We start from the raw sequence: 232,374 nt of genomic DNA, 5'->3' as shown, positions 1-232,374 counted from the left end.
AAGTCTAAGCTTTTGTGATTTTTTTAAAGAAGATTGATTGCAATAGAACACTTTCCTTCTTCATTCATTTAATGCTGACTCATTTTGAACAAAAACTAGTAAAATTCTTTATCTCAATATGAATTTTAAAAATTTGTATTATGTTTCTGTGAAAAGAAAGCTATTTAATTTGAATTTAGTAGTTTACACTAGCTCACTAGTGTAAACTGCTACTCAGTAGTTCAACTTTCCGAGATTTTGGTCACATTTATTATAATGTTTTTACTTTCCTTGCCCTATTACCATAGGTAAGGAAAGGTATTGCTTTCCGAAAAAAATTAAGGTACCCCAATTTCTAAATTTCTATACGTTTCAAGGTCCCCTGAGTCGAAAAAAAGTGGTTTTTGGGTATTGGTCTGTATGTGTGTGTGTGTGTGTGTGTGTGTGTGTATGAGTGTATGTGCGTCTGTGTACACGATATCTCATCTCCCAATTAATGGAATGACTTGAAATTTGGAACTTAAGGTCCTTACGATATAAGTATCAGACACGAACAATTTCGATCTGATGCAATTCAAAATGGCGGCTAAAATGGCGAAAATGTTGTCAAAAACAGGGTTTTTTGCAATTTTCTCGAAAACGGCTGCAACGATTTTGATCAAATTCATACCTAAAATAGTCATCGATAAGCTCTATCAACTGCCACAAGTCCCATATCTGTAAAAATTTCAGGAGCTTCGCCCCATCAATGCAGATAGATTCCCAATTATCAGGCTTCAGATACAATTGAAACGAAAAAAAAAATCAAGTGGAGTACTAAAATTGAAAATAAGCTTTAAATTCGAGAAAATGTGATTATTAAATTGCAAATTATTGTTGATTCTATTAAATCATTCACTATGAAGAGATAGCAGACCTCATGTGTGTCTCCAGCGTTATTGCCCTGTCACCAGCTGGCTCAAATCTTTGAATAGTAGATCTGAGATGCGCGGGAACACTAGCGTCAGGTGATCAATTTTCATAACGGCAAGGAAAGTTGTGTGAGTGCGCCACACCAGATTTTTCAACTGTGTTATCTTATATAATCTATACTATAATAAAGTAAAGAACTGGCTTATAAATGTGCGGGATGGGTAATTAACGAATGACGCTTCATCACGTCTAAACTACTGGACTGATTAACCTGAAATTTAGCATATTGATTCTTATTTAACGCTGGTCACACACCGATTAGTCAAGCCAAGACTAGTCACGTTTAGTCACTATACTTAACATAGTTGCTTATGGAGTCATGTCTAATTGCAATGACTAATCACACACCGATTAGTCAAGACAAGACTAGTCACGTTTAGTCACAATACTTCACATAGTTGCTTATGACGCAACACACACTGATTATCATTGCAATTAGACATGTCTTCATAAGCAACTATGTGAAGTTTTGTGACTGAACGTGTCTGATCATGTCTTGTCTTGTCTTGACTAACTGGTACGTGCCTAGCATAAGCAGTGTGAGTTGCGTCATAAGCAACTATGTGAAGTATTGTGACTAAACGTGACTAATCGGTTTGTGATCAGCCTTACCGAGGATGGTTATAGGCCTAATTTCAGTTTTTCAAGTTCTCAGTAGATCATGTTTTTAATCAGACCCTTGCGGAGCATGGGTTACCTGCTAGTAATAAATAATGTTTTTGAATTGTATTATTATTGTGTTTCAGCTGAAGGTTTTGAACTTGAAATGAAATCAAACATTGTTAACACAATACATTATGGTTGTGGTTAGCAAGCTTCGACAATAGAAAATTAGTGTAATAGTTGTTCATGACTAAATAAATAAATGCAATATAAAAATGAAGTTATAAATGAAGTAAATAAATGAAATATGTGTACACTGTACAGAGATATAAAAGAGACAGTGGGTAGTACAAAAGTGAATTTTTTTTTGAAATTTTAAAGCGGATCAGAAAATGTTTGCTCAAAATACTTGGGTGTGTATATTTATTTATACGATTGTATTATGTTGCTGGGGAGAGGGGTTGGTTTGGTTTAAAGGGAGTGTCTCAGTTCCTCTAGATTTCTGTTCATCTACCCTATATGGTTAGATGAACATAAAGCTCTGTTAATTATCTTTCAAAGGTAAAAGAGTAGGTTAAGGATTTTTATTTTGCTTTTAAATAGCAATATGTTGGCATTATTCGAAATATTTCTATAATAAACACAAATTACAAAAATCTGGTGTGGTACACTCACACAACTTTCCTTGCTCATATTTGAAACTACGATCAGACTTCTGTATATGTGTATATATAATTATTGTTTTCAGAGTATTTCTTCCTTTGTGTAAATTGTGAAATTTGATTATTTTTTTTAGTCGTCATTTTTTAAAGTCAAAACAGCTGTTCTACAGATGAAATATCTCGACTATGTGTTCTTTTTATGAACTGCGCTACCTACCTACCTCATGCACGAGAAGGAGGTTACTAAGTCCATTTCTCAAGGATGGGGTGGACCCCCCATTAGTTTCCCAGAAAAGAAGATCATGCCAGTTGATAGAGCTGATAAATAGCTATCATGGTATAAATTCGAAGAAAATCGTCAAAGCCGTTTTCGAGAAAACCGTGAAAAACATGGTTTTTTAGTGATTATCCGCCATTTTTCTCAAGAATATTACGGAGCTCCTGCAATTTTCCCAGAAATGAGACTCATGTCAGTTGATAGGGCTTATAAACAGCTATCCATGGTATAAATTTGAAGAAAATCGTTAGAGCCGTTTTCGAGAAAACCGTGAAAAACATGGTTTTTTTGTGATTATCCGCCATTTTTCTCAAGAATATTACGGAGCTCCTGCAATTTTCCCTGAAATGAAACTCATGTCAGTTGATAGGGCTTATAAATAGCTATCCATGGTATAAATTTGAAGAAAATCGTTAGAGCCGTTTTCGAGAAAACCGTGAAAAACATGGTTTTTTAGTAATTATCCGCCATTTTGAATTGAATTTTTTTGAATTTCTTGTTGTCGGATCCTCGTCTTATAAGGACCTTAAGTTTAAAATTTCAAGTCAATCGGTTAATTAGGAATGGAGATATCGTGTTCACAGACATACACACATACACACACACACACACACACACATACACACACACACACAACACACACACACACACACACACACACACCACACACACACACACACACACACACACAACACACACACACACACCCACACACACACACACACACACACACACACACATACACACACACAGACCAATACCCAAAAACCATGTTTTTGGATTCAGGGGACCTTGAAACGTATAGAAAACTTGAAATAAGGATACCTTAATTTTTTTTGAAAGCAATACTTTCCTTACCTATGGTAGGTAGTAGGGCAAGGAAAGTAAAAACGTTGACCAAACAGTAGATATAATATGAACTGAAATTTAGAAGAAATGAATGTCATCACCCGCTGAACTTTCTGTGCAAAGGCTAAAAATAAACTTTCTACTAGTGATATCTTTCAGAGTTTTTCGATTTGTATATCATCAAGCTAACAAAATGGAAAAGTTTTCTCAGGAAATCATTTTTTTCTGATCATTACTTTTTGAGATAAGAGCGCCAAAAGTTTAAATTTTTGGGACAGAACATGTCAAATTCGGTAATAGATAAATCCATGATATTTAGAGGATTGATTCTTCATGGTATTGTTGATTTTGTAAAACGAAAATTTTCTAAAAATATCAATTTTTGCGAAAGTTATCAAATTTACTAAAAATTACCAATAATAACTTTTTGTTGATTCATATTTAGTCATTTTTGGTAAATTGAATAACTTTATCAAAAATCTATCTTTTCAGAAAATTTTTGTTTTAAAAATAGAAAACTTTTCCATTTTCATAGCTTGATGATATACAAATCGAAAAACTTTGAAAAATATCACCAGTAAAAAGTTTATTTTTAGCCTTTGCACAGCCTTAAATGCACTGAACTTCCTCGGAAGTAGATCAAGTCAAGGCTATCTCACTCCCACCCCCTCAAAATCATGGCCCATATTTACTCACAAGGCATTCTCATTCTTTTTCTTTCCCACTTTTTCATCTCTCTTTTCCCTCTTCATTACCATTATGTCATACTACTCTCGATTCCCATCATTCTAAACTTCCTCCCATGCGTTACGCACAATTCCCAAAGACTACTTGTTTTTTTCAGTTTATATTTAGAATTTAGTCTTAGAACTTCCTTACTTCTGTCATTTACTCCGGTCGACTCAATCGTTCGCGCGCTGTCACTCTCTCTCTCTCTCTCTCTCTCTCTCTCCTCTCTCTCTCTCTCTCTCTCTCTCTCTCTCTCTCTCTCTCTCTCTCTCTCTATGTTGATGATCCTCTCTGAAGATGTTATTTGCTGTTTTACCAACCATTACATACATTTTCAACAAGTCACTTGAAGAAGGCATTTTCCCTGAAAACTGGAAGTTTGCTCTAGTTCGCCCTCTAAATAAAGTTCCATCACCCAATAAAGTTGAGGATTTTAGACCAATCAGTATTTTACCTGCATTGTCCAAAGTGCTAGAAAGACTCATTCATGCTCAAGTTGTAAAATTTCTAGACAACAATAGTAAGCTTCATAACTTTCAATCAGGCTTTAGAAAATTCCATTCAACTGAGACAGCTCTGCTTCGTGTCACTGATGATTTAAGGTTAGCTATGGACCAAAGAAAATGCACCATCCTCACCCTATTTGATTTTTCTAAAGCATTCGATACTGTTGATCATACAGTCCTTCTGAATAAGTTGGCTATTCTTGGTTTCAGTCACAACTCGTTAGTTTGGTTTAAATCCTATCTATTAGGTAGGAAACAATGTGTATCTGTCGGTGACAAAAAGTCAACTTGGAAAAACGTTATGCATGGAGTACCACAAGGTTCAATTTTAGGCCCTCTCCTCTTCACTTTGTATGCTAATGACCTTTCTTCCATTATCAAATTCTCCAGTTTCCATACTTATGCAGACGACCTTCAAATCTATTTAAGCTGTCCCATAATAAAAATTAATGAAACAGTTGGAATAATGAATCAGGATATCAATTCGATAGTGGAATGGACAAAGAAAAATGGCCTTAAGCTTAATCCCATCAAAACACAACCCATTATAATTGGATATTCTCGTCTTATAAACAATATTGACCTTGAATCGATTCACAAAATTAGTGTAGACGGTAATGACATTCCTTACTGTAGCTCAGTTAAAAATTTAGGCATTATTATGAATAATACTCTTGACTGGTCAGAACAAGTGAACAAACTTGTAAAAAGGTATTCTCAGCCATGCATGCATTGAAGAAAATGCACGATATCCTCCCTAGAAACATTAAATTATTATTGGTTCAATCTCTCATCTTCCCACATTTAATGTATTGTAATTCTGTTCTTAATGATATGCAAGTCACTCTGAATGATAAACTACAGCGTTGCCAAAATTATTGTCTACGTTTCGTCTACTCTCTCCAACGCCATGATCATATCACCCCAGCCCACATTGCTAGTTCAACATTGAAGCTTCCCGATCAGAGGCTTTTTCGAATAGTCAAGCTTGTTAGAGATATCTTGAAATACGGTAATCCGAACTATTTTAAAGATGATTTCAAATTTGTCTCTGAAGGTAGGAGGATAGATGCTTCACATACTAGAACCGGAGAAAGTACTTTAAGGATACCCAATCATCGAACTACTATTTTCACAAAATCCTTCTTAGTCAGTGCCTGTCGTGCATGGAATACACTTCCTGTTTCTATCAGGTCTATCGAGAGCCGAGCGAGCTTCAACCTGACTTTAAAAAACATATTTTGGAACAAATGACTGAAACTGTCCGGCCCTAGAACGATCACATGACAACCATCCCTCACCCATTCCACCAATATAAACCTTTAAACCATGTTATAGAACGAATTGTATATATATATATATATTATATAAACTCATGTTATTTCAATTATCCACTGCATACTGCTGTATATTACTGAAATTTGATAACCCTGATCTACTTTCAGCCTACTTCATTTTATTAATCAATTATTTGATCTTATCTACCTATATAATTATTTTACTTTATCAATTTTTTGTTTTTTTTTCTCTCTTCAATATTCATATTGATTAAAACTTTTACAATATTTCCATTAATAAATAAATCCTCAGTTTAAATAACGAAATTAACGTTTTGGTAGAGAGTTAGTGGGGAGGATATTTTTAATATTCTTCCCAAAGAATGGACATTGATATGTCCAAAGCTCCGCCAATTTATGTAGATGCATAACTATATGATTATTATCTATAGTTATTATATTACAATTGCTTTTTCATATCATATACAGTTCAATAGTTATTTTCTTAGTCTATATTATGTAAATTCATCTATAACTTTGGGCATCTGAATCTCTGTCTTTCAATGCTGGAAGAGAATATTATTTGCTACACAGGAAGAGAGATTCTAACTAATTGTTACTCTCTCACTCACTCTCTTTCTCTTTCTATCTAAATTGCATCTCATCACACGTTTTCCACGCTCCAGAGAAAATTGCGCCAAATTCCTGTGATAATATTTGCGGTGCCATTTAATGCGTGCAAATGAAGTCGTGCAGACCGCTTAGTCAGTCGGTAACATTTCACTTTCCTTCATCAACTCAACTTTCTATTGTTCCATCAATTGTTGTAAAGCAAATAACTTTGTACTCAAGATGCAGTCTAACATCATAGAGTAACATCATAGAGTAACATCATAGAGCAACATCATAGAGTAACATCATAGAGTAACATCATAGAGTAACATCATAGAGTATCTATCATCAGTCTAGATCATAGAGTAGAATATTGTCATAATGTTCATCGGTGTTCATCAATGTTTGAATCTTCTTCACCCACTTGAATTTATTCGATCAAAATAAAAATCGACATCGCTTTCAGTAAAAAGATGAGAAGAACTAAATTTATGATCTTTTATATCATATTTGTCAGTCCAAATGTACGTAAATATACCTGCGTGTAAAATTACGCCACGTAGACAAAAATATTTTCCAATTGATTATTTTTGTACCGATGCCTCTCCGTACCGTATCTGAAATTGTTAACATTTCTGTTTTGCGAATTCTGTATTCAATGAAAAAGACTAAGAAATTGTCAAAAACCACAGATTTATTGATACTTAGAACGACAGGTTTCGGTTATTACACCATTGTCAATCTCAGATAGACAGGTGATGATTTAGGTTATTCAGTTTATCAGAGATTGACAATGGTGTAATAACCGAAACCGGTCTTTCTAACTATCAATACATCTGTGGTTTTTGACAATTTCTTAGTCTTTTTCATTCAATATGAATAATTACCACAATATCAACTTCTCAACTACACAAAAAAATCTGTATTCTTTGTGGTTCTCTCAATTCTCAATTGTTAAATTCTTTGACAATTGAAAACAGTATTTTTTAACATTAACCTATATTTATTTAGGTTAATCAACGCGAGTAAATGTACTATTTTTTAGTTTAACAATAATGTATATTTAGATAAGTAGGTTATTTATTTAAATAAGAAAATAATGCTCACAAACATATAGCTGTATCAATATTGGCGTTCTGTGTAAGTTAAGAGTTCACATTTTTGAATAAGAACAAATATAATTTCACATTTTCAACATCTACAAAAGGGAACACATTCTTAAAAAGAAACAATGACTGCTCTTTCATTTATAAAGTATGCTGTTAGAATTGTATTTTTTCAACACATAGAAAATGAAATCGATATTGCCTATCTATATATTGAAGTATATTTTTATAACCAATTACAAGAAATATTTTTACAAATATAAATAACCATTAAAATACAATAGTTTTTGGCGTGACTGGAAAAAGAAGCCTTGAGCTCCAGCCACGAGTTCTAAAATAAAAAATACATTTTTTAAATCTAATAACAGCAGTACAAATGAAACAATTCTGTTGATTGATGTTCAAATATCTTAATATCTTATTATGTTATAATCTTCTATAACATCAAATATTTTTTAATCAATCCAGGTTATCCGTTTTAATAATAGATAATTGAATTCCTATTTCCTAACAATACACTGTTGTGTATATAGATTACTTCTTACCACTATCTATTATTTTTCTACCGGTACCTCTCCATATCTGAATTGTTAAAATCTTTCTTTTCTGTAATTGCGAATTCTGTATTCTTTATAATTCTATATGTATCTCAATTCTGAGTTGTTAAATTCTTTGACAATTGAAAACAGCTTCTTATTTTCATATCAGCTATCCACTTAATTAGAATGAAAAGAGTAGAGGTGTGTTTCTTATTTATTCGCAAAAATTGGGCGAAAACGAACAAGCTACGGTAATCAACCGTTTGTTATAGGCCACACCTAACATTTCTTACAAATCACCAAAACCATTATAATGAGGTCCACGTTATAATGGCAGTATTTTATTAACATCGGTGTTGCTATCCTTGTTTATCATTCGACAAAGCAGATAGCTCTATCCTTTTCTAGCTCCGCAATGTTGTAAATAACAAACGTTTTAGGAATATCAACAACATATCTCATCCCAATTATTATGAAAATTTATTATTTTACCATTTAAACATTTTCTTTCTTAACGAACAAAATATTATTGATTATTTTAAACAGGAATGAATTATTGAATGAAAAAGATTAAGAAATTGTCAAAAACCACAGATTTATTGATACTTAGAAAGACCGGTTTCGGTTATTACACCATTGTCAATCTCTGATAGACTCAGTCTATCTAGACAATTCTTACTATAGACACAGATAGACTCAGTCTATCTAACTAGACAATTTCTTAGTCTTTTTCATTCAATATGAATAATTACCACAATATCAACTTCTCAACTACACAAAAAGGAATGAATTAACTGTTCATTCCTGTTTAAAATAATCAATCATTTTTTGTAAAAAAATTACATCAGATTACTACAAAAGGCAGGGGCGAGGCAGAGAATCGGCAACACTGTTCTCCTATCTTTCTCCACAGCCATTATAGCGTAGACCGTACTGGGCGAACCACCATTTATTGATTCCAGATTTAGTAGCGCGGAAATTCAAACCTGCGGGCTGCTGGGTGACGTTTTTTACTGTCGCCGTCAAAAAGAACAAAGCGATGCAATCAGATCGACTAGGAATAGAACTGATGGTCGACTGTCGATTTATTTATTGCAGTTTAGTAGCTGTTGATGGAATGGCGGGGTGTCGTTATGGGGGGAATTTGTCGAAATAACGGGGCTGCGGCCCATTGACACTTGAAGCGATAACAAATGTACGCTTAGAATGCGACGCACCGTTTGACCTGAGAACGCGCGTTATTTATTGTATTTGCGTTGGATGTGAGAGTGGCGCGTTTGTCGATCGAATAACTAAGAGAAAAATGGATCGTTGGTAGGCGGGGAATCACTGGCAAAATAGAGGTCTCAGCGAATCAATTATTTTGTTTTCAGAAAAATATGATGTAGGCCAAATGCATCACATAAAATACGAATATCGGGGACCGAGCTTCGCTCTGGAGTACAAAAGCATAAACAATTTATTACGAAAGAAGAAATTATAATAATATTCATAACATTTATACAGAAATGTTCTATTTAATCACAGTAAATTGAGATTAAATCCCAGAGGAATGCAAAAAATTCCCTCACAAAGGCCCAGTTGCACAAAAGCCGGTTAAATTTTAATCCTGATTAACTTCACGTGAACCAAATCAGAGAAGACCATTTCAAAAAGATGGATCTACTGGAATTAATCAGGATTGAAAATAATAACCCGGCTTTTTTGCAACCGGCACTAAGTACCTGATTGAATGATTACTAAAGTTCAACAGCTGAGTCATAATTTTGACACAGTCCCACACACATGAACTCGCTCACTCACTTTCATCACCAACAGACGACGAAATAATTATTATCAGCTGTTTTTCCGAGGATGAATAATAATTATCCTTTTAAAGTCCTTCAGCGAGTTTTCCAAGGGATGAGACCTAGTTGAATCGAATCTTTATATTATAAACCTACTAAGTTCTGAATTTCGTGAGAATCGTTAGAGCCGTTTTCGAGATCCGGTGAAATACAAACATATAAACATCTAAACATATAAACATCCAAACATATAAACAGAAGTTGCTCGTTTAATAGTATAGGATACTAGATTGAGGTCCACGTTATTCTATTGGCAGTATTTGATTAAAATTGGTGTTGCTATCCTTGTCTATAATTCGACAAAGCTTATACCGCTATTCTTTTCTAGCTCCGCAAAGTTGACAATCATTTTTTTAACAATGTAGAAATACATTTAATTGACAAAATATTTAATCAATAATTATTATCAAACAAAAATCCAAATTAAATGCTGTAATTCACCCCGAAGACTTCTGCTACTGCAAATATTGACAACAGGGTAAACAGCTAGATGGAAATTCGATGAGCGTTTTTATTCAGAAATTATTTGTCAGCCCGGGAATCGAACCCAGTACATTCCAATCTGTAAATATTCAATTCAATTTATTATTTGTCACAGGCTAAACAATAGTAAGCATTCCCAATACTCATGTACATTAAAATTTTAACATTCATATACAAAGTTGGACTAGATAAATTTTTAAAATGGTAAAAATATAATATTTGAAAACTAATAAATAATATGTCAGTTACAGCTCATACTTATATTGAAACAGTGATCAATAAAATCTGGAATTACATTCGAAAGTAACACGATTGATTCTTGAAACATTTTTTCAGTCATATTTTGTTTTCTCTAATCAGTTTATTAGGATTGCCAACTATAGGGACATTGGGCTATCAACCAGCGTTTCAGTATCATCCTAAAAATCCCGGTCGTGTGTTAATGGGAAGGATATTTTATATCTTTCTAAGAGAATCGACAATTATTATTTGTTGAAACACCGCCAATTTATGAAGTTACATCACATTATTATATTATCGTTATTCTAATTGCATTCTATATTTATTCTCAATGATTAATAATCTATACTTTGTAAAATTCGTTAACTAGCATTATCGTCATTTAATGTAAATTAGTGTATAAGCCAGTAAATATTGTAACATACATAAATAAATCTAATCTAATCTATTCTAAAAATTGTCAGTGTTGCCGAATCTCAATCTTGAAATTTAGTTACTCATTTACAAATATAATTTATTGACGAATAATATATAATTGAATATTTTAAATAACAACGAACAGCTTAATATTACATCATATATTATATAATTTCTTATATTTTGTAAGTTCTTAATGACTCATATTGAATTATACTAGTAGTTCTGTGAACAGTTGACCTCACGCAGTATTTTCATCCACAAGTACCTGATTGAAACTATAGACCTTATGGAAATGCAGCAATAGACTGGCTTCTCCACACATCTGTGTAATCACTTGTCAGCTAATTTATGATGAATAATTCTATTGTCTGATTTTTACTCTAATATTGGCGTATGAAGGAGGCTCCTTTTTTCTTTTATATTATCCTTGAAATGCAAAATTTCCAAAAACCTTGTATATACGTCGACTCGCAATTAAAAAAGTAAATTCGTATGGCTTTTGTTGGTGGGGAGTCCCTTGCGGGAAGGTCCCCACCGCCTGAATATATGATTTAAGCCGTCAATGGGCCTTACGACTGTCATACTTCAGCCGGGACCGACAGTTTAACGTGCCCATCCGATAACACGGGAGTGATCTGGTTAAAAAACTTTTGGTTATGAGAGGGATTGAACCCGGGATCTCTGTTGCTGCTACGCAAGCACTCTATCCACTAGACCACGGATCACTCCTAATCCGCAATTACAATAGAAACGCAATTAAAATAGGAACATACCTGTCGAATTTCATGAAAATCTGTTACCGCGTTTCGCCGTAAATGCGCAACATTTAAACATTAAGAGAAATGCCAAACCGTTGACTTGAATCTTAGACCTCACTTCGCTCGGTCAAATATAATTTCTTGGCGAATAATATACAGTATAATTGAATATTTAAAATAACAACGAACAGTTTAATATTACATCATAAGTTTATTATTTTATCTTTTGTAAATTCTTAATGACTCGTATTGAATTGTATTAGCAACTCTCACCTGCGCACAGGATTTTCCTGGCAGGTGTTTTGGTTTCTTATATTTTTGCTGAACGTTTTGTTTTTTGTATATTATCTGTTTTGAAGAATTTTTTATTTATATACCGGTATCAGTCAGCTATATTCTGTACAAGGCAACTTTGGTAATATCTTAGAGGTATAGCAAAATAATATAGGCCTACAGTATTCAAAAACTGTGCTATCACTTTTTCATTGAAGCCGATAAGACCAAGTTATATTTGTAGATAGGTGAAACGCAAAGGGTGCACAAGTAATATAGTCGCTATATTATTGCCTACTTCTTTGAATTTAATTTCCCGGAGGAAGAAGCTGGTCTTCCGTCTCACCCCCCCCCCCTTCTTAAAGCATTTTCCACTCGATTATCACTGTCAGGGGATCATATGGTGGGGGGGGGGTTGAGTTTTGTCGATAGTGAAGGCATTTTCTGGCGTTGTTGAAACCTGAGCGTTTTTGAGAGAGAGTATCTACCTTCCCCCTCCTCTACATTCCAGTGCTGTGAAGGCACTTGAGTCTCTCTGTTCCCCCCTGGGTCCCCAGCAATTACCCCCCCCCTCACCACAACATATCAGAACACACCCTTCAATTGTACGTAGACCTGATCGATTAATTAAGCAGGCCTTATCAGCAGATAGCACACGGCCTTAGAAATCAGGACAACGATGTATTGATTTTTGCACTACACCCACATCAAGCTCTGGTCGCTCCTTTTGGCAAAGCGTGTCTAATTGGAATAGATGGAAAGCTTTGTGAAAAATCAACCCTTTGTAATCTGTAGATACTCGTTTTATCAGATTCTGGGCTTGTCGATTCAATCAACTTGTGAATTTTAATCTTGCTGGTTGAGCTGAAGCTTATTGTCAAATACTTATTTATTTATCTATCTATATATAAAAGCGAAATGGCACTCACTCACTGATTGACTGACTGACTGACTGACTCACACACTCACTCGCAGAACTAAAAATCTACCGGACCAAAAACGTTCAAATTTGGTAGGTATGTTCAGTTGTCCCTTTAGAGGCGCACTAAGAAATCTTTTGGCGATATTTTAATTCTAAGGGTGGTTTTTAAGGGTTTAAAGTTCTTTTAGCATGTATAATCTTCTTATTCCAATATCTTAAATTATAATTGAAATGTCCATACCATATGTTAATATAGAACTATAATCTCTTCGAAACAGTTGTTCTGGTAAATGAATTAAAAATTTTGTCAGGTTGGCATTAAGTTGAGTTGACTTTGTTAGGTTGGCACCAAGTTGAAGATTGAAATGCATTTATCCAGGACCTCCCAAATACCAATTTATCCAATTAGCCAAAATTAGCGGAGTCCCCTGGCTAGACGGATATGGCGAGCGAAGCGAGCCTGACGGCTAGTTCATTAATAAAAATAATATGGAAACTTGTAATACCCTTTATTATTGAAAACTTTTGAATATTATAACGACTTTTAGGGCCGGTTTCCGAGCTCGAGATTTGGTTAAGTTCTAGACTTTAAACAGCTGGAGTCAGAAAATTAGCTTTCCGAAACGAGCCGTAGTCGCAGTCATTGTCAAAGTCACGTTTGAATGAGATTTCAAAATACTAGAAAATTAAACTCAAAATAAAGAGAAAATAGTGTAAAGTTTCAGCTATTTTGAATTATTTAGAAATGTTTAATTTCGTCAAGGAAAAACGTTTCCAATTATAGAAATGAGAAAATAAAAACTGCGACTACTGTTATAAAAAATGCGACTACGCCCCGTTTTGGAAAGCTAATTTCCTGACTCCAGCTGCTTAAAGTCTAGAACTTAGCTAAATCCCGAGCTCGGAAACCGGCCCTTAAGGTTTTCAATAATAAAGGGTACTAAAAGTTTTCATATTATTTTTATTAATTTGTACATTAAAGTAATAGCCTATTAAAGTGAAGTGTTTTTTTATTTATTCATATACAATAGATACAATCCTGGTGAAAACAACAGGTATTCGCACAATACTGCTTTCAAACTTATAGTTTAAAATAAGCAGTCCAGAGGTTATGTAGGTTGATAAACCTTAAAAACCTTTCAGTCACAACTATTAATCAACAGGTCACACTTGAAACTAGGAACAGGTCAACTCATGTTTAATATCTGAATTTTGTAACTTGTGATAAGGAGGCAAGTTTTGTGTTCTTACCTGTTTGACTCCACATATTTATGTATGTTAATATATAGATGAGTGAATGGGAAAAACATACGACCAGAAGATTCAAAAGTAATAGAATATTATTTATATTTATTATGATTACAGTACAGTATAGATTAAAATGGTAATTGGAATTTATTTGCCAAAGATTCATACATCATGTATTACAAATGCATTTAAATCTTGAACAATGAAAAGCATTTCGGTTCCCTTGTGTATGAGGAATTAAAAATATACCCGATTCAATTCACGATAGAAATTTATTTGTCAAAAATTCATACTTAACAAAATGCATAGCAATTGGACTACCTATTAATCCAAGCTAATTAATCAATAATAATTATTATTATTTACACTATGAAAAGAGAAGTTGTGAAATTCTCCATATCCTATTATATTAAAAGAGCAATTTCTGTATTTATATATCTGGTTATTTATGTTTAACGGATCTCGAAAACGGCTCTAACGATTTTCACAAAATTTGGATCATAGTAGGTTTATGATATAAAGATTCGATTGCTCTAGGTCTCATCCTTGGCAAAACTCGCTGAACGACATTAAAAGGATAATTCATCCTTGGCTGAAACAGCTGTGGATAGTAAAAAAGTGAGTATGTGAAAATCAAAATATTGCATCCCCGAAATTCATAAGATGACGTATAGCCAGCTGTTAGATACAAACACGATCATTTTAGAGAATTATGTTCTGTTTATCAATATAGTATAATTCGCACCTAGAGCAGAAAAAGAGATTTTTCCAGCTCGAAATCGGTTTTCAAGTCTGAGGCCGTAGGCCGAGGACTAGAAAAGATTGAGAGCTGGAAAAACATTTTTGCCCGTGGTGCGAACGATATTTTTCGCCACACTACAGGTATTGCTGACAAAATAAATAAAGAATACAAAATAAAGAATACTTGTTAAGCTATCGTACCTATCTCTTGATTTTAGTGGTAGAAGATTTGCAGTCAGGATTTCAGATTCTTTTAAAATTTCACTTGGAATACCGCAGTCATCTTCAAGCATTCTTGAAAATTCGGAATGCACTTATCAACAATAAATAATTGAATAAAACTGGTTGCGAAGCGAATTAGTTTGATTCGAAACTGGAACTGCAATCATGGCGACTTCAGCTGATGATGAAGTGGACACTCGCCCGATCTAGCGGATGACTTATTAACTACTTCCATGAGCGGCTGGAAAGAGACAACTTTTGTGTTCTTACCTCTTAGACTCCACATATTTATGTATGTTAATATATAGATGAGTGAATGGGAAAAACATACGACCAGAAGATTCAAAAGTAATAGAATATTATTTATATTTATTATGATTACAGTACAGTATAGATTAAAATGGTAATTGAAATTTATTTGTCAAAGATTCATACATCATGCATTACAAATGCATTTAACTCTTGAACAATGAAAAGCATTTCGGTTCCCATGTGTATGAGGAATTAAAAATATACCCGATTAAATTCACGATAGAAATTTATTTGCCAAAAATTCATACTTAACAAAATACATTTCAATTAGACTATTAATCCAAGCTAATTACTCAATAATAATTATTATTAGACTATTATTTACACTATGAAAAGAGAAGTTGTGAAATTTCTCCATATCCTATTATATTAAGGGAGCAATTTCTGTATTTATATATCTGGTTATTTATGTTTAACGGATCTCGAAAACGGCTCTAACGATTTTCACGAAATTTGGATCATAGTAGGTTTATGATATAAAGATTCGATTGCTCTAGGTCTCATCCTTGGCAAAACTCGCTGAACGACATTAAAAGGATAATTCATCCTTGGCTGAAACAGCTGTGGATAGTAAAAAAGTGAGTATGTGAAAATCAAAATATTGCATCCCCGAAATTCATAAGATGACGTATAGCCAGCTGTTAAATACAAACACGATGATTTTAGAGAATTATGTTCTGTTTATCAATAAATAAAAATAACGATCGAAGTTTGCACTCTGTTAGCTGCATCGAAATTCAATCAATGAACGTGGACAATAGTCAGTCCTATGAAATGAATTCACACAATGTAACTAGAATGTATTACAATACGATCCCGTTATTCAAGATGAAATAAAAGATACTTTGTCAGTTCTACATTATGATTCCAAAAAAAAATATGGAACAGTCTACATCTCTTCTATTTCACCTTAAAATATTATATGGAAGTGTCATCTCTTTCATCTCACCATAAAATAATGGTCGTTCATAGACAGACCCCATATAGAAACAATTTCCGAATTCGCTCCTGACTAATTCACTCATACTCCAGAATATAAGCGACAGTCCACTAATTGAATGTGGAATATCGGCTATCATCAGCTTTCGGAGACAAGCCTTTGCAGCCGCGTATTATTAGGGCTTACTGTCACAGCCAGAGCGGACCTCGCATCACTTTGAGCCTAGTCGCATCGAGGATATTTGAACAAGTAATTAAAGTGCGGGCCTTGTATTTCGCTCGCCTTTGATATCGCAACAGACCTTTTTGACATCTAATAGTCCTGAGAGGCCGACCGCCACATAGGCCTACATACATGTATTTGTATTTATATATGTACGTGTGTATATGTATGTGACACTATATTTCTAAACAGTAGTGACAATGTGCTACACACACCAACACTTTGCTCTCTGTTAGCTGCATCGAAATTCAATCAATGAACGTGGACAATAGTCAGTCCTATGAAATGGATTCACACAATGTAACTAGAATGTATTACATTCTATACCTATTTTATAGGTACATTGTTTTCACTTGCATAAGGGCAGCACTGGGTAAACCAAGACGATACCCAAGCAAGAAACTTTTTGAAGAATTAAGCGTTCCCACACTAAGACAGATGTATGTAACTAGGATTGTTTTGCACTTAAATAAGAATAGAAGTAATCTAGAAATTAGAAATATGCCGTACCAAACTCGTTCATTAGCATTAAATAATTTCAATATCAACTCAATAAAACTAGTAGTTTGTCGACACCAATTCATCTATCTTTGCAATATATTTTCAAACAAAATTCCGATAAAACTAATTAATTCAAAAATTACTAAAGCACTTATCAAGGAAATAAATGTATGGGTTGAGCAGAATATATATTTTACAATGCCTAAATGTTAATAAATCTATTCATGATTCTTTTGAGTTTTGAATGTCTTTCTATCTTTTGTATTATTTATGAAAATTGATTAAGCACTGGGATGTGCTCACAACTGAAAATTTCATTTTTTATTGTATTCTTCTTCATTAGTTTGCATTTTAGAAGATTTAAATGTAGGCTGTATGACTTGTTTTTGGTTATCACCTGTATAATTGGTTTTAACACGAAATTATTCAATTCTTATCATTGTATTATTTATAAGAAGCATTACTATATTATTTATTATATAGGTATATATTTTTTTTCATTTTTCAGTATTGCTATAGGCTACTTCGTACTGTTTGCTTTATGAACTCACAGCTAGCGCACAAGTTTAACTTTGCTGGCTGTGCCAAATCATATAGATCTATTATTATTTACATTTTTATTATGCATTTTGTATGTATCATTCAAGTTTTGTAACTATGTAATTTTGGCGAAATATTCCCAATACTGGAAAATACTGAAATTGTAGGATAGAACTGATGAAATAATTTATGTGGTTTCATGCAAAGTAATTCGATGAGTTCTATGAAATAGAGTAGACAATAGCTCAGTTCATTGAAAAGGATTGGCCTGGATTCACTCATCCTTTCCCAATATACAGAAATCGTGGAATAGAGCTGATGAAATTAATCATTTAAGATAATCTATGGTTTCATGCAAAGTTTATTTATTTATTTATTTATTTACCTCAATAAAAAAATTACAAAATATAGAGGTTTACAGCTTCATGCCAAAACAAGCCTCATTGAAAATTAATTGATGTGGTTTCCATGACGAAACACTATATAATAACTTTGATGTGGTTCAGACATTGTGTTACTTGTAAATATGTGAAAAAACACTTACTTTTCTTGGAGTGTTGAGGAATGCATTTCACTCCTGAGGAGGAGTTTCATATTGAGGAATGCATTTCACTCCTTAGGACGAGCTTCATCAGCCTGATGAGCTTCATGAGGCTGAGATCTCCTCAGGAGTGAAATGCATTCCTCATATGAAGCTCCTCCTCAGGAGTGAAATGCATTCCTCAATATGAAGCTCCTCATCAGGAGTGAAATGCATTCCTCAATATGAAGCTCCTCCTCAGGAGTGAAATGCATTCCTCAATATGAAGCTCCTCCTCAGGAGTGAAATGCATTCCTCAATATGAAGCTCCTCCTCAGGAGTGAAATGCATTCCTCAATATGAAGCTCCTCCTCAGGAGTGAAATGCATTCCTCAATATGAAGCTCCTCCTCAGGAGTGAAATGCATTCCTCAATATGAAGCTCCTCCTCAGGAGTGAAATGCATTCCTCAATATGAGCTCCTCCTCAGGAGTGAAATGCATTCCTCAATATGAAGCTCCTCCTCAGGAGTGAAATGCATTCCTCAATATGAAGCTCCTCCTCAGGAGTGAAATGCATTCCTCAATATGAAGCTCCTCCTCAGGAGTGAAATGCATTCCTCAATATGAAGCTCTCCTCAGGAGTGAAATGCATTCCTCAATATGAAGCTCCTCCTCAGGAGTGAAATGCATCCTCAATATGAAGCTCCTCCTCAGGAGTGAAATGCATTCCTCAATATGAAGCTCCTCCTCAGGAGTGAATGCATTCCTCAATATGAAGCTCCTCCTCAGGAGTGAAATGCATTCCTCAATATGAAGCTCCTCCTCAGGAGTGAAATGCATTCCTCAACACTCCAAGAAAAGTAAGTGTTTTTTCAAATATTTACAAGTAACACAGTGTCAGAACTACAACAAAGTGAAAATCAATTGTTTACACAAGCAGAAACTAAATTAATGAGAAAGAAAGAAATGAAAAAATAACAATAAAATGTTTTGAAACAAACATTATAAATAGAAAATAACACAAGACAAAATAGAAAATAGACTAAAGAAAAAACAAAACAGACTAACTGAAAAAACAGAGCAGGTATAGTGAGGTCCATGTTATAATGGCAGTGGAGAAAGATGGGAGAACAAAGTTGCCGATCCTCAGTCTTTTCAATGCCTTCTATAGACGGTACGGTAGCGGATACAGGTTTATTGATGTAATATTAACTGTTAATTCTCGTTTAAAATAATTAATTATATTTTATTAAGCAATGAATTATATTTTCCAATAATTTCATAAAGAATTTTCTTAATTAGGATGAAATATTTTGTTAATTTATTCTACATTGTTAAAAGACGATTTGGCAACAGAGCAAAGCGTGAAAGATAGATAGCCTTCTTGAATGATAGACAAGGACAGCAATACCATTACTAATCAAACACTGCCATTATAACGTGGACCTCACTATAGCAAGTCTACTCTAAGAAAAAGAAAAGGAAAGGGATTTAAAATATTTTAAAAATATATGGTCTGCAAAATTGAATTAGACATCTAGAATTTAAGTGCTTGATAACATTTTGATGAGTTCTATTCTATGGAATAGTTCATAATATTATATATTTAATACCGGTACTCATAATATTATCAAGTATGGAATATACTCATTATACTCATACATGTATTTTACTCAATATATCAAGTATGGCATATACTGATAATTCATTATTCTATTATATTTTATCCTTTATTGATTCATACAATAAGTACATCATCAAAATGATAGGGAGAGAAAAAATAAGGTAACCTTGTGCTATTCCTCTCCCAAATTTAGATAAGGTTACACATAGTCCGAAATAGGTCGTCTTGTAGCTGTTCACTTTATTCTTCTCAACTTTGATGTATTATTTGAAAAAGTGGATTTCAACTATCAAGGATTCTTCTTAGACTTTTCTCATTAAATTATAATAATTGACCGAGCGAAGTCAGGTCTAAGATTCAAGTCGACGGTTTGGCATTTCTGTTTAAATGTTTAAATGTACGCCAATATAAAAATTTAATATTAGAGTAAAAATCAGACTATAGAATCATTCATAATAAATCAGCTGTCGAGTGGATGACGCATGCAATTCAATATCTCAATGTAAATTGGTAAAAAATCAGCAGCTGTGTAGACTATTAATTGCATGCCTCATTGAATGCAATTTTTATGCACTATCAAATGAACTATTCATTGCGTGCGATAACGCATGCAATTAATAACATAGTATTGTCTCTCGAACTTTCTCTGCTTTGAACTCGGGCTGTCCTGTTGCCAGTATGACTTGAAGGAGATAGCGCTATCCGCCTTCTTGAATGATAGACAAGGACAGCAATACCATTACTAATCAAACACTGCCATTATAACGTGGACCTCACTATAGCAAGTCTACTCTAAGAAAAAGGAAAGGATTTAAAATCATTAATAAAATATATGGTCTGCAAAATTGAATTAGGCATCTAGAATTTAAGAGCTTGATAACATTTTGATGAATTCTATTCTATGGAATAGTTCATAATAGTATATATTCAATACCGGTACTCATAATATTATCAAGTAAGGAATACACTCATTATACTCATACAATCATATATTATGTTCAATACATAAAGTATGACATATACTCATAATTCATTATTCTATTGTATTCTGTTCTTTATTGATTCATACAATAAGTACATCATCAAAATGATAGGGAGAGAAAAAGTAAGGCAACCTTGAGCTATTCCTCTCCCAAATTTAGATAAGGTTACACATAGTCCAAAATAGGTCGTCTTGTAGCTGCTCACTTTATTCTCCTCAACTTTGATGTATAATTTGAAAACGTGGATTTCAACTATTAAGGATTCTTCTTAGACTTTTCTCAATTAATTATAATAATTGACCGAGCGAAGTGAGGTCTAAGATTCAAGTCGACGGTTTGGCATTTCTCTTAATGTTTAAATGTTTAAATGTACGCCAATATAAAAATTTAATATTAGAGTAAAAATCAGACTATAGAATCATTCATCATAAATCAGCTGTCGAGTGGATGACGCATGCAATTCAATATCTCAATGTAAATTGGTAAAAAATCAGCAGCTGTGTAGACTATTAATTGCATGCCTCATTGAATGCAATTTTTATGCACTATCAAATGAACTATTCATTGCGTGCGATAACGCATGCAATTAATAACATAGTATTGTCTCTCGAACTTTCTCTGCTTTGAACTCGGGCTGTCCTGTTGCCAGTATGACTTGAAGGAGATTGGCTTTTGATGTTAGCATTTTTGATACACCAACCCCAACAGCCATTAGCCGTTTTCACACCGATATCTCGCCGACACGACATACAGTCAGGATTTACTCTTATGGACAGTATAAGCTAGAGGAGGCTGCGGTTTATAACTGCGCGAGGTCTACTGTTCACAGAACTACTAGTTAAGTTTGATGTGATCAAGTCGTATGAACGATAAATAATGAAAGTGAGACCCAGGATATTTACAACAGCTATTTCATGAATTCAAGAGACTTGAAACATTTTCAAAAATCCACTTTATTTTAATAGAATATTATTATTTCACAGTTATTGCAAGAACTTATGAATGACTAATTATTAGTTTGAGACGTTTTGCTCCTATTCAAAAATATAAATCCATGCAACCTTTAGACTCTGAAGTTGAAGGTATCTCTAGAATGATGAGGCTCCATTGTATACAAGATGATACTCTCTGGTAGAGTCAATAGGGGGATTATTTGACAGACGGTTGCAAATGATTGAGGAAAGATGAACGTGATAATCGGCTGGCAATGATGGCGAGAGAGAGAGATTGAGTGACGATAGAAGAAGTAGTGTCAAGTAGAGAGAGAATGAGGTAAAGAGAGAGGGAGATAGTTTGAGGATTTGGCCTGAATCCAAAGGGTGGTAAGCAATTGCTGTCAGCTATTATGTATAAGCTCCTTCAGAGCTCTCGTTTTAAGCCTGTCAGTCACCGTCTGATATGAGGTGCATTTTTTATGAATTTTTCATCATCGACCACTCAACGGCGCTTCTTCGCTCTTTCACTGCTTTTCTAGCCGCGCCAAATGAGAATTCGATGAAACTGTTCAAAAGTTCCTTCTACGGTTTTAATTCTCCTTCAGGTGATCCTCACTTCTTGGAAATGACGGGTACCTTTTCCTGTCAAAGTTAAAAAATTACCAAGACTCATTTTTTTCCTCTGCTCTTATTTTCATAGGTTTATTTCCTTAATTTTCATCGGAAATGATGAGAACCTTTTCATGTCTGAGCAGACAAAGTGATAAAATTGACCCAGACTTATTTTTCCTCTGGTCTCATTTTTCTTAATTTGTTTTAAAGTTTATTTCCTTATTTTCCATTGGCAAAGTGGGTGGAAATGAGTGGAAAGAATTTGAAATGAACGATATACGAGGAATAAATGAATAAATTAATCACTAAATGATCTTCTAGAGTGCTTCAGATACAAAAACAAATCTGGAGTGGCGCACTCACACAACTTTCCTTGCCGTTATGAAATTGATCACCTGACGCTAGTGTTCCCGCGCATCTCAAGTCTACTACTATTCAAAGAGCCAGCTGGTGACAGGACAATAACGCTATAGACACACGAGCTCTGCTATCTCTTCATAGTGAATGATTTAATAGAATCAACAGTTGTCAACAGTTTGCAATTGAAATAATCACATTTTCTCGAATTTCGAGCTTATTTTCAATTTTAGTTGAAAATGTCACTGAACATTAATTGTAGAGATTTTCATTCTCAATCTTTTCCACTTAATTTTTTTTGTTTAAATTGTATCTGAAGCCTGATAATTGGGAATCTAAAATCAGACTTTGACTAGATGGGGCGGAGCTCCTGAAATTTTTACAGATATGGGACTTATGGCAGTTGATAGAACCTATCAATGACTAATTGAGGTATGAATTTGATCAAAATCGTTGGAGCCGTTTTCGAGAAAATCGCGAAAAACCCTGTTTTTGACAACATTTTCGCCATTTCAGCCGCCATCTTGAATCGCATTTGATCGAAATTGTTCGTGTCGGATCCTTATATTGCAAGCACCTTAAGTTCCAAATTTCAATTCATTCCGTTAATTGGGGGATGAGATATCGTGTACACAGACGCACATACACTCACTCACACACAGACGCACATACACTCACACACACACACACCACACACACACACACACACCACACACCACACACACACCACACACACACACACACACACGCACACGCACACACACACACACACACACACACACACACACACACACACACACACACACACACACAACACACACACACACAACACACACACACACACACACACACACACACACACACACACACACACACCACACACACCACACCACACACACACACACACCACACACACACAACACACACACACACCACACACCACACACACACCACACACACACAACACACACACCACACACACACACACCACACACACACACACACACACAACCACACACACACACCACACACACACACACACAACACACACACACCACACACACACCACACACACACACACACCACACACACACACAATTCAGAAATTCAGAAATTGGGGTACCTTAATTTTTTTTGGAAAGTAAAACTTTCCTTACCTATGGTAATAGGGCAAGGAAAGTAATATACTTGAATAGAATAACTAATTATAGAATAGAAAAGAATAGAATAGTGAATACGTTAGATTCAAAACAAGCTATCTTCACATACCTCAAAAATACCTATCAACCCGTGAACCTAGAGAACATGGAAACATTTTTGAATTGGAACACTAAGGCTGGTCACACCCCAATTAGTCAAGACAAGACTAGTCACGTTTAGTCACAATACTTCACATTGTTGCTTATGGAGTCATGTCTAATTGCAATGACTTATCAGTGTGAGTTGCGTCATAGCAACAATGTGAATTATTGTGACTAATCGTGACTAATCTTGTCTTGACTAATAGGTGTGTGACCAGCCTTAGGCTAGGCGCACACCGATTAGTCAAGACAAGACAAGACATGATCAGACACGTTCAGTCATAATACTTCACATTGTTGCTCATGACGCAACACACACTGATTAGTCATTGCAATTAGACATGTCTTCATAAGCAACTATGTGAAGTATTGTGACTGATCATGTCTTGTCTTGTCTTGACTAATTGGTGTGCGCCTAGCCTAAGGCTGGTCACACACCGATTAGTCAAGACAAGACTAGTCACGTTTTAGTCACAATACTTCACATAGTTGCTTATGGAGTCATGTCTAATTGCAATGACTTATCAGTGTGAGTTGCATCATAGCAACAATCTGAAGTATTGTGACTAATCGTGACTAATCTTGTCTTGACTAATAGGTGTGTGACCAGCCTTAGGCTAGGCGCACACCAATTAGTCAAGACAAGACAAGACATGATCAGACACGTTCAGTCATAATACTTCACATTGTTGCTTATGACGCAACTGACACTGATTAGTCATTGCAATCGATGACACATCTATTAGTCAAGACAAGACTAGTCACGTTTAGTCACAATACTTCATACTGTATTATTGTATGAAGCAACACACACTGATTAGTCATTGCAATTAGACATGTCTTCATAAGCAACTATGTGAAGTAGATCCGTGGTCTAGTGGATAGAGTGCTTGCGTAGCAGCATAGAGATCCCGGGTTCGAACCCTCTCATTACCAAAAGTTTTTAACCAGATCACTCCCGTGTTATCGGATGGGCACGTTAAATTGTCGGTCCCGGCTGAAGTATGACAGTCGTGAGGCCCATTGACGGCTTAAATTATATATTCAGGCGGTGGGACCTTCCCGAAAGGGACTCCTCACCAACAAAAGCCATACGAATTTACTTTTTTATGTGAAGTATTGTGACTGATCATGTCTTGTCTTGTCTTGACTAATAGGTGTGTGACCAGCCTTACGATGGACGTACACCGGTTAGTCAAGACAAGACTAGTCACGTTTAGTCACAATACTTCACATAGCTGCTTATGACGCAACTCACACTGATTAGTCATTGCAATTAGACATGTCTTCATAAGCAACTATGTGAAGTATATGTGACTGATCATGTCTTGTCTTGTCTTGACTAATAGGTGTGTTACCAGCCTTAGGCTGGGCGTACACCGGTTAGTCAAGACAAGACTAGTCACGTTTAGTCACAATACTTCACATAGCTGCTTATGACGCAACTCACACTGATTAGTCATTGCAATGCAATTAAACATGTCTTCATAAGCAACTATGACTATAGTCTTGTCTTGACTAACCGGTGAATGCCCAGCCTTATACTTTTTAGCAGTGAAGATGCTTCGACCGGCTGTTCCATTGATATATATAGTTAGATGACTAAGCTATACCTTCAAGCGTTTGTTTGGCAGCATGATGCCTCCTTCATTTCTCGTCGCCATTGAATATCGGGCAAGAAGTCAGGCGCCCAGACAGACTTATATGGGAAAACATCGACTTTCATTGCATTATCTTTCGACATACTTGATGGATTTCAATATATTTTTTTTCAATTTTTCATCATTTCCATTACCATATGATACAATGATTTGTTCATTGAACTTTATTTTTAACTCAACCAAACTTCTAATTTAGTGAACCTACTACCTCACTACAGTTTTGATCCATTCTATTAGCAAATGAATCTCATTTTTACAATATTTTCCTATTACCATGTATTTAGGATATGGAAAATAAAACATTTATTATAGATTGCTAATATTACTGTATATATTTTTATTAGATGGCAAATAATAAAAAATTAACAATATTTTGTGACACTGTTTCCATTCGTTTTGCAACTTAAGTATAGTTACCTAACTATACTCTATACTCCTATATTTATAAGATAATGAATAACTACATATTATAAGAACGGGAAAAATAAAACAAAAATTATAGATTGCTAATATTACCATATATTTTTTATTAGATGGCAAATAATAATAAATTACCCATCATCACAATATTTCGTGAAACTGTTTCTCATTCGTTTTGCAACTTAAGTATAGGTACCTAACTATACTCTATACTCCTATATTTAATATAAGATAATAAATAACTACATATTATAAGAACGGGAAAAATAAAACAATAGCAATGATGAAGGATTTATAGACAATTTTAGCAAATAATATTTTTTATAATACAAATTTAGCATACAATATTTTCATAGTTCACAAAATATTACAATATAAGACAAATTAATGGAATGGAATATGGATACCTATATTGGATCTATGGAAATAAAAGATTTATTATAATATTACCGAGACTTATATTTTATTACTTGGCAAATAATGATAATGAATCAACCTAAGCACAATATTCCTTGAAACGATCATTTGGCACTAGGCTTAGCCTGCAAGAAACATGACCGATGAAAATATAAAAATACTTATGTATGAAAAGAAATATTTTCATCTGGCACATGCAGATTCGTACATCCATAAGCACTGCATGAAACTACCATACTTTAAATATTTTTTGTTGCTTCAATAAAAAAAATATTATCATTTGAAAAAGGCTCTTTTTCTACACAGCGAATACAAATACCCGACTTCTTGCCCGAAATTTCTGGTAGCTACACTAGCGCAGTGGCATCATAGCGGACTTCGCTCTTCTTAATCTTATTCTCTATATCAATGGGCTGTTCATCATCTTCAGATCTGAACTAAACCTAGAACTGAACCTAGGAAACTGACTCTTGCATTAAAGTTATTCACAAAAGTCTCCAATTCACAGTTTAAATTAAATATCGGGGACCGAGCTTCGCTCTGGAGTACAAAAGTATAAAAAAGTATTTCGTAAGAATAAATTATAATAACATTCATACAGAAATGTTCCATCTAATAACAGTAAATTGAAATTAATTTCCAGAGGAATGCAAAAATTTCCCTCAAACAAAGGCCCAGTTGCACAAAAGCCGGTTAAATTTTAATCCTGATTAACTTCACGTGAACCAAATCAGAGAAGACCAAAGACCTTAAAGAGATATAGACCCACAATGCCTATGCCTTCCCAATGATAGCTGTCACTTGAAATTGAAGGCCGCCATTAGGGTAATTTAGCACGAGATATTATATCTATTTATTTGTAATACTATAGATTACAAAGGCATTGGTATGTAATAATCTTATAGGTTGCCCCCTCAATGGCCGATTTCAATTCCTAGTACGACACTAGCGCTGCATGTGAGTCTATGCATCTTTAAGGTCTTTGGAGAAGCCCATTTCAAAAAGATTGATCTACTGGAATCAATCAGGATTGAAAATAACCCGGCTTTTTTGCAAGCGGCACTAAGTACCTGATTGAATGATTAGAAAAGTTCAACAGCTGACTCATAATTTTGACACAGTCCCACACACATGAACTCGATCACTCACTACCATCACCAACAGACGACGAAATAATTAGTATCTGATGTTTTTCCAAGGATGAATAATAATTATCCTTTTAATGTCCTTCAGCGAGTCTTTATCAGGGATAAGAACTAGTGCAATCGAATCTTTATATTATAAACCTACTATGTTATGAATTTCGTGAGAATCGTTAGAGCCGTTTCAGCCGTTTCCGACATCCGGTGAAATACAAACATATTATTAACATCTGAACATACAGGGTGTCCCAGATAAGGTGTAAACCCCGACTACCATAGATTCTACATGCAATTTGCAACAAAAAATTTTCTCCTATCGACCTTCGTTTTCGAGATATATAGATTTTTCGATATTTTTCAAGTAGGCGTACTTCCAGTCATTAAATCGTCAATATCTCAAGAACCATTGGTCTTAAGTGAATTTTAAGGACATCGTAGAAAAGAGGACAAAATTTCACATTGATTTGAGGTATAAAACATGCCAAAGTCGATTATTGAGTAGTATTTTTTAGCGGTCAAAGTTGAAAAAGAGTGATTTTTGAAGTTTTTTGAAAACTTCAGACCATTTTTCTCGATTTTTTTCAAGGGTACGGAATAATTTTTATAGCGCAAAAACTTCCTTTTTTGATTATCTTTCGAATGAGACCAAATACAGGTGTCTAGCTCAAATCCTCGAATCAGAATTTCAGTTTAAATTCGATTTTTTAAACAAAAACGAGACTTATCTTGTTTGAGTGTGAATAATTGTCTACAATTTGATAGCTGTATGTCGAGAGATTGAGGGCGTAAAAATACTTTTTCTATAGGAAATTTGGCTGAGAAATTCAATGAAACTGGTTAGAAGTTCGTATCTGCAATTGTTATTGTGATACAAGTTGAAAAAAGTTCAAAGTCGAGTTAAAATCTAAACTTTTCAAACAGTTTTTTCTTGATTTTTTTCACAGTAACAATATTTTTTCCAATAATGAAAAAACGTTGCCATTTTATAAACCATCGAATGAGTATAAATTTTCCAGGAAAACTTCAAAACTAGAGTGTTAAAAATGAAAATTTTCAAGAAGTGCACCCTAAAGACATCTTTTCGTTGTTTTAAATTCATACCATTGAGTGAGAAGAAAAAATCAATCAGCTGCTCTGATAGAATAAAGTTTTTCTAATGCTCACCCAACAATAGAGACAATAATTCTCGCAGTTGATAGAACCTATCAATGACTAATTGAGGTATGAATTTGATCAAAATCGTTGGAGCCGTTTTCGAGAAAATCGCGAAAAACCCTGTTTTTGACAACGTTTTCGCCATTTCAGCCGCCATCTGGAATCGCATTTGATCGAAATTGTTCGTGTCGGATCCTTATATTGTAAGGACCTTAAGTTCCAAACTCCAAGTCATTCCGGGACCTTTGTCCGGGATCTTTTTTTATTTCCCATCTCAATTGGGAGATTAGATATCGTGTACACACACACATACAGACCAATACCCAAAAACCACTTTTTTGGACTCAGGGGACCTTGAAACGTATAGAAATTCAGAAATTGGGGTACCTTAATTTTTTTCGGAAAGAAAAACTTTCCTTACCTATGGTAATAGGGCAAGGAAAGTAATAAACTTGAATAGAATAACTAATTATAGAATAGAAAAGAATAGAATAGTGAATACGTTAGATTCAAAACAAGCTATCTTCACATACCTCAAAAATACCTATCAACCCGTCAACCTAGAGAACATGGAAACATTTTTGAAGTGGAACACTAAGGCTGGTCACACCCCAATTAGTCAAGACAAGACTAGTCACGTTTAGTCACAATACTTCACATAGTTGCTTATGGAGTCATGTCTAATTGAAATGACTTATCAGTGTGAGTTGCGTCATAGCAACAATCTGAAGTATTGTGACTAATCTTGTCTTGACTAATCGGTGTGTGACCAGCCCAAGAAATGATCAGACACGTTTAGTCACAATACTTCACATTGTTGCTTATGACGCAACTCACACTAATTAGTCATTGCAATTAAACATGTCTTCATAAGCAACTATGTGAAGTATTGTGACTAAACGTGTCTGATCATGTCTTGTCTTGTCTTGACTAACCGGTGAATGCCCAGCCTCACTTTTTAGCAGTGAAGATGCTTCGACCGGCTGTTCATCATCTTCAGATCTAGGAAACTGACTCTTGCATTAAAATGATTCACAAAAATCTCAAATTCACAGTTTAAATTCAATATCGGGGACCGAGCTTCGCTCTGGAGTACAAAAGCATAAAAAATCTATTACGAAAGAATAAATTATAATAACATTCATACAGAAATGTTCTATCTAATCACAGTAAATTGAAATTAATTTCCAGAGGAATGCAAAAATTTCCCTCACAAAGGCCCAGTTGCACAAAAGCCGGTTAAATTTTAATCCTGATTAACTTCACGTGAACCAAATCAGAGAAGACCATTTCAAAATGATGGATCTACTGGAATCAATCAGGATTGAAAATAACCCGGATTTTTTGCAAGCGGCACTAAGTACCTGATTGAATGATTAGAAAAGTTCAACAGCTGACTCATAATTTTGTCACAGTCCCACACACATGAACTCGATCACTCACTACCATCACCAACAGACGACGAAATAATTAGTTTCTGATGTTTTTCCAAGGATGAATAATAATTATCCTTTTAATGTCCTTCAGCGAGTTTTATCAGGGATAAGACCTAGTGCAATCAAATCTTTATATTATAAACCTACTATGTTTTGAATTTCGTGAGAATCGTTAGAGCCGTTTCAGCCGTTTTCGAGATCCGGTGAAATACAAACATATTATTAACATATAAACATCTGAACATATAAACAGAAATTGCTCGTTTAATAGTATAGGATAGTGGGGAAGAATCACAACAAACTAGAGAACATATTTATATACTGTAGTCCTACTGAAAAACCATAATTTATTGATGAAAACTTATGAATTTTTAAAAATGAAGTGTAAATAAATAGATTAAACATAATAAATTTATTATGGTTTTCAATTTATATATAGGCTGATAAATATTTAATACAGACATTTTCCAAGTTGGAGTTGCATCCAATATTACCAATTTCAGCTTTATTTATTTATTCTTTATTCTTTTTTACAATGAAGCACAGATCGGGAGAGAAAAACTAAGATTACGTTGTACTATTTCTCTCCCAAATTTAGGTAACATTAAAAGTCCAAATGAGGTTATGTCTTCTCGATTTTCACAAAATATTCTGTCCAAAAATATTGATACAAACTATTCTTTTGAATTTGGATGTTCCAAATACGGAAATAATAATTTATAACACTCAGTTATTTTTAAAATAGAGAATATTTACTTGTTAAAGAAATTTTTAAACATGAACCGAAAAACAAACTTCCTTTGCTCATGCAAAACTAATTTTGTTCTCATTACTGTATATAATTCAATTCAGCGAGATTTGTTTAAGCTCTCACCAGATCAATCTGAAACTAAAACGTAAACTGACTATCACAAACTCAAGGCTGCTTGCTGCTGATTCCACATCTCTCACTGACATTTAATAGACATTACTGCTATGATAATTCCAGATTCAATTATTATTGTTGCATAAGAAAATAACGGGTATACTAGGAAGTTTCCCATTGGTATTGTGATTTTGAATTTATTCATTTTTTAATTTACGGAATTGTTTATAATCTGAGGCGTTGTAGGAAACAATAACTGTGTTAATCAACAATTAGAATTAGATTGTAGGTAATCTTGATCAAAAATAGAAGCTTTGGAGCCTAATAGATTATTATTTTCTAGCATTCCGTTACAACATTTCCTACTTCTAGAATTGTCCAATGTAAAGCAAAGATCAATGAATTATAAATGTAGTTTTCTAATGTCTGTGGAAGACTTTTCTCGAATTTTAGGAGATATGTTATCTAACATTTATTTGTACCGTAACTGCAGAAACGAGAGATCCTCTAGCTTGAATTGTACCATGTAAAAACATGATACAAGTAAATTTATAAGTTGGTGAATAAGATAACAACTATTGTTGGTGGAGATATTTCATCATTCCAGAACGTATCATTTTTTAATAAAATGAATCCCGACATTCCATTTTTCTGCTTTGTTGTCGTTCTCTGATTTTTAAACGTGATGATAATCCTGTACGGTATGGAAATTGCCTGTTTATGGCAAGAACGAAATTGGAGTCATGTATAGCTCTCTCATTCCTTTTGTCATATCTTTGTCTCTATAATATAAAAACATAATTTTCCCATCTCTGTGTGTTGAGCTCTCAACGCTTGTCGACTTGACGTTGCGGTTTTTTCTCAAAATCTCCACTCTTTCATTAAGTAAAAACGTTTTCTCCGATAAACTATTATGAATTCAATTCATGGTTATAATCTATAAATATGAAGCTAGGTACCTTCTTTTGGAAATCAGAAAAATAATTATTTCATCAATAGAGTGCTCGGTTTATCATGATGTTATAATCGCCCTATGAAGTGTACTATGATAGATTATGTCCTATACTTGTCTGTGACAAGTCCTAGATATGCCCTAGACTTGACAAGGCTTTAGAGTTGTATGAATTCCAAGTTTCAGGTGTTTGTTTTTGTTATTATTTTGATAATAGATCCTTAGATCATAGATTTAAAAATCTATTCTATTAGCTCCCATTTTTTCAGATAATTGATCAACTGGCAGTATATAAAATTTAGTATTATTATGTTCACTTACCAATGAATTTATGAGTTTAATATATTATAGGAATTCCATATGTTTGAATTTAGATTTTAAGACTGAAAACTATAGATGCAGCATCTCTCTGAAAGAAGAAACTGTACGACTTCATCCTCTGCCTTTATGTGTTCACTCTGCAGTTACTAGAGATGAACCAGGCTAACTTTGACATCAGATCGTTGTTGCTGTTGAATTATTTGAATTGAATAATATTCAGAAAATTCCAATTTATGTTTTTCAATAATTCATAACTTTGCATCATGTTTTTTTCAAATCAATACAGTAATCTGAATTTAAGCTGAGCATGATACATCTAGTTACCACCGTAGGCTACATTAAGTTCACCTAATACAAGTCAAAGATAATCATGATACAAGTACTGTACCCAACTTATGCTGGAAAAACAAAGATCTATTAATAAAAAACTATCGAAAAATATAATGCTTTTTTATCTATTTTAGTCGTGAGTGAAAATAGGTAGGTTTTTTGTGTGAACCGATTTGTACATGCTACAGTCTAAAACATTATTAGTCAAATCACAGTGTAAATTTCTGACTTGTAGTAAGAAATTGTCTTGAAAGAATATGTAACGTATCAATAATAGCTGTAACAATTGAACATGTTCCTTTATTGATTTAAATTGCTCTAAACAGTGCAATAAAATTGCTCCAACAGGGTTTGTTGAAATTCAAAAAGCGTGGGCGATTTAAAAATGGCGGATTTACGTTTCAGTGCCGAGTAGTAGAGGCGTTGGCCGCTAGAGTTCGTTGACAACAATTCAGTCAGCAGCTAGTCACTTTCTGGCAGAGGTGGGGAGAGCGCGGATCTTTATCTTCGCATGTGGTGAACAGACGACTCTCCAATAAGCAGTAAATATGGCGGCCGACTCTGGAATCGATACGTGTCCCTCTCCAGAAAATCCGGATTCTAGGAAAAGACCACTGGATGGCGATATTGAAAATGGAACCATCAAAAGATCTCATTACGCTGAAGGTATGGACAAAATTTCATCCAAAAATATGCATGTAGCTTCAAGTTCTGACGTAGACATGGCTTGTATCACCCCTGTCAATATAGCTCTGTTCGTAGCCCACACGACCCGGAGCCTGGATGAGCTGAAATATGATTTCCAGCTCTCTTATCAGATTATCTTTTTTGTCAAATATTATCAAATCTTGCTCCAAAATGATAATTCTGACCTCAAAAGTGAATCGTAGATCTTCATTTTGGGATTATTTATGTTACAAATCAATTATTTATTATTGTTAAAACTTGTCTCAAATAATATCTATCTAGAATCCTTCTATAGATTATACCATAAAAAAATTATGTTCTGTGTGATAAAACCAATTTTATGATGCTCAGTTCGTCTGATTTTAAAGTGAATCATTACCATATTGTTGTGTGCTTTGCTTTTTAAAAAACCTAACCTTTTAAAAATTTTTAGTTCTGTTGTTAATCCCTGTAATTTTTTATTGATAGCGTTTTCTCCAATACGTTATGAACATTTTTTAGTCTATAAATTGTCTGCTTTTTTGTTTTAATTTTCTGATGAATATAGGCCTACTGTACCGTACTAAAAAAAATAGCAGAGGTTTAAGTTAAATGAAGATTCCTATTTTTCAACAATAATAGTACGGTAGGTACCGTGTAAGTTATTTGATGGAAACATAGGATTTTTGTGACTGAAATGATTGAATTTAATTTTGAATTTATAAATTTAATTTACGTTCATTTCCAATTATGTTGATATGTATTTTTTAAATCCAAACAAGTTCTTACTTTTACTCAGATGTCTCAGAGTAAGCCACTCTTATGATGTACTCAGATAATGAGTAGTAGGGCCTTGCACAGAGGTAATTTTTAAGGCTTTTTGAGAATGTCCTTCGAGTAGCTTCCTTCTTGTTATTTAGCATTAACATCTAATTACCTATTTTCATTCCGTAGAATCACTATAAAGACTAAAATATTATAAATATGTCATGCATTTTTAGTTTGCTCTATCTTTATCAGGACTAAATTCTGGCGTAAATAGCCTAATGTTATTTATTTTTAATGGATGATGTTATTTACTGTTTTCATAAAATCACTATTGCAAATTAACTATAATATAGTTATTATATTTTAGTATAGACTATATAATATTTTTAATGGATGATGTTATTTACCGTACTGTTTTCATAAAATCACTATTGCAAATTAACTATAATATAGTTATAGTATTGCAAATTAACTATAATATAGTTAATTTGCAATAGTGATTTTATGAAAACAGTAAATAACATCATCCATTAAAAATATTATGCATCCCAATCCTGCTACACAGCATATCTTCAGTTATTCAGTACCACTACAATGTCTTCTTTTGAATGCTAGATTCTAAAGAGTTGCATGTTCTCACGGTTATAAAATAGAACTGCCTATTGTGTATTTTTATCTACTTAATATACTTAATACCTTTTTTAGTTTTAGTTTATTCCAAAATGTTTGATAGAGCGATTAACACATCTCTTTAGGTAAATCTACTTTACGAAGTCAGATTCTTAACAATACAGTATAATACAGTTCTGTTATGATATGTTAACACATGTAGGGGAATTTAAATAGTTATATTGTGCAGCGTGTTTATATAACTACTTATCCTACTAGTCCTGGTCTATTATGGTACCTAGATGTTTCTGAAATATGGAATAATTGGAAGCACACCCAATAATATACTGTACATAATTATGAATAAGCTGATCCCTCCAGTAGGCCTAGTCCAGAAATCCAAAAACATTGTGCTCTATTAAGAGCAAGTTTAACCAATTATCAAGATGAAAAAATAACAAATATTATGTTGTTGTGAAAGATTTCAGGATAGATTCTTTAAAATTGTCCATTGAATCATTGTATTTGTAGTAAACTAGTTTCACTTGTGAACACTATTAATTCAATGTTCTCAAGCAACCAGTATTTCTCAGAGAAAATTGCAATCATCCATTACTTTAGTTCAAAGCTGTCATGCAAGCATTTGAAGCGGCAAGAGTTATTGATTTAGCTCCTTTCTTATTTTTCCATGTAACAAATTACTTTCAAACTCTTGACTGACATTGTGTTCCCCATAATATATTGTATGAAGTGAGTAGTAGTGTAGGGTAATACAGTATATCATACTCTCAATATTCTGTTCAATGTATTGAAGTCTTATTACATAGCTTGCATTGATTGGGTTTCAATTGATTCGATGACATTCTCGTTCTTGACATACTTTTCAAGGAAGTTTTCTTTGGTACAGTGACGACAAGTTTCAATTCAGATTAATCATTCTTCATACTAGCTCGTAAGGTTTCTCAATAAACTTACAAGCTGATGTGATGAAGATATGCTGCTCTGAAAGTCCTGAGAAAGACGCGATAACTATGCTATATTTTTTAAAAATCTGATAACATAAAATCATTACCACTCTAGACTGTTTATATTATGTTAAATTAGGAATAGAAGCAGTTTTGAATGTACCATAAAAGTTCAACAAATTTGATATCTTTGAATCAAATATTTAGCCCTAAAAAATATTTTCATGTACGGTGATAACCCATATTCAACAATGATGAGGCTCTTGTATGATATAGAAATGTAAAAAATTGGATAATTATTATAATTGGAATATTATTTATCAATTTGCTATCAATGTCTAATTTGTACGACTAACTAGGAATTTCAAGTAAAAATTGAACCCAAAAGAAGATAATTTTGAATCAAAAATGTCATTTCATTTCAAGTTTTCAATTTGAGTCATGTAGTTGATTCTTTGTAGTTAATTTTATCAGAATTCAAAACTATTTCAGTCGTGGAAAGTCAACTAGAAATTTCATGTAAAAATTAAACCTAAAAGAAATTCATGTTGAATCAGAAATGTCATTTCATTTGAAGTTTTCAATTTGAGTCATGCAGTTGATTCTTTGTAGTTAATTTTATCAGAATTCAAAACTATTTCAGTCGTGGAAAGTCAATAATTTCCAATGGAATGTCTTTGTAATTTTATCTGTTGCAGGGCAAGTTATGTAATTGAAATAGATTCTTGTGATATCAATGTTGAACTAGTGGTAAATTGATGGTGGAATTCTCATTGAATTTTTTGTCGAAATGTATTCAGTTGTGGGATAAAAGTAACATTTGTTTATTCAATTAATGTTTAGTCAAGTTTTTAAACAAATTATGTTTAGTTTGAAATTTATATTTTAAATTATGACTCTCCTCGGGAAAATGAATGGATATTTTTAGCTACAGTAAAGCTAAATACCCTACAACTGTTAAATTGATTGTTGTTAATTGAACAATATTAAATTGTGCCTCATATTATTGTTCATATCCATAGTATAATTTCAAAAATCTGCGTTTAAACTTGATATAAGCTGTACTCATGATTCCTCCATCTGCAATTCGATTTAATTGCATTCTTTGCAATAATCGTTTCCTGTTATTTTACTAGAACAATGAATGATTTTGCGTTAATGTCATACCAGTAGCTCCATACTATAACATTAACTTACAAGGTTTTCCAACAAGCATCAGTGTGATGATATTATGGTGTTTTATTATGTAACTTTGAAAAATTACGTAATTTTGATAAAATGTTATCAGTTACTTGTATTTTTTTGAAGGCGGAAATCTTCTAAACTGTATAGATTTTTATCTGTTAACCAATTTTTTTTATAAATAGGCAACTGAATTCTGATTTGAATCAATAGTATCAATATTCTCACATTATCAATCCTAATAAAAACCTAGTATTTATTAAAATACTGTATTAATCGTAGTGCAATCTCATTCCTCTATTATCCCTATTATGAGGGTTTTTAAGTATAAGAGAGGGCCGACTGCGCCCTAACTTCGCCCTCCTAGGTCAAAATAAAGGCAGTCATTCAATTCAATTCAATCCTAATAGGACCTATTCTCTGCAATAGGTCCTTCACATTGCTATATTGCAGGTGAAATTTGAATACTGCACTTTTCTCACAAGGAATTTATTTAAACAATGAGTTTTTGTTATGAGAATTTGCCTTCCCTCTGTTTTTATTCGGTAATATAGAAAATTCAGGCACTGCCATATCTCCAGCTTTTAGTTCTTCGATATCAAACTTGATAGCATAGCTATAAAAATAGGCGTTTCAACTTAATCCTCATTACAAATTATTGTGCTGTTGCTTCAAACTCAAACCATTTCGTTCGTAATCATTATCAATTCTTATTTATCAATTCTTAATAGTAGATAATCATTACTATAGATAGTCCATAATCATATCCATTTCTTTCATAATGGTTTGTATAATATTCTGGACTCGAAATATGATTTGAATTGATAAGGTGAAGCAACATAACCGATCTTTTGGATATACTCCTAAAAAATGGATAATTATTATAATTGAAATATTATTTATCAATTTGTTATCAATGTCTAAAATGTACGACTAACTAGGAATTTCATGTGAAAATTAAAGCTCAAAGAAATTCATTTCGGATCAAAAATGTAATTTCATTCGAAGCCCTTCAATTGATTCTTTTTAGAATTGATTTTTTAAATTGTTTCGGAAAGGGAACAGTTTTTGACTAGGCCTGTTGGCCCTTTTCTGATCATGTAGCCAACATGATTTGTGTATTATGGAATGTGAATCTATAATCAATCTATCATGATAGAGGTAAAAATTGACTTATACACGTACGGGATAGAAAATTCACGAATGACTCATGATCTCGTCTAAACTACTGGACTGATTAAGGCTGTGCAAAGGCTAAAAATAAACTTTTTACTCGTGATATTTTTCAAAGTTTTTTTATTTGTATATCATCAAGCTATCAAAATGAAAAAGTTTTCTCAGGAAAACATTTTTTCTGATCATTACTTTTTGAGATATGAGCGCCTAAAGTTTAAATTTTTGGGACAGAACATTCCAAATTCGGTACAATATAAATCCATGAAATTTAGAGGATGGACTCTTCATGGTATTGTTGATCTAGTAAAAAAATATTTTCTGAAAATATCAATTTTTGGAAAAGTTATTCAATTTACCAAAAATAACTCAACTAAAAGTTATTTTTAGTAAATTGAATATCTTTCTTGAATATTGATATTTTTAGAAAATTATTGTTTTACTAGATAAATAATACCATGATGAATCTATCCTCTAAATCTCATGGATTTATCTCTTACCGAATTTGAAATGTTCTGTCCCAAAAATTTAAACTGTAGACGCTCATATCTCAAAAAGTAATGATCAGAAAAAATGTTTTCCTGAGAAAACTTTTTCATTTTCTTGATGATATGCAAATCGAAATACTTGGAAAAATATCACGAGTAGAAAGTTTATTTTTGGCCTTTGCAATTTTAACAGCCTTAACTTGAAGTTTTGCATATAGGTTGTAATTTACCGAGGTTAGTTAAAGAACTATTTTAAATTCTTCAATATTTCAGTTGGTCACGTTTTTAATCAGATCCTTGCGAAACACGGGTTACTTACTAGTAAATAAATAATCATACAGTTTTTTATTGTGATGGGATAGAAATGATGTGTCGTGTTATTTTTGTGGAAGAAAGTAGAGTTTGTTTTTGTAGGTTTCGAATGGAAGTTGTATGACCTACCCACGGTGGGTGATACAGAGAATTTTTAGCATATGGGAAGCGTTTGAATCGACGGCAGTAAAACCGTCCGATGTGGCCTCTGATTCCTGTTGAAACTATTGTCATCTAGAAAGCTTTTCCATTCGAATATGTGTCGTTTGGCATATGCCAGTTTCCAAGCCATTGTCTTATGTGCTCTTTTATTCGATTGTCAGATTCATCGTGACACTGTGAAACGTTTCATTGTGAAACGAAACTGTTGTGAGAGTGATGTGTGGCGTACTTGCAGCTTCAAATCATGAGATCTCATGCTCCAAACTCACTATAGTAACATTGGTGTTGCTATCCTTGTCTATCATTCAACAAAGCTGATTGAATTCTATTCTTATTTTATTCTATTCTTTCTTATTTATTTTTTCTTATTTATTTCTTTCTTATTTCTTATTTATTTATTATTTATTCAAGCTGATTGAATTCTATTCTTATTTATTCTATTCTTTCTTATTTATTTTTTCTTATTTATTTATTTCGCTATTCTTTTCTTATTTATTTATAATTTTTACAAAGTAGCACTGATTAGGAGAGAAAAACTAAGGATACTCCTTGTACCATTTTTCTCCCAAATTTAGATAACTTTTTAAAGTCCGAGATAGGGTTATGGTTTAACTTTTCTAAAATTTAGTCCATTTTCACTAAAAAAACAACGAAAACTAAGAATTTTAAATTTTGATGGTTTAAAACAGAATAAAAAACAAAAATATCACACTCAAATCACCATTAATAACTCTGCAACGTCGCCATATCGTTGTTTAACAATGTTAGCGTTGCCGATTCTCTGCCTTGTCACTGTCTTCTATACAAGATACCGGAATATCTGATGTAATAGTAACTGTTCATTCTTGTTTAAAATAATCAATTATATTTTTTATTCTTCAAGAAAATATATTTGACAATGATTTAATAATTGAGATTAAATACTTAGTTAAGGCTGTGCAAAGGGTAAAAACAAGCTATCAAAATGAAAAAGTTTTCTCAGGAAAACATTTTTTTTCTGATCATTACTTTTTGAGATATGAGCGCCTAAAGTTTAAATTTTTGGGACAGAACATTTCAAATTCGGTACAATATAAATCCATGAGATTCAGAGGATAGATTCTTCATGGTATTGTTTATCTAGTAAAACAAAAATTTTCTGAAAATATCAATTTTTTAGATAGTTATTCAATTTACTAAAATAACTTTTGGTTGAGTTGTTTTTGGTAAATTGGATAACTTTTCCAAAAATTGATATTTTCATAAAATTTGTGTTTTACTAGATCAACCATACCATGAAGAATCTATCCTCTGAATCTCATGGATTTATATTGTACAGAATTTGAAATGTTCTGTCCCAAAAATTCAAACTTCAGTCGCTCATACCTCAAAAAGTAATGATCGGAAAAAAATGTTCTCCTGAGAAATTTTTTTATTTTGATAGATTGATGATATACAAATCGAAAAACTTTGAAAAATATCACGAGTAAAAAGTTTATTTTTAGCCTTTGCACAGCCTTTAATCAACATTGGTGTTGCTATCCTTGTCTGTCATTCAACAAAGCTGACAGTTCTATTCTTTTCTAACCCTGCAACGTCGCCATATCGTTGTTAACAATGTAGGAATATGATTGTTTAATAAAATATTTAATCTCAATTATGAAATCATTGTCAAATATATTTTCTTGAAGAATAAAACATAATTGATTATTTTAAACAAGAATGAACAGTTGATATTAAATTAGATATTCCGGTATCAGCTATCTTATTTATCTCTTTCCTGTATAGATAATCTATCATATTACTTGAAAATGGCATGATGACCGAAACATGTTGTGATAAAATATTTTAAAAAAAGGGTACTGAGATTTTTATTTTCTTTATATTTATCAGCTATCTTGTATAGAAGGCAGTGACAAGGCAAAGAATCGACAAAACTGTTCTCCTGTCTTCCTCCTCTGCCATTATAACGTGGACCCCACTGTAGGTTTTCCTTTTTACAAGAATGAACAGTTACTATTACATCAGATATTCCGGTATCAGCTATCTTGTATAGAAGGCAAGGCAGAGAATCGGCAACGCTGTTCTCATGTCTTTTCTCCACTGACATTATAACTTGGAACGCTCGTGCGTGTGTGTGAACGTGCGTGATTCCATTCATTGAAATTCTTTCGAAATTCATCTTCCAACTTGTAACCCAGTTAATGAGAATTAAGTGCGTGTTGAGGCGTTTCAATGAGACTCAATTGGTGGCTCCTCACTGCTAGGAGTATTTCGTTTTCAATGTTCTTCCATCAAAAATACTCAATTGCTTAATACACTGGGATATTTGGCCTAAAATTAATTTCTCCAACTGGTATCAACAAATACCAATATAGAGAACAAAGAATATACAGAAGATAGAACACAGAACACAGAATATACAGTGAGGCCCACGTTATAATGGCAGTATTTGACTTACATTGGTGTTGCTTTCCTTGTCTGTCATACGACAAAGCAGATAGCGCTATCATTTACTAGCTCCGCAAGGTTGACAGATCGTTTACCAACTTGATCGTTTTCAATATCAATGATGAAAATTCATCATTAAATCAGTAAAAAATATTTTATTGACTATATAATTGATTATTTTCAACAAGAATGAACATTTAATATAATCTCGGCCCGGGCAAGATATTTATCTCGGGCCACTCTCGTGTTTCGGATGGACACGTTAAACCGTCGGTCCCGGCTGCCTAAAAAGCAGTCGTTAGATCATGTCAGAGGCCCTGAAATTGATCAGTTGCGACCTGAAAACTTTGACACCAGACCTGAGCCAGCCAGGTTACTCGATTTTATACTAGTAGTTCTGTGATCAGTAGACCTCGCGCAGTTATAGCGACGTACCAAACCATAAGCACATCCACACTGATACACCAACTATTTATTTGATCAGATCATGCTTACACAAGATTTAATTATCATATAACGCTTTCCGGAATTTAGCGCGAGAAAACCAGAAGATATCTAGGCGCCCAGACGAGCTGCTATAAGTTCTTTGCATCCTATATTTTAATAGTGCATTAAAATTGCATTCAAAGAGGCATGCAATTTATAGTCTACACAGCTGCTAATGTTTTACCAAGTTACATTGAGATATTGAATCGCATGCGTCATGGCATGCAATTTATAGTCAACTCGACAGCTGATTTATGATGAATAATTCTATAGTCTTATTTTCATCTAATATTGACGTATGAAGGAGGCTCCTTTTTCCTTTTATATTATCCTTGAAATGCAAAATTTCCAAAAACCTTGTATATACGTTGACGCGCAATTTAAAAAGAAACATACCTGTCAACTTTCATGAAAATCTATTACCGCGTTTCGCCGTAAATGCGCAACATATAAACATTTAAACATTAAGAGAAATGCCAAACCGTCGACTTGAATCTTAGACCTCACTTCGCTCGGTCAATTAGTATTATAATATAACATCTGATATACCGGTATCAGCTATCTCCTATAGAAGGCAGTGAGAAGGTAGAGAATCAGTAACGCTGTTCTTCTATCCGTCACTTTTGCAATTGTATAATTGTAATGTTTATAAAAACAATAGGTTTTTCAAGACCTGGAATTTAATAAATCAATCAATCAATTTCTACTGCCTTGTAACGTGGATCTTACTATTGCATGACCATCAATACAGTTCGCTTGATTCAATAGATCAAGAGCTAAACTAATTCCCCCACTCAGGTCGATCTCTACTTCAAAACCCTCTAACGAAAGATAGTTTGGGAGTTACGACTGTACCACGATGTGGAATAATGTGGAGAATGCATATTGTATAACCCAGGGGTAACACTGAGATGCCCACGCAGATATTTTGCAAGATAAGCGTGAGTGATAACGAGGGATGCGTGGACGGAAAAGGTCAAAAGGCAAAGCCTTACATCTCCACCTGACCTCGCCATCTCTCTACCAACCTGAGAAACAGACCAACGTCAAAGGGTGGTGTTGTTTGAGCAGCATTAATTTGCAAGCTATGCAGGGTGGATGCAGTGTCAGCACACTTTGCTTACTCAGTCGAACGTGGGTCGAGTGTCAGCGCACTTTCAAAAATCCGTTAACAACTTCCAATTTCGTCTGATTTGTTTAAGGAATTGAGCTTTTTACAATAGTTTTAAATGCTGGATCGTTGGAAATATCATTTTCATGGATTCAAGGGACGAGTGAATGATGTAGCTCAACTCCAAATTAGTAGCTCACTTTCAAAAATTTTCTTATTAGATTTTCTTAAATTATCTTTCAAATTAGTAGCCCACTTTCCTTATGATTGTGTAATAGATTTTTGTAAAGGAGATTGAATATTTTGTTAATCAATTACATTTCTCCATTGTTGAAAAACGATCAGGCAACGTTGCGGTGCTAGAAAAGGATAGCGCTATGTGCTTGTTGAATGATAGACAGGGATAGCACAAACACCAATGTTAATCAAATACTGCCATTATAACGTGGACCTCGCTTTATGAAGATGTTGAAAAAAATTATACAAAGATAATACGAATATGATGCAAGGATAGCAACATCATTGTTAATCAAATACTGCCATTATAACGTGGACTTCACTATACAACACTAATATTATAAATACTCTTGGTTTCTCGAAGGAAAATGATTTCAATCAAATACTATGAACACCGTCAATTTTCATCGTTCATGTTTTCGGACGAGCACACCACTAGTCTCACATATCAAACTGAAATGTTTGAATAAATAAATCAAACTAAAACTCAATTCCGGTGTTTTCAGATTCATCCAATCTATGATCAATGGTTTTCAGTTTCAATTATTTTCGAGCTCAATAAAAGTGTACGTCAACTAGAAATTTCTGATTAGGAGGATCAGCAGTATATCGATATAACAAACACACGCGTATTCAATCTGTGCAGGAGATGAGATGAGATCAGTGGATGAGAGGAGAGAGAGAGTGAATGAGTGAGAGAGCGGTGTGAAGCAACAGGTGTGGCCCGCATGCAGATTACGAACGCAACCAAACTGAAACACGGGCGAAACCCACTGATACACAGATCCAACAAACCCCATTGCAGATTAGAATCGATTTTCTCGCTGTTTCTCATCAAGAATAAATTTTCCAATTCTCCGGAAAATTGTGAATTTCTTCTTCCAAAAGCAATTAGCATGCTAAATTAGAGAGCTACAATCACGAGCGAAACTTAAGGGAAATGGAAATCGGTAACTTAATTTCGGAACTCTATCTTTCCCAAAGTTGTGACTCTCTCTGTCTGTCCTAGAGTTTGCCAAGTTTCCAACAAACCTTGAGAGAAAATTGAAAGGTAGAGTGTTCTCCGTCCAAACGCTCCCAGGTATTTACTAGAAATTGGATTTGATCTTTTTGATATTGGATATATTTTGCCAATATCACTGGAAATGAATGTATTGTAACGATATTTTATCCGAAAAATTAGATAAATAATAACAAATATTCCTGAAATTTCTTTTAACAAAAATTTGTATAACTTTGGATTGGTGTGATTGAGTTTGATTTATAGAGTGTGATTTATATTTTGGATTGGGGTGAATGAGTTTGATTTATGTAGAGATTTTTCGATTTATAGAGATTCATAGATTTATAGTCTGATTTATAGAGGAGTGTTCGAAAACTGGCCATGATTGTTTCTCATTTATTTATTTATTGGATTGATTGACTGATTGATTGATTGATTGAGTACTTTATTTATGTAGATTACAATATATACTGGCTTATACACTTATATACAATAGCTTACAATACAGCAAAATTATAGATGAATTTACATAATACAGACTAAGAAAATAATTATTGAACTGTATATGATATGAAAAAGTAATTTTCCTCCACCTACTATCAAAAGTCTCATTTTACACCCTGGAATCGAATACTAAAGTACTACTTTTCCTCCCATGGGACTAAAAATAATTCCCAGCGGGAAAAGTGATCACTTTTACTCCCAAGGGAGTAAAAATAAACCCATAAGATTAACATGGGAAGAAGTCCGACAACGCCGCGATTGAAGAATGAGGAATGTGGCAACACTGTCGTGGTCGGTAGAGGAAAAGTAAAAGAGCTCTATTTCGATCTTTGGAATATTTTAGCTCTAGGAAATAAGTAGCTCTATTTCGATTGTTAGGTTATGTTCAACCGTTGGTGGATATGAAAAAGTACACACCTCTAACGTCATCGGCATCTCTACGAGAGCGTTGATCTAAAGGTACGTTTTCGTTTATGCGAACTTTTCCGCAGTCGACGACGGCAAGCATTGTTGACATTCATATTGTCCAAATTTCAAGTGTGCTAAAACAGCTGATTAAATAACTTTTGTGACTCATAAGGAAACTATAAACTATCAACTATCAACTAGCAACTATCAACAAATTATTATCAGAGGTGAGCTAAATTTTGTTTTTAAAAAAATAGTGTGAAAGCGTGAAGATGTAGTAAAATTATTCATTGTTATAGGTATTGGTGTAGGTGGAGGAAAAATGTTGTGTGCATCACGGGACTAAAGTACTTATTCTCCCTCAGGGAAATTGTCGCCCTCGGCTACGCCATCGGGCGACAACAGTTTCCCTCAGGGAGAAAAAGTTGCACTTTAGTCCCTAGATGCACAAATAACTATTGTAATATAATAACTATAGATAATTATATTGTTATGCATCTACATAAATTGGCGGAGCTTTGGACACATCAATGGACAGAGACTAAAACACATAATCATCAAATGTTTGGAAGTTGAAAAACAAATGGATTGATTTTATAGCATTCCAAGAAATGAATATCACTAGACCGTGTTTCAATAGATGATAACGTTTGCAATTTCAAATTCCATCAAATTAAATAAAAAGAGACTAAGAAATTGTCAAAAACTACAGATTTTATTGAAAGTTAGAAAGAACGGTTTCGGTTGTTACACCATTGTCAATATCTTAAGGTGCGTACAGATATACGTGAGAACATGAGAAATTCACTTTTAATCAGCTGATGCCAAGCTTTTTATATCTGTATCTTACCGTTTCTGTAAAAATACAGATATAGTCAGCTGATTAAAAGTGAATTGCTCATGCTCGCGGCGCGTATATCTGTACGGACCTTTATAAACTGATCTTAAATTGTATGTGATGAATGTATATCAATGTGATCAATTTGAAGTATGTCAATCAGTATGATCAATTTGAAGTAGCTAAGTGATAATGTTGCGATCTAGCAGAAGTGTTCTAGAGAAACTACTGAGGCGCGTGGTAGAACTATTGAATAAATTTAGTCATTTCTGTTGAATACATTTGCAAAAGAAGATGGAGATGTGGAAAAACAAATGGCATTTCAAGATAAAACAAACTTGGCATCGTTACAAGATCGTAATAATGCATCAAGCGCTTGCTTGACAAATTGAGAGGCCTCACCGTCGCCCTCTTCCTTCCACCCCTCTAACCGCTCTCTCAAAACATTCGGCTTTTTCGCTAATGCCGCCACATGAGATGCTTCTAACGAGATTAATATAACGTGCAATCCTGCTAATTAGGGCTCTGTCACCCAATTAAACCAGGAGTAGGGCTGATTTAGACCACAAAGCAGTTACCACCAGAGGCAAAATAAAATTGAGTTTCCAGTACTTTTTATCATAATTTTCATTCGCAGATTCATTTCTAGATTCAGGTGAATTTTTTTCTATCAACATGCTTAGGTTGAGCACATCATACAGCCACTGATATCAATAAAAAAATTAATAATTGAAGAATAATATCTGACAATGACTTATTACAGAATGCAACAGTATCTTACTGTATTCAACAGAATTCAACTGTAGCAAATAGTTGCAGAATAAAACTACCTATTTTCAACTAATGATACTGATTTACTTCCACGTAGAAAGATTGTTAATTTTTGGCAAAATAGAGTAGGTGAGGGACCGCTCAGGAGGCTTTTTTCAAAAGTGGTCAAATGCTTAGGAATTAGGAAGTTTTACGAGGATTACTATGCCTTTCCACTGAGTTGGTGTGGTAATGAAGCCGATTTGTGGTAGGAGCAAGCCAGATTAGATAAACTTCCCACTTACTAGATTTAGCAAAGCTGATGAACTTTTCTGAATTGAATTTTACATTTCGTTCATAGTTTAGCACTGGTCTCAGAGAATTCACTCAATTTTTTATTGGGCTTTTCATTTAAAGTGGCACCATAAAGCCTGGTTTTCATTAGTAGAGTTAGTGGTAGAGCTCCCTGGGCAAGTACTAACTATCTTGTGAACTCTCCCAATGAAAACGTTCATGGTAGAGTACTAGTTTTTAGTAGAGTGGGATAGCACCGTGGGATAGTACTCTATCACTTGCCTTCCCCCCATCAACACTACTTCTCACTCTACTCTACCACAACTATTCTAATGAAAGCAGTCTCGATCTAGTAGAGTAGAGTATATGACATTTTAAGGTGAGTTCTGTTTACTACACAACACACTACCTGCTATTCTCAATTGTAGTGAAAACGGGTCGATGTCAAACGAGGCAAACGACAGAAGAGTCCTGCTACATTCGAGGCCAGCGACGCTAGAGGACCCCTGAAAAAAAGGCCTCAAATGTCGCCTGCGTCTGGCGACATTAGAGGACACTTCAATTTTCGTAGAGCCCCGACTGGAAAACAGTCCTCTACTGTCGCAGGCCTCGACTGTCGCGCCCCCGTGAAAACAGTTACTCGACCAAGTTGAGTAGAGTTAGCTCGGTAGAGTTAGTATACCAGCTACTCGACCACTAACTCTACTAGTGAAAACCAGGCTTTATCGATCTTGATGCACTTTTATTAAAATATATAATGTATCTTGTCTTGATAAAATGATAATACTCTCAAGTTGGATTCCCACATATCAGTCAGTATAAGTGACCGGTACGGTGAAAATATTATAATTCCCATATAATATGTTCAAATGGGACTATTCCTACTCAGCCTGGCCGAGCCAGTATGAATAGCTCCATTAGAACGTATAGGAATAATAGTCTCACTGTAAAGGACACGTTCACTGATACTGGTATGTGAGAATTCATCTTCGTCTTTGGAAACACCTAGGCCTGGTTGCACAAAAGCCGGTTAAATTTTAACCGTGATTAACTTTACGAGAACCAATCAGTGAAGGCGTTTTGGAAAAGACGGCTTCTCTGATTGGTTCTCGTGGATTTGATCACGGTTAAAATTTAACCGGATTTTGTGCAACCGGCACCTATAAAAAAATAGATAAAGTTTAGTCTAATTTCACTACAAAATTATAGAGTTTAGTCCAAATATGCGAGTGAATTAATCACGGTTGAAATTTAACCGGATTTTGTGCAACCGGCACCTATAAAAAATAGATCGAGTTTAGTCTAATTTCACTACAAAATTATAGAGTTTAGTCAAAATATGCGAGTGAATTAATCACGGTTAAAATTTAACCGGATTTTGTGCAACCGGCACCTATAAAAAAATAGATAGAGTTTAGTCTAATTTCACAATAAAATTATAGAGTTTAGTCCAAATATGCGAGTGACCTGTACCATTATCCTATACTTACACCAATATTACCCAAGTCTTTACACTAAATACCCTTATCTTTTTCTCTGGCCACTGCCGTTTTTCTGATGTACACGTTAAGCCGTCGATCTTGGCTGCCTAAAAAGCTGTCGTTAGGTCATGTCAGATGCCCTGAAATTGATCAGTTGCGACCTGAAAACTCTTGACACCAGACCTGAGCCAGCCAGGTTACACGATATTATTCCTTATCTTATACTTATATGATACGGGAATCATCACCGGCTTTATCACATGAGGATCATGTCTGAAGTGACGTCAACTAGAATACTTGAACATACTGCTCGCAGGAGGAACATTTTTACTTTCCTTGCCCTATTACCATAGGTGATGAAAGTATTGCTTTCCGAAAAAAATTAAGGTACCCCGATTTCCAAATTTCTATACGTTTCAAGGTCCCCTGAGTCCAAAAAGTAGTTTTTGGGTATTGGTCTGTATATATGTGTGTGTATAGGTGCGTACAGATTTACGCGCCGCGAACATGAACAATTTATTCACTTTTAATCAGCTGATGCCAAGCTTTCTATATCTGTATCTTACCGTTTCTGTAAAAATACAGATATAATCAGCTGATTAAAATTGAATTGGTCATGTTCGCGGCGCGTATATCTGTACGCACCTTATGAGTGTATGTACGTCTGTGTACACGATATCTCATCTCCCAATTTACGGAATGACTTGAAATTTGGAACTCAAGGTCCTTACCGTATAAGGATCCGACACGAACAATTTCAATCAAATGCAATTCAAGATGGCGGCTAAAATGGCGTAAATGTTGTCAAAAACAAGGTTTTTCGCGATTTTCTCGAAAACGGCTTCAACGATTTTGATTAAATTTTTACCTAAAATAGTCATTGATAAGCTCTATCAACTGCCCCAAGTCTTATATCTCTAAAAAATCCAGGAGCTCCGCCCCATCTATGCAAAGTTTGATTTTAGATTCCTAATTATCAGGCTTCAGATACAATTTAAACAAAAAAAATTCAAGTGGAAAAGATTGAGCATAAAAATCTCTACAATTAATGTTCAGTAACATTTTCACCTAAAATTGAAAATAAGCTCGAAGTTCCAGAAAATAAGATTATTAAATTGCAAACTGTTGGCAACTGTTGATTCTATTAAATCATTCACTATGAAGAGATAGCAGACTTCGTGTGTCTGCAGCGTTATTATCCTGTCACCAACTGGCTTAGACCTTTGAATAGTAGACTTGAGATGCGCGTGAACACTAACGTCAGTTGATCAATTTTCATAACGGCAAGGAAAGATGTGTGAGTGCGCCACTCCAGATTTTTTCTATTTTCCTTTCCTAGGTAATAATACAACTGAAGTAATAACACATTCACTTTAGGACACGTCAAAGAAAGCTTCTGTATGTTCTATTAGGGAAGTGAGAGAGTTCTATAATACTATGTGTTATATTCTGTAGGTTCATTCTCTCGATAAAATACATCAGCAAGCTAGCAGGAACATTTTTTCTATTGTCCTAGGTAATAATCAAACACAAGTAATGACATATTCACTTTAGGAGACGTCAAGGAAACTTTCTGTGTGTTCTATTAGGGAAGTGAGTGAGTTGTGGGTTCATTTTCTCGACCTGCAAAGTATAGGTCGTCGTTCACTGGTTCACACACACGGGCAAAGAAACAAACAATAAAAGTAAATGTGGTAGTAGCAGCTGGAACTACGGTAGCAACTTTATTTACCCAGCATTGAAGTTGGCGTGCGCTATGACATTCCTTGGTTATATTGTAACGGGAATGGAAAAGGCCCTGAACCGAATATTTATTCAAGGCATTCTACAACAACAACACGATCACTACCAAAACCTATATAGGGTAAAATAGAATATAGTTCACAAATATAGTCAAAGTCTGTACTAGTCCAAAATGCGATATCCCCATTTCAGTGCGTTGTACAGTGTACACGTTTCCAATATTCTATTACGTTTTGCCAACAGACAGACTGACACAGCGAATCGATATCACGACTCTTTTGTAAAATACAAAAACTGCTGCCATATTCAGTACATCATATACAGTGTGGGGTTGAAAGGGAGGATATTTCTGGGGAAAAAAGCAAGTTATCGCTAGCTACCGCCCTTCTAATAGCATTATTCGAAACGTGTCCGCAACCAAAAGCGACTCATCTCAATCAAAAGCTGGCCCAGTTTTCATTCGTCGCACCTATTCAACAACCCACAACTTCAAGAATTGAATTTCCCTCCGCGACAGCTGATTGAATGTCATTTGTTCGAAACAATCACGAATCTACCCTGAGAGGTAGTGACGTTAATTGGGTTTTCAGTGTGTTGACAAGTGTTGTCAATGCGAATTACACGAGAGTTGTCTGATGTTAACTGAAGCATGGACAGTAAATTAATTTATGCAAGTGAAACATAAACGATAGTAGACTCCATGCTGCACTTCTTTTTTTAGCTGCTGATGATGCCTAGGCATGTATTTGTGCGTGGGTGATGTTCTATCAAATATGATGCAACTGTTATTTGAAGATATGGGCTGAATATTTTCAGTCACACTCTGCATATTACATGCTATGCATGCGGGACGATGTCAGTATACACCAGCGTCAAACCCATATACATCCATCCTAGCACTGAAAATGAGTCTTGGAATGGCGGTGGCTGATTTTGTCGTTCTTGTGCTGAAAAATAAGTGTCTTGTTTTGGCGGGGCGAGTCCGTGACTAATTTCTCTACCTCGAAAACAGTCTCTGGTTGTCGCTATCAGCTCTTGTCGTTGGTAGAATGGCTAGGAAGTAAACTGGTGTGAATTTTGTAAAAGACTGTACCTTCTTGGAAATATTCTATTTATAAAATATCTAGTACTTGGTTTGGCATAAGGTCTTAGGTGGCGTGTACCCATGTATGCATTATAGGCTTGCACATGAAAATTTGCACAAATTAGCAACATTTATATTGTGCTCAAGTCTCAAATTGTCTTATATTTTGTGTAGAGTTTCGAAGTATGAATTTGTATTACTTTTTGTGGTAGTTGGTTTATAGTTTTCTTTGAATATGCTGTTTTAGTCAGGTGGACTAGTCATTTAGTGGACATCAGGACATCAAACTTCCATGTTTGAAAAATCTGTACTGAATTTCAATTTTTTTACTGAGGGTGATGCCCACATAAGCTCTTAGGCTTGTGCGTGGATAATGAGTGAGATGGATGATGATGAGAGATGGCGACTACTTTTCAGGTAGACGAGACAACGGCTTATCGTCTTCTCTGACAGACGGGGTGGCCTTATCTATGTGATTGTGCTATGGTCAAAAACCTTTGCCCCGGATGAGATTATTGGTTATAATTTTTATTATTATTATAATTGCATTACTTATTTATTGGTTCTGAGTCTAATTTGTCTCATTGCAATAACTCATTGGCACGAAATATAATTCGTCAGCCTAGCATTATAAATCTAATATCAAGTAGATTTTTTTTTATCCCAGAATTACCGTACTGTACAAGTCACACTAAGTCATAAATCATTATGTATAAATTAGGTATGAAACGATATATTTCGAAGAAGTGTAAATTTAGGTCTAGGTCAGATATGCTGTTCTATTTCAGTGAAATAACATGTCAACTTTCACTGTTTTCTTAGAAAGGTGTTGACACTTCTGGCATCAATAAATTACCTTCATAGCTGTAAATTTTCTGCAATTGATTTTAATGAGAAACATGTGATTATCACCTTGCTCAATTGAAATGTTCAGCTAAATTGTAAATTGTATATCCATTGCTCATTCTAAATTCTGATTCAATAAACAGATCTGTAACATTATTATAGTCCAGTCAATATACACATAAAAAAGGGGGTGTGCCTGCAATTTATATTGTAGTTCTGATTTTTAATATATTATTTGGATACATAAGAGAAGTCCAGAACCAATTTCTTCCTGCAAAATTTCCTTGTGCTAGGTGGCCCAAAAACCTCGTATTTTTGGCTCATTTTTCAGTTTTCAGCTATTTCTGATAGAAATTGGCCATTTTTTGTGTATTGGAATATGGGCTTAAGTACACTCAACAATAAATTTTCCATTTTCGACCGAATTTGACTCATGATGCATATTTTGGTAAGCAAAATCTAATAACATTTTTTTTTTAAATTTACAGGTAATACGATGAAAAGTTAGCCATTGCTGGTGAGTAGAATAATTCATTAATTTGTTTGTCTCGATGTACACGATTGATTTTCAATAGGTGTGTTGCAACTCGTTTATTAGTCAGCTTGCCAAAATGTATATTGCGTTGTGTGAAGGTAGTTTGTTCGATTGAAAACATTTACGTCGAAATGACGAGGTTGGAATGTCTAAATGAGATGGGGTAGTCGTTAAGAAGAAGTAGTAGTAGAAGAAGAAGAAGATAGTGGCTAGGGGTGAGGGTAGTCGTTTAGAATCAAATTTATCTCGGTTCGCACATCCAGAAGTAGCCTACGAACTGAGAGGTAAGATAAGAATAATAGTGAGAGAAAATGAAAGCGAACCGATATTGCCGAAGAAATTGGATCTGTTACAGTATTTGGCAGCCTCTCAATCAGATACTCCTCACCTGTGTATAGCTGTAGGCGCTTACTCACGTCTGCGCATGAGCAGTGCAGACTGCACCCGGTTTTAATGGTCATCAACTCTTCAACGACATTCGTCCAATGTATAAATAGCCTATTTGTTGTTGACCTATGTCCTGGAGAGATGGATTTGGGAAAGAGAGAGAGATTAGATTAGAGTTCTTTATGTATGTTACAATATTTAGAGATAGATATAGGAAGGGAAAGGAGTGGGTGTGAATGTGGAAAAGAGAGGGAGCAATTGGTGGTGTAAATGTGTGAGAGAGACATTCCATGTTCGATTATAGGTGAATCATATGCCGAGGGCAGCACATTAATGTATACCATTAAATCGCCACAGCACTAAACTTGCTCTATGCCCTAATTGAATTGAAACACGGAAAACCTATTGTGAGGTCCACATTATGATGGCAGTGGAGAAAGATAGGATAACAGTGTTGGCGATTATCTGCCTTGCCACTGCCTTCTATAGAGTAATGATATTTACTCTGATAGAGGACAGGTGATACCAGTAAATCTGATCATTCTTGTTGAAAATAATCAGTTATATTTTTTTTTTCGATGATTGAATAATGCATTTTCATAATTGGGATTAAATATCTTTTTGATGAATTATATTTCTGCATTATTGGATAATGATCTGGTAACTTTGCAGAGCTAGAAAATGGTAGCGCTATCTGCTTTGATAGACAAGGATAGCAACACCAATGTTGACCGAATACTGCCATTATAACGTGGACCTCACTATAGCATTTATTCACTGCTAATGTTGTGCTCTCTAATGTACAACACGATGCATTGCTGTAATCTGCCCAGTCTGTATTCGGATTGTATTACTTGAATATTATTCAAATCAGTAGTTGTTCAGTAACAATAGCAGAGGACAAATCCAAAGCTGACCTCTGTTTAGATTGTTCAATTTATCCTGCGATTTTCGTCGTTGTAAGCTCATTTAGAGCCGGCCCAGCTACAACTTGGTAAATCATTATCATGGAGCCATTAAAGTTTTTAATGTAAAATAGAATAAGATACTTCCTAATAGTTAATTTGTGAATGTTCATTGTTTAGGGTGGTTTCACGTACCCCAGCTTCAACTTGGTGTATCATTATCATAGAGAAATTAAAGTCTTTGATTTAGGATACATACAGTACTTTCCAATAGCCAATTGATAAATGCTCATTGTATATTATGTGAATGCGGAAAATATGTTATTGAAAAAAGTGTAAGAGTTCAAGCATTTCCTTCTTCTCGAATTACTAAGATTTTTCATGCAATTTTCCCTCCTTGGAATTGAAGTTTTTGATGTAAAATAAATACAGTACTTTTTAATAGTCAATATTTGAATGCGGAAAATGTGTTATTGAAAAAAGTGTAAGAGATCAAGCATTTCCTTCTCCACAAATCACCATGATTTTTGAAGCTATTTTTCCTCTTTGTAGCTCATGTGTGAAATTATAAGGAAAAGAAGGACATAATTTAGATGAGATCATCTCGATTTCTGCTCGAAATCAATTAACGGTGTAGAAGAATAGAAATGCATGAACAAGTCATAATTTAGTTGAACTGTAAAACCGTATCAAGTTGAGAGCGATATAAATCTTTAAAATATTCTATTGTACAGGATTTTTGTGAATGTAGTTAAAGTTATTTAATATTAATATAAAGCTAATGAATAATATTAACAGAAATTACAGAGAATATTAATAGAAATATTAATAAATAATATTAACAGATGCTTCACAAGATAGAAAATAACTAGTACCATAGAGAAACAATAGCATGAGTAGATATCCCATGGTATAGGGCGTTTATGTCGCAACTTTTACTGTTATCTCAAGCCTATAGACCACGTAGTTCTTTCCTGTGAAGCTTTATGAAGCTGGTAGTCTGTCATATTGTGCCGTTCATACACTCTTACCCGGTCAAAACAGTAGAAATCGACTATATTCGACAGTAATCGGCTTGAGATAACAGTAAAAGTTGCTACATAAACGCCCTATACCATGGGATATCTACGCTATTGTTTCTCTATGCTAGTACTGTAATAATTGAACATTCAAGTAGTCTAATTCAAATACTTTATTACTTAATCTTCCAATATTTTTTAAATCTATAATAACTAGTTCTATGATTGAACATTCTAATAGCCCTATTATAATACTGTATTACTAAATATTCTAAAAATACTCTAAATATCCATAAGATTCCTGGAATCTTTGTGTTTTAAATGCAAGAAACATATCATGAATTCAAAGTATTGGCAACTTGTTCAGAGCGATATTATAATTCCGAGCATCGCCATCCAATTAGCTGTGAGCTAGGAGGAAGCTCTCACTTAAACTGTTCGCATATCTATATTTCAGAGCTAGAATTTTTGTGTGGCAGTTTTTTATGCGAGCAACGATTAGGCCGAACATGTTTGCGGCGTCTATTTATAGTGCAGCTATCTGGCGCACTCCTCAATTAATTTATTTGCGATGTGTCCGATCTTTTGAAGAACACAACAGGAAGTGGGCTCCTTATTTACTGAACGTTTTCATTTTTCGGAGCCTTGAATGTTTTGTAACAGATGTTGGTGCGTTTTTAAGTGATTCCCGGCCGGCGAGAGCAAGATAAACAGTGTGAGAAGTGAGTAGTGAAACGGGTCTGATAGAAATCACCACCACTGATTCTGAGCTGTGTTATCAGTAGTGTGGCGCTTCCTACGGTGGCGTTTCCTACGAACGCTTTAAGCGTGGCGTTTCCTACGAACCATATCTCAATCGTGGACTTTCCTACGAAAAACTGCTACTTGTAATTAAGTTGCACCTGTTACTTATTTGTTTGGAGCAGATGGATGGACACTCATGTAGTGACAGTTCTTACAAAGGTTCGTATGCAGATACTCGGTTAAAACGGAGAAATGTCAGCTGATAGTTTAAACCCCGTATGAAACACATTATGATATATGCAACCATATCTAAGAATAAAAGTGGTTTATAGTATGTGTAAAATAAGTTGAGACTTGGCCCTCCATCCGAAGAAATTCGAGACTTTCTCAAATTTCCAATTCAACGTCAGAATTGGAAATTCGAGAAAGTTGCAATTTTACACGATTTGGCAACCCTGTAATTTCTTCGATGGAGGGCCAAGTTCCAATTTATTTTACACAGACTATAGTGTTAAACGTAGATGGTGACCATCCAAAGTAACTTAGGCCACTAACGGTAGAACATGCGGAAAATTACAAAATTATTATTCTAGAGAAATAATTTAACCTCATATCGGAGAAAAAAAATTGGATTGAAAAAAAATTACAAAAAACCTAACCTCGAAAAATTTTTCTTGAAGCGTTTCGCTGTGATGACTCAACAATGTATGACGACCAACTGATGCCAAGCTTTTTATATCTGTATCTTACCGTTTCTGTAAAAATACAGATATAGTCAGCTGATTAAAAGTGAATTGCTCATGTTTGCGGCGCGTATATCTGTACGCACCTTTAGACAAATATCAGTAAAGCCTAGTTTCCATTCTGGAAATTTGCAACATCACAACAAAACGACGAGCTACGCTAGATTGTTGAGCGAATTTTTTACAACTTTGTCGTCTACTGCTTCCATTTCGGTATGACATTATAGACGATAACTTAGCACTAACGTGAGACCTTGCTCTAGAGACCTTGAGAACTATAAAAAAATATAAAACTCACTTACTTTTGGGTACCTATTTTTGAAAATCTGACTTACATGGTTTTTGGGGGGTGCTGGATCTAAATCCGGAAGCAGAATCTTTCTTTCTTTATTTGTAAGGAAGTTAAAATTTGAGAGAAAATCAGTTCTTCGTAGGAAAAAGTCCTCGATTCAATTTTGGTTCGTAGGAAACGCCACCACAGGAAGTGCCATGTAGCCCTATCAGACAGGGATAACTGGAGCAAGTGAACAGCAGTATTGCCGAGTTTTCTGTTGAAGAGCGCAGTCGATATCAGGCGCGCTTTGTTGTCACGGTTGTTGTGGCGTGTGTTGTTTGGACACCGCAGAGCACTGTCCAGTTTCAACGACCGATAAGCGAACGCATTGTGCCTCCTCCACCACCTCCCACCCACCTGTGTTCACCTAATTCCGCCGTGAAATTTCCTAAATTCTACTCCTAATTATAATGCGATAACTGAATGTTTGGCTAGCTCATGTTGACTACATGGTGTATTCGATTAACGGTCAGGCATAATGAAGGATGAATGACGGCGTTTAATATTACACTGGAACACTGTTTAATAGATGTGATTTTGTTCATGGATTTCGCAAATCAAAGAGTTGAATTTCAAATACAGTGTAGGCCTACTCTACAGAGTGTTCTGAAAAATGGCGCCCATATGTCAGGGCGTGATTCCTCACATCAAAAGAAGAAAAAAGTTTTAATTAACATAGGTCCGAAAATGCTTGGTTACCAAGTTATACAGGGTGAACGATTTCGTCTGAATTTCAGTTCCCCTGCCGAAACGAAGCCCTACGGGTATTTGTTGGCTGTTAACTAAGATGTACAATTTAGCTTACTTCATGAAAATAAACTGATAAATTGAATATAATTGTTTCCAGACCTGTAGCTACAGTAATTTTCAAGATATGTGACGAAATACGCGAAACTTGGTCCCGAAAAACAAGTTCCATTCAGGTTTGAAACATATTTACTATGTTAAATATACAATAAACAAAAAAAATGTTGTACAATACTTGTAGAAAATTTAATCTCGAAGTGGGAGATGAAAAAGTCTATAATAGATAAACGCAACCTTTAAAAAAATAATCCTTAATTGCATGAAAAATAGACAACATCTGTTAAGCTTTCTACAAATGTTATATTAAGGATCATTTTTTAAAGATTGCGTTTGTGTATTATAGACTTATTTTTACATCTCCCTCTTCGAAATTAAATTTTCTACAAGTTTTTTAGAAAATATTTTGTGTTCATCGTACATTTAACATCTGAAAATCTGTTTCAAACCTTAAAGGAACTTGTTTTTTGGGACCAAGTATCGCGTATTTCGGCACATATCAGTTCATTTTACTTGAAGTACGCTAAATTGTATAGTCTACATCTCAATTAACAGCCAACAAATACCCGTAGGGCTTCGTTTCAGCAGGGAACTGAAATTCAGACGAAATCTTTCACCCAGTATAACTTGGTAATTAAGCATTTTCAGACCTATGTTAATTAGAATTATTTTCTCCATTAATATTATAGGAGATTGGGTTGAATAACATCAAAATATTGGAATTGAAAAACAGATTATGAGCAGAGTTTGTCAATATAAAAACTAGCTCGGCACTGTTGTTATATATTGAATCTGTAGTTTCCTTCTAATACGATTGTAATAGTCCATTGATGCTAATTTTCATAGGGTAGGAAATATTCTAATGCATGGCATGCTTGCTAATGGTTGCATGATTGGTGTACTTTGCTTGGCTGTTTATTACCGTAATCATGTGTTATTAATTGCGCGCCGTATATTCAATCAATGTAAACATGAATTGATTAGATTTATGACTGATATAAGTATTCAATTCAAATATATCTTCAATTGAACTTTTGATTTTTGTGATATGACATTGATTAATCTGAATTAAAAACTTTTTCACTGAGGGTAATGTCCTATGAACTTGGATGATGAGAGGTGAGTGGACCTATAGCTTCAGGTGTGTTCCGAACCACCCCCACCGGGAAAGTTTTCTAGACTTTGGTGATACTGTAGAGTGTGTCTCTCTTCTTATACTCCTCGTGTCTTTTATAGGCCATGGTGCTCTGCTCTCTTGATGCAAAACCTTTTTCAACCATTAACGAGAACATTACTACACTTTTCTCTGACTCCAGCCATAGAGAAACGATATCTATTTATTTCATATAAGATTTCGTTCATCTCTGCTACAACTGAAGCTACTACCATAGAGAAACAATAGCGTAAGTAGATATCCCATGGTATAGGGCGTTTATGTCGCAACTTTCACTGTTATCTCAAGCCGATTACTGTCGATTATTGCCGATTTTTACTGTTTTGACTGGGTAAGAGTGTATGAACGGCACAATATGAGAGACTACCAGCGTCATAAAGCTTCACGGGGAAGAACTACGTGGACTATCAGCTTGAGATAACAGTAAAAGTTGCTACATAAACGCCCTATACCATGGGATATCTGCTTATGCTATTGCTTCTCTATGCTACTACATAGTACATATTCTAAAATTTTTAATTTCCAATCTTAAAGAAACTGGTTTAATGATTGACGAGGGTAAAACGTGACATGAGAGGAAGTACCTATAGTATAGATACTGTACTATACTATACTACAGTATGAGATTGAACTGATTATGTTTAGATTCTGTTTATCATTATAAGTACATAGTACAAAATCGTTCAATACGATTGCTGGTTTATATGTTTATAAAGTCGACTTCGTCAATTTTCAAGCTAAATATGAGGTACATGTGGAAACTCAGGATTTTAGGTTGCCTCCATGGAATACAGTGGCGCATTTCCCCTCAGTGACCTCTAGACATCAATTTTTTAGAGTGCTGCCGCTTCTCTCTCTCACTCTCACACTTTTGCTGACAAGAATTGGGTAGACGTCTTTTGGAAGATGTTTTTGAAAACTTGAGCACTTGAAAGAAAGGTAATAGTTGTTCTGAGTAATAATTCTATTGGGCCACGGCATTGATAGAGAGTTAAACAAGAATTGGGTAGACGTCTGTTGGAAGATGTTTTTCAAACTGGAGCACTTGAAAGAAAGGTAATTGTTGTTCTTTCTATTGGGCCACGGCATTGATAAGAGTTGTACATGCACGGGTGCACCAGATTTTAAATATTACTCTCCTCCATGTATATTCTTTACTTTATGGTTGCATGCTATGCTACTGGAAAATGGAAATCTCGGATTTTTCATTTGGAGGTCCGCCCTAATCCATACTGCAGTGCTTCTTCAATGATGGCAGCTCTCTTCTCACAGGCTCAGACTCTCAGGTTTCCTATTGTCTTTTGTCTCTACATTTTCCCATCAAAGATTTGCCGCTCGGTTGTTTGAGTGTGCTGGGAATTTGTGCTTCCTTCAGTCTACAACACAGTAGAGAGTGCACAGAGGTTTACGTTTCATTTCCTTCGACAAACGCAGCTTCATCGATCCGTTTTCAAATCATATTTATGCGATAAGCAGGGGTGCCCACAAGGGGGGGCATGGCGCAATTTGCGCCATCAACATTTTTGGGGGGGGGGCATGATTTTTTTTTATATTTTATGTCGACATTTTGAATCATGGCTATAAAATCAAGGTATTAAATAGAGATATCCGAATGTAGTTAATTTTAATACTTTTTCCCACCTTTACAATGTTATATTTTGCAAATTGTAACTCATATAAAGCATAAAAATACAATTGATAATATGTTTTATGCAGGAATTTTAGTAATTTTAAGCCTATGAGTTTGAAGGTAAATCTTTGACAAAAATAAATTATAACTTCATCATCCACTATTATTCTGATTTCCTTTGCTTGATTTTAATTTTTAATGGTCCTGTGTTTGAGTTTCATTGCTGTAACAACCTAATTTTCTTAAAAGCACAATGATAAGTTAAATTGTAATGTACATTTTAATCTAATAATTATTTTAATTTCGAAGGCGTTCCATGATGATATTAATGTCTCTGAAATGGGAATGCAATTATCAACAACTTCGCAAACTCTAGTGATTTGACAGAAGAAAAAACTTCTCTCATCAAAAATTTGCGAAAAATATCAAATGAAGCCAATTTTAATCTTTCAAATTTACACCCTATTTACCACACAGTAATCAAGTAATATTTTTCACAACTGTAGGCTACTCATATAAAATAGTATGATAATATATTTAGTATTCCAATAAAACATTTAGTTTTTGAAAAAAATTATATTTTCAAGCCCCAAAATCCATTGAAGAATTGCCGAATTGTTCGATCAAGAGATTCAATAATTGATTGATGATAAAGTTCAATTGCGCCGTGAACATAGATAATTTGATCTTAATCAAGGGCAATATTTTATAAAAAGTTTGGAGACAAAAGTCGCGTTGCCAATACATACATAGAAATTATACTCATAAATCATTCGTAAACAGTACAGGGGAAATACTTTCACCATTGAAAATATTAATTTGCCCCCATGCAAAGCCTATGGTAGTAATTGGAATACTGTGTATCCTTTCTTGCTCAAATCAAACATGTACTGTAGCCTACAGAAAAGTCACGACATGCCAATTGCAGAATTTTCTCATTTTCAATTGATATCTTCTCATTTACAGTTGACGATTTCTCAAATATAATTCACTATTCTCAATCACATGTGATGACTTCCCAATACAATTGACTATTCTTATCTACATATATGGCATTCTCTCATTATAAGTGACTATTCTCAAATACAATTAATACTTTCTTAAATTAACTTGATACTTTCTCAAATACAATTGGAAAAAGTGTAGTTAACCTCACCCCTCTCAAGCGTTCTTATCAATGCTTTTCTGATACATTGATATGAGAAATAACGCTTATTGCTTGAATTCATTTATCTCAACTTGAGAAAAATCTGAATTCAAGCTCATTATAAATATATAAGGTTGATTTTTGAAAATCTGAATTATTTGAATAGTCATTGCTCTATGTTCAATGAGTGTTGAACGAATAAATTTGACGTAGCAGATATTTGACTAATATGATCAATCTAATCTGTCGAAAAACTGCTGATTTATAATTGGAAAAACGTTGAAGATGTATCAGATACAACAACCAAGCTTCTATAAGATTAAATTGTACAAAGTTTAAATTCAAAGGCATCTTTTTATCTTGCATCAGTCTTTATTCAAAGCGGTTGATTATGTTGAGTATTATGGAAAATAAAAAGATGAATGTTTCAATTGGGTAGAACTTTTGAATTGGGATTTTATCTATGTAATAATTTAAAGGGAATCTGATAGGATACATTTTTCCACAACCTGTCCTCATTTTGGTTTTTCCAAAAATGAATAAGATGATTTGAATGCCTCTTCGAAAATAATCATAAATTTTCAATACTGTACATGGTTATAGTTGCTTTATTATTGGGAATAATGTAGTTTCAGAATAGGAATTTGAAATTGTTGGGTAGAAAACTCTCTTCTTTGATCAGCACCAATGAACGTCTCCATGAATGACCTCGCCATTCAGAGTCATATCAATCTTTCTCGATGAGAGAGAAACTTTGATGATTCTTTTTTTATAATTTTACTGTTTATAAACGCTTCTTTAGGTCTATACTGATTGATACAACAATAAATTCTTATTTAAATTGCATACACATCAATCTTCTACAAGCTTAGTTGTCTCAAGTTCGTCTTTTCTCCAATTCATAATGCATTCGCTTCAACCGTGAAAAGGTGGAGAAATCCGTCAATTTTGTAGTCAAGTGGAAAAGAGTTGACATTACTGCCCACTCTTCGCCAATCAAATAAAAAATAAAATACAGTACGGTAGTCATTCTATTCCAATTTTTCCACTTTTTGAAAGGAACAAATTAAAGTTTCACACACATACTTCAACAGGAGAGAGAAAAACAACACAATAAAAACTTCCAACACAAAAGAGCTTCAAAATTTGAGACAGAGAATAATCTCTCAGCATCGAGAGACTCCAAGATAGAAAATACAGTGTACATTTAAGTCAGACAGAGACAATCTTATTAGTTGGAGGAAAAAGAGGTTGAATAACCCTGAAAAAGTTGGCCATATATTTTTCAACATACTTTTAGACTACCTTGAAAAGCTTAGAAGAATGAGCTGTGGTATGAGATGTATCTATCCTTATTTCTGATGCCCCTTCATGGGATGCCCCGAACAAGAACGTGTGCATTGCTAGTCTCAAAAATAATATCAAAAAGATACTTTATTTCCATTTAAAAAGAAATAAGAAAAGATGGTATATATTTTTACAATATTATGAAAACAGAAAGAATTCCCCACAAGAACAAAGGTAAATAATGTCCTTTGGAAGATTAGAATGTAAGATGTGAATTTTACTGTCATACACTGACTAATGTTAAAAACTGAAGGGTTGGGAATTTGGATACTTTGGGGGGGGCATACTCTTGGATTGGGGGGGGCATGCGCCATTGCCCTTGGGGGGGCTGGGCACCCCTGGCGATAAGAATACTGACTGTATTCAGTTGAATAATTTTTGTTGTAGGTACGTTTTGCTTCACCAATCGGGTTTCAAAAAATATTTATACGATAAGAATAAGAAATACTGTATTCAGTTCAATACTCATTGTTGTAGGTACGGTACTTATTATTTATCTCTTCCCATTTATCAATTTTATCAAATGTTTTCCGTTTTATCATATAATAATATCGGGGCACCGAGCTTCGCTCGTTATTTTTACTTTCCTTGCCCTATTACCATAGGTAAGGAAAGTATTGCTTTCCGAAAAAAATAAGGTACCCCAATTTCTAAATTTCTATACGTTTCAAGGTCCCCTGAGTCCAAAAAAGTGGTTTTTGGGTATTGGTCTGTATGTGTGTGTGTGTGTGTGTGTGTGTGTGTGTGTTTGTGTTTATGAGTGTATGTGCGTCTGTGTACACGATATCTCATCTCCCAATTAACGGAATGACTTGAAATTTGGAACTTAAGGTCCTTTCACTATAAGGATCCGACACGAACAATTTCGATAAAATGCAATTAAAGATGGCGGCTGAAATGGCGAAAATGTTGTCAAAAACAGGGTTTTTCGTGATTTTCTCAAAAACGGCTCCAACGATTTTGATCAAATTCATACCCAAAATAGTCATCGATAAGCACTATTAACTGCCACAAGTCCCATATCTGTAAAAATTTCAGGAGCTTCGCCCCATCAATGCAGATAGATTCCCAATTATCAGGCTTCAGATACAATTGAAACGAAAAAAATCAAGTGGAGTAGATTCAGCATGAAAATCTCTACAATTAATGTTCAGTAACATTTTCACGTAAAATTGAAAATAAGCTTTAAATTCGAGAAAAAGTGATTATTCAATTGCAAATTATTGTTGATTCTATTAAATCATTCACTATGAAGAGATAGCAGACCTCATGTGTGTCTGCAGCGTTATTGCCCTGTCACCAACTGACTCAAATCTTTGAATAGTAGCTTTGAGATGCGCGGGAACACTAACGTCAGGTGATCAATTTTCATAACGGCAAGGAAAGTTGTGTGAGTGGGCCACACCAGATTTTTATTTATTGATAAACAGAACACAATTCTCTAAAATGATCGTGTTTATATTTCACAGCTGGCTATACGTCATCTTTTGAATTTCGGGGATGCGATATTTTGATGTTTTAAATACTCACTTTTTCACTATCCACAGCTGTTTCAGCCAAGGATGAATTATCCTTTTAATGTCGTTCAGCGAGTTTTCTCAAGGATGAGACCTTGTGCAATCGAATCTCTATATCATAAACCTACTATGTTCCAAATTTCGTGAGAATCGTTAGAGCCGTTTTCGAGATCCGTTAAACATAAATAGCCAGATATAAAAATAACCAGATATATAAACGCTTGATTGACCGAGCGAAGTGAGGTCTAAGATTCAAGTCTACGGTTTGGCATTTCTCTTAGACCCGGTTGCACAACAGCCGTTTAAATTTTAACCGTGATTAATTTGAAGAGAATCAATCAGAGAAGGCGTTTTTGATAAGACTGCTTCTCTGATTGGTTCTCGTCGTGTTTTGCAACTGGCACTTAATGTTTATATGTTGCGCATTTACGGCGAAACGCGGTAATAGATTTTCATGAAATTTGACAGGTATGTTGCTTTTTAAATTGCGCGTCGACGTATATACAAGGTTTTTGGAAATTTTGCATTTCAATGATTATATAAAAGGAAAAAGGAGCCTTCTTCATACGCCAATATTAGAGTAAAAATCAGACTATAGAATTATTCATCATAAATCAGCTAACAAGTGATTACACAGATAAAACACTTATTGACATGGGCTTCTTTTAAATTAATAAAACAAAATAAATCTTATAGCACCCTTTATTCTTTAAAAAACTTTAGACTAGTTGAACAACTAGTTTCGGGTTACACCATCTTCAGGTTCTAAAATAAAATAAAATTCAATAACTGTTACTAATTGATATAAAACGAACATATAACTTTTACCAGAAATAAGTTAGTCATATGAATTTAAACATATGTTCGTTTTATATCAATTAGTAAACAGTTATTGAATTTTATTTTATTTTAGAACCTGAAGATGGTATAAACCGAAACTAGTTGTTCAACTATTTTAAGTTTTTTAAAGAATAAAGGGTGCTATAAGATTTTTTTGTTTTATTGATTACACAGATGTATGGAGAAGCAAGTCTATTGCTGGATTTTCATAAAAGGTCTTTAGTTTCAATCAGGTACTGTACTTGTGGATGAGAATACTGCGTGAGAACTACTGTTCACAGAACTACTAGTTATTCGAGAACTTTAAAACGTTCTTTCGCTTGTGTACGGTTGCACATAATCCGGTTAAATTTTAATCATGTTGAAATACCACGAGATCCAGTCAGAGAAGGCTTTTTCAAACAGAGAACTTCTTTGATTGGTTCTCAATCACGATTAAAATTTAACAGGCTTTTGTGCAACCGGACCTGTAGAAAGTATAGACTGTATTTGATCAAAAGTTATTTGCGGTAATAGATGGCTCTAAATTCACATTATCTACAAGACTTGTAAGCAAAGTAATCACAGGAATGGATTTACACATTGTTGATGAGAATTTAACTCTTTAATTTGTGAGGTCATTGTCATGATAATTATTCCACCACTGTAAATACTTTTCAGTTTTGATTCTACAACTCGCAATATTCTGTTTTATTTCTTCAAGAAGATACTAAAAATTCGAAAGTTCGATGTCCTAGGGAACTATTGAATGCTTCAGCTATCAGCTCGTAAATTTTATTGCTAACTTTCAAAATAGCAGAGTATGATGAAGATTTAACTAATTCCAATAGCTGAATGGTGTTGTTATGAGATGATGATTCAATGATTCTATTACAGCAAGAAAATACATACAGTACACGATCATTACAATAGAATTTCTAGATGATAGCTGAACCGATTTTATTTGAAAGATGGTAGGCTTGAAGGCTGTGCAAAGGCTAAAAATAAACTTTCTACTCGTAATATTTTTCAAAGTTTTTCGATTTGTATATCATCAAGCTATCAAAATGAAAAAGTTTTCTAAGGAAAACATTTTTTTCTGATCATTACATTTTGAGATATGTGCGCCTAAAGTTTAAATTTTTGGGACAAACATAAGAGATAAATCCATGAGATTTAGAGGATAGATTCTTCATGGTATTGTTCATCTATTAAATCAAATTTTCAGAAAATATCAATTTTTGGAAAAGTTATTCAATTTACCAAAAATAACTCAACTAAAAGTTATTTTTGGTTATTTTTATAGTAAATTGAATAACTATCTCATAAATTGATATTTTCAGAAAATTTTTGTTTTACTAGATCAACAATACCATGAAGAATCTATACTCTAAATGTCGTGGATTTATCTCTTACCGAATTTGAAATGTTCTGTCCCAAAAATTTAAACTTTAGGCGCACATATCTCAAAAGGTAATGATAAGAAGAAAATGTTTTCCTGAGAAAACTTTTCATCCATCTGTCGTTCCATCTTTCTCCACTGCCATTATAACGTGGACCTCACTATAGACTGAAGTTGGAATTAATTTGGCAGATCGCTATTTATATATTGTATTGTGTGTCGGTTCGGCCGTTGGATGGGTATAATTGGCATAATTGACAGAGCGAAGTGAGGTCTAAGATTCAAGTCGATGGTTTAGCATTTCTCTTAATGTTTAAATGTTTATATGTTGCGCATTCACGGCGAAACGCGGTAATAGATTTTCATGAAATTGACAGGTATGTTTCTTTTTTAATTGCGCGTTGACGTATATACAAGGTTTTTGGAAATTTTGCATTTCAAGGATAATATAAAAAGAAAAAGGAGCCTCCTTCATACGCCAATATTAGAGTTAAAATCAGACTGTAGAATTATGCATCATAAATCAGTTGACAAGCCTATTGCTGTATTTCCATAAGGTATATAGTTTCAATCAGGTACTTGTGGATGAGAATACTGCGTGAGGTCTACTGTTCACAGAACTACTAGTTGTCAAGGCGGAGAATCGTCAACGATGTTCGCCTATCTTTCTCCACTGCCATTATAACGTGGACCTCACTATAGACTCAGAATGGAATTAATTTGGTCGATAGCATTGTGTCGGTTTGGCTGTTGGATGGGCATAATATTGTGGGTACGTGCTGCCGCATTCCACTGCATCTGATAAGGACGCACCGCGGAACAGCATAATACCCATAATCCCCCCTCCCCACCTCACATATAGTAAGCACTTTCACCCTCACCACGACTCTATGTTATGCAATAATTGTTAATCATCTTGCAACACTAGTGAACATTCATCAAATGAATTATTGTGTACAGTATTTTATCAAAATTTCGAAGATAATTGATACAAACACTTTTTCCTCCACCTCCTGTCTAAAGTGATTACTTTACTCCCTGGAACATAATGAGTGTCTCTTTTTCGCTCTTGGTACTAAAAAACAGAAAAACTCCCATAAGCGTAAAAGTAACTCCATTTAAATAACATGGGAAGCATCTCTATTTTAAAAAAACGTACATTTGAAATAGGTTAGAAGGTCTAAGCTCAGATGAGGAAGTATATAGAGAAGTCATTAAACCAACTAAATTCAATACCTCAACCATAAATTTGCTCAATATATGAAATTTATGTTTGTATGCTAAAATTATTACAAACTTCATATCACTATACTAAAAAAATGTATAATTTTTTTATTATTCCATGTTATTCAAAATACCAGCCAACGAATATTCCTAATTAACTAATCAAATTTGAAACGGGAACTTCATCATAGCTGTAGTTGTGGCGGCCATTGTTGTTACAGTACAACTTTTGCCGACAGATAGCGCATTGCGCTGTCGGCGGAGTACTGTGATTACAAGCCAGCTGTTTCTATTTACTTTTTAGATTATGTTGTAACACATTGTTTGGTCACGTACGTTTTTAAAAATTAATTTATTTGCAGTTTTTATAAAAATGTAGGTAGAGGAGAAATGTTGTGTATATCAAGAGTGAAAAATTTTTTTCTCCCTCAGGAAAATTGTCGCCTTCGGCTTTGCTTCGGGCTTCAAACTTTTCCCTCAGGGAGAAAAAACAGTACTTTTCACTCTAGATATACAAATAACTATTAAATTCAATGACATATTACCAGAAGTGACATCAAGCGACGTAGGTTGAGCTAATGGCGCCAACACGCCATCCAACCCAACCCAACATCTTCCCCTTTCAAAAAAAAAAAAATTCAGTATAACTTTGATTTAACGAATCTCTTGTTACAGCTTATTTATTCTGTTGACCTAGATCCATAGAGAAAATATAGCATTAGAAGATATCCCATGGTATATGACGTTTATGTTACAAATTTCGATGTTAACTGAAGCTGATAGCCCTTGTAGTTGTTGGTGAAGCTATGTGACGCTGGTAGTCTCTCATACGGTGCCGGCCTTACACACTTACCCCAACAAAACAGTAATAACAGGAAGCTTCCGATTGGCTGATTATCAGCTGATTTCCGAACGCTAACCCAATCATCAACCTGTCGACTGATCTGAAAACACCCGAAAAAACGCTTCGTATGGCTTGGCCCTTATTACTATAGTTTCGGATATCATACTCGGTTTTCTATGTAGTCGCAATACGCAATTACATTATTGCGAATCATGGGTGTATCAGATTTTCATCTCTTACTGTCTATTACTGTGCTCCACTTGTGATGAATTTATTACCGGAATAATTGGGTTGTTTCGAACGAGGAACCAGCTGAACTAACAAATCTGTGTAGAAGCACATTTGTGATGTTGGTAGACTTGCTGTATGTTTTTAAAGTGCCGTAATGAATATTATTGTCAAGCCTCTACGTTCAGACTATAGTAGGTTCTTCCATAGACTGAATAAACAATTGAATCTGAGATTCTAAATTATTGGAGTTAATTCATTGTCATTTCTCACTTTTGAATTGATTGTTGAGCTGATTTTAAATCTAGTTATTGCAGTGTAATCGTCTTAATAATTCCGGGAATTAAAACAATAAGAGATTGAATTTCAAATTTTCATGTCTTGTTCAATTTTCATAAACTCTGAATGTTATTTTGTATTTGAGAACTAGGTATTTTCATTGGAACTATTGGGATTTTTTATAGAAAATTAGGAATCTGTTATATCTAATTTATTAAGATAAGGATGGCCACTAACTACAGGACAAGTGTGTCGACTGTCGAGCATGTGTGTACAGAAATGTCTTCGAACGAAAAACACTTTACGCGAAATATATTGATTATTTTTTAACAAGTATGAACAGTTGATATTTCATCAGATATGTCTGTATCAGCTATATTCTATAGAAGGCAGTGGCAAGGCAGGGAATCGGCAACGCTTTTCTCCTATCTTTCTCCACTATTATTATTATTATTATATAATTATTATAATCACTTATCCACTAAAAATATTATTTTTAATATTCTTTCCGAAGAATGGACATTGATATGACCAAAGTTCCGCCAATTTATGTAGATGCATAACAATATAATTATCTATAGTTATTATATTACAAATTGCTTTATATCATTTACAGTTCAATAATTATTTTCTTAGTCTATATTATGTAAATTCATCTATAATTTTGCTGTATTGTTGTAAGCTATTGTATAAGGGGTGTATAAGCCAGTATATATTGTAATCTACATAATTAAAGTACTCAATCAATCAATCCACTGCCATTATAACGTGGACCTCACTATAATAAACCTATAGTGAGGTCCACGTTATAATGGCAGTGAAGAAGATAGGAGAAAAACGTTGCCAAGTCTCTGTCTTGTCAATGCCTTCTATAGACGGTAGCCGATACAGGTTTATTGATGTAATATTAACTGTTCACTATCGTTTAAAATAATCAATTATATTTTATTAAGCAATAAATTATTTCTTAAATAATTTCGTAATGAAATTACATAATTAGGATGAAATATTTTGTTAATTATTTATTAATTCTGCGTTGTTAAAAGATATATTATAGGTGAAGTGGTGAGTTAGAGTGGCCACTAACAGCAGGACAAGTGTGTTGAACATGTGTGAACACACACAGGATCCGACACGAACAATTTCGATCAAAATATTTGGTGGCTAAAATGGCGAAAATGTTGATGTTTGATGCGCATGAACACTAGCGTCAGGTGATCATTTTTGATAACGGCAAGGAAAGTTGTGTGAGTGCGCCACACCAGATTTGTAAGTGTAAATTTCAGAATTCACAGCCCTAATAAATCCTCTCTCTACTGCTTAGATATTCTTGGCACACTCACTTTTCTGATGAGATTGTTGGTCTTGTAGTATCTTTCCCATGTATTTGAAGAATGCAAATAATGTCAATGCCTGTCTGGTGTGAAGCATACAGCGAGTAGTGTTGACAATCTGGTTGTAAATTGAAATTCCTGTTTGTAAGACGGAGGTGTTGATCTAACCTATCGTGAGGTCCAAGTTATAATGGCAGTATCATATCATCATCATATCATAATTTCTTTATTCATAAATTTGTACAGTGTATACAATGAATAGTGTCATAAATATATATCTTTGATTAGATACAATTAAAAATAAAATACATAACAAATAAAACATCTACAGAATACAACAGTACAAACATACAATAAAATTCAACTCATACGAGCTGATCTCATTCATTCAAATATTCTTCGATATTATAAAGAGCTCTTCCAGTTAAATATCTCTTTAATTCCAATTTGAATTTATTGGGATTCAGCTCTTGTTGGATTCGCGTCGGTAGCTTGTTATAGAACTTGGCTCCTATGTATGTGAGCTTCTTCTTGTAGAACTCAAGTCTATGGCTTTGCAAATGTAAAAGTTTATCTCTGTTTCTAGTGCTGTACCTATGATTATGTCCTAACGTCAAAATATTTCCAAGATTTTCTTTCACACTCATAATTGTCTCAAAGATGTAAAGACTGTAAACTGTCATTATATTCAAGTGAGCGAAATATTCTTTAACTGAAAGCCATATTCGATTAACATTAAGGAAAATTTACATTTGGTGATAACCTCGACACATATGTTATAATATAATATTATTATTATATAGTGAGGTATCATTTTTAAAGCTTTAAATATTGTTATATTATTAAAAATGTATTAGAAAATAATATGTAATGTTCCTGAATTTATGAATAAACTCCTCTTGATGTGTCGTCCAACATCTAGAGAAATTATTATTATTATTATTGGTGTTGCTATCTTTGTCTATCACTCGACTAAGCAAATAGCGCTATCCTTTTCCAGCTCGGCAACGTTGTGAGGATTGTGTGGCAGAGAGGTCCTGGAGTCCTAATTTCGCCCTAATAATATAATTATCCGCCTTATTTACGACAAATATATTAGATAAATTTACGACAGAACTTGAGTTTGTGGCCTAGGTCCGACTTAACATTAAATACTGGTTTGCCTTTTTAATGTTTCCTATCATGGGACTCCCCAATCAATCAATCAACGTTGTCAGATCGTTTTTTTACAATGTAGAAATATAATTAATAGAATATTCAATCTCAATTATGAAAATTAATTATTTGATCATTGTAAAATATACTTTCTTAACGAATAAAATAAAACTAATTATTTGAAACAAGAATGAACAGTTAATATTCATCAGATATCACCCATCAAAGGTAAGACAGATATTCAGCAATGCTGTACTCCCATCTCTCTCATTTTATTACTAAAACAATGAAAAATATATTCTATATAATAAGAGAGAGTAGGGTTGTGTTTGTTCGCATCAAAACATGTCAACCTGTGGATTGCATACCGGAAAAACAGGAATGATATAGATCTCCAAATTTTGCACATAGATTCTAAAAATATCAATCTCGTGCACCTCGAACCCCAAATTTCAATTTTCCTTCTAGATTTTTCAGTATTCATTTTCAAATTTTATTCATTGGACATGAATACATACCATATGTTAGTATAGATCTATAATCTAGATCTAGAGAGACTACCTCTTCGAAACAGATGGTTAAAATTGGCAACTAAATTAATAACCAGTCCAATTTTGTCAGGTTGGCATGAAGTTGATGAAGGTTTCTGAACAAGATCTGAGTTCTGTCACTTTATTAGGTTAGCACCAAGTTAAAGAACTTATCCGTATTACTAGTAGTTCTGTGAACAGTAGACCTCACGCAGTATTCTCATCCACAAGTACCTGATTGAAACTATAGACCTTACGGAAATACAGCAATAGACTGGCTTCTCCACACATCTGTGTAATCACTTTTGTGAGCTGATTTATGATGAATAATTCTATAGACTGATTTTTACTCTAATATTGGCGTATGAAGGAGGCTTGTTTTTCCTTTTATATTATCTTTGATCTGCAAAATTTCCAAAAGCCTCGTATATACGTCGACGCGCAATTAAAAAAGGAACATACCTGTCAAATTTCATGAAAATCTATTATCGCGTTTCGCCGTAAATGCGCAACATATAAACATATGAACATTCAATCATTTAAACATTAAGAGAAATGCCAAACCGTCGACTTGAATCTTAGACCTCACTTCGCTCGGTCAATATTAGAGAAAAGAGCTGGCTCATACATGAACGGGATAGGAAAATTATGTTTGACGAATCAAATTCGAATCAATTTTATTGTTCACATTATTTGTAACATAAAAATCATCACGTCTAAAGTACTGGACTACTACTTACTTTATCCGGCTCTACAGTCCTGGGTGGACTTTGGCCTCCTCAACATAGCGCCTCCATTCGTCTCTATCCTGAGCACTCCGTCGCCAGTTTGCCACGCCCAGCACCCGGAGGTCTCCAATCACGTCGTTCAGCCATCTTGTCCGTGGTCGACATCTCTTTCTCGTCCCAAGCATTCTTTCTTCCAGGAGTCTTGATGGTATCCTCTCGTCACTCATTCTGGCTAAATGTCCAAGCCATTCAATCCTTCTGGCCTTTATGAAACGCACCATATTTCCTGGTCTATCTCAACATTGAATCTGGCTGTCCACACTCCTCCATCACATATTGGTCCCCAGATTCTTCTGTACATTTTTCTTTCAAATGACCTTAATGCTTTTTCATCTTTGTTCAAGTTAGTCCATGTTTCGGCCCCATAGGTTACAACTGGTCTCACTAGCGTCATGAACATTTTCACCTTTGTTTTTCTGGATATGAGCCTGCTTTTAAATATTTTTTGATTAGCAAAGTATGCTCTGTTGCCCATCATCGACTGGTCTTATTGTCTGCTGTCAGGGTTACCCCAAGGTATTTGAACTCTCTGACGCCTTCTATAACACTGGACTAATTACCTTAAAATTTTGCATATCGATTTCTAATTAACCGAGGATGTTATAGACCTATTTCAAACTCTTCAAGTTTTCATAATGTCAAGTTTTCAGTTTGTTAAGTTTTAAAATAGACCGTTGCGGAGCACGGGTTACCTTCTAGTTGATGAATTAAATATGATTTGAACAAGAATGAACAGTTGATATTGCTTCAGATATACCGGTATCAGATATCATTTATTGAAGGCAATGGCAAGGCAGAGAATTGGCTACGATGTTCTCCACTGCTATTATAATGTGGAACTCACTATATACTGGTGGCATCTAATTCCCCGAACGTCAGCAATCGAGCAGCTCTGTGTGTTAGAGAAAAGTGACGGGAGCTACCCTTCAACCCCCCTTACCACCCCGCCAGGGGGTTGGAAGGGATGTCAAAGGAGGCCCCCTTGCGACCCCCAGAGCTCAGTTGCCATGGCAACATGGAGACGTTGATTAGAAACTGTTTCCCGAGCTGACCGCGTCTTTCAGATGTATACACTTTTGCCAATATCAGGCGGAGATTGGCTGCTTTCTGCAACTTGTTGAAACTCTCCTGCAATCCTCTGCATTTGCTCGCTACACTTGTTGAACGGCAACTTGAAGTGTTGTAGGTCAACTGAAATAGAAGTTGTTCAATGTTAATTAAAGTCTCGTCACTTGAACATTGTGCATTAACTTTCTTTGCCATACATTTGTAATTTACTTATACACTTGTTGCTTTCTAGGTTTGGTCCCTCTGGGGTGAGTTTATAGTGACACTCACGTTCCAAAGTCAGAGAAAATTATAGGACCACAGAGTTGCCAAGTCTCATATTTCCACCGCCTTCCAGAGTAGATAACATTATTCAAGTCAACGCAGTGTATCTGATATAGTGTTAATGGTTGATCAATTTATACTTGATTCTTCTTTAAAATATTTTTATCGATGATTTTATGATACTGTTTCAAAGTTAGGGGAAATTATAGGACTCCAGAGTTGCCAAGTCTTATATTTCCACCGCCTTCCAGAGTAGATAGCATGATTCAAGTCAACGCAGTGTATATGATATAGTATTAATGGTTGATGAATTTATACTTGATTCTTCATTAGAATATATTATTCATCAATGATTTTATGATACAGTTTCAAAGTTAGTTGAAATTATAGGACCCCAGAGTTGCCAAGTCTCATATTTCCACCGCCTTCCAGAGTAGATAGCATGATTCAAGTCAACGCAGTGTATATGATATAGTATTAATGGTTCATCAATTTATATTGATTCTTCTTTAAAATATATTTATCAATGATTTTATGATACTGTTTCAAATTTAGTTGAAATTATAGGACCCAAGTCTCATATTTCCACTGCTCTCTAGAGTTGATAGCATGATTCAAGTATCTGATATAGTATTCATTGTTGATTCCTGTTAATTATCATCTATTCATATTTAATCCTTGTTAAAATTCTCTTTGCAATGATTCCATAATTCATTTTTATAATAGAGTTTAAATATTTTGCTATTTTATTAAATGAGCAACTTATGTTTATATGTTTAGATGTTTATATGTTTGTATTTCAACCGATCACGAAAACGGCTCTAACGATTCTCACGAAATTCAGAACATAGTAGGTTTATAATATAAAGATTCGATTGCTCTCGATCACATCCCTGGGAAAACTCGCTGAAGGACATAAAAATAATAATTATTATCCTTGGAAAAACAGATGATAATAATTATTTCGTCGTCTGGTGATAATGGAAGCGAGTGAGGGAGTTCATGTGTGTGGGACTGTGTCAATATTATGACTCAGATGTTGAACTTTTGTAATCATTCAATCAGGTACATAGTGCCGGTTGCAAAAAAGTCAGGTTAAGCCGCGTTTACACCGGAGTTGGCAACCAATGATTGCCGACATTTATCGGCAATTTTGAGTTGCACGCATTAAAACAACTGCAACTCGCATTGCCAACCGTAGTTGGAGACCGATTTTGCGAGTTGGCAATCGAAATTTGGTTTTCCGACCGGAGTCGGTAAAGATCAAAGGCGGTTGCCAACCCCGGTTGGCAATGCGAGTTGCAGCGCTAACTTGAGTTGCAACTTGAGTCTGCAACTACCCCGCTACCCCTCCCGCCTGTTGGCTCCACATGGACGCGCTGCGTCAGTTCCTCAGTTCAAGCAGGCTAGTCGTCGTGACTTGTTGTGTTTCGTTGTTTGGTTGTTGTTTGTGCTAGTGCAATGTAAGCTATAATGTAAGCTAAGCTATACATTACTCAAGCTAAGCTATATATTTCTTAAGCTATAGAGTTTCTTTGTTTGATTTGGAGTTTTTTTGATGTATACATTTATTTCTAATTTTATGAATTGTGTTACTTTGGAACATTAACTTAACTTTGTGTTCATATTTTATTAACAAGTCACTACCAGGTTGCAACTTTTTTTGTCTAGATTTATTAACAATTAACTTTTGTCTAGATTTATTCACTCAGTGCACAACGTAAACAAATAAAAGGAATCTAAAAATAACAATATTTAGTAATTTTCTTTCTTTGCTCACCTGTATATTATCCTTCAGGAAACCTATAACAACCTCACAAATCTATGGCACTAAAATAGATATCGCACTTTTGGAAACTTTAAACAAATAACTGATACTAGTATAAGAGTCGCCACTCGCCAAAAAGCGCAATGTAATAGCCAATCTTTCTCGCACTGGAATTGCTTTCCTGTAGTTAGTATCCTGTTTACTAATTATGTGTCCAATACCAACAATTAAACTTTCAAAAACGTCACTTGACATTCTTAAAAAGTTTTTTACACTGCCATCGCATCTCAATTCTCCGTCAAAGGATCTGTATCATCTCGATTTAAAAGATCGCTGCCGCTATACTTTGCTCTTGCCTGCAATGAAGGTCGAACCCAGTATCTTCTCGTTTTCTACATTTTGATAAAAACACACGCTGCCGCAGCAAGAACAACCTCTTCAGCACTCGACATTCTACATACTGTCTGATTTTCTACATACTGTAAAGTTTAGTTGCAAGTTGCAGGTTGCAGACCTAAAAACAAACTATGTGCCCAGGTTGCAAGTACAAGTTGCAGACTTCCATCGGCAACTAGCGTCTGCAATCGAAATTGGCAATTTTTTATTGCCAACTCCGGTGTAAACGCGGCTTTATTCTCAATCCTGATTAATTCCAGTAGATCCATCATTTTGAAATGGTCTTCTCTGATTTGGTTCACGTGAAGTTAATCAGTATTAAAATTTAACCGGCTTTTGTGCAACTGGGCCTTTGTGAGGGAAATTTTTGTATTCTTCTGGAAATTAATCTCAATTTACTGTGATTAGATAGAACATTTCTGTATGAATGTTATTATAATTTCTTTCGTAATAAATTTTTTATGCCTTTGTACTCCAGAGCGAAGCTCGGTCCTCGATATTAAATAATAAAGAAATAGAAAGAAATAGTTATTTGTGCAACTAGTGCGCAAAGTGACAGTTTGCTGCACCGAAAGAAACGTTTACGCCCGAGCCGTTGGCGAGGGCGGAATGGTTTCTTGAGTGCAGCAGAGGAACTTTGCGCACGTATTTCACATTAAGTTTTTCCCCACAGTTACCATTGAATATGAAAAGTGGGTAATTATGGGTAAAATTGCCTGAAATCCATCAAATGTATATCTGTGTAATTTTATTATTAATAAATAAAATAGAATGTAGTATGTGTGTTTGGTGGGGCGGCTGTGTGGTGTGTAATGAGGCTGTCATCCACCACACTCCACCACCCTCAAGACTCTTATAACGTGCACCACAGTCACAGTTACCAACTTAATTTTGATTTTGCTGCACTGGTGCTCCATATAACCTACTAACTATTTTGCGTTGCCATGTTGCAAATCTGGAGTGCAGGAAAAATTTTTCCCGCACTAGAGCGGAAAAGTGATTCTTTGCGTTCTGTAATCAGTGCAGCAATGGCCACTTTTCAACGTAACTGTAGGAAAAATAAAAATCTTAATACCCTTTTTGAAATATTTAATCACAATCTGTTTCGGACATTGATCCCATTTTCAAGACTTGAAAATCCAATGTCCGAAACATGTTGTGATTAAATATTTCAAAAAGGGTACTAAGATTTTTATGTTTCTTTCTATTTCTATAAAAGTAGCCCTATACAGAAAAGAGATAAATAATAAAGCACTAGAATGATAGATGGTTTTTTTCCTGATCTATAAATAGAGATAGGCCTACTCAGCTCGTTATCTATCAATAATGTGGGTCTTTATAGAATAGATAAATAGTCTACAGCTATGTAGTCGTTTGTTTGTCCAGACGGAATTAATAGCAATTGGCGTCTGTAGAGCAAACAATTTTGTCGGTTACTGAGTAGTAAGCTTCCAAATTCTTTCCCATAGTTTATCCCTCTTATCACTTTAATTAGCATGTATCGAACTGATTTCCCATATTCCACTGGCTTTGCCCCTTCTACTTTTCATAAAATATTTTATTTATTTTATTCTTCCTTCACCATGAAAAGCCCAGGGACCAGTAGGTCTGATGTCACTCAGTCTTGAATCGTGATGGTGGTAATTTGGAGTTGAATTCATGGTGAATTGTGACGTTTTGATAATTTGTGTCAAATATATAGAGTTCTCGCCAAAGAGGTGTATACTCTCGTAGTATAAATATGAACGGACTGTTATATTCTCAATTTACAATAAGTAAGCTCATGACAAAAAATATAAGTCTATCAATCAATGCATGTTGTCAATAATATATATTGATAAATTCATGAGAGGGAACGTAAAAAACGTCGGAAGTGTTTAAAATGACGACTGACGTCCTTCTTTGGTGGGGATCTGAAGAATATAGTGACATCATTGAACCTTGAGGGTGGCAATTCTCTGTAATGAACCCCCCCCCCTTGAGAGATTCCTAGATACGCTAATGCTTGGTATTCATTTGTATGGAATGTAGGGTTTTGCGGTAGAGAGTAACTGTAGTTCAAACTTCGTCTTAGTGAAGGCAATAAATAAACCAATGAATGACTTATAATACACCTTTATTAAAGGGGTATTGTATATTCTTGCCAGAGAGTAACTGGAGTCCTAACTCCTCTCTTAATAAAGGCAATAAATAAACCGATCAATCACTTATCATACATCTTAATGAAAGGGGTATTGTATATTTTTGAGCGATATTTCACTTAAATTGAGGAATCTTTGTACAGTATTTATTTTATATATTTATCGTATGACTTCTGAAAGATAGAATTTGTGGGCGAAGTTGAGACTAGTATAGTGGAAAGACGTGGCGGCTTTTAAAACTTCACTGTTTACTGATTAATTTCCCATTTTTCAGAGCTGATACTATTATTTTAAGATATGTAATAGAAGACAGAATGTATTAGAAGGCATCTGCAATAATATTTTGTTCATAAATTTTGTGGCAACTCCAGACTCTAGAGACTGTTTACAAAGGCAACAAGTAACCGACAGCATACCGTCAAAGTTTTCTTAACCAAATTATCTTTGTGATGATTTTCTCAGAAACGGTTGGGTTCACAACAATGAGAGAGGCAGCAAATTAAGGAGATAGCTACAAGTTGTATCTTTGAGTCTTGTTTTCCTTTTCCTTTTTCAGTCCTCCAACGTTGCAGTGGAGAATCTACAAATTTTCCAGTAATGAATGTCTGCGATTTTTAATTAACGCTGCTGTAAAGAAACGCCCGTCGCGTTCGATGCGAATCCAATTTTGCATTATTCCTGAGGGGTGTTTCACTAGTTCTCCGCTTCCCCGTTAAAGAAGCTTTCGCTTTTTTCCATTTACTTTTCATGTCTGGCTGTATGAAGGGTGGAAAAGAGGAAGAAGCTGCGTATCAGTTGTGCTCATCTTCAAGAGACCTTTCCCCCCCCCCCCCAAGTTCGTTAGACTCGGCAACAGTGGAATCGCGCAAATATTTCACCTAGATTGTTCTTCTTCACTTCATCTCTTCTTGCTTTCTCATTTCTTTCCCCTAATGTCAGATTGGCTCGGGACTTGAATATTTAAACATCGGGAGCTCAGAACTCGTATCAAATACCTGAAGCTCTGTTTTTCCTCCGGCTCTGTATGTCATGTTGGATTGAAAACCTCACCTACGGAATTTTGAAACCAGACACGGTTCGTTAAATGAGAAATTTATTACAGAGAATTTGTTTGCTCTGCCTTCGTACTTCTTACATTTAAGATTGGGTCTACAAGTGATATTTTATTTGAAAGGGTCTGCTTTCAATTTCGTAACTAATAAAGATTTTTGTTCAGGATCATAGGAATCCTATTTGAATTTATCACTTCTACCACTTGAAGGTGGATTCGCACATAACAGTGAAAATGTAATTCCCACGAGTTCTAATTGGACAATTCTCTCTCAGCCCGGTCCAGTGAGTATGAATAATATCATTAAAACTTATGGGAATTACAATTTCACTTTAGTGTGCGAATTCAGCTTGATTCTACCATTTCAATTTATTAATTCAAGCCATCTAAATTCAAAATTTATAGTTTTAATGTTTATTTTGGACTAAATTTTTTTAAATTGTACACGTGAAATTCCAACCTTAAGTTATTTTGTCATCACCTATAAATATGGAAGAAAAATAGCACAAGAACTACCTTATTATTTTATCTGCCAATGTTATTACATTAGTGTCATTTGCATTGTAAATAAATAAATTATATTTATTAATACACTTCACTTTACAGTATTCTTGTATAGAAATATAGGAATCTTGTTTGAATTTATCAATTTCACCACTTTAATTCTATCATCTATTCATACTTTTCACTTCACATATTCACTGTTTCAGTCTAAAGGTATAAATTTGGTTGGGTTCGTCTTATTCGTACAATGAAAATGATGTTAATTATTACTTAACCAAGTGAGACAATTCAGCCCAATCAGTGTTAATATTATTGACTAGCCGTCAGGCTCGCTTCGTTCGCGATATCCGTCTAGCCCGGGGGCTCCGCCCCCTGGACCCCCGACTGGATCGTCCAAGAATGAGATCAGCAGGCTCGCTCCGCTCGCCTGCATTTTTCATTTGAGCATTTTTATCATATGTTAGGACGATCCAGTCGGGGGTCCAGACTAAACTTCAGGCTAAACGGATATGGCAAGCGAAGCGAGCCTGACGGCTAGTAATATAATATTCCCAGGAATAGCTCTGATTGAAGTAGCAGTGCCCAATCAATTTTTCCGCGATAAATGCATTTCAATCTTCAACTTGGTGTCAACCTAACAAAGTCAACTCAACTTAATGCCAACCTGACAAAATTATTAATTTAGTTACCAGTTAACAACTGTTTCGAAGAGGTACTCTCTCTAGATCATAGTTCTATATTAACATATGGTATGGCCTTTTTTCTATTATAATTAAGAGAATAAGAAGAATATACATGCTAAAAGACGAACTTTAAACCCTTAAAAACCACCCTTAGAGTTAAAATATTGCCAAAAGATTTATTAGTGCTCCTCTAAAGGGCCAACTGAACATACCTACCAAATTTGAACGTTTTTGGTCCGGTAGATTTTTAGTTCTGCGAGTGAGTGAGTGAGTGAGTCAGTCAGTCAGTCAGTCAGTGAGTGAGTGCCATTTCGCTTTTATATATATATATATAGATTAATATTAATATTGATTAGTATTAATATTGAAAGTGTTGATTGATGGATTGTGCTCAAGTAGAAGAATCTTACAAGATCCAAACGTTATTGTAACTCTTTGCTTAGAAGTGACCAGTCTGATCTGGCTAGAACTCAATTTCCAGATTATAGTTTTTCATTTTCATTGTCGTTTTCATTCCATTTTCATTGTCAATCTTCACAGTTTTCGCCTCTTTCCCTTCTACTATCCGGAAGTTGAAAATTATTTAATTACCAACCAACTACATTATATTCGAATAATTTTCTAAGAAATTTCATTAATTAATTAATTTATTAGGAGTAATACGACAGTATTTGGTTTGTCTATGCAATTATTTATTGAGTCTTGTAGGCTAAATGATTTGTGAAGCGACATTTCAAACTGATGGATGGTGATTGCTGATTGTGTTGGCATTGCAAACATTTTAATCCAACAATGGAGGATTTAGTGTAGTTGGAACAGCACTTGCAAACTGCATTGCATATACTTGATCGTCTGAGAGAGCTGTCTGGTCTGCCTAAAACCAGTTGGTGCCCTTGAGCCTTGAGAGTGAGTGCTTGGTGCTTGGCTTTGACCCACTTGCCTACAGACTTTCGTCTCTGTCTCTTCAGGTGCTTTTTGTTTTAGTCCGAACTTTGAAAAACATGAATAGCCATTCAGAATTTTGTACAGAACTTCCAGGCTCCTCTCACAAATTGAATAATCTGATCTCCGATCCACCAGTAGGGGATCGTGATATCACATATATAAAAATACAAAACCTTCCGTTTTGTATGAAAAAAATAATCTACTTTCATCTATATATATAAAAGCGATATGGCACTCACTCACTGACTGACTGACTCACTCATTCACTCGCAGAACTAAAAATCTACCGGACCAAAAACGTTCAAATTTGGTAGGTATGTTCAGTTGGCCCTTTAGAGGCGCTCTAAGAAATCTTTTGGCAATATTTTAACTCTAAGGGTGGTTTTTAAGGGTTTAAAGTTCGTCTTTTAGCATGTATATTCTTCTTATTCTCTTAATTAGAATTATTGAAAAATGTCCATACCATATGTTAATATAGAACTATAATCTAGAGAGAGTACCTCTTCGAAACAGTTGTTAACTGGTAAATAAATTAATAATTTTGTCAGGTTGGCATTAAGTTGAGTTGACTTTGTTAGGTTGGCACCAAGTTGAAGATTGAAATGCATATATCGCGAAAAAATTGATTGGGCACTGCTACTTGAATCAAAGCTATCCCTGGGAATATTATATTGCTAGCCGTCAGGATCGTCCTAACATATGATAAAAATGATCAAATGAAAAATGCAGGCGAGCGAAGTGAGCCTGCTGATCTCATCCTTGGACGATCCAGTCGGGGCCTGGCTAGACGGTTATGGCGAGCGAAGCGAGCCTGACGGCTAGTATAATATATTTACTAAGGGCGACCGCTAATGACATGACAAGTGTGTCAAGCTACGTTTACACCAAAGTTATTAACAAAATAATAATAACTTATTCCTTATAAATTCTATTAGATTGAACATAACTTATCATACACATGATGAACATATGTGTTTGTCAAGCTCCGTTCAATCTAATAGATTCATAGAATCTATTAACATTTCGTTAATAACTTTGGTGCAAACGCAGCTTTCAACATGTCTGAACACACAGCCTATTATTCATTATACCGGTTGCATCATCAACGAAATGCTTAGGACAAAATTTCTGTATCTTCAAAGTTTTTGTATCTTCAATTTTTTGTTTAATTTTTCTTCACTGCTCTATTGGAGATTGATTTATTTTTGTATTTTCATAATTTGTAATTTTCCGGTGGTTTATTATTCATTGTTATTGATTGTTATTTTATGTTAGAAGTTGCTATCAAACAGCTGTTTTTCGTTCGAAGACTTTCGCTGATGACTCAAAATGTATTTCGTGCATGTGTGAACGGACATATTCCTTCGAACGAAAAAGACATTCACGCGAAAGTCTCCGATCACAAAATGTACAAAAAATAACAATAAATAAACCACTGGCAAATTATAATGATACAAAAATAATTTAATTTCAAATAGAGCAGCAAAGAAAAATGAACAACGCCATGTTAAATCTTTTATAAAATAAAAGAAACTGAATCAAGTTAATTACCAAGTTATTTATTAATAATCAGTATACATTGTATTAGAACACAAATTAATAGTTCCGTGCCTACTCTGGCTACAACGAAGATACGGAAACCTAACCTCAAATAATTTTGTTCGAAACTTTGGCTAATGATACAACATGCATGACGAACATATGTTTCCACACAACATGTTCAACACACTTGTCCTGTCGTTAGTGGGCACTCCAACCATCAATCAATCATTCATTTATTTCTTTCCAAAACATACATGAAAATGTACATGAAAAAGTCAAACCATGAAATCTTCAGTTTTAACAACGATACTTATCAATGTATTATGCTGTCTCGTATAGTTTCATGCATTGCTATCAATAAATTTGTTAAGGTCATTTATAAACAAGTAACTTATTATCAAGCAATTTCTTGTGGAGAATCCAAGGTCAACAAACGGTTGATTTCAATTTGTAAAAGATATTTTTGTCCGCTGTATTCATACATTCTGATTTTAAATATTCATTAATGATGATTGATTGTAGCAATGTCTCTCTACTCTCTTGTGACCTTGTATGTGTCAAGGCTTTTGACTCTGAGCATATTTCAAATAGTTGGTCTGTAATTGGATTCTTTCTCAATGTGTCGTTTGGATTGTCTCTGTATTTGTGGCTGGGGAATTTCGAATTTGTTTTTACATCTGTGGGGATAATTGTCTCATTTCTTTCATAAAATATGCAATATAACATATTATAATATATCATTTGTCTATGGCTCCATTGATTAGTTCATATCACATATCGAAGCAAATATTCAAATCAACTTCCTGATAAGCCAAAAAAAAAAGAATACAGTTTTGTTGAATCATGTTTTGAAAAGCACCTGCTTATCAATCTCATGAATATCTCAACCTTTCCTCCATTTATTATTATTAAACCATCGTTGCTGATTAATTAATGAATGATTATCAGAACTGTCTGTATCTGGTAGCGTTGAGAGCTTACGATGAATGGTGGAATTTTTAATTAGAGATATTGAATTTTCACTCTCATTTATGAGCTACTGTGATGTTATCATCCCCATCTCACTCAATAATTTCTATAGCGTCATAAATCATTCATTTCAATTCATTAGTTCAACCATGAATTCCGTTTTTGCAAAACAGCGTGGTCGGGATGATGTAACTTATACTCCGTATTTTATCAAATCGGAATCAACTTTTTTGGAAAGGGTGGAATGATTATTTATTAAAAAAAATCATCCAATCTAATTGTGTAGGAATATAAGTGTGTTATGTACATTAAGATGCAACAAAATGATCATGGAATCCTAGAGAATTGGATAGAATTTATAATATAAATTAATGTAAGTTAAAATTAAATATTAAAATACTCCACTCACATGGACTACTTTTGAACAAATTAATACAAACAATATAAAAATCGTGTAGTACCGTTCATTAAAAAACTTTAATAAAATAGTTCAACGACTAGTTTCGACCATAACTTAGGTCATTTTCAAGTTGAAATTTCAACTGAACTTAGGTCATTTTCAAGTTGAAATTGCAACTGAACTTAGGTCATTTTCAAGTTGAAATTTCAACTGAACTTAGGTCATTTTCAAGTTGAAATTGCAACTGAACTTAGGTAATTTCCAAGTTGAAATTTCAACTGAACTTAGGCCATTTTCAAGTTGAAATTTCAATTGAAATTAGGTCATTTTCAAGTGAAATTTCAACCTGAAAATGACCCATGTTAGGGTCGAAACTAGTCGTTGAACTATTTTAAAGTTTTTTAAAGAATAAAGGGTACTACAAGATTTTTATATTGTTTTTATTAAGTTGAATAATTATGTATAGTCTAACGCAATGTAGAATACAATATAGCCTCTTGATTATCTTCAAATTTCGGCTACAATTTGTATCTATTAATTGAATATATGAATGAATGAATACCAAATAATGGGCTGTAAGGATGGTATGGGGGTTGCAAATAGATTATCGAGGCTTAGAGTCACTGTTTAGGTCTGATATGCTTTCAGAGAAAAGGTATCGTTTGGCTATAAAATCAACTACTTGACCACTAGACTAGTCTTAATCCAATAATTCTCTGGGAAGTTTAAATATTACCAATCATTTATTGAACTGTTCTTCCGATTATGATGGTATAAATCATGTGTGTAAAAAGTGATATGTGTGTAGAATCTGTTAAATTATTTGGCTATTTATTCATTTCATTTAGTAACAAAAATATAAAGAAAAACCAGGCCTAGCCTTCTACATCTATTTCCAACACAATTTTGTAAAATACATTCCAAATTTGTCAAGTTATGTTCAAATTTATGTTTATTTCAAAGTATCGTATAAGTAAGCTGCGTACAGACTTGAGCTTCATGAACGCGCGTATTTCACATTTCATCAGCTGATGATTATTATATATGTACCTTACTGCTTCTGTACAAATACAGATATAATCAGCTGATGAAAAGTGATATGCACGTGTTCGTGACGCACAAGTCTGTGTGCAGCTTTAGAATACAAGACATGTATGAAATCTGTTATTTATTCGTGGAGTATTCATTGAAATAGAAGCTCCTTCGGCTTTCAAGTCAGAAAATGAATTTTGTAACTGCTGGGAATTCAAATGAACTTATTTTACAAGCGTAATGCTCTTTATTCGTAGAGTATTACATTTTTTGTAATTGACTTTGAGGGACTTTTCCAATCCCTCATCTCCTATGGAATTCGTCTCTGGGGCAACTCTTGTCATGCAGCAAAGGTTTTTATTTGGCAAAAAAAGGCAGTGAGAGTATTGAATAACTTGAAGAACAGAGAGTCTTGTAAAGAGAGTTTTCGAAGTCTGAAAATTCTAACGTTGCCTTCTATCTTTATTCTTCATACCTTGCTATATGTTAAAATGAATATAGAATCTTTTCCGCGTCTGGGAGCCAATCATTCTTACTCCACCCGACGTGGCAATGATCTATCACTGCCTCAAATTAGACTCTCTAAGACAAGAAATAGCCATATTTTTCAACAAGCCAAAATTTATAACAATCTTTCTTTAGAAATTAGAGAGCTGCCAATCTATGAATTCAAACAAATTTTAAAAAATAAATTGACAGAAAGTGCATACTATTCGGTAGATGAGTATTTTCAGTCTACAATATTATGAATGCTCATGATGCAACATTTACGTTTTAATTTTTGGTAAAACTGAATAACTTATTAATATGAATTGTAGTTTGTTCCTAAGACTAAGACAAAATAATAAGACAAATTGTCATTGTAATATCTTCATATATTATACGATTTCTTTTATCATAAGCTTACTTTTATATCATAATTTATCTTTTATTTCACAAGTGTTATATTATTGTTATTATTTTTTGACGTGCTCATACAATGTAAAGTTGTTCTGGCAATAAAGAATCTTGAATCTTGAGCTCCTTCGGCTCTCAAGTTAGAAAATGAATTCTGAAACTGCTGGGAATTCAACCCAACTTATTTTAAAAGCGTAATGCTTCTACCAAACGCGAAACTGAAAAGTTATTACCATGCTGTACAATATTCTAACATTTGAACTTTGCTGAGTATATGTGAGGAAGTCGGTGCTTTGCTTGTTTGAGTGACGGTACAGGCACTGAGGGAAAGAACACAGTTATTCTTTTATTTCTGTGGTACAGGGCACAGTAGAAGGTTTGCTGAATGGACAAGTTGTAAAGGAATAGGGACCGATCGAACGAGAACGTTCGTGATGAACGAAACCAGGGAATATTGTTTGGAATTTGTGCACGCTATCTCGTTGAAAAATTCAGGATATTATTGGCTCGTCGATTGAATTTGGAGCGGGCGGTTGGCTCTTGGCCCTTACAGACCTGAAGCCACAAAAGTGATAAATCTATAAATTTTCTCTGATAAATCTTTTATTGATGTCCAAAGATGAGTGAAAAAAATTTTTATATTTTTTTTCCTATTATGGGGGCCCTTGGGGGGGTACTGTCACAATTGTGAGACCTGGGTCTGAACGGTTCCGAGAAAAAAGTGTAACAATTGTGACAATTCACTATTTTCTAATTTATTGAGCAAAAATAAACAATAAAAAATGGTACAATAAACTAAGATAAACAATTTTACATATAATAGTACCCTAAATCACGTTGAAAACGTGATCAGTGTTAACTTCGGGATCAGTGTTATCACCCTCTTCAGGCAAAATACCATCTTCTTCCGGCACGTAGAGAGGATCATCATCACTGTCATCACCGAGTAGATCTTCAACATCTGAATCGTCAAGTAGTCGCAGGATATCCTCATCACCCAGCCTTTCATCTCCTTCCATCATGCTCCAGCCTGTTGAAGAAATACGAATACAAGATTGAAAAAGGTTAATTCCAAAACAATAGAAAAATTTTTGAGAGAGAAAACAAGAAAGTATCACAAATAGAATATTATAAATAAGTTTAATCGCATTTCTGAAGAACAATACTTGGTTACAGAACGGCAGATTGATTTATTCAAACTTTTTCATTTTTGCAACAACTCTGCCAATTAGAGAGGCGTTCAGACCAAGGTCTCACAATTGTGATAGTCGGTCTAAACACATGTTTTCCAAAATGAAAAAAAATTAATAAAATATCTTTAACTATTTAATAATTTAAAACATACCTTTCAGCTGTTGTTGAAGTGATTGCAAGTAGTTTCAAGAACGGGTGTGATTGTTATTGGCCAACTCGTGATTGAAGTCACATACCAGACAAAAGTTGACTGACCTTCCGGATAGTGATGAGCAGTGTGACCAACATAAGCGACAAAAAAATTCCCACAAAAATCAGAGTTGCTCTACAAGACTGCCACAATCGTTTGGTGTCGGTCTGAACAGCTTCTGAATTGGTTTAATAGTTGAAAAAGCATTGTAAAAAAAGTGTCACAATTGTGACACCCTGGTCTGTAAGGGGTAGGCCGACTTTTCATCGCAGTTCTATGTTGAAACAGTCAAGACTTATTTTCATTTTGGTGATGTAAGAAGAAATTGACGTGAACGGTGTACTGTCTTCGCTTGTTTAAAGCCATCAAACGCTGGTTTTCGACAACTTCACGCCGATTGACTCCACCAAATGCAATCCACAACTGTAGTAATAGATTGCGTAATCATAGCCTGCCGAATTTCCAGCATTGCTATTGTTGCTATATAGCAATAGAAGTGATCAAACGTAAATAAACCGACCCACTCTGTAATCAGGTCGCTTTTCTTCAAGATCGATAGTCAGATGTCAGTCAGGTTTCTGATGGACTCCTCCTGTAGTGAGGTCCCTGTTATAATGGCAGTATTTGATTAGCATTGCTTTCCTTGTCTATCATTCGACAAAACAGATAGTGTTATCCTTTTCTAGCTTTGCAACGTCGTCATATCGTTTCTTAACAATGTAGAAATAGGATTATAGTTTAATATTTTTATCTCAATAATTATGGAAATTTATTATTGTTTACATTACATTATTTTTCACATTATTATTTATTACTTGTCTTTACATTATTATTACTTGTCTATCATTCGAAGAAGCAGATAGCGTTATCCTTTTCTAGCTTTGCAACGTCACCATATCGTTTCTTAACAATGTAGAAATAGGATTAATAGGGGATTAGATACTTGAATACATACATATACTTGAATAAAATATAAAATCTAGGCATCACCAGCAAAAAGAAAATCTTTGCCCGCTGGTGAGAGTTGCAAAACAGTGCAATATAGTTTAATATTTTATCTCAATTATGGAAATTTATTATTAAATCAATGAAAATATATTGTATTGACGAATTAAATACCGGGTGTTTTAAAATGAATGACCCAATTTCAAACCGTTTTATTTATAAATATAAAGAAAAATAAAAATCTCAGTACCTTTTTGAAATATTTTATCACAACATGTTTCGGACATTGATGCCATTTTTATTTTTATTTATATTACAAGTAGCCCTATACAGAAAAGAGATAAATAAGTTTTATTTATTTCAGAAAATGTTGCACACAAACCAATTTTTCATCAAATTACTCACAGAAGTATCAAGTTTATGATGATGTATTATATAGTGTTCTATGTGCTCTACTTTGATGGCACAAGGATGTACTCCATTTCCTCAACACCAACTTGCCTCAACGTTGGATAGGGTGCATAGTATCGCAAGACTTGGCTATGCATTCTTGTACTCCACGGTCCCCTGACATAACACCGTATGATTTTTTCCTGTGGGATACGTTAAAGATCGTGTTTATGTTCCTCCCTTAGCACTTGATATTGAGGAGCTAAGAACCAGGGTAACTGATGCAGTAGCTACAGTCCGAGAAGACAGACATCTTGCGAACAGTCTGGGATGAATTTGGCTACCGTCTAGATGTCGTCCGAGCCTCAAAAGGAGGGCACATAGAACACTTATAATAACTACATAAACTTGATACTTTTGTGAGTAATTTGATGTAAAGTTGGTTTGTGAGCACCATTTTTTAAAATAAATATAACTGTTTAGAATTGGGTTATTCTTTTTGAAACACCCGGTATAATTGATTTATGTTAAACAAGAATGAACAGTTATATTACATCAGATATACCGGTATCAGCTATTCTCTCTATAGGAGGCAGTTGTAAGGCAGAGAGTAGCAGAGTAACCTGTGATATTTGTCCTGATCACATGACCGTCATACATCATGCATACGAGGCGGTTGTCATCCGTGATCGGATCGTAGAGAATCGGAATGCTGTATGTGAAGTCCCGGCTTGAATATGGTCCATGCGGGGAAATAATTATTCCATAGTTATTCTGTTCTATAATTATTGTACATTGTTTTTGTATTGGAATAAAGAAATTGAATTGAATTGAATGGATTCAAGTAGACTACTGTCCTCGGTCCTCAATGTTCAAGCTAATATTTTTGTAATTCCCTGTTCCAGTAACCATAGTCAAGTGCCATATCTGTAAAAATTTCAGGAGCTCTGCCCCATCTATGCAAATTTTGATTTTAGATTCCCAATTAACAGGTTTCAGATACAATTTAAACAAAAAATTCCAATTGGAAAAGATTGAGCATGAAAATCTCTACAATTAATGTTCAGTAACATTTTCATCTAAAATTGAAAATAAGCTCCAAATTCGAGAAAATGTGATTATCCAATTGCAAACCGTTGGCAACTGTTGTTTCTATTGAATGATTCACTATGAAGAGATAGCAGACCTCGTATGTCTTCAGCGTTATTGTCCTGGCACCAGCTGGCTCAGATCTTTGTTTATAAGTAGACTCGAGATGCGCATGAACACTAGCGTCAGGTGATCAATTTTCATAACGGCAAGGAAAGTTGTGTGAGTGCGCCACACCAGATTTTTACTCATGTAATTCAATTAAATGAATTGCTTATTCGATTGCATTCGATTACTCAAGGCCCCAGTTCGTAAGTTAAAATGATGAAGCTATTTAGTAGCTATTGAACGTCTTATCACACGCAGTAACTACTCCTGCTAAATGCTCCAGAATTCAATAAGACTGGCCATAATTCCGCCCATAATTCTGTTTGACTACCACACTCGGTCGAAATTCTGTTTATCAGAATATTGTTGATACATTACGAGGTGAAGCGAAGCTTTTCTGGGGGCTGCATAACCAGGTTGCCGGTTTCCATGGAGACGCCATGCCAACAAGTGTGGGAGATGCCCTGCCCTACTAATGACACAAACCGCAGCACCCACGCATCCTACCCCCTCCTCCTCCCCCCTCACAACCACCAACGCCCCTTATGCAACAATCAAATTGCAATATACATTATGAGAGATCGGTCTCAACTTGACGAGAGCCGTCAGCCAATATAATCTGATTACATTTCTGTTTGAAGGTAATGGGAACGATTTGATATTGTCGAAACCATTAATTTAATAATGACAATTAATAATTAATGGACAATTTCTTAATCTTTTTATTTTTTTTACAAAGAAGCACTGAATGGGAGAGAAAAACTAAGGATACTCCTTGTACTATTTCTCTCCCAAATTTAGATAGGTAACATTTTAAAAGTCCAAAATAGGGTTATGATTTCACTTTACTAAAATTGAGTTCATTTACTAATTATTTAATTCATTAATGGTTGACAATGTTTTATTAATGATATTATCTTTTTAACTTATTTAATTTTTTTTTTCACTTTATGTGTATTTGAGAAGTTGATATTGTGGTAATTATTCATATTGAATGAAAAAGACTAAGAAATTGTCAAAAAAACACAGATTTATTGATACTTAGAAAGACCGGTTTCGGTTATTACAACATTGTCAATCTCTGATAAACTCAGAGTTTATAAACTTCGGTCTTTCTAAGTATCAATAAATCTGTGTTTTTTTGACAATTTCTTAGTCTTTTCCATCCAATAACTTATTAATGGTTGACAATGTTTTATTAATTATATTATTTTTTACAAATTTCGTTTGAGACACCATTATCAATCTCTAGTAAACTGAGAGCCTTAACATTGTCAAAACCACTAATTTGTAGAAACAGTTCGAGATACTAGTTTCCGTTTTTTTCATCATTATTGATCTCTACTAAACTGAAAGCTTGATCATAAAACAGTACAATAGTGTGGGTGAAGCCCTACGATTGGCGGCCAATAGCTGCTGTTGACCAATGAAGGTTGAGGTCTACTGTCATTGGTCGAGACTAGACTCGCCCAAGTATTCCAAATATGGTCATGAGAACCGTTGAAACGTTTCTAGTCTAGCCTCGGCGAATGAGAGTTCAACATTCATTGGTCTAGACTAGACACGCTCTAGTAGTTCAATTATTATGATCATGAGAACCTTTCAACAACTACAAATATGAAGAGAAACTGACAAAATAAAATTGATATAATGAGAAAGAATTGAAGAATATACTGATTTCAAAAACTAGCGAACACGAGAAAACTACAAAAAACTGGCTTCTCCCTTCGTATAAATTTTCAACCTTTGTTTTTAGTTCATAAAATAATTTCAAACTCATCTTCGAATTATTGTCGTGTCCTCTCTAGATTTTGGAGAGCTATATCTACAAATTTTATCTTATTCTGTAATGATTGCCCAGAAATGAAATAGGTATTGATTGAAAACAGACGAAATATTTTGTGCTTTGTTGTCCTGTCCATTAGTTCCACTTCAGTTGTGCAGTAAGTGGAACGAACGAACGACCCAATTATTGAATAATATTTTTCTGATGGTTGGATGAATTGTTTGATAATAGTCTCCTTTAGAAAGAAGGAGAATGTATGCGAAAATATCTTTTATTGGAGCCAATGACCTTAATTAGACTAGTTGTTCTGTGAACAGTAGACCTCACGCAGTATTCTCATCCACAAGTACCTGATGTCACTTGTTTTAAATGTTAACAAACTCAGTTCACGTTTGAATTTGTATTCCATATCATATAATTAATTCATCCAGTTCCGTGATAATCTTTCTATCTGATGAAAATTAATTTTTTACAATCAAAAATATTATAATTTCTCCAGCATTATTTAGTTCATTTGTTTATTTTTAATCACCTATTGAATTAGTTTTTTTGAATGTGAGAATATTGATACTAATGGGCATGCATAATAATACCATGGCTGCAAAACAAAATATTGAAACCAAAGACCTCAAGCTACGATTAGACCAAAGTTATTAACAAAATGTTAATAACACAATCCTTATAGATTATATTAGATTGAACATAACTTATCATACACATGATGAAGATGTGTGTTTGTCAACTTCCGTTCAATCTAATAGAATCTATAAGGATTAAGTTATTAATATTTTGTTAATAACTTTGGTGTAAACCCAGCTTAAAGATGCATACCTCTTTAAGGTCTTTGATTGAAACTATAGACCTTATACAAATACAGTAATAGACTGGCTTCTCCACACATCTGTGTAATCACTCGACAGCTGATTTATGATGAATAATTCTATAGTCTGATTTTTACTCTAATATTGGCGTATGAAGGGGGCTCCTTCTTTCTTTTATATTATCCTTGAGATGCAAAATTTCGAAAAACCTTGTATATACGTCGACGCGCAATTTAAAAAGGAACATACCTATCAAATTTCATGAAGATCCATTTCCGCGTTTCGCCGTAAATGCGCAACATATAAACATTTAAACAGAGAAATGCCAAACCGTCGACTTGAATCTTAGACCTCACTTCGCTCGGTCAACTAATGATAGTTAATTTAAATTTGGTTATGGTATCACCATACCTAACTTTTGTATGGTTTGGTTTTGTTATGGACGATTTGAGGCTCGTAGATTTATATAGGTTTTCATATTATCTTCTCAACTTTGATGTTACTGAAATTACTTTTCTTCTTAATTAGACTAATGATTAAGTCAATTTAAATTTGGTTATGATATGGTGTAAGATGATGTAAGTAAGGTTCTTATAGATTTATATAGGTTTTTTATCTCACCAACAATGTTATACTGGAATTTCTTTTTCAAAAATTTACAGTACCCTAGTAGATTTTAAGGCTGTTACTTAGTTGTTTACGAATTCACTCTGGGTAATATTTACGGTTCATTGGGTAAGATCACAGACAAGATTGGCTTGTGTCTGTGTAGGATTAGATTAGATTAGGTTTCTTTATTTATGTATGTTACTGGCTTATACACTAATTTACATTAAATGACGATAATGCTAGTTATTCAACGAATTTCACAAAGTATAAATAATTAATCAATGAGAATAAATAAAGAAATTCAATTAGAATAACCATAATAATGTGATGTAACTTCATAGATTGGCGGTATTTCAACAAATAATTGGCGATTCTTTTAGAAGGATATAAAATATCCTTCCCATTAACACACGACCGGGTTGTGATGAATTAACAACTAATTTTCAGGAGGAAGAACTAAAAATATTTGTCAATTTACTTCCTGGATTACATATTATTTAGTACTAGAATTCATTTATTAATATCTTATTATAAATTAATAAAGAATTTTAAATTATTCGATTATTATTTAGTTTAAGGATTCCAGATCACAACTTTGACTCAGAAATCTGAAAACTACGTATAGTAAGGTTCTTCTTCAGTGCGAAAAGCTGTAGAGATATTTCCAGGTAGAGTAAGTAGTGTTGTAGACTAAATAATAGACTATTTATAACTAGAAAGCATAGAATAAATGACATTCATTGAAAGACATTTCTACATAGATTGAATGACAGAGGCTTAAATCTGTGTTAGTGCACAAAGTAGACTAAATAATAAATGATTTATAACTAGAAAGCATAGACTGAATGGCATTCATTCAAAGACATTTCTACATAGATTAAATGACAGAGGCTTAAATCTGTGTTAGTGCACAAAGTAGAAGATTGGTAACTCTTCTTCTCTGTGGTTAGTATAAAGAAATTGCAGGAAATAATTGAAGGAGAGGATTTACATGGAAAGCAGAAGTGATAGCCAATTTTTCGGAATTTGGAATTGAATGTAATGATAAGTAGTGAGGTAATGGAAAATGAAAGTGGAAGAAGCAGGCAGTGAGCCAGTAGGTCTCCAGGCGACCTTGACGTCTTCTGATGACCTTGCTCCATCCAGCATGCTGCCCGCTGCGTCATCTGGTCATTTCATTTTACACATTCATTCATATTTTTCATCAACTTAATTCATTGATTATTCGGACTAATATGTTTTTAAATAACTACCAAGTTATCAGGCTTAACATTGATTCATCCGATTTATGATGCAAGGCATTATTTTCTCTAGGGATTCCTGATTAGCAAATTTTTCAGTGGATTCCCTGTAATTTTGCTCAATTTTTTCCCCCACTTTACTGGATTATAGAGCATCCAAAATCAAAAATTATCAGTTTGAAACCCTTCGTAGCGAAAATTATCACCTTTTTATTTTATTTTCGTACATTCTTTTTCATTCCAATCCCTAAATGATTAAAATTTTTGTTTTAGATGATGCCATGTTTCGTGGAAGCCTGTTAGCTGCATTAAATGGTATTGGTGAGTGAATAAATGAATTTTTTCTACCACAACTACAAATTTGTAGTGTAACAAAAAATGGTTGAAGGGTTATCGGGAAACATTCATTCATAACTCACCCTCTTACTAATCAATTCGAATTCATATACTGGCATCTATTAACATTTTTGCACCACCAATTGCAACGTACTGCAATACCAAACATTGTCTTGCAATTTTTTTGGTTGTCTGTAGTTTCCAAAATTCCCCGACATCACAACCAGGTACAATAAATAATAGACTTCAATGAAATATTTTTAATTTTATTAGAATTCACCATTGATTTTTATCCACCTCTCATCAAATCCAAGTAAATGCTCCTATTAATTTGAAAGGACAAGTATTATTTAATACTTGATTTATGTATATGTTTTGATGATAACATTATCGCCGAAACTAGACGTATTTGATATAAAATTTTATATAATATTTGAGTATAATGAGGGTAAAGAGGGTACTAGTGATTATCTGTATTATTCGTGTTTGATATAAAATATAATGAGGTTGTTGGTGATTCTCTATAATTAATTTTTATTTTATATCAGCACTACAGTCTAATATGAGCTTTGGCCGCCTCCACTACAGTTTTCCACGCTTCTCGGTCCTCTGTTAATTGTCTCCATCCTCTATATCCCATTTTTTGGAGATCGTCTTTCACTTCATCTTCCCACCTTATTCTCGGCCTTCCTATCTTTCTTTTTTAATGTAGCCACTCTCCTTCAACTGAATGCTCTTATTAAAATGCATTCTTCATATACAACATTCCAAATACCGTATTTTATTGTGTCGGTGTTCGAAAAAGTATTTCATAGAACTGTTACTCCAAGCATAGACAAGCTATTGATTCAAAAATTGACTTGTTGATACGGTTATACGTAATTAATATTCGTGATAGTCGTGGCGTAATTAATTTTTCTGGACTCTAATTAGCGTAATCATTCTTCAGAACGAAACAAGAAAGTTTGTGTAGGTGAAGGTATGTACCAGCAATTGAGTTAGACCAAAATATCGGCATGCATTGAGAGCACATTCAATTAATGAGGTATTTAGCGTTTCAAGAGAATGAGGTTACTCTCCTGTTGAAGCATATACCGGCATTAATCCTATTCCTGGTGCATGCAGCCTTGCTAATTACCAACCAAAATTCAGTACCGTAGTAATATACTACTGTTATCGAAATTGCATTATTGATTATGAAAGAGGAGTGAGGTTGGTTATCTCATCTATTAGACTAGTAGTTCTGTGAACAGTTGTAGACCTCACGCAGTATTCTCATCCACAAGTACCTGATTGAAACTATAGACCTTATGGAAATACAGCAATAGACTGGCTTCTCCACACATCTGTGTAACCACTTGTCAGCTGATTTATGATGAATAATTCTATAGTCTGATTTTTACGGTAATATTGGCGTATGATGGAGGCTCCTTTTTCCTTTTATATTATCCATGAAATGCAAAATTTCTAAAAACCTTGTATATACGTCGACGCGCAATTAAAAAAGGAACATACCTGTCAAATTTCATGGAAATCTATTACCGCGTTTCGCCGTGAATGCACAACATAAAAACATTTAAAAATTAAGAGAAATGCCAAATCGTCGACTTAAATCTTAGACCTCACTTCGCTTGGTCAACTAATGGAAATTCAATTTCTAAAATTATCCCAGAAATAAGTAGGTTTGATTGAAATACATGTGATGGGGTTTTTGTCAAATATTGATTGGGAAGTTTAATTGTTGGGTTTACATCGTTGTCAACGAGATGGGTTCTTCGATTCTCCGTCGTTTTACTATAGGTGTATTTTACTCCATTCAACATAGTCAATAAAATCTTCTTTTTTTCGGGTTATTTTTACTCTATGTTGAAGTAGCCTAAACAACTCGATATCTTTCCTAATGTAGGTAACTATTGAATGAATTTCACAAAGTAATAACAGAGTGAATATTGATCAAGATGAAGATGGAATGCAATTTGAGATATGATGTAATACAAGATTCAGGAGTGAGTAAGACAAGAAGTGTAGAAAGAGAGGTGGAGAATTAAAATGATTAGAAAGGGAGGTGGAGAATTGGAAAGATCGAGTTTGAAACAAGAGAGAAAAGAACAAATCACAGTCGAGGTGTAGACTAGTAAGCCACGCCTCCTAGCTCCGCCTACTCGTTCTTCAATGGTCGACACTTACTAGTTTTCAATTTCGTCACTAGATGGCAGCAGCTACTGGCTTGTTCTTCACTCACTCTCTCTCTTTTCCATAATATTTTTCTTCTTTTTCTCCTCCTTTCAATACTTCAGTAGATGTTTAATTCATAGGCCTTTGTATTTACAATTAACAGTTAATAATTAACATTGTTAATTATTAACTGAGAAATAGTACAGGCTCAGCCTAGTTTCTCCTCCAATGTCAAAATTGTATTATGATTATAGTATTTTATATAATAAATGAATTATAATCATTACAACCTAAATATGTGACTAGGTAGAGTAACCTAGTCACTAAATAAGATATTTTTTAGGCAGTTAGGTCTAACTGTAGGATAACCAAATAACACTGTATAGTTAATGGAGATGACCTAGAACAGCCGCCCTTCCAACGGGAAAACATTGAAAAAGATATATTTTCATTCTATAAACTGATTTGCAAAATGTTTTCAGGAATGCGAAAATATACTTGAAATCAAATAGACTAATATTGACCCCGCGTGAGTCAATAATGAAACTAAATTCACGCGAGTTATGCAGGGTTAAAATATCTCTGTATTTTCGTCTCTATCTCTTTCAGCCGCGTCTTCATCCCCTGACACAAAATTTCCTGAGATCGTCCTCAACATCCTCCAAACTAACGCTTTCGTGGATGATGGATAATATCTTTTCATCCTTCTCCCTCTTGCATTGTAGTCCTCACTCTCTCTCTCTCTCTCACTCTCTCACTCTCTCTCACCCTCTCTTTGGTAGAGAGTTATTGGGAAGGATATTTTGAAAATTCTTTCCGAAGAATGGACATTGATATGTCCAAATCTCCGCCAATTTATGTAGATGCATAACAATATTATCTTTAATTATTACAAATTGCTTTTTTCGTATCATATACAGTTCAATAATTATTTTCTTAGTCTATATTATGTAAATTCATCTATAATTTTGCTGTATTGTAAGCTATTTTATAGAAGTATATAAGTATAAGTATACAATATATTATATTGTAATCTACATAAATAAAGTACTCAATCAATCAATCTGTCTCTCTCTCTCTCTCTCTCTCTCTCTCTCTCTCTCTCTCTCTCTCTCTCTCTCTCTCTCTTACTTTGTCTCTTGAAACTCTTTCTGCAGATCTTGAGTCGTTCATTCTCAGATGTGTCACCTAACCAACTCGAATCTCCTGTTCTTACCTCATCCACGATTTGAGATTTTTGTACAGATCACATCCAACTCTTGATTTGAACGAATTCTTTATCCTGCCATTATAACGTGGAACCCACTACAGGTTGAAATTGTCTCCGTCTTTCGTATCGTAGTGGTGTGCTCAAGGCTTCAATAAAAGAGACACTACTTATACACACTTACTCCTCAGACTTATACATATAAAGACTTAGATACTAGATTCATACTTATTGTTTTGTATATTTATAATTAAATTCTAAGCAGTGTGAATAAATCCTTTTCAACCCATGTCAGAGGTATTAATTAAACATGAAAAAGCAGTTACAATATGGAAAAACGTCTGTTACATACTTTGATTAGTTTTCTTAAACTTAAACTAACGTGTAGCATCCGACTATAGAGTCTATGTGTCGGGATGCATTTAATCCTTGTGATTGTTTGTTCTATGCTTTGATGACTCATTGAAGCAAGTGCTCAATTATTGTCGATTCTTATAGTTTGAAGATATAGTGAGGCTATGTTACAATAGCACTATTTTTGTTGCAATTATTTTAATATTAAATCAGATATGTCCATGTTATAATAACACTATTTTTGTTACAATCCTTTTAATATTACATCAGATATACCGGTATCTGCTATCCTCTATGGAAGGCAGAGAATCGGCATCACTGTTCTCCCATCTTTCTCCACTGTCATAACGTGGACCTCACTACAGTTTCAAGTTACACAAACAAGTATTAATTAACTTTTACGAAATAATGTTTTCTACTCATCTATTTTACTATCCATGACGAACTGTAAGTAATAATCCGTTTTTTGAACTATTTTTAATGACACTACAGTATAATTTTTGAATATTAGTTACACAAGTACTCACTGTGGAGCGCATTCGGATTATTTAAATCTATTTTCAACCCTGCTGTCTTGTCATTGGTAGGTATGAAGCGGTCGGTTGGTATCGGTGGTGTTGGTGGTTTTATTCGAATTTAGTATAGAATCAAACAGTTTATGGGATATGAAGTTCAGTTGTTCATTTAAGATGTTTAGTGGATCAGTTTTTATATGATTGTAGATTTCGAATCGCTCTAGTGTGTTGAGTTCAGCTCCTTTAGTTTTTATGTGTAATATATATTTTTTACTTTCCTTGCCCTATTACCATAGGTAAGGAAAGTATCGCTTTCCGATAAAGTAAGGTACCCCAATTTCTTAATTTCTATACGTTTCAAGGTCCCCTGAGTCCAAAAAAGTGATGTTTGGGTATTGGTCTGTGTGTGTGTGTGTGTGTGTGTGTTGTGTGTGTGTGTGTGTGTGTGTGTGTACACGATATCTCATCTCCCAGTTAACGGAATGACTTGAAATTTGAAACTTAAGGTCCTTACAATATATGGATTCGACATGAACAATTTCGATCTAATGCAATTCAAGATGGCGAAAATGTTGTCAAAAACAGGGTTTTTCGCGATTTTCTCGAAAACGGCTCCAACGATTTTGATCAAATTTATACCTAAAATAGTCATTCATAAGCTCTATCAACTGTCACAAGTCCCATATCTGTAAAAATTCCAGGAGCTCTGCCAAATCTATGCAAAGTTTGATTTTAGATTCGCAATTATCTGGTTTCATATACAATTTAAACAAAAAAATTCAGATGGAAAAGATTGAGCATGAAAATCTCTACAATTAATGTTCAGTATCATTTTCACCTAAAATTTAAAATAAGCTGGAAAATCGAGAAAATGTGATTATCCAATTGCGAACTGTTGGCAACTGTTGATTCTATTGAATGATTCACTATGAAGAGATAACAGACTTCGTGTGTCTCCAGCGTTATTGTCCTGTCACCAGCTGTCTTGGATCTTTGAATAGTAGACTTGAGATGCGCGTGAACACTAGCGTCAGGTGATCAATTTTCATAACGGCAAGGAAAGTTGTGTGAGTACGCCACACCAGATTTTTAAACTAAAGGATCTGAACACAACACACTAGAGCAATTCGAAATCTACAAACATATAAAAACTGATTCACTTAACATAAATGAAGAACTGAACTTCAAACTGTTTGATTCTGTAATAAATTAAAATAAAACCGCCAACACTACCGATACCAACCGACCGCTTCATACCTACCAATGACAACGAGATTAAGACACCAGTGTTTAAAATGGATTTAAATAATCCGAAAGCATTTCATATGTGAGTACTAGTTTTAATAACTAATATTCAAAAAATAGACAGTAGTGTCGTTAAAAATAGTTCAAAAAATGGATAATGTTTTCATGAAAAAATGTGTGATATGAATAATGTTTCAATCATGGTAGATTGGCAGGACAAGTATGATGTATGATAAAGGTATTTTGTGAAATATGAAATAGGGAGGATATAGGATGGCAGAAGGGATTTGCGGTGTGATTGATCATGATGTTGAGCCGTAATAGGGTGTGTCCTCTTCCTTGCTTAGTCGCTAGGTGGTTGTAGGACGCCCTTGCTCCAAAAATACTTGCGCTATCCATTTAAAAACGTCACCCTGACTTTTCGTAGTTGATGGCCTTCTTCATCATCATCTCGGCCGGATCTCTTCAAACGAATTCCTTGTTGAACGTGTAAACTCGATTACTATATTTGTTTCACGGAGAAACGGTTGCCGTTTGCAAAAAACGCCGTGATTGAATTGATGATTGCCGGCGTATCTGTAACAACTTAGGCTACGTGATTGTACTCTCTTATCGCGTAAATTCTTGTACATTTTTTCTCGAGCTCTCTCATTCAGTAATGTAACTGCAACGTGTCACGCTTTTTGCTCTTTTATGCATTGAATTTGTTTGTTTCAACCTGAAAATTGCATAGCATGATAGGCGAATAAAATTTTATTTATTTTCCTATGGAGTTGTAGATCAGTTGATTGAGTATGTAGTTGTAGACCAGTCAATGACTGGTGAAAATGACTGTACTCTGTACAAAATTACTTCTTACTTGGTATGGACATGCGCAGCAGAGAAAGCATACAGCGGGAGGGATACAGAGGTGCGATGTTGCCGTTTTGAAGTGGCCAGAGTTCTCCAACTTCTAGTGACTGTTCATGTGATCATGCTACACATGCGAAGTTTCCTGTCTGAAAGCAGTCAGACGACTGACAAATTGGCAACTGCGCTTCTACCTATGACTCTATTAATCACTGTAATTGGCTGATCTCCCTCCATTTCTCTGCGTCGCATATTCCTCCAAGTCAGAAGTAATTTTGTATGGATTATAATTTCACAATATTTTGCAGATTGGAAGCCTTCAGCTATAGACTAAAATGCAGTATAAGCCTGTAATGTTTAAAAGATGACTAATTTGGTAATATTATTAGTAGGTACTGATTACCTTTTATAATAATAGAGTAGTAGCACAGAATTAATAATAGCAGATTTATAGGAGATAATAGATTTATAGCAGATAATTATAGGAGATTTCTCTGGTAGTAGTCACTAAGGCATGAATCAGGTCTTGTTTTTCAATGGTAGACTATTTTTGTTTCTACTAAATATTTGCTTTGACTATGGTTTTACCAAGTGGTTTTATTTAATGGAATGTGCATGTATCTGAGATGCATTCGATTGAAAGCCACCCCCATGATTCACTAAATTTACTAGATTGTTAACACTTATTAGTAAATCAATCCATCAATGCTTATGAATAAACCAATTTCTATGGGAGTTCTAAGTTAATTTAAATGAAATGACTCCTAGAGTTAGTAGTGAAGACCATTTTGAGAAAGTCATACCTTATTTCAAGTTGTCTTGATTTTTTGTTCAGAATTGTACATGGAAACATAGACTTAGGCCCGGTTGCACAACAGCCGGTTAAATTTTAACCGTGATTAATTCCACGAGAACCAATCAGAGAAGGCGTTTTTGAAAAGACAGCTTCTCTGATTGGTTTTAGTGGAATTAATCACGGTCAAAATTTAACCGGCTGTTCTGCAACCGGCACTCAGAGATTGATTGAAATGAAAAGGTTTATTGTATCGAATCCTCACAAAACACTGATAGATTATTATGGTATATTTTATGTTGTTTATTTACTCAACAGAAATTTTACTCGTACATATTATATTGGTGGATTCCTCTCAAGAATAGACCATATACATAGATGGTATAGTGCTATATACCATCCTTGGATTCCTCTGACGTTCACCACCTCACAAGAGCTGGAATTCGAGAACACCACTCCTATTATAATCACTGGATGAGGAAAGAGCTAAGTATCACATTGAAGGACCAAAATGACACCCGCATCAGAATCTATGTTGCATATCAATAATGTTGCTTGTAGACCTGTGATATGATGACAGAGCATATTAATTGATGGATTGATGGCCGAGCCTACCGTCTGAGTTTTATCATCAGTTGTGATTGAGTGCACATCCATTACATTTAATATTTGACGGTAATGGACCATCCCTTCCATATATGATATTTGATGGAATGGACCATCTATTCGATATGACATGTCCATATCCATGTGTTATTCTCTCAACATTCCATTTTAATTGAATGTTTTTAGTGATTTATTACTTTCCTTGCCCTATTACCATAGGTAAGGAAAGTATTGCTTTCCGAAAAAATCAAGGTACCCCAATTCCTTAATTTCTATACGTTTCAAGGTCCCCTGAGTCCAAAAAAGTAGTTTTTGGGTATTGTTCTGTATGTGTGTGTGTGTGTGGTGTGTGTGTGTGTGTGTGTGTTGTGTGTGTGTGTGTGTGTGTGTGTGTGTATGAGTGTATGTGCGTCTGTGTACACGATATATCTCATCTCCCAATTAACGGAATGACTTGAAATTTGGAACTTGAGGTCCTTACAATATAAGGATCCGACACGAACAATTTCGATCAGATGCAATTCAAGATGGCGGCTAAAATGGATAAAATGTTGTCAAAAACAGGGTTATTCGCGATTTTCTCGAAAACGGCTTCAACGATTTTGATAAAATTTATACCTAAAATAGTCATTCATAAGCTCTATCAACTGCCACTAGTCCCATATCTGTAAAAATTTCAGGAGCTCCGCCCCATGTATGCAAAGTTTGATTTTAGATTCTAGAGCCAATTAATAGGCTTCAGATACAATTCAAACAAAACATTTCGAGTGGAAAAGATTGAGCATGAAAATCTCTACAATTAATGTTCAGTATCATTTTCACCTAAAATTGAAAATAAGTTTGAAATTTGAGAAAATGTGATTATCCAATATTGCAAACTGTTGGCAACTGTTGATTCTATTAAATGATTCACTATGAAGAGATAGCAGACCTCGTGTGTCTACAGCGTTATTGTCCTGTCACCAGCTGGCTTGGATCTTTGAATAGTAGACTTGAGATTCGCGTGAACACTAGCGTCAGGTGATCAATTTTCATAACGGCAAGGAAAGCTGTGTGAGCGCGCCACACTAGATTTTTTTACTTCACTTATGTAAAGTAATTATTGTATATTGCATTTATTTGGATTTGGATTTTCGTTTTATAATTACATCGCTGTCAGTCTAAAGAGAACCTCACAATAGTTTTTTTACTCAACAGAAATTTTACTCGTACATATTATATTCAATTACTTGTCAATTGACTCTTCCTTCAAACTGTCAGTATACCTTATGAATAACATCAATACTTCAATTTCAATCAAATGCTGACAAACTGAAGTGAATCTCTTTACAGGAATGAGGATTAAAAAAAAATATGTTTAATTATCTTAGCATAGTATTCAAAGAAATTAATGTAGCATTCACGTATCTCATTCCAGGGGACTGCTTTAAACACAAAAAAAATCACTACCCAAGGTGCATTAAGCTGAGTACACATATTCGCGCTTCCAACCCGCACCGAGCACGCTCCTCCCTCGTACCGCCCTCGTACCACCATCGAACCACAGTCACTCCGCCCACGCACCCATCATGAACGTTGCGGAAGATGTTAGATCTTCTCGCGTTCCCCGGTCGAACCACTCTTGCTCGCCGGTCGATCATCAATCGCTCTGCTGGAGAGACGTTCGGTTGCGGAGCAGAGCGAAAGTCTGTACGCACCTTTAGAACTGTGCACCAGAATGAACCTCTGTGGTTCATTCTATTGCTTGTGTACCAATATGGTACACACGGTCCATGGGAAAAACTGGCTGTGAACCATTTTGGAACACATAGTCGTTAAAGTGTCAAACAGGAATTGGGAGTACAGTTTTTTCTAACGATAATATTAGACAATTATTAGACAATGTTTGTTCATTTGGGAATTAGGAGCTTATAAATTGTTGTCAATTATCATAAAATTATCAAGCGATGAAGCAGACTCCAACATGGAATTATTGTTACTATTGTTACTATTTTGACGATACTACAGTTTGATTATTAAATAATTTAATATTAAAAATTATTGCAGTTCGTCATGGATAGTGAAAAGGTGAGTTATAATAGTAGTGGAGAAAGATAGATCAGTGTTGCCGATTCTCTGTCTTGTCACTGAGGATAGCTAACCGTATATCTGATGTAATATCAACTGTTGTTAAAAATGATCAATTATATTTTATCCACCAGGAAAATATTTTTTTTCAATGATTTCATAATAAATTTCCATTATTGAGATTTAATATTTTGTTAATTTTGTTCAAAAACTATCTGTTAAAGTTGCGGAGATAGAAAAGTATAGCGCTATCTGCTTTGTCGAATGATGGACTAGGATAGCAACACCAATGCTGATCAAATACTGCCATTATAACGTGGACCTCACTTTAATTGGCTTGCATATTCCTGTGGAAGCTGCTCGTGCTGCAAATGAGCTGATTTTCCTACATGAAAAGAGTTGGAATATTATTTGTGGAGTTCTGAAGAGCGTATTGCATCTCCTCGACGAAAGCACTTGCCTCAAAGTGAGTGGAGTCTGGAGCAATGCTCGTGCATCCAGCCCACTCCATAAATGTTATTCTATTTTCTCGCTTGTTGATTCGCCGTGCTTGAATAATCCAGAAAATTCATCGGTTTGCTGTTGGTTTTCCAATTTTTCCTGAACGCGTTCGTTTGATTCAATAGTTGCCAGCTACTCGTTTGCGCCTCAATCGCAATTTCCTGCTCCTGAATTGAATATCTAAATGTGCTTCATCAGCTCTCTTTTACTCTACATTCCTATTTTTCATTTAGAATCAATATTTTCCCAAAATACTCGCATTTATAAACTTTTTGATATTCTGGTTTACTTCCTCACTATATAGGATGTAGGTAAAGAAACTGTTATTGATTTTCTTGATTCAAAGAATTTACTCAGCTTTATTCAAGCTACTTGATCACAGTATTTGAACTTTCAAAACTTGAAAATTTTTATGGTGTGAACGAAAATTATGTTTCTCAATTAATCAGCATTGAATTGAATTATTCATCTAGATATGTTATAAAATATACTAGAAACTAGAATTCCATCCTAAAGTTTAAAATTGCACCTATTATTTTCTCATCAGCATTGAATTGAATTCATCTAGATACGTTACAAAATTTACTATTAAATTTTCATGTACAGAGTTACATTTTGTCAGTTTCTCCTCGTTGAAGACTTGAGTTCTCTTTCAATTCATTGCTTCCTACTTGAATTCATATAGTTTTTCTTTTTCGATCATTGTATTGTTTGTGCTAACCAAATAAATAAATATAGAGTACGCCTACAATTGAAATGATCATACTTGGAGGAGAGCATAAGGGTTCAGCTTGTTAAGAGAATCCGATCACTTCTAAACTATTAATAATATCAATCATATTATTTTAATAATTATAATTTATTAGCATTTGAACCTACTCATTAACATCAGCAATCTCTCATTATTATTTTCGTCTGTACATTTCTAAATTATTGTTGAAATTATATGTATAGCACTGTTGTACAATGTGCTTAGTATGTGAAATTCAGCTTTATTGTGGTCCAAATTATAATGGCAGTATTTGTTCAACATTGGTGTTGCTATCTATCATTTGGCAACGCAGCTAGCGCTATCCTTCTCTAGCTCCGCAACGTTGCCAGATCATTCCATTTTTCTCTCAACTTTTCCTGATACCTTTTTTACCTTCTCAAGGATTGAAGGTTTTCCTAGTTCATGGATATCCATAGTTGGGGAAACCCTTCAATCTTCCACACTTTTTTGTACCACTTTCTTTTTATCTTGTTTTAATGTGTATTGTTGTTGTTTGCATGTATTCTTCTTGTTATCTCTGTAACAAACTTGTATGTGTGTGTTAATTAACAAAATATTAAATCTCAACCATGAAAATGTCTTATTTAGTCATTGATCATATAATTATTTTATTGGAGAATGAAATATAATTGATTATTTTAAACAAGAATGAACAGCGAACCATCAGATATCCTCTATTGAAGGCAGTGAGTGACAAGGCAGAGAATCGGCAACACAAATAACTCAATATTATTCGTTAAAAGTGGTAATTGAGTGGAATATTTCTAATTAATTTATCAATTTAAGCCATCTAAATTCAAAATTCATAGTTTTAATGTTTATTTTGGACCAAAATTTTATAAAAATTGTACACGTGAAATTCTAACCTTATCTTGGACTTTGTCACCTATAAATTTTGAAGAAAAATAGCTCAAGGACTATCTTATTATTTTATCTTTCAATGTTATTACATTAGTGTCATTTGCATTGTAAATAGATAAATAAAAGACTGTCTCCTATCCTTCTCTACTGTCATTATAGCGTGAACCTCGCGATATTTGGAATTCAGGAAAAAGTCCCGTTGGAATATAATAATAATGGAAGCTTTAGGTGGGCGAATGCAAATGGAAGTAGGTAGATTGGTTGTTATGGATTGATTGATTCCTGCTTTCTATCTGTCGGCTGCCATGTTTTATAACTCATCACTCCTACTTGGCCAATTCGGGTTACGGTATCTATCGATTCAGTTATTCCGTCCTTGCAACATTTCCAGGGCGAAATTTGTTGTAGCGTTCAGCGTACTCTAAATACGATTATACCTTTTTGTGTTCACCGGCAACGTTGCTGATTGGCCGCGTTTCGAACACTCGATAAACGAACACTCGCTAAACGTGAAATTCATTCGACTGTACAATTCACAATTCACTTTTTATGTTTCGGTCTCAAACAGCAAAATTTATTTGTTTGTACTGCTCCTGTATACCGTACATTGTAACTGTTTTTGACATTGCTTCTTCTATTTCAAATAATGTTATTACCACAATCCAGAATTTGTTGTTTCATTCATAACCTTCCGGTAGTCGCGCCCTTCTCAATCACACGAGAAGTCGCGTGTTGTATTTTGTACAACATCCAATTTTCCAAGTGTTATGTACTTTGTTTACTCTCAAAACATATTAATTAATTCTATAATCACTTTTTCAATCTTCTTGGATTATTTTACGCCTATGAACATTTGGATGATTACCATTTCATGGTCCAATGTACATCAAGCAAAGCCATCAATTCTGTGCTATTGGTTAGTTTACAGTCCCTGTATACAGTCTTTCCTTATCTTATGCACTGTCGCGACTAAATGGCACTCAAAGACTGAACCATTGCTCGGTTGATACTGCAACTCAGTAGAGTGATGGGGGGAAAGTTTTGGAATGCATAGGTGACTCATTCGCTGACACCAACCCATTCTGTTGAGACTGTTGTACTTTTTACAACAGCGCGACTGCCGGAAGGATAATCAACACAGTTCAATATCTTCTGTGGTTGGTAAATAGTACTTCTATAGTTAGTACATAGCTTCAAAAATGTTCATCCTAAATTACATTACAATACGGTACGTACTATGATAGAGAAAAGATTGAGTTTTATTTATTTATTCCATTCTTTCAAGAATCCCAGATCTGGAGAGAAAACCAAGAATATGCCTTGTACCATCTCTCTCCCAAATTTAGGTGACATTGAAAAGTCCATAATAGGGTGTGTCTATTAGGTTTTCACTTTCACAAAATTTAAGGTCCACTAATATTCATACTAGTAGTTCTGTGAACAGTAGACCTCACGCAGTATTCTCTTCCACAAGTACCTGATTGAAAACTATAGACCTTATGGAAATACAGCAATAGGGTACGTCCACAATGCACGCTGGTTTTCTGAGTCAGACAGTCGGCGCCGATAGAGGCAGACTCGGCCCGCTTACTTTCCCATGTTAGTCAACGGAAGCGTCCATAGTGCACCAGCGCGCCGATTTCCTGCGAGCAGGCTGTCTGAGTCAGATTTTTACCGGAATGAATTTTTTCATTCTGGTTTCAGATAACCTGCGAGTCGGACCGTTCGTGTTGTTATAAGTTGTAAGTTATAAGTTGTTAGTAATGGATATAGAAGAACTAATTTCAGTAGTGCACTTAAATCCACCGATTTGGGATAAACGAATGAAAGAACATTCTAATAGGAACATAGTTGATGCTTGTTGGAGGAATATCGCCTCACAAATGAAGATTGATGGTAAGTAGATGTGATAGATATTTAAATATTAGGTTATACCTATTTCGATTTATTTTAATTCAAAGTTTTTAAATGGCCGCCATTTATTTTTTCACTGCATCACTTTATATATTTTTTCTTAACTGGCCACAACACTTTAAAAGCTAACCTTATTAACCCAAACAAGACCGGTAGATAACAAAATTGTTTCTACGAAAATGGGCTATGATAGTATTGAAATTATACAAACACAGTATACAAAACTCAATACTTTTTCGGCTGTATTCCCAAGAATACAGGGTGTTTCTTTTTAAGTCGGCCACGAATATGATCTTAGTAACAAATGATTTTACAGCAAATTTTAAATAAGGAACTTCACCTTATTACTGCTTATTAAAATTTTGTTAGTAAGGTAAATGCCCTTCCTTCATGATGTTTTTGAATTGTTCACTTAATTTAAGACTTTTTTACAGTTGAACTTTTTCTCCTAACCACACCTTTAGAGGCTATTGATTGTTAAACACAGGAAATTCCGAAAATTCAGCACCTCGTTTGTTTTAAACGAGCAGTTTTAGGGGAAAAATATCAAGAGTAAAATGTCCTAAAATTATGTAAACAATAATAAAAAATCACAAAAAAGAGGTAAATTCTTTTTTAATAAGCATAACAAATAAGGCAATGCTTCCCTTTTAAAGTTTGATGTCAAATAATTGTAAATCAGTTTGTAACAAAATACGTCTTTACAAGGATAATTCATATCATAAAAACAATCAGTCGCAATTGAAATTTTAATATATACATTTTATGTCAGTAGTTAATACACTTTTAACATTGATCGATTGAATGTGAACATGATTGATTGATTAAAGTTTTGCTAAAAAAGGCAGTTACATTGACACAAAACCCTTACACTTTTAATTGTCTTTGTAGATAAGCGGATATTTTTCCATAAATTTTGCAAACGTGTTTCTGATTTCCTTTGCGTTGTCCAATTGCCTGCCTTCCCTTTGCCACACCACTGATTCCCCTAGGACCTCAACCTCTGTCATATGTCTTTGAAAGCCTTCTCGATCTATTATTGTGTTGTGAATAACGCATACACATTTAATCATCATTTCTGTCAACTCGACATCCGTATCTAGTACTTTTGAAAGTATTCTCCATTTTGCATACAGGATTCCGAACGCACACTCAACTGTTTTTCTAGCTCTTGAATGTCTCTTATTGTAATTCCTTTTCGTGGGGTCCAAGTTCTTTCTCTTGTAAGGTGTCATTAAATGAGGCAGCAGCGGGTATGCTTCATCAGCCAACATCACAAAAGGAGCTTGGACATTTGTATTAGGCACCATTTTAGGTTCTGGAAATGTTATATCTTCAGATTCAATGAATACATGAATGGTACATACTGAATGGTACTATATGGTACTATATGGACGTACCCTATGGATACTTATAGACTGGCTTCTCCACACATCTGTGTAATCAATTGTCAGCTGATTTATGATGAATAATTCTGTACTCTGATTTTTTCTCTAATATTGGCGTATGACGGAGGCTCCTTTTTCCTTTTATATTATCCTTGAAATGTAAAATTTCCAAAAACCTTGTATATACGTCGATGCGCAATTAAAAAAGGAACATACCTGTCAAATTTCATGAAAATCTATTACCGCGTTTCACCGTAAATGCGCAACATTTAAACATTCAAACATTTGAACATTAAGAGAAATTCCAACAGTCGACTTGAATCTTAGACCTCACTTCGCTCGGTCAACAAACCTTTTATTATTATTCCCAATTTTACTCATTGGGGAACTTTGGACTACATACGGCGAGGTGGATCTACCCTTGGGTCTCCCCATCATTGAAATCCATACGCTTATAATAATAATAATATTAGTCTATGGAACTACACAATACAGTATAAAACAGAGCCAGTCTTTTATTTGAGTCGGATTTGACCATAAGTTAGTTTAGTTGTCTAACATACGCCCTGAAATCATATAAGATATCTGTTTTAACATGTCAAACATGTGACAACATAGATTTTATTTCCTATATTAGTCCAGTCTTAGGACATATTACTATTTTACGTTTTACAGTTTTCTATAGTTGAAACAACTACTCTTCAAATGCGTTATGAAAAATACAACAGCATTTATTATATTCTACATAAACACCGATTTCGGTTATTACACCATTGTCAATCTCTGATAAACTGATCAAAAACTATCAATATGTGGTTTTTTGACAATTTCTTAGTCTTTTTCATTCAATACCACAATAATATCAACATCTCAACTACACAAAAAACATATTACTATTCTACGTTTTACAGTTTTCTACAGTTGAAACAACTACTCTTCAAATGCGTTATGAAAAATGCAACAGCATTTATTATATTCTTCTGCTAGGTACTCTATTGTCAACCATATATTAGCCAACAACCCTGGTTTAGAAAGTGGACTCAGCCAAAAATAGACGTTCTGTGACCCTTGTTTGCCAGTCAGATAGCTTTGATAAGTTGCAGTGTCTTGGCATATGATTATTAGAAAGCAGTGAACAGTGACGTCCATTGTTCCAGAGCTATAGAAAATTTACCTAGATGGGTTGCAGCAGAGAATACGATTGTTTTATTCTATGGTAGCAGGCTACAATACCACAAACCATTGAAAACAGGTTCCTCATTTCCTGGAAGGTGTTCAGCTGTGTTTAATCCATTGACTAGGACTGCACCAACCTGTCGGGTGTCCAGGCATTTTGGAAGCTCCAACTGCAGTGGGCTGCACTCCATCCAGTTCAGTGTTCAGTTAGAATTTTGTTCTGGTGTCGTTCAGGGTAGTGTCAAAGCTCTGCTGTGATCATTATGTTTGACAAAGTCTTCTCAAACGGTGAGGTTTTTTATAGTGATGAAGAGAGTGCGGACAATTTGAAAGGTTTGTAATAATGATTGGTTATTATTTGGTATATAGAATTACGTGATTATTGTTTATTGTGCTTCCAAATATGATCTCCATTGTCTTCTAGTTCTGTCCAGAGGGTCTTACAAGAAGTTTGAAGTCTTCCTGTATAATATTATGTCTATCTGTAAATAATATCTTACTATTTTTAATAGTAGGGTCAAAGTTATAATGGCAGTATTTCTAATAGTGCGTCTTTCTATAAATTATATCTTCCTATATAATTTCTAATAGTGGGTTCCACGTTATAATGACACTATTCGTTTAACATTGGTGTTGATATCCTTATCTATATTCCACAAAGCAGATAGCGGTATCCTTTACTATCTCTGCAAAATTGCCAGCTCGTTTTTCAACAATGTATAAATACTAATTAAACAAAATAATTAATCTCAATCATGGCTATAAATTATAAAATCATTAAAAATATGTTTTCTTGATGAATTAAGAGTAATTGATTATTTTAAACAAGAATGAACAGTTAATATTACTTCAGGTTTACCGGTATCAACTATCTTCTGCAGCTGGCAGTGGCAAGGCAGAGAATCGGCATTGCTGTTCTCCTATATCTTTCTCCAATGCCATTAAACGTTGACCTCACTATAGTTTATCGATTGCTAGAATAGCAGGCGACTAGCATTTCAAATTTTCACAAAAATAAAATGAGAATGAATTCTCTGTTTGTAGGAATGATTGTAGACATTTTTCAGTTTTGTTTGAAAATATTGCCCTGACAGTTTTCAATTTGGATTTAAATGGTGAATCCAGCAAGAATAATTTATTCAGAGCGATATGGCAATCGCCAATGAAAAATATTAGATAACCTTTACATAACCTTGCATTGAACTATTTGAGAGTCGTAAACTATCAATCTATGTTATCATCAAATGCTCTTTACCTAAATTTGAAAGCCAATAAACTAGATAGCTTATCAGCAACTAATCGCTTGCTTTATGCTGGCATTCTTCCATAATATTTTGATCGGCACCAAAATGTGGAAGGTCCAATAATATTTTCATCAGACCTTGTTATCAGTTCATTGCGGTTGTCGAAACAATAATTCTATGATAACGCAACTGATTTCGGAAGAAAAAATACACAACGTAATTGATTTTTATTGGCGGGATTAAATTTAACCTCCGAAGCACTTGATTGCGAATCTCAGTTCAATTTTCAAAATTATCCATTCAATGCTTTATTGAATTTCAGGTCAAACAAAAATTATATTGCTTTTAGGGTTTTAGTATCTATTTGTATTGTTAAATTATTCACAGTTCATCATTTAAGAATTCCTTACTGTAGTGAGATCTAAGTTATAATGGCAGTGGAGAAAGATAGGAGAACAGAGTTGCCGATTCTCTTCCTTGCCACTGTCTTCTATAGCAGATACTGTTATATCAAATAAAATATTAACTGTTCATTCAAGTTAATAATGATCAATTATTATATTTTATTCGTGAAAAATATTTTGTTCAAATGATTGAATGATGAATTTTTATAATTCAGATTAAATATTTTGTTTATTAATTATATTTCTACATTTTGAGAAACGTTCTGGCAACATTGGGAAGAGAGAATAGGATAGCGCTATCTGTTTTGTCGAATGATAAGCAAGGATAGCAACACCAATGTTAATCAAATAGCTAAACACCAATGTTAATCATAGCTGGCTAGAATTTAGAATTTAATAGCTCTATCTGCTTTGTCGAAAAATAGACAAGGATAGCAACACCAATGTTTATCAAATACTGCCAGTATAACGTGGACCTCACTATAGTGCTGAATTATGTTAACTGTATTTAAAATAGTCTTTGACCCATAAACTCAAACGTTATCTGACCTTCATCTGAGTTTTTTGTATTTTCTTACCTGTGATTATATTCTCAACTTGCAAAATTATTACTCTTACGAAAATCATTCTTGCAGCCTGCAACAATACTTTCCTGGTTGACAAACCATTCTTCATGCATTTCTATTAACACGATATTACTATACTTATAACATTGTTTCTCAATATAGACGAGATTTTTGCAGCTGTTTAAATGCTTATAAATTATGTTGAAAATCATACTCTGGCACTGTTACTGTAGAATATATTACTGAAAACAAATTGTGGATCATTTTGAATTGGAGCCCCAATAAAGCTTGAGTTGTGGCTCACAAACTCAGGTGGTAATGTAACTGATTTAGACCGGAGCTGCAAAAGTGATTATTATTGAAGTGGTCCGGAGTTCAGAGTATGAAGAAAGAGTGTTTCAAAGCTAGTATTTGTGAATAAATGTTGTTTACAAGAGGGAGATGGAGATGTTAAAACTGAGTAAGTAGGGAAAGGATGTGAAGGGAGACGGACTTTAACTTATTTATAAAGCGTGTGATAGTCCAAAAATATTCAAAGTAGGAAGTAACTACCCACCTCATCTCCTCCATTAAGAGCCAACATTTCCATGTCTCCAACATCACATTCATATTTTTAATCATTGATTCTTTCCTATTAATAATTTATTTTTTGGAAAGGAATCAAGTATGTGTCTATTTGCTATTTCCTCCTCCATTTAATTTTTAATTTACCATTTAGATCGGACAGTATTTCTTTCAAACAAACTATGTTGTGAAATCTAGCTGAAGTATCACCAGGTTTTTATTTTTGCGCATTCAAAACATTTCAAACATGAGGTTAGAATGAACGCTCTCTAAGAAACAAGCTTGGGAATACTTTATTACTGAATCTTTGTTTCTTGTAATTTTGATCCAAACTTTTGATTTTGTAAAAACTGTTAAAAAGTGCATTTGAACTCAAGAAACTTAATTGAAGCTGTAATTGACAGAACGAAGTGAGGTCTAAGATTCAATTCAACGGTTTGGCATTTCTCTTAATGTTTAAATGTTTTTATGTCGCGCATTTACAGCGAAACGCGGTAATAGATTTTCATGAAATTTGACAGGTACATTCCTTTTTTAATTGCGCGTCGACATATACAAGGTTTTTGGAAATTTTGCATCTCAAGGATAATATTAAAGGAAAAAGGAGCCTCCTTCATACGCCAATATCAGAGTAAAAATCAGACTATAGAATTATTATTCATCATAAATCAGCTGATAAGTGCGCATTTACGGCGAAACGCGGTAATAGATTTTCATGAAATTTGACAGGTATATTCCTTTTTTAATTGCGCGTCGACGTATATACAAGGTTTTTTGAAATTTTGCATTTCAAGGATAATATAAAAGGAAAAAGGAGCCTCCTTCAAACGCCAATATCAGAGTAAAAATCAGACTATAGAATAAATTATTATTCATCATAAATCAGCTGACAAGTGATTAATTACACAGATGTGTGGAGAAGCCAGTCTATTGCTGTATTTCCATAAGGTCTATAGTTTCAATCAGGTACTTGTGGATGAGAATACTGCCTGAGATCTACTGTTCACAGAACTACTAGTTAGATTGAAATGATGTCAATAAGATGGTTCGAATTTTCAAGTCTCTTTCCAATAATATTATAATTTTCAATTTCCGCTGTCTTCAAAATATTTTTCATTAACAAAGAGAAAAAATAATGTTAATGTTAGAATATTATTGTTACCATTCGAGTTGATAGTAATGACCAGTTGTCCACAAAATAAGTACAAGTCTGAGTTGAAATAATTGGCACGTTTTGTAGACACTTATCCTAAACAAAGAGGAGTAATAAGCGACTCAATGAATGGAGTTAGCAAGAGAAAAGTGTTTCACAGCTGTCTGTTGGGCAATTGATAAAAGAATTTGTCACAGGCTGTGAAGTAATTAATATAAAGTATTGGTGGAGAGCCAAATCTTCCTAATTATGTGAGCTCTTGTACATAAATTTCATCAGGTTGAACACTTTCGCTCAACATTGAATTTGGAGACAAACAGTAAAGAATCATTTCAAGTTGGAATATAAAGGGTGAACAACCGTAGAAAAATTTAATGACCCCTTTAATTGGCTGCATCAGGTCATAACAAACAGTTTCATTTTGAGTGTTAATAAAGCGTCAATATTCAGTCTCTCCACACATCTGCTATGCAGTTTTCAAGTACACATTTAATATCTTACGCTAACCACTTTGTTGATTTATTATTAAAATATCGAGGCACCGAGCTTCACTCGTTATTTATTTATTTATTGACTTTTGATAAACCGAACACAATTCTTTTAAATGATTGGGGAAGTACTAACAGGCGCAGCCCCAAACTGTTTCTTTCCCGAATTTTGATTTATACACTATAAATAGTCCAGAAAGTAGGTTATATTCCATAATCTTGAATTCAGGTTCAATTTTATGTTCAAACATTTGAAAACAAAAAATTATAATTTAGATTAGATACAAACCAAATTGAATAACAAAATAACACTCACTAATCACTTGAAATTGTCAAATAATGATCAACTTTGAAAACTATGATATACTCTAGTTTAGGAGGATTATCATGTCTTGTCAACAAATCAGATTAAATTATGTTGATCAAATCGATTAAATTGTCTAGCTAGATAAAATTTCTCGCTGATTGATTATGATTACACAGCTGGAAATAATTCTGTCTCTCTCCCACACCACAGGCACACGCATCTTCTGTTATCGAGAGACGACAAAATTATCATTTGTTTTCCAAGGATGAATTATCCTTTTAATGTCGTTCAGCGAGTTTTCCAAAGAATGAGACCTAGTGAAATCGAATCTTTATATCATAAACCTGCTATGTTCCAAATTTCGTGAAAATCGTTAGAGCCGTTTTCGAGATCCGTAAAACATAAATAACCAGATATAAAAATAGTCAGTTATAAAAATAACAAGATTTAAAAATAACCAGATATATAAATACAGAAATTGCTCGCTTAATATAATAGGATACCACAAATTTTGTGGTTTGTTGAGGGACATCAATACTAATTTTATTGGTATACTTTGGCTACTTAGATGAACATTAAAAATCGAAGTAACCTTTTTAACGTTCATTTCTTCACAACGTGTTTCAAATCTATTTTGAAGTGAACCAGGGTTGAAAATGTAAACACTGGCTACTTCTTTTTTTGATAAATTGTTGAAACAGTTTGTTGAAGAATTTTCTGATAAATTGGTCTGTAGGGAAATAGTGGTATTACTTTTATCTCCTTGTCTAAATGTGAGGGACTTGGATAGTTACTATATTGGACAATTACTATATAGTAATTGTAAAGAAAATTCAAAAGTCTAGATTCCGATATTTACCCTTGCACTAAATTAGTTAATTTTTACGGGCCGTTTTACTTTGTGATGTGGAAAAATGATCAGTTATTGGTTCATGCTTCGTGACACAATCATCACTTTTTCGCAATTGGAGTAAAAGTGACAATTTCGATTCGCTTGAACTGTTTACAGTTCAAGTATACTGTAATCTTAATGTTCAATTCTGTTGGGATATAAATACCACATTCATGGAATGCTCATGAAATATGGATGGAAATCCATAAGCACCAGTCAGGGAAGACAATTTCAGTACGTCCAGTTTTCAGTTCGTCAAGTTTATGTTACTTTCAGAAAGTCTAGTAGGTGAAGTATCATGTACATCTTCTATCTATATATATTAAAGCGAAATGGCACTCACTCACTCACTCACTCACTCACTCACTCACTCGCATAACTAAAAATCTACCGGACCAAAAACGTTCAAATTTGGTAGGTATGTTCAGTTGGCCCTTTAGAGGCGCACTAAGAAATCTTTTGGCAATATTTTAACTCTAAGGGTTGTTTTTAAGGGTTCAAAGTTCGTCTTTTAGCATGTATATTCTTCTTCTCCCAATCTCTTAATTATAATTGAAATTCCCATATCATATGTTACTATAGAACTATAATCTAGATAGAGTACCTCTTCGAAACAGTTGTTAACTGGCAACTAAATTAATAATTTTGTCAGGTTGGCATTAAGTTGAGTTGACTTTGTTAGGTTGGCTCCAAGTTGAAGATTTAAATGCATTTATCGCGGAAAAATTGATTGGGCACTGCTACTTCAATCCTGGGAATATTATGTTACTAGCGGTCAGGCTCGCTTCGCTCGCCATATCCGTTTAGCCAGCCGTTTAGCCAGCCGTTTAGTTTGGACCCCCGACTGGATTGTCCTAACATATGATAAAAATGCCCAAATGAAAAATGCAGGCGAGCGAAGCGAGCCTGCTGATCTCATTCCTGGACGATCCAGTCTGGGGTCCAGGGGGCGGAGCCCCCTGGCTAGACGGATATGGCGAGCGAAGCGAGCCTGACGGCTAGTTTTATTATAAAACTAGCACGTAACCCGTGCTCCGCAAAGGTATGATTAGAAACTTGACCTACTGAAATCTTGAAGAATTTAAAATAGGTCTATAACCATCCTCGGTAAATTAAGAATCAATATGCAAAATTCCAAGTTAATCAGTCCAGTAATTGAGACGTGATGATGCGTCATTCGTGAATTTCCTATCGCGTACGTGTATAAGCCGGTTAAGTCCGATGAGCGATTTTGAGGGTTAGCAGGCCACTGAGCGATCCATTGTTCCTGAGTTTTCTTAAAAACTTGATGAATTGATAACACCCAAATCGAATTTTTAACAGTTAAAATATTGCTTATTGGATACAATGAATTATTCTTCAACAAATGATTCATTTTTATGGGTGGTGGTAGGTACAGATTCAATCATCAGATTATACACATACGCTTGTGGCCTTCCTCCGTCACCGTCCCTGATGATTAATGACACCTAAGTCCTCCCATTCATAGCGTCTGCCTATCCTTATTGATGTTATGAACAATGGATCGCTCAGTGGACTATCTTTTCCCCGATCGCTCATCGGAAATCGCTCATCGGACGACACCGTATAAGCCAATTCTTTCCTTTTTTATACTAGTAGTTCTGTGAACAGTAGACCTCACGCAGTTTTCTCATCCACAAGTACCTGATTGAAACTATAGACCTTATGGAAATACAGCAATAGGCTGGCTTCTCCACACATCTGTGTAATCACTTGTCAGATGATGTATGATGAATAATAAATTATTATCCCCGATCGCTCATCGGACGACACCGTATAAGCCAATTCTTTCCTTTTTTATACTAGTAGTTCTGTGAACAGTAGACCTCACGCAGTTTTCTCATCCACAAGTACCTGATTGAAACTATAGACCTTATGGAAATACAGCAATAGGCTGGCTTCTCCACACATCTGTGTAATCACTTGTCAGATGATGTATGATGTATGATGTATGACGTTTCTAACTAGTAGTTCTGTGAACAGTAGACCTCACGCAGTATTCTCATCCACAAGTACCTGATTGAAACTATAGACCTTATGGAAATACAGCAATAGACTGGCTTCTCCACACATCTATGTAATCACTTGTCAGCTGATTTATGATGAATAATTCTATAGTCTGATTTTTACTCTAATATTGGCGTATGAAGGAGGCTCCTTTTTCATTTTATATTATCCTTGAAATGCAAAATTTCCAAAAACCTTGTATATACGTCGACGCGCAATAAAAAAAGGAACATACCTGTCAAATTTCATGAAAATCTATTACCGCGTTTCGCCGTAAATGCGCAACATTTAAACATTCAAACATTTGAACATTAAGAGAAATGCCAACCGTCGACTTGAATCTTAGACCTCACTTCGCTCGGTCAACAAACCTTTTATTATTATTCCCAATTTTACTCATTGGGGAACTTTGGACTATATACGGCGAGGTGGATCTACCCTTGGGTCTCCCCACCACTGAAAGCCATACGCTTATAATAATAATATTATTGGAACTACACAATACAGTATAAAACAGAGCCAGTCTTTTATTTGAGTCGGATTTGAGCATAAGTTAGTTTTGTTGTCTAACCTACGCCCTGAAATCATATTAGATATCTGTTTTAACATGTCAAACGTGTGACAACATTGATTTTATTTCCTATATTTTATTTCCAGCTCCTTTATGTCAAATTTCATGAAAATCTATTACCGCGTTTCGCCGTAAATGCGCAACATATAAACATTCAAACTTTAAGAGAAATGCCAAACCGTCGACTTGAATCTTAGACCTCACTTCGCTCGGTCAATAATTTCTCCCCAATCCCTAACTATTGTAGCTGACATTGTGTCACCCTGCAACGAGAATTCAACGCCATGAATATTTGACGTACTGTATGCCTCCACTTCCCACCTCTTTCAGTGTTTCAAGGACTGTCAAAATAGTACTAGACGAACTGAAAACTTGACGTTATGCATGTCACAACTTCCCACTTCTTTCTGTATCTCAAGGACTGTTAAAATTTTACTAGATGAACTGAAAACTTGTCGTTATGCATGTCTCAACTTCTCACTTCTTTCTGTATTTCAAGGACTGGTTCAAATTGTACTAGACGAACTGAAAACTTGACGTTATGCATGTCTCAACTTCCCACTTCTTTCTGTATTTCAAGGACTGGTTCAAATTGTACTAGACGAACTGAAAACTTGACGTTATGCATGTCTCAACTTCTTACTTCTTTCTGTATCTCAAGGACTGGTCAAAATTTTACTAGATGAACTGAAAACTTGACGTTATGCATGTCTCAACTTCTCACATCTTTCGGTGTCTCAAGGACTGTCAAAATAGTACTAGACGAACTGAAAACTTGACGTTATGCATGTCTCAACTCTCCACTTCTTTCTGTATCTCAAGGACTGGTCAAAATTTTACTAGACGAACTGAAAACTTGACGTTATGCATGTCTCAACTTCCCACTTCTTTCTGTATCTCAAGGACTGGTCAAAATTGTACTAGACGAACTGAAAACTTGTGGAACTGATGCACTCCAGTTGTGAGTTGTGAAGGAATCGACAAACTAAACTGAGTGACGGGCTTTCAGCTTAAAGACTGGAATCATTCTCTCGTAAACAGAAGGCGAACGAGAAAAATGTGTGATGGAAAAAAAAGTCTAGGACGGAGGAATCGGAGAAGTGGCAAGAAGAAAATCCACCTCTGCTGGCAAATCAGATTACAGGTTACAAGGACAGGGAGGACAGGACTAGTTCTGCCAAGCTCCGATATTGTGGAAGGGGATCATCCCATGTTCAACACTGAGCTGCACACTTTTGCTATAATCCAGACCGGTTTATTTAAAGACGCCAATAATTGCGCTGGTTTTATATAATGTTTCATCGACTTCATTTCTCTAAAATATCATTAATATTATCATAAATATAATAAACAATCTCGCGCTCTCGATCAATGCAAAATTAATTCGATCAGCTGATTGATAAGATTATTTTAAGCTTTCAAATGATTCCAACATATGTTAGAATATCATGTGTCAATTATCTCAGTTCCATATGGCGTTCACCTTACCATGTTCGTAAGCTTACTTAATAGGATCCTTTTTCATCCTTTGAAACCCTTAGAGGCAAAATATCTCAAAATCCGTTCTTAGTGCGCGTCTAGCATGTTTGAAGAATATTTGTGCAAAGTTTTAAGTCTGTAGGCCAAATTAGTTTGAGCTGTAGTGTGATTTTACATGATAATTTTCGAAAAATGCCATCTCCTGATTGGAAGTTTTCTGCATAGATCTAATTTTTTTCGTAGCTGAACAAAAAAGTTCCTCATGGCTTTGCTGTGCAATGAGCGGTTAAAAAGTACACATTTTTTGGGGGGCCCCAGCTCCCTCAGGGGGGCAAATTTCTGAAAATCCTTTCTTAGTGGATGTCTTGAGGCTACCATAAACAATTGTGCAAAATTTCAAGTGTTTAGGCTCAGTAGTTTGGGCTGTGGTGTGATTTCAGTCTGTCGGGACTTAGCATTTTATATAGTCATTAATTAATTAATTGTAACAACCTTAGGTATCATTTTATTTATCATACCTCTAGGTGGTATATCTACCTCTAGGTGGTATCATTGAGTCAACTTTTAACACTAGAATGACGACTTGCAGACTATAATAATTGTGAAAAATATGATAATGAAATAATATAGTCTGTAATTCGTCATTCTAGTGTTAAAGCTTGATGAACATAATATAGCAGCTATTAATGGATGAAGAAATTCAAGTATCAATGAGATGGATAGTGCGAGTAATGTTTTATCATCAGAAATATTACAGTCTGGTTCAACAACTGTTTTAAAATTAAAAATATATATATGTAAACCAATATATTGATAATACTATTCTTCATCATGAATTTGTCAAGTATTTTTTGTCAGATTATTGTCTTGAAGTTTTAAGGATAGGCTCCTTGTCTCTCATGACAGAATATCTCTCTCATAGTCAGAACTTCTATGATGTTGTTATGCAATGCTTGAAATTGATCTCTCCCTCTATGTATCTCTTTCTCTTACCTTGATCTGTAACCTTTGTTCTATTACTGTTATTGTTACCGTTCAGCCCCCTCACAATACGCTTCAATACCTTTCCTCACCCCTAATTTGAACTTTAACTTTCCTCAGTAAGAATATAACCTATTTTTTCGAACATTTTATTATTTATCAAAATTTGGGAACAGAATAGTTTTGGACTATGCCTGTTGTTCTATCCCGATCATATTCATAATATGATTTGTAATTGTATCAAAAAAAAAAAATATTCTGCATTGATGATGGCATGTTTTATGTGGCAATTCATCACTTGTTCAGTTTGTAGTATTCCTGAGAAATGAAATCACTCTGAATCATCTTTTAGATGTTCAATAATAGGTTAGATTTTTATGTGTCCTTCACTTGATGATTCGGATTCAGTTTGAATGTTCTTTATTTGTAATTTCAACTGTGAAGTTCAGTTGATTCCTATTGAATAATTGGTTTGATAACAGCTGTAGTGATGCTCGTAGAAGTATTTGAATTATTATCAATAGGATGTGTAGCGTTCGAGAATTCGTTAATTATCAATGAGTATGTTACGAATCGAAGGCCTGGTTGCACAGAAGCTTGTTAAATTTTAATCAACATTAAATGCTACGACAACCAATCAGAGAAGTTTTTTTTGAAGAGAAGCCTTCACTGAATGGTTCTCGTGGTATATAATAAATACCACGACAACCAATCAGAGAAGTTTTTTTTGAAGAGAAGACTTCCCTGATTGGTTCTCGTGGTACTTAATCACGGTTAAAATTAGCAGGCTTTTGTGCAACCGAGATATTGAATTATTAGTTGGAAAGTTGGAAGGTTCAATGTATTCGCTGCAGTTTGCTGCGACAGCTGAAGTGAAATTATATTTTGAGAATTCGACGAGAGCCAAAAATTTAATGGAGCACGAATTTGCCTATTCGAGCTGTGCAATGAAATCAATCTTGGAAGGTGAGTCCTGAATGGATCGGCTCAACGTTTTAATAGGCCAATTATACGCTGCGAACTTGTAAATCGTCTGTGTTCAGTTCCTGTTTTTGAAATTCAGTGTGGAGTAGACAGTAGAGTGACTAGGAAGCCTCCATATTGAACCTTGACCTGTAATCTAATGCGACCGGTTTTCGGAAGAAGGCGCTTGTCATGTTGTCATTGATAGCATGTTGTGATAGGATAGGATTGCAAGAAAGTAGAATAGAGCCGATTGTGCAATTGAAAGAGAAGAGATGGATTAGAAAGGGAAAGTGCATGCATGTATCAGTTTTATCTGCTCAGTCGACCTTGGGGAGTGGAGCCGAGCCTGAGGAATCCATCAAGGTCCTCTAGTGGTTCCAATAACCGGTTTCGACAAGGTCTAGTGCGCATGCACATCTACGCACAACATACATACACTTTCGCACGCAACAATGTTCTCCCAATAAATAAATATCACACAATCCTGACCTACTGGCCTATGTGATAGCAACTGTGATGTCAAATAAATCGGTGGCGACATGGTATCACACTTTATAGGACAAAATTATTTATCTTGTAGTCCATGTGTCTATAAATAAACTTTAACGAAGGACATTCCTCAAATAAACGCAATTCTGTCTAACTGTTCATAAGTGGCTGATAATTTTTAGTGATATGTTGCGACTACCGTAATACAAAATATTATGTTTGGCTATAGTGAGGTCCATGTTATAATGGCAGTGTTTGATTAGCAATGGTATTGCTATCATTGTTTTTCATTCAACAAAGCGGATAGCGCTATCTCTTTCTCGCTTTGCTCTGTTGCCAGATCGTCTTTTAACAATGTAAAATCAATGAATAATTAACAAAATATTTCATCTTAATTATGTAAATTTATTATGAAATCATTAAAGTATACAATTTATTGCACCCTTTTCACCCTTGTAAAATAATCTTTTTGCCAAGTGTTGAATGCTTCAAACAATATGAGTGATTGTATTGTATTGTTCTTTGTTATTGTTCTAATCACAGGCTTTCACCTTTGTACAAATGATCATTTTGCCAATTGTCGAATGCATAGAATAATTTTGAGTTATTTTATTGTATTTCTATTTATAATAATGCTCTGATTACAGAAGAAATAAAGGAAGTTATTCAATTCTAACTACAGGCTTCCACTCTTGTACAAATGAGAATTTGGCCAAATATCGAATGCATAGAATAATGTGAGTTATTGTTTTGATTGCAGGCGATGATGATTTGACAGTCTACCACTTCAAAATCCTGGTGCCGAATGTGGCATCAGGGGCCATCATCGGCAAGGGAGGGGAGACCATCGCCCAGCTCCAGAAGGACACCAAGGCCAAGGTGAAAATGTCCAAAGCCAACGACTTCTATCCTGGTAATTATTCTCTACAAATTCTATCTATTTCCAATAAAAATTCAATAAATTATTCACCTGTTTACATACTATCAGGGGCCTATTTCATGTAAAAATACAGTACTAACGAATGATATTAGTAGTCAACTGGTTACTAGAATAGGAAATTACGAAAATATTAGTTTGTATTCTCAAAATGTCCAAAATCAACGACTTCTACCCTGCACTAAAAATGCTAGCAATTTCAAATAAAAATCCAATAAATTGCTCTCCTGGCTACCTACTATCAGGGGTCTATTGCATGTTGAAATACCAACTAATGGTATTAGTGATTAGCTGGTTATTAGGTAAGAAAATATAAGCATGGCCACCAACAACAGGACAAGTGTGTTGAACATGTGTGTACATGCATGCTCGTCATGCATGTTGTGTCATCAGCGAAAGGCTTTGAACAACAGGTGTTTGACAGCAGCGTCTAAAATAAAATGAACAACCAATTACAATAAACTACTGGAAAATTGAAAATTATAATTTAATTTTACACAAGAATATATTACAATTTATTAAAAAAAAATTCAACTTCAAATAGAGCAGCGAAGAAAAAATTAACAACAAAAATTCGAAGATTTTTCGTATGACAACATGTGTGTTCTACTGATTTGTTCGGTCGTTAGTGGCCACCCTAATATAGCAGAAAGCAATTTATTTTTGATCATGCTCTGGAAACTTCTAATCCCACAAAAATACAGAAAGTCTTCCATTCCAGTTTTGTAACATTGTTGAAATATCATGTTTGAATAACATGATGGGAAGTATAACAATGTGAAAAACATATTTTCAAAAAAAGTAATTTTGTCCAATTTGAATATCATGTCAGATATTAGCCACATACTATAGAAAGAGTTACCTAGATCAGAAATTACAGAAATATTTTTTTACTTTATGCCTAAATACATGTACAGGGTGTTTCAGAGAAACGGAAAATTTTGAAAGTTGAATAATTTCAAGTAAAACAAATCTTTAAATGAAGTTTTTAATATCATTCAATAGTAAAAATAATGCCATTTTAGAATAAATAATACCGTAACATTTATTTTTTGAAGATGACATCTTGCAGGTGTATTCCTTTTCTACGCAAACAGTCCTGTAGTCACTTCATCACATTGTCCATGGTTTGACGTAACATTACAACTGGAATTTGAAATCGCTTCTCGAATCTTGGCTTTCAATTCTACAACAACGGAAGAATTGAAAGCCAAGATTGAGAAGCGATTTCAAATTCCAGTTGTAATGTTACGTCAAACCATGGACAATGTGATGAAGAGACTACAGGACTGTTTGCGTAGAAAAGGAATTCATCTGCAAGATGTCATCTTCAAAAAATAAATGTTACGGTATTATTTATTCTAAAATGGCATTATTTTTACTATTGGATAATATGAAAAACTTCATTTAAAGATTTGTTTTACTTGTAATTATTCAACTTTCAAAATTTCCTGTTTCTCTGAAACACTCTGTATCCTTATACATCCTTATATATAAGGATATATCCTTATATATCCTTGCGAGGCCATAGGAGCGTTTTTCAGACTAGTCAGCAGGGAAGAAGCTCTCCGATTGGCTGATTGGGTTGGCGTTGGGGAATCAGCTGATTCGGGAAGCTGGCTGATTGGCCAATCGAAGAGCTTTCTGCCCTGCCGACTACGTCTGAAAAACGCTCGTGTAGCCTCGCCTTCAAGAGACCTACAATATTTCCCATTTGACGAAATTTCCAGATTCATCATTAATCTTATACTTTGCGGAATTGAGGAGGAAAGTTTCTTTGAAAGGCACATTACTTGAGCTTCATAACAAATTTGCATCTCCTTTGTGGTGAAAATATCCAGTTACATGATTCCCTTAGGAGTAATTTCCTATTCCTTGAATTTCTTGTTAGCAACAAAGGAAGAAGAACTTCATCTTGAAATTATGACACCTACTCGAATTGCTTTCCTCCTTTCCATGTTAATTTTCTTTACTGTCAACTGCAAAAGCGATATCCCTGAGTGTTCTCCATGACTTTCTTTGAGGTCTTCAGGTGTGTAGGTTATAATTGAAATTATCCAGTGGATAATCAAGCTGAAACTGTTGAATTCTCTTGATTCGGTTGATTAACCGGTGAGTTGAAAAGGGAACTCATCAACATTAATAAAACTTCCAATTAGCACTTGCTAATTTGCATGCTCAATGCGCTCCTCTTGAAATCGTTTATTTAAACATGCAATAAGCATGTTTAAAGTGTTATCAACGATTTAATCTGTGTTCGTGTGCTTTCAACTTATACTCAATTTGTACTGTACTGCAATACTTGAGTACTGTAGTGGCATTTAAAGTTTAAGTTCAGTATTTCAAGTTTGTATCTGCAATCTGATTGAATATATATAATTATTCATACTACGATCCCTGATTACCTGTTTTATTCTCGCTACTTATTTGGCCCAATTTGGTAATTATGTTATGAGCTTTTTCTCCATGATTTCTCAACCAAAATGATCTCTATTATCTCTATTTATGTTCTCAAATATCTCTATTATGAGAATGGAACGGCACAGTTCGAGAGACTACCAGCATCACATAACTTCACGACAAAAACTACTCGGACTATCAGCTTGAGAAATTTGAAAAATAAACGCCCTATAACATGGGATATCTTCTTATGCTATATTTTCTCTATGGTAGTATATCTTAGTAAGATGTCATTTTATTTTTCCTGTTTGAGATAGCCTACTAGTTTCGATCGCTAAACGATTACAGATCTCTAAACCCGTGTCCACACTGAACAAGTGTTCGACAAACATGTTTGTTGAAACAATTTGGGCAAATTTTATTATGTTTAACAAAAAATGTTTGCCCGTGGCCAGAGTGAACGCGTCACCAAACAAAATATCTGTAAGTGAGGAGTAGGCCTACAGGTTTTTATGTTTTACAGCAAACACTGAAAATGATTGGAAAAACAGTATTACTTTCCTTGCCCTACTACCTTAGGTAAGGAAAGTATTGCTTTCCAAAAAAAATTAAGGTACCCCAATTTCAAGTTTTCTATACGTTTCAAGGTCCCCTGAGTCCAAAAACATGATTTTTGGGTGTTGGTCTGTGTGTGTGTATATGTGTGTGTGTGTGTGTGTATGTCTGTGAACACGATAACTCCATTCCTAATTAACCGATTGACTTGAAATTTTAAACTTAAGGTCCTTATACCATGAGGACCAAACAATAAGAAATTCAATAAAATTCAATTCAAGATGGCGGAAAAAATGGCGGATAATTACTAAAAACCCATGTTTTTCACGATTTTCTCAAAAACGGCTCTAACGATTTTCTTTAAATTTATACCATGGATAGCTATTTATAAGCCCTATCAACTGACATGAGTCTCATTTCTGGGAAAATTGCAGGAGCTGCGTAATATTCTCGAGAAAAATGGCGGATAATTACTGAAAAACCATGTTTTTCACGATTTTCTCAAAAAGTACTCGATAGATTTATTTCAAATTCATACTCTGTATAGTTATTTAGCAGCTCCATCAACTGGCATGAGTCTCCTTTCTGGGAAACTGATGGGGGGTTCACCCTATCTTTGAGAAATGGACTTTGTAACCTCCTTCTCGTGCATGAGGTAGGTAGGTAGAGCAGTCTATAAAAATAACACATAGTGGAGATATTCCATCTGTAGAACAGCTGTTTTGACGACTTTTAAAAAATCATCGGATTTCACAATTTACACAAAGGAAAAAGTACTCTGAAAACAATTATATACACACATACAGTAGTCTGATCATAGTTTCAAATAATTATGTTGCCGCCAATTGTCATTATGTTATTTCTCTAAATTATTGTCGTTTAAGAATGAGGCTCCCAGTTCAATGAGCAAGGAAAGTTGTGTGAGTGACCACACCAGATTTTTTTATTTATAAAATAGAATTATAGAAGGCCTACCCTTTAAAATTGATAAAATAATAAAACAAGAATACAAAAATTGTAATCTAACACAACACAATGCTATTGTTTTATTATTTTATTAATTTTAAAGGGTACTATCATTATATTTTATAAATACAAGAAAGTAGACCTGAATTCATACAGTAATTTTTTGTTTGACGGACAATGATTGTGCAAACTTTTTGAAATGTTTGTCCCTGAGCCCCTCAACAAACATGTTTGCCGAACATGTATGTCAAACATCCAGTGTGGACACAACTTAATAAAGTCATCAATTTGTTGTAATTCTAGGCACGACAGAGCTAGCTTGTTAAAACAATTTGAGATACTAGTTTCGGTTGTTACACCATTATGAATCTCTAATACAGTCAATGATGTGTTGTTATTCTTGGCAACTGGCTTGATAAAACAATTTGAGATACTAGTTTCTGTTTAATAAAAACATCTTGAAGTACCCTCTATTTTTGAAATACTTCAAGATTTTAATATTGTTTTTATTAATTTGTTATAAAGTGGCACATGTGAGTGAAGTGTTTTAGTTTATGTATTTACAACCTCAACCTCCAGTTAACTCAATGATGTTTTGTGATTTTTAGGCACGACAGAGCGCGTATGTCTGATCTCAGGCAGCATGATGTCGATAATGGCGGTGCTGATGTTCATCATGGAGAAGATCCGCGAGAAGCCGGAGCCGGGTGGCGGGGGCTCGGGAGGAGGCGGCAAGCAGAGCAGTCCCGACATGGACGTTAAGGTAGCGGAGCGGGACAAGCAGGTGACATTCTTTTTCAAAAAGAAAAGTCATGTCATCCGCCTCACCGCATATATCAACATCTCTCTCTCTCTCTCTACTAACTACTATCATCTCTCTCTCTCTCTTTCGCATTCTTATCAGTTGGTTTTTACATTGTCATGGTCATATCACCGGTCACCACTTATCATTCACAATCAGCAGCATTTAACTATCAGATCACTTCGTTCGATTAATCTAATCAGAGCGTGGACTTACCTAAGGTGGACTTGGCAACTAACCCGTCAAGTGTGGACTGTCCTACGAATCGTGGACTTGACTTCGAAGAACTTCTATAGCAACTGTACGGTACTCAACCTGTATCTGCTACTGTTAGTGATGGTTTAGGTTAGGTTAGGTAACCCATACAAATCACGGTAAACCCAGTTACACACACATGAATTTATGATGTGTCTGAACAAATTTTGTTTTATTTAGAAATGATTTTTGTGTGTTTTGAATTGTAAATTGAGTGTGTGATTGATGAATGTTAAGTGACACATAACCTAGCTACATTTGGAGTGTTGTATAAATTGGAATTGGATCCGTTTTGGGCTTATAAGCCTGTGGTACTTTTCTGTAAGTTGTGTAATTCTGAATGATTAAATAAATAAATTAGATGAATAAATAATAAACACATCAAGTTCCTTTTAATCTGGTAAAGTTTATAGATTGTTATCTGGCCAGTCATGTTACATTCAAGTCAGTTATAACAACATCGATTTTTGGACGTTAGATTTTCTGCCGTTCATATGAATCCCACCAGATTAACCTTCCGGCAGTCGCACTGTTATAAAAAGTACAACAGTGTCAGTTTTTTTCTGCACAAAACTATTAAATGGGGTGGTGTCAGTGAATGAGTCCACCTATGCATTCCAAAACTTTCCTCCCATCACTCCACTGAGTTGCATTATCAACCGAGCAATGGTTCAGTCTTTAGGTGCCATTTAGTCGCAGCAGTGCATAAGATAGGGAAAGACTGTAAACGATTCAATAATATAGAATTAATGGCTTTGCTTGATGTACCTTATTGGGCTATGAAATGGTAATCATTCAAATGTTCATAGGCGTTAAATAATCCAAGAAGATGGAAAAGTAAATATACTATTAATTAATATGTTTTGACAGTAAACAGAGTACATAACACTTGGAAAATTGGATGTTGTAAAAATTACAACACGCGACTGCTCGTGTGGTTGAGTAGGGCGCGACTACCGGAAGGTTAAACGGAACTTGACAAACATTTTCTGTTTAATAAAAAAAAATGGTTCTGTTTTAAAGTTTTTAATACATTTTTAGTGAAATTTGACAATATCTTTGTTTTCTTATTATGGAGAGATTTCACAACATCACCATCAATTCTACTAATTTTATTTTCTGTTTAATTTAATAGAATCTATAAGGACGGCAAAAAATCGAACGTCCAAGAATCAATGTGTGTGTAACTGGCTGTAACAGATACAAGTTGAGTACAGGTGGCATTTCTTCGTCGTCACAAGTCCACGATTAAATTTGGGTTCGTGGTAAAGTCCATACTTGATGGGTTCGTAGCTAAGTCCACCTAAGGAAAGTCCACGTACCAATCAGATCGCCACTCAATGAATCAAATCAATCGCTGAGTCTCCCCGGCTCAAATTCATTCATTTGCGTGAATCACACGAAAATTTGCATTGTTCATTCAAATTATTACTAGCAAAATATAGTGCTAGTTTCAAAATCTATTGTTAAAATTAGTGGTTGAATGAGTATCGACCGGTATTGTTTTGAAGAAAGCAATGACTGTGTAAAAATGTGTTTTATTATTTTGTTTATTGCTACAATACTCTTTATTTCCATTCTTCTAGTTTTAAGAATATTTATAATGCTTGAAATGTGTGTTTGAATTGTAAGCAGTTTCCCTGAATATAGACCACTCATTGTCGCAAATGAATTATACAAGTGGTAGCAGCATTGTAATATTCAATACAATGATTGAAATTCTAATATACGACCTCGTGTTCTATTCAGCCAGCGACTGTTCTTTTAGTTTGTTCATTTTAACCTTTGTTCTTGACATGAGTAGTAGAAAAAATTGTTTGCATTGTCGTCCCTTTCATTATTGTTACTATCAGAATGTAGCTATCTCTTTTCACTAAATGTAAATGAAAGGTGTGTTACATATTCGTCTAGATTTACTTTGATTTAGCTCATGAAAGAATTGAGTTTTGAGGTCGTCATAAATTATAAAATAGTTTTGAAGTTAGAGACTTTTAAAAACCACTATAGTATAATGTTTTTCAATCTTAGAACTCTGTTCTGACAATAATTATTAAAAAAAAAACATATTGTTCTTCAAAATATATTTTATCAAATAAGAGCGCATATCAATAAGAGTTTTGGCACATCAAAATTGGGCTTCTTGCTCTTCTGAGAACAATATGGTCTGTTTTCTACTTTCCTTGCCCTATTACCATAGGTAAGGAAAGTATTGCTTTCTAAAAAAATTAAGGTACCCTAATTTCAAGTTTTCTATACGTTTCAAGGTCCCCTGAGTCCAAAAACATGATTTTTGGGTGTTGGTTTGTGTGTGTGTGTGTTGTGTATGTCTGTGAACACGATAACTCCATTCCTAATTAACCGATTGACTTGAAATTTTAAACTTAAGGTCCTTATACAATAAGAAATTCAGTTAAATTCAATTCAAGATGGCGGAAAAAAAGGCGGATAATTACTAAAAAACCATGTTTTTCACGTTTTTCTCGAAAACGGCTCTAACGATTTTCTTCAAATTTATACCATGGATAGCTATTTATAAGCCCTATCAACTGACATGAGTCTCATTTCTGGGAAAATTGCAGGAGCTCTGTAATATTCTTGAGAAAAATGGCAGATGATTACTAAAAAACCATGTTTTTCACGGCTTTCTCGAAAACGGCTTCAACGATTTTCTTCAAATTTATACCATAGATAGCTATTCATAAGCCTTATCAACTGACATGAATCTAATTTCTGGGAAAATTGCAGGAGCTCTGTAATATTCTTGAGAAAAATGGCAGATGATTACTAAAAAACCATGTTTTTCACGATTTTCTCAAATATAACTTGACCGATTTTTTTCAAATTCATACCCTGTATAGTTATTTATCAGCTCTATCAACTGGCATGAGTCTCCTCTCTGTGAAACCATTGGGGGTTCACCCCATCCTTGAGAAATGGACTTAGTAACCTCCTTCTCGTGCATGAGGTAGGTAGGTAGCGCAGTCCATAAAAATAACACATCATAGTCGAGATATTTCATCTGTAGAACAGCTGTTTTTACGACTTTAAAGAAATGACGAATAAAAAAAATCATCGAATTTCACAATTCACACAAAGAAAAAGTTCTCTGAAAACAATTATATATACACATATACAGAAGTCTGATCGTAGTTTCAAATATGAGCAAGGAAAGTTGTGTGAGTGTACCACACCAGATTTTTTTAAAATTAGTTATTGGTAATCATAAGGTGCGTACAGACTTATGCGCCACGAACACGCGTATTTCACTTTACATCAGCTGATGCTATGCTTATTTTTGTTTCAATACAAATACATAATATAATAATAATAGCATCAGCTAATGAAACTTGAAATACGCATGTTCGTGTCGCATAAGTTTGGTTAGTCATAGCTGAAAGATTCAGTCAAATTTGCATTCTTAGTGCCATAGAGAAACAATAGCATAAGTAGATATCCCATGGTATAGGGCGTTTATGTCGCAACTTCTACTGTTATCTCAAGCCGATAGTTCATGTAATTCTTTCCCGTGAAGCTGTGTGACACTGGTAGTCTCTCATATTGTGCCGTTCATACACTCTCGCCCCAACAAAAATGTAAACTTCGACAATAATCAACAGTAATCGGTTTGAGATTACTTAGGGCGTTTATGTCGCAACTTTTACTGTTAACTCAAGCCGATTATTGTCGATTACTGTCGATTTTTACCGTTTTGGCCGGGTGAGAGTGTATGAACAGCACAATATGAGAGACTACCAGGGTCACATAGCTTCACGGGAAAGAACTACGTGGATTATCGGCTTGAGATAACAGTAGAAGTGCGACATAAACACCCTATACCATGGGATATCTACTTACGCTATTGTTTCTCTATGTTAGGACCTACTTATCTTTATTGATATTCAGTTTGAATTTCAAATGATTTTTTCCAACTAAGGATTAAATTTAATTGGAACCTACTTTCTTAGAAAATGCCCTTTACTTCCTAAACCTTTGAACTATTCCAAGTATAATGTAGAAATTAATTTACATACTCACTTTCATTTTTAGGGATAGTGAAATTATTGAAACAAAATATAATATATCTAGTAGGTACCCTTTTATTTTATCACAACATAACTAGTTTCAAAAGTCATTTTCAGGTATTATTTACACAATCACACTTGACAATAGCTGAAATTGAATATGAAATCAACTTGAGGGTAGGATATATAAAAAATCTGGTGTGGCGCTCTCACACAACTTTCCTTGCCGTTATGAGAATTAATCACCTGACGCTAGTGTTCTCGCGCATCTCAAGTCTACTTATAAACAAAGATCTGAGCCAGCTGGTGACAGGACAATAATGCTGGAGACATACGAGGTCTGCTATCTCTCCATAGTGAATGATTTAATAGAATCAACAGTTGCCAACAGTTTGTAATTGGCTAATCACATTTTCTCGAATTTCGAGCTTATTTTCAATTTTAGGTGAAAATGTTGCAGGTCATTAATTGTAGAGATTTTCATGCTCAATCTTTTCCACTCGAAATTTTTTGTTTAAATTGTATCTGAATGTTGATAGAGCTCATCAATAACATCAAGAGCACATCATTTTAGGTATGAATTCAATCAGAATCGTTGGAGCCGTTTTTGAAAAAATCGCGAAAAACCCTGTTTTTGACAACATTTTCTCCATTTTAGCCGCCATCTTGAATTGCATTTTATCGAAATTGTTCGTGTCGGATCCTTATATTGTAAGGACCTTAAGTTCCAAATTTCAAGTCATTCCGTTGAAGGGAAGATGAGATATCGTGTACACATACACACACACACACACACACACACACACACACACACACACACACACACATACAGACCAATACCCCAAAACCACTTATTTGGACTCAGGGGACCTTGAAACGTATAAAAATTTAGAAATTGGGGTACCTTAATTTTTTTTGGAAAGCAATACTTTCCTTACCTATGAGGCAAGGAAAGTAAAAATGTTATTGTGTTTCAAATTAATCTGTCTCCTTTATTAATAATAAAGGAATAATCAGCTGATTAGAGACGAAATGTGTCGCTGCCTGGTTATCGTACTATCAATATTTTTATTTCATATGACCTACATGTGATATCCATTTTTTACTTTCCCTGCCCTATTACCATAGGTAAGGAAAGTATTGCTTTCCGAAAAAATTAAGGTACCCCAATTTCGAAATTTCTATACGTTTCAAGGTCCCCTGAGTCCAAAAACTGGTTTTTGGGTATTGGTCTGTATGTGTGTGTGTATGTGTGTGTATGTGCGTCTGTGTACACGATATCTCATCTCCCAATTAACGGAATGACTTGAAATTTGGAACTTAAAAGTTCCTTTCACTATAAGGATCCGACACGAACAATTTCGATCAGATGAAATTCAAGATGGCGGCTAAAATGGCGAAAATGTTCTCAAAAACAGGGTTTTTCGTGATTTTCTCGGAAACGGCTCCAACGATTTTGATCAAATTCATACCTAAAATAGTCATCGATAAGCTCTATCAACTGCCACAAGTCCCATATCTGTAAAAATTTCAGGAGCTCCGCCCCATCAATGCAGATAGATTCCCAATTATCAGGCTTCAGATACAATTGAAACAAAAAAATCAAGTGGAGTAGATTAAGCATGAAAATCTCTACAATTAATGTTCAGTAACATTTTCACCTAAAATTGAAAATAAGCTTTTAATTCGAGAAAATTTGATTATTCAATTGCAAATTATTGTTATTTCTATTAAATCAGTCACTATGAAGAGATAGCAGACCTCATGTGTGTCTCCAGCGTTATTGCCCTGTCACCAGCTGGCAATCAAATCTTTGAATAGTAGACTTGAGATGCGCGGTAACACTAGCGTCAGGTGATCAATTTTCATAACGGCAAGGAAAGTTGTGTGAGTGCGCAACACCAGATTTTCAATTTTATTATCAAATATCTTTGTATTACTGGCCAAACTCTTCTACGCCATCAAATAAAAGTCAACTACTATATTAATAAGCTTTATCCTTTTTCCATTTCTAGGTTAAAATTCTGATACCAAACACGACAGCTGGTATGATCATTGGCAAAGGAGGCGCTTATATAAAACAGATCAAGGAGCAGAGTGGGTCCCACGTGCAAATATCTCAAAAGGCCAAGGACCAGAGTCTCCAAGAGAGATGCATTACGGTTTTAGGTAATTAACTTGAAATTTCTTCAATAATTATAATCAGTTCATCTGAATACTGTAAATTGCATAAAAGCTATGGTGAGGTTCATGTTATCCTCGTCAGAACTGGCTTCTTTCACTTACTCATGGGTAATTGAAGAGACTTGAAATGTTGTCAAAAATTCACTGTATTTAAATAAATTGTATATTTCGCACCTAGAGCAGAAAATGAGATTTTTCCAGCTCGAAATCGGTTTTCAAGTCCGAGGACTAGAAAAGATTGAGAGCTGAAAAAACATTTTTGCCCGTGGTGCGAACGATATTTTTCGCCACACTACAGGTATTGCTGACAAAATAAATAAAGAATACTCGTTAAGCTATCGTACCTATCTCTTGATTTTAGTGGTAGAAGATTTGCAGTCAGGATTTCAGATTCTTTTAAAATTTCACTTTGAATACCACAGTCATCTTCAAGCATTTTTGAAAATTCGGAATGCACTAATCAACAATAAATAATTGAATAAAACTGGTTGCGAAGCGAATTAGTTTGATTCGAAACTGGAACTGAAATCATGGCGACTTCAGCTGATGATGAAAGTGGACACTCGCCCGATCTAGCGGATGACTTATTAACTAATTCCATGAGCGGCTGGAAAGAGACAACTTTCTGGCCTAGACCGGAAAAGAAACCCTTTTCTGACGTCGTCGGCAAACAAGGTCTTTTATTTCAGATCTACGTAGGGACTGGAAAACAGCTGCTTTCTGTGCAGTGTGGCGAAAAATTAATATTTCACAGGAGCATGCTTAATTTTTATTTAAATAAAGTGGATTTTTGACAACATTTCATGTCTTCAATTATGGAAAAGTTCCACAACACTATTCACTCTACAAACTTAATTACTCATTTGTACTTTGGTTGATTTGTACACTATACTGTACATTCCCTTTCTGAGCTGATAGTGGTTATGGTGGAGTGGATTCCCCCTTTTTCGGTTGAGACGACTTGTGCACTTTAGTGTACATTGTCAGCTATCGTATAACAACAACTATACAGATAGCAGTAGCCACGGATCAGCTGTGGAGTTCTTGAAACGTTGTATTTGGAGAGAGAGGTCAGGTTTGAATAGAGCGAAATCCATATTATGAACACTATACTATTCATATTCATGTGATTTGTGATTGTATAAACAAAGATGAAATAAATAAATAAACTGTACACTGGGTCTGACGAGGTTATAATGGCAGTATATGGTCAATATTGGTGTTGTTATCCTTGTCTATCATTCGACAAAGCATGTAGCGCTGTCCTTTTATAGCTCTGCAAAGTTGCCAGATCGTTTTAAGCAATGTAGAGATATAACTAATCAACAAAATATTCAATCTTAATAATGGTTTGTTTAATCATTGAAAATTATATTCACTTGAGTTTTTATTTAGGAATCTCCAAATAATATAATCTTCACGCACGAATGTGTCATCCGTATTTAACTAACACCCTTGTAGAAAATAGCTGGAATGCCCCTGGTCGTTTTACACTGCTTTATTGCCGAGTTCATATTATTTTATAATAATACGGTTTAATAGTTTATCTTATATACGAACTATACTATTTATACAATAAAATAGTTTAGCTATTAAACTATTATATTATATAAGAGGTCATATTATATTATAATATCGGGGTACCGAGCTTTGCTCGTTATTCTTTTATTGATAAACAGAGCACAATTAAAGGTTATGGTTTCTTGATTCATTCCGAGCTGCTTTGTATTAACACAATTTTTTATGTATTTGAACACGACTGATGAATTATAATTGACTGCATTTCGTGTTCAAATACATAAAAAAGTGTGAGAACACAATTCTTCAAAATGATTGGGGAAGGACTAACAGGCACAACCCAAAACTGTTTCTTTCCCGAGTTTTGATTTATACACTATAAATGGTCCAAAACAAAGTTTATGTTCCATACACTTGAATTCAGGTCCAATTTTCAGTTGAAATATTTGAAAACAGAAAAGTTATAATTTAGATTGTTTACAAACCAAATTGAATAACAAAATAGCACTCAATCACTTGAAACTGTAAAATAATGATGATTAACTTTGAATATTGTGATATACCATCATATCATGTCAACAAATCAGATTATTTTGATCGAGTCTATTAAAATTTCTAGACTTCTCGCGAGATACGGTAAGCTGATTGATTACACAGCTGATCTCCCACACAGGCACCCGCATCTTCTGTTATCGACAGATGACGAAATTATCAACTGTTTTTTCAAGGATGAATTATCCTTTTCATGTCCTTCAGCGAGTTTTCCCAAGGATGAGACCTAGTGCAATCGAATTTTTATATCATAAACCTACTATGTTCCAAATTTCATGAAAATCGTTAGAACCGTTTTTGATATCCGTTGGATATAAATAACCAAATATAATAATATATTCAGATATACAGAAATTGCTCGCTTAATATAAAATGATATATTATTCAAGTGTGGTAAGAAGAAAAACAGCAAACAGTCTCAGATACAGACGCAGATAGAACAGCGTCTAGCTAAACCGGCAACAGGCAATATTCAAACTAAGCCCGCCTGCAGACTTTCAATCGTGTCAACTGTTGATTGGTCATCAAAACAGAGCTTTGCCATGAAATGCGAGTAAACAAAAGTTACCAGTATTCAAAAGACAGCTGATCGCTGAGCTCCTTACAAAGTTACAACAGTGCAAAGCAAAGTTAGTAGACTACTAACGTTGACAAAACTGTGTGAAGTCCAGAAATACCTTATCTTATCGCAAGTTGATTACCGAGTCTCATAAAGATTAATATCTCCTGAAACACACTACTTGTAGTCACAATTATTCCAAGTTGAGAGTTTTGAAAATAGTTTCTTACAAGTTACAACAGTGTACTTTCAAAACTAACCTAAGAAATAGACAAAGCATCTGAACACTTTGTTGTGACAATCAAGCTGGAACAATCAGGTAAATTACATTTTTAACTCACAGCTAACCATTTTAATTTCTACTAAAAATCACTAGTTTTGTCATTCTTCCCGTTTAACTATTAAAATTATTTATTCATTCATCTCATTTATTTACAAATACTTGACATGAAGAAAGGCACAACAGGTTCATGCCTAAAACTATTCCAACTCCAATTTGTACTATAAGTACTGTCCGAATCAAAATGTAGGTTAGGTTACTTTCTTATTTTCAAAAAACAAATTCTAAATAAAAATGGAGCAGTAATAAGATGATACAAATTGGGAAGTCCAGTACTGCTCTATCCTTTTCTAGTTCCACATCTTTGCCAAGTATTGGAATATTCTTGTTTGTTTGAATGTTTTTCTATTGTTTTTTGAATGTTCTTTATCTTACATAATTCAGATAATCTGACATAGTATGTGTCGTATGTAATATTATTACGTGTATACAGTTTCATTCACATTCTAGTTAAAGTAGACAGCATGTTGTTTCATTCAATAAGCAACTCGAATGTTCCACTATTTATTAAAATATTGTACTGCACCTTGATTGCAGCGGTCCAATTAGCCACTTGAACATACAGAGTTGGTGTGGTTTTTAGAGAATTTTAATCTTTCATCAGTCAGTGGACATCCGGATAACCAATGTCCGGATAGTCGGTGCTCTACTATATTAGCACATGATAAAGGTAGACGCACACAGATCGTCATCGGACGGACGGCACGCATCGGACGGATCGGAGGATTAGATTTGATGCATTGTTTTCAATTGGAGTGCGCATACCTATACGGATGCGGATAGGTATGCGCACTCCAATTGAAAACAATGCATCAAATCTAATCCTCCAATCCGTCCGATGCGTGCCGTCCGTCCGATGACGATCTGTGTGCGTCTACCTTGAAGAAGATATCTCTTGGTATACATGGTTTATTTTCCAAATTTTACTGTTAACTCAAGCAATAGCGTATTTAAATATCCTATGATTTTATAGTGTCTTTTGAGAACCTAAATTCTCAGACAACTATAATTAAGTTTGGAAATCATGCGAGACCCCGATGGTGGAGGGGTTAGTGAAATTTCTAGTACTATTCTAGTGGTGAGGAATCCGAAATAAAAATCATTTGACGATTGATTGCCTCTATATTAAATATTTAAATTCAAACAACACTTTACAATAAATACTTTCTTCAATTAAAGATTATCTTTGTCTTTAAGACACAAAGTTTAACTATATTTACGTCTTTAAGAGACCAAAATTTAAGGGACACATTGAATTCTGATGGGGAAAGATCAAGTACTCATCTTGTAGTTGTCGTCGCGATGTCCGGAGTCCCTGGCGGAGATGGATGAAGGGTGAAGATGATTGGTCGTCCTCCAGGAATGTTCAGGCGTCGCGGCGACATATCCAAAAGGGAGTTAGTCTTGTTCTCTCCTCATCAGCGTTCAATGACGTACGATTCCATTCATGATTGGAAGAAGTCGCCGGCCCTTTTACAATGGAAATTCTCGGCCCGATACAGAAACCTGATGACAAATTTACAACAGAATTAGAAACATAATAATTATCAATATCTAATAGGATTGTATTCAATTGATTTTCTAGGTAGATCATCAAATAAATACAATTCACCGCTTCCTATGAGGAAATAATATTATTAACATACATAAATCGAACACTTTTAAAATGATAAATTATATTCAATGACAATAATGAAAATACTCACCCAAAAGGGGTATTGGAGATCCAAAGTATAGAGGAATCAATCGTCATCCTAATTCAAGCTATCCCATTATTACTGTATTCTCAAAAGGGGGACTTTACTTCTAAATATTACTCTCAGCCTACATTTAAAGTAACTTCAAAAGATGTCCGATTTACTTGGACAATCAATTAAATTCTCCTGGAGAGAATGAGAATGTACCCCCAAACGAAAACATTACTGGAAATTGAAAGAAAATCTCAAGAAACAGTTAACACTATGACAGCTGGGATTAGAATGATCGCTCTCCTAGTTTTCAGAGGCGTCCAGACTGATTAGTTTTACCATAATTACTTGAAATATTCACCCGATCGCCTGTGAATTTCTCTTCGCCCGCTCTCTTTCTCCTCAGTAAATAAGGAAGGTGATACGTTCAAGCAAGAAGGAAACTAGGAGAGAAAAGTTATTTCCCTTTTGCAAGTTTAGAATTATGGGATTGATTCAGCATACTTCTGGCGTCTAGATCTGTCGTGAGAATAGATAATTCCAAGTGGGATCGTGGGAACCAAGGACTTTAATAAGATTCTGATCATAATTATAATGATTTTAGAAATGCTGGCTAAGTTGCCAATGAACAAGAATAAATTTACTATCTTCATGGGAACTGAAAACTACTAACTTAAGATAGAATAAATTCCATTTAATAACTCAAAATTTTGGTACAGTATAGGGAGTTTATGTAGTAAATTTTACTGTTATCTCATGTTAATATTATGTTTAACATGTCAATGTTAATGTTAGTATATCCCGATAGTCCACGTAGTTCTTTTTGGTGAAGCTATGAGACGCTGTTAGTCTCTCATACTGTGCCGTTCTTACACTCTCACCCCTACAAAACAGTAATAATAGACAGTAATCGGCATGAATTAACAAAAAATCGGCTTGAAATTTGGAACATAAATGACATATTCCATAGGATATCTTCTTATGCAATTTTTCTCTATGAATCCTATTGAACTCCGGAATCGTTCTGCCATATTTATAATTGTTTGTACATTAACTGTATTTAAAGATGTTTTGTTTTGTTTGTGGTGTTGCAGGTGATGTGGACTCTAACTCAAAGGCGTGCTCTATGATCCTGACGAAGGTGATGGAGGACCCGCACAGTGGCAGCTGCCTGAACGTGAGCTATGCGGACATTGCGGGCCCCGTTGCCAACTACAACCCGACCGGGTCGCCCTATGCACACAACACGGCCGCAGTCGGAGCCAGCTCTTTCGCCGCCAACTCTAACCTCTCTAACAGTATGCAACGTCATTGATATTCTCCAACTTTTATCGGAAATTCGATTAACTAACAACCAACTAGTCATGACCCTAAATATCTCTGACGTTAGTCGTGAGCCTCGGTCCTGAAAACCCTTTTTTCCATATTAATTATTGAATAATTTAATGAATTGAATTCATTTTTTAATTATTTTTATTACAGGCAGAATGTTATTGTTTGATTTCAATATGTCCAAGGGATACCAATGCATGCAAAGAGCACTTGTGTGAAGCAAAAATTGATCTTTTCAAATTCAAATATTCTTTATTCCAGAAAATGCATATATACAATAATAAATACAATTACAATAAATGTGTATATGGAATACCCCTACAAAGACTATACCTCTGTGTGTAAGGAGTTCCGGTCAGCCTTTCGAGGCCTGAATAAGCTTAAACAAAATGAGTAATAAATATTTTCAAAATGCTACTAACTATACTCAAACATAGATAAAAATTACAGATTATAATAATAACTAAAAATAAAGCAACTTCTGGTAGTATATCAAACTAGTGTACATTATACTTCTGTATCTATGATACCAGGTAGTTGAATTGCAGGATGTGTAAATAAATAATAAATGCAACTCAGTAGTAAAATCCAAGATTCAAGTTAGGGAACATCCTAATAATAAAGACCAGCGGATGGCCGGGTGTCTTCTCATTGGAGAAAAGAGAAAAATGAAACTAAGAGATAAAAGAGAAAAACTATATAAGAAGCTGAAATGCGGGAGAAAAAAAAGGAAAAAAGAAACACCTGTTAGGACTGATATTAGTGCCAATATATTGACTGAAGCAGGCTTTCTGACCTTTCCCATCCCAAGCGGCTCCATGAACTCCACCACCCATGAACCACATGAGGCGTCGCTACAACTCAAACTATATCTTGTGGATTAAGTATGAATCCATAAGAATATTTAGTCTATTTTTTCTAAGGTATATCAATAGGGATTTTGTAAACAACTGTCTTATGCTCAATACCGGGAATTCTATGAATAGTTGGGCAGTTGGAAATCTGTAATCTTTATTTATAATAGTTTTTATTATCTGCCTCTGCTTTATTACAATTTTAATTTCTTTATTATAATTTTAAAAATGAATTCAAGAAAACTGAATTTTCAGTGTAGTGAAAAAGTAACGTTTGGTTATTATTTTATATAAAGTGAAAAAATATATAGAGAATACTATTATAGATCTTATAAGCAACACTACCAGAAAGATAGAACCAATCATAAGTTCATTCCTAGGGAATTCTTTAATCGAGCCTCAAGTTCATGGTGCACAATCATTGATTGTTTGCACTTTTTACTTTCCTTGCCCTATTACCATAGGTAAGGAAAGTATTGCTTTCCAAAAAAAATTAAGGTACCCCAATTTGTAAATTTCTATACGTTTCAAGGTCCTCTGAGTGCAAAAAAGTGGTTTTTGGGTATTAGTCTGTGTGTGTGTGTGTGTGTGTGTGTGTGGTGTGTGTGTGTGTGTGTGTGTGTGTGTGTGTGTGTGTGTATGAGTGTATGTGCGTCTGTGTACACGATATCTCATCTCCCAATTAACCGAATGACTTGAAATTTGGAACTTATGGTCCTTACACTATAAGTATCCGACACGAACAATTTCGATCCAATGCAATTCAAGATGGCGGCTAAAATGGCGAAAATGTTGTCAAAAACAGGGTTTTTCGAGATTTTCTCAAAAACGGCTCCAACGATTTTGATCAAATTTATACCTGGAATAGTCATTGATAAGCTCTATCAACTGCCACAAGTCTCATAGCTGTTAAAATTTCAGGAGCTCCGCCCCATCTATGCAAAGTTCGATTTTAGATTCCCAATTATCAGGCTTTAGATACTATTTAAACAGAAAATTTCGAGTGGAAAAGATTAAGCATAAAAATCTCTACAATTAATGTTCAGTAACATTTTCACCTAAAATTGAAAATAAGCACGAAATTCGAGAAAATGTTATTATTTCAATTATTGCAAACTGTTGATTCTATCAAATGATTCACTATGAAGAGATAGCAGACCTCGTATGTCTCCAGCGTTATTGTCCTGTCACCAGCTGGCTCAGATCTTTGTTCATAAGTAGACTTGAGATGCGCGTGTACACTAGCGTCAGGTGATCAATTTTCATAACGGCAAGGAAAGTTGTGTGAGTGCGCCACACCAGATTTTTGCTATTGACGAGTATCGTATTTTTACTGTGTTTGATTTAGGTTACAAAAATAGATGAGCTTCTTCATACATGAGGTGGCTTTAAGCTTGAAGATTGCTGAATGTGATGCATGTACTGTCAAGGTCTGTAGAAAGAGGTCTGAACACGCGGCCATTTAGTTGCTTGTTTAAAAGTTTGTCTACTTGCCTGAGCTGATAAACAGCTAATGTTTTATTAGTATAAAGAATATAGTATTGTATATAGTAATCATTAGTGTAGTCTATTTCGATATAATAACATCATATGGAATGAACATATTGTTTGAGTCTCGCTTCAAAATTTTCATTGGTAAATTTTTGATTGACCTCTATTTGTAAAAATTTGGGAGAAGACACTTTTGGGCTATGCCTGTTGGCTTCTCCCAATCATATTATATATTATAACAAGCAGGTAACCCGTGCTTCGCAAGGGTATATTTTAAAACTTGAAAAACTGAAAACTTGACGTAATGAAATCTAGAAGAATTTAAAATAGGCCTATAAGAATCCTCGGTTGATTAAGAATTTATATGCAACATTTCAAGAAAATCAGTCCAGTAGTTCAGATGTGATGATGCGTCAAACATAATTTTCCTATCCTTTACACTTGTATACGTGTTTAAGCCAGTTCTATTTCGATCATATGATTTGGTTATTTTTTATGAAATCGTGAAATCGTACCATAAATGAAATTTATACATTTATTCTGAAAAATCTAGAAGGAAAATTGAAATTTGGGCTTCGAGGTGCAAGAGATTGATATTTTTAGAATCTATGTGTAAAATTTGGAGATCTAAATCATTCCTGTTTTTCCGGTATGCAATCCACAAGTTGACATGTTTTGATGTGAACACACGAACAAACACAACCCTACTCTCTCTTATTATATAGATTATGATTTGTGATGGTCAATGAAATAAATAAATATCTTCGTTTACTATTAAGAATATCTTCAAAATGGCATTAGTAGCCGAAACATATCGTGACGAAATAATTCAAAAGGGTACTCAGATTTAGATTCTTATTTATATTAAAAGTAGCCCTGAAGAAAACAAAACAAGAATATCTTCTTATGCTATCTTTTCTCTATGGTTGCAGTAAGCCAGATGATGTTGAACGTTGTCTTATTGTTTGCTACGATTGTTTGAATTGTGATTGCTCGATTGTCGACGTATCCGATTGTGTTGCAGTGAGCCAGATGATGTTGAACGGTGGCGGAGGTGGCCTGGGCCAGGGTGGACTCAACCTGAGCCTCAATCTGAACTCGCCGTTTGTGGGCACCAACCAGTCGCTCACCTCCCAGCTCATTGACAACATTAAGATAATGCTTCATTCCCGTGGGTACTCCGAACATGCAACCAATGAGATCTCATCCGCAATGTCCACGCTTGCCAAGTACACATCTCATTTACATTTTTCACAAATCACTATCTTTTATTACTACTGTACTGTGGTCGGATTCACGTTATCAAGTCGGTGCACTAATCAATAATCAATAATATCAATAATCAATAATCAGTTACCTGTTTCTCTCTGTTACCACCGCGTAGGTCCAGTTATACACACATCCAGTTTTGGACGTACGACTCTTTTGCCGTCTATGTTCAATGAATACTGTACTATGTTCAATCTAAATATCGGGGCACCGAGCTTCGCTCGTTATCCTATACTATTAAACGAGCAACTTCTGTTTATATGTTTAGATGTTCAAATTTTTGGATGTTTAGATGTTTATGGGCCGGTTTCCGAGCTCGGGATTTAGCTAAGTTCTAGTTGGCTTTCAACTCTGGAGTCAGAAAATTGGCTTTCCGAGTCAGAGCGTTAACGTAGTTGAGGACTTAAATAGACTCTGGAGTTTAGAGATCATGTACCCTGGAGTTTATAATTTCGCTTTCTGAGTGAAGGGCTTATAAGTCCAGGACTTGAATTAGATTCTAGCCTCTTTCCGAGTCAAGGATTTATCAAAAATCGTTAAGTCCAGGACTTAAAACAGCGTGATTTTAAACCCTCGACTGGGGTAGGGTTTAAATTCAAGTTCTAGACTTGACTGAGCAAACACAATTCAGTTATTATTTTGGAGTAGATAAAAAGCCAAATAGATGTCATGGAATACCTAAATTATTTGAATTAGTCCATCTAAATTCACAATTTATAGTTTGCAAGTTCATTTAGGAATATAATTGTATCAGAATTATGCATAAAAAACTAACCTCATTTTACGACTGTGACATAACCTAAAAATGTTCAAGCAAAATAATACAAGGATCGCCTTGGAATTTATATTCCAATCTGAATGTTATTAATCAATGTCATATTCAACATATTAATAATAAAAACAATAATAAATTATTACTCCAGTTTTTTTCAAAACAAATACGTTTCCAAACTCAATAGCCTAATGAAATTTTTATTCCAAAATCACTGATTAGGATATTGATCCTAAGGTGTATGAATAAACATTTCATTTTACGTTATGCTATTATTTACGTTATGCTATTTAGATGTTTATGCTATTCAATAATAGCATAACGTAAAATGAAATGTTTATTCATACACCTTTCAAAGGTCTTGCTTTGAATAGGCCTACAAAGAAATCGAAACGTATTTTTACAAAATAGTTTGGAGAGCATGCTCATTTGAATTGTCCCGCTGTAATCAGCTGTTTCCGTTTTGCTATAATGCCAACAATACTACAGCAAAATAATATTGTGAATTTCCCTGATGTTTACTGCGTTAAAGTCCTGTACTCAAATAAGTCGAGAACTTGATAGACTCCGGAGTTTAGAAGATAAAATCGTGACTCAGAAAGTCAATTCAAACCCGAGAGCTTATTTTAGTCCTGGACTCTGAAAGTCCAGAACTTATAGATCCCGAGCTCGGAAACCGGCCCTATATGTTTGTATTTCACTGGATCTCGAAAACGGCTCTAACGATTCTCACAAAATCCAGAACATAGTAGGTTTATAATATAAAGATTCGATTGCACTAGGTCTCATCCCTGGGAAAACTCGCTGAAGGACATTAAAATGATAATATTATTATTCATCCTTGGAAAAACAGCTGATAATAATTATTTCGTCGTCTGTTGGTGATGGTAGTGGGTGAGCGAGTTCATGTGTGTGGGACTGTCAAAATTATACTGTTGAACTTTTGTAATCATTCAATCAGGTACTTAGTGCCGGTGGCAAAAAAGCCGGGTTATTTTCAATCCTGAATAATTCCAGTAAATACATATTTTTGAAATGGTCTTCTCTGATTTGGTTCACGTGAAGTTAATCAGGATTAAAATTTAACCGGATTTTGTGCAACTGGGCCTTTGTGAGGGAAATTTTTGCATTCCTCTGGGAATTAATCTCAATTTACTGTGATTAGATAGAACATTTCTGTATGAATGTTATTATAATATCTTCTTTTGTAATAAATTTTTTATGCTTTTGTAATCCAGAGCGAAGCTCGGTCCCCGATATGTTTTATTAAATTGATAAACAGAACACAATTCTTTAAAATGATCGTGTTTATATTTTTACAGCTGGCTATACGTCGGCTTATGAATTTCGGGGATGAGATATTTTGTTTTTCCACAGACCGAGTGCGTCTCACTCACTTTTTTATTATCCACAGACGACGAAAGTCTCAGCTGTTTTTCCAAGGATCAATTATCCTTTTAATGTCGTTCAGCGAGTTTTCCCAGGGATGAGACCTAGTGCAATCGAATTTTTATATCATAAACCTACCATCATAGAAAAACAATAGCGTAAGTAGATATCCCATGGTATAGGACGTTTATGTTGCAACTTTTACTGTTATCTCAAGCCGTTAGTCCATACATCTCCGTAGTTCTTTCCCGTGAAGCTGTGTGACGCTCGTAGTCTCTCATACTGTGCCGTTCATACACTCTCACACCAACAAAACAGTAAAAATCTACAATAATCGACAGTAATCGGCTTGAGATAACGGTAAAAGTTGCAACATAAACGCCCTATACCATGGGATATCTACTTACGCTATTGTTTCTCTAAGCTACTATGTTCCAAATTTCGTGAAAATCGTTAGAGCAGTTTTCGAGATCCGTTGGACATAAATAACCATAAATGAATATAAATAACCAAATATAAAAAATATATAAAAATATATACAGAAATTTCTCTTTAATAGGATAGAATTTATAAGGACGACAAAAAATCGTATGTTCTTAAATGTGTGTGTTACTAGACTGAAGCCAGTTACACACATAGAATTTGGACGATTTTGTGCACTCCTTTTAAATTCTGTGTTGAATATCCATACTTTTTCACTATTGATTTAAACACTCAGGGAAGGCGCACACCAGTTAGTCAAATCAAGGCAAGACATGATCAGACACGTTTAGTCACAATACTTCACATTGCTGCTTATGACGCAACTCACACTGATTAGTCATTGTAATTAGACGTGACTCCATAAGCAACTATGTGAAGTATTGTGTCTAAACGTGACTAGTCTTGTCTTGACTAACCGGTGTACGTCCAGCCTTATGAAGTGAAAAATGCACTTAATATTAGTACCGGTAATGATGATTGTTTCGACCTAGTGTGAGTCATCATCGGACTGAAGAAACTTACTCTAATGTCAAGGTTATTATTATGGTAAGGGATGCAATGGAATGTAAAACAGTTTCCCAACAGTCTCCTAAATGATCAAATGAATTTCTCATCCCACACACGCTTTGACAAAATTGTTCATAATTCAAAATTACCCTCACTAGCGCATCAACCAAACATCCCCACCCAAGGTCTATAAATACAGGTCATGACACTCGTGTTCCTTATGGAGCGGCCATTTTATGGGGTCTTCATGGCGGTACATTTGAAAATCCAATCCAATTCAATTTGCTCGTAACAAAATTATGCATTTTAAAACAATATTCTGGTTCAGATAATATGTGAATTCAGGTTTTCAATTTTTTAATAATGAAATTTCAATAATAAATGCTTCAATTGTTCATTTATTTATTATAAAAAATTGTTCTTATTCTTGTAACTCAAGTATTATGAGTCATAAGGCATTGGGACAAGACAGAAATATGAGAGGCCAACTTCAAAAATTGTTTTAAGTTCCCGATCTGAAAATCAACAATTCAGTACCTAGTTAGAATCTAAATATTATTATTCTGTCGGAACAATTTATTTTACAAATCAAAGCCAAGCAATATCCCTTGAACAACATAACAAAATAACACATCATGTTGTTCAATCTATAATGATAGCAGCTGATGAATTTGAAAATTGGTGAACTAGGACCCCATAAAATGGCGATTTTGCAATGCATTACGGGATTGTGTCATGACCTGTATTTATAGACCTTGTCCTCACCTATTCCTCCTCCTACATTCCTTAAACTTGACATTAGAGTAAGTTTCTTTAGTCTGATGGTGACCCAGACTATGTCGCACTACTAATAGAAATTGCATTTTTCACTTCATAAGTGTTTTGAGAGTAAAGTTTTATAAATTCTACCAGATTGAATGTAACTTGGCAAACCCATGAATTGTTCATAATATTCTCCAAGTTATGTTTAATCTAATAAAATTTATAAGGTTGGCTAAAAATCGAACGTACAAAAATCGATATGTGTGTTAAAAAATATGAAATGCTTATTACAAACACATCGATTTTTGAACGTTCGATATTCAGACAACCTTATAAATGTTATTAGATTAAACAGATGATGTTTATCAAGCTCCGTTCAATCTGCTAGAATTCATGAGGACGGCAAAAAATCGATATGTGTGTAACTGGCTTGAGGGTCATGATCTTGAATTAATCAGCTAGGTCCAACAATTTGCTAACTGGAATGCTATATTTTCTTGGAACACGATTCGGAAATAGTTCAGAGGTAGAAAAGGATAGAGCTATATGCTTTGTCTAATGACAGACAAGGAAAAGCAAACCAATGTTAATCAGGTGCTGACTCTATAACGTGAATCTGACTTTACTCTGAATCATTTGTCACTTTCCTCTATTAACTTAACTTCCGTTTTTGCTATTAACAATCAGTAATTATCAAAGCTTTGGTCAGTGTCACTGGAATCAATTGAGAACCTCCTCCAAGGCTTTTTCTATGAATAACTACACGTTAAAGGTTGATTCCCGTTTATCAGCACAGTGAACGTATACAGTGAGAATATTATTCCTCTGTGTTCCAATTGGACTCTTCATACTCACTCGGCCGGTCTTAGTGGAAATAGGCAGATTAGAACTTATGGGAATTATATTTTCACGGCGAGATTATCATTCCCCTGTGTTCTAATTGGACTATTCATACTCACTCGGCCGGTCTTAGTGGAAATAGTCAGATTAGAACTTATGGAAATTATATTTTCACGACGAGATTATCATCCCCCTGTGTTCTAATTGGACTATTCATACTCACTCGGCCGGACTTAGTGGAAATAGTCAGATTAAAACTTATGGGAATTATATTTTCAGGGCGAGATTATCATTCCCCTGTGTTCTAATTGGACTATTCATACTCACTCGGCCGGTCTTAGTGGAAATGGTCAGATTAGAACTTATGGGAATTATATTTTCACGGCGAGATTATCATCCCCCTGTGTTCTAATTGGACTATTCATACTCACTCGGCCGGTCTTAGTGGAAATAGTCAGATTAGAACTTATGGGAATTATATTTTCACGGCGAGATTATCATTTCCCTGTGTTCTAATTGGACTATTCATACTCACTCGGCCGGTCTTAGTGGAAATAGTCAGATAAGAACTTATGGGAGTTATATTTTCACGACGAGATTATCATTCTCCTGTGTTCTAATGGTACTATTCATACTCATTCGGCCGGGCTGAGTGTGAATACTCACATTAAAACTCATGGAAATCATAATTTCACTATAGTGGTCACTGATACTGATATGTGTGAACCTGCCTTTAACCTACCGTGTGTGTTATAACTTTTTTACAAAATGAATTATCTTGCTATTGCACCTAACACGGCTGTCAGACAAGTCAGTGCTTTTTCTGACAGTAAATATATCAGTCGTAAGGTGAAAAGTAATCTACTTATAATTATTATTGATATTTAAATCGTATCACAACTATTTCAGAAAATATCAATATATTTACCCAGTTCTGTATTGATATTAGTAGAAAAGTAAATTAGAGTGGAAAAATTGAGAGTTGTTGCCAACCAACTTGAAAGTTGATATGACAACGGAATTTGTACCGCTTTAAAGTGATCTGATCGCTAGTAAATTACGGTACATCTATGGAAAATTAACTCTGCAAATTGAGGAATAATTGTAGATTTATTTTTAAAACGTCTTGTTTGTGTGAAAAGATTTTATGTTATAAACTTATTCGATATTAATCAGTGACAAAGTCAGTTGTTATGATAATATTTACAAATTTATGATATTATTTAGGTTATTTGTGTATTGTAAGGTCAGTTAATGTTGTAAGATTTTTAAAACGAAATTCCTGTGAAAATATAGGACATATGGGTTGATCGAAGATGACATTATTATCCAGTTTAGTAAATCTTTAAGGGTTTGGTGAGGTTAGGCTTATTCTGTATTGGGATTACATCAAGTCAGCATAATATCAACGATGTTAATAATAAGTTTGATCAGAAGATGATCTTATTTGAGTTCAGTTCTGTTTTCACAGTTCAAAATTGTCAAGTTTTATTTATAATTTTGTTTTTCAATACTTTTACGTTTGATATTATTATTAACAAAATGATCAGGGAAGCTTTGAAAATGATACATTCAGAAGGTGTTCTCGCGTCTCTTGTATGTAGAGCAAATGCGTTCATTCAAAGTCCAAGTATTTTCTTCAAACAATACTTATTTGTTATTAAAAAAAAAATAATTTTATTCTCACAAAGATATATTGAAAAACAATAACTAGGAAATTCAAACTTATGAGAAAACTGATATTGAATTAGCTTAGAGCAAAGCAAAACTGTAAATTAAAAAAAATGTTTCTTCACTGAATTTTGAGATTTATCTTGTAAAGTAGTATTCTCGATTAATTTTTTAAGCAAAATAGATTTACTTTGAACAGTACTATGCAAATTGTGATAGCAAAAGAGTTTTTCCTCTGTAAATCGTCGAGTAGGGTTTTTGATTCAAATAGGCGATAGAGTTGAGACGAATTGTTGAAATACCTGATAAATTTAATCAGAAAAAGCCTTCAATCCCTAATCTTACCTTTTTGGGAAGCCATCCCATTCAAATGATTTGAAATCAATCTCTCTTCAACATCTATTTCATTAACCATTATCATTCATGGACATTCATAATCGCCGGTTGAATCAGAATGTAATTGTTAGTGTATTACATTGAAGGCTTTGTACAGCTTTTCAGATCATTTTATCCTACTAAATTTGAAAAGTATCATTCGTCTAATAGTTTTGAGTTGCATGTTCTTTTTCATTTATTCTTTATCGTAAAAATAGATGATTTTTTGCAGTATGGCCGCTATAACGTTGCCCACTAATGGTATGGTAGAGTTTAGATTTCAAACCTCGCTCTTCAAATTTCTTACATTTTCATTCAAGTTTGATGCATCTAGGTTGTGAATGAGTTAGGTGGTATGAGTGATGAATGATTAGAATCAATTAGATTTTGGTAATGCATGACGACAAATTTTATAAAAATCTGAGCGACTTTGGTAGAGGTGAATGGTAGAGTGGTTGTTCAGAGGACTTGAATTGGTGGAAGATTGGTGAGCAGAGTTATAGTGGCCAAAAACTAGAAAATAGTTCAAGTAGCTTTTTTTAATTATTTTTCCCTTAACTGAGTCTCCTAGTCTCTTATTAGGTTATGTTAGAGAGAAGATTTCCTAGTTAATTTAAAAATCTATAATCAACTTCTATCCGGTGAATTGGAATTGATGAACTGAATGGTTGATAATTTTAACATGAATGAACTTCTTATGATCTTTAAAATTTATAGTAAAGTAGAAATATAGTACTGGAAATAAGAAACTATCTTATTGTTTGCAGTAAAATGACATGCTATCATAATAGATATTCTTGAATTATGTTACAGTAACAATGAATTTTTTTGTTGACATATTCATTTACCTCTTGAGATAATATCAAGTCCGATACAATCGACCACGATTCTTGGAATTCAGTAGGCCTACTGTTTTTCGTAAATATAGTTTTGTTTTTATTATTATTTGATTTTACTGTTTCTGTAAATTTAGATATCATAGTAAATCGGATGTTCCTATTATTGTTGGGTCTCCAAGAACTTGTATAAGGATATTCCCATACCTGTCAATTTGACGTATATTTCATGCAATTTATCGTCTAGTCTGATAGATATTATTACAATATATTGGTCAATGATAATAATAAATTTGTATTGATGACAATATTTTGATCATTACAAATTCATTAGATATATTTCTTGTATATCCCTTGCAGTTGATGTGACGGAAATAATAGACGTTGAATTTTATTTGGGAAATATTTATTACAGCTCTGAGTTAATAAATATAATAGAAGTCAGAAATATAACAAAATTATAAACTTATCTTCTTCCTAATTTTAGTAGAAAGTCCAGAAATGAATTTTATGTGAGCATATCTCTTTATTCAAAGATTTAATTTGAAGATGAAACAATGTATACAAATTTTTAAATGTCCGGGAAACTGCAGGTAAATGAAGCAAGCTGAATTATTGTACTAAAGCTATTGGTTTAGAAAATTGATACATCTATACTATTACATCATGTGACTTTACCGTAGTGAGGTCCACGTTATAATGCCAGTGTTTGATTAGCAATGGTATTGCTATCCTTGTCTATCTTTCAACAAAGCGGATAGCGCTATCTCTTTCTCAATTTGCTCTGTTGCCAGATCGTCTTTTAACACTGTAGAATTGATACTGTAATTGATTAACAAAATATTTCTTCTTAGTTATGAAAATTCATGATGAAATTATTGAAAATATAATTTCTTGCTTAATAAAATATAATTGATTATTTTTAACGAGGATGAACAGTTGATTTTACATCAATAAACATGTATCAGCTACCGTGTATAGAAGGCATTGACAAGACAGAGGTTCGGCAACGTTTTTCTCCTATCTTTCTTCACTGTCATTATTGACCGAGCGAAGTGAGGTCTAAGATACAAGTCGACGGTTTGGCATTTCTCTTAATGATTGAATGTTGCGCATTTACGGCGTAACGCGGTAATAGATTTTAATGAAATTTGACAGGTATGTTTCTTTTTAAATTGCGCGTCGACGTATATACAAGGTTTTTGGAAATTTTGCATTTTTTTACATTTATTAATTATTCTAATTTTTGCAAGAAAGCACTGAATGGAAGTGGAAAACTAAGGATACTCCTTGTACTATTTCTCTTCCAAATTTTTATAATATTATTTTTAAGTCCGAAATGAGGTTATGATTCCACTTTTCTAAAAATTTAGTCCCTTTTCAAGGATAATATAAAAGGAAAAGGAGCCTCCTTCATACGCCAATATTAGAGTAAAAATCAGACTATAGAATTATTCATCATAAATCAGCTGTCTAGTGGACTATAATACTACCCATTCAAAAACATCGAACATCTTGAAAATGTATCTTTCCATCAACGTTAGTAGTCAGTTGATTATAATACTACCCGTTCAAAAACATAGAACATCTTGAAAATGTAGAACAACATTGTAGATAGTTGCAGCCAGACCTGATAACAGCGCTCACACTCACATTCCGGGACGACACGTCACGGTACGATAGGACAGAAAGCTCTATGTTTATTTAGGATTTTTTCTAGACATTTTAATTGATAAATTATTTATTAATTTTTGAGAAAACATAATAACAGGTCAATGTAACTTACTGAGCGCGAGTTCTACTGTTCACAGAACTACTAGTAACGTGGACCTCACTATATCGGATGTGTGATGATATCGATACTTTGTATCGAGACTGTGTGGTGCTTGTCGATAATATGCACTATGTTTCGAGACAGTGCCTTGAGGTGTGTTGTGTTTGATTACAGGTACGGCATACTCGGCATGGGCCTGGGACTAGGCCAGACGTCAGGCTCGAGCCTCTTGAGCGGAGGCTTCCTAGGCATGAGTCCAATGGACGCGACGCCTGCGCAGGCCAACGGGCTTGCCGCCTCGTCGGGTGTGTTCGGGCCGATCGGCACCAACCCGGGCGGCCGCGGCTCACTGGACGTGCCGCCCTTCGACCCCTTCCGCCACCAGGCTGGGCTGGCCGCTACGCCCGGCGCAATCAACAACAACTCGTTCGGTCTGGGCGCCAGTCGCGGCGGAGGCGGCGGAAGTGGCGCTAACAAGGAGGACAGCGACGTTAAGGTACAACAATTGTTACCAAATTGATCGACAAGATACAATAGTATCTTACGTCACATGGACGGGAAGGGGCCTTTTGCAGGCGAGAATGATGTTTCTAGTCGAGACTAGAATTTCATTCGAGCACTGCAAAAGACATTCACGTCCAAGTAACTCACACTATTTTTTGTCATCTAGAAAAGAATAATTGAGAAACACTTAGACCAGTTATAGAATAGACACGCTGGGAAGTCTAGCCTCTGAAGCCAACATCTACTGCCATATCGCCCCATCGTGACGTCAGCATCGGATAGAAAACTTTCAGATTGTGTCTATTTCAGATGGAAGTGAATTATTATTATTTATGAAAATGGTAAACTTCCGCTGCGCTCACGCTGAAATAGACACAATCTGCTATGGAAAACAATGTAAACAATCTCTACAGAAAAGTTTTCTATCCGATGCTGACGTCACGATGGGGCGATATGGCAGTTGATGTTGGCTTCATTGACTTTCAGTATGAATATACAATGGGGCGTGTCTATTCTATAACTGGTCTAAGAGAAAACATTACCTGCTTGTGCTGACATTACTACATGCATTCTATAAACATAACCTAGTTTACAAGTTTCGAATCAGGAATTTCTTGATTGTAGTTGACAAAACGTCCACCTGGAGCGCGAAAAGACGGTTTTTGTACCAGTTTTGCTGTTCCTAATTCGGAACTAGGAAATATACTCGACTGTAAAGAAAACATATGGTTTTATTACAGTGTAGTATGCTGTAGTGAGAATCATATGTTTATTTGTTCTACAATCAGCTGTTTACCGGCTTGTGAGTTTGAACCTTAGACCACTTATAGATTAGACACGGCCCATTGTATATTCATACTGAAAGTCGATGAAGCCAACATCTAACTGCCAAATCCGCCCACCTTGACGTCACAAAAGTTTGTTGTGTAGGCGTTTGTGGTGTTTAACTTACATTGTTGTTATTCAATGCATTGTTGTTAGCTTGGTTGTGACGTCAAGGTGGGCGGATTTGGCAGTTAGATGTTGGTTTCAGAGGCTAGGCTTCCCAGCGTGTCTATTCTATAAATGGTCTAAGGTTTGAACAACTAGGTAGAGAAAACCATGTCAATAGAAAGAAAATAAAGCTTATTCCAAACCACTAGAATAAATAAAATTACGGAAACCAGGTCACATCTCAATCCTCACAAACGATAAGACAAAGTAACAAAATTACAAGCAAATGACCAACTCAAAAAGACCAATACAAGGAAGCCATGACAAATATTTTTTTAAATATAGTATAAAGAACTGAAACACAATAGAATATAGTATCAAGTAGGCTACTCTTTAATTTTATACAACACGACTGGTTTCAACTCTTAGAGCCATTTCCAAGTGTAAATTAATCTATTTAATCTTCTTGTAATTTAGTTTTTGGCAAATAGAATGAGTTATTGTGATTGTTATATGGTGACAAAGAAGGTGGCCATCCAAGAGCCATTTCCAAGTGTAAATCAATAATTTATCTATTTCTTGTAACTTTGTTTTTGGCAAATGAACTAAGTGATTGTGATTGTTGCAAGGAGACGAAGAAGGTAGACCTGAACGTTCCGGAGATGATAGTGGGCGCCATTTTGGGTCCGGGCGGCCGCTCGCTGGTGGAGATCCAGCTGCTCAGTGGTGCCAACATACAGATCTCGAAAAAGGGCATCTACGCACCGGGCACGCGCAATAGGGTGGTGACAATTTCGGGCAGTGTGAACGCCATCAGCACGGCGCAGTATCTCATCGAACAGCGCATCAGTGAGGAGGAGACCAAGCGGCGACAGGCGACACTCAGCATCATACAGTAAACCGCCAGCCCACCCACCCCATCATTTCTCATTGTAAATCACCCATTTTGTTTCATTGCGAGTCTAATTTAGTTCAACGTTCAGCTGTGTACAGATCCACATATCCGGTACAATATAATAAAATGAAGGACTATTTTATTTGTCGACGTGGCGTAGTTTGGACAGTAATGTCCACTCTACCACTTTACCACGTCGTTAATTGAGTTATTCTTGTCGGTACTATTCTAGAGCTGCGCACAGCGCCACGGACACGCGCATTTCAATTTTCATCAGCTGATGCTACGCTTATTACATCTGTACCTTACAGTTTATGTACAAATACAGATATAATCAGCTGATGAATAGTGGAATAAATGTTTGGTACAATGAGATTACTATTCCCATAAGTTCTATTCTTGTCGGATTATTCTAGGGATGTGTAAAGACTTTAGCACCATGGACACGTGCATTTTACCTTTCATCAGTTGATGATACGCTTATCAGATCTGTATCTTACTGTCTCTGTACAAATCCAGATATAATCATCAGTAGCTGATGATACGCTTGTTATATCTGTACCTTACTGTTTCTGTACAAATACATATATAATCAGCTGATGAGAAGTGAAATGCACGTGCTCTTAGCGCTCATTTCGCATTCAACTGATGCTACGTTTATTATAATCTGTACCTTGTACCTACACAGATATAATCAGTAGCTGATGATACGCTTATATCTGTACCTTACTGTTTCTGTACAAATACAGATATGAAACAGCTGATGAAAAGTGAAATGCGCGTTTTCGTGGCGTTCAAGTCTGCTCGTCAGCTGTAATAAGTTCAAATGGGACTGTTTATACTCTCTTGGATGGGCTAAGTGAGAATAGTCTCATAAGAACACATGGAAATTATATTTTCACTGTACCGGTCGCGTTGATATGTGGGGATCTGTACACAGCTTCATACCCATTCAGTTTCTTGTTAGAACTGTTCTAAACAGTTGTTGAAAAATTGAGGCTGATCTCCCACTTTGTTGTAATCAACGTTATCATCTACGATGTTGATATTGTGTAATAGAATTTAGTTGCAATAATCGAGTTTTATTGTAGTAACGATTGTCTTCATTTATTTTTTAACTTACCATGTGTTGACTTAATTACCATGATGTGTTGGTATAATATTGAATGATAGTTACTATGTATTCTAATATCAGCCATCTTCTGTTGTTATATTGAATTTTGGAACCATCATCGATGGTTTGTGTCTAGAATAATATTGCAATTGGAAACAGGTTCTAAACGTTGTACGTTGTCCGGATTTTCAGATCCGCTAGTTAGTTACGTGTATTGTTGTTCTTCATTTTTCAAAGCTGATATACTCAGCTACTGTTATGCTTGTTAGGCTTTATATAATTATTTTTAGATTAAATATTGACTAACAGTACAGCATGAATATTGATGTGAAAATTTTAAACATTTTTTTAAATATCTGAATGTGCACTAGCCTATACTAGCTTTCACAGTTATAGTCGTTTGAAGTTGATGTTGAACTTCTTTACTGAAACCATGGTGGAGAAAATCGTAATAAAATGTAGCATAAGTGATTTTGTTTGAAAGCTTATGATTTATTAGTTGAATATGTTTTCAGGGATCGAAAACAGACTTTTTTTATTTGTTATGTTTTAATTTGCAAATTTCTGTTTCATGTAAATTATGAATAATAATTGTTTTTGTCTTTAGACCTGTTTATTTCTCATGTTTTATGCATTTCATCTTCAATTTTATCATTGTATGTTTTTGACAATGTATTTTTGAGCACGTCTCAGTGGTTTTCATGGACGTTAAATCATGCTGATTTCAAAAATCTTTCAAAAATTCATATTCATCTTGTCGCCATCATGCATAGTACTCTCTAGTACTATTAATTGGCAATTCTCATTATTTGCACTGCATTGTAAAAATCATATCTCAGAAACGTGAAGTAATGCACAATAATTGCTCAATGAACTTTCAATTCTATTGTACAAAAATGCAGAGTGAATTAAACTTTAATTATTATTACGGGAAGTTCTGATTTTCCTAATTTACCATCAAAGTGGTTATGTATAGTATCTATGAATAGGGTTCTTGAAAAATAAAATTGAGTACCTATGTGTTACGGGAGCTGTGACTTTCTACTAAGCCAACGTACTTACTCTGCTTGGGGAAAATTTAGAGTGAACTTATCTGTTCACGCAACACTTACTCAAAAATTTTGATTTTTGATTTCAGCATCATACAAATTAAACGGATGGACAATATTGTTAACGAGCTGCATAATTGAAGAAAGCGTTCAGTATTGGTAGTTCACATAACATCAAACTTGTATACATTAACCAGTCGATGTTGTGTCCCCCCCCCCCTACCAACAGTCCCCAAACTACACCGCAAAACCTCAAAACTTACTTTTCCAACTTACGAGGCTGACTACTAGAAAGTTGGAATTGAAGTTTCTGCAATTTTCCTCCAATCTCCCGTAGTTAGACATAGTATAATGTTGCCGTTGACCTGTTTTTATTCATAACTAATACTCTAACAAGACTAAGGCCTATAATCATTATTATTTCATTAGTATAGTTGTATGGATATTGTCATATAAGTGTAATTGCAGGTTTCAGTTGTAAGGCAACAATGACTATTGATGTCTTGAACCTAATTAATACTGTAGATGTAATTTCTTGGGATGATGTAATTGATCACTAACTTTTATCACACTCACTTGATATTGTTGTGTGTGTGTGTATGTTATAAAGTATAAATATGTTATGTATATCTCTAGCAATGTCTGAAGTCTTCGTGAGAGGCTGTGATACTTTTCATTTCATTTTCATGTCAAAAGAACTTCTTTAGACAGCTAATAATTTGTTGAAATTTATCAGTTTATGTTATCAACTCTCCTTCCCATACATACTTTGCAATTATCTATTCAATTTCTATTTTTCCAAGCTGAGACATTGACACTACCAGTAAACGTATACAGTCCTTACACTTATAATTTATTTTCTTGCCACTAATTATTATACTTTTTACAAGGTTTGTAGATATCAATGTGATGTCACACTGTATTTGACACCTTGATACATTTCCTTAATAGGGTTTCTCATTCGATGAATCTCATACCTCCTGAATGCTCGTTTCTAATGTACAAGTTATTTTTATTTGTTATCAGTGTATATCTGATTTCCTACAAGATTTATTCCTCAAAATTAGATCTAATAGTTGATACTTGTAGAGATTTTCCAATCTCATCATTACAAATTATATCAATGGTTCCTCTTATTGTTCTCGATTACAATATCGTTGATGTTATTAATCTTCTAGAATTTTTACGACGTTTTTTTGTATTGTTTTGTTTAGTTTTTGAAGTGGTTTATGGTAGTCACGGAGTAGATTGTTTAGTTTTCGATTTGTCATTTCTTTAATTATTCGAAATCGTATTATCAAGATTCTTATTTAATTTTGGGGTTTAATTTGTTTGTTTTCGATTTAGAAAAAGGAAATTATTACTTATGGGAAGAAGACCAAGACTATAGGTAGTTAGATGAAATTATTTCCAATTTATGTCAATGAAAACCTAGATGGTTAGTTTAAATATACATAGTTCATTAGATATTAGTAGCAGATCAATTAATTATCATACTTGATATAAATGTGTATCTAGATTTATCATTTAGTATTAGGAATCAACATATTTACTTGGTATCTAAATGTGTATTAATGGTGTGTCAACTCGTTGTTGTTCTTGTTAATGGTATTGGAGCAGAAGAAGCTGAACAGTGGCTGGTAATTTGTAATTATAATTACCAATGGTCCCAGAAATGTATAAGAGTACTCGTTTAGCAACGGTTGTAATAATTATTATTATTCATGTGGCATTGCTGTGATGTGTTGTTCATATCGAAAATACAGAATTTACTTATTGATAATATTAGTAATGTGATGAAGAAACATTGAAAATAATGATTGTTGGGTATAAGTTCCATTGTGTAGGTCTCTGAGGTGAAAGAAATCACTTTGCTAAAGCATTTATCTTCAGTTCTAGACTGTAATTTTACGCTCTTAATTGTTCGCTTCATGAAATCTTTACCAATTTCTCATAAGTACTGTTACATTGTATCGAGTGAGATCAAAATTATTGTTTTTAAAACGCAGTGTGCTTTGAAGTGTTTAATTTTAACCACAGCATGCTTTTCTCAGATTTACTAACAACATTTTCAAACCCCTACTGGATAAGGTGTTGAAATTCCCGAACGTGATGAATATTCTACCCTGTTACTTAACAGGTCTTGAAAAATTACAGCTTGAAATGATATGTTTAACCCCAACCTAGGGGTCAGATTGGTACTGTTCCAAAAAGAGTGAAGAAACATCTTCGATTGAGTGGCTAATTTTTGTATGCTAATATTTGAGGATTTCAAAATCTAACTCTATTGTATTAGGTATTGAGGAGGCAGACAACAGTAAAGAAAAATTGAAGAGGAATATAATGAAGAAATTCAATGTTAGAAATTTTTTCAAGTTGATACGGCCATACTTGTTAAAATTATTTTGTATAAAAGACTTCTTTCTAAAGTTTATAAAAAATAATGCATAGTAAATCAAAAATTGGATGAATTTCAAGAAGAAAATCATCAGTAAATCAACAACTTGAATTATATGAGAGTTACCAGAGAAAATATGTTTATATCGACATTTACCAAGATGATCTGTTTAGATATTCAACTCATGGACGGATTTCAATTGCATCACTGCATGATTATGGAAGGGATATTCAATCCCAAACAACAAAGGATCCAATATATCCTAAGTTCTGATTAATTGATAAAGGTGATACGAAGGAGTGTACACTTTTGAAAGTAACCGAGTAGGGATAAAAAAATGAGCTTACTCGAGAGAAGTTTGGGTACAATAACTGAGCTTGAAAATTATGTTATTGCTTTGATACGGTCTAACATTCCACGTTTGATCCTCTCCCCATGCTACCCTGAGCTATAAAGCATTTTACCCCACTCTTTCAACATAAATTTTGATAAATGTACTTTGGTGATCGTGTTACCCAACACATCAATCATTGTTCTATTCTTGAGTCGTCTATCTAATTGTATTGACGTGATACCTCTAGTGAAATTGCATTTAATAGACTAGATATTTAGACTTGAAGCATTTTAACGTGCACCACCACCTTTCAATCACTTTGTGTAAACACTGATCCACACCACTTGGATATAAATATGTTGTGTGTAGAAAATGAATCAATTGAAATTTAGATAAAACCTGAGAGTCGAGCCTTGTGTGAGCACATCATTGAATTTGCACTGATCAATCTGGCCTACTTTCTGTCTTGGGTTTATATATAAATTTAAAAACGTACGAGTAATATGTTCACTATAAGCTTATCAAATGTACAAAATTACTTGAAGCCTGTTTGAAAAAAGTACGTGTAGAATGTTACTTTAGGTTTATCAAATGTACAGAATTACTTGAAGCCTGTTTGAAAATGTACATGTAATATGTTCACTAAGGTTTGTAAAATGTACAGAACTGTAGCCTATTTTGTTGAAACTGTTCTAAGCCTCGCTTTTATTGTAGAAGCATTGCAATGCGTTCTCTGTTATTCCATCTAGAAAAATCTAGTATCACAACCGTTTTTTCCCTGTAGTTTGGATGTTGTTTGCAGTTTCTTTTTGTTTGCTCAATATAAATCAATGTTTTGTGACAATATTGTTAATAGTTACTTACTTTTAGAACATGGGAAAAACGTATAAACTATAGTTTAATGTATATTTTATATATTAATATTTATAGCGATGAAATTAACTTGAAAACTGTATGGCTTAGATTGTTTGGTTGTTTAGTGTGAACAAAGGCTGTATTGATGATGACAAAAGACTGTTGGTGTAGCTGACCCAAGCGTAGTGCTTTCTTTCACCGTTGTATCGGCCGGGGCGGTTGGCAGGGCAGGGTAGGGTAGGTGTACCCCGCGAGGGGTGCTGAGTCAGCAAATCGCCCCCCCAAGCAGCCGCCTCCAAGTGGGTGCCGACAGAGTGCCTTAATTCGTACATCGTCGGCATTCAAAATTCATTTTCGACATATTCGATCATCAAGGCATTGGTTTAGACTGTGTGGTCGCGCATGCGCCGTGTGCATTTATTATTCACCCGTAGACAGTGGTTTGTATTGAGAGGGACATGTAGTAGGGTTCACTAATTGAAGAGAAATAATACTTAGACAAGATCAGCTTTCAATGTTGGTTATTTTCTGCCTATCGCGTCATCTCGACGGTCTATAGATGTTATATTGATGACTCCAGTGTAACTGATAATATAATTATGTGTCCCCTTTCCCATAATATGTGTCTCTAATCTCTCTCTGCTTATATTGGAGTCATCTTTGTTTCTAGTTCGACATAGATTAGAGTTGAACTCGCCTATTTCTCAGTGTTATGCTTCGGGGTTATCAATTATCACATTGTTTAGACTTAGGGGGTTTTTGTAATAGCTGTTGAAGGAGATTAGAACAATTTCTCATGAGAAATTTAGTATACTCATACTTTCATCTTGTGTGCAAATTAGCGGTTAGAAATCTACTATCAATTAACACGTGTCTAAATATCGTATTTCTAGCTGTATAAGATTTGTTGACGCTTCTCCGTTTATTTTATGTTTTCGAACAGAAGTTTGAAATCTAAACCTGGTCGTTATTTTTCATCTGTCTTCCAATTATTTTCAAGTTTCTAAACAAAACTAAAAATTCTGAGAATTTCTCCTTTTTTCGTTGGAAGATGATGATGATAATAAACGTTGTAAACCTAAATGATCTTCTATTTGTTTCTAGTTGGTTGCGGATAGAAATTTTAATTTTCAAAGGAATTAAATTTAAATTTTGTCCAATATTCTCAGTTTTCCTAGATCAAAGACCTTAAAAATTGTTAATTATTTTTGAAATGCCATAGATAATTATGTCCATGAAAGGGCTTCTGTCTGTGATAGAAATTAATTTCAATTCATACACATCATTCATCTCCCATCATTGTCAAATGAATTTCATTATCATGATATTATTTTATCATTGAAATGCTTGTAAATGAGTCAACTTTTTGATTAGTTACAGCTACATTTCATTAATTCAAATAAATATATTGAATTATAATATCATTTATGTAAAATATTCATCTGATTTGTGACAAACGGTCGGCAACAACCATTTTTGAGGTCAGTCATTGAGTGGGGAGAGAATTATTGCTCTTAACACTTTGAATGAAAGCTTTTATTCTGGAACAATTTGCTCTTTTTGTGCTCTTGGCAGCACCCTAACTCATAGGAGAAAATATTTCTAATCAACATGAGTAATCTGGCATTTCATTCAATTGATTATTTTAAAACTCTTCTAACTTCTAAAACTTATAAAAATTGATTTCGAGTCGTTCTACTCTCTCATACTGACCTCGCTATCCTCCTGGTTTTTGTTAGGAAAAGTCATATTTCTGGTGTAATCATAAACATGATAGCCCCTCATTGTTCATTAATCATTACATACGATATATTATCATTATAATATTAATAAATTACTATTATTACAAAGTCTTTATAATGGATAAAGTATTGTGATATAATATGTTATATTGTTATCCAACATTGTATGTGTTTACATTGTTGTTATATTTTATAAATAATAATAAAAAGTTACCATGTTGGAATTATTACCATAACTTCTAGTTCGCAATTTGGACAGTTGGGGAAGCAAAGATCAATAACTGGCTGAGTAACGATTAATATTTAACGTTTATTCTGGTTGATAACAAATCGTGGCTATCTAGAGCTGTATCTATTTTTAAAAATTCGTGTTTCAATGTTCCAAACTGTTGATCTTTGATGTAATTCTCAAGTATCAAACCGGAGCCGATCAACACTCTAACCTAGATCAACTTTTTACATTTGTCTTTTAACAATAGCCTACATTGATGTGCAATAAGAACTAGATTATGTTTGACCACAATTTAAAAAAAAATAGGTTCCCAAGTAATTCAGCTCCCTAAACTAACATAAATTCCAATCTCCCTTTGCAAATTCTGTGAAATTTATTCTAAAGTAATGGAAATTTGAATGTCACGATTGTGTAATGCAGTCTAGATAGAAAGTTGAAAATTTGTTAAATTTCTGTGATTAGAATATTTTCTTGTGCAATATTCATGCGAAAAATCAACAAATAAATTGTCGATAAGTTAGTTGCTAATTCTCTGTTAAATTCTATGAATGTTATCTATCTCAGGCATACTAGTGAATAAAAGCCAGCGCTGTCCATTCCAATATGTTGATAGGCTCATCAGTCCTAAGATGAGGAGATTAGCGGTACAAAGTACAAATTAGTGGTTGTTAAATTTGCAGAACAAAGTTTTTACGTAGTTGTTTCTCTTTTGGATTATTTCTCCCCTCTATCAAATTGAAATCATTTCAGCTCAAATGAACTTTCATTCATGGAACAAAAAATAGTCAGTTACATTTCGTTTGGCTTCTATCCGGATTAATTTTTGCTTTTCATTTATTAAAGATTTAGTATTAAATAAAGGAAGCAGTTTTACCAGTCCACGCTTTTAAAAATAATGTGTAATTTTGAGGCTCTAAGTATCAATCGATGTTATAGATGTTGAAAATATAAATTTTAATAATAGTTGTATTGACTACAAATATTATGTGTTGTTAAAAATTCAAATTTTGGTTCAAAATCATATTGTTGTCTATTGCATCTTTAAAATAATATTCATTAGTAGTTGATTGAACTTGAACACTTTCCTCACAAAAAATTCATTTGGTGTTGTAAAATAAACTGAATTTGATATTCTATTCAATATAATTGACATAATAGTTTGAAGATTCACCCCCTCATTCGGTCATTCATGATTCAATACAAAGAATGACATTCGGAATAATGCCTAAATGCCACAATTATTTTACTATTATGTTTGAAGGAAGAAAACTTATAGATTTTATGTTAATTTGGTTTCTTCTAATCACTGTTGAGTCTATAAAATTTGAGTTCTACATGTTACTCATTCATCTCATTAATGTAAATAAAAGTGTGTGAAATACAGTAATCTGGTATTAACACAATAAATATATTATATTATTTATCAAATATATTATTTTTGTAACATAAATTGAAGTCTACGGTTAAATAAACTGGTAACTAAATGTACTTAAGAAGCACACATCAGTTTTGAATGTTACACTCGTGGGATTTCCAAATAGATGGTGGAGGAATTTGAATTGTTCGGTATGATCCTATTTGATCAGGAAATTCTTATAAAATCTAAACTTTCTAATAATTGTGTAAAAACAGGGTGGAAATTCTGGTTAGTTGGTTACCACTTTGAAATGCTTTCCAAAATCCGTACAAAATTCATTGAGGCGAATATTTGGAAATCCCATATATGGAAATCGATTATATACCAGAATGATAGTCTATTATTATGATAATAAAAATAATGATTGTTGTTATTGTTGTATAAATTATAATTCTGCCATAGGTAAAATAATTAAATATAAACATATACATATTATAAATTGTTGTTATGGATGTTGAATAATATGTACTTCCAGAATAAAAATTGAAGTCAATGGAAAATTATGATTGTTTTATGACAAACCATCATCTTGAATCATGTAAAAAGCTATTACCTGATTATCATTCACATTTCTTGTTAAATTAATTCGTATCTTTATCTACATTCCATTCGAATCTTCATGTTATGTTCTTATTACTCACTATTACTGGTAAAACATTGTTGTATATTTTGTTAAGTACATATTTCTCATTGGACATGACGTTTTTTTAAATAGCTTTTTCAATCTCGTTTTTATTTACTTCGTTTTTAAAGATAGTTTTGATTTGAAGGTCAGTCAATTCCAGTAAAATAACTGCAGAAATTTATTGTTGAACCATTCAATGGAAATTATTAACAAAAATTGAAATTTATCTAATGCTATAAAATAGAGTTGTTTGTATTGACAATTCTATTGTTTTTGAAATATTATAATCAGTATTAAATTTCACAGTACTGTAATATTGTTTACTAATGATTTTTAATATTTTGTTTTCAATGTGAAATTAACAAAATTATTTTTAATAATACTAACTGAAAAATTGTAATTTTCAGCAATTTCAGAATCGTTCAATAATATCTATCATAGTACAAAGAATATGTTTCATCATTACTTCTTGGAACATTCATCCAATTATGTACCTTATAATATTTTTATTTAATTCATGCTTTACAATTGGAAAAAAAACTTGAAAATATACTTGACGTTTGAAATTGGTGGAAATTTTACTCTAAACGGAAGGTTCAACATAACAAATTTCATTGCATAGTCGTGTTATTTAGCTGCATAATTTTTAACTTGTATGTAATAATATTCAAGAAGATTAGTGGTTAGAATATGAATGAAGCATTTCAAGAATTGTCTACTAATAAAATAATGCTAATTAGATGCGGTTTTGAAAAAAATGTTTTCTCAGGTTACAATTTATTTTTTGTTTTCAAGTTATATTATTTTTAGTTCGGTTCAACGAATGCTATTTCAGTTTTCTGTTTTATTTGTGGTCACAAATCATTCAATTCAATTTTTATTTTGCGGGTAATCTGATCAAGAATTTAATATGGAGTACTTATTTCTTTTAAAGGTTTATAGGTTTTAGTTATCTTTCCATAATATATATTCTTTATTTTATTATCTGCTATACACTTACAGTTTCTTGCTGCATTAGTTTTTAAATTCATATTGTTTTATAGTTGTGTGAGCTCTTTATCTATTTCATCATAACATCAATAAATATATCATGTTCATGTATTAGTAGTTTCATTTCATTTCATCTCATCTCATATCGAATCATTGGTAAAAGGACATCCACCTCGCGTTCATGCCTTCATTTGCATATCACATTTTCAACTAGAATTAGGAAAGGCGGTCGTAACTTTTTATCCATTATATTTAAGGCCTTTGCACACTGGGCCACAATGGAAGCGCTTCCACGGAAGCGCTACCACGTGGTAGCATTGTCTCTTATCTGTCACTGCACACTAGAGCCACCAGCCACCAGCCGAGTTTCCAGGAATGTGGTGGCTCGAGCCGCCGATTTTGTGTCGCCACCAGACTGTCGCGCCACCACGTTATACCATTGAGTATTATCTGTCATTGCACACTAGAGCCACCAGCTACCAGCCACCAGAAAATCATCTCCAGTTCAGTTTCAATTCAAATCAAGTTCAGTACAGTTGTCTGTTGAAGTCGTCGTAATGAATAGCGAACAATTTGAAACAGAAAGGTTCATTCTTAAGGTGCGTACAGATATACGCGCCGCGGACATGCGAGCAATTCACTTTTAATCAGCTGACTACATCTGTATTTTAACAGAAATGGTAAGATACAGATATAAAAAGCTTGGCATCAGCTGATTAAAAGTGAATTGCTCTTTTAATCAGCTGACTATATCTGTATTTTTACAGAAACGGTAAGATACAGATATAAAAAGCTTGGCATCAGTTGATTAAAAGTGAATTGCTCTTTTAATCAGCTGACTATATCTGTATTTTTACAGAAACGGTAAGATACAGATATAAAAAGCTTGGCATCAGCTGATTAAAAGTGAATTGCTCTTTTAATCAGCTGACTATATCTGTATTTTTACAGAAACGGTAAGATACAGATATAAAAAGCTTGGCATCAGCTGATTAAAAGTGAATTGCTCATGTTCGCGGCGCGTAAATCTGTAGGCACCTTAAAAGTTGAAAGCAGACCAGCTATATGGAACATGTCTTCAAAATTATATGCAGACCGGGATGTAAAGAAAAATTCTTGGAGGGAGCTGGTAAATCTACAAAATGAATTTGGTTAGTTATATAACCATATAAGTTATATAATCTTGAGTATTATTCAACATGTGCCAATAGTCGTGGTTCTTCCACGTCCATTCTTCAACAACTGATCATGAGTTAACTAGTGAACTGGAGTGATGAGTCAATCGGTGGCTGCGTGGTGGTGGCTCCAATGTGCAATGCTATCAAATTTTGATGGTGGCGCTTCCATGGTGGCCCAGCGTGCAAAGGGCCTAATATGATGATGCACTCTCATCCCCCTCTCTGTTTCGAATATGATTAGTATTATGGTATGTGATTAGTAATCATAGTACCATATTAGAATACTATGATTGCTTCAGGCTTCAAACCAGTCCTATATTTTATTTTATATACATGATTGTGTCGTCCTCTTTGAAATCTAAGACATTTGCAGTAATTTTTTTTCATGGAAACATCGACAGTAACATAGAATGATGAGAGAACAATAACCCCCTGGGTTGGAGAACTCGCTCAATAACTGTTTTATTGTAATCTTTGAAACCCGCAACTTTTAATTATAGGTACTGAATTGGTGAAAATTATGGAAACAGCTAAATATTTCTTTTACAAGAATAATTTGACAGTAGGTTTCATTGGCGATCCTATTTGAAATGAAAAATTACTCTGTCGCTTCAACATCTTGTCTCCCATATAAATTCAAATTCATTTTTTTAAAATGAGATTATGGTCATGTGATACATGATTTTTGATACAGAGTTCTTAGAGAAAGTGTATGGTAGAAACCATTCTGAAATGGTATCAAATTCCAAAATTATGATTCTAGAGAAGTATCCAGTTGCTCAGGCACAACACATACACGCACATCCTAAAGGTGCGTACAGATTTACGCGCCGCGAAAATGAGCAATTCATTTTTAATCAGCTAATGCCAAGCTTTTTATATCTGTATCTTACCGTTTCTGTAAAAATACAGATAAAGTCAGCTGATTAGAAGTGAATTGCTCATGTTTGCGGCGCGTATATCTGTACACACCTTAAGATGCACAACAGCAAGTAGGCTAACAACTCCAGTGAGTCCGTTAACGATATTGAAGAATTTGACAGTAGGTTTCATTGGCGATCCTATTTGAAATGAAAAATTACTCTGTCGCTTCAACATCTTGTCTCCCATATAAATTCAAATTCATTTTTTTAAAATGAGATTATGGTCATGTGATACATGATTTTTGATACAGAGTTCTTAGAGAAAGTGTATGGTAGAAACCATTCTGAAATGGTATCAAATTCCAAAATTATGATTCTAGAGAAGTATCCAGTTGCTCAGGCACATCACATACACGCACATCCTAAAGGTGCGTACAGATTTACGAGCCGCGAACATGAGCAATTCACTTTTAATCAGCTGATGCCAAGCTTTTCATATCTGTATCTTACCGTTTCTGTAAAAATACAGATAAAGTCAGCTGATTAAAAGTGAATTGCTCATGTTTGCGGCGCGTATATCTGTACGCACCTTAAGATGCACAACAGCAAGTAACAACTCCAGTGAGTCCGTTAACGATATTGAAGAATTGATTTCATTATGTATTTCTACAAATTAGAAAATAATTATCCTATTCATGATTAATATTTATATTATAATAAAATTCATTGTTATAGGCCAGTATATAGTAGCTTCACTGTTGGGGTGAAATTATCAATGTTCATAATAAATTGACAATGAAATGTCTGAAACACAATTTTTGATTTTGCAGCTGGATTGGGACTAGTTATGAGGTACATAGCTAAAGTGCTTAGGTATTTCTAGGTGTTGAACCGCTGAGTTGACACTTGTTGCAGAGTGAAAATTTCTCCCCCACATTGAAGCTGTGCACTAAGACAATGTATAAACATAGAATTGTGAAATAATACATTATATTGGAGAGAATTTAAAGCTTTACAAACCTATGTTAAACATTAATTTTACTATGCATTGTTGGAGAGTTATAAGCCCTGAAAAAGCAGGAAATTAGACGAAAACCTGTTATTTCAAGAATTTCAAACTTTCTTGAAAACTTTTGGTAATATCACAGAACTCTACTGAACAGAAATTGTAGAGAATTTATCAAGTTTAATTTTTGAATAGTTAGGCATGTCGTTTGAACGCATTTTCCCCAAGATATAAGCGTGTAAGCAAACAATTGGAAAATTCACCTTTTAAAAACTACCCTCATCCCATTAACACAAGGTGTAGGGATGGAGACTTTTGATATGTTCATCTATCAACTGGTCCCAAGTCTCCTAACAAAGCTGACAAGTCAATTCAATTCAATTTTATTTTTAAAGTCATATAATTCAAGTAAAATAAAACATTCCCACCAAATTCCTTTGTCAATATGTCTTTTGTTGCAAAACAAATGACACAATGTTGAAATGTTGAAGATTCCACACTTGTGAAAAACTTGCGAAATTAAACATCAGATTAAAGATAATATGATTCTCTATAAGCTCATAATCAACATGTATTTTTCCCATCGATTTTTAATAATTATAATAGCAAACAATTGGAGGAAAACTGTTCAAAAAATGTCACACCTTCAAAAACGGATACCTCGAAAATTGTATAAGATACTAGCCGTATGGCTCGCTTCGCTCACCATATCCGTCTAGCCAGAGTCCTGGACCCCCGACTGGATCGTCCAAGAATGAGATCAGCAGGCTCGCTTCGCTCGCCTGCATCTTTCATTTGAGCATTTTTATCATATGTTAGAACGATCCAGTCTAAACGTCTGGCTAAACGGATATGGCGAGCGAATCGAGCCGGACGGCTAGTAATATAATATTCCCAGGGATAGCTGTGATTGAAGTAGCAGTGCCCAATCAATTTTTCCGCGATAAATGCATTTCAATCTCCAACTTGGTGCCAACCTAACAAAGTCAACTCAACTTAATGCCAACCTGACAACATTTTTAATTTAGTTACCAGTTAACAACTGTTTCGAAGAGATACTCTCTCTAGATTATAGTTCTATATTAACATATGGTATGGACATTTTTCAATTATTATAATTTAGAGAATAAGAAGAATATACATGCTGAAAGACGAACTTTAAACCCTTAAAACCCACCCTTAGAGTTGAAATATTGCCAAAAGATTTCTTAGTGCGCCTCTAAAGGGCCAACTGAACATATACCTACCAAATTTTAACGTTTTTGGTCCGGTAGATTTTTAGTTCTGCGAGTGAGTCAGTCAGTCAGTGCTTGAGTGAGTGCCATTTCGCTTTTATATATATATATATATATATATATATATATATATATATATATATATATATATATATATATATATAGATAGATAGAAAAAGTTGTGAGATCAATATTGTTGGGAATTATGTAAGCTTCTATTTTCTGCGGGTAGGTCATGTCCGTAAGATAGTTTCGTGCATAGTTTTAGCACAAGGTGTAGAAGTAGGGTTTTCATATATTTACCACCTTACTACCCTGAACAGAACTGCGGGGTCAAAAATTGTCTTCCGAATTCCCCCCTTCATAACACCATAGATGAAGCTTGACCTAAGAAAAATGTCAGAGTCAAATTTGGCACCTCCACCTACTATTTTATACATTGTGAGTTATGAAGCTGCAAACATGAAATTTTCAAATGGTCATATCTCCTAAACGGTAAAGAATTTTAAGCTGAACGAATGTCAGCTGATAGGCTGTGTTGTGCTGAAAGCACGTAACTCCAAAAATCTCCTTGTGTATCTTTTCGGATGCAACACTCTGCTTTTGAGAAGATACAAAAGAGCATCTGTTGCTTTTGGAAAGATACATTAAAGCTCCTTGTGTATCTTTTCGGATGCAACACGTTGCTTTTGAGAAGATACAAAAAGCATCTGTTGCTTATGGAAAGATAAATTAAAGCTCCTTGTGTATCTTTTCGGATGCAACACCTTGCTTCTGAGAAGATACAAAAGAGCATCTGTTGCTTATGGAAAGATACATTAAAGCTCCTTTGTATATCTTTTCGGATGCAACACGTTGCTTTTGAGAAGATACAAAAGAGTGTCTGTTGCTTATGGAAAGATAAATTAAAGCTCCTTGTGTATCTTTTCGGATGCAACACCTTGCTTCAGAGAAGATACAAAAGAGCATCTGTTGCTTATGGAAAGATACATTAAAGCTCCTTGTGTATCTATTCGGATGCAACACGTTGCTTTTGAGAAGATACAAAAGAGTGTCTGTTGCTTATGGAAAGATACATTAAACCTCCTTGTGTATCTTTTCGGATGCAACACGTTGCTTTTGAGAAGATACAATAAAGCATCTAATGCTTATGGAAAGATATATTTTCAAAAATGTTAGATTTATTTGAATGGGTAGTATTGTAGTCTAGTGTCCCTTTGCTGATAGACAAAGCTAAATGTATTCTATTCAGCTTGTGTGCCTAAAAATACAACTTTCAATATGGTAATCCCGTCCTGTCCCCAAACCTATGGATTGGGGTACAGTTAAGATTTAATTCACGAAAACGTCGACAGCCCCAAAAGTAAGTCTATTAATTTGCACTAACCTTGGAACTGGCGAGGAAGTGGACTGTATCTCGTGTGTAGAAGTTACTGCTGATGATATCCTGTCTTTAAGCGTAGGCCTATATGATATTGTACATATATCACAAAACAAAACGAGGTAATTGCGTTCAGCTCAAATGCCACGGAAACAGGAGAAACGGAACGTAATGATGTTGACTTCTCGAGCACGCTTCTTGAAGTGCTGGGTTGAAAGATAAACGGGGAGGATGAAGGAGGGGTGAGGGAGAGAGGTTATCTTGCCTCTTGGGGAGAGGGGGAAGGGGAGGAAAGCACAAACTAATCAACCTGCGATCAAGGCTGCCGATCCTCCGTGAATCCACCACAATACTTCATTATTATTATTAATCAGACATCTATTGACCGCCTGTAAAAGAGGTATTTAGACTCGTCAAAAATTTAAGACTATAGAAATTTATGCACCAATCAGTCAGTTCAATTAGTAAATTCCACATTTGAATATGCTGAGATATTCAATAACTCGTTTTTCAATTTTGTTCTCAATTCTTTACCGTTCATTTCTTTGAAATGCGTTAGTAGAGAATTGAGCCATCTTATACCAGCACTTTTATACCCCACTGATGAAGAGTTGTGTGGTGAACTTCTTCTCTTGAGTTTTCCCTGTACCGAGTTTCGTAATTGTGAAATAACTCCTGTATTAAACTCGTGCTGATGTTTCTTTATAAAACTAATCAACTTTATGAACTTGATAATAATTTTATAAACAAAAATATAAAGACCAAGTAACAGAAGGATTCTTAATTCTTTGAAAATCGGCAGACCACTGGTTTGCATTGTTTCTCGTGTCATTACTCTCAATGCCCATTTCCGGAGTCTGACCCCCAGTTGCACAACAGTCGGTTAACTTTTAATCACGATTAAATGCTATATTTCAACTGATAACCGATGGGCTTTGGTTGCTCAAAACAGAAATTTCAAGCGATAACGCCGATTAAACTAAGTTAATCGGCATAAAAAAATTCAATTTCGATTAGTTGGCACCATTTTAACCGCGATTAGCTAAGAAGAAAAAAATTAGTTGCACAAAAGTAAAAATCGAAAAATAACGACTGTTAAACTAATCGACATAAAATAATTTTAACAGGCCATTCAAGGGGAATCAAATCCAATAACTAACGCCGGTTAGGTACCCACTGATAGCAGTCTTCCAATTAGTTTTTAGTATAAAACTACAAAGTTCAAATTATAAGCTAACTAAATGAATGAATTTCATTTGTTAAAAAAATTGAGAAGTGTATTTAGCTGATATTAGCATTCAAAATTAGATTCTGATTTTTGAGGCTAGTTTTCGATCTGTTGTCATCTGCAGATAGCACTTGACACTGGCGAAAGACAGCCCAAGCATAACACTTGGTGAAACGAACATTGAAAGTTGTACTGTTGTGAACATGTTAGGTTTGTCGATGGATTCCAAACTTAATTGGGGGGATAATGTGAACAAGATATCATTGAAATTGAGTAGGTCACTTTTTGCATTTAGAAATATTGTTAAACGGGTGCCTAAAACAACAGCAAAAAGTGTCTACTACGCACTGATTGAATCCCACATTGCTTATGGCATTGAATTATGGGGGAGTACCTCGAAGCAAAACATTCAAAGAATTTTTGTTTTGCAAAAGTCTGCAATAAGATACCTGGAGGGGCTCAAATTTCCACAGACATGTCGGGAGTCTTTCAGTAGCCTAAGTATTTTAACTGTTCCATCATTGTACATTTTCAAATCAATATTACATGTGAAGGATAGGCTGAATTCATTCCAAGTCAACTCAGATATTCATGGCTATAACACTAGGGGAAGGAATAACATTTCAGTTGAGAGACATAGGCTGAGTGTATTTGAGAAAACACCTACTTATAATAGGGCACAAAAGTTTTTTGCGAAACTTCCGACTGATTTGAGAAATATTGTTGAAGACAAACAATTCAAAACAAAACTATATTCTTTTCTCAGAGTGAAAAAAAATATTATCATAATCTTGCAAATTTAATGAATTGTTGAATGTTATTAGAATTTTATTTTAAGATTGATATTTTATGTTATCCTGTTAATCTTATGTGACGTTTTTCAACTGTATTACATTGTCTTTGTTATACTTTTGTTAAAAATAAAATATCATTATTATTACAGAGCATTTTTACAGTGCATGCTTAATGAATGGTCACCACTTCAATAACATAACCTCAAAATTGTGCCATTCGTTCAGAATAATCACATCTGTCGGTTAAATTGCAGTGTGAGGCAAGAAGTATCTCACATTTGGCTGAAATTTGGTCATACCTCCTGAACGGTAAGGAATTTTGCAAATATGATTCCAGATTCGTGTTTCTCGCATCAAAAACCATAAGATCACAAAGTTTGAGCGATTTTCATATTTCACAAAAAATCTATTGGTAGCATGCGGACTAACCATCGTGGCTAACCGATTTGGCTGAAATTTGGTCATATCTTCTGAACGTTAAGAAATTTCGCTAATATGATTTCAGATTCGTATTTCTCGCATGAAAGACCTTACGATCACGAAGTTTGAGCGATTTTCATTTTTCACAAAAAAATGAGAAAAATCATGGAATGTAAAAAAATAGTATCTCAGATTTGGCTGAAATTTGCACCAGATAAAGCTTACCTGAGAAATGTTAGAGCCAACTTTGGCACCCCTGTATATACTATACAGGTTGAGTTATGAAGCTGCAAACATAAAATTTTCAAATGGTCATATCTCCTGAACGGTAAGGAATTTTGCAAATCTGATTCCAGATTCGAGTTTTTCCCATCAAAGACCATATGATCACGAAGTTTGAGCGATTTTTATTTTTTACAAATCAATGACAAAATCCATGGACAAACAACCATCGTGCAAACAGCGAGAGAAAGAAGTATCTCGGATTCGACTGAAATTTGCACCATAAATGAAGCTTTAACTGAGAAATGTCAGAGCCACATTTGGCATTCCCAGCTACTATACAGGATGAGTTATGCGGCTTCAAACTTGAAATTTGCAAATTTTCAAACGGCCATATCTAATGAACGGTAAGGAATTTCGCCAATGTGATGACATTATATTGTTTCTCTCGTCAAATATTAATTATAATGAGAGTTTTAGCGATTTTAATTAATTTTTGAGATTCATGAAAAATGAATCCGTTACCTGTTGCTTTTTTCTGCTGTGCTGTTCTAATTCTCATCCAATATAAATGAGCTCAGTAGTCACAAAAATCCTGAGAAATTTGAATTTTCTAGTTGGTTTTAATTCTGTACCAGGGATTCAGAACACTTGAAGAGGTAGCATGGTTTTTTCAACGCCTTCCAATGCAAGCATAGGCAACCCGCAACACTGATCTAGTTTGTGTACCTCTTGCATGTTTCTGATGCCCTGGTAGAAATCTGGTCATTTCTAATATGCAAATGAGCTACTATTTGAGCGGGAAATTCAAATTTCTCATGATTTATACTATTTGAGAGGGAAATTCAAATTTCTCATGATTTATGTGACTACTGAGCTCATTTGTATTTTAGAAATTTAACAGGAAGTTAAAACATAGCAAGTGGTGGTAACTGAGGCATTACCGATTAATGCTTACACACATTATGTGTTTAGTTCAGTTGGATAGATAATGTGTCTTTATTTTCAATTTCATCAAATGTAAGAGTTTAATTTGGTACCAAAATCAAACAAATCCGACTATCCTTTCGGAGTTTCCATAATTTACGTCATTTGAATTCTGGAAACAGACGAAAAAAAATACAATGACAAATATTGAATATATTTAAAATATAAAATTACAATGTTGATTGTAATCATGGTCTAAACCATCGTGAAACACTGAAACAAAAAGTATCTCAGATTTGGCAGAAATTTAGTCATATCTCCTGAAGAGTAAGGAATTTTGCAAATATGATTCCAGATTCGTTTTTTCTTGCATCAAAGACCATATAAGATCAATAAGTTGGAGAGATTTTTATTTTCCACAAAATAACGATAAAAACCGTGGTCTATCATCCTGAAACAATCTGAATCAAAAAGTATCTCAGATTTGGCTGAAATTTGCACCAGAGATAAGTCGTGAGCCACACTGAGACAAAAAGAATCCCAGATTTGGCTGTAATTTGCACAATAGATGAAGCTTGACCTGAGAAATGTCAGAGCCAAATTTGGCACCCCAAGCTACTATACAGGTTGAGTTATGAAACTACTAACATAAAATTTTCTAATGGTCATATCTCCTGTTAGGTAAGGAATTTTGCAAATATGTTTCCAGATTCGTGTTTTTGACATCAAAGAACATAAGATCAATAAGTTTGAGCAATTTTTATTTTTCACAAAAATTTAATGGAAATGATGGACTACCCATCGTGAACCACACTGAGACAAAACGTATCTCAGATTTGGCTGAAATTTGGTCATATCTCCTTAACGGTAAGGAATTTTGCAAATATGATTACAGATTCGTGTTTCTCAAATCAAAAACCATGAGATCACAAAGTTTTAGCAATTTTCATTTTTCACAAAAAATAAATGGAAATGATGGACTAACCATCGTGAACCACACTGAGACAAAACATATCTCAGATTTGGCAGAAATTTGTCATATCTCCTTAACGGTAAGAAATTTTGCAAATATGATTACAGATTCGTGTTTCTCAAATCAAAAACCATGAGATCACGAAGTTTTAGCAATTTTCATTTTTCACAAGAAATAAATGGAAATGATGGACTAACCATCGTGAACCACACTGAGACAAAACGTATCTCAGATTTGGCAGAAATTTGTCATATCTCCTTAATGGTAAGAAATTTTGCAAATATGATTCCAGATTCCTGTTTCTCGCATCAAAGACCATAAGATCACTAAGTTTTAGCAATTTTTATTTTTCACAAAAAATTAATGGAAATGATGGACTAACCATCGTGAACCACACCGAGACAAAACGTATCTCAGATTTGGCTGAAATTTGGTCATATCTTCTGAACGGTGACGAATTTTGCAAATATGATTCCAGATTTGTGTTTCTCGCATCAAAGTCCATAAGATGACGAAGTTTGAACGATTTTTATTTCCCACATAAAATTGATGGAGACCATGGACTTACCATAGTGAAACACACTTGAATAGGAAGTATCTCAGATTTGGCTGAAATTTGGTCATATCTCCTGAACGGTAAGGAACTTTGCAAATATGATTCCAGATTCGTGTTTCTGCCATCAAAGTCCATATGATCACTAAGTTTGAGCGATTTTTATTTTTCACAAAAAATTGATGAAAATGATGGACTAACCATCGTGAACCACACAGAGACAAATAATATCTCAGATTTGGCTGAAATTTGGTCATAATTTATTATCTCCTGAAAGGTAAGGAATTTTGCAAATATGATTTCAGATTCGTGTTTCTCGCATCAAAGACCATAAGATCACGAAGTTTGAGCAATTTTTATTTTTCACAAAAAATTGATGAAAATCATGGAGTAATAGGCCTATCTCCGGAAGCTGAACAAAAAAGCATGTGATAAATTTCTTGTGGGAAACATATTTAAATGTGTCTCAAATATTTGTTGGCGTACAGGGGTGCCGGGGTGAAGAATTTGTAAGGTCTGGAGGTTTTCCCGTAGCCTCCAGTGTAGTATGCAACAGATTTGGTGTTCAGTTTACACAACGATCTTATAGTTTTGGCTTATAAATTTTTCGAATTTGGGAAAACTTTAAATTTTCGATGAAAACTCAATTTCCCGGGTCGCTATTTGAATTTGGTTGAAATTTAGCTATGGCTATAGGCTTATCTCCGGAAGCTGAACAAAAAACATATAAAATTTTTTTTGTGGGAAACAAATTTAAATGTGTCCCAAATATTTGATGGAATACAGGGGTGCCAGGGGGAAGAATTTGGAAGGTCTGGAGGTTTTCCCGTAGCCTCCAGTGTAGTATGCAACAGATTTGGTGTTCAGTTTACACAGCGATCTTATAATTCTGGCTAAGAAATTTTTCGAATTTGGGAAAACTTCAAATTTTCAATGAAAACTCTATTTCCCGGGTCGCTATTTGAATTTGGTTGAAATTTAGCTATGGCTATAGGCTTATCTCCGGGAGCTGAACAAAAAAGCTTCTATCAAATTTTCTGGGCGTGGCTGATTTCAAATGTTGAAAAAATGTGGGGGTCTCTAGGGGGCCAGGGGGGTAAAACTTTCGTGATTTTGAGGTTTTGCCATAGCCTCCAGTGTGTTGTCCAACTGATTCTGAGGTTGGTTCTCCGTATTGGCTGTGAATTTTTTTCTTTGCAGCTTTAATATAATAAGATTTACAAATTTTCAAACGGCCATATCTAATGTACGGTAAGGAATTTTGTAAATCGGATTCCAGAAATGCTAAAAATAAACTTTCTATTCGTGATATTTTTCCAAGTTTTTCGATTTGTATATCATCAAGCTACCAAAATGAAAAAGTTTTCTCAAGAAAACATTTTTTTCCGATCATTACTTTTTGAGTTATGAACGACTGAAGTTTAAATTTTTGGGGCAGAACATTTCGAATTCGGTACGATATAAATCCATGAAATTTAGAGGATGGATTCTTCATGGTATTGTTGATCTAGTAAAACAAAAATTTTCTGAAAATATCAATTTTTGGAAAAGTTATTCAATTCACCAAAAATAACTCAACTAAGAGTTATTTTTGGTTATTTTTAGTAATTGAATAACTACTATCTATCTTAAAAATTGATATTTTCAGAAAATTTTTGTTTTACTAGATCAACAATACCATGAATAATCTATCCTCTAAGTCTCATGGATTTATCTCTTACCGAATGTGAAATGTTCTGTCCCAAAAATTTAAACTTTAGGCGCTCATATCTCAAAAAGTGATGATCAGAAAAAAATGTTTTCCTGAGAAAACTTTTTCATTTTGATAGCTTGATAATAAACAAATCAAAAAACTTCGAAAAATATCACGAGTAAAAATTTTATTTTAAGACTTTGCACAGCCTTAAGGTCACGAAGTTTGAGCGATTTTAATTTTTCTGCTCTTTCCGGAATTTAAAAATGTCCGGAACTCATCTGTACATGGGATTTCCAATTCCGTGTTCCAGTGACTGCTAGTAGACGCTGAGATGACAATGCTATTGTTCATGTGTGCAGCCTCTTTTCTCGAAAGAAAAGTAATACTTTGGTACTCACTAGAATAAAATATGACTTTCGAAATCGGGTGAAATAAAAATTAATGATATTGTAACACTGTGAGGTATTTTATTTCATAAAAATATTAATTATTTATCTAAAACAGAATACAAGGTACGGTACTGATATTACCTTGTATTAGATGTTATAGAAATATATAATTGAAAGTATACAATGATTTATAAATCAAACTAAATTAACTAGTTTTTACAATTATCTTATACTACACATATCTACAAAGCTTATAAATTTTTTTATGAATTTTAAAATTTCGGAAAATATAGAAATCGATTCTCTTGGAAGTTACTCATCAATTCCTAATAGTTCTTTGTACAAATATCTTTTTGATAGACACACAATTGATTGATACAAAAAATTCTACGAATAGCTGAGACTGATATGTAAGATTACAATTGCATATTGCAGTTTACACAACAATAAAAAAGAATCGTTCTAATGTATAAAAACTGGCAATCTAAGAACAACAGTTAGTTAATGTTCAGTTAGGTACCTATTATCAACAGATAGAATATTGTCATCATGGTAATTTTATTGCTAAAATTCCAAAAAATAAACTCATACATTGAAAAAATTGGAATATTGTCATCATGGTATTTCTATTGCTACAATATTCCAGAAAATAAACTTGATAAAGAACTATACATTAAAGGAAACAAAGTAAATACAATTTTTCTAATATGAGCAATACCACAGCCAAACGATTAAATCGTTCAATAATATGATAACACTAAAAGAAATTGATTTAAACCAATCAATGCATGATCATATTATTCAAGTCAAGTGTTTTACTTTCATCAAAGATGGCTCCACTATACATTTACAATATTATTACTTTTTTATTATCACATTTCAAAACTACATCTATACCTTTAATAAAGATTATATTATGTACAATTTGGATTACACATTTTTTACATCATACAGAGTTCGGCGCATATACAGGCGAGAAGTTTTGAAAAGGTTTGATATTACATATCTAAGGTTGCACAAAAGCCGGTTAAATTTCAATCATGATTAATTCACGAGAACCAATCAGAGAAGCCGTCTTATCAAAAAGGTCTGAAATTAATCACGGTTAACATTTAACCGGCTTTTATGCAACAGGGCCTAAGTGAAATATTTCTTCTATGTTTGGTTTTCAAGCATCTAAATTTGAAAATCTACTTTGTGAGAATAATTGATAAATTAAATTTTTTTGAAGTGATCGACTACAAGCCAACCCATTTCGGACTATGTGTAACCTTCCTGGACCGAAAATCAAGTGACAAAGCAGTGTCTGATTGCATAACCTAACTTTTGGACAACATTAACATTCTATCAAAATTTTTGAAGAGAAATAGTACAGGCTCAGCCTAGTTTTTCCTCCAATGTCATAATTGAGGAGTTGGGTGGAAAAACGACCTGAGTCAAGAAATCAAGTTTTGTGTAAATTGAGTTTGAAATATTTAGTACACATCTTCATTATTTCATCAGAATGCAATATTCTTGCAAGTATTTGAACTTTATTGATCTTTTTATACTATTTTCAATGCTATTATTCATAATTAGCCAGTAATCCAAGGCTAACTGATATTAATTGATATAAGGTGTGTTGTCTCAGGTCGTTTTTCCATAACCCTGGTTGTTACATGTTCAGAGGTTCAATAAAATGATGAAAAACCCGTATCAAGAGTAGTGATAATGATAATATATTGCTCATGATATTGGATAATTAATAAGTAGGTAATAAAGATCTAAAAAATGTCATTTGGAAGTGAACAATTGAGGATGATATTTTCTTCATGAACACGTTTCTTCCCATAATCAAGACTCTGGAATGTTACATGGTACTGTTCTGATTTTTGGGAAATTCATACACCCCAATGTTTCCAGCATCATTATTGTATATGCATACATTATTGTATTATGATAATTTGGATTATGAGTATTTTATACAATAAATTAATATATTATTATCTAAATTTGGGAGTGGAATAGCACAAGGTTACATTTTTTCTCTCCCTATCATTTTAATGATGTACTTATTGTATGAATCAATAAAGAAATACAGTATGATTGGGGGATCCTACTCAAATTATAAATAAAAACTTTTGTTACTTCGAAATTTTGGCCCGCCATTTTTAATGTAAGTTAAATTTTAAGTACATGAAACGTACTGCTAAGTACTTTCTGGTAATCTCTCTTTTCGCTGGCAAACTCGAAAACTAGAATGAGATTCACGTTATAAAGTCAGCAACTGATTAACATTGCTAGCTATCCTTGTCTGTCATTAGACAAAGCTGATAGCTCTAACCTTTTCCAAGTCCGCAACGTAACAGAAGAATAAACCTGATAGCATATTAATGCCCAATCAAAGCAAACCTTCTCGTTTAACTACTTTCTACAAAAATACAAGAAAATGTATTGTTCATTATTAACAAAAATCAACGATTAAAATCAGATAGAATATACCCAAAGTTAGTAGACAGAAGGTTGATCTCTCACAGGTGTAAGATTCAAAGTGGTGGGGGGAACGCCAGCGTGACGTCACGTGTAGTAATGAAGTGATTACTACAAGCGAATTTCTACAATTTATCGATTAAAAAAAGATAGAATATACCCAACGTTAGTAGACAGAAGGTTGATCTCTCACCGGTGTAAGATTCAAAGTGGTGGGGGGAACGCCAGCGTGACGTCACGTGTAGTAATGAAGTGATTACTACAAGCGAATTTCTACAATTTATCGATTAAAAAGCGATTACTACAATGAAGCCAGTAACCACACTGAGCATACAGTTTATTCACTGTAGCTTCAAATACATCGTCGTTTAATCCCCTTAAGATTGTCCTAGAACTTTTAAATTTTCTGTACTTATAGCGAATAAATCACCGATTCTAATGATGTTGTTAAATATACCAATTTTAAGTTCATTCAACTTTTATAAATAAAATGAAGTTGAACGTTTTTCAAGAATCAAAAACCTGCCAAGAATAAGTAAATAAACTGGAAAAGCGTTAGTATTCAACGTTATACTATTATAATTTCAGATTAAACCATAAAACAATCTTGATAAACCAATGCATTGCAATAAACCGATGCCGATAAATCCGATGCATTGCAATATTTGCATTCAATATAATGCACTAAACGCATGCTGAAATCGAAAACATGGTTTACTACTGTACTATAAAAATCAAAATATCTCATCCTCGAAATTCACAAGCTGACATAAAGCCAAACCATAAAAAATAAACAGGACCTAGAAGATGAAGAAACCTTAAGGCTGTGCAAAGGCTAAAAATAAACTTTTTACTCGTGATATTTTTCAAAGTTTTTTTATTTGTATATCATCAAGCTATCAAAATGAAAAAGTTTTCTCAGGAAAACATTTTTTTCTGATCATTAGTTTTTGAGATATGGGCGCCTAAAGTTTAAATTTTTGGGACAGAACATTTAAAATTCGGTAAGAGATAAATCCATGAGATTTAGAGGATAGATTCTTCATAGTATTGTTGATCTAGTAAAACACAAAAATGTCCTGAAAATATCAATTTTAAGATAGTTGTTTAATTTACTAAAAATAACCAAAAATACCTTTTAGTTGAGTTATTTTTGGTAAATTGAATAACTTTTCCAAAATTGATATTTTCAGCAAATTTTTTGTTTTGCTAGATCAACAATACCACGAAGAATCATCCTCTAAATCTCATGGATTTATATCTTACCGAATTTGAAATGTTCTGTCCCAAAAATTTAAACTTTAGGCGCCCATATCTCAAAAAGTAATGATCAGAAAAAAATGTTTTCCTGAGAAACCTTTTTCATTTTGATAGCTTGATGATATACAAATCAAAAAACTTTGAAAAATACCACAAGTAGAAAGTTTATTTTTAGCCTTTGCACAGCCTTAAGGTTTGAAATGGTAGGTTAGGAGGTTAGGATTCTGCTTATAAACAAAGACCAATTATAGAATAGACACGCCCCATACTGAAAGTCGATGAAGCCAACATCTTCTGCCATATCCCCCCAACGTGATGTCATCATCGTATAGAAAACTTTTCTGTAGAGTTTGTTTGCATTGTTTTCCATGGCACATTGTGTCTATTTCAGATGGAAGTAAATATCAAAGAACTAGAATTATATAATTAAGAACTTATAATAATATAATTTATATTCAGGACAATAAATTTTATGAATTTCATTCATGATGATAAATTATATTATATAATTATAAATATTATATAATGCTGACGTCACGATGGGGCGATATGGCAGTACATGTTGGCTTCATCGACTTTCAGTATGAATATACAATGGGGCGTGTCTATTCTATAACTGGTCTAAGCTTATAAATGACAAAATGCTTGTATTATTCAAATGTTTTGATAATAAATAATTGTAAAGCAGAAACAGAAAGTTTGCATGTCAGAACATGTTTGTGTTATATAATTTGACTATATGTCACCGTATGATATTCAAGAATGCGAAATTTTGCCTACCCTGTACTACAACCCACGTCACGGCTGCAGTTCTCCCACTCCGATTGTTTATCAACTTTAATGAGATGAGTGACCAACCTTCTGTCTACTAACTTTAGGATACACCATCATTTCCTTTTGCCGGTGTTTTTGCCTCTCCTACTGTACTTATACATGTGAACATAGATTCAATCTTCATTCTATAACTATTATTTATAATATAAAGTACATCATTTCGTTATTATATCTAATTAAATAAATGTATGTATCTTGGTTTAAGTGCAGTAGCATATACTTATATTTATTTTTTGTAAAGCTTTTTTGTATTTTGTTTTTGGCAAATAAATTCATTCATTCATAACTTGAATCACAGCTACTATAAAAGGCGATGGTAACAGAAAATTGGCAACTCTGCAATTCTATTTCATTTTCACTGACTTTCTAACGTGAATCTTGCTATAGAATGCCAATGCGGCATTGTCACATTGAATATATTTAGTATCATCATAAAGAAGAGATAGCATAAAAAGATATAGGGCGTTTATGTTTCAAATTTGAGCATTAACTGACTTGATTAATTTTTATAAATATTCATGTACATCCAAACAATTTGAAAACAGATACAACGAAAGGAATATTATTTGAAAAACAAAAACCAGATGACATTAAAATTCTTCCATTTACTTCAAATTGAATCGATCATTAAGGCTGTTTGGTACACCTTTTCATTTTTATTTAAATTGGATAATCGTTTTCAATATAATTGTTAATATAATAAGAGTGAGAAAAAGTGGCAACTGAAATTTTTAAGTGGTCTAATAAGCGAGTTATGGGTTGTTAAAGTGCTAAACTCCGTTTTCTTTCCAGATCATAAACGGTTTCGAAATTTTCATTGCAGTTTTTTAATACATTCAGAATATCATTGGCTTTGTTCTAATATGCGTTTCTTCGCGATTAATGCCAAGATAAACAAGTTATAGAATTTACAAAAAATTGTACTTTTTTATTTATTAACGATATGGGGAATAATGTTTTGGTTTGGAAAGATACATGTTTTGAATTTTTAAGAGAAGTTTTAATAATATAGTCGAAACCGTTTATGATCTGGAAAAAAACGGAGTTTAGCACTTCAACATCCCATAACTCGCTTATTAGATCACTTGAAAATTTCAGTTGCCACTTTTTCTCACTCTTATAATGATCTTAACAATTATATTAAAAACGATTATCCAATTTAAATAATAAAAAAGTGTACCGAACAGCCTAAACAAGAAAATGAGTTGGCTTTGGAATTTTTTTATTGTGCTCTGATGAATTTATTTATGCGAAAAAAGTCAAGAATATTTTTGCTGATAAGCTTATAAAAAGAGTAGGATATTGATTTACTTGTCACATGAGACCACTTGTCGGATAACTGCTATCAACATTTTAGAGAATTATTTGAGAGCAGTACCTCACTTGAATATTCGAAATCTATTGAATATTCAAAGTGCAAGTTACATTTTACTTTCTGTTGGTTTCAATCTTTTTTATTAGTTTTTTATCTCTCGAGTATCAGTATTACAACCAAAAAATTGAATACCGTATATCATACTTTACTATAAGTCTTGAAGTACTTGGGGCCGGTTTCCGAGCTCGGGATTTGGCCAAGTTCTAGACTTTAAACAGCTGGAGTAAGAAAATTGGCTTTCCAAAACGGGGCGTAGTCGTAGTCATTGTGAAAGTCACATTTTAATTAAATTTCAATAAACTAGAGAATTAAACACAAAATAAAATAAAGAGAGAATAGTGTAAAGTTTCAGCTATTTTGAATAATTTAGAAATGTTTGATTTCGTCAAGGAAAAACTTTTCCAATTATAGAAATGAGAAAATAAAAACTGCGACTACTGTTATAAAACTGCGACTACGCCCCGTTTTGGAAAGCCAATTTTCTTACTCCAGCTGTTTAAAGTCTAGAACTTAGCTAAATCCCGAACTCGGAAACCGGCCCTAAATGTACTAAAAAATTCCTAACTTACAGCATAGGTATATCTACAGTACTGATTGGATTCTTAGTTTTTTTTTAAATTTATACAAAGTATAAAACTTACCATTATATTCAAAAGTATAATGACTAAGTACTTATAGAGATGCTTTGTTACTTTATAGCTTGGTACGCTCCAAAATCTCATTTCATTTATCTTTTTGACAGGTTGGCATTAAGTTGAGATGACTTCATTAGGTTGGCACCAAGTTGAAAAACGAATCAAAATGCATTTATCTAGAGCTAATTGATTGGGCACTGCTGCTTCAATCAGAGCTATTCCTGGGAGATAGTTTTTATTTTTCATAAAACAAACTTTTATGACGGGAGTTGCTTCTATCAAGTGATCCTATTCTATCAAGACTAATTTAATTTTGTTTGTATATCCGATCGCGATAACTGCTTAAACAATTTTGATGAAATTATAATAATTCAGTATGATATATGGAGGGTATTTTCAAAACTTCAGAAGTGTCCGTTGTGGAATCTGTTTGCAAAGAATGAGGAAATTCGGCCAAAATTTAACTTGGGCGGAAGAAAGGGGTCATTTATTAAAACGGCCAAATAGCTGTTGTTCCTTTTCCCAATATTCTACAAAATTCGCTGCAATTGGACTACTATTCTACAGAGCACTTCCAACACATCAATGATTAATCGAATGATTTGACTCAATAGTTTTCATGCCAAGTTGTGGCCTAATCTCAAAAACGATTATAACAATGTTGGTAGAATTTAGATTATAAATGGTTCACAAAAATAATCTTATCATTCAATTCCCGAAGCGAAGCACGGGTGCCCTGCTAGTAAATCAATAAAAAATCTGGTGTGACGCACTCACACAACTTTCCTTGCCATTATGAAAATTTATCACCAGACGTTAGTGTTCACGCGCATCTCAAGTCTACTATTCAAAGATCCAAGCCACCTGGTGACAGGACAATAACGCTGGAGACACACGAAGTCTGCTGTCTCTTCATAGTGAATCTATATAATTATAAAAAGCGAAATGGCACTCACTCACTGACTGACTGACTCACTCACTCACTCGCAGAACTAAAAATCTACCGAACCAAAAACGTTAAAATTTGGTAGGTATATGTTCAGTTGGCCCTTTAGAGGCGCACTAAGAAATCTTTTGGCAATATTTCAACTCTAAGGGTGGGTTTTAAGGGTTTAAAGTTCGTCTATTAGCATGTATATTCTTCTTATTCTCTTAATTATAATTGAAAAATGTCCATACCATATTATGTTGATATAGAACTATAATCTAAAGAGAGTACCTCTTCGAAACAGTTGTTAACTGGTAACTAAATTAATAATTTTGTCAGGTTGGCATTAAGTTGAGTTGACTTTGTTAGGTTGGCACCAAGTTGAAGATTGAAATGCATTTGATTATAAGTATGAATATAATGAATGATTATAAATATTGACATATTGATTTATTTCAATATAATACCATATTCAATTATTATGTTCTTCATGATATAATATTTAAATTTGTATATAAATATTTTATTATATATATTCAAATGTCCCCACACAGGGTAGCCTATAGGGAACACATATTAGAAATTAGGAAACAATATTGTATTTGATTTTTGGAATGCATTTGATTGTTTAATTATTTTTTGAATAAATTGAATAAAGAATTGAATTTATCACGGAAAAATTGATTGGGCACTGCTACTTCAATCAGAGCTATTCCTGGGAACATTATATTACTAGCCGTCAGGCTCGCTTCGCTCGCCATATCCGTTTAGCCAGACGTTTAGACTGGATCGTCCTAACATATGATGAAAATGCTCAAATGAAAAATGCAGGCGAGCGAAGCGAGCTTGCTGATCTCATTCTTGTACGATCCAGTCGGGGGTCCAGGGGGCGGATCCCCCTGGCTAGATTGATTGAGTACTTTATTTATGAAGATTACAATATATACTGTCTTATACACTTATATACAATAGCTTACAATACAGCAAAATTATAGATGAATTTACATAATATAGACTAAGAAAATAATTATTGAACTGTAAATGATATGAAAAAGCAATTTGTAATATAATTACTATAGATAATTATATTGTTATGCATCTACATAAATTGGCGGAGCTTTGGACATGTCAATGTCCATTCTTCGGAAAGAATATTAAAAATATCCTTCCCACTAACTCTCTACCAAATTATAGACGGATATGGCGAGCGAAGCGAGCCTGACGGCTAGTGATTCAATAGAATCAACAGTTGCCAACAGTTTGCAATTGAAATAATAACATTTTCTCGAATTTCGAGCTAATTTTAGATTTTAGGTGAAAATGATACTGAACATTAATTGTAGAGATTTTCATGATCTACTTTTTCCATTTGGAAATTTTTGTTTAAATTGTATCTGAAGCCTGATAATTGGGAATCTTAAATCAAACTTTGTATAGATAAAGCGGAGCTCCTGGAATTTTTACAGATATGGAACTTGTAGCAGTTGATAGAGCTTATCAATGACTATTTGAGGTATAAATTTGATCAAAATCGTTGGAGCCGTTTTTGAGAAATTCGTGAAAAACCCTGCTTTTGATAACATTTTCGCAATTTCATCCGCCATCTTAAAATGCATTAGATCGAAATTGTTAGTGTCGGTTCCTCATATTGTAAGGACCTTAAGTTCCAAATTTCAAGTCATTCCGTTAATTGGGAGATGAGATGTACACAGACGCACATACACACACACATACAGACCAATACCCAAAAAACCACTTTTTTGGACTCAGGGGACCTTGAAACATATAGAAATTGGGGTACCTAAATTTTTTTCGGAAAGCAGTACTTTCCTTACTTATGGTAATAGGGGCAAGGTAAGTAAAAACTTGTAGCCAACAACTAACTTTCTGTTATCACGTTTCATTCCTCATTTATTTGATGGGAAAAATTGTTCAGTTTATTCTCATTAAATCGAGCAAACCAATATAATATTGAGGTATTGGAGAACAGGCAAGTTGCAAAAGAGATAGATTGGTTGCTACATTATCAATTGCTAGAATTAATAGACTTGAATTAATTATTAGGTAGGCTATTACAGCAAAAAGAAAAACGAAAAAATACTTACATCACTGTTCTGAGCATAGTTTCGTAAACAATCTTCATGAAAGCTGTGAGTACATTGAAGTTGAAAAATTGGTTTTTTTGATAATGGAATCCGACAGCGTATACAAAGTTTGTTCAGTCTATCTGTTCTCCTACGACCCTTTTTAGGTGACCTGAAAATGAAGCATAATATATAGAGTTTTTATTAGAGAATCTGTTCTGCAGTGCATAAGAGATCCAATAATTTTGTAATCTACTCAAGTATTGAGAATAAAAAATCTAACTGAATGCAAAGTGGAGATCCCCTTTTCTTCCGTCAATGACGCAAATTTTATTTCAATTTATTCCGCCAAAAACAAAAAAACAATACAAAGTTGTGACAATTAGACGAAAAAATCAAGTTTCTATTACTGGCAATAGCAAACTCTTCCATTATGTGTAACTGACAATACTAGGATACAACAACCAAGTGTACGAAATAATATACATGACCCAAATTAAGTCATAGATCCACTATGGTGAGTAAATTCTGAAGAAACTTATGTACATTCTTATAGTTGACCGAGCTAAGTGAGGTCTAAGATTAAAGTCGACGGTTTGGCATTTCTCTTAATGTTTATATGTTTGAATGTTTAAATGTTTATATGTTGCGCATTTACGGCGAAACGCGGTAATAGATTTTCATGAAATTTGACAGGTATGTTCCTTTTTTAATTGCGCGTCGACGTATATACAAGGTTTTTGGAAATTTTTCATTTCAAGGATAATATAAAAGGAAAAAGGAGCCTCCTTCATACGCCAATATTAGAGTAAAAATCAGACTATAGAATTATTCATCATAAATCAGCTGACAAGTGATTATACAGATGTGTGCCAGTCTATTGCTGTATTTCCATAAGGTCTATAATTTCAATCGGGTACTTGTGGATGAGAATACTGCGTGAGGTCTACTGTTCACAGAACTACTAGTATTATTATTATTATTATTATTATTATTGAAAAATTGAAATAATATAATATATTATCTTCTATCAATTGGGCTTATACTACATCAAGCCACCAGTCCGAGCGATAATTTCACAAAGGCCCCAACTATATGGACGTCTTGGGTTAAGCCACATGAGGCGTTTTTCAGACGAGTCAGCAGAGCAGGAAGCTCTCCGATTGGCTGATTATCAACTGATTCCCGAACGCCAACCCAATCAGCCAATTGGAGAGCTTCCTGCCCTGCTGACTCGTCTGAAAAACGCCTCATGTGGCTCGACCATTAGATGCGCTGAATAGGCTATATTTTGTGCGTCTCCAGAATGCTTAGACTCTTATGGGGCATGTCTATAATGCTCGTATAGTTTACCCGATAAGAGGCAAAGCATCCTGGATCTTTTAGTGATGTCCTCTTTATTATTGGTAATGGAAAAGGTTAGAAGTTGCCACTTCTCCGCCTTACTACTGCCTTCCATAAAGGATATCTGATATAGCCTAATATTAACTATTCATTCTTGTTTCAAATAATCTATTATATTTTATCTTAAAGCATATTTAACAATGATGAGAAAATAAATTTCAATAATTGGAATTGAATATTTGGTTATTTATTTATAGTTCTGCATTGTTAGAAAACGATCTGGCAACGTTAAGGAGCTAGAAAAGGCTAGCGCTATCTGCTTTGTTGAATGATAGACAAGGATATCATTCTTGTCTATCTATATGCATATCTATCGATGCATATCCATCGATATGCATATCTATGTATATCTATCGATATCCCGTTGCTATCGGGAGCTCGATGAGAGAGGTTCTTATCTGCTAGCGTATCCTAGCCTGTCTCGCTCAGCTCAATGTTCTTGCCTGCTATAATATTCAGCCTATAACTTTACCGTGTAATTGAAATTGACGTTATTATTTGAAAATTATTTTTCGATTACTAAGCAGTGTATAGCCGCAAGATGAATAAATGTTTGAAGTGCGATAAAAGTGTGACCGGGTGTAATCCTGAACAAATATTACAGTGTGTGAAATGTAACGACATATTCCATGTGAACTGTGTTAGCGAGTCCGATAGAAAACAGAATCGTAAAGTCGCTTTCCGGTGCGTTAAGTGTGGAGGAAAGGCAGCTCAATCCAACGATCCTGTTGATTCACCTGTGAGTAATAATAAAAATAATAATTCGGAAATACTCAATGCGATCAGTGATTTGAATAAAAGACTCGATCAAAGACTGGCAGGGTTTGAAAACAAACTTTCTCAGGGCTTAAATAATAATATGAACTCTATGAAGCAAATGATTGCACAACTATCCACTTCATATGACAAACAAATGGATGATATTAAGGAGGAAAATAATAATCTTAAGCAGAAATATGATGAATTAAAAACTAACCTCACAAGCGCTAAACAAGAAATTAAAGAAGTCAATTTAAAAATTTCCAAATTAGAACAGTATAGCAGAAAACAAAGCGTCGAAATTTGCGGAATCCCTTACACAAACAATGAGAACATTTATGCTATATTGGAACAGTTAGCCCAGGCTTTAAATATAAAGTGGTGTCGCAACGAAATAAGTATCGCTCATCGGCTGCCTGGACCTAAAAAGCGATTATAGTTAAATTCGTGCGTAGAACGACGCGTGCTGACTGGCTGGCTGCCGCCAAACAAAAGCGGAGCCTTCCACACTAATACTCCCGTATTCGTGAATGAACATCTGACTCAGCACAACAAGACCCTCCTCAGTCATGCCAGGAGACTGGTGAGAGAGGGACACATCGCATACGCATGGGTCAAGGATGGCGCAATTCTGATCAGGGTCACGGCCGCCTCGAAAGTCGTCAAGGTTGAGACGATAGACGACCTCAATTTCCCGGGCTTGGAAGCAGCGGACGGGATCTCAGTGGGTCGACAACCGGCAAGTCCTTTATACACTGGTGCCCAGGTATCTGCTGATGTTGGCATAAATCAGCCGACGAACAAGTGAACACCGAATATCTGGTAACTTATTTATGTATTCATCCGTAAGGTCATATCGAGAACATAAAAGAAGACACAATCAAACTATCAGGGACTATTAAAATGTATGAATAACGTGAAGTAACTAGAGAGTATTATTATATTTATTTTATTTTATTTACAACTATTGAATTGCGATTTCAACAAGGTATTTTAGGCAATTCAATCCTTCTTGAACTAATGAAAACGAAATATTCCTTTTTTAGTAACTTAATAACTTCTCTCATAAATAATCTTTATTTGAAATAAATTTTATATTATATTAAATGAATAAAATTATTTTAATAATATCATAAATGCAGAAAATGCTGCCTGCTAAAAACAAATACTTATAGCTTATTCAATTATTTTTCATCAAATACAAAAATTGCATAGATATGTGTGGAATATACCTGGAATTGCAAATTTCATTAGACATATTTAGTCTTTAATAATACGCTTTTCTTAATAACTTATTAGTCACATTAATTTAGAGATATCCCATCGAGAAGAGTTTACATTCAATACTGAATTGAATGATACTTGTAAAAGCCAATTTACACTTGTAAATATGTTATAAATATTTAGTTAAGGATTGGTAAATCTCTTTAGTATGGGAAATAGAATTTTGAAGAAGGCAATAATTATTTTAAATTAGTTGTTTTTCTACTTGCTTGATAAATTGAAATTAAGGATTGTTATATAAATTAATATTGTAAGTACTACCGTATTAATAGTCTTGAATTGCTGAAATCAAATATCTACTGGCAGAATCATACGGTAATATAAGTTTCAATCACTCGCAATAATTGCTTCTTAATAAAATATAGTGTTGCAGCTGATGCCTTATCGCAATAATTATCTTGTTACAAGCAAGAATTAGGAGAATTATCTCATGAAAAGAACAAACGCTGATTTCTATTTTTAAAAATGAATGATATCACTTTGCAGCTCTTGATAGATCAATATTGTTTCGAGTTATTTTTCCATTTCTTATTGCTAGACTGGTCTTTAGAAATTTATTCTGAAATGTATATAGACATACTCTTCAGACGAACTATTCTTTTTTGGCTCTTGATTGTTTGGTTTATTTTGTTGTCTCATATTTCTTTATTCATTTATTCAAATTTATTAGTATTGAAACTCTATTCAGTACAATTAATGATAAATAAAAGTTAAGTTTTTTCACTTTCCATGACGTTTGAATGAGATGAAATATTATATAATTGGAAGAGAAACTAGCGATAAATTTTTATCAATATCTAATGTTTGATGATAGGTGGTCACTCAACAAACATGATGTGATAAATTGTATCTATTCTAATTGTACATAGAAGCCTATAAAAAGTACATTTCACTTTTGTGAAGAGAATGATTGTTGTTATGAGCTTCGCTTATGCGATATTGGAAAACTATTATTGAGTACCTAATAATTATATAAATCAATATCTCTCATTTTTCTCTTTTATTCTGAGTACATTATTAATTATCACTGCCGGTGGGTTTGTTCATGTAATCAATTTATGCGGTTTATCTATTTTATTTATTCAATTTTGTTTACAATTCCTTAACTCATGATCAATAGATATGTCTCTTATTTATTACTTCATATTTACATTCTTTTTCTATGCATTTTTGGTTGGGGTTTGTAGGTCTTTATTATATTATTTCTTGAGAGGGCTGAGCGAGGTAGGGTTTTTTTTCTTTTCTTCAACGGTCGCATTGGTCGTTGAGCCGTTATCGGTCGGGTTTCCAATTATCTTTCTTATCACCATAAATTCTTTCTTCGTGTTCTTCCCTAACTAGTTTATTCTTTAATATATTCTTCTATGACATTCAGGGACATTCACTTGGATGAATATAGACATATTGAATGTAAAAGTATTGAAGCTTTTGAGGTGAATAACGTTTTTTCCAATGGTGAACATTTCCTAAAGTTCATATACTTGAATATCAGAAGCTTCAATAAAAACTTCGATAGCTTCATAGCTTATCTACAAGGAAGTAACGTAATATGGGATGTGATAATGCTGGGAGAAACTTGGTTGGGGGATGATACGGCGGGTATTCAATTAGAGGGTTACAGGGTTTTCAAAACAAGCGGATGGAGAAACAGAAATGATGGAGTGCTTGTGTATGTGAGGGAGGGAGTGAGTGTGAATGAATGTAGACAGATGGAGCTGGCCCACGTGTATGGTTTAAGTATAGATATATCATTCCAGGGAAAAAATATAAACCTTCTTTCGGTTTATCGTACTCACGACAGTGATCTGGATGAATTCACCGAAGCATTGCATAACTATTATAACTCTTTCAATATAAATAGCTTCTGTATTCTGATGGGTGACATTAATGCCAATATACTACAAGCAGATAATAAAACAGAAAGATATCTTGATATGTTGTATGAAAATGGTTTCATGAGCGGCATTGATAAATATACGAGGGTACAAGGAAACAGTAAGTCATGCATAGACCATATCTTTGTCAGACACGAGACCTGTGATAGTCTAAAAACAGCGGTAGTCATGACTGATGTAACCGACCATTTCAGTATTGTATTAGAAATTTCATTCCCAAGAATCAATTCATCAAAAAAAGAAGATAAATATATTGACAAAAAAACTCTTCATGAGTTAATCAGCAAGTGTGATTGGAGTAATGTTACTAGTTCTCAAGACATAAATTCATCATGCAATTTGTTTTTCTCCACACTAGATGAATTCATATGTAAATCCTACAAAAACAGAAAAAGTAGTAACAGAAAGGTAAAATTAAAGCCCTGGATGACAGACGGTTTATTACGCTCTATTAGAGAACGGGATAAAATAAGTAAACAGCTCAGAAATCAACCCTTCAATCAACAACTCAAAAATTACTACATTACTTACAGAAATCACTTGAATTCGTTAATAAAGAGAACTAAGATCCAATACTACAAATCTAAAATTTTTGTCTCAAAAAATAACCCTAAACTTTTTTGGCAAACAGTAAATGAAATTTCAGGTAAGAGAAAAAACAAAGACCCTTTTCCACTGGACCAGTATACATCAGGTAAGACATATTTAGAAGACAAAAGAAAACAGGTTGCAGATGAATTCAATAATTATTTTTCCAACGTGGGAAGTAGTCTAGCTAGCAAAATTAACCCTGTTGGCCCACCGGTTGTCAATGACTCAGACTATGCAGTGCACAGTAGATTCAACCTTCGCACTATAGATAATACTGAATTGCGCAACTATGTTAACTCCCTGCGCGGCGGCTCGGCTCCTGGCTATGATTGTATCTCTTCCGATACTCTGAAGTCTAACTTTGACAGTTTATCTGCTCCGCTTCTACATATTGTCAACTTAAGCATTACCTCTGGTATATTTCCTGATGCTTTCAAAATAGCAAAAGTAGTCCCATTGTTCAAGTCAGGAGATATTAGAGAGAGTTCAAACTTTCGTCCAATCAGCCTGCTTAGCATATTTTCCAAAATTCTTGAAAAAATAGTAAAAGATCAATTAACAAGATACATTGAAAGTAATGAATTACTAACTAACTCCCAATATGGGTTCAGAAAATCAAAAAATATCTCAGATGCCCTCTTTTCTATAACTAGAGACCTGAATTTGGCTATAGGTAACAATGAAAAGAGTGCTCTAATATTCTTGGACTTGGCTAAGGCATTTGATTCCGTTGATAGAGGAAAATTGCTTAAAAAGATGGAACTTATGGGGATAAATGGAGTTCCACTTGATTGGTTCAATTCCTACTTTAGTAACCGCAAGCAGTTAACTGTCATAAATGGAGTAAACAGTCAGTTAAAAGAGGTAGAATATGGAGTTATCCAGGGTAGCACCTTGGGTCCATTATTATTTTTAATCTATGTAAATAACCTTGCAAAAGTGAACTTAAATAGTAGGATCTACCTTTTTGCGGATGATGCTGCTGTCCTTGTTAGGGGACCTGATTGGGAAACTGTACTGCATAGGGCAAAATGTGATTTAGCCACTTTGAAGTCATGGTTTGACCATAATGTTCTAACACTAAATGTTAGCAAGACAAAGATAATGCCGATATTCCTTCGGGACTCAAGTGACACATCAGTTGAAGGAATCAAACTCCATACATGTGGGAACATTGAAAATGACTCTTGTGCCTGTGCATCGGTTGGAAGGGTGAACTCTTACAAGTATTTGGGTGTCATTCTGGACAACAGACTTAATTGGACTGCACATGTTGCTTATCAGAACAGTAGACTGAGAAAAATGATTTATGTTTTTCGGCAACTCAGAGAATATCTGAATAGGAATGAACTCCAAACAATCTACTATGCGTTTGTACAGTCCATTATTGAAGGGGGAATTCTAGCTTATGGAGGAGGATACAGATCTATTTTGAACCCACTATTCACCACCCAGAAACTTATAATAAAATCTGCACTTGGAAGGCGTCGAGATTACCCATCCAACGCAGTGTTTGAGGATATGAAGGTGCTTGATGTCAGACAATTATATGTTAGAACCTTGGCATCGTACATATTCAAGAATCATGCTAGCATATTCAATACCATTACACATAGTCATGCAACTAGGAGAGCAGTACAGTATAATATTCAAATGCCTAGAGTAAATAGAACTATATTTATTACCAACTCCTACTATATAGCTCACGTTTTGGTGAAACATCTTCCAATAGCTCCAGCGGATTTCGCCAACTATACGATATCTTCATTTAAAATAGCTGTCAAAAGGTGGATTTCGAGTATTGGAAGAGATGAGTGCTGTGAGAGATTGATCACTTCGGAGTACAGATTCTAGATTGTAATCTAGATGAATTCAGTTTAGTCTTAAAAATAATAATTGTTATTAAACAATCTTAAAAAATATTTTAAATATTTTTTTTTATTCAAAATAATCCTTTTGAGGCTTCATGTGTGTGTGTGTGTGTGTGTGTGTGTGGTGTGTGTGTGTGTGTGTGTGTGTGTGTGTGTGTGTGTGTGTGTGTGTGTGTGTTTGTGTGAATGTGTTTCGCCGAGTTTTTCTGTGTTTCTTCTTCTGCAATTGGGGTCGGGGTTTGGGGGGTTAATCGGGGACTGGGATAGAGTGGGCCGGTGATTCATTTTTAGTACAGCTTAAATATAAATAATCATTTTATTTATTAATACATATTATATAATATAATTATTACTGTACCATTTTATATATATTTATATATGTAAAATTACTACATATTTACGAATACAATTTTTGATAGGGAACGGTTGGGGATTGGGGCTTATTTCTTTCCTTAATTTTTTATCATTTTTGTAGTTATTAGTAAATGAGTAAAAAATAATAAGTTGATAAGTTAATAAGTATATATTGTACAAGAGTAACCTTGGACTCATTTTCGCACACAGGCAGCAATGCCTATGCGAAAATTTTATTTCCTATTCATATTAATTTGTATTTAATTTAAGACTCTTTTCAGTGTACCTTATTCATTGTCAAGTGTATGATCATTTTGTACAGCTGGAATTTGTTTTTTATTATGTTTCTTTGAAATAAAATATTTTTTGAATTGAAATTGAATTGGATAGCAACATCAATGTTAATCAAATACTGCCGTTATAACGTGGACCTCACTATAGTAACATGCTAGAGAGACTAGAGATCGCGGATATGAAAAGCCATATGAATATTATTTTGTACTTTACTTTTACTCTTCTTTTTACCACCTATATCATTGAGATCAGGGGCACGTCAGGTAAGGTAGGAGGGTGAGGTCAGGGTATCAGCGGAAGATCCGCTGAATGCTTAGCTTCTTTGGCATATCCAGGGGGGGGATATGGGGATGTATCCCCATCGAAATGGAGCCTGAATTTTTTTGCGTAGTGACTAGGTAGCAGGGGATAGAGAAACTACAGATAGCACGTCAAAGTTTGGTCACTTTTCACCATCAATTATTAATAAGAAATCCAATATAGGTTAATATTGTTCTAGTTTATTATAGTTCATTGAGTTTCATGCATATCCTTAAACAAAGCTCCAGCAGCTTCTTCTAGAGAGTACTTTCGGGGGGAAAGTTTTACAGTTATGATGAATGGGTGTAGTTTCTACCATGGACAGAAGGGACACATCCCCCTACTATTTGGAAAAAATAGTTTTATCCCCTCCTCCCAAAAAAAAAAACAAAAAACAATGTAAGTTTGAAAACTCAAACAAAAATCATGTAAATTTGAAAAAATTGTTAATCAAGTTTGACAGAATCCAAGGTCAGGGCAGTGGACTGTGAATGATAGTTGTTATAAATACCTACAAATAAATCTTTGAACTCTGTGCATAAAAATACTGATAGCTTGAAGTGTGGTAAGTACGCCAATAAAAGACTAAATGAATCAACAAGATAAGATTTAATAATAATAATATAATAATAGGCAGATGGCCACATACAAAAACAATTATATTGTGTCAAATATTTTGGGATCAATAAAATAATAATAGGCAGATGGCCACATACAAAAACAATTGTGTCAAATATCTTGGGATCAATAAAATAATAATAGGCAGATGGCCACATACAAAAACAATTGTGTCAAATATTTTGGGATCAATAAAATAATAATAGGCAGATGGCCACATACAAAAACAATTGTAAGTAGATTAAGTTAAATATCTTGGGAAAATTACAACATGTGAAAAAACGTTAGAGAAATACAAAATTTAAATGAAATTAGGTCAATGACATTAATGACCATTGAAGCCTGACAATAATCGAAAAGGTAGTATTAATGATACCTGAAATAAATATAAATTGAGTGCTATAATGAAAGTTATTGTTGTAAGGTTCAATATAATGAATTATAAGAGGAATAATAATAATATTATTATTAATAAAAATATGACAATGATCTGCAGATAGTGTTCAACAAATAGAGTACATAAAAATATGCGGCATAGGCCTTCAGTAATTAGAATGTCAAGATAGACTTCGACCAAACAATTAATAGGCGTCACTGGCCTTAAAATAACACTTAAGAGCTAAGGGTAGCTAATAAATATAATGTGAAGATTGTCCAGGTTAAATATAGGCGACATGGGCCTTCAATGAATTGAATGTCAAGACAGACATCAATTAGAACGATTAATAGGCGACAGTGGCCTCAAAAAATCACTTGTAAAGCCAAGGGTAGCTGTCAAATCCAAAGAATAATTGCTACTATTGAATACAATTATATAGGCGTCAGTGGCCTCAGAAAATCACTTGTAAAGCCAAGGGTAGCTGTCAAATACAATGAATTAATAGGCGTCGGTGGCCTAGTGAATTGAATGTCAAGATAGACATTAATCAAACAATAAGTAGGCGTCAGTGGCCTCAGTGAATTGAATGTCAAGATAGACATTAATCAAACAATAAGTAGGCGTCAGTGGCCTCAGTGAATTGAATGTCAAGATAGACATTAATCAAATAATAAGTAGGCATCAGTGGCCTCAGAATTGAATGTCAAGATAGACATTAATAAATCAATAAGTATATACGTAAATGAAAATTGAATAGAACGATTTACATAACCTGAATAAAATTTTGAAGAGGAGATGCGGCCAGGCAGACAGGCAATGACTCCGCAATACCCACAGGAACAGGACATCAGCAAGCGATGAAGTGATCTGGCCATGCGATGACAAGCATGGAAACGTCCACTACAGCAGGCGAATCCCCCAGTGGAAATGTAGGCTGGAGCAAGTAGAATTCCAAACGAATAATCCGATCTTCAAGTTGTGGAATTTTTGGATTGATTTCCAAACGGTAGAGATGATGAACTTGAAAGTTTGAGTTTCACGAGGTGAAGCCAATTGTAGAAGAATGGCAATTGAAGCCTACACGAGGTTGTAATTTTTGACAAAGTTTATCAAGGCAGTATGCGAAGCAATCGATGAATAATTTAATCACAATTGAAGAATAGAATAAATGAATTAATTTGTAGAATAATTCACACTTTAAAAAACGTTCTGTAGATCCAATGACTAGCGATGAACGCTCACACGAAGTCGTGAACTTAGCAAAGTTTATCAGAGCAAAAATGCGAAGCAATCGATGAATAATTGAATCACACTTGAAGAATAGAACAAACGAATTAATTTGAAGAATAATTCACACTTTAAAAACGTTTCGTAGGTCCGATGAATTCAGATGAAAAGTTTAGACCGGGCGCAAGGTACGCACACCCAACTTCCTCCATTGAAAGACAACAAGCAAGCTAAAGGCGCCAGCAACAAAAAAGGGGAAGGTGGAAATGACAGCCACAAACAAAATACGTTTACAAACGCATGGTGAAAAAGTAACAAATATCTAGAAAGTAAGATGCCTAAAGACAAGATTAAATTCCAAAAAATCGAATAGTATAAATATTAAAATTGCAACGGCAAACAATCCGACGAAAAAGGTACGAATAGAAGTATAGAAAACCAGCTTGACTAAAGCAGTGTCGAAGAACCGACTGTGATGTCACTGGTCAGCGCAGACACACAATGACGACATGATGTCTACGTAGTAGCGGAATGAGTAACAAGTGGAACTGTTCCAAAAAATGCTTTGTCAGATTTTACAAGTTAAACTAAGCCTATAAAGTTGGTTGAGATAGTGCTTTATGGGAGCCAAAATTTAAGAACTCTAGCTTATTATCTAATAATGAGTAGGACTTCTGCAAAATCACAATTTTTAACAATTTAATGACTAATAAAATTCTACTCCATTCCATTTTATTTTCTATTTGATCAAAAACACATAGGCCTATGACATTTTCAAGGAAAAATCGAAATAAGTGGCCTACTGATCACCAAAAAAACTTGAATGGAATGTTTATTTTCAAGTGGAAATTGCCTGAAATCGCACCAAATTGAAGGACCTCCGGACCCCCTTTCGTGGGAGGTATTCCATAACACACCCCTCCCTCAAAGTTTAGGTGCTTTCTACTCCAATAATCCCCCTCCCCCAAAATTTTTTTCTGGCTACGCCACTGCTTAGCTTCATGAATTCTTGTACTGAATACAGAGGGATCATACTTTTTGAGAGCCTTTTTGAATTGGTTTTGAGGTTCAATCTGTCTGAGGTCATCCGGTAGGCAGTTGAAAAATTTAAACTCTGAAGATTCTGGTTGTTTTTGTGATCTTTGTAGTCTGTTGTAGGGAATTTCAAAATCATTTTTTTTCTTGTATTGTGCTCGTGGATATTTCTTCTGTGTTGCTTGTTGTGACGTGGTGTTGTAGCACCATGGAATACTTTTGAAATAAAACAACTGAGCTTTAATAGAATTGTAAAATGGAAAGAATAGATAGCCTAGTCAAGGTACCGCTCAAGTAAAATCAAATGTTATTTATGATAAAGAGTAATCATGTTATCTATTAAGCAATAAGAGAACCATGCAAAATTGTAATTAAACCATAATGAGAATTCTTTGGCAGTAAATAAAATTATAAAGCGGCTTGTTTATTATTGGCAGATTATAAAAAATAAAAGATCGCATGTACAATTTGAGGTTAGAATTCCTTGTTTTGATTTAATACATCAATCAATCTAGGATCAATCGACAGTTTATTGAATCAATGCCTAACAAATCAGCTGATTGCTCAATCAACTATTACGAATTGAATTATATTTTTTACTTATAAAATATATATTATATATACTAGGGAAGGTTTATGTAAATAGATAAGGACAACTATTATTGTTACACGAGTATTTATTGAAATCTAAGTATGAAAACCAAGAGTACATAAAACTCACATAAAAAATTAAATGTATATCGTATTATAGCTTCATATATCGAGATTTATTTATTAGAATACTCTCAAACTATTACTTAATTTATTTGTTTATAAACTTTTATTTATCTTTGTATAACAAAGTTGGAGAAACCCTGAATCTTAAGTAACCAATTACATCACGTCTTACTAAGATTAGAAAGCCAATCAGAGGAAAGCTTATAAATCGTTTAAGGAAGAGATGAAATTTTTCTGAAAATCACTCTCTCTGGCTTGTGATCTCGACCTGTGAGGAGCACATGGAGATTAGGGTTCTTTCTTCCAATTAATTTTTGTTAAAGCATCAAGCCAATCCCCTTTTAAAATGTCAAGTATATTCAATTAATGTTGGATTATTTGTGAACTCAGTGTTGTTGAAGAGTTCTTAATTGTAATTTATTCCTGTAAATATATTTTTAATACTGATAGAAATTTATAAGAAATCTGGACCATACACGAACCCAGCGGAGATGAAAAGGGACCTGCCTAATTAATTATTGGAGATAATTAATCATTCTACGAGAACTTCAAGAACATCATTATAGTGAGTGTGCAAAATTTGTCTTAAATGAGTTCATTTAATAATAAGGCCTTTATCAGTGAATTGGGGAATTGATCAAAGCGCTATATAAATTTTATTCAAGTTTAAGAAATTTGCAACGTGTTGAATTCTATAATATAGTTTATAAGAACTCTTTTATGAATTTATTGATATATGTAGGAAGCTTATTTCCATGCACGGCACGAACTCATAAACCCTGAGATTTTTAAATTGTTATTTTTATTAATTATTGTTCATTGATTTAAGTATGTTCTGTTAAATCTGTAGTCTGAACAGGTTTCAATTTGTCTAATTCTGAATCGACTTGAAGTCCACTTATCAGTATTAAATATACATATATATATACTTTTACAGCTCACAATATTGTGAATGCTAACAAACCTTGTGATAATTATTCAAATATTAGAAAATTTATTTACTTAAAGAAAATTATAGATATAAGAATATTTTATATATATTATTTTATGGGAATATATTTTATGTTTTATGTCAGCATACAAAATCTTAGAAGTTTTTATTCTTTCCTAATTCATCTCGTGATATACAGTTTGAGCTGTCTTGGTACCAAGCAATATTCTTCTGCAGCATATCAAATCAGTGAATCAATTAATATTAATATTATTCAGAGCATTTATTACTTGTCATCCTTTGATGATAGTAATACTATTCGGCCAGAAAAATCTTACTGATAATTACATTAATAAGTCTACAGTATATCATATAAGGATCCAGAGAACTCCAAGAACTGGCGTTGTAAGTTTCAAGGAATTTCAAAAGGGTAAATTGGTGCATACCTGTATTCATGACAAGCGTTTTAAGAATCGACTAGGAAAACCATAGTTGATTCTCATTATTCTCGATTGAATATATGGTTACTGATAATCGGTCACCGACTATCTTTTTGACTTCCTTATTGGTATTCTTCTATAGCTTCACGGAAGCAGCGGTAAGAATTATTGATCACCAGTCATTGAACCCTATGGTGATTCATTATATTTGGAATATTCATGCATCTACCACTGAGCTAGAGCTGCGGTCTGAACCCAGCATATTTGCAAGCCGGACGGCCTTAACTTTTTGCAAACTTATTTGCAAAATAGGGATTTTAGCAATTGCTCCAGTCTATATCAAACATACCACACCACATAAGAATGGTTGGCAATTTACCCCTTTACATTGCCTGGTTTGATTTTTTTTTATATGAATGATTGTTTCAATTATGTATAGGGATATTACAGTGAGGATCCTATCCTGTATGAAGTACCTAAGGTTTGCAGTGTGTATCGTATGGTAAGTTATTTATTTTCTTTTGGAAAATTAATAATAATTAGGCCTTCAGGGCTGCTCTCCATGCTATTATTCTATAGCCCATATGTGTTGCAAATAGTAGTAAGCTATCAGAGCAGTTTTTGTCAACTATTGCCTTTATACGTTTGATGGCATAGAGGGCTGGGGATAGTCTGTTTACCTACCAACTTTTCAGTGTATTTATCCCTTGCATCAAGATTAGTGTAATTCCCAAAAATCGGGCCGTATCTATCACTTCTTCATCTGTTTGAATTTGTTGTCGCTACCATAAACTACGCACAAACCAAGGCCATTCACTATCCGATATTTTGTCCGACTTGAGGTCCTTTAATCCAACCTTGGAAGGTGAATAGGGTTGTTGTAGGCAGGGTTAATGCTGTCGAAAGTCTGATGAACTCTTCAAATGACTTGGTCGACTAAGGTTCAATTTAGAACGTAAGTGAGGATAATGTTTGCATAACCAGGCTGTGGTGAAAGATCCAAAGTTGTTGGAAAAAACTGTCGGATAGAGAAATAGTAAATGGCCCGCTTTATGTGCACTGTGCGCAATCTAGGCAAAAAAATATTGTTTGGCACTAAACAAGAGTTGAGTATAGTCAAAATGTTCATAAATCGCTTTTTTTTTACAAGGAAATTTTGACTTAAACTAAGACCTACCTTTCATCGGGTGATTGTGTTTGTGGTTGTGTTGGAGATGGTGATCTAGAAGGAGGTGGACCATATCCATGTGGCCTTTCTCGCTCTTTGTTTCCTGACCAATAAGTATAAATTGCTAAACCAATTCCTAAAACAACAGCTGCAGCAAAAAATGCTGGATGAACTCTTGCAGGCATTGTTGAATTATTATTAATACCTGAAATAGATTATCTTTATAGATTTAAACTAGTTCTAAGATGTAGATCAACACGAATATTATCAAACTGTAAATAACACTAAAAATAACTGCAACTAATAATAATTTCCTTGAATTTTGAACGACAAATCCAGAGGCGTATATTTATAATTCGAAAACATTAATTCAAACAATAACCAATAACATAAAACAAAAATAATATAGTTGAGTAGTTCCAAGCCTATCCTATAGATTACAGATAGAGACAGTTCAGTGGATAGATATAGTAATCTAACCTATAACCTGTCTATCCTCCTTGAGATCACAAACACAAAATTAGTGTCAGCTGTTCGTGATTTGTCAACATGTAACCGGGCCAGAATGGGTCGACGACAAACTGAACCAGTCAACAAAGGGTTAACCCATAGATTTCAAGGAGATTCATGAAAGTCTCATCGTAATTTGTCAAATAATTTGTATCGTAATTTGTCTCATCGCTACAAAAAATTGCTGGAATTGAGAATAGAGATTACTCAGTTCTTTGAAAAGTTTCGGCTATTTAAAGCGGTCTATTAAATAGAAATCTATTAAAAACAAATTTTGTTTTTTATACAATAAAATATATCAATATCGCAAGATTGAATTATCAATTTTGTTATATAGATTTGTGATTGTGCCAAATCTTGAATTTTCCAATTCATTTATAATATTAGTTGACGTGTCATGGAAGAGGGGTGCTTCTTCCTGGACCTCTTTACCATGCGGGCACTCCATAATACAAAATCTATTTTATGTTGCGTTTACACCAAAGTTATCAACAAAATGTTAATAGCTTAATCCTTATAGATTGTATTAGATTAAACGGAACTTGACTAACACATAATGTTCATCATGTGTATGATAGGTTATGTTCAATCTAATAGAATCTATAAGGATTAGGTTATTAACATTTTGTTAATAACTATATCTATAAGGATTCTACTTAATAACTTAATCTATAAGGATTAAGTTATTAACATTTTGTTAATAACTTAATCCTTATAGATTCTATTAGATTGAAAATAATTTATCATACACATGATGAACATATGTGTTTGTCAATTTCCGTTAATAACTTTGATGTCGTCTAAACGCAGCTTTACGGTATGCATTTTATGTGAATATATTTTGTGTTATAGGAGGTACCTTTATCCCGTTTCCCTCACCTTACCGCTCCTCACTGTGCGCGCGCACCCTTTTTACTGACATTTGAAGACTATATAGTCGAATTAAGACAATCGACTACTTGGAGAAATATGTGGAGCAGAGAAATGGTAGAGAGTAGAGGTCTGGATCCGCCAATTAAAGAGAAGAATAGTCATAGAAAGAAGCTAGGTTGCCAAGTTGAGGATCAAATTCAGTCGATTTCAGGAATGCGGTGTTGAACACTCTAGCATGGCAACATCGCCGCCGCTGTATCCCTACTTTTCTCTACTCTGCATATCCCTCCAAGTCTATGAAGATTCTGCATGTCCCTCCAAGACTGAAGATTATTACAGTAATCTGTCTCAGTGTCTGTTCAGCTCCCTGTCACTGTTGAGAAGAGGACAGAACACCTATCTTCAAAGGGGACAGGTGCACGATCACAACACAAGACTGACATTGATCTACCTCATGCAAGACTCACACGGTCACACAGAAGTTTTCCTATCAGTGCACTTAAAATATTCAACAGGATGCTAGTGAGTCTTCATGTGCAGGAAGTGAATATGTTTGAGAGGGTGCTTCGGGCAAACCTTGTGAACCTGCCGCTTTACTCCCTGAATGAAGAGGCAATACAGTGTTTTCTAAGTTCACTTCAACTGCCACCCATCTCGTTCTTGTGTTTTAAAGTTTGACCTAATGACGCAATCTATCCAGCAAGTGCTGGTCATGGATGGAGGAAACTGAATTACTGAAGTCGGAACTACCATTAGTTTCAATTCGCCTACAGGTTAAAACTTTGGAGAAGGTAGCTGAGTGTTGAAAAGTAATGCATGTGCTTATTCAAATGTGTCATAACATAGTGAGATATTTTTTATACTCTGAATAAAACAAGACTTGTGTTTCTCAGATCTCGATCTTGTGTTTCAGATCAAAACAGTAGAGAAGGTAGCTGAGTGTTGAAAAGTAATGTACGTGCTTATATATTTAAATATTTTTCACACTCTGAATAAAACAAGACTTGGATAAACTAATTCATATCAACCTTATTATCATGCAATCCTATATGACTGTGTGCATTTATTTTTACAAAACAGTCATTGCAGAGTTGTTAATTTGAATATATCCACTTGAAAGCATCTAAACGAACACAGCAACAGAGAACAGACTTGAAGAAAAATCAAACGACTGCATGCAGATGCTACCTATATAGTGAGGTCCACGTTATAATGACAGTGAATAAAGATAGCAGAAGAACGTTGTCGATCTACTATCTTGTCAATGCCTTCTATAGACGGTAGCAGATACAGGTTATTTATTGATGTAGTAACTGCTCACTCTCGTTTGAAATAATGAATTATATTTTTTAATAATGTCATAATGAATTTACATTGATGAAATATTTTGTTATTTATTAATTCTACATTGTTAAAAGACGATCTGGCAACAGAGCAAAGCGAGAAAGAGATAGCGCTATCCGCTTTGTTGAATGAAAGACAAGGATAGCAATACCATTGCTAATCAAACACTGTCATTATAACGTGGACCTCACTGTAGTAGCTTCCCGCTCCACAATGCTATAATTGGCCCTTAATAGAATTGTGATTTTTCTCAAGATTGAACACCTATTAATAGGCTACCTAATAATAATATTTTTTATTTGTTCAATACAGAACAGTCATTATGAATCACAACTATACAATTGAACATTGTCATGTACAAAAAAAATCTCTTCAATATTAATTTAACATAATAAAAATATAGATATGACCTATATGATATCACACATAATAATTGTCACATAAAGATTAATTTACATTATAAAAACTTCTTTCAACAAGGAACTTATAAAGATCTTTTTTGAAAGTCATGCTCTTAAAATCTATATTACTAGGCAACTTGTTTAGAAATTTTAGAAAACCTCTAAATACCTGCAGATAATAATACCAGAATCAATCATCTTCTTGAGCTATCATAAGCAAGCTACCAATCCTACTCCCAAATATGATAGGGGTTGCAACTCGATCCCTAGGGGAGCGGTGAAGGTAGAGGGTAGCTGAGAAGCTTGCTCCAAGTTTTGAAAAATAAATTCATGTAATAGGATCTAGGTCTTCACTTCTTTGTACCTTCTATTCTACATCCACCGCTTTATACAATCCTTTGTCCCATTTGATTTGGCCGCCGAAATTTCATTCTTATTCTTGTGATACCTCAATTACAGTTGTGTTGTGAGTGATGTTGTGGTACTTTTCCATAATGAAAACACAAATTTAAATTGTCAACCACTTATATTATTATAAAATACACAGAACTTGGTTCAACTCAGTTTACAACTTGTAAACAAACAGCTGAAGATGTGGCTGGTGAAGCCACGAAACCAGGTTCTATGTATATTATAATATTTTATAATAATAAAAAGTGGTTGACAATTTAAATTTGTATTTTCAATGCCTCAATTAATTTGAAATATATTATATATTATAATTAGCATATAAATTTGTCTTTTCAATACCTCAATTGATTTTAAAAGTATTATATATTATTCTGGCCTACATAGAGAACATTCGTTCAATCTATTTTCTCATGAAAACGCATCTAGTGTGAGCACAGCCTTTAGAACGACTTTGATTGTAGAGGTGACAAAGCGGGCTATAGTGAGGTCCACGTTATAATGGCAGTGGAGAAAGATAGGAGAACTACGTTGCCGATCCTCACTGTCTAGTCAATGCCTTCTTGACGGTAGCTGATACAGGTAATATTAATTGTTCATCCTCATTTAAAATAATCAACTATATTCTATTAAGCAAGAAATTATTTTTTTCAGTAATTTCATAATGAATTTTCATAATTAAGATGAAATATTTTGTGAATTAATATTTCTAAATTGTTAAAAGACAATCTGGCAACAGAGCAAAGCGAGAAAGAGATAGCGCTATCCGCTTTGTTGAATGATGGACAAGGATAGCAATACCATTGCTAATCTAACACTGCCATTATAACGTGGACCACACTATAGTTAAATGAATTAGGTTGATTTTCTAATAACAAGATATATTATTGAGTTGTTTCATACAAAATAATTATTGCTTATTTACAAATAACAGACTACCGTTTTAATTATCTAATTTATACAATCAATATAATATTATACACTATAGAAGATTTCAACAATTTTTTGTAACCTTAAATAAAGTCTGAAACAATCAATCAGTTTTATTAGTAGCTTACCTAACAAACGGTACAACAATTAATTATTTTTAAAACGGCCCATAGGCCTACACTTGCAATATTATTAATAGTACGAGGAGTATCCTTAGTTTTTCTCTCCCAATCAGTGCTACTTTGTGAGAATTATAAATAAATAAATATTGTTAAGGCATCTGGCTTGAGATGGCTGCCTCAAATGCCTCGTATAACAGAGTCTCAAGCCAGAGAGCTGCCAGCTCTAGGGTTAATATACATCTTGCGTCACACAAAGCTGTAGTCAACTGTAGAGCCACCGCAGTGTCTATGACATGTTTACTCCATTTTTTTTGAAGAAATTTGACTGCTAGTCGTTCTATTTAATAACAAAAAAGTGTTTACAACAGTTGTAAGGCCTGCTTGTAAGTAGGTGCCGTACTATATATTGTACAATAATATACAAAGTGTATGGGTCGCAACAGCCATGTATTCTTTTCAATTTTTAGATATGCTAGCAATACAATTTCCTGTGGAAATAATTATAATTTTTCACTAAACCACTTCAATAATTATTGGAAGCAAAAGATTTATCCATACGATACAGCTCGGGCTAACTATAGTAAGATGGAATAGTATATTTTGATTATAATGATAGTATGATACAGTAGAGGCAATAGACATATTCTATACCATTCATTGGGATACAATGCTACAAAAATATAGTCTATTCTAAATCAATACTAACTATTCCTTACTACAGTATTACAGACAAAATAAATTACACACTATTAGTCACTTATTGAAATATTGCTCTTATATATTATAAATTTAGTGAACAAGTTTCTTAATTTTAGAAATTAGATATATTGGTGACAAATTGTAGACTACTATTAAACCGCGATTTTTGAAGGCCACAGATGAAATATGGACATAGTCTCAAGTGCCATCATGTTATAAAAAACCTATATTTTTTGTCACAAATAATACAATATTATTATTATTATCTTGATATATTGAAAGTTATCAACTCGAATTACTATACTGTATCACATTGAATTATTGCAATTTATTGATTAAACCTGGAGTGAAAAATTTGCATTTGTAAACTTCAAAATAGTAGCTTAGCTACATTTATAACAATGAATAATCATCACTCATCAAACAAATTCACAAAATTGTTCATGAGTTCATCAGATAATTGATTCTTGAAATCAATAGGTCGTTCTATCTAGTTCATCTACTGTAATGTCAATCATAACAAAATTAGAAAACAAATATTTTCTGCATTGTTGCTATTAATTCGAATAGAATATCATAACAATAATTTACATGAAAGCCGTTTTTAAGATTGAGCAATATGATAACACGAGTAGTATTTAATTATAGATTTTAATAATGATCATATCACATCATGAATAAATGTATTATAAATTGAAGGTAGCTCAATTTTCAAAGTATAATTATCATTTCTTGGTGAATAATTTATTTTTTACTTTTGTAAGAAATATTTTTCATTATTTTTCTACAACTACAACACCAAGTGCACAAAAAACGGTCAAATTTTAATCCTGATGAATTCTACGAGAGCCAATCAGAAAAGCCGTCTTTTTAAAATGGTCTCCTCTGATTGTTTAACGTGAAGTTAATCCAGATTAAAATTTAACCGACTTTTGTGCAACAGGCACCTAGGTAAGAATATGGAGGTAATTTATGTGCGCTTTAGAATACAGTAGAAATTTGCACAGTATTTCTAGTACCTGAAAGATTTTTGTTTGCTTTGAATAAGTATTGAAATATTAACTTAGTGTTGATTAGCGCAAATTGTATTAATCTTTTATTTGCTTTGCAAGATAAGGTAGAATCTAACCGCTGAATAAACTGATACTCAAATAAACAACGATACTCTATTCAAAAGAAAAATAATAATTGATATTAATGGTAAAGAAAATAAAAATTGATATCCATGTTAATAATATCAATTACTTTGACCAAAATTGATGTAGATGATCATCAAATTCTTAATTAATCTCCATTACTATGTAAAAAATAACGTTGAATACAAAAACAATCAATACAATAACTGGCAAAACCACAACATCAAAAATCTTCTAATAACTTCAAACTCATTACAAGATTAACTTTTATAACCTAAATAGATTAATAAGAACGAATTAGGCACTTTGAAAAGTGACATATTTATAAAAAAACCGATTTGTCACTATAATTAGTTATTATTGTAGCAGGAAAAGGGTTAAACTTCAAAGATGTCATCTATCCTTTACAGAATGCCCTTGATTGTCATTATAAATTATAGTGCCATGGTATATCTCGTCGACAGGTGGGACACACCTGAAAAATAATTTTACTCATCAACTCTTGAAATATCCAAAGCAGATATTGAAAAGAAAACATGTTTGATGCATTAAATTAGCTGTAAGTAATTAGTGAATTGAATTTGCAACAGGTAGTATTCAAAGGCTAGTAATCAAATATAACAGTTGGTGTTCAAATAGTGAGATGCGATTTTTCGTATTCCAAAAATTCCAAGTAGTCCAGTCAAGGAAAGATTATAGAGGGAAAAGTTGAGAAGACAATTTTTGACCCCGCTGTTCTGTTTAGGGTAGTAAGGAGGTAAACATATCAAAATTCCCCACCCCTACCCCCTGTGCTAAGGGGGTGGGGGTGGTCTAAAGGTACCATTTTTTGGTTTCTCGCATAAAACTCAAAAACTATGTATCTTAAGGATTTGACTGTCATATAACAAATTAAAGCTTACATAATTTCCTACAATGTTCATCCTACAATTTTTTTTATATCTCCTCTAGTTTTCGAGATATCCGCTATTGAATGTGTGACATTTTTGAAAAAACACATTTGGCACCAATTTTCTTCTATTTTTGCTTTCATAACTTTTTAAAAATCGATGGGAAAAATCAATATCGATTATGAGCTTATAGAGCATTGAATTCTCTTTTATTTGATGTATAATTTCACACCTTTACGAATTTCCCTACACCTTTTGCAGCAGCTTTAGTGTTGAGTGTGAAATCTCCATTATTGCAACAATAGACCAATTGACAAAGGAATTTGGAGGGAATGTTTTAAACCAAATTTTAGACTTTGCAGCTTTGTTGAGACTAGTTGGGAGGAGAACATATAAAAAGTCCCCTTTCCTAACTCATGTGGCTAAGGGGATGAGGGTGGTATAAAAGTTTCATTTTTCAGCGTTTTGCTTCCACGCTCATATTTTGAGAACAATGCGTTCAACCGACATAACTAACAATTCAAAAATGAAGCTTGATAAATTCTCTACACTTTTTGTTCAGTGGATTTTGTGATATTCCCAATAGATTCCGAGATATTCACTCTTAAGAAGTGTAATTTTTAAAATAACAGGTCTTTGCAGCTAAATTTGGACTAGTTAGTGGGTGAACATAGAAAAAATGCACATCTTTATGCCCTCTGTTGAAGGTGTGGAACCGCTGAGTTGACACTTGTTGCAACAATGAAAATTTCACCCCCTGCATTGAAGTTTCTATAACAATGGAAGGAAAACTTGGAATAGTGAAATAATACATCATTACAAAGAGAATTCAATGCTCTACAAACCTACGATGAGAAATTATTTTTACGATGCATTGTTGAAGAGTTATAAGCCCTGAAAGAGCAAAACATTGGATAAAAACCTGTTATTTTAACAATTACACACCTTCAAGAAATATAAAACTATTGAAAAATATTTTTTCCCGATGAATAAAATATAATTGATCATTTAAAACAAGAATGAACAGTTAACATTACATCCGGTATCAGCTATCCTCTATAGAAGGTAAGTGACAAGGCAACTTTGTTCTCCTATCTTTCTCCTATCACTGCTCTTTTTCTTCAATTTTTCTCCACATAAGTGGACCTTACTATGGTTATTTCATTAAAAAATTGACTGGGTAGCCCAAGTAGATACTGTACCCAGAAATATTGTAAGTTAATAGAGAAAAATACTTACGCGTCTTTCATTAAACCATTGCTCCAAACAACTTCTATGGAATACGTGGTGGCAAGGCAGCCTTGTTTCTCGTTGTGCTGATAATCTCTCCAAGCAGATTGCACAATCTCTGGTCCTTGTGTTACTACTTCTTCTAGCTCTCAAATCGCTGGATGTGTGTCATAGTTCTCTTCCGGTCTGGAAAAATTGAAGAATAAACATTATTTATCACATTTTATGGAAATACTTTGAAATTTATAAAACAATTAAATTTATTGACAATATTATATAAAGACATGATTTTTGCAATGATTACCCAATGAGAAACAGTTAACCATAGCTACTCAACTCGCCACAGATCCAATTACAGCTTTGAGATACCTCAGCTGACTCACGGCTCTGAATTGACAAATCCTTCATACCTGGCCCATATCTTGTACAGAGATGTGCCAGGGGTGATTAGGGAAGCAGAGGTGTTTAGTTTGGTAGTGTTTAGGAAGAGGGTGGACAGGTGGCTGTACCAGATTGGTTGGGAAGCTTCAGAAGAACTACTCCAATCTCGTTATGCTTGGTGACCAACACGACTTCAAGGTTTCCAGACAATTGATTGGTATTTATTTTATCATTGATATAACCGGTTTGACTGTTTTACCTTTCTGGTTTATGCTTTTTTTTCGTTCTCTCTTCTGAGAATTTCTGGAATCCCTGCCACTGCGGTCTTCAATAAAATATTGTTTTTTCTTCTTCATTTATTCTATTAATCAATCAATGTATTAAGTATACTTATTCCTTCATTAAAATAATACATCAGCACAATGTATTATATATTTAATAATCAAAGTATTAATAATACATCTACAATATAAGTGTATTCTCTATTATTTACTTCTATGAGCAGATTAATCTTATATGTATAAAGTGGAACTCCCCCCTACACACAGATGGATAGTCTAGTAGGGGGATTCCAAGGTATGTTGTATATTGTATTTATTATTCGTGGAAATAAACTGAACTGAAATTTTTTCCTACAGTTACCTTGAAAAGTGACATTTCCTGCACTGATTACAGAACGCAAAGAATCACTTTTCCGCTCTAGTGCGCAAAGTATTACTTTGCGTACTCTTAATACTTTGCAGCCATCCCAATCAGCTGTTGACATTGTTGGCGTGTATTTTGAATGCGAATTTGTTCTATCTATATTTTTTCTGATTTTCAAATAAATAAAAATGAGAACTCAATAAATTATACATTTTGAATATGATTAATTATTTATTATTTCAAATAATATTTTTTTCATTCATAAATTGATTGGTTGAAAAATTATTTAGAAATTAAGATTTACTCAAAATTATTCAAATTTCAAATTAATTAGATTAATTTAATTTTTAATTTGAATAAATTATCGATTTATTAATTTTCAATTGGATTATCAAGTTTAAAATAAATTAAAGTTGTTATTAATAACAAAATTTATACAGACAAACATTTGATGGATTTCAGCCATCATTTTACCCATAATCAACCACTTCTCATATTCAATGGTAACTGTAGGAAAAATTTAATGTGAAATACGTGAGCAAAGTTCCTCTGCTGCACTCAAGAAACCATTCCAAAACAAGTAAACGTTTCTTTCGGTGCAGCAAACTGTCACTTTGCGCACTAGTTGCACAGATAACTATTGCATCTTCATTACCATTGGTACGTACAAACTAATAGTTTTCTCCTTCAGTACTATAGTGAGGTCCCCATTAAAACGAGAAAGATAGAGGAACAGCGTTGCCGATACTAAATATGTAATGGTTGAAAAATAAGATAGTGGTAACAGAATTGTTACTCGTCATTATCAATTTACTGCCACGTAGCTTGAAGGACATAGATGACGAGGCAGCATTTGCCAGAGGCCTGAAGTCATACCTATTGGCCCGACCCTACTATGCAGTATCAGAGTATGTTGAAGAGCCATACATTTCAACATATACTACATGCACATGGAGGAAATCACCCGCCATGAAAAAAAAATAATGACGACTCCCCAGCCATCAGACTGTCAGGAGGACAAATACAAGTGATAAGTAAGTAAGTAAGATCCTGAAATGGAAGATGGAAACTTATTAATGACGACCACGGCGCTCATGTGCTTCTAGTGGGAGAGCTTCAAGTATTCAAGTAAGTAGTCTATAAGAGGTCTGCCTGGGACCTCATAAACCAGATCTCCAAAGATTGTTCGAGACCTAAATGTAAAGCTACACCGGATGAATTCAACAGCTTTTTTATTGGTGAGGTGGAAAAGATAGTTGCTTCCATGAATGATGTGAGATATAATGCTCCTGGTTACAATAACAACCGAGTGAAGTTAGAACGGTGGAAGGAGGTCAGACCTGCGGATGTTGTTCGTGTTATTCGCGGCTTCAAGAACTCCCACAGTCCTGACGTCCATGGAGTTACAGTTGGTGTGCTGAAGTGTGTTGCGGATGGGATTGCTCTTCCCCTGTCTCATGTGCTCAATGTCTGTATGCGACATGGCTGTTTTCCTGATGTCCTGAAGTTATCCCGCACGATTCCAGTCTTCAAAAGGGTGACCCTGAGTCTATGAACAACTATAGACCTATATCAATCATTCCTGTATTGGGTAAGGTGTTTGAGGTCCTAATGAAGGAGCAACTTGTGTTCCACTTCGAGAGGAATAATCTTTTTTCTGACTCACAGCATGGCTTTAGAAGTGGAAGGTCTACGTTTACAGCTGTCTCAGAGATGATTGATTTTATTGTTAAAGCCTTTGAGGAGAGAGATCTTGTTCACCTGGTCCTTGCTGATCTGAGTAAGGCATTTGATTGCGTGCCTCATGGAATTCTTCTTGAGAAGCTTGCTGGGTATGGACTGGGTGGTGAGGTGCTTGTGAACCTCAGATCCTACTTGACTGGAAGGAAGCAGATCATATCCATTGGAGGTGCTCTCTCACAGCCTATGCAGGTGGATCATGGTGTGCCACAGGGATCGGTGATGGGCCCACTACTCTTCCTGGTCATGATCAATGATCTTGGGCTTCTTGGACCGGTGCTGATGTTTGCGGATGACACCACAATTTACTCTAGGGGACGGACGGTTGAACAAGCTGGCTTGCAGGCTCAGCAAGTTTTTGATGATGCCAAGCAGTGGTTTGAGAGAAACAGACTCTGCTTGAATGAGGGGAAGACTCAGCAGCTGGTTTGTGGACTTCGCAGCCTTGCTGACTCTGCCCATAAATCAGTGGTGAAACTCCTGGGATTTGTCATTGACTCAAAATTGACATGGGCTGGCCATATTGATGGACTTTGCACCAGGCTGGCACGAGTAATCTACTTGCTGCGTAGACTCAAAGCCCTTCTCAGCGGGAAGGATATGGTGATGGTATACTTTGCCCTTTTCCATTCCCATCTGCTGTATGGACTTCTGCTGTGGGGGCATGCAGCGGGCTGCAGGAGTGTGCTGATGCTCCAGAAGAAAGCACTTCGAGTGATCACCTCAGCAGGGCATCGTGAGCACTGTAGGCCTATCTTCATTGACCTGGGCATCCTTACGGTCTTCAACCAGTACATACTGTTGAGTCTGTTGCATGTTAAGGACACCGAGGGCAGTCATGTGCTGAGGGCTGATCGTCATGTGCACGCTACAAGGAGGAGACTTGACATTGACATACCTCGCTGCAGAACCAACAAGAGAAAAGACTCATTCCCAATATTTGCACTGCGCCTATACAATGACCTGCCTGTTGGTGTGAAGAACCTGCAGGGTATTGCTTTTAAAAACCGAGTTGAGATCTGGCTGAAGAGGAACCCATTCTACTCAGTCAATGAGTATTTTAATGCTCACAAGGACAATATAGTTTGACCTGTCATCTTACCATTCGACGCCATCTATCCAGTTCCCTGGTCATGGATGTAGAAGGAGGAATTAAGGAATTAAGAATAAGTAAGTATTCAAGAAAGAATATGGAATTCTGTGTGATTCATCGTGCATCGCATATTTCCTGGACCATCTATTGACAATCAACAACTATGAAAACATTAAATTCATCTTTGAAACACTGATTTAACCTATCTATTTTCTTTAATTCAACACTTTACTGATAGATATTAATACCAATTGATTGAGCAGAAAATGTTTTCGGAATAATAAATGCTGCATGACTAAGAACATAGGAAGACTTTATTGAGATGTAAATGAAAATATTGATTTTCAGATAAATTTCATGACTCTACAAATAAAGTCAAGTGTGACATGAGATACATTGACTTTTTGGCGGTACGAAGTTCGCCGGGTATGCTATTAATATTAAAATAATTATTTATTTTATTATAATAAATAAACAGTAATTAATAGGGGTGGGGGGTGCTTTGCCACTGCCTTCTATAGAGGCAGCTGATACCGGTATATCTGATGTAATATCAATTAGTCATTTTTGTTCAGAATAATTAATAATATTTTATTCAAGAAAATACTACTTGTCTCTGTGAGATCTTGTCTTTGTGAAACATCCCCGTGCTCAGCACTACGCTTCTTCAACAAGCACAGTTAAAATTGGGTGCATTTGAGATGGTGGTGACCAAATCCCGGAAGTTCAGGGCCTATTATAGTGTTAGAAAGTTTCTGTACGACGACTTGACTCAGATTTTGGCCTGTTAGCCAGACATATAATAGAGTGATTTGTTGTTTGTAACCTGGGTTAGATGCCACACACCAGGCTACCATCTCCATCATAATCATGTACTGTAGGCTAGAGTTTTGTTTGTATTATGACGCCATCGATCCTACAAGTGTGGGTCGTAAAGGATGAAGAAGAAGGTATTGAGGAAATTTCAAAGATTTTCTTGCACAAACATGGCACACAAATAAATATTTAATGACAGTAGAATATCATTACACCTGTGGACTGGAAGAGAGGTCAACAATGATCCAGGAAGCCACTAGAGGTAATAATACAAATGGCCGTCTTTTGCAGCTTAAACACATCTCTACATGCATAAGCGTGACCCCACAGCAGCAGTTCATAACTCAGGAAGCTATGAATGAGCATGGAACACAAACAGCAGGTAAAGTCTGTTCACCACCTGTGTCCATTTTCTAAGCAAATAAGTGACTCGTGACAACCTCTTTTATATGCTCTTAAATATGGCACTCCCAGGTAAGGATTGGATCAACGGTGAATCCAAGGAGAGACACACTTAGTGCTGATGGCCTGACAGCGACTCAGTGTACAAACCAATCTTTGAGTATGGCTACATTCAGTAGCAACTTATTTGCTTTATTTAGCTTTGACAAATAATCTATTCAACCACATAAATAGAATTGTTTAGCAAAAATATCAACAAAGTAATTTTTACTTACCTATCATATGATGAATTTGATCGTCTTTGATGTGAGTGAGATGATGGATCTTCAAGACATCTCTGTTGGCTTTCAGAAAAAATTGAATAAATAGCATAACCGATTCCAACAACAGCAGCTAAAGCTAAAAATGCTGGATGAATAGTAGCGGGCATTACTAAGCCTGTTGTATTCGATATTTATTGTTCAAATTTCAAATGAACAATTAACTACCGAAATGGAAATTTTAAACACGGTTGGAATTTGAGCTCTATTCAAAATTGGTGATTCAGTTCTTACCGTTGTGCTTTCAAATTTATTCTATTCAAAGCCTGTATAAAGCATAACAATTTTTGAATTCAAAACAATAAATACTAGCACTAGGACACAACAAAAATAAACAAATGAATGAATCAGTTTCACTTTCGGGGATTCACAGCTTCACAGGGCACGATAGGACAAAGTGAGAAATCAAGAAGATGAAGAAGAAACAAAAATAAAACGAAAGGCTAAATATCCAAGCAAAGTTTGCACTTGAGTGAGCGCTTTGTCAACTGCTGTGATAACATTTTTGATTGAAAATTTTGAAATGTTAAAATTATACAAGCTTTATTGCCATTCAAAATTAGAAAATCCTATTCACTGAACACGAATATATAACCATCCTTACTACAGTCATAACCTCAAAAATCCTCCATGTTTGGAGTTTTAGTCGTATGTCAATTGACGAATTCTCCCTACTGATGCATAAAAACTGTCGAGTCGAAATTGCTTGAATGGATAGTGGCAAAATTTACCAACTTCTTGATAAGTTTAGTTCAATAGTAAACATTTTTTTAGTGATTGCTGATTGAAATTTGTCTTATTAGTTCAATGATAACTAATTGGTAATATTGTTCTGGATATCAATAAAGTAATAGTGTAGCTAATTTGAAGTGTTTTGCAGCATTGCTGAAAAACAATATAGTGAGGTCCACGTTATAATGACAGTATTTGAACAACTTTGGTTTTGCTATTCCTTTCTATCATTCGACAAAGCCGGTGGTACTATACTTTTCCACAACTTCGTCCACAACGATGCCAATTATGTTTTTGACAATGTAGAAATATAATTAATCAATGCAGAGAATCGGTATTGTTATTATTCTATCTTTATCCACTGCCATTATAACGTGGACCTCACTATAGCTGTATTGAAGCTTTGTAGTTTTTAATTTCATTAAAAATGTGAATTTATTGAGAAATGTATGATAATTATAAAGGAAGGAATTGACTTAGTCTATATTACTTACGGGATAGGAAATACACGTTTGCAGCATTATCATTAATGAACTTGCAATTTTATATGAAGATTCTAAATTTTGGTACGGAGGATGAATAAAGGCTTATTTTTATATGTATTATTAAATTAATTTCAATTCAATAATTTAAACAAATTTATTTAATTTGTGATTCAACGTTAATGCAACAATAAAAGCCCAACCAGAGATTTATCAAAGTGAATGCATTGTATAACTTCCCATGTTATTTAAATGGAGTTACTTTAGGGAGTTTTTCTGTTTTTTCCTACCGAGAGCGAAAAAGTGACACTTTAGTATTATGTTTCAGGGAGTACAGTAGGCTCTTTAGACAGTAGGTGGAGAAAAAATGTTTTTTCTCCCTCAGGAAAATTGTTGCCCTCGGCTTTGCCTCGGGCTTCAAACTTTTCCCTCAGGGAGAAAAACAGTACTTTTCACTCTAGATATACAAATAACTATTATGTTTCCTGGGCATAAGGAGATTGCATTTTACAACACAAAACTTTACTCGGTACCAAGCACGGGTTACCTACTAGCCGATAAATAAAGTGATTTTCATTGTATAGTAAAAGGAAATCTGCAATTTTCATATGATTAACAATAAATATTATCAATAGGTAAATAATTTAAACAGTACAAATTCATAAAAACTGTTTTTATTAGAAATATAGATAGCCTACTAGGCCTAAAAAGTTGGCTTCATATTTTACAAATTCATCTTATTAATGCATTTATTTATTTGTCAGAAACAGTTTCCAATAGTTCTATATCATAAGTTAACAATAAATTTGCAAATTCATGCACACTATACTACAATTTTATTGCTAGGTACTCAGAACGCACATTAGCATTGATAGAAAAAATTCTCAGAAAACCCAAAAAGAAAAGGTCCACATCAAGTAGTACACTATAAAACCCGTAAAAAACTTCAAAGGGACGTAGCATTTAAAATAATAGTTCATTATAAGAAAGCAAAATTCAAATAGTATGTACTTTACTAAATCTGATCTAGTTATGCTTTTATAAAAATAAAATAATATCAAGTTATGGAATTAACGTGGAAGACTCACAAAAATAAAATCTAATATAATATAAAAGTTTTAATATAAACTATGTGATGTTCAATTTTACATAGCATTGAGAATAGAATAGTTTTATTGTGTTAACACTACAGTTTATTCTAGTTTTTCGACTAGAATTTTGTGAAAATTGTACACCTGAAATTCTAACCTCATCTTGGACTCTGTCACCTACAAATTTGGAAGAAAAATAGCACAAGGACTACCTTATTATTTTATCTACCAATGTTATTGCATTAGTCTCATTTGTATTGCAAATAAATGAAATACACTCTCTGAACGTAGACATAATGATCATAATGTTCCAGAAATAAATAATTCATTCAATGTAGGCCTATTTCAAATTTTAAATATTATCTTATGAGTTCTGAGAAGAACTCTTATCTCTCAAACAAAAAATCATTCAAAATGAAAAATAATTGTATCATTATTGAAAGAATAAGACGTTGTGTTGTCAATACCACTTTAATTTATTCGAAAATTAATTCATCTTACAGAATCAGGTTCCATGGTATCACCTACAGTACCACATCTTTAGCTGAACTCAAGTTCACCATGAAGCCTGGTTCTGTAAGATAAATTAATTTTCGAATAAATTAAAGTGGTATTGACAACATCAACGTTATATTCTTCAATTATGGAGAATATACCACAACACCTCATACCATACAATCAGATTTGCTTCAATAAAAGTACAGTATTAAATGGAAAAATCATTGTATCAAATGCGTGCTACGCATTTATAAGGTAAAATGGCATCATGAATGAAAACTAATAACAATAAATATTATAATATACTGATTATAATGCAACGTTGATGACGTTGTGTGGAATCAAGTATTTTAATACGTTAAATATCAGACCAATATATCTCCTAAAATCCAATATTTTACAGCAATTAATAAAGCAAATAAGACATATTCTTTTTAAATCTACTTAGTAATTATTTTACAATTACAGAGCCAGGTTTTGTGGCTCATCCACAGTTAACCGTAGTTGTACTAAAGTAGTATTTATAGCAGATCAAGAAACAAAGCCTGGTTCTCTATTTGTACAATAATTTATAGTAAAAAGAACAGTAATTAACAATCTCTTATCTATGGAAAAATACCACAGTATAGATCAAACAAAAACATAATTGTACAGAAGTCTTGTATTTAAAAATTCTTGATTACAAATTACAGAAATCTTGACAGAATAGTAAGAAGGTATTCTTCAGAAGGTATTTCCGTTGAGTATTCATATTTTTTGGTTATTTTGGCTTCAAAATTTTTATGTTATTTTGGAAGACCAGTATTCAGGCTACAAGCGTTGTTTATTTTTACGTCTGTATATCTTGCGATTATCTGACCCTAAAAATGAGAATATAGATTTTGAGGTATTGAAATAAAATTATGCTCTATGTTAAATTGTGTAACTTATGTATCAAGGCTACTGAGAAAGCTTCAATGCTCATTTCTCATGGATAGCAGAAAAAAGTTGCAACTTCAACTGAAATACCAACTAAAATAATCTATTGAAAGGAGAAAATTGTGTACCTTATATCTCTGTATGATAATAAGAATATTATACAGTGTTACAAAAGTTTGCAAAACAAAAACGGTCTTGTTGCTGAGAGTTTTAAAGTAAAATTGAGCACAAACGCCGGGTTTTTTCTATAGGAATGGCGGATAATTTTATTCCTTTTACTAAAATTTCAAACATTTTGAAAGCTTGAATCATTAATTTGAGAGTTTTCAATAAAATTTACCAGAAATCAAATAAAACAAACATGTTATTAATCTTATTCTGTAAATGAAACGTCTTATTAATACCTATTAATCAAAACTTCTGAAAGTATTTCAAGAATCTGTACAAACCCTCTCAAGAAAAAATAATGAAATTATTTTATAATAGAATTGAATAATTTTTAAGACAGTAGAATTATGAACGGTATCAACATAATGGTAATTGAAAATAACACAAATAACTTCCCACGATAATTTCGAATAACCATAAAATAATATTGCAAATTTTGAAACCAAACCTCGAAAGTAGATGGAAAACAACACACATTAATAATTGGATTCAGTACTAGCCTATATTAAAATATCAACCCCCAACAATATTCTAAAAATATAAATGTTATAAAAAAGAAATATAATTTTTAAATTCAAACTTGAAACGCATTTGTTGATGGAGGAATCAGATGAGGCACATTTGGATCACTGGACAATTGAAATATGTATGAATCTTATCTGAAGCAGCCTCACTCACCAGTGTACTCCACCCCAATACGGCAAATTGGACATTTCTGCATATGAGAAACACATAATTAATTTATATGAAAACGTACAAACTCATATTATAAAATGACAGGAAATTTTATTATAATATTTCATAGCTGACTGTAACACTAGTAGTTCTGTGTACAGTAGACCTCACGCAGTATTCTCGTCCACAAGTACCTGATTGAAACTATAGACCTTATGGAAATACAGCAATAGACTGGCTTCTCCACACATCTGTGTAATCACTTGTCAGCTGATTTATGATGAATAATTCTAGTCTGATTTTTACTCTAATATTGGTGTATGAAGGAGGCTACTTTTTCCTTTCATATTATCCTTGAAATGCAAAATTTCCAAAAACCTTGTATATACGTCGATGCGCAATTAAAAAAAGGAACATACCTGTCAAATTTCATGAAAATCTATTACCGCGTTTCGCCGTAAATGCACAACATATAAACATTTAAACATTAAGAGAAATGCCAAACCGTCGACTCGAATCTTAGACCTCACTTCGCTCGGTCAATCAATTAACATTTTATTTTCCAACATATTACTGATTAATAATAATAAAAAATTTTCTGGATGTTGGACGACACATCCAGGGGAGTTTATTCATAAATTCAGGAACTTTACATATTATTTTCTCATACATTTTCAAAAATATAACAATATTCAAGGTTTTCAAAAAGATACCTCACTAAATAATATAATATATGTGTCGAGGTTATCTTCGAATTAATGAAAATGTATGCCTACAACAGATTAATACAAAAAATCTAAAAGTATATCTATTACCTTAAGCATCACCTAAAGTGTGGTCCACGTTATAATGGCAGTGAATAAAGATAGAAGAATAGCTATGCCGATTCTCTGCATTAACTAATTATATTTCTACACTATCAAAAACATAATTGTCATCGTTGTGGACCTAGAAAAGGATAGTACCACCGTCTTTGTCGAATGATAGACAAGGATAGCAAAACCAAAGTTGATCAAATACTGTCATTATAACGTGGACCTCACTATAGGACAATGATACTAAACCGAGGTACTGTTTTACCTATAAATTACCTTATTTAAAAAGAATACTACTTAAATCTAAATCCTACTTGCTATTACTTGCTCACTACTACTTTGTATTCCAATACTGAAAAACTAATGTCTAATTTTTCTTTTGAAGCTATTGAAATTTTCTTCTCCTTTGATTTCTATTGGTATTCTATTAGATATTGTAGGCCCTAAATACCCTAGTGATCTCTGCCCAAATGCTGTATTCGTTCTTGGTACTTCTTGGTTGTTAGGATCTCTTATTCTAGTATTATGTCCATGATTTATGATGTTCCTATTCTAATGTTTTTTCATATACCCTAATAACAACAATATATACAATTGCCTAACGCTGAGTACTCTATTTTCTATAAATAATTCTACAGTTGGAAACCGGATTTCCCTGTTTCCCATTATTTTCAAAATGCGTTTTTGAGTTTTAAATAATGGATCTATAAAACTGAAGTTAGCTGCACCCCAAACTAACAGACCGTACCTTAAAATACTACTTGAAAAGATTAATAATAACTAAATCTATTTTCTTTAAAAAAATACAAACAAGCAATTAAAAACATAAAAATCTGGTGTGGCGCACTCACACAACTTTCCTTGCCGTTATGAGAATTGATCACCTTACGCTAGTGTTCACGCGCATCTCAAGTCTACTTATAAACAAAGATCTGAGTCAGCTGGTGACAGGACAATAACGCTGGAGACACCTTGTAGTTACAAGGCAGAGATTCGTCAAAGCTGTTCTCATATCTATATTATAACTTGGATCTCACTATATCACATCCTTCAACCACAGTCTTTGTTGTATCCAAGATCATGTCACCATACCGAATTTGAAAAAAAATATGGCACACCTAAAAATACTTACACATTTTCATGTTTTTTTTTCATAAAATGTTAAGATTCTCAGGTGCAGCTAACATTTATATTAAAAATTTCACCCCCTCCCTCCACAGTCCTCCTCTACGGTAGTGAATCATGGGTGACAAAAAAGCCAATTGAGACTAGAGTGCAGGCAGCCAATAAGAGATTTCTTCGAAAAACCAAGGGGTGTGACAAGTATCATAGAGAAACAATAGCGTAAGTAGATATCCCATGGTATACTGCGTTTATGTCGCAACTTTTACTGTTATCTCAAGCCGATTACTGTTGATTATTGTCAAATTTTACTGTTTTGTTGGGGTGAGGGTGTATGAATGGCACAATATGAGAGACTACCAGTGTCACACAGCTTCACAGGAAAGAATTACATGAACTATCAGCTTGAGATAACAGTAAAAGTTGCGACATAAACGCCCTATACCATGGGATATCTACTTATGCTATTGTTTCTCTATGCCATTATGCAACTCAAGACAGAGGTTGTATTATAAATTATTGCATTATAAATTGTTCCGTTGATTGACGATGCTTATTGTTTTTTTCAAGTTTTGCGGCAAATAAAATAGTTGATTCTTGATACTTGTGATCATTTCAGGATTGAAGATATCAGGGAAGAATATTGAATATTTACAGCATGAATGAAAGAGTTGCTCAAAATCGGAATCAATGGAGGGAGCAAAAAAAGTCAGCTGAGAGAATTGCACAGCCTTAAAAATCTATCACCAGCCGGAAGGCAAAAGAAATGTTGGCAGACCACGCAAGCGGTGACAATAATAGAAAATTTTACAAAATATTGTAGGTTCACTTGAATAGTAAGCTAGATGTTAGTCGGAACAGGCTATAGCTTAATCGTTGTTTGTAAGAAGAAGAATTTTACCACATGAATCTAAACGGTTACTGATCAACTTGAAAATAATGCAGTAGTCAACGAATTTTTATCAATTAAACTTAATTTTGTATAATTAACTCACTCGTTGACTGTCTTGAAACCATTCATCCACACATTTCATATGAAAATGATGATCGCAAGTCAATACTTTCACAATTCCTTTCACTTCCTCCAGACAGATGGAACAAACGTCTAGCTTGTATTCCTGTTTCCTTTCTTGTTTCTCCGATCTTTCTAATTGAGATGAATGTGTATCATATTGTGGTGCTCTGGGGGAGCTGGAAAACATAGAAAATACATGAGATTAAAATATTGATTAGAATTTAAAAAATATCCATATATCCAAGTCTTGATCTTTAGCCAGGTGTTCCCGGATAGATCGCGTCAAAAAATAAAAAACTTTATAATCAAGATGGCGTGGCATCACAGTCCCTCAAAGCTATCCCCAAGGAAATCATTGATACTATAATAGCTTCTTTCAATCAGACACCTTGACAGTCAGACAGATCCCTCACCGAGCCCGGCAGCAGATTGAACATTTTGAGTGCCAACACTGGGAAAGAGTCCTTCACTCTTGACAACCTACAGCGTGGAATCTCCAACTGTAGCCTTCCGCAGGTACCGTATGAATGCACCTGACACCTACTCATTATGTTAGCCCTGTTTATCTTCACTGCAGTAAGAGAGGCCAGTATATACAGCCTGAAGACACTTTAGGCGTCTGAAGATGGGTTGACAATGGGCAATGAAGTCACTGTAGGTAAGGATCCGCAGTGCCTTCTTTTGAAGAAGCAAAAGAAGAATTTCGGAGAATGGCCCAAGAGAAGAATTACATACTGCACATGACTGCCAAACACTGCATGGTACATCATTAGAAGTCTGTTGAGACTCAGGAGGCTTCTCAGCTTTCTGAACAGGTAGATTATTCTAGACAGTCTCCTGCCTACCTGGTCAATATGCGGCTCCCAACTTAATTTGGCATCAATTCCAAAGCCAAGAAAAGTGACTGCTTTATCCCCTGGAGTGTGGGTGCTAAGAGTACAAAGCATCTCCTGTGTCTTGGCCTCGTTCAACTTGAGTTTGTTTGCAGCAAACCACTCTTTAGCCTCGGAAAACAGCTCCTGTGCACAGCGTCTAGCTTCCAGGGGTCCACTGCCCTTACCAACTATGGTAGTATCATCAGCAAACAGCAGACTAGAATTCTGTAGGTGGAGATCGTTGATGAGTATGAGAAATAACAGCGGCCCAAGCATTGATCCTTGCGGGACTCCATGAAGCGCATCAAACTTAGCCGAATGAGCCATTTCCACCTCCACAATCTGCTTTCTGTTCTGAAGGTATGACTGTAAAGTGCTGAGCACTACACCATCAACTCCATTGCACTCCAGTTTCTATAGCAGCAAAGTGTGTGATACGCAATTACAGGCTTTACTTTTAAATCACATAGCACCAAACCCATGGAATCCCCTGCCGCAAAAGCCTCCAAAACACCCCTAACAAGAGACAAGGCATCTGTAGTGGTAGATTTGCCCCCGCGAAAACCATGCTAACTCTCCACAAACAACTGATTCCCCTCAAATTGGTTAACCAGTTGCTCCTTCATTACCGACTCCATGACTTTACCAAATATAGGGGCAATGGAAACTGGTGTGAAATTTTCCAAAAGATTAGGATCTCCTTTTTTGAATATTGGGACAGTCCTTGACTGCTTCAGCTCGTCTGGAAAAACTCCCGAATGAGATCGGACAAATGAGGTGCCACAATATCTTTTATATTGGCAATATCCAAAATGGCTTTTATATTGGCAATATATTACAATGGCCGCCATAATATTTGCACGGAGTGTAGTCAGGTTTTGCAGGTTCAACAAGCAACAAATATAATAAATTTTTCTAAGATAGGCCTAGCATTGAGTCTATGCCAGATGTCAATGGTAATATTTTCAAGGTTTGGCTAACCTATTACACTGTCATTTATTCCTTTTAGTAGATTTTACTGTTTTTTGACAAAAACCATTCTGAGAAGTCTGGTCATTGCTCAAGATATTTTTTATTATATAGGTCTAATATTATTATAGTTTACAAGGTTTTGAAAAAGTAACATTATAATCTTATAACTTGAACTATTCAAGTACCTACCTTCTTACTAACTGTGAGTTAGTGCTCCTGTTTGTAACAGAAGAACTTGTACGTTCCTGTATAGGATGTTCTTGACTTTCAGAAGTAAAAATAGAATAAAGAGCGTATCCAACTCCTATAGCTGCTGCTCCTGCTAAAACACCTAATGCATTTCTTCCTGCATTACTGTTCTTATTTTCCGACATAATTGATCTTATAGCTTGTCAAAGATTAAATGATAATCCACTTTTGCAACAGCTTAAAGCTTAAAATTAAAACAGAAAGATTTTTCAGAATAATAATAGTTTTGTACACTGAGTCACTGAGTACAGTAGACAGCTTGAATAATTTTGCTCAACAGCTGCAGGCTTTTTGTTTTTCACAGTAAACTTGAAGGCTAGCCAACCAGACAGTATTAAAATTTCAACTCAAATGGAATGTTTTTGAGCGCAACATGTTTGCATACTCACTTTTAAAAATAACGATTCTACGTTATAAAGGTAGACAATTTTAATGTTTATGAAATTATTCTAGCATTTTATCATTCAATATACAAAGAGTGATGTCATTATGGTATTACCTTGTAGGGTAATGACTGTGAGGTTCTTTGTGAGGCAGACTTTTTGGCACATTATATGCATCTCTTTGCTAGTAAGAGCATTCTTACAGTTTTTAATATTTTCATTTACAGGTGAGCTATAAAGACCTTCCTCAATGTCCATATTTTGTCTACCAAGGGTGATATGCATTGCTAAGGCACCAGAATCGTCCTTTCGGGTGCATACCAACTGACCCAATTCCCACTTGACCCAACCTACCACTTGACCCAATTTTTTAAATCGAAAAAAGCCGCGAAACCACTTGACCCAATAGACATCTGACCCAATATACCATTTGCCCCAATATTATAAACATCACAAAACCATCTGACCCAATTGACATCTGACCCAACCTACCACTAGACCCAACTACTGTGCTACGCTCTCGTGGCATAGTTTATGGTGCGCAAGACATCAATGCCTTCTTGTTGAGTGGTACTCCTTCGACAGCCATGACAGTTGACATTCCGATATTTTCTGGTAGATGTCAGGACGGTCAAGACTAACCTAGCCTACTATGTGGTGACATTTGGTACTACATTTTCAGTATTGTTTTCAAAAGCGGGAATCATAATTATTTTCAAAGTTGACTGCTTGAACTGTATTTCAGAATTATTGAACTGCCTTGATGGAATTAGAAAATGCCTTGATGGAAGATTAAATGCATTAATTATTATTTGAAGCTACAGTAGTTTAAAACATTGGAAATTTCAGTCCACGAGAAACACTTGATGATGTCTTGTTTAAAGATTAAAATATGGTAGGTAGAATACTAATAAAAATCAACAATATATACTCTTGTGAAAATAGAGTAGTAGGTATCTATTATGTTTCAATCTCTGCCATGTGAATTAGTAAACATTGAAATAGAATCTATCCATTCTAGAGCTAGAATATAAAATAATAATGAATAAAATGGCAATGTCGTTTCATTTATTCACCCATTAATCACCATGATCCTGAATTTGACCTTGGATCAAATTTAGTGAAATAGGCATAGTCTGTCCAAGCAAAGAAGACCCTCTGGAAAGATGGGAAATTGACTCAAGCTCGGTCAATATTGGTTCAAAAATTATCAATTTGACCTATAATTGTAGGAAACAATTTGATCCACTATTAAGACCACATTTATAATGGAAATTTGATCTCATTTGCTATGTATCTTCTATAATATAACAACAAATAAATGGCCAACAATGGTCAATAGTAAATTTATTAATAATCATTACAAAGTAAAGTTTTATTTATCAGCAATGATGTGCAGATCTATGTTAGTCTGGTAGGGTATCTAACAAGAATGAGAAAAATAAGAGTTTCATGAGCTGAACCTTGTTCAGTTGACAATATGATCTTACAGCTGAAATCGTAAGTATATTCATTAGTCTATATTGTATCACTCCGGACTTGGCAATTTGTATTGAGACAGCTAGGCTGCTTTCATATTGTTGTATTTTGTCGTTTTGTTGCATGTATTAATGTATTGAGCCTCATGTTTTGAATTTTGTCCCTACATATGTTTATTATAATCTTGAATATTGGGCATATGATATTATAAAGATGAATTTGAAAACATGAGGCTTAATAATGCAACAAAACGACAAAATACACCAATGTGAAAGCAGCCCTAGGTTTGAACTGGCTCTTATTGTTTTCTGTAAAAGGCAGAAAATTGGTTGATCCGTATAGCCTACTGTATATCCGTATATTCACAATGTAGGTAAACATCAAACATCATCATTCACTCACTCATCATCATCATCATCACCTTTGCTTAAAATACTTGCTATCAAGTCGCAATTGTAACAATAAATTTAAAAAAAACTGGAGATGTCCAATGAAAGATACCAAAAAAAGTGTTAGGCCTATGATTTTATGTTAGCACAACTGGCGCGGTAAGGAGGATAGATTCAATTGGGTATATTTACTAAAGCTGAAGAAACAGTTCTGATATGCCTCAGCAGAGAATATGTGGACAGATAATGGGATTGATGTGAACTATTTAAAGCAAAATTGTATAGAGCTGATACATAACTTATATATAAATGTGGTAATATTAAGCCTGCAATTCAGATGTGGGTAGAGCCGTACATTCCCAATCCTCTCCCAGATACACGAAATTAAATCCAAATTTTGTTTTGGGTGAGCAATTCAATGGTAAAATGTGTAACAGTGCTAACCCCAAAATGGATTTGCCATGTCAG

The 232,374-nt window shown here is 34.2% G+C and overlaps 3 protein-coding genes and 1 non-coding gene across 16 annotated transcripts; 2 read left to right on the top strand and 2 right to left on the bottom strand.

Moving 5' to 3' along the window:
- The first annotated feature begins 33,275 nt into the window (after positions 1-33,275).
- On the top strand, positions 33,276-168,493 carry LOC111047600 (RNA-binding protein Nova-1). Of its 13 annotated transcripts, none has more exons than XM_039426483.1 (10): positions 33,344-33,478; positions 52,841-52,869; positions 95,548-95,589; positions 124,926-125,078; positions 129,632-129,807; positions 136,118-136,271; positions 142,038-142,241; positions 145,645-145,849; positions 155,473-155,794; positions 157,365-168,493. In XM_039426483.1, exons 3-10 carry the CDS (start codon positions 95,556-95,558, stop codon positions 157,632-157,634), a joined length of 1,518 nt encoding a protein of 505 aa, XP_039282417.1. In that variant the 5' UTR covers positions 33,344-33,478; positions 52,841-52,869; positions 95,548-95,555; the 3' UTR covers positions 157,635-168,493. The 13 variants fall into 13 exon arrangements, with proteins under 13 accessions (XP_039282405.1, XP_039282406.1, XP_039282403.1 ...); XM_039426482.1 differs by having other exon boundaries at positions 95,548-95,595; XM_039426471.1 differs by lacking the exon at positions 52,841-52,869 and having other exon boundaries at positions 33,276-33,478.
- A 26,713-nt stretch (positions 168,494-195,206) lies between these two features.
- On the top strand, positions 195,207-211,597 carry LOC120350966. Its single transcript, XM_039426468.1, has 3 exons — positions 195,207-196,937; positions 202,307-202,310; positions 211,465-211,597. Exons 1-3 carry the CDS (start codon positions 195,648-195,650, stop codon positions 211,476-211,478), a joined length of 1,308 nt encoding a protein of 435 aa, XP_039282402.1. The 5' UTR covers positions 195,207-195,647; the 3' UTR covers positions 211,479-211,597.
- LOC111047606 lies at positions 210,997-220,687 on the bottom strand. Its single transcript, XR_005571132.1, has 3 exons — positions 219,999-220,687; positions 214,656-214,832; positions 210,997-213,001 (listed from the first exon to the last, which is right to left on the bottom strand). It is a non-coding gene; the product is annotated as an uncharacterized LOC111047606 (transcript).
- Positions 220,688-221,915: 1,228 nt separating this feature from the next.
- LOC111047604 (E3 ubiquitin-protein ligase RNF13) lies at positions 221,916-229,949 on the bottom strand. Its single transcript, XM_039426466.1, has 3 exons — positions 229,596-229,949; positions 227,540-227,735; positions 221,916-224,647 (listed from the first exon to the last, which is right to left on the bottom strand). Exons 1-3 carry the CDS (start codon positions 229,778-229,780, stop codon positions 224,603-224,605), a joined length of 426 nt encoding a protein of 141 aa, XP_039282400.1. The 5' UTR covers positions 229,781-229,949; the 3' UTR covers positions 221,916-224,602.
- Positions 229,950-232,374: the final 2,425 nt, after the last annotated feature.

This window comes from Nilaparvata lugens, chromosome 4, assembly GCF_014356525.2.
Source record: "Nilaparvata lugens isolate BPH chromosome 4, ASM1435652v1, whole genome shotgun sequence".
NCBI classification, from domain to species: domain Eukaryota; kingdom Metazoa; phylum Arthropoda; class Insecta; order Hemiptera; family Delphacidae; genus Nilaparvata; species Nilaparvata lugens.
The sequence above is the reverse complement of the archived record's forward strand: the minus strand, read 5'-3'. Positions and strand labels throughout refer to the sequence as shown.

Bases quoted from the DNA above. Each gene is read 5' to 3' on its own strand.
- LOC111047604 (XM_039426466.1), bottom strand. From the start codon at position 229,780: ATGTCGGAAAATAAGAACAGTAATGCAGGAAGAAATGCATTAGGTGTT. The intron at 227,736-229,595 runs GTAGGTACTTGA...TATGTTTTCCAG, and splicing joins AACTCACAGTTAGTAAGAAG to CTCCCCCAGAGCACCACAAT. The intron at 224,648-227,539 runs GTGAGTTAATTA...TCTCATATGCAG, and splicing joins GGTTTCAAGACAGTCAACGA to AAATGTCCAATTTGCCGTAT.
- LOC111047600 (XM_039426469.1), top strand. From the start codon at position 33,361: ATGGCGGCCGACTCTGGAATCGATACGTGTCCCTCTCCAGAAAATCCG. The intron at 33,479-95,547 runs GTATGGACAAAA...TTTTTGTTTTAG, and splicing joins AAGATCTCATTACGCTGAAG to ATGATGCCATGTTTCGTGGA. The intron at 136,272-142,037 runs GTAATTAACTTG...GTGGTGTTGCAG, and splicing joins GAGATGCATTACGGTTTTAG to GTGATGTGGACTCTAACTCA.
- LOC120350966 (XM_039426468.1), top strand. From the start codon at position 195,648: ATGACATTCAGGGACATTCACTTGGATGAATATAGACATATTGAATGT.